Source organism: Carcharhinus amblyrhynchos, chromosome 32, assembly GCF_965287045.1.
Source record: "Carcharhinus amblyrhynchos chromosome 32, sCarAmb.v2.hapA, whole genome shotgun sequence".
In the NCBI taxonomy this organism is placed as follows: domain Eukaryota; kingdom Metazoa; phylum Chordata; class Chondrichthyes; order Carcharhiniformes; family Carcharhinidae; genus Carcharhinus; species Carcharhinus amblyrhynchos.
The window spans coordinates 16,027,896-16,316,253 of record NC_137355.1 but is presented as its reverse complement, the minus strand read 5'-3'; the positions used below and the strand labels follow the sequence as shown (position 1 = coordinate 16,316,253).

Sequence of the window (288,358 nt, the reverse complement as noted above, 5' to 3'; positions counted from 1 at the left end):
AGGGCCCCATTCTAAATTGGGTTGCTATTCAAAATATGAAGTGTGTCAAAATACATTGGAGGAGAAAACTAATTCACCCCTTCAAATCTGTTTTGCCCATTCAATAAGATCAATAAGGAATAAGGATCCATTCAATAATGAAATTTAGCATGTCAGCTACGACTCTCACCAACTTTTACAGATGCACCATAGAAAGCATTCTTTCTGGTTGTATCACAGCTTGGTATGGGCCCCTGCTCTGCCCAAGACCACAAGGAGCTACAAAAGGTTGTGAATGTAGCCCAACCCATCACGCAAATCAGCCTCCCATCCATTGACTCTGTCTACACTTCCCACTGCCTTGGAAAAGCAGCCAGCATAATTAAGGGCCTCACGCACCCCAGACATTTTCCCTTCCACTTTCTTCTGTCTGGAAAAAGATACAAAAGTCTGAGGTAATATACCAACCGACTCAAGAACAGCTTCTTCCCTGCTGCCATAGACTTCTGAATGGACTTTCCTTGCATTAAGTTGATCTTTCTCTACATCCTAGCTATGACTGTAACAGTACATTCTGCATTCTCCCCTTTCCTTCTCTATGAACAGTATGCTTTGTCTGTATAGTGCAAGAAACAATACTTTTCACTGTTCACTAACACATGTAATAATAATAAATCAAATCAAAGAGATCATAGCTGACTTGCTACCCAATTTCAACATAATACCCTTGATAGATTTTTGTTAACCAATCTCATCCGTCAAACAGTAAAATGGAGTACGTAACTCAAGAGAAAAATGAGTTACAGAGAAAATAATTTGGAGTTCCCTGACAAAAACAAAATCAACAAAGATGTGGTTATGTGAGTAATGATGGAATCTGGAGTTATACTGTCCTTCTGCACGGATCAACATATTGCAGTTTGAAAACCATTACTCACAACTATACTAACAGAATCAAACACACATATACGAATATTTAACTGCACAGTCTCATCAAACCATGACACAACTGGAATTAAATAACAGTTTGCATTAAGCACCATCTTTTCCAGGCAGTCAGCAAAGAAAATGCTTCCAGCTGTCACATGTTGCATGGTCTGAACCCAAACACAGACAGAGCTGCAGTTATACTTCATGTTCGCTGAAGCACTCAGGGACATTACACGACACTTTATCAAATAAATACAAAGACCAGAATTGAACGCTCTCTCCCGAGATGAAATTTCTTCAAGAGGAAATTTTGCATGTCCGCTACGACTCTCACCAACTTTTACAAATGCACCATAGAAAGAATTCTTTCAGGATGTATCACAGCTTGATATGGCTCCTGCTCTGCCCAAGACCGCAAGAAACTACAAAAAGGCGCGAATGTAGCCTAATCCATCACGCAAACCAGCCTCTCATCCATTGAATCTATTCTACACTTACCGCTGCCTCGGAAAAGTAGCCAGCATAATTAAGGACCCCACGCACCCCGGACATTCTCTCTTCCACCTTCTTCCGTCGGGAAAAAGATACAAAAGTCTGAGGTCACATACCAACTGACTCAAGAACAGCTTCTTCTCTGCTGCCATCAGGCATTTGAATGGACTTACCTTGAACTAATTTGATGTTTCTCTGCATCCTAGCTATGACTGTAACACTATATTCTGCAGACTCTCCTTTCCTTCTTTATGAACGGCATGCTTTGTCTGTATAGCGCACAAGAAACAATACTCTTCGCTGTTTACTAATACATGTGACAATAATAAATCAAACCAAAGAGATCATAGCTGACTTGCCACCCAATTCCACTGTAATACCCTTGATAGGTTTTTGTTAACCAATCTCATCTGTCAAACAGTAAACTGGAGTACGTAACTCAAGAGAATAAAGAGACACAAAGAAAATAATTTGGAGTTCCCTGACAAAAACAAGATCAACAAAGATGTGGTTATGTGAATAATGATGGAATCTGGAGTTATACTGTCCTCCTGCACAGATCAACCCATTGCAGTTTGAAAACCATTACTCACAACTATACTAACAGAATCAAACACACACATCCGAATATTCAACTGCACAATTTCATCAAACTATGGCACAACTGGAATTAAATAACAGTTTGCATTAAGCACCATCTTTTCCAGGCAGTAGCAAAGAAAATGCTTCCAGTTGTCAACATGCTCTGAACCCAAACACAGATAGAGCTGTGATTATATTCCATGTTCGCTGAAGCACTCAGGGACATTACACTACATTTACCAAATAAATACAAGGACCAAAATTGAACGCTCTCTCCCGAGACGAGTGTGGTGGCGGATGGGGTATTTAATCAAATGGGCAGGTGGGACCCTCCACCATCTTCCGGCTTCTGCCCAAATTAAGTCCGGGGCAAGAAGGTGTGCCGATGGCCTCCTCACCCTGTCGCCAACTGTAAGAAGGCAATTAAGAACCTCAATTTACCACCGGGGAAACACACAAGGCCAACTCTATTGAGTTTACCTGCAGGCTCTGGGGACAGGGTACGGTGGGAGGAGTCCCCATTGTACTCAGTGCCTGACCAAGGGACCTGGCGTCAGGAAGCGAACAAAGAGAAAGGCCTGAGGAGTCAATGATGCAAAGCTATCATCTGTGGGATTATGACTGAACACCTCTAAGTCAGAATTCCGCCTAAAAGTAACAAAGAACAGTACAGCACAGGAACAGGCCCATCGGCCCACAAAGCCTGCGCTGATCATGTTGGCCCATCTAGACCAACCACCTGTATCCCTCTATACCTCACCTGATCATGTGTCTATCCAGATAGGTGTTAAATGTCACTAACATATCTGCCTCAGCCACCTCGGTTGGCAGTGCATTCCAGCCCCCACCCCCTCTGTGTAAAAAAAACTTTTCCCAAACATTTCCACTGAACCTTTCTTGAATTTGTGCCCCCTTGTAATTGTCATTTTTGCTTCCAACTGTTCACCTTACCTATTTCCCTCATAACTTTATCAACTTCTATCAGGTCACACCTCAGCCTCTGTCTTTCCAGGGAGAGCAATCCCACTTTAGTCAATCTCTCCTTATAGCTAATAACCTCTATTCCAGGCAATATCCTGGGAAACCTTTTCTGTACTCTCTCCAAAACCTCCACATCCTTCTGGTAGTGTGGTGACCAGGATTGGACATGGTATTCCAAAATGTTGTGAGTGCATTTATTAGTGTAACAAGAAAGCTTACATTAACACTGCAATTAAGTTATTGTGAAAAATCTTCAAGTTGCCACACTCCGGCACCTGTTTGGGTACAACGAGGGAGGATTTAGCACGGCCAATGCACCTAACCAGTACGTCTTTTGGACTGTGGGAGGGAACCAGAGCACCTGGAGGAAACCCACGCAGACACTGGGAGAATGTGTACCAACCGACTGAAGAACAGCTTCTTCCCTGCTACCATCAGACTTTTAGAACTGATGACCATAAAACCATTGTCAACTCTTGGAAAATCCCATCTGGTTCACTATAATATCCTTTAGGGAAGGAAATCTGCCGTCCTTACCCGGTCTGGCCTACGTGACCCCAGATCCACAGCAATGTGGTTGACTCTCAACTGCCCTCCAAGGGCAACTAGAGATGGGCAGTAAGCGCTGCGACTCCCATGTCCCACAAATGAATTTTAAAAATGGAACAAGAATTGGAATGATACAGAGAAGATTAGTAAGGATGACACTCAAATTCCTGATGCATTCCTCACTTTTTCGGAACCGATTCTGGGAGCGGCTTAACTCTTCTTCAGAGATTATGTGCAACGTGCTGCGGGTTAATTTACATTTGTGTAAAAAAAAGCACATCTGAAACAAACAAAAGGAGTAGGTGTTGCCCTTTGTATTGGCAAGAGGAACCACCAGTGAGGATCTTCCCAACAGCTCCAGCTGAAGACTGCAATTCATCTATTAAATATTATTCATAAATTCATAAGATACAGAGTAGAATTAGGCAATTCAGCCCATCAAGTCTGTTCTGCCATTTGATCACGGTTGATATGTTACGACCTGGTTATAAAAGTTATGACTAGATAATGTCTGTTTCTAAGGCGTTAGTTGAGGGATAAATGTTGGCCAGGGCCAAAAAAGAGTGATCTCCCCAAAATATACGGCCAAGGCTAAAAGACATAGTAACAGAATTAGGCCATTCGGCTGGTTGACTCTGCTCTACTATTCAGTCATAGCTGATATGATTCTCTACCCCATTTTCCTACCTTCTTTAAATAGATATAAAGATTTTACACAGAATCTACAGTGCAGAAGGAGGCCATTCAAACCATCGAGTCTGCATCATCTACAATCCCACCCAGGCCCTTTCCCAGTTAACCCCACATATTTACCTTCCTAATCCCCGTAACACCAAGGGGCAATTTAGCATGGCCCATCAACCTAACCTGCTCATCTTTGGACTGTGGGAGGAAACCAGAGCAGCCGGAGGAAGCCCACGCAGACACGGGGAGAACGTGCAAACTCCACACAGACGGTGACTCAAGGCCAGGAATCGAACCCGGGTCCCTGGCGCTATGAGGCAGCAGTGCTAACCACCATGCCACCCTTCTCCCCATAAGCCTTCAACCCAAAACCAGTTCTGAAATGTACTCACTGTCCCAGCATCCACCGCACTTTGGAGTAGCGAATTCCACAGATTCACAATCCTCACTGTAAAGCTTGTATGCCATATGTTTAGTTGCTGTGGCTTTGGCCAAACCTGTGTAAATTATCAGAGAATAAATTCATATGTAAAAACATTAGGTTATCCCTTCACCTCCTCTTGCTTTGTTTGCCCTCCCCAAATACATCATCTCACAATTTTCCGGATTGAATTCCATTTGGCACTTCCCTGCTCACTCAAGCCAACCACTGATATCACCTCAAAGCCACATCTGTCCTCTTCACTCTCAACTAAATGGCCAATGTAACCTGCGCAGCAACTTTTTAAGTCATTGGTGTACGCTCCCAGATCACTCTGGTGATCTATCCCACCGAGACTCCCAACCTGCAAATAATGGGTGGCACAGTGGTTAGCACTGCTGCCTCACAGCACCAGGGACCCGGGTTCAATTCCAGCCTCAGGTCACTATCTGTGTGGAGTTTGCACATTCTCCCCATGCCTGCGTGGGATTCCTCCGAGTGCTTCAGTTTCCTCCCAATAGTCCAAAGACGTGCGGGTTAGGTTGATTGGCTATGCTAAAATTGCCCCTTAGTGTCAGGGGGGAGTTGCAGGAGTACGGCCTGGGTGGGATGGTGGTCAGTACAGACTTGATGGGCCGAATGGCCTCCTACTGCACTGCAGGGATTTGATGATTTGATTTATTATTGCCACAGTCCGAAAGACGTACTGGTTAGGTGCATCGGCTATGCTAAATTCTCCCTCAGTGTATCCAAACAGGCGCCACAGTGTGGCATCTAGGGAATTTTCACAGTAACTTCATTGCAGTGTTAGCATAAAGTGAAAAGTAAAGTTTATTTATTAGTGTCACAAGTCAGCTTACATTAACTCTGCAGTGAAGCTACTGTGAAAATCCCCGCTTGTGACACTAATAAATAAACTTTAAATTCTCCCTCAGTGTACCTGAACAGGTGCCAGAGTGCAGTGGCTAGGGGATTTTCACAGTTAACTTCATAGTGTTATTGTAAGCCTACTTGTAACACTAATGAACAAACTTACAACTTACTTATCTCTAAGTAATGGAGAGAGATTCCTTCCTGGACAATGGCTAATGACCAAATTTAGATAATCAAGGTGAAAAAAACCTTCAATATGATCCAAAGTACCCGTACAGGCACCAGAGTGTGGTGACTGGGAGATTTTCACCATAACTTCATTGCATTAACTGATGAAGGACAGGTGCTCCAAATAAACCTGTTAGACTTTAACACCGGAAGAAATCTCATGACACCAGGTTAATGTAAGTCTACTTGTGACACTGATAAATTAACTTTAAAAAAAACTTTAACTTAATGTCTCTCTCTCGCGACAATCGAATTGTCCCACTTCACTTGTATCTACCTGTAGTTTAATTTGCCAGTGTCTTGCCCACTCTGCAATTCTTCCTAGTGTGGGACCATCCCACAACGAAATTGTGGTGCTGCTGCTTGCTAATTCAGGAAAAAAAGAAGTGATTCCGGGGGACCAAATTGGCGATGGAAGGGCAGGATGTAGACATGGAGGAGGGGAGAGGGGTCGCAGGAGGGTCATGCAGGACTTGAATAGTCCAGGATACAGTCTATCCCCCTCCCCACGTTTTTTTCAGTAAAAGTGAACAGTACCTTAAGCTAACTATCTGGTGGTAGCTAATACCAGGCATTCTCTCTCTCTCTCTTTCTTTCTCTCCCTTGCGTGACAGCTAGGGTCTGGATTAAACCTCTTGACAGTCCCCTCTAACTGGGTGTGTGGTGATAAGTCAGGGCTGCTGTTCTCTTCTGTGCGTTTGCACTCACGAACTGCACGCAACGGCGCGCGTTTAACCTCTTAAATAATTAGCGAAATATTCCTCTCCACGCCTTCGGTCCTTAAGCACGCATTTTGCCTTTGCAATAAAAAGTAAATAATTTGGCCACACGCGATGGGACAGAGCGGGGGGAAATTTCAACATCTGAAACTGAGATCCCATTATTAACCCGCGTTGGAGAAATAGATACTTCCACCAAGGTGTTGTGGGGTGAACTTAACATGTGTCTTTCACAAGCAGAATAAATTTCTCCCTTCCCAACCAATAACATGTACAATTTAATTTCACAAGCAGAATAAATCTTTTCCCCCCTATATCAATAAGTAAAACAGAAACAATACTACCTCCACCTCATTGTCGATTGTGTATTTCAAGGAGGGGAGGGGGGGCACCCAGTATTAGCCCCTTGCGCCCGAAAACAGAATCAAATCTTAACTAATTCCACCCCCCAACTAAATCAGGCTATTGTGCCAAACATAGTTTCACACATGTAGCCTCACCCACCCCTCCCAGACGAGGCGAGTTTTTGCTGAGTACTACAATTTCTCGACAGAATGCCAACGTCGGAATAAGTTCCCCAAATTGGTTTTGGCTTGAAGGAATTTGGTAGGGGGTTGGGGGGGGGCGGGAAGGGGGTGTGGGTGCATCTCGTTCGTGCGGGGAGCCACTAGACTAAATGTGGATAATAACACGTGCATTCAACGAATAATTTAAGCTAATTATTGGAAAATAATGATAATATGTAACATCATTTACTTGCCAATTAGGAATTTTACTTGGGGGCTGCCCCCCCCCCCCCCCCACCAACCAGTTGGATTCTTCATGGAATTTAAACCACATAAAGCTGCTTTTCAACACCCCCCCCCCTTTGTCTCGAGTTGTGTTTACCAATCCACACGCAGAATAAAATTATATATCTTTTCTGTTTTAATTACACATTTTCTCAGCTACGTGGGGGGATAGACAATCTGGAGACCACCAACAAAGGGAGGATAAAACAAACTGATCAATGTTTTGGGGAGAAAGGAAAGTAACGTGGTATCGTGTTTCCAAAAGCCAAAGAAAAAAAGATTCCTCCTGTAAGTAAGTTTTTTTGAAACTTGCGTGCAAAGGAGTAAAGTGGATTTTTTTTTGCCTATAGGGTAAAACCGCTGAGAGGCTTCGCACGCGACCAAGAACCAATCAGGTGAGGCACTTGCAATTTTTTAACACCCATAGAACCATAGAAAAAAAGTTAAAAATGCACAAAGTTTTAGAATGGTTCCCTGGTCCCATTGTTCACCAATAAATTCGAAATCCTTTCGTGATATTGCAAGAGACAGGTGTCAAAATACGTGTGTGGGTGTGTGTGTGTGTGTGTCAGTGAGGGCATTTTCTTGGGGGTGGCTGGGGTCATTTGATGGGTTAGGTGTCATTAGAGTGAACAATTGGGAATTATTCTGAAAAGATATATTTCCACTGACTTAAAGTTTATTTGTTAGTCACGAGTAAGGCCTACGTTAACACTGCAATGAGGTTACTGTGAAAATCCCCTAGTCGCCACACTCTGGCGCCTGTTCGGGTACGCAGAGGGAGAATTTAGCATGGCCGATGCACCCTAACCAGCACGTTTTTTGGAAGAAACCCATGCTGACACAGGGAGAACATTGCAAACTCTGCACAGATAGTGACCCAAGCCGGGAATAGAACCTGGAGCAGTGCTAACCAGTGTGTTGCCCCTGACTTTGTGTGTGTGTGTGTGGATTGGGGGGGGGGGGTGTCACAGGCTGGCCCACTAAATCATTCCACGTGGGATAGATACTTAGACTGCGAGGATGAAGTTTATATTTCAGCAGACAGTTGACCTGAAAACTCAGGAAGAGCCAAGTCAGTCTGAGTAATGGCTAGGCACTCGGAGGAGGATACAGAACATAGATCAGCATCAGGACCTATTTCCTCTCCATGCTATGTATTGGACCCATTTTTCATGACAGTTTCACAGTGCCAAGGACATGGGAAGTTTCCTCCAGCTCTCCCATTAGTTATACATATGCATTTTTACAGCATAGACAGTTCCAGATTCCCACCACTTTCTGGGTGAAAAAGCTGTCCCTCCAATCCCCTTCCAAATCTCCTGTCCCCTTACCTTAAATCTATGTTCTCTCTGATTATTGACCCCTCTACTAAGGGGATTTTTTTTTTAAAGTTTATGTATTAGTGTCACAAGTCAGCTTACATTAACGCCGCAATGAAGTTACTGTGAAATTCCCCAGTTGCCACACTCCGGCGCCTGTTCGGGTACACTGAGGGAGAATTTAGCACAGCCAATGCACCCTAACCAGCATGACTTTCAGACTGTGGGAAGAAACTGGAGCACTCGGAGGGAACCCATAGAGAGAACGCGCAAACGCAGATGTAGAGATAATGCACAAACGCAGACACGGAGACAACGCTCAAACTCTGCACAGATAGTGACCCAGGCTGGGTATTGAACCTGGGTCCTTGGCACTGTGAGGCAGCAGTGCTAACCACTGTGCCACCATGCTGCACCTAATTCTTCCTAGCTATCCTGTTCATAATTCTGTACAACTCAATCAGGACCCCCCTCAACCTACTCATGCTAAATTGCCCCTTAGTGTCCAGAGATGTGTCGGTTAAGTGGATTGGCCATGCTAAATTGCCCCTTAGTTTCCAAAGATGTGCAGGTTAGGTAGATTTGCCATGCCAAATTGCCCGCTACTGTCCAAAGATGTGTAGGTTAGATTGATTTTCCATGGAAAATGCTAGGGGTATGGAGATAGGGTGGGGATGAAGGCCTGGGTAAGATATTATCTGTAAGAAGTCTCACATCACCAGGTTAAAGTCCAACAGGTCTATTTGGTATCATGAGCTCTCGGAGTGCTGCTTCTTCTTTAGATGAGCAGTGAAGGAGCAGCGCTTTAAGCTTGTGCTATCACATAAACCTGTTGGACTTTAAACTGGTGTTGTGAGACTTACAGTGCCCACCCCAGGCAATGCCAGCATCTCCACATCATAAGAGACTCTCTGTCAGAGAGTCGGTGCAAATTCGATGGGCCAAATGGCCACTTCTGCACAATAGGGATTCTATGATTCAAAGATAAATCCTCGTGGTTACCCAGATCCTGATGTCTTTATATGTCCTATTTGTGGTCGGAACTCTCCACTCACCTGACGAAAGCTAGTGGCTTTTGCTACCAAATAAACCCGTTTGGACTTTAATCTGGTGTTGTGAGACTCCTTACTGTGTTTACCCAGATCCAACAGCCCTTGGAACAAACAAACCCACCCACTTTTGTGGAAGGATTAATCTTTTTCAGAAAGATGTGCAGAAAAATCATGTTATCATTGTTACTTAAAAAAAAATTACCTACAACCTCTGCAATGGCTGAAGCATTAAATGAGGTTGTTATACATCTGACTTTGATTGTTGTACAGATCAATGGCAAGAAGATAAATGTGAAACTGTCTCCATGATGAGAGTTGGAATAGCCTCCTGGCTAAATGATAAGGCATTTACTTTACACCTGGTCTGTGCTGTAGTTCCAACCCAGGGTGACACATTGTCCTATTCAAAGCTGTTTAATCTTTTTCACTTTTACACCTTGATGTTGTCCCTTGATGAGTAAGTCAGCCTCAGTGTCCTGGCCAGTACGTACCCCTCAATCACCATCACAAAGATAAATGATCTGATCACGGGATGAAAGCAAATTACTGTGGATGCTGGAATCTAAAACTAAAAGAGAAAATGTTGGGAGATCTCAGCAAGCCTGGCAGCATCTGTAAGGAGGCAAAAGAGCTGATGTTTTGAGTCCAGATAGCCCTTTGTCAAATAAATTAATCTTGGGTCTGATTCCTGCTTTGACAAAGGATCGTCTGGACTCGAAACGTCAACTCTTTTGCCTCCTTACACGTGCTGTCAGACCTGCTGAGATTTTCCAGCATTTTCTGTTTCTATTCAAAGAGTGCACCAGTGACTGTAAAACATTGTAAAAGCTGGTTATGTGAACACAAGTCTATTTTTCTTTTACTTTTCACTTGCTCTCCATTCTCTTACTGTCTGTGTGGAGTTTGCACATTTCTCCCCGTGTCTGCATGGATTTCCTCTGCTTGCTGTGGTTTCCTCCCACAGTCTGAAAGACGTGCTGCTTAAGTGCATTGGCCATGCTAAATTCTCCCTCAGTGCATCCGAACAGATGCTGGAGTGTAGGCGACGAGGGGATTTTCACAGTAACTTCATTGCAGTGTTAATGTAAGCCTACTTACATTATATCTTCTCTTTCAATGTCATATATCTATTTACATTTAAAATATTCATTTTTAGCATGACCTACTAGTTTAAGCAATGCCCATTGAGACATCCTTTGAAATTTGCTGCCCTGCATTGTACATTAGACAATAATAAATCAAATTCTGTTCTATGGTGGAGTTGGACACTTTAGGAATTTTTAAGCGGTTATTGGATAGGCACACGGAACAGACCAGAATGATAGGGAGTGGGATAGCTTGATTTTGGGTTCGGACGTAGCTCGGCACAACATTGAGGGCCGAAGGGCCTGTACGGTGCTGTACTGTTCTAAATCAAATCGCTGAAAGCACACGATGAATATTACACATTTCTCAGTTGTACTGAAGCATCTCAGAAGTACAACTTGTTCTATGTGGACAACTTATAAGAGAACTTTGCAACATTTCTTTGACCTGTTATTAGGGATGGCATGGTAGCACAGTGTTTAGCACTGCTGCCTCACAGTGCCACATACCTGGGTTCAATTTTGGCCTCAGGTTACTGTCTGTGTGGAGTTTGCACAATGTCCCCATGTCCTCCGGGTGCTCCGGTTTCTTCCCACAGTCCAATGATTTGTGCAGGTTGATTGGCCATGCTAAATTGACCCTATTGTCAGGAGGGATTAGTAGGGTAAAAATGTGGGATTACAGGAATAGGGCTGGGATGGATTGTGGTTGATGCAGACGCAATGGGCCAAATGGCTCCTCCTTCAAATCATTGTAGAATGATTTGTAAAACCATTGTAAAATGTCTGTTTCCTTTGCTGTATTAAAACATCTCGGAATGATTTTGATTTGATTTATTATTGTCACATGTATTAGTATACAGTGAAAAGTATTGTTTCTTGTGCACTACACAGACAAAGTATACTGTTCATAGGGAAGGAAACGAGAGAGTGCAGAATGTAGTGTTACGATCATTGCTAGGATAGAGAAAGATCAACCTAATGCGAGGTAGGTTCATTCAAAAGTCTGATGGCAGCAGGGAAGAAGCTGTTCTTTAGTTGGTTGGTACATGACCTCAGACTTTTGTATCTTTTTCCCCGATGGAAGAAGATGGAAGAGGGAATGTCCAGGGTGTGTGGGGTCCTTAATAACGCTGGCTGCTTTGCCAAGGTAGCCGGAAGTGCGGACAGAGTCAGTGGATGGGAGGCTGGTTTGCGTGATGCATTGGGCTACATTCACAGCCCTTTGTAGTTTCTTGAGTTCTTGGGCAGAGCAGGAGCCATATTAAGCTCTGATACAAGTGGAAAGTAAGCTTTCAGTGATGCATCTGTCAAAAGTGGTGAGATTCGTAGCTGATGTGCCAAATTTCCTTTGTCTTCTGAGAAAGTAGAGGCATTGGTTGGCTTTCTTAATTATAATGTCAGCATGGGGGCACCAGGACAGGTTGTTGGTGATCTGGACACCTAAAAATTTGAAGCTCTCAAACATTTCTATTTTGTCAACGTTGATGTAGACAGGGGCATGATTTCCACTAGGCTTCCTGAAGTAGATGACAATCTCCTTCATTTCGTTGACACTGAGGGAGAGATTATTGTTATTGCACCAATTCAACAGATTCTCTATCTCACTCTTGTACTCTGTCTTGTCATTGTTTGAGATCCGACCCACTATAGTGGTGTCATCAGCAAACTTGAAATTGGAGCTGGAGGGGAATTTGGCCACACTTAGTAGTTGTATAAAGAGTATAGTAGGGGGCTGGAGGAGGTATTGTTGCCGATCCTTACTGATTGTGGTCTGTGAGTTAGGAAGTTTAGCATCCAGTCACAAAGGGAGGTGCTGAGGTCCAGGCCATAGAGTGTTACTTGATATATGTAAACAAGCTGAATATTATTGCTTTTTGGGTAATAGTCATTTTGGAATTAGGACAAAGAGCGAAGAAAATTACAGGAACAGGCCCTTCGGCCCTCCAAGCCTGCACCAACCATGCTGCCCGACTGAACTAAAACCCCTTCCGGGGACCATATCCCTCCATTCCCATCCTATTCATGTATTGTCAAGATGATCCTTAGAAGTTGTATCTGCTTCCACTACTTCCCCTAGCAGCGAGTTACCCTCTGCGTAGAAAAACTTGCCTCGTACATCTCCTTTAAATCTTGCCCCTCTCCCCTTAAATTTATGTCCCCTAATAATTGACTCTTCCACCCTGGGAAAAATCTTCTGACTATCCACACACTGTCCATGCCCCTCATAATCTTGTAAACTTCTATCTGGTCACCCCCCTCAACCTCCATCGTTCCAGTGAGAACAAACCAAGTTTGATTATAATGTTCTCACAGATTTACAAATAAAGTATATTTTTGGAAAAAAAAATTGCAAACACTGAGTTACGAGGAGATTACAATATCAAGGAGGTTCTGGTGACACAAAGCACAAGTGGTTCTTAGATATCACCTGAAACATAAAACAAATGTAACCATTATTTTTCACTGACAGGACAATGGGATATTGTTTGAGGCAATAGGTCAGAAAGGAGAATCGAGTGAAATCTACACAAAGCAGACTGATTTTTCAACACCAAATAAATCATCGCTTACAGGACTGAACTCAGAGACTGTAATATGAGATCAGAATATTTTGACACCAGACGCAGGATAAATTCTTCCCTTTGTTTTCATTGTTGTAATCAGCCAATCCTTGCAAAATCTTCTTTATAAAATGCTGTACAAAGAGGGACATGTAAATGGTTGTCTCACACAAAAGTGGGGCAGCACAGTGGTTAGCACTGCTGCCTCACAGTGCCAGGGACCCGGATTCAATTCCTGGCTCGGGTCAGTGTCTGTGCAGAGTCTGCACGTTCTCCCCATGTCTGCGTGGGTTTCCTCCGGGTGCTCTGGTTCCCTCCCACAGTCTGAAAGACATGCTGGTTAGATGTATTGGGCCGTGCTAAATTCTCACTCAATGTACCCGAACAGGCACCAGAGCGTGGCAACTAGGAGAATTTCACATAACTTCATTGCAGTGTGAATGTAGGCCTACTTGTGATTAATAAATAAAACTTTAACCTTAACACACCGAAGCTCAACAGCTGCATTTATTTGTTTCCATGCTCTTTTTATTAAGTTCATTGATGGGATGTGGGCATCGCTGGCCAGGCTGCATTCATTGTCCATCCCTAATTGCTCTTGAGAAGAAACTGGTTCATGTGGCACAGCAGTTAGCACTGCTGCCTCACAGCACCAGTGACCTGGGTTCGATTCCCGGCTTTGTGTCACTGTCTGTGTGCAGACTCCGCACAGACAGCTTTTGGTCTTCCAGTTCCCTCCGCACAGACAGTGACCCAAGCCAGGAATCAAACCCAGATCCCTGGCACTGTGAGGCAGCAGGGCTAACCACTGTTCCACCGTGCCATCACCTGGGATGACAGGTCTGTCACCTGAGGAGAGACTAAGTCGGTTAGGGTTGTATTCGTTGGAGTTTAGAAGAATGAGAGGGGAACTCATAGAAACTTATTAAATTCTAACAGGGTTAGACAGGATAGATGCATAAAGAATGTTCCTGTTGGTGGGGGAGTCCAGAATTAGGGTTTGAGGACAGGGTGTAAATCTTTTAGAACTGAGGTGAGGAGAAATTTCTTCACCCAGAGGGTGGTGAATGTGTGGAATTCACTCCCACAGAAAGTAGTTGGGGCCAAAACGTTGTGTAATTTGAAGAAGAAATTGGATATAACTCTTGGGGCTAATGGGATCAAAGGATATGGGGAGAAGGTGGAATCAGGACATTGAATTTGATCATCATGAATAGCAGAGCAGGCTCAATGGGCCAAATGGCCTATCCTGCTTCTAATTTCTATGTTTCTATGTAGGACATTTGATAAGTTGCCTCATCAAAGGGTACTGTGGAAACTTTAAGCTCATGGTGTAAGGGAGTAACATCTTGATGTGGATAGAAGTTTGACTAACTAACAGGAAACAGAGAATAGGCAAATTGTTCATCTGAGTGTCAAATATGATGCCAAGGTTGTGAATGCTTCACTTCAGGTGCAGTATGGCACGGTGACACAGCGGTTAGCATTGCTGCCTCACAGCAGCAGGGACCCAGGTTCGATTCCCGGCTTCGGTCACTGTCTGTGTGGTGTTTGCATGTTTTCCTCGTGTCTGCGTGGGTTTCCTCCGGGTGCTCCGGTTTACTCCCACAATCTGAAAGATGTGCTGCTTAGGGTGCATTGACTTGAACAGGCGCTGGAGTGTGGTGACTAGGGGAATTTCACAGTAACTTCATTGCAGTGTTAATGTAAGCCTTACTTGTGACTAATAAACAAACCTTAAATTTATTTAGCTGCCAGGGAAAGAGATAAAGCCAGTGGCTATGGAATGGAGTTTGTCACAAAGTCTGACAATATTGGCTTTGATGTTCCTCAAATATAGTTGGAGAAAATTTCTCCACATCCAGCACTATATTTCGAACAAGCAAGGAGCGACTCAGTGGCACAGTAGCGCCAGGGACCCGAGTTCAGTTCCGGCCTCGGGTGACTGTGTAGAGTTTACACATTCTCCCCGTGTCTGTGTGGGTTTTCTCCGGGTGCTCCACCTTCCTCCCACAGTCCAAAGATGTGCAGGTTAGGGGGACTGGCCATGGTAAATTGCCCCTTTGTGTCAAAGGGACTAGCTCGGGTAAATGCATGGGGTTACGGGGATAGGGTGGGATTGTTATCGGTGCAGAATCGATGGGCCGAATGGCCTCTTTCTGCACTGTAGGATTCCATGATGCTTCGATGATTCCAAGCAGTCTGACAATTTAGAGACAGTGGAGAGGTTGAGCGAGGTGGCGGTGAGATAGAGGTGGATGTTATTGGTGCGCACGATGTGTTTTCAGATGGCGGGCAGCAGGTGGATAAGAATTAGTTGGGTGGGGGAACCAAGGATAGACTGTTGAGGGATGCCAGAGGTAACTACAGGAACAAGAAGAGAAGCCATTACAGGTGGTTCTGCAGTTCAGATTGATGGATAAGAATGGAACCAGGTGAGAGTAGTTCTGAGATTGTGGAAGATGCTGCATAACAATCGAGCTCTTTACTCCTCCAATTAAAGTAGAGTTTATTTATTAGTGTCACAAGTTGGCTGACATTAACACTGCAATGAAGTTACTGTGAAAATCCCCTATTCGCCACACCCCAGCGTCTGTTTGAGTACACTGAGGGAATATTTAACACAGCCAATGCACCTAACCAGCACATCTTTTGGACTGTAGGAGGAAACCGGAGCACCCGGAAGAAACCCACACAGATATAGGGAGAACGTGCAAACTCCGCACAGATAGTGACCCAAGCCAGAAATCGAACCTGGGTCCCTGACTCTGTGAGGCAGCAGTGCTAACCACTGTGCCACCCCCATTATGTAAACTATGTGGTACACCCCTCAATGAACAGTTCCATTTACTTATATTCATGAGCAGGTTTTGCTAGTTATCTACTTTTCCCAAACAATTTTTACAGATGCACCATAGAAAGCATTCTTTCTGGTTGTATCACAGCTTGGTATGGCTCCTGCTCTGACCAAGACTGCAAGGAACTACAAGGGATTGTGAATGAAGCCCAGTCCATCACGCAAACCAGCCTTCCACTCTGTCTATACTTTCTGCTGCCTGAGCAAAGCAGCCTGTATAATCAGGGACCCAGGACGTTCTCTCTTCCATCTTTTTCCATTGGGGAAAAAGATACAAAAGTCTGAGGTCACTTATCAACTGACTCAAGAACAGTTTCTCCCCTGCTGCCATCCGATTTCTGAATGGACTTGCCTTGCACTAAGCTGATCTTTCTCTGCACCCTAGCTATGACTGTAACACTAGTCCTTCCCTTCTCTGTGAATGGTATGCTTTGTCTGCATAGTGTGCAAGAAACAATACTTTTCACTGTATACTAATACATGTGACAATAATAAATTAAATCAAATCTAAATCAATTCAATACAACTATCAAAACTAAGCATGTAACTTGCAATACTTATAAATTCAAAACCGGAAAATGCTGGAAAATGTCAGCGGGTCTGACAGCAACTGTGGAGAGAGAAGAGAGCCAATGTTGAGTCTGAATGACTCTGTCAGAGTCATCCACACTCAAAACATTGGCTCTCTTCTCTCTCCACAGTTGGTTTTGATTTGATTTGACTTATTATTGTCACGTGATTAGTATACAGTGAAAAGTATTGTTTCTTGCACGCAATACAGACAAAGCAAACTGTTCATAGAGAAGGAAAGAATGTAGTGTTACAGTTGTACCTCGGGTTAGAGAAAGATCAACTTCATGCAAGATAAGTTCATTCAAAAGTGGGGCAGCAGGGAAGAAGTTGTTCTCGAGTCAGTTGGTACATGACCTCAGACTTTTGTACCTTTTTCCTGATGGAAGAAGGTTGAAGAGAGAATGTCCGGGGTGCATGCGGTCCTTGATTATGCTGGCTGCTTTTCCAAGGTAGCGGGGAGTGTAGTCAGAGTCAATGATGGGAGGCTGGTTTTTGTGTGATGAATTAGGCTACACTCGTGGCCTTTTGTAGTTTCTTGCGGTCTTGGGCAGAACAGGAGCCAGACCAAGCTGTGATACAACCAGAAAGAATGCTTTCTATGGTGCATCTTTAAAAGTTGGAGAGAGTCATAGCTGACAATGCCAAACTTCCTTGGTCTTCTGAGAAAGTAGAGGCATTGGTGGGCTTTCTTAACTATTGTGTTGACATGGGGGGGGTTAGGACAGGTTATTGGTGATCTGGACACTAAAATAGTGAAGCTCTCGACCCTTTCTACTTCATCACCATTGATGTAGACAGGGACATGTTCTCCTTTACACTTCCTGAAGTTGATGACAATCTCCTTCATTTTGTTGACATTGAGGGAGAGATTATTGTCGCCGCACCAGTTCACCAGATTCTCTATCTTACTCCTGTACACTGTCTCATCATTGTTTGAGATCCGACCCACTACAGTGGTGTCGTCAGCAAACTTGAAAATAAAATTGGAGGGGAATTCGGCCACACAGTCATAGGTATATAAGGAGTATAATAACGGGCCGAGAACACAGCTTTGTGGGACACCAGTGTTAAGGATGATTGTGGAGGAGGTGTTGTTGCCTATCCTTACTGACTGTGGTCTGTGAGTTAGGAAGTTCAGGGTCCAGACGTAGAGGTGCCGAGGCCCAAGCCATGGAGATGAGTTTTGTAGGAATATTGATGTTGAAGGCTGAGCTGTAGTCAATACATAGGAGTCTGACTTGCTGAGATTTCTCCAACGTTTTCTGTTTTTATTTCAGATTGCAGCATGCCCAGTATTTTGCCTTAATAGTTTTAAGTTTCCAGTGAGCATCAGTGAGTGGCAGAACTGATCCCATGGGACCGCGCTTGAGACCGTGCCTTGAGTTGAGTATCGCTGTTCATCGCAACTGTTTATTTTCCAAGCCAATTTTCTACCCGATTGGCCACTTCCTCACTAATTCCATGAACTTTCACCCTTGTAAACAATCAAGTCTAATACCTTCTGAAAGCCACGCTGTGCGGAGCAGTTTTTTAGATGCTAATTTAGTTGTTTGATTAGAAAGTGCCAATGGGGCACAATTTCCTTCCCTGAATCCATATGAACCCATGCCTGATCCAGCTGTTGATTTGTTCAATCCTGGCAGATTGTTCTAAATTATTTGAAACGCAAACTCCAGTATCCTCCCCCTGTACAGCTTGAAATAATGGCCATGGGTTTTACAATGTACTGCCGTGTATATCTTCCCTGTAGAAGATTGTTTGAATATGAACTGCACTGCAACTCATCTAAATTGCAGAGGATTCAACCTTTTCCAATGAATGAATAAGAATTATTCTTCATAGAATCCTTACCATGTATAAGGAGCCATTCGGCCCATCAAGTATGCACTGACCATGATCCCACCCAGGCCCTATTCCCATGATCCATCATGTTTACCGAGCTAATTCCGCTGTCCCCACCCCCGACACCACGGTTAATTTTAGCATGGCCAATCAACTAACCCGCACAGTGGTTAGCACTGCTGCCTCACACCCGGGTTCGATTCCCAGCTTGGGTCACTCTCTGTGTGGAGTCTGCACATTCTCCCCATGTCTGCGTGGGTTTCCTCCAACATTCCAGTGGGTTAGGTGCATTGGCTATGCTAAATTGTCCCTTATTGTCGGGGTACTAGCTTGAGGCAATGCATGGGGTTGCGGGCATAAGGCCTGGGTGAGGTTGTGGATGGTGCAGGCTCAATGCGCCAAATGCCTTCCTCTGCACTGTAGGATTCTATGATCTTTGGATTGTGGGAGGAAACTGGAGCACCCAAAGGAAACCCACACAGACATGGGGACAGTATGCAAACTCCACATAGACAGTGACCCAAGGCTGGAATTGAAACCATGTCCTTGGCATTGTGAGGCAGCAGTGCAAACCACTGTGCCACTGTGCACTCCTCTCCACTTGCACTATCTGTACCTGAAAAGACTTGATTTCCTGTAAAGACTCGAATTCCAATCATTATCTTGCAATTGTGTCTGTGTCTATATATGCAGTGTTTGTGAACCCCACCTCTCCAATCATCTGATGAAGGGGCAACGCTCCAAAAGCTCGTGAATCCAAATAAACCTGTTGGACTTTAACCTGGTTTTGTGAGAAATCTAATATAGATCTTTGTTCAACAAATAAGTCAAAGGTTATGGGGGACGTTTGATTTGATTTCTTATTGTCACGTGTATTGGTAAACAGTGAAAAGTATTGTTTCTTGCGCACTAAACAGACAAAGCATACCATTCATAGAGTATATAAGGAAGAAGGAAAGGAGAGAATGTAGTATGCCGTGTTACAGTCATAGCTAGGGTGTAGAGGAAGATCAACTTAATAAAAGGTAGGGGCCATTCAAAAGTCTGATGGCAGCAGGGAAGAAGCTGTTCTTGAGTTGGTTGGTACGTGACCTCACTTTTGTATCTTTTACCCAACAGAAAAAGGTGGAAGAGAGAATGTCCGGGATCCTTGGTTATGCTGGCTGTTTTTCAGAGGCAGCGGGAAGTGTAGACAGAGTTAATGGATGGGAGGCTGGTTTGCATGGTGGATTGGGCTACATTCACGAACTTTTGTAGTTTCTTGCGGTCTTGGGCAGAGCCATACCAAGCTGTGAGGACATGATTATATTAGCCATGATCTTATCAGATGGTGAAGCAGGCTCAAGGGGCCGAATGGCCTACTTCTTCCTGCTCCTTGTTCGTGTGTGTTCTCAGGACAAAAAAAATCGTACCAGTGTAAATGAATGATCTAGAAAAAAGAAGGATCTGTATTTTAATAGCAACTTTTACAACCTCAGCATATCCTGAAGTATTTTACAATCAGTGAGGTACGCTTGAAATGTAGTTATTGTCATAAGTTAGAGAACATGACAGCTTATTTGTGCATGAACGTCCCACAATAGCAAGGTGAAAATGATCAGATAACCTGATTGTGTAATGTTTGTTCAGGGATAAACATTGGCTTCTGGGACCAACTCTACTGGTCGTCTTCAAACAGTGGCATGGGATCTCTTGCAATCCTTGAGAAGGGAAACTCTTTTTATTCATTCATGGGATGTAGGCTGGCCAGCATTTACTGCCCATCCCTAATTGTCCCTTGAGAAGGTGGTGGTGAGCTCCCTTCTTGAATCGCTGCAGTCCATGTGCTGTGCGTTGACCAACAATGCCATTAGGGAGGGAGTTCCAGGATTTTGACCCAGTGACTGTGAAGGAATGGCCGATGTATTTCCAAATCAGGGTGGTGAGTGGCTTGGAGGGGAACTTGCAGGTGGTGGTGTTCCCATGTATCTGCTGCCCTTGTCCTTCTAGATGGAAGTGGTTGTGGGTTTGGAAGGTGCTGTCTAAGGATCTTTGGTGAATTGCTGCAGTGCATCTTGTACATAGTACACACTGCTACGACTGAGCGTCAGTGGTGGAGGAATTGAATGTTTGTAGATGTGGTGCCAATCAAGTGGGGCTGCTTTGTCCTGGATGGCGTTGAGCTTCTTGAGTGTTGTTGGAGCTGCACCCATCCAGTCAAATGGGGAGTATTCCAGGTGGATTGGCCATGTTAAATTGCCCTCTGGTGTCAGAGGGACAGCTAGGGTAATACATGGGGTTATGAGGATTGGGCCAGGTGGGATTGTGGTCAGTGCAGACTCGATGGGCTGAATGGTCTCCTTCTGCACTGTAGGACTCTATGATCACACTCCTGACTTGTGCCCTGAAGATGGTGGATAGACTTTGGGGAGTCAGGAGGTGACTTACTCGCCACAGTATTCCCAGCCTCCGACCTGCTCTGTCGACATCTTATGAATAAAAAGGCACCTCCAACCGTGCAGCATTCCCTCAGTACCACACAGGTGGTTTGTATGCTTAGGGTCTTGGACTTTTTGACTCAGGGGGGACAATTGCTACTCACTGAACCACAGCTGACATATCTGTAAGCATAGATAGCTATTATTGCCTTTGGACAACACCAACATTGGAGGCCAGATCCAAATTGCACAGACAGATTAGAATTGTTCCTTCTGCACACAAAAGCCTATGAAGCTCAGAGTAATACTTAGCAGAATTTTTTAAAAATTTATTTATTAGTGTCACAAATAGGCTTACATTAACACTGCAATGAAGTTACTGTGAAAATCCCCTAGTCGCCACACTCCGGCACCTGTTCGGAAACCCTGACGGAGAATTTAGTATGGCCAATGCACCTAACCAGCATGTCTTTCGGACTATGAGAGGAAACCTGAGCACCCGGAGGAAACCCATGCAGATACAGGGAGAATGTGCAAAATCCGCACAGGCAATGAACCCAAGCCGGGAATCGAACCCAGTTCCCTGGCGCTGTGAGGCAGCAGTGCTAACCACTGTGCCGCCCACAGCATGATGCACTTTGTCTTCGTTCTTAGAATTTGCATTCACAAATTCTGGCCTCCAATATTGGTGTGTGTCACAAAGATTCTCTGGTCTTGGCCAAGTCAAAAAACAAAGTTTTCCTCTAGTTAAGACACTTGTCTTGAATAAATACAAAAGATTGCTGACTGAATATCAAACTTTCTGCTTGTCTGATTTTCAGAGTGGGGAAATAGAATGCAGATTTAAACCCAAAGGCGCTTCTTCTGCAGCGCTTGTTTAGGTTACATTCCAGGAACCACAGATTCACCCACAATATTTACACAATTAAACTTGGCCACTCCATCCCAGTGTCCGATTGTCAATCCTGATTTCCTTCACAGTTTAAGGAAGCTGTTCTCAGTTGCCAAGGGACTGGTGCGTGGCTCTTTGCACAAAAGTGGCGAATACTCTTTTCTAAAGATGACTTTCACTGTTTTACAGCAAGAATAAAGTGAAAATATTAATTCCTTTGATTAACACCGCAATTAAGCTACTGTGAAAACCCTCTAGTTGCCACACTCCGGCGCCTGTTTGGGCACACTGTGGGAGAATTTAGCACGGCCAATGTACCCTAACCAGCACGTCTTTAGGACTGTGGGAGGAAACCGGAGCACCCAGAGAAAACCCACGCAGACATGGGGAGAATATGCAAACTTCACACAGACACTGACCCAAGCTGCATATTGAACTTGGATGATCAGCCATGATCGTAATGAATGGCAGAGCAGTATTGAAGGGCTGAATGGCCTCCTCCTGCTCCTATTTTCTATGTTCCTATGTATGAGATCCCACAGTACTATGTTGAGGAAGAGCAGGGGAGTTCCCCTGGAGTCCTGACCAACATTCATCCCTCAACCAGCATCACAACCTGCTGAAGAGTCATCCAGACTCGACACGTTGGCTCTGTGCTTTCTCCACAGACGCTGTCAGACCTGCTGAGGTGTTCCAGAATTTTCTTGTCTGATAATGTTTCACAATCATATCATTATCAGACAAAAATGGAAAATGCTGGAAAAATCTCAGTGGGTCTGATGGCCTCTGTGGAGAGAGAATAGAGCCAACGTTTTGAGTCTGGATGACCCTTTGCCAGAGCCCATGTTGTTATCACATTGCTGTTTGTGGGGGGTGCTATGTGTGCAAATTAGCTCCTGCGTAAAAAAAGTAAAGTTTATTTATTAGTCAGAAGTAAAGCTTACATTAACAGTGCAATGAAGTTACTACGAAATTCCCTTAGTCGCCACTAGGGTGCCTATTCGGGTCAATACATCTAATCAGCACGTCTTGCAGACCGTGGGACGAATAAGAACATAAGCAATAGGAGCAGGAGTAGGCCATCTAGCCCCTTGAGCCTGCCCTGCCATTCAATAAGATCATGGCTGATCTGTCGTGGCTCAGTTCCACATTCCCGCCCTCTCCCCATAACCCTTAATCCCCTCGCTTATCAAAAACCCATCAACCCGCGTCTTAAAAATATTTAGCGAGGCAGCCTCCACCACTTCAACGGGCAGAGAATTCCAGAGATTCACCACCCTTTGAGTGAAGAAGTTCCTCCTCAACTCCGTTCTAAATCGCCCCCCTTTTATCTTGAGGCTGTGCCCCCTAGTCCTACTGTCCTTTCTGAGCGGGAAGAGTCTCTCCACCTCTATCCTATCCATCCCATTCATCATCTTATACGTCTCAATGAGATCTCCCCTCATTCTTCTAAACTCTAACGAGTACAAGCCTAGTTTATTCAACCTCTCCTCATAGCTCAACCTCCTCAACTCCAGTATCAGCCTAGTAAACCTCCTCTGCACTCCCTCCAAGGCCAAAATATCCTTGCATAAGTGCGGCGACCAAAACTGCACACAGTACTCCAGCTGCGGCCTCACCAATGCCCTATACAGCTGCAGCAAGACCTCCCTTTTATATTCAATCCCCCTCACTATGAAGGCCAGCATCCCATTCGCCTTCCTGACCACCTGCTGCACCTGCAAGCTGGGTTTTTGCGACTCATGCACAAGGACCCCGAGGTCCCTCTGCACCGTCGCCTGCTGCAGTTTTTCACCACGTAAGTAATAGTCCTTCCTACCATTATTCCTACCAAAGTGGACCACCTCGCACTTGCCAACATTAAATTCCATTTGCCAGTTCCTGGCCCATTCGCCCAGCCTGTCTAGATCCTTCTGCAGACTCTCCACACCCTCCACGCAATTTGCCGTTCCACCAATCTTGGTGTCATCAGCAAATTTCGACATCATACACTCGGTTCCCTCTTCCAGATCATCTATATAAATGGTAAATAGCTGAGGCCCCAGCACCGACCCCTGGGGCACTCCACTAGTCACCAACCGCCAATCTGAATAGCACCCATTAACCCCCACTCTCTGCCTCCTATTTGACAACCAATCCTCTATCCACGCTAACACCCTACCCCCAACTCCATGCCCCCTTACCTTCTGCAATAACCTCTTGTGAGGTACCTTGTCAAACGCCTTCTGAAAATCAAGAAAGACCACATCCACCGGCTCTCCTCTATCCACCGCCCTAGACACATCCTCATAGAACTCCAATAAATTTGTCAGACACGACTTCCCCTTAACGAAACCGTGCTGCGTCTGCTCTATCAAGCAATTCCCCTCAAGATGCCTCGCTATTTCCTCCTTGAAAACGGATTCTAACATTTTACCTACAACAGACGTTAAACTAACGGGAAACCCACACGGACAACATACAAACTCCACACAGACAGTGACCCAAGCCGGGAATCGAACCCAGGTCCTTGGCGCTGTGAGGCAGCAGTGCCACCCACATCCTACTTTAGAATAAAGCCAGTACTTTAAAAGTACTTCATTGGCTGCAAGGCATTCCGGGACATCTTATGGTTGTGTAAGGCGCTATATAAATGTAAGTTTTTCTTTTCACCCCCCCAGCCCAGGGAAGGCAGTGGCAGGAGGAGCAGGTGGCATAACAGCTGTTATCAGAGCCAAGATGAACCACTCAGAAACAGACAGACTTCACGCACTGATACCCAGGACAGGTGACAGTATATCACACCACTAACCTGAACTTCAGTCAGCGGCTGACTTCAATGTGATTCTAATCTGCTCCTTGCAGTGTGTTAACATTCCCGTTTATGGTACTTCAAAGTTGTTTTAGGCCTGGGTTACAGCGTCTTATCAGCAGTAAGGACAACTCAATCCACAATATTCCATTTTAGTACACAATGTTGATAAGAGAGTGATTTGCCAGGGAGAGTGGCTTATTGTTGAATTGATATGCAAACAGCACTTTGTATTTGGACAGCATCTGCAACATAATGAAACTTGCCGAGACGCTCCACAGGCTGTGTTATAAAATAGCACTTGGCTCTGAGCCACGGCAGGGGATAGTAAAATGATTTGAACTGTTCTCTGCAAGCGGAAGTTATCCAAGAGCGCAGTATATGGCACTGAGTGCCTCCACATCATAGAATCCCTATAGTGCGGAAGGAGGCCTTTTGGCCCATCGAGCCTGAACCAACAGCAATCCCATCCGTAACCCCACCTATTTTATCCTGCACAGTGGTTAGCACTGCTGCCTTGCAGCGCCAGGAACCCAGGTTCGATTCCCAGCCTGGGTCACTGTCAGTGTGGAGTTTGCACGTTCTCCTCACCTCTGCGTGGGTTTCCCCCGGGTGCTCCGTCTTCCTCCCAGTCTGAAAGACGTGCTGGTTAGGTGTATTGGCTATGCTAAGTTTGCCCTCAATGTACCCAAACAGGCGACCAGTAAATTTTCACAGTAACTTCATTGCAATACGCAGTTATGCTCCAGTTTCCTCCCATAGTCCAAAGATGTGTGAGTGGCATGTGGCCATGCTAAATTGCACCTTAGTGTCCGGGAGACTAGCTAGAGTAAATGCGTGGGGTTATGGGGATAGGGTGGGATTGTGGTCAGTGCAGACTCAATAGGCCAAATGACCACCTTCTGCACTGTAGGATTCTATGATTGCAATGTTAATGTAAGCCTATTTGTGACACTAATAAATAAATTAACCTGCAAGTCCTCCTGACACTAAGGGGCATTTTTCTTTTGCATGGCTAATCAACCTAACCCGCACATCTTTGGAGTGTGGGAGGAAACTGGAGGAAACCCAGGCACACACACGGAGAATGTGCAGACTCTGCCCAGACTGCGACCCAGGCCAGGAATTAAACATGGGTCCCTGGCGCTGTGAGGCAGCAGTGCTAACCATTGTGCCACCCATCAAGCTTTAGGGTAACTATCTCTTCTTGTATGAGTAATACGAAGTCTCACAACACCAGGTTAAAGTCCAACAGGGTTATTTGGAATCACGAGCTTTTGGAGCACTGCTGTTTTATTAGATGAGTGGAGACGTAGGTTCACAAACAGGGCATAAAGACACAATTGAAATGATTGGAATGTGAGTCTTTATAGATAATCAAGTTTTTATAGGTACAGACAGAGTGAGTGGAGGGAGGGACCTGTTGAACTTTAACTGGGGTTGTGAGACTTCCTACTGTGCCCATCCCAGTCCAACGCCAGCATCTCCACATCATATATAAACATGTTAGTTGTTTTTATATAAGATAGGAAGTCTTTGCACCTATTCGTGGTCCTCTGACTGCTACGAACTCCACCTTCTCGTGTGTGTTAACAGCAGCGACAGGGTAAGTGTCAGGTAACGGCGCAAGATTGTCAATTACTCGCAGTGGAAAGTTGACTTTCCATTGTATTTGGTTACCCTTCTCGTTGCTTTGTTTCAACTGCACAATTCAGGGAGTCCAGCCAATGAGTGAAGATTTTCAATTCCATTGCATAGTACGTGCCCAGAATGAGAGATGAGAAACACTGTCAAAGGCTAGAATCAACAATGAATATCTTTTGGCACCCTGTAACACGAGGTGGCCAACTTTAATATTGCAACCCGTGGCGGGTTGGAGAAGAGTTAGAACTGGCAGGTAATTTCACCCCCGGCTGTCATGCTGATCTTTGCACACAACTGTCTGCGATCGAGGGTTTCTCGAAGCGTGGCTCCCTGCGTGTGGGTTACCTGCAGTCTGTCCTTGACTTATTTACCAAGGCTTGCAAGAGGACCAGCAGCGTTTGATGTACTAGTTCCTCCCAGCTGCTTTTCGACATAACATACCTGACACACTTGGCTCAGACCACATTGCTGCCCAACAGGCACATCAAGCTTTTCAAAGGCTCAGCCTCGCGTGTGAATGGAAACGCTGTGTGTTGTGTCTGTGTGTGGCTCAATCACGCTACGCAGAGCATGTCAATGGGATTTGATGATAAAAGGGTCCGTTCCCCCCACCTCCAAAGGCAGCTTACCTGAGCTGCAGGGGTTTTTTTCACATATATATATATATATATAAACTCCCATAGGCAATTGACAAAATAATCCACTTTGCACGTCTCATTGCTGTTTGCCCTAGATCGACTGGGTTATAGAATCAAAGGCAGAGGGGAAGGCCATTCAGCCCACTTGTCCATGTCAGCCCTCTGCAAAAAGCAATCTGGCTTCACCAAAGGCAGAAAATGCTGGAAAATTCGCAGCAGGACTGACAACATCTGTGGAGAGAGAATAAAATCTAGAATCTCAACAGTGCAGAAGGAGACCATTCAGCCCATCAATTTTGCTCCAACTACAATCCCACCCTAGTTTTGCAACCCCACATATTTATCCTGCTAGTCCCCCTGGCGCTAACGGGCAATTTAGCATGGCTAAAGCACTTAACCCGCACATCTTTGGACTGCAGGAAGAAATGGGAGCACCCGGAGGAAACCCATGCAGACACGTGGGAGAACGTGCAGACTCCGCACAGACAGTGACCTGAGCTGGGGATCGAACCTGGGTCCCTGGCGCTGTGAGGTAGTAGCACTAACCACTGTGCCGCCAATGGAGCCAACCAAAAGACATAGGAGCAAAATTAGGCCACTCGGTCCATCGAATCTACTCCACCATTCAATATTGGCTGATATTTTCCTTATCCCCATTCTCCTGCCTTTTCCCGGTAACCCCTGATCCCCCTAACGTGGAATTGACTCAAAACAACGTTTCAACTCCAAACATGAGGTGGGATTTTCCAGTAACGCCTGCCCCAAAGCTGGAAGATCCTGCCTGAGGTCAATGGACCTTCAAATGGTTCCCCCCACCCGCCACCACCCCTGCTAGGATTCCCATGATGACTAGAATGAGAAAATTCTACCCATTCTCTCAAAAAGTCATCCAAATTCAGGTTCATAGTGGGAGATACAGGAGGGATGTCCGAGGTAGATTCTTCACTCAGAGAGTGGTTGGGGTGTGGAATGCGCTGCCTGCTGTGACAATGGAGTCGGACACTTTAGGAACTTTCAAGCGGTTATTGGATAGGGACATGGAGCACACTAGAATGATAGGGAGTGGGATAGTTTGATCTTGGGTTTGGGCATAACTCGGCATAACACTGGGGACTGAAGGGCCTGTACTGTTCTATGTTCTAAAACGTTGGCTCAATTCTCTCTCTACAGCTGCTGTCAGATTTTCCAGCATTTTCTGCTTTCATTTCAGATTCCAGCATCTGCAGTAATTTGCCTTGATCTTAGTAATTTGCTGGTCTTTCTTCCAAACTAACTTTGCACCACTTTTCTTCCAAACTAACTTTGCACCACTTTTCTTCCAAACTAACTTTGCACCACTTTTCTTCCAAACTAACTTTGCAGCACTGAATCACATGCTGTGGCAATGCATTCCAGCTCCTAACCACTCGCTGCAAACTTCTCCCCGCATTGCCCTTGTTTTCTTTTGCCTATCATCTTTTAAGTTTAAGTTTTTTAAAGTTTGTCTATTAGAAGGCTCACATTAACACTGCCATGAAGTTACCATGAAAATCCCGTAGTTTCCATGCTCCGGCACTGAGGGAGAATTTAGCACGGCCGATGCATCTAACCAGTGGAAGGAAACCAGAGCATCCAGAGGAAGCCCACGCAGACACAGGGAGAATGTGCAGACTCCGCGAAGAATTCTCCTTCTGTGTGGAGTTTGCACGTTCTCCCTGTGTCTGCGTGGGTTTCCTCCTCCAGTCTGAAAGACGTGCTGGTTAGGGTGCATTGGCCATGCTAAACTCTCCCTCAGTGTACCCGAAGAGGCGCCGGAGTGTGGTGGCTAGGAGTTCTTGCACAGTAAGTTCATTGCAGTGTTAATGTAAGCCTGCTTGTGACACTAATAAAAAAAACTCAATTAAAGATGCTCTTTGGTCTGCCAGAAACTTGTTGGTTTTGTTACTACAAAGAGTTGTTCCAGGCTGAGTGTTGCAGACTGACCCATTGTATGAATAAAGTGTATTTTTGCAAATAAAAAAGGAAGGTTGTGTGAGATAGAATCAGCTGGATTTCCAGGTAAGAACACACAAGCTAAGTGGGAATCCACGAAGTGCCACTCCATCTGAACTGAAGGAAGGGCAAACAAAGGGATGTTGAGATTGATAATTCTGGTCGCTTCTGTATCTCCGATTTTAATCACTCTGCTATTGCCTCCCCTCCCCACACCCAATCCTCTGAAATTCCTTCTCTAACCCTCTCTGCCTCTCTCTCTCCTCTTAAAGACTCTCCTTCCAACATACCTCTCACCAGACCTGAATCTCCCTGTCGTGACAATTTAAAAAAAAACTTTATTTACTAGTTTCACAAGTAGGCTTACATTAATACTGCAATGCAGTTACTATGAAAATCCCCTAGTCGCCACACTCCGGCGCCTGTTCGGCTCAATGCACCCTAACCAGCACCTCTTTCAGACTGTGGGAGGAAACCGGAGCACCCGGAAGAAACCCACAAAGACATGAGGAGGACATGTAAACTCCACACACAGTGACCAAAGTCGGGAATCAAACCCAGGTCTCTGGCGCTTTCAGGCAACAGTGCTAACCACTGTGCTACGGTGCTGCCCAAATTGCTGTTTGTAGATGCCCCTGTGAAGTGCTTTTACTCTGCTTTTTTACTCTGTTGATTTTGATTTGATTTATTATTATCGCATGTATTAAAATACAGTTTGAAGTATTGTTTTTTGCATGCTATATAGACAGAGCATACTGTTCATAGAGAAGGAAAGGAGAGAGTGCAGAATGTAGTGTTACTGTCATAGCTAGGGTGCAGAGAAAGAGCAGCTTAATGCAAGGTAGGTCCATTCAAAAGTCTGATGGCAGCAGGGAAGAAGCTGTTCTTGAGTCGGTTGGTATGTGACCTCAGACTTTTGTATCTTTTTCCCAGTGGAAGAAGATGGAAGAGAGAATGTCCAGGGTGTGTGGGGTTCTTGATTATGCTGGCTGCTTTTCCGAGGCAGCGGGAAGTGTAGACAGAGTCAGTGGTTGTAAGGCTAGTTTGCGTGATGGACTGGGCTTCATCCACGCCCCATTTAGTTTTGTGTGGTCTTGGACAGAGCAGGAGCCATACCAAACTGTGACACAACCAGACTAAATGCTTTCTATGGTGCATCTGAAGGGGTTTCATGAATAAATATTGTTGTTTTCCCATAATAAGAAGGAATTGCTATGGCAATCCATATAGTGAAGTGTTCATTTTAACATTGCCAGCATTCAGACAGGAGGAGGGTCGGAAAGGATGATCTATCTAGAGTTTAGAGGAAGTAAGAGAGAAAAGCAAGAGAAGTAACAAGCATAGCAAGATTAACTTGAGAATATTTGTGAATGAGTAAGAGGCTGGAGGCTAAAAGGCAAGAGATTGATTTGTGATCAGATAGTGTTAGAAGCAACTTGTCCAAGCACGTAGAATTAGTCAGTTCAATATAATTGTAATCAAGTTTTGGGGGCAATAGGATGCTATCACATTCTCTCCATCATATACACCTTCAATTTCTAATTCTATATAACAGCACCTGCTTCCACCTGACCCTTGCTCCATCTCATCTCCAGTTTCAACTCATTCTGGCCATAAATGTCAAGATAGTGGCAGATACTGGAATCTGAAACAGAAACCAAAAGTGCTGGAAAATCTCAGCACGTCTGACAGCATCTGTGGAGAGAGAATGGAGCCAACGTTTCGAGTCTGGATGACCTTTGGTCAGACCTGGCAAAATGTCATCCAGGGTCAAATCATTGGCCCTATTCTCTCTCCACAGATGCTGTCAGACCTGCTGAGATTCTCCACAAAAGTCAGCGAATCCAAAGATCTGCTGCTTTTATTCTATCCCACACCGAGTCCTACTGAACAATCACGCCTGCCTTTGCTGGCCTATATTGGTCCCCACATCTCCCAGGACCTTGAATTTAAAAGTCCCATCCTTGCATTTAAATACTTTCAAGGTCTACCCACTGCTCCAGCCTCGCAACCCCTCCAGAATTCTGCTTCCATACACTCCCCTATTGCAATCCCCACACTTTATCTCACCACTGCTAGCTATGCTTCCAGCCCAATCTCTTGAATTCCTCCCATAAACTTTCTTTAATTCCCAAAAATATACCTTGTTGGTCAACACTTGCTAATCCCTTGTTTGATTTCATAGAATCATAGAATCCCTACAGTGCAGAAGGAAGCCATTCGGCCCATCAAGTCTGCACCAACAACAATCCCACCCAGGCCTTCTCCCCATCACCCCACATATTTACCCCACTACTCCCTCTAGCCTGCACATCCCAGGACACTAAGGGGCAATTTATCATGGTAAATCCGCCTAAACCGTATATCTTTGGACTGTGGGGGGAAACCCACGCAGACACGTGTAAACTCCACACAGACAGTGACCCAAGTTGGGAATTGAACCCGGGTCCCTGGAGCTGTGAGGCAGCAGTGCTAACCACCGTGCTGCCCCTATCTGATTTGATTTATTGTTCACATGAATTGGGATACAGAGTAAAGTATTGTTTCTTGCGTTTTATAGACAAAGCACATCAAACATAGACTAAAAGCAAATTACTGAGGATGCTGGAATCTGAAACCAAACAAGAAAATGGTGGAAAATCTCAGCAGGTCTGGCAGCAGCTGTAAGGAGAGATAGCTTTGACAAAGGGTCATCTGGACTCAAAACATCAACTCTTTTCTCTCCTTACAGATGCTGCCAGACCTGCTGAGATTTTCCTGCATTTTCTCTTTCCGTACATAGAGTACATAGGTTTAAAGTTTATTTATTAGTGTCACAAGTAGGCTTACATTAACATTGCAATGAAGTTACTATGAAAATCTCCTAGTCGTCACACTCCGAGAGAGAATTTAGCATGGCCAATGCACCTAACCAGCACATCTTGCAGGTCTGTAGGACGAAACCGGAGCACCTGGAGGAAACCCATGCAGACACAGGGAGAACATGCAAACTCCACACAGACAGTGACCAAGCCGGAAATCAAACCTGGGTCCCTGGCGCTGTGACGCAGCAGTGCTAACCGCTGTGCCACAGGGGAGAGAGTGTAGAATGTTGTGTCATGGTCATAGCTAGGGTGTAGAGAAAGATCTGCTTAATATAAGGCAGGTCCGTTCAAAAGTCTGATGGCAGCAGGGAAGAAGCTGCGCTTGAGTCATGTTCTCAGACTTTTGTATCCTTTTCCCAACGGAAGAAGGGTCCTTGATTATGCTGGGTGCTTTTCCGAGGCAGAGGGAAGTGTAGACAGAGTCAGTGGATGGGAGGCTGTTTTGTGAGATATTTGCCTCGTGATTAATATTTACTCTGAAGGGATCTGGGAAGTTTTTTTCTGGGTTAAGGCATTTTATAAATATGAGTTATCATTTGGCACATTATTGATTATGACTTATCTCAGCACAGAAGAGATACGCCTGCTGCGAAAGGAGTTGCTGAAGGCAGTGAAGGAAATTTCCCAAGGAGTAGCAGTAACTAATTGGCAATGCACCAAACCGTATGTCAGGAACTGTAGATATTCTGAGCCAATTGCTGCTTCTGGTAGTCAAAATAAATTTCCAGGGACACTTGTGTAAAAGTCCCCTAGCATCTAGCCAGATAACATACGTGGGCGGACAATGTTTGGGACATTTCACACACCCTTCGATCTTCTGCATTTTTGCCATTTAAAACTATCAACTTCTACCCAAAATAACACTAAAGGATAGAATTTATTTGATTGTTTTATAAAGAACTCAGAGACTGAGCAAATCAAGGGAGAACCGTACATTAAGTTGTCTTCCGCACTGAACATCTAAATCAATTTGCCTCGTCTCGAGGGCGTTGGCTATGAGGAGAGGTTGAATAAACTAGGATTGTTTCCGCGGGAAAGACGGAGGCTGAGGGGAGACCTGATAGAGGTCGACAAAATTTTGAGAGGCAAAGATAGGGTGGACAGTCAGAGGTTTTTCCCCAGGGTGGAAGTGTCAATTACAGGGGAGCACAGGTTCAAGGTGAGGGGGGAAATTTTAAGGAAGATGCGTGAAGGAAGTTTTTCACACAGAGGGTGGTGGGTGCCTGGAACGCACTGCCAAGGAGGTGGTGGAAGCTGGCGCATTAGCAACATTTAAGAGGCACCTGGGTACATACATGAAAAGGGAGGGAATAGAGGGATATGACCGACTTAAGGGCAGAAGGTTTTTTTTAGTTTATTTAGAATCATAGAAACCCTACAGTACAGAAAGAGGCCATTCGGCCCATTGAGTCTGCACTGACCACAATCCCACCCACGCTCTACCCCCATATCCCTACATATTTACCCACTAATCCCTCTAACCTATGCATCTCAGGACACTAAGGGCAATTTTAGCATGGCCAATCAACCTAACCCACACATCTTTGGACTGTGGGAGGAAACCAGAGCACCCGGAGGAAACCCACACAGACATGAAGAGAATGTGCAAACTCCACAGAGACAGTGACCCGAGCTGGGAATCGAACCCAGGTCCCTGGAGCTGTGAAGCAACAGTGCTAACCACTGTGCTACTGCGCCGACCACAATGATTGGCATAGGCTTGGAGGGCTGAAGGGCCTGCTTCTGTGCTGTACTTTTCTTTGTTCTTAAAACTGGACTGTTTGGATTTATTGTGGATGATTTGGCCTCTGCTCCTGCTGTATGACTCCTGCTCTGACCAAGACTGCAAGAAACTACCAATGGATGTGAATGTAGCCCAGTCCATCACGCAAACCAACTTCCCATCCATCGACTCCACCTACACTTCCCACTCCTCAGAAAAACAGCCAAGGACCCCACGCACCCCGGACATTCTCTCTTCCACCTTCTTCTGTCAGGAAAAAGATACAAAAGTCTGAGATCATGTACCAACTCAAGAACAGCTTCTTCCCTGCTGTCATCAGACTTTTGAATGGACTTACCTTATATTAAGTTGATCTTTCTCTACACCCTAGCTATGACTGTAACACTACATTCTGAACCTTCACCTTTTCTTCTCCCCTGTGTACTTTACGAACATAAGAACTAGGAGCAAGAGTAGGCCATTTGGCCCCTCGAGTCTGCTCCGCCATTCAATAAGATCATGGCTGATCTTTCTGTGAACTCAGTTCCGCTTACCTGCCCACTTACCATAACCCTTAATTCTTCTACTGTTCACTTAATTCTTTTACTGTTCGAACGGTATGCTTTGTCTGTATAGTGTGCAAGAAACATACTTTTCACTGTATCCCGATAATAAATCAAAGAGAGCCGCACGACAATATGACTTCAAGCCTTCTTTTTTAGTCATTTATGGGACGTGGGCACCATTGACTGGGTTAGTATTTATTGCCCATCCCTAGTTGCCTGAGGGCAGTTGAGAGTTGACCACAATGCTCTGGAGCTACATGTAGACCAGACCAGGTAAGGACGGCAGATTTCCTTCCCTAAAAGGACATTAGTGAACCAGGTGGGTTTTTCCGACAATGGTTTCACGATCATCAGTTTGCTCACTTGTTACCATTTCAAAATTTCAACATTGGGATCACATAACCCTGGATTAGACAGAGAACTACCCAGTTTCGTACTTAAACCTCTTTTTTGCCCTGAGATGTACCTTAAGTGAAAGAGCAGCCTCATGTTCTTCAGTCATTCCCCACAACAACTGACATGAGGATCTCACTGAGGTTAAAAATGTATGCAATAGGGAGGACCTTGAACCTTCAATCATTTGGTCTGAAACGTGCCAAACTCATTTCACACACAGTCTATACAACCAAGAGAGAAAATTTCATTAGTTGGGTTGGAAAAGAAAGAATGCGGTGTTTTTCAAGATGGTTCAATTTGGTTCCAGTACACCTGGGAAAGGTCAAGTGGGTTGGAAGACAGGGGTAGAAAAATAGTCAGGGTTTCCATTTAATCGGTAATTCTTGTTGGAAACTGAAAGGTAAGGAAAGCACAAAGATTGCCTCTCCTGGCTTCTCAATGGGTCCAATGACCTGGCAAAACCCGCTGTCTGGTCGCAACAGGAATGGTCAATATTTTGAGCTACTGAAGGGTAGGCGATGCCTGTTTAAAAGTTTATTTATTTATTAGTCACAAGTAATTAACACTGCAATGAAGTTACTGTGAAATTTCCCCAGTCGCCACAGTCTGACGCCTGTTCGGGTCAATGCACCTAACCGGCACTTCTTTCAGACTGTAGGGGGAAACTGGAGTACCTGGAGGGAACCCACTCAGACACGGGGAGAATGTCTGTGCGGAGCTTGCACAGTCACCCGAGGCTGGAATCGAACCCAGGACCCTGGCGCTGTGAGGCAGCAGTTGTATGTTGCCATTGGTTATGTTGTAACATCACATTCCGTGATAATAGTAGGAATCATTGGCAGCAGGAAGGGTCCCAGAGGACTGGAAGGTAGGGAATCTAGCACCACTGTTTAAGAAGGGAGGGAGGCAGAAATTGTAAACCGGTTAGCCTGACTTCGGTCATTGGCAAGATTTTAGAGTTCATTATTCAAGATGAGATCATGGAGTACTTGGAAGTGCATGATAAAATAGGAGTGAGTCAGTACAGCTTCATCAAGGTGAGGTCATGTCTGACAAGTCTGTTAGAGCTCTTTGAGGAGGTAACAAGGACGTCACGTAAAGGAGAGCCAGTGGACATGATTTATTTAGATTTCTAAAAGGCCTTTGACAATGTGCCGCATCGGAGACTGTTAAATTAGTTAAGTGCCCATGGTGTGAGCATAAGATCCTGGCATGTATGGAGGATTGGCTGACTGGCACAAGGCAGAGAGTTGGGATAAAGGGGTCTTTCTCAGGATGGCAGCTGGTGACTAGTGGTGTGCCTCAGGGGTCAGTGCTGGGACCACAACTCTTCACAATGTACACTAATTATTTGGAGGAAGGAACAGAAGGCACTGTTGCTAAGTTTGTAGATGATACAAAGATATGTAGAGTGACAGGTAGTATTTAGGAAGTGGGGGTGCTGCAGAAAGACTGGGACAGGTTAGGAGAGTGGGCAAAGAAGTGGCAGATGGAATACAATGTGGAAAAGTGTGAGGTTATGCATTTTGGAAGGAGGAATAGAAGCATAGACTATTTTCTAAGTGGGGAAATGCTCAGGAAATCAGAAGCACAAAGGGACTTGGGAGTCATTGTTCAAGATGCTCTTAAGATAAGCAGGTTTAGTCGGCAGTTAGGAAGACAAATCCAATGTTAACATTCATGTTGAGAGGGCTAGATTACAAGAGCAGAGATGTACTTCTCAGGCTGTGTAAGGCTGTAGTTAGACCCCATTTGGAGAATTGTGAGCAGTTTTGAGCCCTGTAAGGAAGGATGTGCTGGCCTTGGAAAGGGTCAGAGGAGGTTCACAAAAATGATCCCTGGAATGAAGAGCTTGTTATGTGAGGAATGATTGAGGACTCTGGATCTGTACTCGTTGGAGCTTAGAAGGATAAAGGGGGATCTTATTGAAACTAACAGGGTCTGGATAGAGTGGACATAGAAAGGATGTTTCCACTAGAAGGAAAAACTAGAATCAGAGGGCACAACATCACACTAAAGGGACGATCTTTTAAAATTTTTTCAGCCAGAGAGTGGTGAATCTGTAGAATTCTTTGCTGCAGAAGGCTGTGGGGGCCAGGTCATTGAATGTCTTTAAGACAGAGACGGGTAGGTTCTTGATTAATAAGGGGATCAGTGTTATGGGGAAAAGGCAGGAGAATGGGGATGAGAAAAATATCCGCCATGATTGAATGGCAGAGCAGACTCAATGGCCAAGTGGCCTAATTCTGCTCCTATGTCTTATGGTCTTAGTTTTTGATTTGATTTATTATTGTCGGATGTATTGGATGCAGTGAAAAGTGTTGTTTCTTGCATGCTGTACAGACAAAGCATATCATTCATAAAGTACATGGGGAGAAGGAAGGGAGAGGGTGCAGAATATAGTGTTACAGTCATAACTAGGATGTAGAGAAAGATCAACTTAATATAAGGTCCGTTCAAAGGTCTGATTGCAGCAGGGAAGAAGCTATTCTTAATTCAGTTGGTACGTGATCTCAGACCTTTGTATCTTTTGCCCAATGGAAGAAGGTGGAAGAGAGAATGACTGGGGTGCGTGGGGTCCTTGATTATGCTGGCTGCTTTCCCAAGGCAGTGAGCAGATTAGACAGAGTCAATGGATTGGAGGCTGGTTTGCGTGATGGACTGGGCTATATTCTCAACCCTTTGTAGCTTCTTGCGGTCTTGGGAATAACAGGAGCCATACCAAGCTGTTATACAACCAGAAAGAACGCTTCATACGGTGTGGCTGTAAAAATTGATGAGCTGTACGTCACAAGAATGATCGCACTTTATGAGAAGAGAAAGATCAGCTTAATAGATGATAGGTCCATTCAAAGTCTAATGGCAGCAGGGAGATACTGTTTTTGAGTCGGTTGGTGCGTGTCCTCTGACTTTTGTAACTTTTTTCCAACAGAAGAAGGTAGAAACATAGGCCACGATTTTCCCAAATGTGCTGAATTAGTAGGAAACCTGTTCTAAGTCCCGACTGTTTTTTCAGTTCAGCTTTTCACCTGAATCTCCGCACTCTGTGCACTGCAGAGGTCCCACTCGTGAATCTCATTAAAAACCTATTCATACCGGAGATTGACAGTTCTAGAACTCTGCACATGCACAGTGGCCCCAATATGTCAGATTCCCCATTTGCTGGCAAGCTGGCCCGGGATCCCCGCAGTGCTGCCCCTCCAGCCACCCACCCCCCTATAGCCCATCGCTGCCCCCACAACAATTCCTGGGCCAGCTCTGATCCCCCCGCCCCAAGCACCCTGATATCCAGCCCAATGCCTGCCTCCCCCTCCATAGTAGTGGTGATCCCTCCACCCGCCTCATTCCCAGCAGACCTCCCCCCCCCTCCCCCCCCTTCTCCCCCCCCCACCCCGCTGCCTCTCCCGGGGTCAGATCCCTCCCGGGAGGTAGGTCACCCTGGCAGACTACCACCCCCACCCCCAGCCTGCCCACCCCAGTCACTGCCCACTCTCCAGCCCACAAGATCACCATGCAGAGTGGAAGCGGGACCTCCCCACCCCCACCAATTGCTCCTAGGCCCTGCCCACAATAGGCCCCACCCTCCCCTTGGCACTGCCTAGTGCCAAGGTGCCCCTAGGCATGGGCACATTGCCTCTGGGGCAGTGCCAAGGAGCACAGGCTGGCACTGCCAGGGTGCCCATGTCCAGGGGGCACCATCCCTGCCACCTGACCCCATGGGGGTGGGGGGGGGGCCTGACCTTCCCCCCAGCCTTTCATTCCGGAGGGGTCTTTCACTAATTCCCCAAACATGGGGAGCTAGTGTAAACCCTGCCAGAATGAAGTACTCTTGGTGGGATGGGAGATTCAATTGGGACTGGTAAGTTCCCGATAATTACATTCAAACTACATTTAACACATATTAAAAACAGATTCAGATCACTCTTGCCATCCCCACTGGTTTCCAGCGCGGTCTGACCGGCGACTGTTCGCTGGCTCCGGGAGACGTGCATGCGTCCCTGGCACATGTGCAAATCCCGAAACAAGGCCAGCGATGCACATCTCCCACCCCGAACCATCAAAAAAGTTGCAGGGCGGGATGGGAGAATGGCAGCTGGTTTGTCTGGATTGCGTGGTATCTTCAATGGCTATTTTAATGAGTTAATGCCTCCTTTGCGAAGCAAGACACAAAAATATTTTAAACATGTATTACTCATGTTACCAAAACTAATTCCTATTATTGACCTTATTTGCAAAATATAGTGCAATAGCAATTGCCATCTTGTACTGCTATTGTTATGAGCACAATCCCAAGTGAAACCTCTGTGCTAAACTGAAAATGATTTTATTCAGTGATAATATAGCATAGCTGAGTAGGAACAAATACCAAATAGTGTTGGACTTGAATTTAATTGTCATTCCAATTCTGTGAGAACACTGTTTTGGATCCTGGCCACTTACTCTGAAAAGAACGATATCCTTGTTGACTTGTTTCTGCTCGTTTGGGACAGCAAATTGCTAAATAGGTCACAACTGATCTAAATGTATCAAACTGAACCTGTGCTTTGATAGTTCCATCACCTTATGGTTATAAGGCGGCACTGTGGCACCGTGGTTAGTACTGCTGCCTCACAGCACCTGGGATCTGGGTTCGATTCCCAGCTTGGGTCACAATCCATGCAGAGTCTGCACTTTCTTCCCATATCTGTGTGGGTTTCCTCCGGGCACTCCGGTTTTCTCCTACAGTCCAAAAGATGAGCTGGTTGGGGGCATTGGCTGTGCTAAATTGACCCTTAGTGGATCTGAACAGGCACCAGAGTGTGGCGACTAGAGGATTCTCATAGTAACTTCATTGTGGTGTTAATGTAAGCCCATTGTGACTAATAAATAGTTTAAACAATGATCCCATGACAATTGGGAGATTCCAGGACACCAAGGGCAATTTGTACATGAGATTTACATGTACAATGGCCTTTTTAGTTTAGTTTATTTATTAGTGTCATAAGTGGGCTTACATTAATACTGCACTGAAGTTATTGTGAAAATCCCCTAGTCGCCACACTCCGACACCTGTTTGGGTGCACTGAGGGAGAATTTAGCTTGGCCAATGCACCTAACCAGCACATTCTTAGGATTCCAGAGGAAGCCCAAGCAGGCACAGGGAGAACATGCAAACTCCATGCAGACAATGACCCAAGCCGGGAATCAAACCTGGGTGCTTGGCGCTATGAGGCAAAGGTGCTAACCACTATGCCACCTGTTCAGATTTAGGGAATGACAAGGAACGGGTGGAAATCCAAGACAGAAAGGAACATCAATAATTTTAACAAGGTGACCTAATTACTTCAAGACTGAATCTCAACAAGAGCTGTGAAAATGCGGCACACCAATGTACGTGCTTTGTAAATGCTGGAAGGAGGACATACACGGCAAGAGGTTCGTTCATCACCGTTGCAACTAAGTCATAGACAATGAAGATCAGCATATGTGGTGTAGTCATAGCAAGCTAACAAAGATTGAGTTACAAGTTGGCAAACATGCTTAATTAGACAAAAAATTGGAGCTTAGAATCACTTTCTTTATAATCAAAGATAACCAGCCTCTTAGGTTGTAAGGTGGCACGGTGGTTATCACTGCCGTGTCACAGCTCCAGGGACCTGGCTTTGATTCTGGCTCAGGTCACTGTCTGTGTGGAGTTTGCATGTTCCAACCGTGTCTGCGTGGGTTTCCTCCGGGTGCTCCGGTTTCCTCCCACACTCCAAAGATATGCAGGTTAGGTGCATTGGCCATGGTAAATTGCCCCTTAGTGTCTCGGAATGCTTAGGTTAGAGGGATTAGCGGAGTAAACACGTTGGGTTATGGGGACGAGGCCTAGGTAGGATTGTTGTCGGTGCAGACTTGATGGGCTGAACATCCTCCTTCTGCACTGGCGGGATTCTATGATTCCATGATATATCTGAATAAAGAACATTGCTTCTTGGGTAAGTATAATTCTCAATATATAATTAATAAATTTTAACATTTTTACAATTCATTCGTGGGCCATGGGTGTCGCTGGCTGGCCAGCATTTATTGCCCATCCCTATTTGACTCTCAAATGCTTCTCAATGGCAATCACATTGCTGTGGCTCTGGAGTCACATGTAGGCCAGACCAGGTAAGATCAGCAGATTTCCTTCCCTAAAGGACCAGATGGATTTTTTTTCAACAATCGACAATGGTTTCATGGTCAACAGTAGATTCTTAATTCCAGATATTTTTTATTGAATTCAAATTCCACCATCTGCCGTGGCAGGTTTCGAACCTGGGTCTCCAGAACATTAGCTGTGTTTCTGCATGAGTAATCTTGCGATAATACCACGAGGACATCATCTCCCTGATATACAACCACTAATTGGGTATACTTCACTTTATAATTCTTAATTCATGAGGTGGTACAAACTTGAGTTTTGATGAAAAAATGCTTTTTTCAAAGCTTTTCATCTTGGACTCATCATGAATGGAATGGCTATCAGCCGGTCAAAATAAGTGATGGCCATTCGCTGGTTCATTTCTCAGGACAATGCCTTGACCAATCAGAGTCAAACTGCTTTAAATTTTCAAACAACACTTGACACGATTAATTGGTTTATTCTTCGTAGCAACTCGTCTACCAATCAGGGTCCACCAATTGCCACTCCCTTCTTATCCAATACAAAGTTGTTGTTTCCCCTGAAATTGGTATTCTTGCAATGGAGGGGGTTGGGTGGGGGTGGTGCGGGTGGTGGTGGCATAGTGATATTGTCGCTGAATTAGTAATTCAGAACCCAGGGGTAATGCTTTGGGGATCAGGGTTCGAATCCCACTACAGCAGATGGTGGAATTTGAATTCAATAAAAATCTGGAATTAAAAGTCTAATGATGATCATGAAACCAGTGTCGTAAAATCCTACTGGTTCTCTAATGAAGGAAGGAAATCTGCCATCCTTACCCGGCATGGCCTACATGTGACTCCAGACCCACTGCAATGTGGTTGACTCTTAACTGCCCTCGGGGATGGGCAATAAGTGCTGGCCCAGCTAGTGATGTCCCATGAACAAATAAATGAAAAAAAATCGTGCTGATGGGTGGGAGAAAAGCTTCGACAGTGGTTAGCACTGCTTTCTCACAGCACCAGAGACCTGGGTTCGATTCCCGTCTTGGGTCACTGTCTGTGTGGAGTTTACACATTCTCCCTGTGTCTGCGTGGGTTTCCTTCGAGTGCTCCAGTTTCCTCCCACATTCCAAAGATGTGCGGGTTAGGTTGATTGACCATGGTAAATTGGCCCTTAGTGTCAGGAAGAACTAGCTAGGGTAAATACGTGGGATAAAGGCTGGGTGGAATTGTGGTTGGTGCTGTCTCGATGGGCCGAATGGCCTCCTTCTGCACTGTAGGATTCTATACACAGGAAAATGTGACCAATAAGATGTTTCCAAATCATGATGTTAAAGTCATCTCCTGTCTGATTATGGCATTCAGCATTGATGAAATAAAGATGCCGGTATCATTGCAGGATTTAGTTGGACTACAATAAATTGACATTCACATTGTACAGCTGGTGTGCAGATTGGGAATCTGCATGGTGGAATTGCGACTGGGCCTGGTGATTCTTGCCAGGAGAAGATACACCAGGAAGATATCATTTGTCAACTCCTGGGCAGCACAGTGGTTAGCACTGCTGCCTCACAGTGCCAGGGATCCAGGTTTGATTCCGGCCTTGGGTGACTAGCTGCGTAGGGTCTGCACATTCTCCCCATGTCTGCGTGGGTTTCCCCCAGGTGCTCCGGTATTCTCCCACTGTCCAAAGATGTGTGGATTAGGTGGATTGGCCTTGATAAATAGCCTCATGGTGTCCAAAGATGTGCAGGTTGGGTGGATTGGTCATGCTAAATTGCCCCGTTGTGCCCCAAGGTGTGCAGATTAAGTGGATAGGCCGTAGTAAATTGCCCCGTGGTGTCCAAAGATGTGCAGGTTAGATGGATTGGCCATGCTAAATTGCCCCTTAGTGTCCAAAGATGTGCAGATTAAGTGATAGGCCGTGATAGATTGCCCCTTTGTGTCCAAAGATGTGCAGGTTAGGTGGATTGGCCATGGTGAATTGCCCTTAGTATCCAAAGATGTGCAGGTTAGGAAAATTTGTGGGTTAAATATGTGGACTTATGGGAATAGGGTCTGGGTAAGTCTGTCGGAGAGTCGGGGCAGAATCAATGGGCCGAATAGCCTCCTTCTGCACTCTTCAGATTCTATTCTGTAATTCTTCTGGAATGTGCATTTGTAGAGAACGCTTGGAAAGAGACACAAGGACATCATTGTTGAGGTTCATCCCAAGAGGGATGCTGTTTTCCGGAATGTTCCAGGAATGCATGCTGCTGTTGAAAGGCCATCAGTTCAATGAAAGATGTTCTGTAGTTTGCCTGGAAGTTATTTGTCTCCCTTTACAAGGAACTACATTCTAAAGTTCAGTTTGTGCTGAAGGACATAGTGAAGCCTGAGCAGTTACTGCAAAAGGACAATGGGGAATTACACTCAGGCCATACCACAAGGCTGGAACCAGCAGAAAACCACTTGGCCTGCGTTTTGCCAGGAAACTTTTTTTTTATTATTCATATGTGGGATATGGGTGTCACTGGCTGGGCCAGCATTTCTTGCCCATCCCCAGTTGCCCCTTGTTGAGAGGGCAGTTGAAAGTCAATCACATTGCTATGGCTCTGGAGTGTAGGCCAGACCTGGTAAGGATAGCAGATTTCCTTCCCTAAAGGGACATTAGTGAACCAGATGGGATTTTCCAACAGTGGTTTCACGGTCATCAGTAGACTCTTAATTCCAGATTTTTTTTAAAATCGAATTCAAATTCCACCATGGCGGGATTCGAACCCGGGTCCCCAGAACACAGCGTCAGTGACCTGAGTTCAATTCCGGCCTTGGGTCGCTGTCTGTGCGGAGTTTGCACATTCTCCCTGTGTCTGCATGGGTTTCCTCCCACACTCCAAAGATGTGCGGGTTAGGTTGATTGGCCGTGCTAAAATTGACCCTAGTGTCAAGGGATTAACAGGGTATATATGTGGGGTTACTGGAATAGGACCTGGGTGAGATTGTGGTTGGTGCAGACACAATGGGCCAAATGGCTTCCTTCTGCACTGTAGGGATTCTATGATTAGCTGAGTTTCTGGGTTAATAGTCTAATGATAATACCACTCGGCCATCATCTCCCGGCAGATTTCCTTCCCTAAAGGACATTCGTGAACCAGGTGGGTTTTTCCAACAATGGTTTCAAATCTGTCAGCAGATTTTTAACTCCAGATATTTTTTATTAAATTCAAATTCCACCATCTGCCTTGGCAGGATTCAAACCCAGGTTCCCAGAACATTAGTTGAGTTTCTGGATTTACTGTTATGTAAATGTAGATGCAATTTGTATGTTAAATGAAGCAAGGCACGCTCGACTACCGTGTATTCAATTTATCCCAAAGTTGTTTACAAGTTTTATGAATGAAGCCTATTTTGGAAAAGAATGATCGTCAAGGGAGGCTCTTGCCAACTTAATGCCATGTTCTAATCCCTTGTGCTTGCCCAGGTCATCATAGACTGTGCCATGTAGTGTCCATCAGTTAGCTTGAAGTGGTGGCATGGGGGCACACTGCTGCCTCACAGTTTTAGGGACCTGGGTTCAATTCCAGCCTCAGATGACTGTCTGTGTGGAGTTTGCACATTCTCCCTGTGTCTGCATGGGTTTCCTCCAGGTGCTCCGGTTTCCTTCCACAGTCTGAAAGACGTGCTGGTTAGATGCATTGGCTGTGCTAAATTCTCCCTCAGTGTACCTGAACAGGTGCCAGAATGTGGCAACTTGGGGGATTTTCACAGTAACCTCATTACAATGTTACTTGTGACACTAATAAAATTAAACTTAAACTAAACTTAAAAACTTGAACTGAATTCTGCCCTCAGGTGACTGTGTCACAGTTCACCTGTGTTTGCATAGGTTTCCTCCGGGTGCTCTGGTTTCCTCCCACGGTCCATGGATGTGTAGGTTAGGTGGATTGGCCGTGGAAAATTGCCCCTTCGTGTCCCAAGATGTGCAGGTTAGGTGGACTGGTCTTGCTAAATTGCCCCTTAGTGTCCCAAGATGTCCAGGTTAGTGGGATTAGTGGGGTAAGTGCATGGGGTTACAGGGATAGGATGTGGGTTGGTTTGGGAAAGATGCTCTGTTGGAGAGTCAGTGCAGACCCGATGGGCTGAATGGCCTGCTGCACTAAAGGGATTCTATGAACTGTGGAAAGAGAACAGAGCGAGTGTTTTGAGTCAGGATAATCCCCATCGAGAGTCGAAACGTTGGCTCCATTCTCTCTCCACAGATACTGTCAGACCTACTGAGATGTCCCAGCATTTTTCTGTTTTTTTTGTTTCAGATTCCGGCATCCGCAGTATCCTGCTTTCATTCAATTATCTTTGGCTTCAGAGAATTGGCTTTGTCAATATTGTTTCTGCGGCTTTTATTTCTATGTTCACCGTCGGCAAGTGATTTCAACTTAAAATATTTGTGTCCAGATTGAATAAGACGTGTCACAGTGATTCTGATTTACATTTACAGCACGGTGGCACGGTGGTTAGCACTGCCGCCTCACAGTGCCAGTGACCCGGGTTCAATTCCCGTCTTGGGTCACTGTCTATGTGGAGTCTGCATGTTCTCCCCTGTGTCTACGTGGGTTTCCTCCCGCTCTCCAAAGATGTACAGGTTGAGTGGATTAGCTAAGCTAAATTGACTCTTAGTGTTGGGGGAAATACTTAGGGTAAATGCATGGGGTTAAGGAGATAGGGTCCTGGGTGAGATTGTAGTCGGTGTAGACTTGATGGGCTGAATGGCCTCCTTCTGCACAGTATGATTCTATTCTATTCTATGATTCTATAATTTGCAGCCCTGAGATCATAGTACAACCCAGAAAGTGACTTAACACTTCCCTTTTTTTGCACAATTTTAACCTCGCTGGGTCCAGATTTCACTGATGGTCATATGCTACCAAATAAAGCCACTTTCATTTTGACCTAATTAACACTGGCTGCAGGCAGATATGCCATAGAAAGCATTCTTTTTGTTATCACAGTTTGGTATGGTTCTTGCTCTGCCCAAGACCACTAAGAACGACAAAAGGTCATGAATGTAGCCCAAGCCATCACGCAAACCAACCTCCCATCCACTGACTCTGTCTACATTTCCTGCTGCCTCAGCAAAGCAGCCAGCATTATTAAGGACCCTAGACGCACCCAGACATTCTCTCCTCCACCTGCTTCCTTTGGGAAAAGATACAAAAGTCTGAGGTCATATATCAACCGACTAAAGAACAGCTTCTTCCCTGCTGCCATCAGACTTTTGAATGGACTTGCCTCGCATTAAGTTGATCTTTCTCCACACCCTAGCTATGACTGTAACACTACATTCTGCACTCTCTCGTTTCCTTCTCTATGAATGGTATGCTTTGTCTGTATAGCGCGCAAGAAACAATACTTTTCAGGTATGCTAATACATGTGACAATAATAATTCAAACCAAATCAAATCAGATGTCTTTGAAAGTCTCAGCAACAGCATAGTAAAGATTTTGGATTTACTGAAAGGTGTTCCTCCATCTGTTCCTTCAGAGCCAACCACTTTGTTGTAGATCTGGAATCATATGTAGACCAGACTGGGTAAGAATGGCAGATTTCCCCCAGTGTCCTGAAGGGCAATAGTGAGCCAGATGGGGTTTTATGACAATGGTTAGCATGGTCATTATTAGGCCATTACAAGGGCAACACGGTGGCACAGTGGTTAGCACTGCTGTCTCACAACCCAGGTTTGATTCCAGGGTCACTGTCTGTGGGGAGTATGCATGCTGTCCCCACGTCTGCATGCGTTTCCTCCGGGTGCTCTGGTTTCCTCCCACAGTCCAAAGTGGGTTAGGTGGATTGGCCATAATAAATTGTCCCTTAGTGTCAGGGGTACCAGCTAAGATAAATGAATGGGGTTATGGGGATAGGGTCTGGGTGGGATTGTTGTTGGTGCAGACTTGATGGACTGAACGGCCTCCTCTGCAACTGTAGGATGTTATGACTAGGCTTTTAATTCCACCATCTGCCGTGGTGGGATTGGAAGCTGGATCCTCAGAACATTAAATTGAAAGTTTATTTATTAGTGTCACAAGTCGGCTTATATTAACAATGCAATGAAGTTAAACTCTGGCACCTGTTCGGGTACACTGTGGGAGAAATTAGCACGGCCAATGCATCTAACCAGCACGTCTTTCGGACTGTGGGAGGAAACCGGAGCACCTGGACATAGCCCACGTAGATATGGGGTGAACATGCAGACTCTGCACAGACAGAGACCCAAGACTCACTGGTGCTGAGGCAGCAGTGCTAAGCACTGTACCACCCAAAGAGATGTTCTCGGTGGAAACTCCTCCTGCCCCATGGACATCCAATGCTTCTGTATTCCTTTGTCAAGCTCCCATTTTCATTCACTGTGTCATTAGAGGTCGTGTCTTCAGCCAAGTAGACCATGTTCTCTGGTACTGTGTCCCCAGATCCTTTTGCCTCTCCTTTAAGAGCTTCTTAAAAGCTACTTCTTTAGTCATCTGTGCTAAAGTCCCCTTTTTATATTCATTTGTGGGATGTGGGTGTCACTGGCTGGCCAGCATTTATTACCTATCCCTAGTTGCCTGAGGGCATTTGAGAGTTAACCACATTGCTGTGGCTTTGGAGTCACATGTAGGCCAGACCAGGTAAGGATGGCAGATTTCCCTCCCTAAAGGACATTAGTGAACCCGATGGGTTTTTCCGACAATGGTTTCATGGTCATCAGTAGATTCTTAATTCCAGATTTGTTTTAATTGAATTCAAATTCCACCATCTGCCGTGGGGGAATTCGAACCCAGGTCCCAGAACAGAGCTAACAGTGGTTAGGACTGTACCTCACAGCGCCAGTGACCCGAGTTCAATTCCAGCCTTGGGTCGCTGTCTGTGTAGAGTTTGCACATTCTCCCTGTGTCTGCGTGGGATTCCTCCGGGTATTCCGGTTTCCTTTCACACTTCAAAGATGTGTGGGTTAGGTTGAATGGCTATGCTAAATTTCCTCTAGTGTCAGGGGATTAACAGGGTAAATATGTAGGGTTACGAGGATAGGGCCTAGGAGGGATTGTGATCAGTGCAGACACAATGGGCCAAATGGCCTCCTTCTGCACTGCAGGGATTCTATGATTAGCTAAGTTTCTGGATTAATAGTCCAATGATGATAACACTCAGCCATCACCTCCACTCCCGAGCTTCATTGACTCACTGCCACCTTTTGACTCACCGGTGACGGTGTTGAGATGTCTGGGCCATTAGTGTTGAGGGTGAGAACGGTGACTCTACTGCCACTTCTAGTGCTTTGCAGACATTTGACTGCCCACGCAGGTTAGCAGGGAAAATTTGGCACACCTCAGTCACACCTATGGTGAGTTATCCACCATCACATTCAGAGTGGCGCCAAAAGAGCGATGTTTCTCACGAACATCATTGTTATCAGTGTCAGACCTAACTTATCAGTTGGAGTCCAGCTATCTCAATCAATCTCCCTGCTTTTTCAGTGCTGTACTCCAGGCTGTTTTATATTTGTGTTTGGCATCAACTTTGGCACCCAGGACAAAGTAGCGACGAATGCCAGAAACAAACTATAAAGGGTTATCTAAGCACAACATACAGAAGGTCCCATCAATAAAATGAGCGTGACCTGTGCAGTGTTGGCATAACTTCCAGTTCTGATTAACTTCTCTTGTTGTGTGTGTCTTTGGCTGGACTGTCCTCCGCGCACATGAAAAGAAAGCTTTTGGGGATTGCATTCAATTTTCCATCATGCTGAATCAGCAGAATCTGATCTCTGCTATCTTGCAAGCATAAACAGACCTTCCCTGTCGAGGTTTCTGGCTTATAAATATCCAAGTTTATGTCCAATTTGCACTTGTTCCTAGTTAAGTTTCATTGAGTGAATGGGGTTGATTTCGTTGCATCTTTCTTATCACGAGTACAGCCCATCCATGCAAAGATAAACTATTGGGTGGCACGGTAGCACAGTGGTTAGCACTGCTGCTTCACAGCTCCAGGGACCTGGGTTCGAATGCCGGTTCGGGTCACTGTCTGTGTGGAGTTTGCACATTCTCCCCGTGTCTCTGTGGGTTTCCTCTGGGCGCTCCAGTTTCCTCCCACAGTCCAAAGATGTGCAGGCTAGGCTGATTGGCCATTCTAAATTGCCCTTAGTGTCCAGATGCATAGGTTAGAGGGATTAGTGGGTGGATATGGGGATAGGGCCTGGGTGGAATTGTGGTTGCTGCAGACTCAATGGGCTGAGTGGCCTCTTTCTGCACTGTAGGATTCTACGATTTGTATAACAAATCATGTATTGAATCACTGGAAGCTGCTGGAAAATCCACCCAGCCTTCCTCCTCTGTACAAATGCATAGTATAATCCTCCCACAGTAATTTGATACCACCTTGGTGGCACTGTAATTTAGCACTGCTGCCTCACAGCGTCAGGGACCCAGGCTCAATTCCTGGCTTGGGAATTGTGGAGTCTTCACATTCTCCCCACGCCTGTGTGGGTCTCCTCCGAGTGCTCCGGTTTCCTCCCACAGTTTGCAAGACGGGCTGGTTAGTAAAGTTTATTTAATTATTGGTCACAAGTAAGGCTTACATTAACACTGCAATGAAGTTACCGCAAAGTTTCCTAGTCGCCACCTGTTTGGGTCAATGCACCTAATCAGCACGTCTTTCAGAATGTGGGAGGAAGCCAGAGCACCCGGAGGAAATCCACGCAGATGCGGGGAGAATGTGCGAACTCCACACAAACAGTGGCCCAAGCCGGGAATCGAACCCGGATCCATGGTGCTATGCAACAGCAGTGCTAACCATTGTGCTCCGGGTCGCCTATGTTGGCCATGCTAAATTCTCCCCCAGTGTACCCGAACTGATGCTGGAATGTGGCGACTAAGGGATTTTCACAGTAACTTCACTGCAGTGTTAATGTAAGACTTACTTGTGACTAATAAGCAAACTTCAAACTTAAAAAAAACTTCACGTAAGGCACAAGGTTCAATATAAATGATAAGGCAGCTCATGTTCACTGTAGACCGATTGGTCCTCCAAAGGGGGTGGCACGATGGCGCACTGCCTCACAACGCCAGGGACACAAGTTCAATTCTGGCCTTGGGTCGCTGCCCACGTAGAGTTTGCATTTTTTTCCTCGTGTCTGCGTAGGTTTCCTCTGGGCGCTTGTGTTTTCTCCCACAATCCAAAGATGTGCGAGTTCAGTTGATTGGCCTTGCTAAATTGACCCTAGTGTCAGGTGGACTAGCAAGGTAAATATGTGGGGTTACAGGAATAGGGCCTGGGTGCGATTGGGGGTTGGTGCAGATTCAGTGGGTCAAATGGCCTCCTTCTGCACTGTAGAGACTCCAAGATTCTAAAAAAAAACAAACAATGCGTTCTATATCCTGTCATGATCCATAGTATCAACAACAGGCTTCATTTACCTAGCTGGGGGTTGGGATACAGCAAAAAATGCAAGTTTACTCTGCAAATAATGGAAACCTGAAATGAGTTTCCAGCAAACTCATAACTGTCATGTAATGTTATGATCTTCAAAAGCAGTCCTTGAAAGTGCTTTATGGTTGTGTGAAAACTCAGACTTGTGACATGCCTTGAGGTTCACACCATCTGTCTCGCTGCTTGTAATATTTACAGAATGGCAGAGCAATGAGGACTCATTAAATCTGGATTTCATCCCAATGATTAAATAACAGAAGTTGGTTCGTAACAAATGGCCAAAAGGAGGCATGAAGAAGGAAATAAGAACTACTGAAAGAAACACTTGGATTTCCATGGCTTTTCATCCAACCCCTCAGAAGAACCTAAGAGCACCTCATGTAGGAGTAACGGAGAGGCGACAGCCTATCGCTAGACTATTAATCCAGAGACTCAGCTAATGTTCTGGGGACCTGGGTTCAAATCCTCCCACAGCAGATGGTGGTACTGAATTCAATATAAAATATCTGAAATTAAGAATCTACTGATGACCATGAAACTGTTGTCAGATAAACACAACTATTTCACTAATGTCCTTGAGGAAAGCTACTCTGCTGCCCTTACCTGGTCTGGCCTACATTTGACTCCAAAGCCTCGGCAATGTGATTGATTCTCAACTGCCCTCGGGCAAAGTTTATTTATTAGTGTTACAAGTAGGCTTACTGCAATGAAATTACTGTGAAAACCCCCTAGTCGCCACACTCAGGCGCCTGTTCGGGTACACTGTGAGAGAATTTAGCACAGCCAATGCACCTAACCAGCACCATCTTTCAGATTGTGGGAGGAAACCGGAGCAGCTGGAGGAAACCCACGCAGACATGGGGAGAACGTGCAAACTCCGCACGGATCCAAGCCAGGAATCAAATTTGGGTCCCTGGCGCTGTGAGGCAGCAGTGCTAACCACTCTGCCACCCAGTGACACCCCACGAATGAATGGAGGAAACTATATTCCGTTAGTATTCAGATTGAGAAGCTATGCTTGCTGCTGAATGGGGTGTGTAAGGGGTTAACACCCCTTTTGTTTGGCATGCAAGTAGTATAACAATGATTTTGAGTTTCAGTTTGATGAGATCTTTCAGTCACTACAGATGGACATCATTACTTATCTGAAACCATCTTTAGTCTGGTCACACAGGAGCAGAGAGCACCACAGCTACAGCGGAGAAGGTTGATGGCACACAGAGGCCAAGTTAGAATTTTATTTTAAGATTACCATTTGAGCAACATCACAACCAGGTGCATGAGAGGCCAAGCCAGTAAAGTCAAGTTCACACGCAATTCGCCAGAAGCGCACTAATCATTAACTATTTGTTATTTGGAAAAACAGCATCAAGGACATTCGATATGGAACAAGTTCAGGTCACGCAAAGTACAAAACCTATCTTTTGAATAGATCATTCCATAGAATCACTCACCCACAACCTTAAGGTCTCTTTGTCAAAAGGAAGTTGGCCTCAACGAGTTTTATAATAAATAAAACATGAAATAAAAAATAATTTTCAATGAGTTAAGAACTCAACAAGTGTGTTCACACTCTCCAAATTCGATGATTTTGACAATGGTTAATAAATTGCAACATGAATCTGGAGTCCAGACCTGATTCAATTCTGCAGGGAAATAGAATCAGGATTTCCTTTTATTTATTAGAGTTATAAATCGGCTTACATTGACATTGCAATGACGTTTCTGTGAAAATTCTCTAGTCGCCGCAGTCCGGTGCCTGTTCGGGGACACGGAGGGAGAATTTAGCACGGCCAGTGCATCTAACCAGTATGTCTTTCGGACTGTGGGAGGAAACCGGAGCACCTGGAGGAAACCCACGCAGACACGGGGAGAATGTGCAAACACCACCAAAGATGCGCAAGTAAGGTGGATTGGCCATGCTAAATTATCCATTATTGTCAGGGGGATTTGCGGGGTAAATATATGGGGTTACAGGGATCGGGTGGGCTCGCTGTCAGTGCCGGGTCAATAGGCCTTCTGCACAGTAGGGATTTATGAAACCGAAGCGCCCATGGGAAGAACGTGCAGACTCCACATAGACAGTCACCTGAGCCAGGAATCGAATCCGGGTCCCTGGCGCTGTGAGACAGCAGTGCTAACCACTGTGCCACCATGCCACACCTTCCTGGGCTATAGACCCACATCACTTGGGAGTTTAAATGCAGCACTGGATCAAAACATGATTTACAGTAAGAACTTCTTTGGATCCAAGTTGCGTCTTGAACCTACCTGATTTCAGTTTAAAAATTTTTAGCTATCTGGAGAGGTACACATACACAGAAACTGCCTGCTGGCCTGGACCATCAGAATCGCAGTCAGGCAGGAGCCAAGCTATGTAAACACAGTTCTGCCTGGCTGGAACACAAACTCTAGCTACCTGCTTTAGTCTTCAGATAACAGGAAGAAAGTATTGCAACTTAAACTGTCACTTCAAGACAAGTAGCAGCAGCATGGCGAAGCAGTGGTTAGAGCTGCTGCCTCACAGTGCCAAGGAACTGGGTCCCCCCCCCCCTTCATCTGTCACAGTTTACTCTCGGCGTTGTGGGACTTGACGGGCCCGGACCTCCTGGAAATATACGAGAGTATGCTTCTGGAAGGCAGGATGTCAGAATCCATGAGGAAAGGCATCATTACCCTCATCTACAAGCAGAAGGGGGAGAGGGAAGAAATTCGAAATTGGCGACCCATTTCGCTATTGAACGTGGATTACAAAATTCTGTCCAAAGTCATCGCCAACCGGGTCAAGTCTGCTCTGGGGTCAGTAATCCATCCTGATCAAACCTGTGCTGTACCCGGCAGGAAGATCTCTGACAGCCTCGCGCTACTCAGGGATACGATCGCCTACGTGCACGACAGGCAGGTGGACACGTGCCTCATCAGCCTCGACCAGGAGAAGGCGTTTGACAGAATATCGCACAGCTACATGATGGATGTGCTGTCCAAAATGGGCTTTGGGGAGGGAATCCGCAATTGGATCCGGCTGCTCTACACAGACATCAGCAGCACAGTTTCAGTCAATGGGGAGGAAACAGATAGCTTTCAAATCAGGTCTGGAGTCAGACAGGGCTGCCCTCTCTCCTCCGTCCTTTTTGTGTGTTGCATTGAACCCTTTGCCGAGGCCCTCAGAAGCGACCCAGGCATCAAAGGGGTGACAATCCCAGGCAGCGGAGGCACGCAGGTCAAAGCCTCTCTGTACATGGATGACGTGGCTGTCTTCTGCTCGGACCCCCCGTCTGTCCGCAGGCTCCTCCAGGTCTGTGAGCAGTTCGAGCTGGCCTCGGGAGCCAAAGTCAACCAGGGTAAGAGCCAGGCCATGTTCTTTGGGAACTGGACCGACAAATCCTTTGTCCCCTTCACCATCAGGGCAGAGTACCTGAAGGTGCTGGGGATATGGTTTGGAGCGGCAGGGGCATGCGCCAAAAACTGGGACGAGCACATCGCCAAAGCCAGGCAGAAACTGGGCTTGTGGGAGCAACGCTCCCTCTCCATGACAGGAAAAAACCTGGTGATCCGGTGCGAGGTGCTGTCCAGGTTATTGTACGTGGCGCAGGTGTGGCCTATCCCCAAATCCTGCGCTGCAGCAGTGACGCGGGCCATCTTCAAGTTTATCTGGAGATCAAAGATGGATCGCGTCCGGAGGGAGGCGATGCACAAATCTCCAGAGAACGGAGGGAAAGACGTTCCCAACGCCGCCCTCATCCTGATGGCTACCTTTGTGTGCGGCTGCATCAAGCTGTGCGTAGATCCTCGGCACACTAACAGCAAGTGCCATTTTGTTTTGAGGTTCTACCTGTCCCCAGTGTTGCGAAGGATGGGTCTGGCCACACTGCCGCGGAACACTCCGAGTAGTTGGACCGTACCGCAGCACCTGTCCTTCGTGGAGGAATTTTTCCAGAAACACTCCTTTGACCACATGGCGATTAAGCAGTGGTCAGCGCATGACGTCCTTGGGGCCCTGAGAGAAAAGGAGACGGCGGATCCTGTCGGAAGGTTCCCTGAGCGGACTGTCAGTGTCATCTGGCAGAACACCTCATCACCAGAACTGACAAACAAGCACCAAGATCTGGCTTGGCTGGTGGTGAGAAGGGCACTCCCCGTCAGATCCTTTATGCACGCTCGAGGTCTCAACATCACCGCACGCTGCCCTCGAAGCGGCTGCGGGGCTGATGAGACAGTCGCACACCTCCTTATGGAATGTGCCTTTGCAAAGAAGGTCTGGAGTGAGATGCAGTGGTATTTGTCGCGGTTCATCCCAAGCAGCTCGGTGACGCAGGACTCTGTGCTCTACGGGCTGTTTCCGGGGATGCACACCGAGACAAATATCAACTGCTGCTGGAAGGTCATCAACTCGGTGAAGGACGCACTTTGGTCCGCCCGAATCTTGCTGACCTTCCAGCGGAAAGAACTGTCCTCGACCGAGTGTTGCACACTGGTACATTCCAAGGTCCAGGACTACGTGCTGAGGGACGCGCTGAAGCTTGGGGCAGCCGCCGCAAAGGCACAGTGGGGAAAGGCCACACTGTAAGGCCTTTTAACGGAGGCAGACCGAGGGCCCGGGAACTGCAGAACACCCTCGACCTGCGGAGCTGTGTGCCAATCTGAGCACTAACGGCACACAGTAATTAATTGAGGCATGTAGAAAGGTTTAGGTATTGAAATGTTATCATTGTAATCAGAACAAATCTGTAAATATTGAGTTTACTCTCTGATTTCAGCTTCTCTGCTGTTTCACACCTTCTGTTCTCTCTATGGGCTGCCATTAGCAGCCTTTCCCCTTATTTTTGTGGATATGACTCATCTTTCATTCCCTCCCCCTGCAGTATCAATATTGCCCACTTTCTATGCCTTTTAACTTTGACAAAGGATCATCTGGACTCGAAACTTCAGCTCTTTACTCTCCTTACAGATGCTGCCAGACCTGCTGAGATTTTCCAGCATTTTCTCTTTTGTTTTCAGATTCAAGCATCTGCTTTCATTATAATGGGACAGTTAGTTTGTGCACAGGGGTTCCCCACAAGCAACAATGAGATAAATGTCCAGGTAACACTCTCCCTCCTTTCAGTCTGCTGCAGTGCTCCCGTAAAGCCGGGCGCAAGCCGGAGTTGCCGCATCTCATCTTCCGATTTAGCACGTTGCAGTCCTCGGGACTCAGTGGTTAACTAACACAGTGGTTACCACTGCTGCCTCACAGCACCAGGGACCCGAGTTCGATCCCAGGCTTGAGTCGCTGTCTGCATGGAGATTGCATGTTCTCTCCATGTCTGCGTGGGTTTCCTCCGGGTGCTCTAGTTTCCTCCCACAGTCCAAAGATATGCAGCTTAGGTGGATTGGCCATGCTAAATTGCCCCTTAGTGCTCAAAGATGTGTTGGTTAGGTGGATTAGCCATGGTAAGTGTGTGGGACGGGGATAGGGTGAGGGAGGAGAGCCTAGCTTTTAAAGTTTATTTATTAGTGTCACAAGTAGGCTTACATTAACACTGCAATGAAGCTACTGTGAAAATCCCCGAGCCTGGCGCCTGTTCCAGTTCGGGTACACTGAGGGAGAATTTAGCATGGCTAATGCACCCTACACAGCACGCCTTTCAGACTGTGGAAGGAAACTGGAGCACCCGGAGGAAACCCACACAGATATGGGGAGAATGTGCAAACGCCACACAGTGACCCAATCCGGGAATCAAACCCGAGTCCCTGGCACCCTGAGGCAGCAGTGCTAACCATTGTGCTACCATGCTAGTAAAATACTCTGTCAGAGAGTCAGTGCAGGCTCGGGATTCAATAAAGTTCAGCAACTTTAGAATTTGACCTCCTTCTCCATCTTAATCCCATTTTGAATGTACTTGGAATAATAGAAGCCCTACGGTGCAGAAGGAGGCCATTCCTCCGGGTGCTCCAGTTTCCTCCCACAGTCCAAAGATGTGCAGCTTAGGTGGATTGGCCATGCTAAATTGCACCTTAGTGTTCAAAGCCCATCAAATCTGCACCGAATACAACCCCACCAGGCCCTATCCCTGTAACCCCACACTTTATACTGCTCATCCCTCTGACAGCAAAGGACAATTTAGCATGGCCAATCCACCTAACCCCCGCATCTTTGGGCTGTGGGAGGAAGCCAGAGCACCTGGAGGAAACTCACAGAGACATGGGGAGAATGTGCTATCTCCATACAGACAATGACTGAAGCTCGGAATCGAACCGGGATCCCCGGCGCCGTGAGGCAGCAGTGCTAACCACTATGCCACCATTCCATACATGTATTACATCGATGCAAAACACTCTCTCCCCCTTCCCCAGCTGTCCACCTGAATTTTGTTCCCAAGGTTTCTACATCTTGTTGCAGTTTCTATATTCTCCCTCCTTTCAGTGCTGACTCGAGACGTTAACTTTGTTTCCCTCCTGATAGGTGCTGAATTTTTCAGCATTCTCCCATTCCAGCATCTGCCCTAATCAGGCACTGGTTGAAGGATAATTATTGGCGAGGACATCAGAGAAGAATTCCCTGCCATTCCTTTGAAATGGTGGGGGGTGGGGGTGGCGGGGGGGAGGTTGGGGGGGGGGGGGCGAGGCATCATTTACATCCAGTTGGTGGGAGTCTCAGATTAATGCCCCATCTGAATGAGCTATCCATCAACCATGGGGCAGCATGGTGGCACAGTGGTTAGAACTGCTGCTTCACAGCACCTGGGACCTGGGTTCAATTCCCGGCTTGGGTCACTGCGTGGAGTTTGCATATTCTCCTATATCTGCATGGGTTCCCTCTGGGTGCTCCGGTTTCCTCCTACAGCCCAAAGATATGCGGGTTAGGTGAATTGACCATGTTAAATTGCCCTTAGTGTCAGGGGGACTAGCTAGGCTAAATGCATGGGGTTACAGGGATAGGGCCTGGGTGGGATTATGGTCAGTGCAGACTCAATGGGCTGAATGGCCTCCTTCTGCAGTGCAGGGATTCTATGAAAAGTGTCAGCCTGGATCCCAGATCCAAATCCCTGGACTTCTGTTTGAACCCACAAACTTCCTCCACGCTGAGCTAAGAATTCTACCGGTGAACTCAGATTAACACCCTGCTATCGGAGGAATGGCATTTTCAGAGATGCCATCCTTTCAGGCCATCCTTTCAATTGGAAGCTTGTCACAGGAATGATGACGATGAAACTAACATCAACTGTTGTAAAAACCTATCTGGTTCACTAATGTCCCTTTAGCAAAGGAAATCTGCCATCCTCACCCGGTCTGACCTACATGCGACTCCAGAGCCACAGCAATGTGGCTGACTCTCAAATGGCTTCTGAAGTGGCTGAGTGAGACACTCAAGATAACCAATGCTGGCCTTGCTAAAATCAACTGTCAGATCAAGCTCAAGGCGGGGTGCAATGTCTTATCTTGTCAGCTTGGGGATCTTGTTTGTCTCGCATTACAGAATCATAGAATCCCTACAGCGCAGAAGGATGCCATTTGGCCCATCGAGCCTGCACCAACAACAATCCTATCCAGGCCCAGTCCCTGTATTATCACAGTAACTTCAATGCAGTGTTAACGTAAGCCCACTTGTGACACTGACAAAAATAAAGGAAGTGTTTTGTTATCCATCCCACCCAGGCCCTTTCCCCATTACCCCAGACATTTACCCTGTTAATCCCCCTGACACTAAGAGGCAGTTTAGCATGGCCAATCCACCTAACCTGCACGTCTTTGGACTGAGGGAGAAACCGGAGCACCCGGAAAAAACCTCAGCAAGTCTTACAGCACCTGCACAGAGAGAACAGAGCCAGTGCTTTGAGCCTGGAAGACTGCTCGTCACTCTGATGAAGGGTCACCCAGACTCGAAACATTGGCTCTGTTCTCTCCCCACAGATGCTGTCAGACCTGCTGAGATTCTCCAGCATTTTCGGTTTTTATTTCAGCTTCCAGCATCCGCAGTATTTTGCCTTTATCATTAGAAATTCCTGGCGTCTGACTTGAGCTTGACATTCAGAATTTGAATCAGAAGGAGGCCATTTGGCCAATCGATCCTGCACCAACAGCAATCCCACCCAGGCCCTACCCCCACGGATTTACCCTGTCAATTCCCTTGACACTAAGGGACAATCAATCTAACCCACACATACTTGGACTGTGGGAAGAACTTCAGAAGTATTTAATTGGCTGTGAGGGCTTTTACTGGGGAGGGAGGAGTGGGTGAAAATGAGTTGGTGTAAGTGCAAAGTCTCACTCTTCATAGAATCACAGAATCCTTACAATGCAGAAGGAGGCCATTTGGCCCATCAAGTCTGCACCGACCACAATCCCACCCATAACCCTAAATAGTTATCCTCCTAGTCCCCCTGACACTAAGGGGCAATTCAGTATGGCAGATCAACCTAACCTGCACGTCCTTAGAATGTGGGAGGAAACCGGAGCATTTGGAGGAAACCCACACAGACCCGGGGAGAATGTGCAGACTCTGCACAGACAGTGACCTAAGGCCGAGGATCGAACCTGGGTCCCTGGCGCTGTGAGGCAGCAGTGTTAAGCACTGTGTCACCGTGCTGCTGTGCAGGTTGGGTGGATTGGCCATACTAAAATTAACCCTAGTGTCAGGGGGATTAGCAGGGTAAGTGTGAGGGGTTGCGGGAATAGGCCTTGGGTGGGATTTCTTTTTAAAAATTAAAGTTTATTTATTAGTCACAAGTAAGGTTTACATTAACACTGCAATGAAGTTACTGTGAAATTCTTCGAGTAGCCACAGTCTGCTGCCTGTTCGGGTCAATTCAAGCACATCTTTCAGAATGTGGAAGGAAACTGGAGCACCTGGAGGAAACCCACGCAGACACACAGAGAATGTGCAAACTCTACACAGAGAGTGACCCAAGCTGTGAATCGAACCCGGATCCTTGGCGCTGAGAGGCAGCGGTGCTAACTATTGTGCCACCGTGCCCAAACCGGCGTTTGAGCTCAACAATCATAGCTGAGTGTGCGGTATTGAGTGATTGTCAGGGAGGCTATACTTCGGATGAAACACTTGGCCGGGTTCCGTCTCAGGTGGATGTAGTGTGGTAGGCTCCATTTTTTGAGAGAGAAGAGTGGGAGGTGTGGGGGGAGGGGGGGGAGGGGGGGGCGGTGCAGTGCGCGGTTGACTGGGTTTTGGTTCTATTATTTGGTTAAGTGCAGTGCATGAAGGTGGGGTGGTGAGGGTGGGGGAGGAGGTGCGGGGGTGGGTGCTTTGCAGTAAGCTAAAGCAACGTGTCAAAAAAAGCGAACTTTTTTCACTAAAGGTCACTCTCTGTCTGTCACCACGAGTGAGATGGGAATGTCAATAAAACTGGTCGCACGTAAACACTGGCGAGAATGGCCGGAGGGAGCCAGAGAATGGCAGATTTCAATAGCTGCTCGCTTACAACAGTCATTGTATACCTCCCACCATTGTCATTGCTACTTGGCCACATTCCATTAGCCAAGTTGTTAAGAGGACCAGAGGAACAAAAGTGCCAAGAGCTTTCTCCACCCTCGGGCGACGTCAGTTTATATAAAGTTTTATAGATGAGGGGGTGCGGGGGGTGGGGGGGGGCGGGGAGGAGGTGGTGGGGGAAACTTTGGGGCAAAAAGAAAAGGCTCAAGGTGGGAGATAAATATATGTGGGAGGATTAAACCCAGTCAACAAAGGGTCAATGTAAGCAACCTGGCGTGCAAACAGCAATCCTCCCACAACAAAATACCTTTGATAGTTTATCATCTTTTTTTTGAAAAAAAAGAAGTGCTGGCAAAGAGGCTGGAGGCGGATCACTCTCACCTCGCCCTGTAGCCAGGTAGTATGGAGAGGTGAACCCAATATTTTACTTACTGGTGGAGGGAGGGGGGATTCCAGTGCGGATCGCTGCAATGATATCTCCCGCTCGCACACAACTTTTAGGAAGCATTTTTATCATTTTGTTTCAAACTTGAAAAATGCGGTTCTAAAGCCTTTGGTCTGTCAAACGCTTGTCAGTTGTCAAAAAAGAGACTGGCTTGAGATTAAGGAGGCATGCTGGCCCAGTGGTTAGCACTGCTACCTCACAGCGCCAGGGACCTGGCTTTGGGTCACTGTCTGTGCAGAGTTTGCACGTTCTCCCTGTGTCTGTGTGAGTTTCCTCCCACAGTCCAAAGATGTGCGAGTTAGGTAGATTGGCCATGCTAAATTGCCCCTTAGTGTCAGGGGGACTAGGTAGGGTAAATGAATGGGGTTATGGGGATAGGGTCTGTGGTCGGTGCAGACTCGATGGGCTGAATGGCTTCCTTCTGCGCTGTAGGGATTCTATATGATCTGTTTTCCATCCTGAAATGCACTGCCACTTTTACCAAACAACTCACTTAAAACTTATTTTCCTGCTCCAGGCTCCTGACTGCTGGTGGCTACATTAGACTTGGGTGGGGGTGGGGGTGGAGGTGGGAGTGGAGGGGGGTGGTTTTCTTTTTTGGCTCCCCCACCCCGTGTTGCCAGTTGAGCTAGTGCAACCCCACTTTGGAGAGACTCAGTTCGTGACAATACAGAGCAACTTGGACAGACATACCGAAACTAAATGGCAGCGAGTATCACTCGTCACTCAGCTCCTGGCACTGAGTAGCCCTCTCATGCTAACACATGCTCCCTACATTATAACCGTGATAGCACTTCAAAACCACTTCACCTGCACTGCAATTGGGACGCTCTGAAAGGCGGTAGACAAATGCAAGTATTTTGATTTGAATTCGATTTGATTTATTATTGTCATGTGTATTGGGATACAGTGTAAAGTATTATTTCTTGTGTGCTATACAGATAAAGCATACCATTCATAAAGTACATAGGGGAGAATGGAAGGAGAGGGTGCAGAATGTCATGTTACAGCTATAGCTAGGGTGCAGAGAAAGATCAAAGTCAGAATTCTTCCATCCCGTCTGCCACTGTGCGTCTAGCTGGTGGGGGCAAACCATATAAGGGTCCATTCAAAAGTCTGATGGCAGCAGGGAAGAAGTTGTCCTTGAGTTGGTTGGTACATGACCTCAGACTTTTGTATCTTTTACTCGGCGGAAGAAGGTGGAAGAGAGAATGTCCAGGGTGCGATAAGGGAATTAAGGGTTATGGGGAGCAGGTGGGTAAGTGGAACTGATGCACTTCAAATCAGCCATGATCTTATTGAATGGCAGGGCAGGCTCGAAGGCCTACTCCTGCTCCTATTTCTTATGTTCTTCTGCATGGGGTCTTTGATTACACTGGCTGCTTTTCCGAGGCAGCGGGAAGTGTAGATGGAGTCAATGTATGGGAGGTTGGTTTGTGTGATGGACTGGGTCATGTTCATGATGTTTTGTAGTTCCTTGCAGTCTGGGGCAGAGCAGGAGCCATACCAAGCTGTGATACAACCAGGAAGGATGTTTTTTATGGTGCATCTGTAAATTATGGTGCATCCGAATTTCCTTAGCCTCCTGAGAAAGAAGTGTCGTTGGTGGTCTTTCTTAGCTATAGTGTCAGCATTGGGGGTCTAGGACAGGTTGTTGGTGATCTGAACACCTAGAAACTTGAAGCTCTCAACCATCTCCACTTCACCCGTTGATGCAGACAGGAGCAGCCCTCCCTCCTTTCTTTTTTGCTCCATCCTTAAAGTTACAAAGCCAATGCTCAGAGTGGACTAGGCAAACCCAAACCCAAGTTCAAAATCCAATTGAATCCAACTCAAGGTCCCCACAAGACAGGCAAACAAAATCCAAGCTGACAAGATAAGACATTGCAACCCACCTTGAATTTGATCTTTGCCAGAGTTACCAACTATGGTTAAATGAGTACCTCAAGGTTTCATCCCATGACTCCCTCCTTCCTCCACTGGGTCCCAGCTACTGGCCAACACATTCACCCTTGTAATCTTACTGCCTTCCCATACCAATTGGAAAGAAAGACTCGTTAACCAATTAGAGTGTTGCTTGGTAGTCAGCCCTCCCCACCTCCCGCCACCGCCCCCCCCGCCATTTTTGATTTTTTTTATATGTGGTAAAGATAAATGAAAACAAAAACCTTTTTTAAAAATGCCTTGATGATTTAGCACTGCTGCCTCACAGCACCAGGGGCCCAAGTTCAATTCCTGGCCTCGGGTCACTGCCTGTGTGAAGTCTGCACGTTCTCCCTGTGTCTGTGTGGATTTCCTCCAGGTGCTCTGGTTTCCTCCCACAGTCCAACGATGTGCAGGTTATGTGGATTAACCATGCTAATTTGACGCTCAGTGTCCAAAGATGTGCAGGCTAGGTGGATTGGCCATGCTAAATTGCCCCTTAGTGTCCAAAGATGTGCAGCTTAGGTGCATTGGTCATGCTAAAATTGCTCCTCAGTGTCCAAAGATGTGTGGTTTAAATGGATTGGCCATGCCCCTTAAGAGTTCCAGGTTAGTGGGATTATCATAGAATCCCTACAGTGCAGAAGGTGGCCATTTGGCCCATCAAGTCTGCACTGACCACAATCCCACCCAGGCCTTATTCCAGTAACCTCATGCATTTACTCTAGCCAATTCCCCTGGTACTAAGGGAGACTTTGGAGTGTGGGAGGAAACAGGAGCACCCGGAGGAAACCCACTCAGACACGGGGAGAACGTGCAGACACTGCACAGACAATGACCCGAGGTGGGAATCGAACCTGGGTCCCTGGTGCTTTGTGGCAGCAGTACTAACCACTGTGCCACCGTGCCGCCCTAATTAATGTGGTAAATACATGGGTTTAGGGGGTTAGGGTCTGGATGGGATGCTGTGTTGGAGAGTTGGTACAGATTTGATGGGCCAAATGGCCTGCTTCTGCACTGTCGGGATTCTGTGATTTCCTCTATGATTTTTTTTGCCCGGGGTCCTGAACACAGCAGGCTCCTGGACATAGATCTTCAATTCCTGGAAACTCCAGGCTAACCCTGGAAGGTTGGCTACTCCACTGCGCACGGTGAAACTGCAGTTTAAAAGTGCCAATTGTTCCACTAAAAGAAATTGAACAACTTTTAAGAACTGTGTGATTTTCTTGCATAAAAATGTGATAGTGGATGCTGTGCCTATGTGAAGATTAGCAGCCAGAAAACTGCATGTATCCAAACATGTGCACACATTTCCTTTCGGACTGAACTTACTACGTCCATGTCCAAATCGAGCCCAGTGACTTTTGGCTTAATTGTTGCATAATTATAGCTGAGAATTTCCTGCAATGTTGACGGTGCGAGACTACACAGGATATAGATACGTTTCATAAAGCAGATGGGGAACCGAACACTCTGAAATATTACTGTGAAGAGCTTAAAGCTTATTTATCAGTGTGACAAGTAGGGCGTCATTGTGGCATGGTGGTTAGCACTGCTGCCTCACAGCACCAGGGACCCAGGTTCGATTCTGGCCTCAGGTTATTGTCTGTGTGGATTCTGCACATTCTCCCCGTGTCTGTATGGGTTTCCTCCGGATGCTCCAATTCCTCTCACAGTTCAAAGATGTGCGGGTTAGATGGATTGGCCACACTAAATTGCCCCTTAATGTTCAAAGAAGTGCAGGTTAAGTGGATTGGCCATACTAAATTGCCCCTTAGTATCTAAAGATTTGTGGGTTAGGTTGATTGGCCATGCTAAGTTGCTCCTCAGTGTTAAGGGATTAATAAGATAAATACACGGGATTAAGAGGCTAGGGCCTGGGTGGGATTCTTGTTTGTGCAGATTCGATGGGCTGAATGGCCTCCTTCTTCACAATAGGAATTCTAGGAGATTAAGTTTAAAGCTTATTTATTGGTGTCACAAGTATGCTTATATTAACACTGCAATGAAGTTACTGTGAAAATCTCCTCATCAGCACACTCCAGCACCTGTTTGGGTACACTGCGAGCGAATTTAGCATGGCCAATCCACCTAACCAGCATATCTTTTGGACTGTGGGAAGAAACTGGAGCACCTGGAGGAAACCCACGCAGACACAGGGAGAATGTGCAGATTCCACACAGACAGTTGGAAATTGAATCCAGGTCCCTGGCGCTGTCTGGCAGCAATGCTAACCACTGTGCCACCGTGCCACCCCAATACCTGGGAGGGGTGTCCAGCATAAATCTCAGTCCAACCACCTCCCCCCCACCACCAAACTCCACTATGTAATTCACATTTAAAGAGACGTAGGGGTGGGAGTGATCCTAGTAGAAAGGAGATGAGTTGATTCTCTCTATCAGCATGGATTCCCAATCAAAACACCTTGTGATGAAAGATTGCAAGGAGAAAATACAGTGTCACATGGGAAAATACCTGATCAAACCAGGGTGTCACAACACCGTGGGGAAAGGGACTCTGAGTGAGAATTCACCTCATTTACAAAGCACCTTTCGTGAATTTCAGCTGCATCATAGAAAGCATCCTTTCTGGTTGTATCACAGTTTGGTATAGCTCCTGCTCTGCCCAAGACTGCAAGGAATTACAAAAGGTCGTGAATGTAGCCCAATCCATCAGGCAAACCAGCCTCCAATCCACTGACTCTATCTACAGTTCCCGCTGCCTCGGCAAAGCAGCCAGCATAATTAAAGATCCCACGCACCCTGGACATTCTCTCTTCTAACTTCTTCCTTCGGGAAAAAGATATAAAAGTCTGAGGTCACGTACTAACCGAGAACAGCTTCTTCCTTGCTGCTCTCAGACTTTTGAATGGACCTACCTTATCTTTCTCTACACCCTAGCTGTGACTGTAACACTACATCTGCACTCTCTTCTTTCCTTCTCTATGAATGGTATGTTTTGTCTGTATAGTGCGCAAGAAACAATACTTTTCACTGTATCCCAATACATGTAACAATAATAAATCAAATCTATTCAAATAGAGCGGCCAATTTTCACACAACATGAAGAATAAGCTCATTTGTTTCATTGTCATTGGCTCAGGGATAAATATTGACCAGGGAGAAGTCTCCTGTTTTACTTCAGAGTGGTGCCCTCCAGCCCAGAGGGCAGTTGGAGCCTTCCCTTAACTTCCCATCTGACAGTCTGTCACTGGAATTCTACCATTCCACCTGCCATGGGAATCGGACTGGGTGAGGGGTGGAGCATGGGTAGGTCTGTTGATCTCGAGTCAGATTTTATGGTTTCGGGACGAACGAGGCTGTAAAATCCCACCCTGTACCTCTAACAGTGCAGCACTCGCTGAGCACTGCACTGTCTCCCCTGCCAAAATAATATGCCGCCTGCGTGTGTGCATTGTTCAGCACTGACATCACTCCGGTGTGCCCAGCTTGCCAGAGAGCCTTTAAATAGAAATATGTTTAGTCTTCAGTAACGACATCCCATTTTTGTTACACAGCATAGGGAAGGGTTATAGAATCCTCACAGTGCAGAAGGAGGCCATTTAGCCCATCAGATCTGCACCAACCACAATCCCACCCAGGCCCTGTCCCTGTAACCCTGTGCATTTACCCTGCTAGTCCTTCTACACCAAAGGACAATTTAGAATGGACAATCTCCGTAATCTGCACATTGTTGGACACTAAAGGACAATTTAGTATAGCTAATCCACCTAAACTGCATATCTTTGGACACTAAACGACAATTCAGTATAGCTAATCCACCTAAACTGCATACTTTTGGATACTAAAGGACAATTTAGTATAGCTAATCCACCTAAACCGCATATCTTTGGACACTAAGGGGCAATTTAGTGCGGCCAATGCATCTAACTTGCATATCTTTGGAGTGTGGGAGGAAACCAGAGCACCCGAAGGAAACCCACGCGACATGCAAACTCCACACAGACAGTGACCCGAGGCTGGAATTGAAACTGGGTCCCTGGTGCTGTGAGGCAGCAGTGCTAACCACTGTGCCACTCACCATGGTGCCAATGTACCAGCCATAACAAGAGAGAGGGCAGAGTGAGAGACAAGAGTCAGTGAGTTACGGCTGTGAGACACAGATGGACAGACAAAATATTGATTCCAGAAAACCTTGTGAAATCCCAATTTACATGGAAAACATCCAATGGGAGAGACAGATGCTGCATTCTGATCAGGGATAAGCACAGTATTAATCTCACCTTCACCCATATTTAACCCTCTCTTGCCACTTCAAATCTGCAGATTTCAGATAAACTTGCTGCCTTTTAATGAGTGACTTTGCGTAATGGGTTTTTGTTCTGAGCACAGAGCTTGCTGTTATTCACTTCGTGATTCAAGTGAAATGAAGTGGTGTGAGAATGTTTTGATCTGCGGGCTCCAGTACATGCACACCGGACAACCTCAGTCTCTTTGAGGTGAAATTTGGCTTCATGTTTCACATGGCAGAGAAACACTGGAGCTGATTGTGTGTGGTGTTGGCAGTGAAAGGCGGCACAGTGGTTAGCACTGCTCCCTCACAGCATCAGGGACCCTGGGTTCTATTCCCGGCTTGGATCACTGTCTGGTGTGCAGTCTTGCACGTTCTCCCTATGTCTGCGTGGGTTTTCTCTGGATGTTCTGCTTTCCTCCCACAGTCTGTAAGACGTGCTGGTTAGGTGGATTGGCCGTGCTAACTTGCCCCTTAGTGTCTGGGAGATGAGATAAGGTAATGCATGGGGTTATGGGAATGAGGTCTGGATGGGATTGTGGTCGGTGCAGACCCAATGGGCCGAATGGCCTCCTTCTGCACTGTAGGGATTCTCTGATTCTATGACTGTCTGTGTGGAATTAATGAAAATAATTTGACCCCAAGTTTCTGAAAGTAGCTTGATGGATGATTTAGAAATTAACCACTAATTTAACCATCGTGCTTATAAACAACCTTCTGCAAATATCCAGGTCTACAAACTAGGAAAGGACAAATTGTAAAGGATACCAGCAATAGCTAGGCTGCCACCTCCAGGGTCTACACTTGGGCTTTAGCGATTTTTTTTAACCTTTCATCACACTGGAAATTATCCCATCCGCCCCCAACCCTCCCCATCCCCCCAAACCCTGAACCCCTGCCCAACAGCCCACCCCCCCGGCCCCCTGCACCTCCCCCCCGCCGTGTCGCCGCCCCCCCCCGCCCCGTGCCGACCCCCCAGGCCCCCCGACCCCCCAACCCAGAGGAAACCCACGCAGACACAAGGAGAATATGCAAACTCCACACAAACAGCCACCTGAACTGGAATCGAACCCCGGTCCCCTGTACTGAGGGACAGCAGTGCTAGCCACTGTGCCACCTTGGTGAAGGTGCAAAATATATTTACAATAATGATGCCAGAACTGAGATGTTACGAAGGTCAAGAAAGACCAAACAGGTTGGGCCTCCTCTTGAGAAATGAAAAGACTGAAGTCTCATTTAACAGAGGTTTTAAATTACAAGAGTTTGACAAAAAATACGTTTCCACGTGGGGGAGTCCAAAATCTAAGGGCCACGAATGCAAGGCAATCTCTAATAAACCTAAGAAAAGATTCAGGAGAAACCAGAGAGTGGTTAGGAAGTGGAACTCACTGCCACATGGAGTTGTGGTGAACTGTATTGATGCATACTTCCCTGGACAGAGCACAGTCAATGGTCAGGTAGGCTGATCTCCTGGCTAGGGTACAGAAAAGGATCAGCTTAAACTGAGTAGTTTACGATGTAGTTTTTCAAAGCCGTCTCGACCTTTTGGTTAAGATGAAGTGTTAGATCAAGCCCCAGATGGGTTTCAGTCAGCTTGGACAGCCTGTGGTTAGCACTGCTGCCTCACTGCACCACAGATCAATTGCAGCCTCGGGTCAGTCTGTGCAGAGTTTGCACAATCTCCCATATCTGTGTGGGTTTTCTCCACAGTCCAAAGATGTGTGGGTTTGGTGGATTGGCCATGTTAAATTGCTCCTTAGTGTCAGGGAGACTTGCAGGATAAATGCATAGGGTTATGGAGATAAGGCCTGGGTGGGATTGTGGTCTGTATAGGCTCGATGGGCCAAATGGCCTCCTTCTACACTGTAGGGATTCTATGATAAATTGTCCCTTAGTGTCCAAAGATGTGTAGGTTAGGTGGATTGGCTGTGCTAAATTGCCCCTTAGTGTCAGGGCAACTAGCTAGAATAAATGAATGGGGTTACAGGGATAGGGCCTGGGTGAGATTTGTTGTCGCTGCAGGTTAGATTGGCCGAATGGCCTTCTTCTGCACTGTACGGATTCTATGATTCTATGTTTGATCGGGCCCAAGTGGGATGCAATGTCGTGTCTTGTCTGGTCAGCTTAAATTTCCAAGTTTGGTTTGTCCTGCTGTGATGAGCATGATCGGACTTAATTTGAATAGTCTTTTTTGATTAGAATTAAACTACTGAAAAGTACCAAAAAAAACTGCATAGGTGCATGCGGGGAAAGCTAAATGTATATGAGGGAGAAAGGAACAGTAGAATATGCTGATGGGATTTATAAGGAGTAGGGTGGGAGGAGGAGATTCCTGTAGACATAGGGCAGGATTCTGACTGGGTGCGCCCGATATCAGAGATTCCGTTCCATATCAATGGCCCTGTAATTGGTCACCAAATTTTCTGTCCCAATTGCTACCATTCTAGCAGGACTGGAAAATGTATTCCATAAATACCAACATAGACTAGGGCAAGCACGGTGACACAGTGGTTAGCACTGCTGCCACACAGTGCCAGGGACCCCAGGTTAAATTCCCAATTTGGGTCACTGTCTGTGCGGAGTCTGCATATTCTCCCCGTGTCTGTCTGGGTTTCCTCCGGGTGTCAGGTTTCCCCCCCACTGTCCGAAGGGATTAAGTGCTGTCTTGGAGCTCAATATGATGGGCTTCAAGATCTGCATGTGCTTTTTCAGTCTGTTTGACAAAGTATGTGCTGGTAAATTAAGGGGGGGGGAATGTTACCAAAAATAGCTTACCTAAAACTTTGTTTTGATTTATTGTTGTCACATTTATTGGGATACAGTGAAACGTATTGTTTCTTGAGTGCTGTACAGACAAATCTTGAATTGGGTTAGGTGCATTGGCTGTGCTAAATTCTCCCTCAGCATGCCCGAATAGGTGCTGGAGTGTGGCGACTGGGGGATTATCACAGTATCTTCATTACAGTAAGCCTACCTGTGGCGCTAATAAATATACTTTAACCTTTCGACTTGTTGGGCCAAATAGCCTTTGCTGTAAATTCAAAATAGTTCCATGAAATATGATTGTCTATGTCATTTTATATTTCTAAATCAGCAACTAATGCAATCTTTAATTAAGCCTACCGTTAAAGTAAAGTTAAAGTTCATTTATTTGTCATGGGGCTCACATTCACACTGCATTGAAATTACTGTGAAAATCCCCTAGTCACCACACTCTGCAATGCACCTAACCAGCACGTCTTTCGGAATGTAGGAGGAAACTGGAGCATCTGGAGGAAAACCATGCAGACACGGTGGGAACGTGTGGACTCTGCATTGACCCAAGCCAGGAATCAAATGGCACTGTGAGGCAGCAGAGCTAACCACTGTGTCATGTGCCGTCCTTTTCCCGTTGGAAGGGGGTGGAAGAGAGTATGCCTGGGGTGCATGGGGTCCTCGATTATGCTGGCTGCTTTACCAAGGCAGCGGGAAGTGTAGGTGAAGCCAAAGGATGGGAGGCTGGTTTGATGATGGACTGGGCTACATTCACAACCTTTGTAGTTTCTTGCGAGCTTGGTCAGAATGGTTGATCAAGGGCAATCCTGGAACCACATGCACTAATCTCACAAAATGCCAGCCTCACTTTAAAAGTGGTTACTATCTCAAGAGATGTATGTCCCTTAGCATTGCACATGGACTTCTGATCAAGTGGGATGAGAGACATGAAGACCAGGGTGGCAGGAATAATTCAGTTCCCAATTTGAAGTTCTACTGGGTCTCTATTTTGACATAATAGTGTACTTAACAAGGATTAAGGATTTGCAGACAGGAAATGCACATAAGTGCAAGACTGTTACCACATTATAGACATTTAACTTGCTTCACAAACTCTGTGTACCATTTACAATGGAGGGCAGTATAATAAGTCCTCAGAAGAGAAAGTCCCATCACAAAATTTCCTTTATTTACAAGATCCAATAATACTCTACAGAGTACTGTCAGTGTACAGTTTACATCAGGAGTGCAGAGGGACTGACACTCCTGCTTAAGCTCACAACGCTCCATTTCTCCAGCTTCCACCCTAAACATGTTAAAGAAGGCATCCCTCTGTAAACACAGGGTCTGCTCAGATGAGGAGGATCGCAACAGACACCTACAAATGCCCTCATAAGCACAGGATACGGCGCTCAACTCATCAACTGTTCCGATGTGCCACAACCCCACACTGGCCTTCTCAGAAGACAAACATGAAACATGATGGAGAGAGTACCCTTCATCGTCCAGTACTTCCCTGGAGTGGAGAAGCTACGACATCTTCTCCGGAGCCTTCAACATGTCATCGATGAAGACGAACATCTCTCCAAGGCCATCCCCACACCTCCACTTCTAGCCTTCAAACAACAGCACAACCTCAAACAGACCATTATCCACATCAAACTTTCCAGCTTCATAAGAACATAAGAAATAGGAGCAGGAGTAGGCCATCTAGCCCTTCGAGCCTGCCCCGCCATTCAATAAGATCATGGCTGATCTGTCGTGGCTCAGTTCCACATTCCCGCCCTCTCCCCATAACCCTTAATCCCTTCGCTTATCAAAAACCCATCAACCCGCGTCTTAAAAATATTTAGCGAGGCAGCCTCCACCATTTCAACGGGCAGAGAATTCCAGAGATTCACCACCCTTTGGGTGAAGAAGTTCCTCCTCAACTCCGTTCTAAACTGCCCCCCCTTTATCTTGAGGCTGTGCCCCCTAGCCCTAGTCCTACTGTCCTTTCTGAGCGGGAAGAGTCTCTCCACCTCTATCCTATCCATCCCATTCATCATCTTATATGTCTCAATGCGATCTCCCCTCATTCTTCTAAACTCTAACGAGTACAAGCCTAGTTTATTCAGCCTCTCCTCATAGCTCAACCCCCTCAACTCCGGCATCAGCCTCGTAAACCTCCTCTGCACTCCCTCCAAGGCCAAAATATCCTTGCGTAAGTGCGGCGACCAAAACTGCACACAGTACTCAAGCTGCAGCCTCACCAATGCCCTATACAGCTGCAGCAAGACCTCCCTACTTTTATATTCAATTCCCCTCGCTATGAAGGCCAGCATCCCATTAGCCTTCCTGACCACCTGCTGCACCTGCAGGCTGGGTTTTTGCAACTCATGCACAAGGACCCCGAGGTCCCTCTGCACCGTCGCCTGCTGCAGTTTTTCGCCACGTAAGTAATAGTCCTTCCTACCATTATTCCTACCAAAGTGGACCACCTCACACTTGCCAACATTAAATTCCATTTGCCAGTTCCTGGCCCATTCGCCCAGCCTATCTAGATCCTTCTGCAGACTCTCCACACCCTCCGCACAATTTGCCGTTCCACCAATCTTGGTGTCATCAGCAAATTTCGACACCATACACTCGGTTCCCTCCTCCAGATCATCTATATAAATGGTAAATAGCTGAGGCCCCAGCACCGACCCCTGGGGCACTCCACTAGTCACCAACCGCCAATCCGAATAGCACCCATTGACCCCCACTCTCTGCCTCCTATTTGACAACCAATCCTCTATCCACGCTAACACCCTACCCCCAACTCCATGCCCCCTTACCTTCTGCAATAACCTCTTGTGAGGTACCTTGTCAAACGCCTTCTGAAAATCAAGAAAGACCACATCCACCGGCTCTCCTCTATCCACTGCCCTAGACACATCCTCATAGAACTCCAATAAATTTGTCAGACACGACTTCCCCTTAACGAAACCGTGCTGCGTCTGCTCTATCAAGCAATTCCCCTCAAGATGCCTCGCTATTTCCTCCTTGATGACGGATTCTAACATTTTACCTACAACAGACGTTAAACTAACCGGCCTATAATTCCCTGCCTTTTGCCTGCCACCCTTCTTAAACAACGGCGTAACATTAGCCGCTTTCCAATCTTCCGGCACTTCCCCAGAATCCAGCGACGTTTGGAAAATAACCACCAAGGCATTCACTATCACCTCCGCCATTTCTTTCAGAACCCTTGGATGCATTCCATCCGGTCCTGGGGACTTGTCCACAATCAGTCCCTCCAGTCTGTCGAGCACCGCCTCTCTAGTAACAATAATGTCGTTGAGACCCTCCAGTCCTACCACCTTTCCATCGCCAACACCCGGCAAATTATTCACGTCCTCCTCCGTGAAGACCGAAACAAAAAAGTTATTCAAGACCTCAGCCATTTCCCCATCCCCTACCACTAAGTCCCCCCTCTCATCCTCTAAGGGTCCAACGTTCACCCTAGCCAGCCTCTTCCTTTTTATATATTTATAAAAACTCTTGCTATCCTTTTTTATATTAAGCGCTAGCCCAGCTTCATAGTTTCTCCTACCCTTCTTTATTAACTTCTTTGTCAATCTTTGTTGACATTTAAACTTCTCCCAATCCTCTTCTCGCCCACTACTCTTAGCTACTCTAAACGCCTCCGCTTTTAATTTAACACTTTCCTTCACCTCCTTCGTTATCCACGGCTTATTACCTCTCCTCCTACGGTCCTTTTTAACCATCGGAATAAATTTCTGCTGAGCACCAAGAAAGATCTCCTTAAAGATCCTCCACTGCTCCTCAGCAAACCTACCTTCCAACGCGCTCCCCCAGTCAACATTCGCCAATTCTTCTCTCACCCTACTTTACTCCCCTCTGTTCAAACAAAGGACGCATGTCCGGGAACCCACTTTCTCCTCCTCCATCTGCACCAGAAACTCCACCATACAATGATCACTCTCCCCAAGAGGATCCTTCACCACAAGGCCCCTAATTCTACCCGCCTTATTACATAACACCAGATCCAAGATAGCTCGCTCCCTCGTCGGCTCCAACACACACTGTTCAAGGAAACTATCCCGGCAGCATTCCAAGAACTCCTCCTCGAGCCCACCGCGTCCAACATGGGTTGACCAATCAATATGTAGATTGAAATCCCCCATAATTATCGCCGTTCCATTCCTGCACGCCGCACTTATTTGCGCGTTAACAGCCCGCCCCACCTCCAGATCATTATTCGGGGGCCTATAGATGACACCCACCAGCGTCTTCCTCCCTTTGCTGTTCCTAATCTCCACCCACAACGATTCCACTTTCTGCTCTTTGGTTCCTATATCATCCCTTGCTACCACCCTGATGCTATCCTTAATCAGCAGAGCTACACCCCCCCCACTTTTTCCTCCCGCCTATCCTTCCTAAACACTCGATACCCCTGGACATTCAGCTCCCAGTCCCTGTCACCTTGCAGCCACGTCTCTGTAATGGCCACCAGATCATATCCATTTGTGCTGATCTGCGCCACCAGCTCATCCACTTTATTCCGAATGCTTCGTGCATTCAGATAAAGTGCCTTCATCCCAGCCTTCACCTGGACCCTATTTGCCAGAACGCCACCAACCATACTCACGCCCCCTACTCCCTTTATTATTGGGACATCCTCGGCCTCTTCCCTTACCTGTACCTTCTCCTTAACTTTAGACCCCGTAATGTCACCTACCCTCGTACCCTCCCCCCCCCCCCCCCCAATTAGTTTAAAGCCCTGTCTACAGTCCTATTTACACGATTCGCCAGGACTCTGGTCCCAGCACGGTTCAGACCAACTCCATCCCACCTGAACAGGTCCCACCTACCCCAATACTGATGCCAATGCCCCATAAATTCAAATCCATTCCTCCCACACCAATCCCTGAGCCACCCATTCACTTCCTTAATCTCATCAACCTTACGCCCGTCTGCACTCAGTTCAGGCAGTAGCCCAGAGATAACCACCTTGTCGGTTCTACTTTTTAATTCCATTCCCAGCTTTTCATACTCCCTCCCCAGATCCTCAGTTCGCACTTTGCCTACGTCGTTGGCACCCACATGTACCACAACGACTGGATTCTCACCCTCCCATTCCAGGTTCCTCTGCAGCCCAGATGTGACATCCTGGACCCGAGCACCAGGCAGACAACACACCCTTCTGTGCACTTCGTCATTGTGACAAAGGACAGTGTCAATACCCTTAACCCCACTATCCCCAATTACTACTACGTTCCTTTTCACCTTCTCTTTGCCTATGTCCTGCGTCTGCATCACTGTACTGTGTGCAGTTTGCTCACCAACCTCACCTCCCTCGTTCTCGTCCAAACTGGAAACTAGAACCTCAAATCTGTTATGCAGATTGAGAGGCTGAGGCATCTGCTCCCCACCCTCCTTCCTCCACTCCCCACCCTCCTTCCTCCGCTCCCCACCCTCCTTCCTCCGCTCCCCACCCTCCTTCCTCCGCTCCCCACCCTCCTTCCTCCGCTCCCCACCCTCCTTCCTCCGCTCAGCAGCCCCCTCTTGTTCCTGACCCTTAGAGTTAGCCAGTCTAGGGGGGGTGGATGTCACTTGCACCCCATTGACAATGGCACCCTCTCTCAGGAGAGCAGTAACCATGGCACCACACAACCCTGCCACAGAAACCTCTGAAAGACATGTCGGACCATCGACACGGATGCCATCATCTCATGTGAGAACACCATCCACCAGGTACACGGTACGTACTCTTGCGACTTGACCAACGTTGTCGACCTGATACGCTGCAGGAAAGGACGTCCCAAGGCATGGTACGCTGGGGAGACCATGCAGATGCTACGACAATGGATTAATGAACATCGCTTGACAATCATCAGGCAGGAGGGTTCCTTCCCTTCCAATTGGGGAACACTTCAGCAGTCATGGGCATTCAGTCTCTGATCTTTGGGTAAGCATTTTCCAAGGTGGCCTTCACAACAACGCAGAGTCGCTGAGCAGAAACTTATAGCCAAGTTCCAGACGCCTCAATTGGGATCTTGGGTTCATGTCACACTATCTGTAACCCCCATGACTTGCCTGGGCTTGCAAAACCTCACTAACTGTCCTGGCTGGAGACAATGCATGCTCTCTCCACTCACATTGTCTGTACCTTTAAGACCTGATTACCTGTGAAGACTCGCATTCCAACATTATCTTGTAAATTGAGTTTGTGTCTTTATATGTCTTGTTTGTGATCACCAGTCCTCACTTACCTGATGAAGGAGCGAGACTCCAAAAACTTATGCTGTCAAATAAACCTGTTGGACTTTAACGTGGTAATGTGAGACTCCTTACTGTGCTCACCCCAGTCCAACGCTGGCATCTCCACATCATGGTTCCGGTTTAAGTCCAGAGCAGGGGGTTCCCTGATTGGACCATCAATTAGGGGGAGTTCATATTCAAACAGGCCAACCTCAATTGCCTGATTGAAGTCATCACAGGCAGGCAAAAGACTTCTGTATTTTGAAAGTCCTTCTCAATAAACACTTTTATTTCTCACATGGAGAAAGCAACATCCAAAACAGTGGTTAGCACTGCTGCCTCACAGCATCAGGGACCCGGATTCAATTCTGGCCTTGGGTGACTGTGCAAAGTTTGCACATTCTCCCCATGTTTGTGTGGGTTTCCTCCTATACTCCAAAGTTGTGCAGGTTAGATTGATTGCCATGCTAAATTGTCCCTAAGTGTCCAAAGATGTGTGGGTTAGGTGGACTGGCCATGCTAAATTGCCTCTTTGTGTTCAAAGATGTGTAGGGTAGGGGGATTGGCCTTGCTAAATTGCCCCTTAGTGTCAGGGGATTAGCTGGGTAAGTATGTGGGGTAACAGAGATGGGGCCTGGAAGGGTGCTCTGTTGAAGAGTCAGTGCAGACTCAATGGGCTGAATGGCCTCCTTTTGCACTGTAGGGAACAGAGATGAACGACCTCTGCATGCTGTTCTGTGCTATGTTTAATGGTGCATGTGCACCTCAGAGAAATGTTATTTGAAGGGCAAATGCAGAACAATGTATTCAAAATGTTAATGAATATTGTTGGGGGGGGGGCAGGGTGGTGGCAGCACAGTGGTTAGCATTGCTGCCTCAGAGTGCCAGGGACCTGGGTTCAATTTCCGGCTTGGATCACTGTCCGTGTGGAGTTTGCATATTCTCCCCTGTGTCTGCATGGGTCTCCTCCGGGTGCTCCAGTTTCCTACCACAGTCTGAAAGACGTGCTGGTTAGGTGTATTGACCCGAACAGGTGCCAGATTGTGGCGACTAGGGGAAATTCACGGTAACTTCATTGCAGTGTGAATGTAAGCCTTACTTATGACAAATAAATAAACTTAACTTATCGACAGCTGTTTGCATAAACCACAACAATATTTGATGTGTCAAGTCTCAAGTTCACGCTGGAATCCCATAAGTCTGCCATGGCTGGCATCTTATCAATGACAAAGTTGCTGATGCTGCTTTTAATTGGAATTCCAGGAAATGCAGGAGCATTTTAGTTTCAATTATTATCTGATCTTCCTTCCATTTAGGGAAGTCCCTTCATTCTGTGCTGATTCATAACTCAATCCGACTGAGCTCAGGAACTCAGCTGATACAGAATCATGCTTTTAAAAAAAGACATTAGTTTCCCCAAGTGCCTCAGTGAATCTAGGCACCATCTGATCTGGTATTGAGCCATATCAGTTGCAACTCCTCACCACGGCTGTTTTGGCAACAGCTCCCAAACCCTCCACCTCCAGGTTCTCCTCCAAGTCACACATTATTCTTAGAAATATCTCATCATTCCTTCACCACGGTGGGTCAAAATCCTAGAATTCCCTACCTAACAATAATTTGGGAACACCTTCGTCATGTGAGCTACAAGGCCATGGCTCACGACCACCTTCTCTGGTGGCACTGCTGCCGCACTGCGCCAGGGACCCAGGTTCTATTGCCAGCTTAGGGTCTGTGTGGAGTCTGTACATTCTTTCTGTGTCTGCATGGGTTTTCTCCTACAGTCCAAAAGACAGGCTGGTTAGGTGCAATGACCATGTTAAATTCTCCCTCAGTGTACCCAAACAGGCGCCGGAGTGTGGCAACTAGGGGATTGTCACAAGAACTTCATTGCACTGTTAATGTAAGCCTACTTGTGACACTAATAAATAAACTTAAACAAATGCAAATTAGGAATGTGTAATAAATGCTGGCCTGGCCAATAATACCCACATCCCATGAACACTTTTAGTTTAAAAGCATGACTAAAAAAGCATGACTAAATTTGATCTGATTTATTATTGTCGCATGTATTAACATACAGTGAAAAGTATTGTTTCTTGTGCACTATGCAGACAAAACATACCATTCATAGAGAAGGAAACGAAAGAGTGCAGAATGTAGTGTTACAGTCAAAGCTAGGGTATAGAGAAAGATCAACTTAATACAGAATAAGTCAATTTAAAAGTCTGACAGCAGCAGGGAAGAAGCTGTTCTTGAGTTAGTTAATATGTGACCACAGATTTTTATACCTTTTCCCCGAAGGAAGAAGGTGGAAGAGAGAATGTGCGGGGTGCGTGGGGTCCTTAATTATGCTGGCTGCTTTGCCAAGGCAGTGGGAAGTGTAGACAGAGTTAATGGATGGAAGGTTGGTTTGTGTGATGGATTGGGCTACATTCACGATCTTTTGTAGTTCCTTGCAGTCTTGGGCAAAACAGAGATATATCAAGTTGTGATACAACCAGAAACAATGCTTTCTATAGTGCATCTGTAAAAGTTGGTGAGAATCTTAGCTGACATGCCAAATTTCCTTAGTCTTCTGAGACGGTAGAGGCGTTGGTGGACTCTCTTAACTATAGTATTCACATGGGGGGGACTAGGACAGGTTGTTGGTGATCTGGACACCTAAAAACTTGAAGCTATCAACCTTTTTTACTTTGTCCCCCTAGACAGGGGCATGTTCTCTACTCTGCTTCCTGAAGTCAATGACTATCTCCTTCATTTTGTTGACATTTCAAATCACCATCCTGCTCTCATGCCATCACGTCTGTCCTTGGCTGCTGAACTGTTCCAGAGAAGCCCAACACAAATTGAAGGATCTTCCTCCACATTTACATACATTTGATTAGACAGCCTTCTGGACTCAACATTGTATTCACCAACTTTAGATCGTGAACTCTCTCCTTCATCTTGACCCCCTTATATCATGTCTGATTTCAAGAAGGAATTAGATATAGCTCTTGGGGCTAAAGGGATCAAGGATATGGGGGCGGGGGGAGGAGGGGATCAGGATACTGAATTGATCAAAATGAATGGTGGAGCAGACGGGAAGGGTTGAATGGCCAATTCCTGCTTCTAGTTTCTATATTTCTATGTGTCCTAATGACATCCTGTTGATGCTGCCAAGTCATAGAGTCATAACATCGTACAGTGCAGAAGGAGGCCATTCGGCCCATTGAGTCTGCACCAACCACAATCCCACCCAGGCTCTTTCCCCATAACCCCATGCATTTAACCTAGCACTATAAAGGAATTTTAGCATGACCAATCCACCTAACCCACACATCTTTGGACTGTGGGAGGAAACCGGAGCACCTGAAAAAGTCCACACAGACACGGGGAGAACATGCAAACTCCACACAGACAGTAACTACCCCCAAGCGGGAATCAAACCTGAGTCCCTGGCGGTGTGAGGTCGCAGTGCTAACTACTTTGCCACTGTGCCACCCGTTAGTCTTCCTTTACTAACTGGGAGAATTGTCCCAAAGACTAGTCAAGCAATTGCCTGACATAATCATACTTACTGAATTATATCTTACAGACAATGTTCCAGATACCACCACCACCATGCTTAGGTACATCCTGTCCCACCGGCAGGGCAGATCCAATAGAATGGGAGACTCCCAGTTTGAAAGGAGTTGCCTTGGAAATACCCAATAGTGACTCTGAACACCATGAAGCCCTCAACCCGATCTCCCACTTCACCTGATGAATCTGTACTCACTATTCCTCCATATTAAACACAAATTGGAAGAAGCACGGAGGGTAGCAAGGGCACAGAATGTACTCTAGGTGGGGTGGCCTTCATGTGCATCACCAAGAGTGGCTGGGTAGCACCAGTACTGACTGAACAACTAAACTATGTCTTCAGAAGGTAGTGAGGGAACCAACAAGAAGCAAACGCCTACTTGATTACCAAATAATGATGAGGTGATACACTTTGGTAGATCGAACCAGGGTAGGACTTAATCAGGTAATGCAAAGGGGTTGGGAAGAGTTGTAGAACAAAGAGATCTCGGGGTACAGGTTCATAGCTCCTTGAAAGTCATAGGTGGTGAAGAAGGCATTCAGCATGCTTGGTTTCATTTGTCAGAACATTGAATACAGGAGTTGGGACATTTTGTACAAGACATTGGTAAGACCACATTTAGAATACTGTGTACAGTTCTGGTCACCTATTATGAAAAGGATATTATTAAACTAGAAAGAGTGCAGAAAAGACTTACTAGGATGCTACTGGGACTTGATGGCTTGAGTTATAAGGAGAGGCTGAATAGACTGGGGCTTTTTCCCCTGGAGGGTAGGAAGCTTAGGGGTGATCTAGAGAGGTCAATAAAGTAATGAGGGGCATAGACGAGTTAGTCAACATCTTTTCCTAAAGGTAGGGGAATCTAAAACTAGAGGGCATATGTTTAAGGTGAGAAGGGAGATATACAAAAGGGTCCAGGGCGGCAATCTTGTTACAGAGGGTGGTGAGTGTCTGAAACAAGCTGCCAGAAGCAATAGTTGAGGCAGGTACAATTTTGTCTTTTAAAAGCATTTAGACAGTTACTTGGGTAAGATGGGTATAGAGGGATATGGGCCAAACGCGGGCAATTAGGACTAGCTTAGTGGTTAAACAAAAAGGGCAGCATGGATCGGTTTGGCCAAAGAGCCTATTCCCATGCTGTAAATCTCTATGACTCTATAAACTACCTGATGCAGAAGTATCTGTCTATGACAGTATCAATAGGAGAGACAACTACACAGATGAAGTCCCGCCTTCACATTAAGAATACCGGCCATTGTGCTGTGTGGCACCACCAACTTGCCAAATGGGATAGATTTTGCACAAATCTAGAAACCCAAAACTGTGCAGAATTGTATTCAACTGCAACCTGTTTCTCATGACCTGGCATATTCCTCCACTCAACCATTGCCATTAAACCAAGGGATCAACCCTGACTCAATGAAGAGTGGAGGAGGCATACCAGGACCAGCAGCGGGCAAACCTGGTGAAGCTACAGCACAGGACCCACCGCTAATACGGCAAAAAGAGTATGTGATATACAGATCTAAGAGATCCCACAAAGAATGGATCAGATCTGATCTGTGCCTTATTTAGTCATGAATTGTGGAGGGCAATTAGACAACTCACTGGAAGAGAAGGCTAAATTAAATCTCTCATCCCTCAATGATAGGGGAGCCCAGAACATTGCTGCAAAAGGTAAGGCTAAAGCATTTGCAGCAATCTTCAGCAAGAAGTGTCAAGTGGATGATCCATCTTGGTCCCCTTCCTGAGATCCCTAGCATTGTGGAATCATAGAATAGTATCACAGAATCCCTACAATGCAGAAGGAGGCCATTCGGCCCACTGAGTCTGCACCAACCATAATACCACCCAGGCCCTATTCCCGTAACCCCTCTTATTTACCCTGCTAATCCCCTGACGCTAGTGTCAATTTTAGCATGGCCAATCAACCTAACCCACATACCTTTAGGAGGAAACCGGAGCACCCAGAGGAAAACCACGGAGACATGGGGAGAACGCGCAAACTCCACACATGATCGTGAGAGGTAGTGGGAATTTTTTTTTTCTGACAGCACAGTAGCATAGTGCTTCACAGCGCCAGGAACCCGGGTTCCATTCCCAGCTTGGGTCACACTCTGTGTGGAGTTTGCACATTCTCCCCATGTCTGCGTGGGTTTCCTCTGGGTGCTCAGGTTTCCTCCCACACTCCAAAGATGCGCAGGTTAGGGTGGACTGGCCATGTGAAATTGCCCCTTGGAATCAGGAGGATTAGCAGGGTAAATGGGGATTATGGGACACAGGGTAAATGGGGTTACGGGAATAGGGTCTTGGTGGGATTACTGTCCGTGTAGACTCAATGGGCCAAATGGCCTCCTTCTGCACTATAGGGATTGCATGATACTATGACCCGAGGCCAGAACTGAACTCAGGTCTATGGTGCTGTGAGGCAGCAGTGTTAACCACTATGCCACTGTGCTGCCCACAGATGTCAGTCTTCAGCTAATTTGATTCACTCTATGTGATATCAAGCAATTGCTGAGTTCACTGGATACTGGAAAGACTATGGATCTTGACAACATTCCAGTAATTGCACTAATGACTTCTGCTGTGGCCCTAACCAGAGTGTTCTAGTACAGCAATAACCGATTCACTGATGCTCAGTTTAGATTCTGCCTGGACCATTCAGCCCCTGACATTACAACATTAGGCATAAAATGTACAAAAGAGCTGAACTCAAGAGGTGAGGTGAGAGTGACTGGCGTTAACATCAAGGCTGCATTTAACCAAATGAAGCATCAAGGAGCCCTTGCAAAGCTTAAGTCAATGGGAGTCACAGGGAAGACGTTCCACTGGTTGGAGTCATATATAGAGTCCCTACAGTGCAGAAGGAGGCCATTTGGCCCATCAGATCTGCACTGGCCACAATCCCACCCATGCCCTATCCCCATAACCTCATGCATTTACCCTAGCTAGTCCCCCTGACACTAAGGGACAATTCAGCACAGCCAATCCACCACATCTTTGGACTGTGGGAGGAAACTGGAGCACCCGGAGGAAACGCATGCAGACACGGGGAGAATGTGCAGACTCCACATAGACAGTGACCCAAGCTGGGAATCGAACCCAGGTCCCTGGCGCTGTGAGGCAACAGTGCTAACCACTATACCACTGTATCAGCCCACCATGTAGCACAAAGCACAAAGCATACATAGCACAAAGGAAGATGGTTGTGGTTGTTTGAGGGCAATGGTATCACAGAATCATGGAATCCTACAGTGCAGACAGAGACCATTTGGCCCATTGAGTCTGCACTGACACACTCCCACCCAGACCTTATCCCCATAACTCCATGCATTTACCCTAGCTAGCCCCCCTGACACTAAGGGACAATTTAGCACGACCAATCCACCTAAACTGCACAATCTGCATATCAGCCTCAGCTTCTTGCTGCAGGAAACTCTATGACTTATGTCCCAGGTCCCAGGCTAACCACCTTCAGCTGCTTCACCTATCACCCACCACCCCCATCCCCACCTCCCCTCCTCACCCTTCCCTCACCCTCACCCACTGGCCCCCTTCACTCCATCCTCCTATCACAGTGTCAGGAGTGAAGCTGTTCACTGATGATTAGGCAATGTTCAGCGACTTCTCAGAGTTGGACAATATCCAGGCTTGGTCTAATAACTGGCAAGTTACATCCGTGCCCTTTAAGTGCCAGACAATAACCATCTCTGACAAAAGAGAATCTAACCATCTGCCCTTGACATTCAATAGCATTGACATTGTTAAATCCACACTATCAACACCCTGGCGGTTACCATTGACCAGAAACCGAACGGAACAATATAAATACTATGGTGACAATAACAGGTGTAATAAGTCTTCGAAGACCGAAATCCCTTCACCAAAATCCCTTTATTTACAATTCCAACAGCAGTACATAAAATGCTAATAGTCAACAGTCTATATTCGGGAGTGCCAGAGGAACTGACACTCCCGGTTATATTACGAGTGCCCATGAATTGGATCCTTAATCAGGGAGTTCATACTCCAATAGGCCAACCTCAATGGCCTGATTGAAGTCATTATAACAGGTCAGAGGCTAGGAATTCTGTGGCAAGTAACTCACTTCCTGAACCCACCACCTCCTCCCACCATCTCCCTCCGCCCCAAAGCCTGTTCCCCATTGTCAAGGCACAAGTCAGGAGTGTGATGGAACACTCACCGCTTACCTGGAGAATGCAGCTCCAACAACACTCAAGAAGTTTGACATCAACCAAGACAAAGCAGACTACGCCCCATCCACCACATTCAACATTCACTCCCTCCACCAGCGATGCACAATGTGTACCATCTGCAAGATGCACTGCAGCAACTCATCAAGTCTTCTTAGACAGCATCTCCCAAATTCCTGGCCTCCACCACCCAGAAGGACAGGGGAACACATGCAGGGGAACATCACCACCTACAAGATCCTCTCCAAGTCACACACCATCCCAACTTGGAGAATTTAGTTCAGTTGGGCAGCATGGTCAGTGCAGACTTGGAGGGCCGAAGGGCCTGATCCTGTGCTGTAATTTTCTTTGCTCGTTGTTCTTTATATATTGGCCGCTCCTTCACTGATACTGGATCAAAATCCTGGAACTCCCTCCTGAACATAGCTACGCCCAGCGGTTCAAATAGACAACTCATCAGTATCTTCTCAAGGGTAAGTAGGGATGGCAATAAAAGCTGGTCTAGACACATCCCATGAACAAATGAAACAAAAATCATTTGAGATGAGAATAGCCAGATAGATGGAAAAAACACAACACTTATTCCATCACAGCATCTGTAATGATTTGAAAATTTTTGTCTCCAGCATTTACCTAATCTCAATTCTATTTATGTTGATTGTACTCATGTGAATAATGTACTTTGCTATTGGTCATAAACTGGCCTTTCTCCATTTTGAATCAGTGTTTAGAGTTTAAGTTTAAGGTTTATTTATCAGTGTCACGGGTAGGCTTACATTAACACTGCAATGTGAAAATCCCCTAGTCGCCACACTCCATTGCCTGTTCGGGTACACCGAGGGAGAATTCGAGGGTGACCCAAGGCAGGATTCGAACCCAGGTCCTTGGCACTGTGAGGCAGCAGTGCTGACCACTGTGCCACCATGCCGCCCAGTGCTTTATAATGAAGAATTGATTTGAAGTAACACACCGGGGTGATTTTTTCTGTCCCGTCCACCATGGGAATTGAAGCATGTAAAGGTCCGTTGACCTTGGGCAGGATTTTCCCATTTCAGGGCTAGCAATGGCTGGAAAATCCTGCCCATTCAAGTTTTGATGCCATTATTTTGTAAAATTAGAACCTCAACAGTCACAACAATTTGGAGTATAATGAGGGCAAACATGAAATTGTCCAATAAAGTTAAAGCTTATTTAAAGCTTACATTAACACTGCAATGAAGTTACTGTGAAAATCCCCTAGTCACCAAACTCCGGTGCCTGTTTGGGTACACTGAGGGAGAATTTATCACGGCCAATCAACCTAACCCACACATCTTTGGACTATGGGAGGAAACCGGAGCACCTGGAGGAAATTCATGCAGACACAGACAGGACGTGCAAACTCCACACAGATAGTGACCCCAGCTGGGAATCGAACCCGGGTCCCTAGCGCTGTGAGGCAGCAGTGCTAACCACTGTGCCACTATGCTGCCGCTAAATACCTAAATCGTCAGAGTTTGCTGAACTCTGAGGTACAGAGAGTCAGTGTAAAGCACCTTGAGACATCCGGTGCTCAGGTAAGGTACTAAATATTTTCTTTTATTGATGGGAAATGGCCATTCGGACTGACATCTTCAATTCTGTGTTGACAGTGGAAGGAAAAGACCAGAGTTTCAACTGTGTTTAATAACATGCTGTGTAAAACATAGGACGGTGGGGGTGGGTGTCGGAGCAAACTGCACATCAGTGGGAGTCCGGCAAAAGTTTGCATAATTGCTGGCAATCTGAGAAGCAAAGCCACCTTTAGACACTGACAAGGTAAGGCAGAACAGGGAGATGAATGATGGTTGCAGTTCTAATGTATTATTTGCTATCCTAATGTCATGCAGCACTGAAGGAGGTCATTTCGCTCAAAGTGCCTGTGCCAACCGTTTGAAAGAATTTTGCGATTCATTCAACTCCTCTATTCATTCCCCACAGTCTTAAACATTATTTTCACCCTGTAGTTTGGATAATTGAAGAATCAGTACTGCTTCAACAGAGTTCCATAAGCCTCTGCGTCTGGACACAAGAAGACATTCCATTCCAGTATCACTTCTCAGCCTTTTGTCTAAGATCAAGCATCAGATCATAGTATCATAGAATCCCTACAATGCAGAAGGAGGCCATTTGGCCCATCGAGTCTGCACCGACTACGATGTCACCCAAGCCCTATCTCCATAACCCCACTTATTTACCCTGCTAATCCCCCGACACTAAGGTGCAATTTAGCATGGCCAATCCACCTAACTCGCACATCTTTGGCAATCGAGCCCAAGATGGGGTGCAATGCCTCATCTTGTCAGCTTGGGTCTCACTTGTCACTCTTGTGGGAACCATGAATTGGATTCAATTGGATTTTAAATTTGGTTTTTGGAGCAAGCAAGGAACGGATTTGGGTTTGCCTGCTCCATGCTGAACATTGACTTTGTAATTTTGAGGTTGGAGTAGAAATTAAACCATCTAAGTTACTTTTCTAACAGTTCTGTTGGTAAACAGGAATTGATGAGGACAGTCAAGCAACTCCTCAATTTAAAAACAATCACCTGTGTGCTCAAATCACTCCAAGCACTCATCCCTTCCAAGATCTCCACTTACTCCCGAGGAGGTTCACCAGATTGATTCTGGGGATGAAAGGGTTGATGTATGAGGAGAGATTAAACAACTTGGGCTTGTACTGGCTGGAGTTTAGAAGGGCGAGAGGGGATCTGATCGAGGTATATAAAATATTAAAAGGGATTGATAAAGTAAATGTGGACCAAATGTTTCCCCTTATGGGACAATCTAGAACAAGAGGTCACGGGTATAGATTGAAAGGCGGTAGATTTAACACTGAGGTGAGGAGGAACTACTTCTCACAGAGGGGGGTGAATTTGTGGAACTCGTGCCCCATAGCGCGGTGGAGTCTGAATCATTGAATGGTTTCAAGAAGGGGATAGATATATTTCTGATAAAAAAAGGCTTCAAGGGATATGGGGAGGTGGATTGGAGATCAGAGAGAGATCAGCTGTGATCTGATTGAATGGTGGGGTAGGCTTGAAGGGCTGAATTTGCCTACTTCTGCTCCTAATTCCTATGCTCCAGCCCTACAACCCTTGGAAATATCTGCATTTCTCCAGTTGTAGCTTCTTGTGCATTTTTAATTTCCTTTGCCCCTGCTTCGTGGCTGTGATTCCGCGGCCTACTCCCCAAGTTCTGGAATTCATAGAAACATAGAACACTACAGCACAAACAGGGCCTTTGGGCCACAAGTTGCGCCGATCATATCCATACCTACCAGGCCATAGAACTATCTGTAACTCCCAATCCCATTAATTCCCTTGTTAAAAATCTCCACCCCTTTAAAACGCTCCTTTTTAAACCTATGTCTTTGACCAAGCTTTTGACCCACTGTCCACATGTCTCCATATGTGTCACATTTTGTCCCAGAGCCTCAGGACGTTTAACTGTGATAAAGGCACTATATAATACATGTTGTTGTTGTTGTAAGGATTAAACTCACATTTTATCAGAATCCTGCAAAACGAGTTTCATACACAATCCGAGAAGTAACGCCACATTTAGACAGTGAGGCAGAGCAGGGAGATGAATTATGGTTTCAGTGCTAATGTATTGTTTGCTAATCCCAATGTCATGCAGCACCGAAGGAGGCCATTTGGTCCATGTGCCTATGCTAGCTGTTTCAAAGAGCTTTACAATTCATTCAACTCCCTATTCTTTCCCCACGGCCTTAAACATTGCTTTCACCCCCTTTTCACATGAACATAGAATCCCTGCAGTGTAGAAGGAGGCCATTTGGTCGATTGAATCTGCACCGACTCTCCAACAGAGCATCCTACTCAGGCCCTATCACCATGTCCCCACAAATTTACCCTGCTGATCGCGCTGACCTACATATCTTTGAACAACTAAAGGACAATTTAGCATGGCCAATCCACCTAACCTACACATCTTTGGACACTAAAGGGCAATTTAGCATGGCCAATCAAACTAACCTACACATTTTTGGACAGTAAAGGGCAATTTAGCATGGCCAATCAATCTAACCCACACATCGTGCTATGACTGTAATACTACATTCTGCACCCTCTCTTTTCCTTCTCCCTTATGTAATCTAGGAATGGTATGCTTTACCTGTATAGCACAAAAGAAACAGTACTTTTCACTGTATACTAATAAATGTAACCAATACATGCAGTTTCCTCCAACAGTCCGAAAGACATGCTGGTTAGGTGCATTGGCCGTGCTGAATAACAAATCAAATCAAATATGTTTGGACTGTAGGGAGGAAACTGGAGCATCCGGAGGAAATCCACACAGACGCAGGGAGAATGTGCAAACTTCACAGAGACAGTCACCCGGGGCTGGAATCGAACCCAGGTCCCTGGCACTGTGAGGCAGCAGTGCTAATCACTACGCCATCGAGCCACCCATAATTTCCCCAATGAATGTGATGATTGAATCTGCTTTCAATACCATTTCAGCGAGTGCATTGCAGAATTGGACAACTTGCTGCGTAAAAATGTTATGCCGCATCTCCCATCTCATGTTAAAAATTAATTTTGTAAATCCTGATGACCAGACTGTGATAAGTGTGAAAATAGGCTCTTGCCTTTGTTTTATGGTGCTCATGAAACTATCTGTTTCAGTTCTGTGTAACAAAGAGTTGAAGCACGATTTGACTACATGCTTACGAGCGAGATTTCATGGCCTCACTCGCCCTGATACCCGAAAATCCTGCCCGAGGGTCAATGGATCTTTCCACGATCCGGTGTCCCCTCACCCGCTCAGATTCCTGTGGAGGGCAGGGCAGTGAAATTCCGGCCTATTTTAATGCAGAACAGCAGACACTGTACGAGCCTGACTTTAGACATTTGCTTATTGTTTTCTCCAAAAAGAGAATCAAACCTGTGAAGTTGAATATAATATGTATTTATTTATTAATCACAAGGCTTACATTAACGCTGCAATGAAGTTACTGTGAAATTCCCCTTGTTGCCACACTCCGGTGCCTGTTCGGGTACACTGAGGGAGAATTTAGCATGGCCAGTGCACCCTAACCAGCACGTCCTTCAGACTGTGGGAGGAAACTGGACCACCCAGAGGAAATCTATGCAGACACGGGGAGAATGTGCACAAGCCAGGAATCGACCCCAGCTCCCTGGCGCTGTGAGGCTGCAGTGCTAACCACTGTGCCACCGTGCCACCCCAACGTTGCATATAAAGGCAAAATGCTGCGGATACTGGAATCTGAAACTAAAACAGAAAAATGCTGAAAAATCTCAGCAGGTCTGAAAGCATTTGTGGGGAAAGAATAGAGCCAATGTTTTGATGTCTCGCGGGTTGAATTTTGTTAATTTAACTATGTGGGGAGCTTATTCTGGTGCCACTGAATTTCACAAGTCAGTAGCGGCTCCTTCCTGCTCAATATTCCCACTGCGGTAAGATAGAGTCATAGAGTTTCACAGTACAGAAAAAGGTCCTTTGGCCTTGTATGCAAGGGCATTTCAAGTACTCATCTAAATGCTTCTTAAATGTTGTGAGGGTTTCCGCCCACACCACCCTTTCAGGCAGTGAGTTCCAGATTTCCACTACCCTCTGGGGGAAAAGGTTTTGCCTCAAATCCCCTCTACCTTACTCTGACCTTAATTGTATGTCCCCTCTGGTTATTAACCCCTCTAGTAAGGGGAAAAGTTTTTTCTACGTCCCACATAATTTTGTACACACCGATGATGTCCCACGCAGCCTTCACTGCTCTAAGGAGGGTGACCCCAGTTTATCCAGCTTCTCTTCATAGAGTCCCTACAGTACAGAAGAAGGCCATTTAGCCCATTGAGTCTGTACCAACTACAATCTCACCCAGGCCCTCCCCCCATAATCCCACACATTTACCCTATTAATCCCCACTGACACTAGGGTCAGTTTAGCATGGCCAATCCACCTAACCCACACATCTTTGGGCGTGGGAGCAAAGCAGAGTATCCAGAGAAAACCAGAGCACCATGCAGGAATGGGGAGAAAGTGCAAACGCCACACAGACAGTGACTGGGGCCAGAATTGAACCTGGGTCTCTGGAGCTGTGAGGCAGCACTGCTAACCGCTGTGCCACCATGCTGCTCTTCGTAGCTGAAACACTCCAGCCCAGGCAGCATCCTGGTGAATCTCCTCTACACCCTCTCTAGTGCACTCACATCTTTCCTATAATGTGGTGACCAGAGCTGCGCACAGTACTCTAGCTGTGGCCCGATGGGTATTTTATACAGCTCCATCATAACCTCTCTATTCTTGCGTTCTGTGCCTAGGCTAATAAAGGCAAGTATCCCGGATGCCTTCCTAACCACTTTATCAACCTGCCTGAGTCCAACCCTGCCACAGCTCCTCTGCTGCTAAAGCTCTCACTGATGCCTTTGTTAACTTTAGACTTAGTGATTCCAATGCCCCCCTGGCCAGCCTCCCATCTTCCGCTGTACAGAAACTTGCACTCATTGAAAACCGGCACGCACATCTTTGATACTGATATCAAATTGCTTTCGTGCATCGTCCTATTGCTTGCTGACCTACATTTGTTCCAGGTCTGGCAACTCTTCAATACTCAAATCCTCACCCTGCCTTTATAAATGCCTCACATCTTATGTGGTTCATATATCTATTTGAATTGATTTTAATTTGATTTGATTTGATTTATTATTGTCACACGTATTAGTGTACAGTGAAAAGTATTGTTTCTTGTGCGCAATCCAAAGCATACCTTTCATAGAGAAGGAAAGGAGGGAATGCAGAATGTAGTGTTACAGTTATAGCTAGGGTGTAGAGAAGGATCAACTTAGTGTGAGGTGGATCCATTCAAAAGTCTGATGGCAGCAGGGGGAAACTGTCCTTGAGTTGGTTGGCATGTGACCTCAGACTTTTGAATCTTTTTCCTGACGGAAGAAGGTAGAAGAGAGAATGTTTGGGGTGCGTGGGGTCCTTAATTATGCTGGCTGCTTTTCCGAGGCAGTGGGAAGTGTAGACAGAGTCACGATTGCTTGCATGATGGACTGGGTTACATTCACAACCCTTTGGAGTTCCTTGCCATCTTGGGCAGAGCAGGAGCCATATTGAGCTGTGATCCACCCAGAAAGAATGCTTTCTATGGTGCACCTGTAAATGTTGGTGAGAGTCGTAGCAAACATGCCAAATTTCCTTAGTCTCAGTCTGATAATGCTCTTCTTAGGGGTGTTAAAGGCACTATATAGGTGCCTTTATACTTTTGTGCGTGTTGTTGGAAAGCTATATTAACAGAACCGATGATGAATGAGAAAGTGGCGGATAAATATTTGCAACAACAAAGATAAATATATTTTGATAACGTCCAAGTGCAGCTGGCCGCAATGTGGGGTTACTGCAGCTATATAAATATATAACAGTTTCCAAGCAGCTGATGTCAGCTGTAGCATTTTTGTCTCAGTCAAAGGATTGTGGGCTCCAGTCCCACTGCAGAGAATTGAGCACCAGAATCTAAGCTGACACTCCAGTGTGACACTGAAGGAGTGGTACACTGTCAGTGGTGCTGCCGTTTGGACAAGACATTACAATGAGGTCTTGCCTCCAATACCCACCTCTCCCCACCCCTTCATCGTCCCTGCCATCCACCACCTCCTCTCCCTCCCGCCCCTCCGGCTTGTGGCAGCTGAGCATTTGTAGTGACATAGCTATTTGGTCCATTGTGAAGCAGAATTCACCAAGTGTTGGATTGTTCACCCAATAATAGGGAACATGAGGTGGGTTTAGACTGTCGTGAGCTAGGTTAGCTTTACGCTATTGATGATTACAAAGTGTTGCGATAGTAATCTTGCTCAGTCCAAGAGGAACCGTAGGTTCCAACATTTGGTGCAAGTGCTTGGCTGAATAGACAATGGTGCAAAACTGCCATCTGTGGGATTATGACTGAATGCCTCAAAGTCTGAATCCCTCCTCTGCCTCCTCCACTCCCCTCACTCCCTCTCCCCCCGTTCCCTTCAGGTGGACATAAATCGTAATCATTATCTCATAATGGGGTGGTATGGTGGCACAATAGTTAGCACTGCTGCCTCACAGCGCCAGGGACCCGGGTTCCATTCCAGCCTTGGATCTCTGTCGGTGAGGAGTTTGCATATTCTCCCCATGTCTGCGTGGGTTTCTTCCAGGTGCTCCAGTTTCCTCCCACAGTGCAAAGCTGTGCAGGTTGGGTGGACTGGCCATGCTAAATTGCCCCTTAGCGTTCAAAGATGTGTAGGTTAGATAGATTAGCCATAGTAAACATATGAGGTTATGGGGATAGGGTGGGAAAGAGCCTGGGTAAAGCACTCTATCAGAGAGAGTCAGTGCAGACTCAATGGGCTGAGTGGCCTCCTCCTGCACTGTAAGGATTCTATGAAATCATAGATAGCAGACTCAATGAGCCAAATGGCCTGCTTCTGCCCCTATGTCTTCTGGGCAGCACACAGGTGGTACATTGGTTAGCACTGTTGCCTCACAGCACCAGGGACCCGGATTCGATTTTGGCCTTGGGTGACTTTCTATCTGGAGTTTGCACGTTCCCCCCTTGCCTGCCTGGGTTTCCTCCAGGTGCTCCAGTTTCCTCTCACAGTCCAAAGATGTGTAGGTTAGTTGGATTGGCCATGCTAAATTGTCCCAAAACCTGTAGATTAGGGGGCTTAGTGGGGTAATTGCATCGGGTTAAGGAAATGTGGTGGATCTGGACAAACTACACTGTGGGTCAGTGCAGGCTCAATGGGCAGAATAGCCTCCTTCTACGCTGTAGGGATTCTATTCTAAGGAGGTTTTCCCCTAATGGCAGGCCAATATTGTTCAGATTGTTCCTCCGACAGTAAGGACACTTCAGTTGCAAGCAATAAAAGAACTAACTTCAGAAAGTGAATCAAAGAAAAAGATTTCATAGTGAAACTTCATTGCACCAACACTCAGGCTATATCCTGGGCCACACAAGCTTCTCACAATTCCCATTCTTTCTATTTATACCAAGTCAGCTGGTTTGCTATTGGTTACAGTATAACCAATGTGATCATTATGTGGAGATGCCAGTGTTGGTCTTGGTTGGACAGGATGGGAGATCAACAACACCAGGTTATAGTCCAACAGGTTTATCTGAACTCTGTATTCTGAGCTAAGCAGTATGTTTTGATTTGAGTTGATTTGATTTGATTTATCATTGTCACATGTATTAATGTACAGTGAAATGTATTGTTTCTTCGGCACTGTACAGTCAAAGCATACCATTCATAGAGAAGGAAACAAGAGAGTGAGAATGTATTACAAAGAACAAAGAACAACCCAGCACGGGAAACAGGCCCTTCGGCCCAATGAGCCCGCGCCGCCGCATCCTCCTACACCTACCCTGCCCTGCGTGTCAGCGAGTGGAACCCCTAACTTAGCCAGATTCAGGGGAGAATAGTGTCAATTTGGTATACCAATCAGCCTAAGAGCACATCTTTGGGATGTGGGAGGAAACCGGAGCGCCCGGAGGAAACCCACGCAACCACAGGGAGAATGCACAAACTCCCACAGACACAGGCCCAAATCCATGTATCTGCACAGCTCGCAGTGCTCGTCACTGAGCTGCTGCGGCGCCCGTCTACCGGTCCAGGATCAAGCACACACACCGACACGAAGTACTAGGCCACTCCCGGAACCTCCAAGAGCAGCCCACGCACGACCCACCGTGTGCATGCCCCTTGTTTGACAACAAGGTAGACCACCACCTGCGGAATAAAAAGACAAAAATGTTAACATATAAGTCTGCATTTCCGGTGTCTCCCGAGGCTCTGACCCTATTTAATACCCCCTACTATAACCCTCCATCCTTGTTTCGCTCATGTGTCTATCTAAGTAAACCTTAAACAAGTCCAACGTTCCTGCCTCCACCACCCTACTTGGTAGCGCGTTCCATACCCCCACGACCCTCTGCGTGAAGAACCTTCCTCTCACATCCAAATTATACTTCTCCCCCCTCATCCTTAGATCATGACCTCTCGTAATTGTACCCAGTCTAGGGAGCAGCCTCTCACTATTGACTCTATCTATTCCCTTCAGTAAAATATATACCTCTATCATGTCTCCCCTCAATCTCCGGTCTAACCAACGTTCTGTACAACTGAAGCATTAGACGGCAGCTCCTATACTCTATACCCCTTCCTATAAAGGCTAGCATTCCATAAGCTTTCCTCACAACGTTCTCCACTTGTGTCGCTTGTGTTATAGTCATAGCTAGGGTGTAGAGAAAAATCAACTTAATGCAAGGTAGGTCCATTCAAAAGTCTGGCAGCAGCAGGGGAAAAGCTGTCCTTGAGTCAGTTGGTACATGACCTCAGACTTTTGTATCTTTTTCCCGACAGAAGAAGTTGGAAGAGAGAATGTCCAGGGTGTCTGGGGTCCTTAATTATGCTGGCTGCTTTTCCGAGGCAGCGGGGAGTGTAGACAGAGTCAATGGATGGGAGGCTGGTTTGTGTGATGGATTGGGCTACATTCACGACCTTTTGTAGTTCCTTGCAGTCTTGGGCAGAGCAGGAGCCATACCAAGCTGTGATACAACCAGAAAGAAAGCTTTCTATGGTGTATCTGTAAATGTTGGTGAGAGTTGTAGCTGACGTGCCAAATTTACACAATGTGTGTCCAGTAGGCACTTCATAAGCTCTTATAGTAAGGAAATATGTCATTCCACTCATCACATGCACAGCCGCTTATACATTTGTGCCCACGTGTCTCTCTCCATTTCACCTGATGAATGAGCAGCACTACAAAAATTTGTGACTTCAAATAAACCTGTTTGACTGTCGGCTCTGACGAAGAGTCATCCAGACCCAGAACGTTGGCTCTATTCTCTCCACAGATGCTGTCAGACCTGCTGAGACTTTCCAGCATTTTTCTGTTTCTGTTCAACTCTAACCCGGTGTCGTGTGACATCTCATAATGTTATCTTTGGTTACATAACAACAGATTATTTTTTAAAGTGTATTTATTAGTGTCACAGGTCGGCTTACATTCACACTGCAATGGAGTTACTGTGTCCCTGGCACTGTGAGGCAGCAGTGTTAACCACTGTGCCACCTATCACTGGTTACGTAATAGCACAGATCACATGGCCATTATTCCTGTTGTGGGGTACAAGTTGATCACTGCACTTCAAAAAGTAATCCATTCGCTGGAAAATGCTTCTGGCACATCCCAGTGTCGTGTCAGGCACTGTGTAAATTATTGTCACAAGTCGGCTTACACTGCAATGGAATTACTGTGAAAATCCCCAAGTCGCCACACTCCACTTACAAGGCAGCACGGTGGCATAGTGGTTAGCGCTGCTGCCTCAGAGCTCCAGGGACCCAGATTTAATTCCCATCTTGGGTCACTGTCTGTGTGGAGTTTGCATCTTCTCCCCGTGTCGGTGTGTGGGTTTCCTCCGGGTGCTCCAGTTTCCTCCCACAGTCCAAAAGACATGCTGATAAGGTGCATTGGCTAAATTCCGTCTTTATATACGTGAACAGGTGCTGGAGTGTGGCAACTAGAGGATTTTCACAATAACTTCTTTGCAGTGTTAATGTAAGCCTATTTGTGACACTAATAAATAAACTTTAAAAAATGTTTCCAGTGTCTGTTCAGGTACACTAAGGGAAAGTTCAGCATAGCCAATGCACCTAACCAGCATGTCTTTTGGACTGTAGGAGAAAACAGGAGCACCCGGAGGAAACCCACGCAGACACAGGGAGAAGGTGCAGATTCTGCGCAGACAGTGACCCAAGCCAGATCCCTGGAGCTGTGAGGCAGCAGTGTTAACCACTGTGCCACCTATCATTGGTTACGTAATAGCACAGGTCACAAGGCCATTACCTTGTTCCTGTTTGTGGGGTACAAGTTGATCGCTGTACTTCAAAAAGTAATCCATTCACTGGAAAATGCTTCTGGCACATCCCGGTGTTGTATCAGGCACTGTGTAAATGTGAGCCTCTTTTTAAGCTGCGGTTGTATTTACGCATAGTCATCATTGGGCTCACTTATGCCTTTCTTTCCACATTCCTTAAGATTCAGAATAGCTCCTTTCCTTCATTTGCTCACACTGTGCTCTGCAATGGAAACACTTTCTCAATTCTGAATCAGAAGTGACACCTTGCACTTGGTTTCATAAGACATCAGCTGCTTCGGAAAATGTCACAAGCTTTAAGTGAAAATAAACTTCAATTTCTAATTTGAACACAGCTTGCCACACATGTTGATGAGTCAATTCTAATTAGTGAGTTAAAACATTCTCAAGTCACTTATAACTTAATAAATGGCATCAACATACAATTTTCCACCATACAATTTGAATGTGTGTACCTATGTCAGCAGCATTCAATATTATATATATTTTCCACTTCTTCGTGTTCTGAGCTGAACAATGTGTGTCTCCAGTATTACTTCATAAGCTCCTAGAGTAAGGAAATATGTCATCAGACTGATCACATGTGCAGTGCAAAAGCTATTCAATCGGGGAGCCTGTAGTTTAGTGGAATTTTCACTGGATTGGTAATCCAGAGACCCAGGGTGCATCGTAGCACAGTGGTTAGCACTGTTACCTCACAAAGCCAAAGAGCAGGGTTCAATTCCCAGCTTGGGTTATTGTCTGTGTGCAGTTTGCACATTCTCCTGCGCAGGTTTCCTCCGGGTGCTCTAGTTTCCTCCTACAGTCCAAAAACATGCAGGTTAAGTGGATCTGCCATGCTAAATTGCCCCTTAGTGTCAGGGGGACTAGCTGGGTAAATGTGGTTATAGGGATAGGGCCTGAGTGGGATTGTGGTCAGTGCAGACTCAATGGGCCAAATGGCCTCCTTCTGGAGGGATTCTTTGATTCTGGGGACCCGGGTTCGAATCCTACCATGGCATGTAGTGGAATTTGAATTCAATAAAAGTCTGGAATTAAAAGTCCATGAGCTATTGCAGTAAAAATCCATGTGGTTGACTAATGTCCTTTGGGAAAGGAAATCTGCCGTCCTTACCTGGTCTGGCCTTCATGTGAGTCCAGATCCAGAAATGGGCAATAAATGCTGGCCCAGCCAGCGATGCCCACATTCCATGAAGGAATAAAAAGCAAAACCACATTCCACTGCCATTTCCTCCTATTCCTTAAGGAAAAAACACCCAAATGTTTCTCCAATTCCCTCTGAAATCCATCATGGATTCTGCTTCCATCACTGTTTCTGGGAGAACATCTTATGTCCCAGCAAATTTTTATAGTGTGAAAAAAAATCTCTGAAACTGACCAAGGCAACTATCATTGATGGTTATCATAGAATCATAGAACTCCCACAGTACAGAAAGAGGCCATTCGGCCCATCAAGCCTGCACCGAGAACAATCCCACGTAGGCCTTATTCCCACTACCCCACATATTTACCTCGCTAATCCCTCTAACCTATACATCCCAGGACACTAAGGGGCAATTTTGCATGGCCAATCAACCTAATGTGCACGTCTTTGGACTGTGAGAGAAAACCGGAGCACCCGGAGAAAACCCACGCAGACACAGGGAGAACATGCAAACTCAGCACACTGACCTGAGCCGGGAATCAAATCCATGTCCCTGGCACTGTGGAGCAGCAGTACTAACCACTGTGCCACCCTTATCAAAGAAAGCCCGTCTGGTTCACCAATGTCCTTTAGGGAAGGAAATCTGCTGTCCTTATCCGGTCTGGCCTACATGTGACTCCAGAGTCACAGCAATGTGGTTGACTCTTAATGACCCTTTGAAAAGACACAGTGTGCCACTCAGTTCAAGGGCAATTAGTGATAGCTTTACCAATGATGCACACATCCTACCACAGAGTAAAGAAAAAATGGACAAATTCCATCATAGCAACAGAAACAATCTGCAACATTCAAAATTAAAAATTCAATTGATACTATCTCCCAATGTTAATGGAATCTGTAAAAAAAAATTACAGGATCTGGAACTGAATCTGAATCTGTACCTTTGCCAAAAACAAATCAGTATTTTCTGGGAACCATACCTGTTACCTGTTTTGTTGACATCTGCCAATTAGCTTTTGAGATATATTGTTATTGGACAAACAGACTAACAGGAGTGAAGACGTTTTCTGTCCCCACTTTCAGTGGTGGAGGTAATTATATACAGTACAGCAATATCATTACTAATAATTAAATCATAATGTGATTGTGACTGTCACTTATCACCTTAATACACTGCAGTGCTCACTCTCAATGGTCTGGGCCTCTCTGCAGGATGTGGAGATGCTGGTTTTGGACTGGGATAAACACAGTAAGAAGTCACGCAACACCAGGTTGAAGTCCAACAGGTTTATTTGGTCCAATAATCTGCCATCATGGCAGATTTTCTTTATTCATTCATGGACATGGGCTTGGCTGGCAGGCCAGCATTTAGTGCCCTCCCTAATTGCCTGAGGGCAGTCGAGAGTCAACCACATTGCTGTAACTCTGGAGTCACATGTAATCCAGACCAGGTAAGGACAGCAGATTTCCTTCTCTAAAGAACATGAGTGAACCAGGTGGGTTTTTTCCGAAAATTGACAATGGTTTCATGGTCACCAATAGATTCTTAATTCCAGATATTTTTTATTGAATTCAATTCCACCATCTGCTGGGGCCAGAATTGAACCCGGGTCCCCCAAAACATTAGCTGAGTTTCTGGATTAATAGTCCAGTGATAATACCACCAGACCATTGTTGGACAAATGAAATTTGAATTCAATAAAAATCTTGAATTTTTTTTTACAGTCTACTGATGACCATAAAACATTGTCAATTGTTGGAAAAACCATCTGGTTCATGAATATCCTTTAGGGAAGGAAATCCATGTCCTTATCTGGTCTGGCCCACATGTGATTCCAGATCCATAGTGATGTGATTGACTCTTTGATTTGATTTGATTTGATTTATTATTGTCACATGCATTAACATACAGTGAAAAGTATTGCTTCTTGTGCACTATACAGACAAAACATACCGTTCACAGAGAAGGAAACAAGAGAGTGCCGAATGTAGTGATACAGTCATTGCTAGGGTGTAGAGAAGGATCAACTTAATCCTAGGTAAGTCCATTCAAAAGTCTGATGGCAGCAAGAAAGAAGCTGTTCTTGAGTCGGTTGGTACATGACCTCAGACATTTGTATCTTTTTCCTGACGAAAGAAGATGGAAAAGAGAATGTCCAGGGTGTGTGGAGTCCTTAATTATGTTGGCTGCTTTGCTGAACTGCCCTTGGCAACTAGGGATGGACAATAAATGCTGGCCAGGGATGCCCATATCCCATGAACAAATAGAAAAATATGGTTGGAGGGATTTAAACATAGATTTTCAGGAAAGTTGGGCACAGATCTAGGAGACCACAACACAATTCAGTTTACAAGGATATAAGAGTCATGTATTACTGGAAGGGAAGGGTGATTACAGCAGATTTGAAGGCAAGGGAAACAGTAGCCTAAGACAGAGAATTGTTAACAATATTGGCTAACATGGGACCTAGGAGAGTTGGGTGGTTAGCAGTTTAATGGGAAGATGGTTTGGAGAGCAGGAGGTGGGGCTTATAAACAAGATGAGCTTGAAGAGAGGATGAAGTGAAATAGGGAAGGACTACAGTGGGGATAGGTTAGGGAGAAGAAGGGATGAGGCAGAGGTGCCTGATCAGTTGATCTTATTGTGCCAAAGAACTGGGTTCATGTCACACTACATGTAACCCCCACCATTTGGCCTGGGCTTGCAAAATCCTACTAACTGCCCCGGCTTGAGACAATTCACATCTCTTTAACCTGTGATTATCCCTCTCTCCACTCACATTGTCCGTACCTGTAAAGACTTGATTACCTCAAAAGACTTGCATTCCAACCATTATCTTGAAATTGTGGCTTGGCCTATAAATGATGTGTTTGTAAAACCTACCTCTCCACTCACCTGATGAAGGGGCAGTGCTCCAGAAGCTTGTGATTCCAAATAAACCTTTTGGACTTTAACTTCGTGTTGTGAGACTTCTTACAGTGCCAAAGAAGTTACTTGTTGTTGAAGGTGAACGTTGAAGAGGCATGGAATAGACAGACATAATATGTGTGGAGAGTTTGTACCACATGGTGCAGCACACTGCCTATTCTGCCCATCATGTAATCCGTACTCTGTATGTATTCCATCTCTTGGTATGAGTCAGGGGGTAGTGTAGCCAAAATTAATCACAGTCTCTTGCCTCATTTTCACTCCCCCCTCTATTTCTGATTCTTTCCTTTCTGTCATTGGGAAAGAATGCTATAGATGATTATTGCCTCACTGGTATCTGGTCTAAGTACCAATTAATATATTGCACTAATAGCTGGGTTATTCGACCATAACGGTCAAAGTAAACATGATGGTGTCCCATACTTAATGCAACCTGAAAGGTTGGCGTGGCAAGAGCTCATTAACCATCCCCACCCAACTCCCCACTAATTACAACCATAAAGTGATCATGTGGATTGGGGGCTTGTTTTCAAGAGTTTTGATTTGTTTTTTTTAGTGTTACATGTATTGGGCTACAGTGAGAAGTATTGTTTCTTGCGCTATAGAATCATAGAATCCCTACAGTGCAGAAAGAGGCCATTTGGCCCATCAAGTCTGCACTGACCACAATCCCACCAAGGCCCTACCCCCATATCCCTACACATTTACCCACTAATCCCTCTAACCTACACATTTCAGGACACTAAGGGGTAATTTTAACATGGCCAGTCAACCTAATCTGCACATCTTTGGACTGTGGGAAGAAACTGGAGCACCTGGAGGAAACCCATGCAGACATGGGGAGAATGTGCAGTTCCACACAGACAGTGACCCAAGCCGAGAATTGAAGCCGGTGTCCTGGTGTTGTGAGTGCTAACCACTGTGCTACCATGCCACCTATAGTATATAGGGGAGAAGGAAAGGAGAGGGTGCAGAATATAGTGTTATAGTCAGAGCTAGGGAAGAAGAAAATGCACTAAAATTGAACCCATGGATGGGAAGTGGGACCAAAAGAGAAAATGCTGGAAAATCTCAGCAGCTTGTTTAAGGAATCATTGAGTAGAATCCCTACAGTGCAGAAGGAGGCCACTCAGCCCATCAAGCTGCACCAACCACAATCCCACCCAGGCCCTATCCCCATAACCCCACGCATTTACCCTAACTAGACACTAAAGCGCAAACTAGCATGGCTGTTCCACCTAACCTGCACACCTTTGGACTGTGGGAGGAAACTGGAGCATCCAGAGGAAACCCAAGCAGACACGGGGAGAATGTGCAAACTCCAGTTGGTGCAGGCTTGGAGGGCCAAAGGGCATGTTGCTGTGCTGTAATTTTCTTCGTTCTGCACAGACAGTGACCCAAGCCAGGAATCGAACCCAGGTCCCTGGCGCTGTGAGGCAGCAGTGCTAACCACCCTGCCACCACCTCTGAAAAGAGCTGACGTTTCGAGTCCAGATGACCCTTTCTCAAAGCGGGAAGTGGGATATAGCCGTGTGGAGCCTAAATCACATTTCATCCAATTGGCCATTTATTTGCATTGGGGGTGAGCAGAGAGAGAGACTACAGTTAGAATTCAGTGTGTATTCACCTGCTTTCTGTGCTTTCTTTTTGGACTGTTTGAACTTGCTTAACAATGTCACGACAGGAGGAGTAGCAAATGTAAAGGGCGGGTACTCGGCTGCGTGACTCTCCCCAGAATCCGCTAAACTCCGTGCAGGCGAGCGTGCAAACGTCCTCGGAGTGCCTCTTGCTTGGCGAGGGGAGGGTTGCACGATTTACAACCGGCTCTCACGCAATCTCTATAGGTTAACTCCGAAAGACCTCAGTGGGTCGTTTTTTTCTCTCTCTCTTCCCATCTCTCGCCCAAGCCGAGCAGATCGCTGGCTTGCACGCGATGGCAAGACCTTATTTAACAAAGGATATAAACGCTCGTAAAACAGTAAACTTCTTTCGTGTTTAATCTGAATTCCCCCACCCATCACTGTCCGGTCCAACAAAGCACACTTATCTATGTTTGCACTAAGGTTGGGAATCACAGTGCAGGTGAAGGAGAATTCTAACTCCCTGGAAGTGTAGCTTTTCAAACGCACCCTACTCAGAAGGGTCAGAGTGTGAGACTTAAAAACTCATTTATCCTAGACTAAGTGTTGACTTATTGATGCTAATTTTCGACATGCTTCCCTGCCCTGATGCATAGTTTTCTTTCGAATAACTTGCACTGATTTTTTTTTAAATTTAGGATATGGGGAGAGGGAGAGGCATTGTATCAATATGTAGAGAACCACTCGGGTGGGAAGGGGGTACTGGTCAATTATTTGTGCAAATTCTGAAATGCGTAAGGTTTAAAAGCTAGACTATTTCACAGAGCAGTTAAAGTAAAAAATAAAGTTTATTTATTAGTCACAAGTAGGCTTACATTCACACTGCAATGAAGTTACAGTAAAATTCCCATAGTTGCCACACTCCGGTGCCTGTTCGGGTACACCAAGGGAGATTTAGCATGGGCAATGCACCCTAACCAGCATGTCTTTCGGACTGTGGGAGGAAACCGGAGCACCTGGAGGAAACCCACGCAGATACAAGGAGGACGTGCAAACTCCGCACAGTGACCCAAGCCGGGAACCGAAGCTGGGTCCCTGGTGCTGTGAAGTAGTGCCACTGAGCCACCCCTTAAGAGTCAACCACATTGGCGGCCTGGTGGCACAGTGGTTAGCACTGCTGCCACACAGTGGCAAGGACCTGGGTTTGATTCCTGGCTTGTGTCACTGTCTATGTGGAGTTGGCACACCCTCCGCCTGTCTGCGTGGGTTTCCTCCAGGTGTTCTGGTTTCCTCCCACAGCCTAAAAGACGTACTGGTTAGGGTGCATTGGCAGTGCTAAATTCTCCCTCAGTGTACCCGAACAGGTGCCAGAATGTGGCGACCAGAGAAATTTTCACAGTAACTTCATCGCAGTGTTAAGCCGTAGAATCCTTACAGTGCAGAAGGAGGCCATTCGGCCCATCATGTCTGCACCAACCACAATCCCCAACACCACATCTTTACCCTGCTTATCCCCCTGACACGAGGGTCAATTTAGCACAGTCAATCCACCTAGCCCACACATCTTAGGATTGTGGGAGGAAACCAGAGCACTCTGAGGAAATGCATGCAGACACAGGGAGAACGTGCAAACTCCACACAGTGACCCAAGCCGGGAATCAAACCTGGGTACCTGGCACTGTGAGGCAGCAGTGCTAACCGTTGTGCCGCCCTGATGTAAGCCTACTTGTGTCTAATAAATAAACTTTATAACGCCTTTACAATTACTGTACGTCAATGCGGATGGTGTGTTTTATTTATTCTTCCCTCGCTGCCTGTTGCTCACTGAGTTGTTGGGAAGACATCTTTTCAGGTGATCTATTTTGGCGCGGTAGCACAGTGGTTAGCACTGCTCCTTCACAGAGCCAGGGACCAGGGTTCAATTCCCAGCTTGGGTCACTGTCTGTGCGGACTCTGCATGTTCTCCCCATGTCTGTGTGGGTTCCCTCCGGGTGCTCCGGTTTCCTCCCACAGACCGAAAGACTTACTCGTTGGCCATGCTAAATTCTCCCTCGGTGTACCCGAACAGGTGACTAGGGGGATTTTCACAGTAGCTTCGTTGCAGTGTGAATGTAAGCCTTACTTGTGACTTAACAAGTAAACTTTTAACTTTTTTTTCATTGCAATCGCGGGAGCAGACACAGGGAGAGAGAGGAACAAGAAAGTGTGTCATTCGCACGCAGTAATGAATGAGTTGCTGCTTTGATGACTCTAGGTTCGGGGCTCGCATGCAAAGCAAAACATTTTTTTAAGAAGGTTTATGACTATTGGCTTGTTAAAGGAGGGGGGGTAGTGGAAATCTTTGTTTATTTAAAATTCTCACGCACTTATAAATGCCTCCCCTGGGTACAAAAAAAATCCGAAAACAAACCATTTTATTTATTTATGGATTAATTAATCTCGTGCACCAGAAACCGTGAGTGCAAGTTAAGGGCAGTAGTGGGAGGAAATGCCTTAAGTTTTATGTTAAAACCGGCCACACTTAAGGAGTCTTAAAGGTGTAATGGATTTTTAAATAAGCATACAGCTACGCCTCTACTCTCACATATCACAGTTTAGAGATCTCAGATCTCTCTCTTTCACACACACAAAATACCATCAAGGGATTTTTATGTGACAGTTGACTATCTAATACTGCCTCGGCGTTGTGGGTGAAGCATTAATTAGGCTCTGCTTTGCGTGACTCCACACTTGCTACCTGAGTATTAAGGGGTCACCCCTTTGACCCCCAGCAGGAGTGATTGAAAGGTCGGCTGGATAGATAGCAGCTTATAGAGCGCTGGAACAGCCGGATGACACGCTATCTCAGTGCACGGCAGGGCAAAAAAAAGAGAGAAAATCGATCTGTCTGCATTACTGGCCCACAATCTTGCACAGGCAAATAAAAAGATTTGACTTTTAAGCATTGGTAAATTGAGCGAGGGGTGGCGGATTCACATACACAAAAAAACTGTAAGGAGGATAGCTTTCGGTCACTGTGCCTCTCTCTGCTCGTCAGTAGTTACGAGAACAAGGAATGATTTGGCAAGAATTTTACTGGTGTTTTTCTACTCAGCCGCGGAATCTTGCTCATTTTAAGCGCCATCAACTCTAAACTGTCCCAGTGCAAAAAAAAAGTTCCACAGCAGGACAGAAAGAGTTTGCTGTGTGTGTCCATGCCAAGTTTTTCTTTAAATGAAAAGGCGTAAATATTTTCAATGGCTAGACCACAACTTCATAAAGTTTTTATTTATTAGTGTCACAAGTAGGTTTTACAGTAATACGGTAGTGAAGTTACTGTGAAAATCCCCTAGGCTGTGCAACACCCGGGCTGTGCTTAATTACCCCAGGAAACTCATGTTCAGCTTGTGGCTTTGACAGGGGATTTGAAATTGGACATTTTGAAAGGAATAAGTCATCATTCTTTTCTAAATAGTGCAGTCTATTCGCTTCCTCTCTCTTTCCCTCCCTCCCCACTCTCCGTGTTAAAGGTTTTTTTGTGGGATTCGATTGTCTTGGTCTGAGACGGTTGCGTGACTGGACAGCAGGGAGTTGGAGCTATCCTTCCCTCTCCGATGACACCCCATATCTTCATCTGCGGCTGGCACGCAACCCGCTCTCCTGTCTCCCGGCGGCACGTAACACACAGAGGTCAAGCCGGCTACGCTGCCCTTTCACCCAGGATAAGGGTTAGAACTTGTAACAATCATTCATCCTGTTAAAGGCAACCTTCCCCACCCCCCCCCCCACCCCCAACACACACACACACACACACACACACACACCTAATCACACACTGTTGTGCACCAAGCAACTTTTGCATGAATACTCCTGGTAACAGGTGTACGCTTTGTCAATGCACTCGCTTCCGTAGAAGTTAAAGTTTATTTATTAGTGTCACAAGTAGGCTTACGTTAACACTGCGATACAGTGAGTGTGAAAATAGAAGATTAAGAGCTGGCAATTGAGCACAATCGGCAATCTGTCTCTGTAGTTATCTGTGTGTCTCTCTCTGTCTCTCTCTCTGTATATCTGTATGTCTCTCTCTCTGTCTCTGTATTTCTCTATACCTCTCTCTCTCTGTGTCTCTCTGTCTCTATATTTCTCAGTATCTGTGCCTCTCTCTCTCTCTGTATCTATGTCTTTCTCTGTCTCTGTATTTCTCTGTACCTGTCTCTCTCTCTGACTCTCTGTGTATTTGTGTTTCTCTTTGTCTCTCTGTGTATCTCTCTGTCTCCGTATTTCTCCATATCTCTCTCTGTCTCTCTGTGTGTATGTGTGTGTCTCTTTCTATGTCTCTGTATTCCTCTGTATCTGTGTCTCTCTCTGTCTCTTTGCTAATCTCTCTCTCTGTGTACCTGTGTATCTCTCTGTCTCTGTATTTCTCTGTACCTGTGTCTCTTACTGTGTCTCTTTGTGTATCTGTGTCTCTGTATTTCTCTGTATCTGTGTGACTCTCTCTCCGTGTTTCTGTCTCTCTCTTTGTGTATCTGTGTCTGTGTCTCTGTATTTCTCTGTATCTGTGTGTCTCTGTCTCTCTCTCTTTGTGTATGTGTCTTTCTCTGTCTCTGTATTTCTCTGTATCTGTGTGTGTCTCTCTCTGTCTCCCTCTTTGGGTATCTGTGTCTCTCTGTCTCTGTATTTCTCTGTACCTGTGTCTCTTTTTTTCTCAATGCCTTGTCGAAAATTACGGAATTTCTAAATTGCATCAAACAATTGTATAAATACTGCCCATGGAGGGTTAGTTATGTGGTCAGCGCTTCTAATTTCGCTCATTATCTATAAACATGCCGGCAATATCAAAGATGAGTTAAATATGAGTTAATTGTCTTTCAATAAGAATAAGTGTTTTCTTGCACTTTGATCAGACCCGAAACACTGTCTGAACGGCGCCTGGATGTGAACCTCATCTGGCTGGCTGGGATTTATTCAATTATAATTAATTTAGGATCTGAGAAACCCCCCCAAATCGACCCCTTTCCACCCGGTCCCGATGAAGGGTTATCCAGACTCCAAACGCTGGCTCTATTCTCTCGCCTCAAGTGCTGTCAGACTTGCTGAGACTTTCCAGCATTTTCCTTTGGCTTGTTCCACAGCTACTGAGAGGGGCCCCTCACTGGCATCAACCTTGACACCCACAGACATTCAAGAGAGAGAGAGGGAGGTGTGCCTGGGCTGCCCTAGTGTGAGAGGGGGCAGCTCACTGAAGATACTTTGCGTTTAATTTTATTGTTGCCCAAACAGCAACGAGTGCACCATGTAAAAGCGCCGAGCCCCAGAAAGAGAATCTATAAACAAGCCGCAGTGTGGCTCCTCACGGCATCCTACTCACTGGGGTGACATGTAGGAGTTGGAATGCCGTAAACTATTATCACCGGGAGCAGAAACTCCGCAACATCCGTTCACGAGTTTCTTCCTCAAGTACATTTTAATTGAGTTTCCTAATTCTCAACTGGGGGAGAATCAAATCGTTTTTTAAAGACATCATTACATACAGTACACGGATATATAATAAAATATAGGTGCATATTCTATTGAATATATATTTTGAATAGCTTAATGAACACATATTTATTATGAAACTTAATTATAGAACATAAAACAATATTTCATGTTTAATTTTGTCAAATATTTCATGTTTTGATGGTATTGTACAATTAAAAGTGTTCCCAGCGTTTTTGTAAGCAGTGGACACCACAGTAGTTTAGTACTGCTGCCTCACAGCGCCAGGGACCCGGGTTTGATTCCTGGCTTGGGTCGCTGTGTGTGTGTGTGTGGCATCTGCATGTTCTCTCAGTACCTGTGTGCATTTCCTCCCACAGTCTGAAAGAGGTGCTGGTTAGGTGCATTGGCCATGCTAGATTCTCCTTAGTGTACCCGAACAGGGGCCGGAGTGTGGCGACTAGGGGATTTTCACAGTAACTTCATTGCAGTGTTAATATAAGCCTACCTGTGACATTAATAAATAAACTTTAAAACACCCCATGTAAAATGTGAATGATATAAAATGCCCCTTTGCCATATATGAGAATCATAGAGATTCTACAATACAGAAGGAGGCCATTTGACCCATTGAGCCTGCACTGACTGTATCCCACCCAGGCCCTATTCCCCCTAACCCTAGGCATTTACCCTTTGAATCCCCCTGACACTAGGGTCAATTTAGCATGGCCAATCCACCTAACCTGCACATCTTTGGACTGTGGGAGAAAACCAGAGCACCCGGAGGAAACCCACACAGTCACAGGGAGAATGTGCAAGAAAACACTGCAAAGGATGCAAAGCTGTCTCTGATATATCAATGACCTGGAATTTGGTGTGCAGGGAGTAATTTAAGATATTTTGGATGATGTGAAACTTGGAAGTATTTATTGTGAGCTGTGGGGCGGGGGGGTTGGGGGGGGTGTTGGGGGATGTGACGGGAGGTGGTGTTAAAGTTCAAAAGGACCTGGACAAGTTGGTGGAGTGGGAGGACAAGTGGCAGATGAAATGCAATGCAGATGAGTGTGAAATGATTTATTGATGGAAGGATCGAGAAAGGGAAGGCACTGATATGAGGGAATTGGAAAAAGAAGCGATGGCGACATGAGGGAACATTGTTTTCCACAGTGAGTGGTTAGGATCTGGAATGCACTGACTGAGAGTGTGGAGGAGGCAGACTCAATTATGGCTTCAAAAGAGAATCAGATCATTATCTAAAGAGGACAATTTTACCGGGCAAGGGGGTGCATCAGGGTAGGGGTAGATTGCTAAGTGGGACAGGGTCAATTGATTTGGGCCAGTATAGACAGGACAGACTGAATAGCCTCCTTCTGCAGTGCAGCCATTCCATGATTTTATAACCAGTTCACCATTCAAAAGACAATGGGGTTAAGCTTCTGGCTAGTAGTCAAATCGAAAGGTCTGTGTAACAGTGCAGGTTGGCACTCTCCGGTGCATTACTGGTGGAATGCTGCACAGTTAGGGAATGCAAGACCATCCCCCACCTCCTCCACCCCCCTCCCCCATGTAACCATCTTGAACTAGAGCAGAGGAAATGCTGGAAAATCTCAGCAGGTCATGCAGCATCTGTAGTAGCCATGATGTGGAGATGCTGGAGTTGGACTGGGATGGGCGCAGTAAGAAGTCTCACAACACCAGGTTAAAGTCCAACAGGGCGACACAGTAGCACAGTGGTTAGCACTGTTGCTTCACAGCTGCAGGGTCCTGGGTTCGATTCCCGGCTTGGTCACTGTCTGCGCACATTCTCCTCGTGTCTGCGTGGGTTTCCTCCAGGTACTCCGGTTTCCTCCCACAGTCCAAAGATGTGCGCATTAGGTTGATTGGCTGTGCTAATAAATTGCCCCTTAGTGTCCAGGGATGCATAGGTTAGAGGGATTAGTGGGTATAATGTGTAGGGATATGGGAGTAGGGCCTGGGTGGGATTGTGTTTGGTGCAACTCGATGGGCCGAAGGGCCTCTTTCTGCACTGTAGGATTCTATGGTTTTTTTGGAAGCATGAGCTTTCAGAGCACTGCTCCTTCATCAGGCGACTCACCTGATGAAGGTACAGCGTTCTGAAAGCTCACAATACCAAATAAACCTGTTGGATTTTAACCAGGTGTGGTGAGACTTCTTACTGCATCTGTAAGGGGAGAAAAGAGCTGAGGTTTGGAGTCGAGATGACCCTCCCTCAAAGCAGATCCCAGCATCCACAGTCATTTGCTTTTATCCAGAGCTTTCCCTGGAATCCAGGCCAACATTCATCCCTCCACCAACATTCAAAAAGCAGTTTATCTGCTCATTAACGCATTGCAGTCTGTGGGAGTTTGCTCTGCGCAAATTGCCTCCAAAGTTACAAATCAATAGAAGTACTGTATTTGCTGTAAAGCCCTTTGGGGAGTTGGTGGGGAGGAGGGGGGTGACCTGTGACAGTGACAGGCGTTATGTAAATATTAGTCTTCACCTGACAGGCTTGCTGTGTGTTTGCAGCGTTCATTTGGCGTTGCCTCCAACTTAAATCATCAAATCGCCCCGAATAACTTATTTTTTTTTAAAAAGTTGAAGCTTTCTTTGTTGCTTTTGGAACGCAACATTTCTTGAATGTGTTTGCACAGAAGTTCATGGGAAACCTGGCGTCGGCTGGACACTGGGGATGGACTGCAGTGAAAATGTAGAGATTCCCCCAGCCAATGATGCCAGCATAATGTGGGTGATTAATTCGAGTTATTTAGCTCCAGTTCAGCATTGGATGAATTTTTCCCCGACCCCAATTGCGAAATTCGCTGAGCGCTGGCACAGAATTGAGTGAGAGCCCACTGGTACATGTGACCTGCAGCCAATCAGGCGCGCACAAGATGCTTATAAAAGGATGAATCTTGCTTAGGATGCTTCACACACACATGCACACATACAGAGTGCCAGTACTCTGCAGAGGTAGACGTTAGCTTGCATTGTGTGCCAGCCAGTGTTGTGTACTTAGAAGCGAAGAGAGAGGTAAGCACCTCAGCAATTTATCCCGTAGACGGGATTTTGTTTTTTTTTGTGTGTGTCCTGCCACTGTGGAAATCTGCACGTTCTTCCAGTGCTGCTCTTTGAGGGTGTGTGTGTGTGTGTGTGTGTGAGAGAGAGAGAGAGAGAGAGTGTGTTGTGTTTGTGTGTGTATAAGAGAGAGAGTGTGTGTGTATGAGTGTGTGTGTGTATGAGAGAGAGTGTGTGTATGTGTGTGTGTGTATGAGAGAGAGAGTGAGAGTGTATGTGTGTGAGATTGAGAGTGTGTGCGAGAATGTGCGTGTGTGGGTGAGACAATGTGTGTGTATGTATATATGTGGGTCAGAGTATGTGTGTGTGTATACGTATGTGTGAGTGAAACAGTGTGTGAGAGCGTGTGTCTGTGTGGGTGAGTGTGTGTGTGTGAGAGTGTGTGGGGATTATCACACGCGGGCATTGCGCACAGTTCCAGACGCTGCCCCTGCAATAGGACATTACAACAACCTGTCCATCTCTGCAAAAAAGGATCGCTTAGATCCGAAAGGTGAAAGCTGTCTCTCTCCACAGACACTGCCAGCCCTGCTGAGTTTACCCAACATATTCTGTTTTCACAAGTTGATGACATTGTTGGCTGCTTTTTTGCTTTTCTGGCAGAGTGCAAAAGCAGAAAGTGCAGCAGTAAAGTGGCGCTGTGTAGCATTTTAAACAGGTATTTATTTAAATCCCGAATCTTGGGTGATGTTTGTGTGAGATTGAGTATATGTGTGTATGTGTAAGTGAGCGAATGGGTGAGAGAGAGTGTACGTGTGTGAGTTTTTCTGTGCACCGTTTTAAGCAGATTTTTATTTAAATTCTAAATCTTGGGTGATGGAAGTGTTTGAGTATGTTTATGTGTGTGTGTTGGGAGAGGGGAGAGTTGCTCTGTGTAGCATTTTAAACAGGTACTTACTTAATTCTGAAACTTAGGTGAAGTTTGTACGAGATTGAGTATATGTGTGCATCAGTATGAGTGAGTGGGTGAGTGTGTGAGTTACCCTGTGTATCATTTTAAAGTTCTTTAAGTTCTGAATCTTGAGTATGTGTGTGTGTGCGTGTGTTATCCTATGTACCATTTTAAACAGTATTTATTTAAGTCCTGAATCTTGGGTGATGTTTGCATGAGATTGAGGAGGTGTGTGTGTGTAAGTATGTGTGGGTGAGTATGTTGGGTGAGTGTGAGTTATTCTGTGTACCATTTTAAACAGGTATTTATTTAAAACCTGAATCTTGTGCGATGTTTGTATGAAAGTAAGGATGTGTGTGTGTGTGCGAGTAGGTATGTGTAAATGAGTGAGTGACTTTCTCTGTGTACAGTTTAAACAGGTATTTATTTAAAACCTGAATCTTCAGTGATGTTTGTATGAGATTGAGGATGTGTGTGTGTGTGTGAGTGGGTATGTGTGAATGAGTGAGTGAGTGAGTTTCTCTGTGTACAGTTTAAGCAGGTATTTATATAAATCCTGAATCTTGGATGGTGTGTGATGAGGGGAATCTTAAGGAGTTGAGTGCTGCAGGAGCTGCGGGGGGGGGGGGGGGGGGGTTGGGTTTGATGAAGCTGAATGTCCCTCTCACTGTGTCCCTGCCAGGTTCGACATGACTCGGAGTGTTGGCGTCGGGCTGGTGGCTAACCTGCTGGCCGGTTCGGTCACCGAGGTGTTGATCGGGCTGGCCGTCTTCTCGCTCATCTTCCTGCTGGTCCGTGCCCGCCGCGCCGCCAGGATCCCCGAGGGGCTGAAGAGGCCACCGCGGCCGCCCACCATGCCGCTGATCGGCCACCTCCTGCAGCTGGGGGCCAACCCGCACCTGAGCCTGACCGCCCTGGGGCAGGAGTACGGCCACATCTACGAGATCCAGATCGGGACGCGGCCGGTGCTGGTGCTGAGCGGCCTGGAGACCATCAAGCAGGCGCTCATCCGCCAGGGGGATGACTTCGCGGGCCGGCCCGACCTCTACAGCTTCAAGTTCATCAGCGACGGCAACAGCATGACCTTCAGCCCCGACTACTCGGAAGTTTGGCGGCTCCGGCGCAAGTTGGCGCGCAACGCGCTGCGCACCTTCTCGTCGGACGAGTGCAAGAACTCCACTCACTCGTGCCTGCTGGAGGAACATGTGTGCGGGGAAGCCCAGCAGCTGGTCCGCATCTTCAGCCACCTCATGCGGAGCCGCGGCGCCTTCGACCCGGTCCGCTACCTGGTGGTGTCCGTGGCCAATGTCATCTGCGCCCTGTGCTTCGGCAAGCGCTACAGCCACCAGGACCAGGAGCTGCTCAACATCATCAACGTCAGCGACGAGTTCGGCAAGACGGCGGCCTCGGGAAACCCGGCCGATTTCATCCCCATCCTCAGGTTCCTGCCCAACTACTCCATGGCCAAATTCATCGCCATCAACAAGAGGTTCATCACCTTCGTGGAGAAAATTGTCACCGAACATTACCGCACCTTCGACAAGGTATTTGACTTGACTCGATTTTGATTTGAATTTTATTCAATTTCATTTGATTTTGTTTCAATTTTGATTTGAATTTCATTTCATTTTGATTCAATTTCATTTGATTTTGATTTAATATTGATTTGTTTTTATATTTGATTTTCATTCAATTTCATGTCATTTTGATTCAATTTTGAATTAATTTCTATTCAATTTTGATTTCATTTTGATTCAATTTTGATGTTTATTCAATTTCTTTTTTTCGATTTTGACTTGATTTTTATTCAATTTTGATTTCATTTTGATTCAATTTTGATTTTATTCAATTTTGATTCCATTTTTAATAGATTTTGATTTGACTTAATTTTAATTAGATTTTGTTTTAGTTTAATATAATTTGCTTTCATTTTGATTTGATTTCATAAATGGTCTCCTGCACAGTAGGGATTCTATTGTCTCAAATCTGCACTAAGCACAATCCCCACCCAGACCCTATCCCAATTACCCAACATATTTACCCTAGCTAGTCCCCCGATACTAAGGAGCAATTTAACATGGCCAATCCATACATCTTTGGACTGTGGGAAGAAACCAGGACACCCAGAGGAAATTTTGATTTGATTTATTATTGTCACATGTATTGGGATACGGTGAAAAGTACTGTTTCTTGCAGTCTATACAGACAAAGCATGCCACCCATAGAGTACATAGGGGAGAAGGAAAGGAGAGGGTGCAGAATATAGTGTTACAAAGATCAATTTAATATAAGGTAGGTTAATTCAGACGTCTGATGGCATTTATTTATTTTATGGGATGTGGCATTACTGACTGGGCCAGCAGTTACTGCCTGTCTCTAAGTGCTCTCCATTTCAGAAGGCATTTGATATTCAACAACATTGCTTAAAATTGAATCAAAATCAATCAAAGATGCATGGACTCAATTGATTGGCCATGCTAAATTGACCCTTAGTATCCCGAGATGTGTAGCTTAACGGGGTAAAATGTGCAGACAGAGGCAACAGATTAACACCGCAATGAAGTTAGGTGAAAATCCCCTGGTCGTCACACTCCAGTGCCTGTTTGGATACACTAAGGGAGAATTTAGCATGGACCAATGCACCAAACCTGCACACTTTTGGACTGTGGGGAGAAACCGGAGCACCCAGAGGAAACCCACACAAACATGGGGCCAAATGGCCTTCTTCTGCACTGTAGAATTCTGCAATTTCTATGAAAGTTGAATCAAATCAAAACGGGATAAGGATGGCAGATTTCCTTTCCTAAAGGAAGGGAAAGCAGGGGAAAAGGTGTAGGGGGCCTCAATGGAACTTATGTGGTGTAACATTTAGATCTTATTGGCTTGAGCCACCCCTCTCCTGTTGCTGATATTTCTGTTTGCCTCTGTTTTTCAGGATAACATTCGCGACATAACCGACTCCCTGATTGATCACTGTCAGGAGAAGAAAGTGGACGAGAACGCCAATATTGAAATATCTGATGAAAAGATTGTCAACATTGTGAACGATTTATTTGGAGCTGGTAAGGATGACATGTTGTTTCTTTGTTTTTTTGGACCCGTGTTCCCAGACTTCAAGCTGTAATAGTGTGGGATGGTTTTGGATCAGATTTTTACCCTTAAAGTAACTGACTATGTCAAAACCCTTGGCAAATTGCTGCTTCCTTAATCCCCTTTGGAGACCCTCTTTGCAATGGAAGTCTTTTAGAACCACAGAAAATTACAGCTCAGAAACAGGCCTTTTGGCCCTTCTTGTTTGTGCCAAACCATTTTCTGCCTAGTCCCACTGAGTTGCACTTGGACCATATCCCTCCACACCCCTATCATCCATGAACCCGTCCATGCTTTTCTTAAATGTTAAAAGTGACCCGGCATTTACCACTTTATCCGGCAGCTCATTCCGCACTCCCACCACTCTCTGTGTAAAGAAACACCCCCTAATATTCCCTTTAAACTTCTCTCTTTTCACTCTTAACCCATGCCCTCTGGTTTTTTTTCTCCTCTAGCCTCAGTGGAAAAAGCCTGCTTGCATTCACTCTATCTTTACCCATCAAAATCTTGTACACCTCTATCAAATCTCCCCTCATTCTTCTACGCTCCAGGGAATAAAGTCCTAACCTATTCAACCTCTCTGTAACTCAGCTTCTGAAGTCCCAGCAACAACCTTGTGAACCTTCCCTGCACTCTTTCAACCTTATTTACATCCTTCCTGTAACTAGGTGACCAAAACTGTACACAATACTCTAAGTTCGGCCTCACCAATGCCTTATATAACCTTACCAGTAACACTCCAACATTTATACTCGATACTCCGATTTATAAAGGCCAATGTACCAAAAGCACTCTTTACGACCCTATCCACCTGTGACGCCACTTTTAGGGAATTCTGTACCTGTATTCCCAGATCCCTCTGTTCAACTGCACTCTTAAGAATCCTACCATTTACCCTGTATGTTTTACTTTGGTTTATCCTTCCAAAGTGCAATACCTCACACTTGTCTGCGTTAAATTCCATTTGCCATTTTTCAGCCTATTTTTGTAGTTGTCCAAATCCCTCTGCAAGCTTTGAAAACCTTCCTCACTGTCCACTACACCACCAATCTTTGTATCATCAGCAAATTTGTTGATCCAATTTACCACATTATCATCCAGATCATTGATATAGATGACAAACAACAATGGACCCAACACTGATCCCTGTGGCACACCGCTCGTCACAGGCCTCCACTCAGAGAAGCAATTCTCCACAACCACTCTCTGGCTTCTTCCATTGAGCCAGTGTCTAATCCAATTTACTACCTCCCCATGTATACCTAGCGACTGAACCTTCCTAACTAACCTCCCATGAGGACTTTATCAAAGGCCTTGTTGAAATCCAGGTAGACAACATCCACCACCTTCCCTTCATCCACTTTCCTGGTAACCTCCTCGAAAAACTCTAATAGACTGGTCAAACATGACCTACCACACACAAAGCCACGCTGAGTCTCCCTAATAAGTCCCTGTTTTGGTTACTTACAAACAAGTCTTTTTTTGTTGTTGCAGGTTTTGACACAATTACCACAGCGCTCTCCTGGTGTTTAATGTACCTGATTAAATATCCCGACATTCAGAAGAGACTGCATGAGGAAATAGGTGTGTTTACCTTGCAGTGTGCATTTTTAGTAGCCAGACATTTTTCAACTGGGCTTCCCCACTCATAGACCTTCTGCTTTTCCCCATTTTTTGCTCTTTGCAGATGAGAAGATTGGCAAAGGTCGCAACCCCAGGATATCGGACAGGTTGCTGTTGCCCTATACAGAAGCTTTCATCACGGAGACCTTCCGACACTCCTCCTTTCTCCCATTCACCATTCCTCACTGGTAAGACAGCTTGGCAATGGGAGGCATTACGGCGGCACAGCAGGATAGCACTGCTGTCTCACAGCTCCAAGAACCTAGATTCGATTCCTGGCTTGGGTCACTGTCCGTGTGGAGCTTGCACACTCTCCCTGTGTCTGTGTGGGTTTCCTCCAGGTGCTCTGGTTTCCTCCCACAGCCTAAAGATGTTCTGGTTGGGTGAATTGGCTGTGCTAAATTCTCCCTCAGTGTACCCAAACAGGCGCCAGAGTTGCAAATGCATGCTAATATTTTGTGATCCATATACGAGGAAACCCAGATCCCTCTATACTGCAGCGTTCTGCAGTATCTTTCCTTTTAAATAATATTCTTTTCCTCCTGCCAAAGTAGATAGCTTCACTTTTTCCCATATTATACTTCATCTGCCAAATTTTTTGCCCACTCACTTATCCTACCTGTATCCCTTTGCAGACTCTGTGGGTGAGATTTTCCGTCCGTGCTCGTCCCAAGAACGGAAAACCCAGCCCGAGGTCAACGGACCTTTGGTGCTGTCCCATCTGTTATGATTACTGTGGCGGGCGGGACGGGAAAATTCCACCCCGTATCTCATTCTTGCAACTTGCATTTCTACCTATCCTTGTATCATCAACAAATTTGCCAATAATACAGTTGGTCCCTTCATCCAAGTCACTAATATACATTGTATATAGTTGAGGTCCCAGTACGGATCCTTGTGGCACTCTGCTGTTTGCCAAATTGAAAATGACCCATTTAGCCCAAGTTCATTTACTGTTAACTAACCAATCCTCTATCTGTGCTAATAAACCATCCCTAAGACCATGAGCTCTTACTTTGTACAGTAACATTTTATGTGGCGCCAAATACATTACACTTTCATACCCACCTTGCTTGTTACATCCTCAAAGGATTCTAATAAATTTGCCAAACACGATTTCCCTTTCACCAAACCCATTGTGTTAAGACTTTCCAAATGTCGGCCTTTAGTCTGAGGGCAAGATCTTAACTGGCCATTAATGCCACGCTCCCACTGCAGTGCAGTTGGAGAATTTGGCACCCAGCCAAATCTCCATTCACTGTAGCGGGATGGGAGAATCCCATTGGCATGAAGGGCTGTAACATTCTGGTCTTAGTTTTCCACTTGGCTTTTCTCTAGTAATTGTTTTAAGAATAGAATAGAATCCCTATGCACAGAAGGAGGCCATTTGGCCCATCAAGTCTGCACCTACCACAATTACACCCAGGCCCTATTCCCATAACCCCACATATTTATCCTGCTAATCCCGACACTAGGGTCAATTTAGCATGGCCAATCGACCTAACCCGCAAATCTTTGGAGTTTTAATTTCCTCCCTCCCCTTTGCCTCTTTATTATCCACTATTCCTGGGGAGCTTTCCGTGCCTTCTACTGTGAAGACACATTGAAAATACTTATTCAAAGTGTCTGCCGTTTCCTTGTTTCCCATGTTAATTCCCCAGTCTTAGCTTCAATGGAATCACTTTAGCTACTCCCTTCCTTTTTACGCAGTCTACCTTTTTATATACTTGTAGAAGCTTTTACTGTCTGTATTTATATATTTCTTGATATATTTCCACCTTTAGAAATATTTTTACAATTTCCTTTCTGAAGTTACTATCGAATCTGATTGGATATTAATTGATGGATATTAATTGTCCTTGAGCCCATATAAATAGGGGAGAGCTGAGATACTGAGTCGAGATTGAACAAGTCAATAAACTCTCTCTATAAAGAAATGCTCTGTGCCTTAGTTCCAGCTTCATCAACAGGTCCTGTTAATACCCGCTTCTACCACTTTTTCTGGAAGCGCACTCCAAATGCTAACAACTCAGACAGAATTCTTGAAAAGCATATTGCAGATCAGATTCAGATTGCTGACTCTGCTAGTTTACCCAGCAGGTTTGAGCACTGTATCATTCTGCTTCACCTTCCATTCCCATATCCTTCACTGACAAGGATCAAAATCTGGAACCTCTTCATCACAACCTGAGTCTGTCTTGAGACTTTAACATAACTTGATTTGATTTATTATTGTTGCATGTATTCGTATACAGTGAAAAGTATTGTTTCTTGCATGCTCTACAAACAAAGCATACCGTTCATAGACAAGGAAACAAGAGGATGCAGAAAGTAGTGTTAGTCATAGCTAAGGTGTAGAGAAAGATCAATTTAATGTAAGGAAGGTCCATTCAAAAGTCTGATAGCAGCAGGAAAAAAGCTGTTTTTGAATCAATTGATATGTGATCTCAGACTTTTGTACCTCTTTCCCAATGGAAGAAGGTGGAAGAGAGTATGTCCGGGGTGAATGGGGAGCTTAATTATGCTGGTTGTTTTTCCGAGGCAGCGGGAAGTGTAGACAGAATCAGCAGATGGGAGGCTGGTTTGAGTAATGGGAGAGAGAATGTCCAGGGTGCGTGGGGTCCTTAATTATGCTGGATGCTTTCCCAAGGCAGCGGGAAATGTAGACAGAGTCAATGGATGGTAAGCTGGTTTGTGTGATGGATTGGCTACATTCACGACCCTTTGTAGTTCCTTGCAGTCTTGGGCAGAGCAGGAGCCATACCAAGCTGTGACACATCCCATCTACCCTCTCAGGTGGACATAAAAAATCCCAAGCTCCCCCCACACCAAGATTTTGACCTATATTCATCCCTCTTTGAATAGGGATTCTGAATTTGTCTTTGCTGAAACAAATAACAGGGTCACTGACCTCATTGTTCATTGTGGAGAATTGTTGTTTGCAAATTGCCTGCCATGTTTTCCTGTAATCTGTCTCTCTCTCTCTGTCTTTCTTTCTGTTAGAGGTTCCCTCCTTGCTATTCCATTTGGCATAGAGGGATGTCCTGTAGAGGCTATTGCTGCACATTCTTCACTTCTGCGTAGTCTTCTGACCTGGCGCAGCTCAGAGAAATAGCTCATTCATCAATGCAGGCTAGCTTCCACAATGTAAAGCCTTGTATGCAGAGATCCTTCCCAGTGCCATTGGGAACCTGGGACATTGAGAGCTGGTTCTTCGTGAATAATTAAGCCACTTTCCAGATAGCCAAACTGTGAGTCTATTCTGTGGCCTGGAGCAAAATGTATTTTAATGTTTATTTACAGTGTCAGGGGTTGCAGTGCTGCTCCTTGCTCTTTGGAAAATAAGTTTCTGCTTCTTAACTTATTAATTAATTTTAATCAAATGCTCCTCATTGTTTATCAGGCATTTGGAGAAGGAGAGATGTGGGGGAGAGGGAGGAAATATCTCATTTGGAAAACCTTGGGGGGAATTTTCCTGTTCCATCTGCCACAGGAATCATAGCGGGCAGGGGAGGGACCGTACAAGAGTCGAACTCGGGCAGGATTTTGGGATGAGCACAGCTGCAAAATTCTGTCCCTTGTGTTTCTATTTCTGGGTCTAGTCAAAATAGCCACAAGTTCAGGATGTGCGAGATCTGTGGACAAGAATCACTCCAGCTGTTTGCCTCTCTATTATCAGATTCCTGTAGTGCAGAAAGAGGCCATTCGACCCATCGAGCCTGCCCCAACAACAACTCTAGCCATGCCCTATCTCTTTAACCCCTTTTATCCTATCCCTTTAACCCCTTTATTCTAGACCTCCTGACACTAAGAGCAATTTAGCAGGGCCAATCAACATAACCCGCACATCTTTGGACTGTGGGAGGAAACCAGAGCACCCAGTGGAAACCCACGCAGACACGAGGAGAATGTGCAAACTCCATACAGACAGTAATCTGAGACCAGAATCAAACCCAGGTCCCTGGCACTGTGAGGCAGCAGTGCTAACCACCGTGCCACCTCCTAGGAGACTTTTCACACATTACCAATAAACCTTTTGTGACGCAGGATGTTTAAGTGGAGACATGGTACCAAAATCTCTGTTTTACATTTCAGCACAACGAAAGACACAGCACTGAATGGATATTTTATACCCAAAAACACTTGCGTTTTTGTGAACCAGTGGCAAGTGAATCATGACTTGTAAGTATTTCTTCATCTTGAAATTGGGGATTTGAACTAGTTGTTACAAATGCTTTGATGGTGAGAGTGGAAAAATGTTTAGAAGTCTCAGTTGCAGTATGGGTCATTTTGCCATTCTGAATTTGGAGTTGAATTTTTTGCTTTATCTGGGCTTTCCTACCACCCAATGTTAATGTGAAAAAATCATTGTAGAATACACAAGGGAGCATTCATATGGACACATGTGCATCATCTTTAACTTATCACGCCTAGGATCTATAAAGAAGTGTGCAACCCTCATCCGGGCCCCCATAAAGGTTGCTTTAATCTTTTTAATATACAGGGTGGGGGAGGAGGGTGTACACAACAAACAATGAGAAGTGGGAAGATAAGGTTCTAGTTAAAATTCCTCGGCTCGGTGGCACAGCGATTAGCGCTGCTGCCTCACAGTGACAGGGACCTGGGTCTGATTCCTGGCTTGGATCACTGTCTGCACAGGGTCTGCGAGGGTTTCCTCCGGGTGCTCCGGTTTCCTCCCACACTCCAATGGTGTGCGGGTTAGATGGATTGGCCATGCTAAATTGACCATTAGTGTCAAGGGGATTAGCAGGATAAATACTTGGGGTTACTGGGATTATTGTCGGTGCAGGTTTGATGGGCTGAATGGCCTCCTTCTGCACTGTAGGGATTCTTAGAAGGAGATGGGTAGATTGGTTGGCAGTGCCAGCTGCTGCAGTTGGTATCTTTTCCACATGTCAATATTTTTTACCTGTAAAATGGTCAAATAAAGCAAAAATGCTACCTTTAATAATAGGGCTAGTTTTGGTGGTTTGGATGTGGGTTGAGTTGGCGTTGTAACACCATTGACAATTGTCTCTTAACTATGTACTTAGGATTATTAGACCATCTTTTGTGCTGTTGTAATGGTATTATTTTGCAAAGATGCAAGATAAACGATGGTGTCTGATTTCGGTATTTCAAAGAGTCTTTTACATGAGCACCTGAGCACATTATCCATGTTCCAAAATCTGTAAATGTACGGGGATAGGGCAGAGTGGAGGGCCTGGGTTAGATGCTGAGTCGGTACAGACTTGATGGGCTGAATGGTCTCCTTCTGCCCTGTAGGGATTCTGTGGTTGGTTGTAGCACGTAGTGTATGTACTTCAGTATTGCCATTTCAGCTGCTTTGGCTAAACCAAGTCCTTTCCATTACTCATAATTTCAAGTGTTTGTCTTTGAGGCTGCAATCAATATTGCAGTTATCTGCGGAGTGTAATGTGTGGAATGCAGACTCTACTTGTACTGTCGCTGGGTCAAAATCCTGGAACACCCTCCCTAACAGTGCTGTGGATGTACCTATACCACAATACCAGCGGGACCTGCGAGTCCCAGAGGTTATTGACAAACGCATTCCGAACGTGTTAAAAAATCTGTTGTGCTCTTCATGCCAGGCAGCTAATTCTTAGCATTCGGGGAGCATTCTGAATTGACCTTGTTCTCTTCACATTTAAAAAATTGTTAAAAGTAAGTGCCCTGTAGGGTGGCACAGTGGTTAGCACTGCTGCCTCACAGAGCCAGAGACCTGGTAAGATTCCTGGCTTGGGTCACTGTCTGTGTGGAGTTTGCACATTCTCCCCATGTCTGTGTGGGTTTCCTCCAAGTATTCCAGTTTCCTCCCACAGTCTGAAAGACATGCTGGTTAGGGTGCAGTGGCCGTGCTAAATTCTCCCTCAGTGTACCCGAACTGGCTCTGGAGTGTGGTGATTAGCGGATTTTCATAATAACTTCATTGCATGGTTAATATAAGCCTATTTGTGACACTAATAAATAAACTTTAAAATACTGCGCATCTTATGAAAATCACTAGTTTGAATTTCATCAGGTGTTACGGTGCTGAATAAAAGATGAATAAAGCTCGTAGCATATGGATGGAAGAAAGTAAATTTGTTCTTTGGGGAAAGTCATTTACTTTTTTACTTTCCCTAAGGTTTCCTTTGTCATTTAATCTTTCCTACCCTGCCAGATCAAAAGACGTGCATTGGCTATGCTAAATTCTCCCTCAGTGTACCCGAACAGGCGCCCGAGTGTGGCAACTGGCTGATATTTACAGTAACTTAATTGCAGTGTTAATGTAAGCCGTTACTTGTGACAACAATAAATCAAGGTAAACTGTTGACTGGAGCAAACTCAAAAGTCACGTTGAATTAAGCTTTCTGAAGGGCACCCAGGATAGGATACCTCTGTTTTAATGCACTGAGGAATTCAACTTGAAGCCTTTTTGTCATGCCAATTTCACACCAGAACTGTTTGACACCAACTTGAAAGAAAGCAGCAGTGTAATCACATCTAGAGATGACCACCCCTTTTGTGTTATTAAACAAGATATTCTTTTCCAAATTTGTTTTGTGTAGGCTGCCTTGGCAGCTGCATTTTTTTTTAATCCCTCACTTTGTGGTTCGATATTGCATCAAAGTTCCGGATGCATAATCATTGGTAGTGTGAAAGTAAAGAATTGGCACAAGCTCAGCAGAGTTTTATTGCAGCTATACGCTGATTTACATCAGTGGAATGTGTGCAGATCACTGCACCAACATAGTAAAGATGCACTGTCAGGAACTAGTTACCTTTCTGTGGAGGTGAGCTAATGGACCATGTTTCCCTAGGGGCTGTTAAGGGTGCCAGGCTTTGATGTTTTAACAGTTTATTTATAGGTCGATTAAACTGTTTGGAAATAAATGGTGACCTTTTTTAACACCGAGAAACAATTAGGAATTAGCGAGAGAGTAGAAAGCAGTGAATAATGGCCCCAGGAAATTCCTTATTTGTTGTTATAACAGCTTGGCAATTACAACAACCTGAGATTTTTTTCACGATGCTATAAATGATACAGGTATTGTGTTCTTCTCCGAAACAGTCTTACTGCAAACAGTTTTAAATTATTATTTTAAATGTCCACAAGCTAATCAGGCACCACCTTTTTTTTCCAGGCGCCTATATTTTTTTCATTCATATGATGTGGGCGATGCTGGCTAAGCCAGCATTTATTGTCCTTGCGAAGGTGGTGGTGAGCTGCCTTCTTGAACTGCTGCCGTTTATGTGGTGTCAGTACACCCACAGAACTGCCAGGGAAGGGTGTTCCAGGATTTTGACTCCAGTAACAGTGAAAGGGTGGCAGTGTTGCTCCAAGTTAGGATGGTGTGTGACTTGAAGGGGAATTTGAAGGTGGTGTCACATGCCTGTTGTCCTTGCCCTTCTAGTTGGATAGAGGCTACAGGTTTTGGACTTCCTGTCGAAGATGGAATGGTTCCCACATTCCCAATGTCAATCTTGTCATATACCGCCTTCTTCCACATTCCAGGTGGTACATAAATCAACATATTCAGTTTTATTTGCTGGTGGAAGAAAGTGTGAAAGAAAATCTAGCCATTTAATCTTGGTGAAGACAAACAAAATATTAAATTTCAATCACGTGCAGCATTGTCACATGAATGAGAACATGTCACAAACTCCATTCCCACTAGAACCATTGTAGACAAAGTTCTATTGACAGAGAATGTAGTGTAATGATATCAATCAGGCCATTGAGGTTGGCCTATTGGAATACGAACTCTCTGATTAAGGAGTCAATGGATGGGCCAATCAGGGAGTCTTTTCTTGTATTTAGCTGGGAGTGTCGGTTCCTCTGGCACTCCAGAAGATAGTCTGCTGATTGTTAGCACTCTGTGTCCTGCTGTTGGAATTGTATTTAAAGGGACTTTGGTGAAGGGATGTCCCAAAGACTTATTACACATAGCAACCGAGTTTCCACCCCTTTTCACTGTTCTTCGATATCAGATGTGTATTGGAATCAGTGATGACATCCTTTTATTGACCAGTTTCATTCTTCATCCCACACTGAAGTTTGAAAGAATGTTTGGAGTAACAATAACGCGATAGATAAGACAAGATGTGTTCGAAAATAAGAGAGAGAATAGACAATGGGAGGGTTAGTGGAGATCATTTTAACTAAAGACGGTGGAATTATTGACACTCTGATGCAGTTCCTTCCACTGATTTCAATAGAATTGAGGGGTCGTATACAATGGACAGCTAATTCAGTGGAACCTGTTCAATGTTCAAAGGGGCAGTGATGGCCCGGTGGTACTATTGTTAGACTTTTAATCCAAAAGTTCCCTTTAGAATTATGCCCATTAATGGGAACTTGGGATCGAATCCTGCCATGGCAGATGGTGGAATCTGAATTCAATAAAAAATATCTGGAATTAAAAATCCACCCATGACTATGAAATCATTGTTGATTGCCGGGAAAACCCATCTGGTTCACTAATGTCCCTTTAGGGTCGGAAATCTGCATCCTTACCTCGTCTGACCTACATATGACACCAGAGCCATAGCAAAAATTGGAAATGTGTTTGACTGTCTGAGAGAATGTGAGGTCACAATTTTGGGCAAAGGTTTTTTTAAATTTCTGCGACTGTCTTCCTGCTACTCCACTATCTTAAGTCTATTGGCTGTGTTTTTGTTTCTAATGTCTTACTTCCAGCAGATACTTGCAGCAATTAGCACTGAAAGAGTTGAATGGTCTCTCATAAGTTGGCCCTATATCCACTGGAGTTTAGCAGATTGAGAAGTGATCTTTTTGAAACATCCTGAAGGGACTTGACAGGGTGGATGCTGATAGAATGTGTTCTCTAGAGAATAGAACTAGAGGAGGCCATTTAAAAAATAAGGGGTTTATTATTTAAGTTGGAGCCAAGAGTGGCTCTGCTGCCTCACAGCACCAGAGGCCCAGGTTCAATTCTGGCCTCAGGTGACTGTGTAGTGTTTGCACATACTCCCCATGTCTGTGTGGGTTTTCTCCAGATGCTCTGGTTTTCTCCCACAGTCCAAAGATGTGTGGGTTAGGTGGATTGGCCATGTTAAATTGGTCCTTAGTATCAGAGGAATTAGCAGGGATAGGGCCTGGGTGGGATTGTTGTCGGTGTAGGTTCAATGGGCTGAATGGCCTCTTTCTGCACTGTAGGGATTCTATGATATTCTAAGGAGACAGTTCTCCTTTGTGGGTTGTGAATCTTTGGAACTCTCTTTGCCAGAGGCAGACAGATTCTTGAGTAACAAGAGAATGAAAGATTAACAGGAATTGAGGCCACAATTCATTCAACCATGTGGGTGGCATGGTGGCAGAGTGGTTAGCACTGCTGCCTCACAGCGCCAGGGACACAGATTCGATTTCTGGCTTGGGTCGCTGTCTGTGTAGAGTCTGCACATTGTCCCCATATCTGTGTGGGTTTCCTCCCACAATCCGAAAGATGTGCTGGTTAGATGAATTGGCCTTACTAAATTCTCCCTCAGGTGTACTCGACAGGCGCCGGAATATGGTGACTGGAGGATTTTCACAGTAACTTCATTGCAGTGTTAATGTAATCCTACTTGTGACAATAATAAATAAACTTTAAAAACTGTTTTGAATGGTGGAGTAGGCTTAAGTGGCTGAATGGCCTACTCCTCCCAGTTTGAACATCTGTCATTTTCTGGGTTGGTATCGCATAAGGTACAGTTTAATTTTCCTGCCTGTGTTTTTCAGGACACTCTGGAAAGACCCATTTGTCTTCTGCCCGGACCGGTTCCTAAACCCCGACGGAAAAAGCATCAACAAAGTGGAAACTGAAAAGGTGCTGCTATTCGGCATGGGGAAAAGGAGATGCATCGGGGAGCCCATTGGCCGCATAGAAGTCTTCCTGTTTTTCACCACTCTTATCCAACAGCTGCGATTTGAGAAAGTACCGGGACAGGACATTGATATGACCCCACAGTATGGACTGACCATGAAACACAAGAGGTGTGAAGTGCAAGTGGTGGAGCGATTCCCTGCCAAGGCTTCTGAATGAGCCGACAGTGTCTTAATTCTGCAGGAGCTAAGTAAAGGAGAATAGAACTCTATTTTTGTATATTATAAATGCAGACCAATGGTATGAGGGAGTAGTTACGCCTTAATTTGTAAGTTTTGTTATGTTTTAATGTAATACACTGCTGATGTGCCACTGATGCCTTGTATTTAAAATACCAATGAAGAATTATCTTACTGTATAAGCAGAACCGAAGAATGAAGAAAGTGAAGTTTGAGAACTGTATTCAAATATATCTCATTTAACAATGTACTTGTATTTTTAAAGCATAAAATATTTTACTATCAAAAAGTCATGTCATAAGGGAGCTATTAGATTGCTTCTTTATACTGTATAAAGGAACGTTCATGATTTTTATACATATGAAATGTCAGATCAAACAGAAGAATGTTACGAGGAGAAATAAAATAATGTGAATTTACATAGAATCTTGCTATGTCTTCATGACATTGTAAAATATGTAACAATCGATAGATTACTTTTAAAAGGCAGTTACTGCTGCTTTGTCAGGGAAATAGGGAAAATTCTAGAACTACATGGAGGAAAATGGAGACAAAAAATGCACAGCCAATCTCTCGGCATTTGAAAAAGGTTAGCTGCTCAAAAACTGACTCTTTATCAGAACATGAGATGGAGATGCCAGCATTGGACTGGGGTGGGCACAGTAAGAAGTCTCTCAACACCAGGTTAAAGTCCAACAGGTTTATCTGGAATCACAAGCTTTCGGAGTACTGCTCCTTCATCAGGTGAGTGGCTGCACTAACCACAATCCCACTCACCTAATGAAGGAGCAGCGCCCTGAAATCTCATGATTCCAAATAAACCTGTTGGACTTTAACCTGGTGTTGTGAGACCTCTTACTGTGCCCACCCCAGTCCAACACCAGCATTTCCACATCATGGCATACATGGGGAATGAAAGGAGAGAGTGCAGAATGTAGTGTTACAGTAATAGCTAGGGTGCAGGGAAAGATCAACCTAATGCGAGGTAGGTCCATTGAAAACTCTGATGGCACGAGGGAAGAAGCTGTTTTTGAGTGGGTTGGGACGTATCCTCAGATTTTTGTATCTTTTTCCTGATGGAAGATGGTAGAAAAGAGTATGTCTGGGATGCGTGTGGTCCTTGATTATGTTGGCTGCTTTTCCGAGGCAGCAGGAAGTGGATGAGTCAATGGATGGGACGTTGGTTTGAATAATGGACTGGGCTTCGTTCACGTCCCTTTGTAGTCTATTGCGGTCTTGGACTGAGCAGGAACCATATCAAGCTGTGATACAACTGGAAGGAATGCTTCCTGTGGTGCATCTATGGAAGTTGGTGAAAGTTGTAGCAGGCATGCTAGATTCCTTTAATCTCCTGAGAAAGTAACAGTGTTGTTGGGCTTCCTTAACTTCCTCAGTGTCAGCATGGAGGGACTAGCACAGGTTGTTGGTGATCTGGACAGCTAAAAACTTGAAGCTCTCAACCATTTCTACTGTCTCCATTGATGAGACAGGGGCATAGCCTCCACTACACTTCCTGCAGTTGATGACTAGCTCCTTCATTTTGTTGACATTGAGGGTGAGATTATTATCGTTGCACCGGTTCACCAGATTCTCTTTCCATTGGGGTCTCACTGTGCTTTACAGCCAATGAAGTACTTTTGTAAAGCAGGAAACATGACAGCCAAGCTTGCATACAACAAAGATCCCACCAATCACAACATGACAATGATCAGATAATCTGATGTTGTGATGTTGATTAAAGTGTTAAAGGTTCGCCAGAAACTGGGGATAACTGGCCTGCTCTTGGAAATACTGCCAATGGGATCATTCACATTCATCAGAACAGATATGGCTTCAGTTAAAAGCCTCATCTGAAAGACCCCACACATGAAGAGTGGTTGGATAGGCTGAATGATGAATTGGGGAGTGGGGATGGAGCATGTGGCGAATACAAGAGTATGTGGAGTGGCGGCACAGTGGGTTAGCATTGCTGCCTGACAGCATCAGGGACCCGGGTTCAATTCCCACAGTTTGAAAGATGTGCCGGTTAGGTCCTTTGGCTGTGCTAAATTCTCCCTCAGCGTACCCGAACGGGTGCCGGTGTGTGGCGACTAGGGGATTTTCACTGTAACTTCATTGCAGTGTGAATGTATGCCTACTTGTGACATAGTAAATAAATAATCTTTAAACTTTACTTTTCAATATTGCTACTGATGGTGAATATAAGGACATAAGAACTTGGAGTAGGAGTAGGCCATTTGGCCCCTTAAGCCTGTTCCACCATTCAATAAGATCATGGCTGATCTTTTCGTGGATTGAGCTCCACTTATCCGCCCGCTCACCATAACCCTTAATTCCTTTACTGTTCAAAAATTTATCTATCCTTGCCTTAAAAAACATTCAATGAGGTAGCCTCAATTGCTTCACTGGACAGGGAATTCAACAGATTCACAACCCTTTGTTTGAAGAAGTTCCTCCTCAACTCAGAACTAAATCTGCTTCCCCTTTGAGGCCATGCCCCTAGTTCTAGTTTCATCCACCAGTGGAAACAACTTTCCTGCTTCTATGTTATCTATTCTCTTCATTATCTTTTATGTTTCTATAAGATCTCCCCTCATTCTTCTGAATTCCAATGAGTATAGCCCCGGTCTACTCAGTCTCTACTTCGTCTCTCCTCATAAGCCAACCATCTCAAGTCCAAACTCAACCTCGTGAATCTCTTCCGCAACCTCTCCAGTGCCAGTACATCCTTTCTCAAGTAAGGAGACCAAAACTGTATGCCATCTGAGCCAAGCTTTTAATAGAGACAATTTTGGCAGCAAAGCACTTAAATCCATGCCATAAGGAAGTTTTGCTACTCAGATGATGCAGCCGAAACAGACTTCATTTTCAGAACTTATGCCAGTAGCTACAGAATTTTAAGTTCATTGAACTCCACTCCCATTAACAGTTGCCAACTAGTTGAACAAATTCTGGGTGCATTCTTAAGCTGCAATTTTGAGGTATACATTCCTTCAGAAGTGGGCCTGGAGTTTCCACAAGGGCTGCAATGGGAAAACCCCATCAAGCAAGTGCGGAACATTGCACTGGTTTTGTTAAGATGACGTTACACTCAAGCTTTTGAACAAATGAACTAGCAACAATGCGCAAATGTAGTCTCCCAAAAATCACCATAATAAAAAATATTACTTTTCCCAAATTTATTCATTAAATTTGTAAAGCATATTACAAATGGGGCGGCACATTGGTTAGAACTGCTCACAGCGCCAGGGATCTAGGTTAGATTCCTGGCTTGGGTCACTGTCTGTGTTGACTTTACACATTCTCTCCATGTCTGCGTGGGTTTCCTCTGGGTGCTCCGATTTCTTCCCACAGTCCAAAGATGTGTGGGTTAGATGGATTGACCATGCTAAATTACCCCTTAGTGATTCAAGATGTGCAGGTTAAGTGGATTAGCCATGCTATATTGCTCCTTAGTGTCAGGGGGACTAAGTAGGGTAAATGCATGGGGTTATGGGGATAGAGCCTGGGTGGAATTGTGGTGAGTGCAGACTCAATGAGTCACATGGCTTCCTTCTGCACTGCAGGTTTCTAGGATTACAAAATATTTCAACCTGAAATTTACAGAAAGTGCAATAGAACTCTATTTTCTCCAATGAGCGCGTTTCTCTCTGAGGTGCCTCAGTACTATTTCAGTACTAGTGTATTCATAGTCAATGTTAGGTATTCCCAGGTGGAGGAATCGCAGTACATGAGGTTTCCGTGAGCACTTATAACAATTAAAACTTGCATTTGCCTTCGGAAATGGATATTTCCAAAATATATAAAGACTTATCCGAATTCAAATAGTTGAACATCATTGAAGTACATTTGGGTAAATATGGCATCAAGTTGGCAGTTACCCCTTGCGACCAAAAGAGGGCCTATAATTTATGGCAGTCCAATTAAACTGGATCTACAACTGCCACAGGCAGTCCCTTTAGCCTAGAAGTTGCTTTTAACAGCTCATCACAGTCATCTCAAGTTTATCATTGGCCAAATTTACCAAACTATTTACTAAGCTTGGGAAAGATTAGTGGTAATCGGGTATACCTTTCCAATAAATATAGTATTTTTTCAACAAAATTTTGGAAGAATTTACTGTGTCTTCAAACCTCTCTGCCTAATGTTATTACAATATTTAAAAACTGACCATGAAACTTCAAACTGGAAACTTTTAACAGGAATTAACCATTGGTTATTAAGATGGCTAAAGTTTTGGAATAACTTTCTATCAAACTATGAAGAGAGAGATATGATGTGGCGTTGGACTGGAGCAGGCACAGTAAGAAGTCTCACGAACCAGGTTATGATGTGGAGATGCCGATGTTGGGCAGGGATAGGCACAGTAAGAAGTCTCACAACACCAGGTTAAAGTCCAACAGGTTTATTTGGTAGCACAAGCTTTCAGAATGCTGCTTCTTCGTCAGTTGAGTGACGAAGGGGCAGCCCTCTGAAAGCTCGTGCTACCAAATAAACCTGTTGGACTTTAACCTGGTGTTGTGAGACTTCTTAGAACACCAGGTTAAAGTTCAACAGTTCCCTCGCTCCACTCAAAATCTGTACCTGTAAAGACTTGATTATCTGTAAAGACTCACATTCCAACCATTACCTTGCAATTATGTCTTTACCGAAATATATCATATTTGTGAACCTACCTCTCCACTCACCCTGATAAAGGAGCAGCTCTCTGAAAGCTCGTGATTCCAAATAAACCTGTTGGACTTTATCCTGATGTTATGAGACTTCTAAGAGAGAGATAGGAAGCAAGTGGGTAGCGTGGTGGATAGTGGTTAGAACCGCAGCCACACAGCGTCAGAGACTAGAATTCAATTTCGACCTAGGGTGACTGTCCGTGTGAAATTTGCACGTTCTCCCCATTTCTCCGGGTGCTCCGGTTTTCTCCCACAGTCCAAAGATGAACAGTTTAGTTACATTGGCCATGCTAAATTGCTCCTTAGTGTCAGGGGAAGTTGCATGATAAATAATAGGGCTATGGGGTAGGACCTGGGTGGGATTTTTGTCAGTGCAGCCTTGATGGGCTGAATGGCCTCCATCTGCAGTAGGGTTTCTCTGATTCTATGAAATAACTGAAAGACATATATGCACAGGATTGTCCAAACGTTTTGACTTGATTAGCTACTTAGGCACACACACAGAACTGCATGGCAATTTCTATAGGTCAAATCAATTTTGTCATTAATTTACATATATTGAAAACTGGGGTAAGGTTCTTCTACCAATGCAAAAATGCAAATATGGTCATTACAAATCCTCAGACCCATGAAATGGAATAGGGTTAATCAAAGAATGAGAAGCATAAATCCAAATGGAACAGCATTGCCTGGACTTGGTGAATGATATGGTCCACAGGATACAATTTAGATAGGTCTCTTGCCAAAATAACGTCAATTAAGATATTTAGTGTGAAGATGTGCCATAGATGTGTGGGTTACGTTGGTTGGCCATGATAATTTGCCAGTTAGTGCTTTTTTTTAATCATTTGTGGGACATGGGCATCGCTGGCTGGCCAGCATTTGTTAACAATCTCTTATTGCCCGAGGGCAGTTGAGAGTCAACCACATTGCTGTGGCTCTGGAGCCACATGTAGGCCAGACCAGGTAAGGATGGCAGATTTCCTTCCCTGAAGGACATCAGTGAACCAGTTGGGTTTTTGCGACAATTGACAATGGTTTCATGGTCATCGGTTTTCACCACTTGCCTGGCGGGATTCAAACCCGGGTCCCCAGAACATCAGCTGAGCAGCAATAATACCACTAGGCCATTGTCTCCCCTGAAGTGTCAGGGGGATTAGCAGGGTAAATATGTGGGGTTATGGGGCTGGATTGTTGTCGGCGCAGGCATGATGGGCCAAGTGGCCTCCTTCTGCACTGTAGAGATTGTCTTAATTGGTTTCAGCCATTCTTCTATGATTTGTTGCTTTAATCTGTTCAGATATGTGTCAGGAGAATCCTCAATGGTTCACTGGGTATAATGGATCACCAGTGCCAAGGTCACGAGGAATTTTGAATCCCTCTCAGATGGCAACCATGCAAAGTTGGGAAATTCAATTCACTGGCTGGGATTTTGTGCTCCCAGCCATGTTGGGCGGAGTCAGCTAGGGGAGCAGAAAACATCACGAGAATGGTAAAGTTGTGTTTTGTGTCAGTGTAAATGCGTTATACGATTGTCCCCTCCCTCTATCAGTGATGGATTGCGTTTCCCAACATTAAACATTGGGAAGATCATTAATAATAAATGACTACATCATTATTAGCTAGAATCATTCCCTCCGTCAAAAAATCCTTCCAAGGCAGCATGAAGGTTCAGTAAGAAGTCTCACAACACCAGGTTAAAGTCCAACAGGTTTATTTGGCAGCACCCAGCTTTTGGAGTCGTGCTCCTTCATCAGGTGAGCTTGTGCTGCCAAATAAACCTGTTGGACTTTAACCTGGTGTTGTGAGACTTCTTACTGTGCTTACCCTAGTCCAACGCTGGCATCTCCACAGCACAAAAGTTGGCAGAGGTGAACTAGGAAATTACAGACCCATGAATCTCATGGTAAGGAAACTACTGGAAAAAATTCAGTAGGAGGAAATGAATATCCTCTTGGAAAGGCATGGGTTAATTCGGGATTGGCTTTGTCAGAGGCAGGTCATACCTAACAGATTTGTTCGAACTTTTCGAAAATGTGATCAAGTGTGTGGATGAGAGAAATTCAGTCGATGTAGTTTATATGAATTTTAGCAAAGTTTTTGACAAGGTCCCAAGTGTGACACGTGCAGGAAAATGGGTTTAGCGCACCTTTGTTGAAAATTATTGTCGGTGCAGACTTGATGGGCCGAAGGATCATTCTACGTGATTTGACTCTCTACCACTCTGTGGCAGAATGTGTGAAGCCCGACTGATCTCCCAAGGCATGCAGCTGGCAAACAGACAACCCAGGGAAGCTCAGGTGAGTGCAGTGCTTGGGGGCGGAGGGGGTCATGCCTGGGCAAGTCTGTTAAAGAAGAAGCTCTATCAGTTTCTCAGGGCACCCGAGATGGGCAATAAATAAGGTCTCATCAGTACTGAATTAGACCTTAATTAGGCCGCATTTGGAATACAGTGTTCGATTCTGGTCACCACACTACCAGAAGGACGTGGAGGCTTTGGAGAGAGTACAGAAAAGATTTACCAGAATGTTGACTGGCATGGAAGGCATTAGCTTTGAAGAGAGGTTGGAGAAACTTGGTTTCTTCTCACTGGAATGACGAAGGATGAGGGGTGACCTGATAGATGTCTACAAGATTATGAGAGGCATGGACAGAGTGGATAGTCAGAAGCTTTGACCCCGGGTGGGAAAGTCGATTATTAGGGGACAGATCTTTAAGACGCGAGGGGTAAGGTTTAAAGCAGATGTACAAGTTTTTTACACAGAGGGTCGTGGGTGCCTGAACTCACTGACAGGGGAGGTAGTGGAAGCAGAGACGATAGTGACAAATACATGAATAGGATGGGAATAGAGGGATATGGTCCCCAGAAGGGTAGGGGGTTTTAGTTCAGTTGGGCAGCATGGTCGGTGCAGGCTTGGAGGGCTGAAGGACCTGTTCCTGTGCTGTAATTTTCTTTATTCTTTGTTCGACTGCCCAAACACTGGAAACAATTTAACATGGGAAATGGTTTGCTTCTTTAAGCATAAAGTAAAGGCTCCCAGCCATGTCACCCTTTGCCAATAATAAGTCACCATACAGTGTCCAAAATCAAAAAAAATGCGTTCATAGTTCAATTGCTCTCTACGTGACTTTGACTGCAGAGAATACAGAATTTCTATAAACTGGAATAAATCATGCAACACAATAACAATCAAGTTGTTTACTTAAGGTATTTGGATCAGGTTGCAAATACAGAAATTTAATATATTACGCCGATGATATTTGATCATCCAGTCCTTATTCTGGTGTCAAGTACACATGTCCTGTACTCACCCACTCAGATTCCAAAGTTTCTAAGGAAGATCAGGTTTGAAAATCCTAGACAGCATCTTAGGAGCTAAGTTTCATTTTGGTCTTAGAAGGCGTTCCTCAAAATCAGAATAAGAAGGAAAGAGAAATACATCTGGGACGCCATTTTCACTGCCTGTTGTGCTGTAGCGGTATTTGCGACTGCTGATTGCAACTTTCCCAGGCCATTTTCAAGCTGGGAAATTGCACAAGGCTGATTACAATATTTAAATTCAAATTTTAATATCGCGACAAGGGTGCCCTTTGGGCAGTGCTACCCTAGCACTGCCAGCCTAGCACCCTGGCACTGCTCATCAGACTGTGCCAAAGGGCAGGGCCTGAGGGGGGCAGGGCCAGACTGGAGGCAGGTCAAACAGTGGTAGTTCTGGTGCACAGTGATTGGTGGGGGATGGAGGAAGAAGGCAATCGGAGCTGCCATGGAGAGTGGGGAGGGGCAGGGCTAGTCATGGGGGAGCAGCGATCGGGGCTGGCCATGGGGAGTGGGGAGCAGAGTTGTCATGGGGGAGTGGCAATAGGGGCTGGCCATGGGGTGTGGGGGGGGGGGGGGGCAAGGTTGGTCATGTGGGAATGGCGATAGAGGCTGGCCATTGTGGGGGAGGAGGGTGTTAGGAGGCTGACGATTGAAAGGCTGGTGATGGGATGGGGGGGCAGTGCGTCTGTGCCAATCTCCCTACTGATGCCTGCCTGTCAGGCAGAATTAGGCCCCACACCCCCCCCTTAACAGATGGGATGCAAAATGGGGTTATGATCTTAACTTGGACTCAACAGTGAATCAGATCATAACCCCATTTTGCATCCTTTCTCTTTGCCAATTTCAGTTTTCCTCTCAATTTTTCTCTTATTTTAGCCTTTGGATGGCAGATGTTCATCACTCCTCATCCAGATACATCTTTTGTTGATCTATTTGTCCCTTTAGCACATAGGTGGCACGGTGTCACAGTGGTTAGCACTGCTGCCTCACAGCACCAGCGACCCTGGTTCAATTCACGATTGGGTCACTGTCTGTGTGGAGTCAACACGTTCTCCCCGTATCTGTGTGGGTTTCCTCCGGGTGCTCCGGTTTCCTCCCACAGTCCAAATATGTGCTGGTTAGGTGAATTGGCCATGCTAAATTGCCCCTTAGTGTCAGGGGCATGAGCTACAGTAAATGCATAGGGTTATAGGGATAGGGACTGGGAGGGATTGTGGTCACTGCAGACTTGATGGGCCGAATGGCCTCCTTCTGCACTGTAGGATTCTATGATCTCACTCTCTGTTGCCTTGCATCACCAACGTTTTCATCATTTAATCACTTCTCACCCCGCCACACCCTGCCTCAACTCTCTCCAACTGACACGCACATCCACACTCACGCACACACCAAAATTCTATCACAGACCTTCCCTTTTGGCATTTTTCCACCTCTCCCTTCACTTGCTCAGAACCAATAATATTTCTAACTACAATTCTGGCCCACATTTATACCTCAGCCAATGCCAAAAACACAGACTATCTGGCTATTCATTTCACTGCCATTTTTGGAACATTGTGTGCAAACTGGCCATCGCATATCCGACAGTACAACAGTGAGCATGCTTCAAAAAGTACTTAATTAGCTTTAAAGGTGTAACAAGTCCTCAGGGGCAGAAGTCCCTTCACCAAAATCCCTTCATTTACAAGTCTGGTAACAGCATACAGAGTGATTTCCGTTAGCAGTCTACACTTGGAGTTCCAGAGGAACTGACACTCCTGGTTAGGTACAAAACAAGATGCTCCCTGATTGATCCATCAATTTGACCCTTAATCAGGCAGTTCATATGTTAACAAACCCACCTGACTGAAGGTGTTACAAAAGGACATTAGGTTGCCTTGCGCTTGTGAAAGGTGCTAGGTAAATGCAAATCTCGGGCTTTCTTTTTATGTAGAGCACTTCACTGGTATGAAGATGACAGTGTAACTGGGTACATAGTTCCACATTTCTTGAGTTTTCCAGGCTACATTCTGAACTTTGATGTTAGACACCTAGGCAAGATGGGATTTTTTTCTGAGACAATATTTCACACAGAACAGTTTGCTATCAGAAATCTAGATCAGGTCATACATTTTACTGTTTATCTGCACTCGACTAATTGTGTAACAACTCAACTTGTGGTATTAGATATTATCAAAAACTGATAGCATCACATCTTTGGGACAGGATGGAATTGTGGTTTGAAGTAGTATGTGATTTTATCAGTTTTTGTCCTACTGTCACACGATCTTTCTATTAACATAACAAAGTTTCCCTTTCACAGCTGCACGATACGTTGCTCACACTTTACCAAAGGTAAAAGAAACAACTCCATGTGGGAAAGATTATAGAATGGATGATTTATGAGCAAAGGGATTTAATTCAGAGAGAACTGCTTTGCAAATTGACTTTTCAGGTGTTAGTCAGCTTAACCTCTTCCAACTCTTCTGCCTTTTTTACAATCAATGACCCAAAGTTTCCTTTAGATTCCAATTGTATAAGGTATGCTTTTCCTTTTCGCTTCAATTCGCTGCCACATTCGAATAAATTCTCCCCCCACAGTTCTGGTTAATATCCTTGCAATCAATGGATGGCACAGTGGTCAGTGTTGCTGCCTCACAGCGCCAGGGACCCGGGTTTGATTCCCGGCTTGGGTCACTGTCTGTGCGGAGGCTGCACATTCTCTCTGTCTCTGTGTGGGTTTCCTTCAAGTGCTCCGGATTTCTCCCATAGTCTAAAAGACGTGCTGGTTAGATGCATTGGCCATGCTAAATTTTCCCACAGTGTACCTAAACAGAGTGTGGTGACAAGTGGATTTTCACAGTAACTTCATTGCAGTGTAAGCCTACTTGTGACACTAATAATTAAACTTAAACTCATCGACAGTCCCTGTGTTACTGCTTGCCTGTTGCCTTCCTGTTGCAGTGGAGGTCCCCAATGAAGGTCCCTCTAAGGATGGAGGGATCCTCTCCCAATACATCGGGGACCTGGGGTGGAGGCTAATGCATGCAACAGTTCCATGCAACCACAAATTGTACTGGTTCACAGGCTCCCAAGAAACCCAGAGGAGGAGTGCTCTTGCAACTCTACAGATGTCATGGTTGGTTGACATTGTAACCAAGTATTCTGCAATCCTGCCCCTCCGAAGCCCCCTCCAGACTTTGTGTGACCCCCCCCCCAGATTGAAAGTTTGGCAGGTTATGGAAGTTGAGTGGGGAGGTTTGGGGAAAGGCTTCAGTTGTTGAGCAGGACTGAGATGGAGGCTTTATTTCTTGAGCAGAGCATGAGTTGAGCACTCGGGACAGGGGCAGGGAATGAAAAGGTAGTTTCTCCAAAAAAAACCAAACACTTTGCCATTCATAGGCTTTGAGGTCTGGTCATTGCTGCAAGTAAGAGTAGTCTATTAGGCCACTCACAGCAACAGGAACAAACACAAGCATTTAAAAGTAACAGCTGTCAGAAATCAGTCTGCACTCCATGGCAGCCAATGCTGTCTCAGAGTTTGCCATTCCAAATAAAACTGGGGATGGTCGTCGTATCCACAGTTGGGAAGCCCTGCTGTGACAAGCTTGAGTCTCTGCCCTTGGGATTTACCTGAAGTCTATTGCTGATAGATTGATTTGATTGATTTATTATTATCGTCACAAGTTTTGGGATACAGTGAAAAATATTATTTCTTGTGAACTGTTGCAGACAAAACATACCATTCATGGACTACATGGGGAGAAGGAAAGGAGAGGGTGAGGATTATGGTGTTGTGGTTCCCGATAGATGAAGAAAAAGACCAGCTTAATGTGTGACAGAACCATTCAAAAGTCTGATGGCAACAGGGAAGAAGCTGTTCTTAAGTTGATTGATATATGTTTTCAAATTTCTGTATCATTTTCCCAATGGAAGAGAATGGAAGAGAGTATGTCTGAGATGCGTGGGGTCCTTGATTATCTTGGCTGCTTTCCCATGGCAGCGGGAAGTGTAGACGGAGTGGATAGATGAGAGGCTGTTTTGAGTGAAGGGCTGGGCTACGCTCACAACCCTTTGTAGTTTCTTTGTGGTCTTGGTCAGAGCTGGAGCCACACCAAACTGTGATACAATCAGAAAGTTTAAGTTTTTAAAGTTTAAAATTTATTTTTTGGTTCACAAGTCGGCTTACATTAACCCTGCAATGAAGTTACTGTGAAAATCTCCTAGTCACTACACTCCGGCACCTGTTCACCTGAGGGAGAATTTGGCTTGGCCAATGCATAAAATCAGCACATCTTTCGGAAACCAAAAGAGAAAATGCTGAAAAATCTCAGCAGGTCTGGCAGCATCTGTAAGGAGAGAAAACAGCTGACGTTTCGAGTCCAGATGGCCCTTTGTCTCACTTCTGTTTGATTCTTTTCTCTCCTTACAGATGCTGCCAGACCTGCTGAGATTCTCCAGCATTTTCTCTTTTGGTTTCAGATTCCAGCATTCCTGCAGTAATTTGCTTTTAGCCACATCTTTCGGAAAGGATGCTTTCTATGGCGTATCTATAAAAATTGGTGAGAGCCGTTGTGTGACAGGTATTCCAAAACTGGTATCCTCACTCGGGCGAGATGCTAGTCGAGGAGATATGTTGCTGAGACCCAAGGATCGGTTCCCATCAATAACTTGGGACCTAGGTTCTGGCCACACACTCCCAAGTCAATGCTGAGCCTCGGCCAGAATTTCCCCTCCATTTCTCCCATCGTACATTTGTCTTGCTAACACTAGGATGTTGCATATGAAACATGAAATTACTTCCCTTCTACATGTGTAGTTGGAACACAGCGTACCCTGTGCAGTACAGTAATAATTCAAGATGTTCATCAGGCAACATAATGAACAATGTCAAATGGCAGTGGCAATAAACATAACAATGGTGGTCAGTTAATCAGTTTTACTGAGTAGTTTTAACTGAAGTAATTTTTTTTCATCAGGTTCTTGCGTGTCTCTCTTACCAGTGCCAAGACCTCACCCCCTCCAGCTAGTTGCTGTAGTTCCTGTTGTTCTATTTCCACTGCACGCATATGTTCCTCATTAAGCTACAGTTGCAATCCCTTCTGTATTGAACCATTGCCCTGTATGTCGAAAAAATACCAATATTTTATGCACCCTTAATGACTTAAATGCAAAAATAATCACAAAATCAATCGAGAAACGGTCAATTTAATCTCGGGACTCCGCAATTAGGTTCCATAACTGATCTTGTCTTATGATAGATAAATATCGTAATTCTAGGCACATTTTCTCTGAATTTTTTCCTTTATTCTTTGACTGATTAATGCAGCAAAATGTGGCTTCATCTTCCCCAGAGATCTGGAAAGGCTCAGGCAATGAGGAGGGTACAAAATTAGGATAGTTTCTTCAAAGTAAATGGATCTGATCTTTTCATCTTCAGTCTGAAAGTACAGAATGCGTTGTGACTGTTTTGGTGGCAGACTATTGACTCAAAGGTGACCGGAGTAATCAAAAACACCATGAAGATGATTTCTGTAACCATTCATCCATTAGTTTGCTTGTTTTGATCTAGATCTACTTTTTGTCTTTTTTTTAACATCTCAAGACTTTATTTTTCCATTCCATATGGCATCAGTGGTTGAAAGCATTCCCTATGGCATGTCTCAGCAACATTAGTAGCTCCTTGATTAAGAAATATTACATTCTTCAACTCAAAAGTGAAGAAACTCATCCTTAGATTAAGCTTGATTGTTGTGTGAGCTCCCACTTTAAGAGAATATGCTTGACCTTGCTGTGAACTGAAAAAAGGAAGAGTGTTTGTGTAGTGGGGAAAGTTCAGTGACTTTTTATTCAAGGCACTGTAGGTTGCGGTAGTTGTTAATACACAGGGGGTTTTTACTACACCTTGTATAGTTTGTCAAAGACATTGTAATGAAAATGAGTTTTTATGAAGATCTCTTTGCTTTTTTTTAGTGCAGAGACATTAACTAACGACAAGAGAAAGAACACTGAACATTACAACTAAAATGAAAGATAATGAAACCACATTTAGAAGTCTCACAACACAAGTTAAAGTCCAATGGGTTTATTTGGTATCACAAGCTTTTGAAGCACTGCTCCTTCATCAGGTGAGTGGACAATTGGGTTCACAAATAGATATATATATAGACAAAGACTTAATTGCTCCAACTCTCCACTCACCTGATGAAGGAGCAGTGCTCTAAAAGCTCAGGACTCTAAATAAACCTGTTGGACTTTAACCTGGTATTGTGAGACTCCTTACTGTGGCCACTCCAGTCCAACGCTGGCAGCTCCACATCATGGAAACCACGTTTAATATTACTTAATAGCAAATGTGCAATCCTTAAGATTAATGAAATATTCAATGAAATTTATGATCATAAAAGATCACAAACCTATGCAAACATGTAGGGTTGTGCTTGTTGGAAAGCACCAAAATAACCTACACAGTATTTCTTCTTTGTTCCTCATCAATTTTCTCCTTTCCTCTCCATGGCCTGTTTCTGTGCTGTATATCCTACATAATCCTGAGTAAGCATTCCTAAGTGAATTGTTCTAGTTGAGGGTCCTGCACTATATTAGGAACCATGGCTGATTTTCCCCACCCTAACCCAGGTGACGATAGTTAGTCAGCACAGACCAAGGGTAGCAATATAAAAGACTCACACTGCTCCTCTGATATAGACGGTGGTATGCTCTGTGGTGAGGACAGGTTCCATGTCCATGGGGGGTGTTCCATTGGAGGGGAGGGTTCAGTGTCTGTTGGGGGCGGGGGGGGCAGTTGCTGATCAACTGGTTATTCATCACAATCCTGTTTGTGGAATCTTGCTGTGCGCAAGATAACAGCTGTGTACAAGATAACAGCTGTGTTCATCTGCACTACAGTAGCTACTATACTTCAGTGTGATTCATTGAACGAGATGCTCATGAATCATAGGAATGATAGTGCATCTTCTCTGGTCCATCAGCAGGCCAGTGCTGCACCACCTGGTTTGAAGACAACGAATCTAAACCAAGTTTTCTACCATTTTCCCCGACCGCCTATATTCTTTCTTTTCAAATACTTGTCACAGATATTGTAGAATCCCTATAGTACAGAAAGAGGCCATTTGGTCCATTAAATCTTTAACAGCCCTTAGACCCAAGCTCATGCCACTGCACTATCCCTGTAACCCTGCGCTTTTACCATGGCCAATCTACCTAACCTGCACATCTTTGGACACTAAGGGGCAATTTAACATGGCCAATCCATCTAACCTGCACATCTTTGGACACTAAGGGGCCATTTAGCATGGCCAATCCATCTAACCTGCACATCTTTGGACACTAAGGGGCAATTAAGCATGGCCAATCCATCTAACCCTCATATCTTTGGACTGTGGAAGGAAACCGGAGCATCTGGAAGAAACCTATGCAAACATGGGGAGAACGTGCAAACTCCACACAGTCACCCAAAGCTAGAATTGCACCCAAAATTCCTGCCGCTGTGAGGCAGCAGTGCTAATCATTGTGCCACTCTGCCAACCTAATTGTCTTTCTAATAATCCAAGAGATGTATTTGGTAGCATGAGCTTTCGGAGTACTGCCCCTGATAACGGGGCAGTGCTCCGAAAGCCCGTGCCACCAAATAAACTTGTTGGACTTTAACCTGGTGTTATGAGACTTCTTACATGCCTAGCCCAGTCCAACACCGGCATCTGCACATCTTTTAAATAATGTTATTGTGTCTACCTCAATAACTACTTCCAGTGAAGCATTCCATGGTCCAATGAGTCTCTGTGCAAATATTTCTTTCAACCTCTAATTTTGTTCTTGTTATGGCAAGTCTAAGTGTATGTTTCCTTGTTATTAATTCACCAACTAGTCGAAACAATATTTCAATACTTGCCACGTCAAGACTATATATATACTTTTGAAAAGTCATTACATCCCACTAAAAAGGCTCACTGTTTCAAATGTTTTTTATAATTATAACTTCTCATTTCACATTTCATTCTTCACCCATTCATGGCTCTAATCTTCTTCCAATCACAATACCCCAGATGTGATCTAATTATCACCTTACACCAATTTAGCAGTTCTTTGTTCCTATACTCAATGCCCCATACATAAAAACCAGAATCACAATTGCCTTGTTAATATGCGTTTCCACTAGCACTCCCACCTTGAAAGATCTATATAATACAACAACCTTGATCTCTCTCTGTTCCCCCACTCTGTTAAATAGAATTCACAGCACAGAAACAGACCATTCAGTCCAAATGGACAAATCAAATGACTAATAGAGTGGCACGTTGGCACAGTTGCCTCACAGGCAAACCCTGAAAGCTGGCGAGTTTACTGTCAAATAAATCGGTTGGACTTAAACGTGGTGTTGTCAGATTTCTTACTGTGTTTGCCTCACAGCGCCAGGGACAAGGGTTCGATTCATGGTTTGAGTCACTGTCTGTATGGAGTCTGCATGTTCTCCCTGTGCCTGCAAGGGCTTACTCTGGGTGCTACAGTTTCCTTCCACAGTCCGAAGATGTGCGGGTTAGGAGAATTGGGCATGCTAAATTGCCTATTAGTGTCAGAGGGATTCACAGGGTAAATATGTGGGGCTACGGGATAGGGCCTGGGTGGGATTGTTGTCGGTGCAGACCTCGATGGGGTGAATGACCTCCTTCTGCACTGTAGGGATTCTATGATTCTATGAGCTGCTTGTTTGTGTTTGCTCTACAGGCACAACAACAAGAAGACTTTCTTAATCTGGGTCAATGAGGAGGATCACACACACACATGTATCACCTCTGGTTTCCTCATACAGTCTGAAAGACATGATGGCTAGGCACATTGTCAATGTTAAATTCTTCCTCAGAGAACTCAAACAAGTGCTGGAATGTGGTGACTAGGGGATTTTCACAGTAACTTCATTGCACTGTTAATGTAAGGCTACTTGTGACACTAAAAAGTAAACTTAAAGCTCAATTTCTCTCTGTTTTCCACCCTATTTGGAGTCTTTACATTGGATTAAGTAGAATTCACAGCACAGAAACAGACCATTCAGCCCAATTGGACCTATTACAAAAGCATAAACTTATTCCATTTACCAGGTTATACAAAATTCTGACTTTGAAAACTGGCAATCTGATCCTTAAAGCCTTCTCCACCTTCAACATGATACGACCACGTCTCCCTCTCTCCTCGCCTCTCAGCATTCCAAAGGGACCATTCCCTCCGCAATATCGGCAATCACCTCCGTCACCTCCGATAGCTAGTTTCCTTCCCACAGTACCTTACTGTGCAATTGCAAGAGATGTAACACCTGTCCTTGTATCTCCTCACTACTTGAAGCCCCAAATGCTCCTTCCAGGTGAAGCAATGTCATTTTCTTGAGATATACAGCGCAGAAACAGGCCCTTCAGCCCAACTCGTCCATGCTGACCAGGTTTCCTGAACTGAATAAGTCCCATTTGCCTGTGTTTGGCCCATTTCCCTATAAACCTTTCCCACCCATGTACCCATTTACTTATTCCTCTTCCAGTTTAGTACATTATCTTTGCTACTCACAAGGCACTGAGGAGACCAAATGCAGATTGTGAGATGACTTTGTGGAACACCTCAGGTCAATCTACAAGCATGACCCTGAGTTTTGGGTTCTTACCGTTTTAATTCATCACCTTGCTTTCTTGCTGAGAGATCTGTCCTTGACCTACTGCAGTGTTCCAGTGAAATTTATGGCAAGTTTGAGGAACAGCACCTCATATTTCAAATAGGTACTTTATTGTCTCTGGACTCAACACTGAGTTCAACAATTTCAGATCATAAACTCTGTCCCCCATTTTGATTCTGTTTTTTGTCATGTACTGGTCTCAGTTTTGTTTTTCATATTGTTTCCTTCCAGGCAGAGCTATTCACACTGTGGACAAATGCTTATTTGCTGTACTATAGCCATTACTACTTCCTTTGCTTTTTGTTCCTTGACCTATTTGTCATTTTAATTCTCCCATCCACTACCCAATCCCAAACCTTCCCTCTTGTTCTCTCCCCCCCGCCATTTTCAATACATCCCTCCATATTTCTATCTTCCTTCAGTTCTGATGAAAACTCATACTCAGGTCAAAACATTAACTCTGTTTCTCTCTCCAGGTCTGGGACGGCACGGTGGCACAGTGATTACACTGCTGCCTCACTGCGCCAGGGATCTGCGTTCGATTCCCAGCCGAGGTCACTATCTGTGCAAAGTCTGCACATTGTCTGCGTGGGTTTCCTCCAGGTGCTCCGGTTTCCTCCCATAGTCCAGAGACATGTGGGTTAGGTTGATGGGCCATGCTAAGTTGACCCTAGTGTCAGGGGATTAGCAGGGTAAATATGTGGGATTGTGGGAATAGAGCCCGGGTGGGATTGTGGTTGGTGCAGTCTCGATGGGCCAAATGGCTTCCTTCTGCATTGTAGGGATTCTAAGACTGTACCCAAACAGGTGCCAGAGTGTGGTGACTAGGGGACTTTCACAGTAACTTCATAATGTAAGCCAACTTGTGACACTAACGAATTAACTTTAAAAACAGATATTCAGCACTTCCTATTTTCACTGGCATGTACGTTACTTGATATATCTCAGCTGGTAGCATACTCTCACCTGAGTCACAAGGTTCTGGGTTCATTCCACTTCAGGGCCTCAGTACGAAAAAGATTGATTCTCTAAAGCAGCACTGAAGATGCACTGTACTGTTGGATGTTCAGTTTTTTGAATGAGATGTTAAGCCTTAGTGATGATCCATCTGCCTGCCTGGGTGGATGCTCTATCTGTGAAGAAAAGGAAGAGAGTTATCTTTGAAATCTGGAATGATATTTATCTCTCAACCAGTTCACAAAAACAGATTATCTGCTTATTATCACATTGCTATTTGTGGAAGTTTGCATATTGACTACTGCATTTTCTACTTTACAACAAATAAGTATAACAAAAAGTACTGTTTCTTTTATACTTTCATGGGATGTAGATGTTAATGGCAAGGCCAGCATTTGCTGCCTACCCCTTCCTGAACTCTCTCTGAGTGCCCTTCTCAGAAAGCAGTGAAGGATCAACCACATTGCTGTGGGCATGGGGTCACATGCAGGTCAGACCACGTGATGATGGCAGATTGGGGCGGCACAGTGGCACACAGTGGTTAGCACCGCTGTCTCACAGCACCAGTGACCTGGATTCAATTCCTGGCTTGGGTCGCTGTCTGTGCAGAGTCTGCGTGCTCTCCCCGTGTCTGCGTGGGTTTCCTCCAGGTGCTCTGGGTTCCTCCCACAGTCCAAAAAATGTGCTGGTTAGGTGCGTTGGCCGTATTAAATTCTCCCTCAGTGTACCCGAACAGACGCCAGAGTATGGCAACTAAGGAATTTTCACAGTAACTTCATTGCAGTGTCAATGTAAGCCTACTTCATAGAATCATAGAATTCCTACAGTGCAGAAGGAGGCCATTTGGCCCATCAAGTCTGCACTGACCCAGACAATCCCACCAGGATCCATCCCTGCAATCCTACATATTTACTCTGCTAATCTCTCTGACCCTAAGGGGGAATTTAGGATGGGTAATCAACCTAACCCACACATCTTTGGACATGAGAGAAAACGGGAGCACCCGGAGGAAACCCATGGCACAGGGCACTTGTACACTAATAAATAAAGAAAAGATTTCCTACCATACAGGACATTAGTGAACTAGATGGGCTTTTGCATCAGTTTCATGATAACCATTACCAAGGTGAGCTTCAATTCCAGACTTTAAATAAATTAATTTAACATAAATTCCACAAGCTGCCATCTTGAAATTTGAACCCACATCCCCAGAGCACTGGCCTGGACTTCTGGATTACTTGTCCAGTGATATTACATCCTCATTGCCCCTTAATTAGCTGTAACTCACTTTACTGTGATTTGATTTGATTTGATTTATTGTTGTCACATGTACAGTCAACGTACAGTCAGAAGTATTGTTTCTTGTGCGCTATACAGACAAAGCATACCGTTCATAGAGAAGAAAAGGAGAAAGTGCAGTTTGTAGTGTTACAGTCATAGCTAGGGTGTAGAGAAAGATCAACTTAATGCAAGATAAATCTATTCAAAAGTCTGACAGCAGCAGGGAAGAAGCTGTCCTTGAGTCAGTTGGTACGTGACTTCAGAATTTTGTATCTTTTTCCCGATGGAAGAAGTTGGAAGAGAGAATATCCGGAGTAGTGGGGTGCTTAATTATGCTGGCTGCTTTGCCGAGGCAGTGGGAAGTGTAGACAGAGTCAGTGGATGGGAGGCTGGCTTGCGTGATGATGGTGACTGGTGGTCCTGAAAAGCCCTGTATAAATGCAAGTCTTTCTTTAGTTGCTGCTTTTCTGATTAATCTTTGTAATGCTGGAAGTTTTAATGCAGCTGTTTTTAGCATTACTGCTTCATAGATAGATAGGATCTAACTCAGAACATCTTTATCATTCAATCATAGCAGAAAATTGTCCAATCAGTTTGTCAAATCAATGGCAATGTTTTTTTCCTCCCCGAGACACATAGTCTAATCTCACTCTCAAAATCAAGTCACCATAACTTTTAACATTCCTCTTTCTCAAGTAACTTGTTTATTTCCCTTTTAAAAATAGCTTTGAGATGTCCAAATTTAAAAAGGTTGCTTCTGGCTCGTAGAAAGGAGTCTTGTTGATCCCTATTAATGTCAAAAATGGCAACGTGGGTTTAAACTTCATATTTGTGGTCTATCAAGTCTCCACGTCATCAACATATTCATGGTGGCACACTGATTAGCATTGCTGCCTCACAGCGCCAGCGACCCGGGTTCATTTTGTGCCTCGGGTGACTATCTGTGTGGAGTTTGCACATTCTCCCTCTGTCTGCGTGGGTTTCCTCCCATAGCCCAAAGATGTGCAGGTTAGGTGGATTGGCCATGCTAAATTGCTGTTTAATGTTGGGGGGGACTAGCTAGGGTAAATATGTGGGGTTACAGGGATAGGGCCAGGGTGGGATTGTTGTCGGTGCGGGCTCGATGGGCTGAATGGCCTCCTTCCGCACTGTCGGGATTCCATTCTTCTATTCTATTGTTGACGCCTATTAACATTAGAAAAGAGAAAACATCATAGAATTCCAAACCATCTTTTCGGTGTGGTTAAATGCTATATAAGCTGTGATTTAGCTGAAGCTATCTTGCCAATGACTCACAAGGACTTTAATATAAAATCTAAGCTGACATTTTAGAGCATGTACTAAGGGAGTGCTACACTTTAAACAGATGCGCTGTTAAACCTACGCCTTGCACAAACTCTGAGCTAGATGTGAAAACTTCCTGTGGCACTTTTTCAGGAAGAAGCAGGATGTCTTGGGCAATATTTAACCCTCAAGCAATACCCAAAATATTTATTCATTGCTTGTTGTTGATGCCAACTTTGCAAAGGTGTGCTGCGTTTCCTACGTTCCAACAGTGATTACATTTCAAAAGACACAATCACAATTACCATCATTGCCAGTAACAAAGAACAAAAAAAAAATTACAGCACAGGAACAGGCCCTTCGTCCCTCCAAGCCTGCACCTACCATGCTGCCCTACTAAACTAAAACCCCCTAACCTTCCGGGGACCGTATTCCTCTATTTGGTAGTAATGTAACTGGACAGTGGTGTCGATGGAGACTTGGTTCTTTTCTCACTGGAATGACGGACGTTGAGGGGCCACCCGTTAGAAGTCTACAAGATTATAAGGGGTATGGATAAAGTGGATAGTCAGAAGCTTTTTCCCAGGGCGGAAGAGTCAATTACTATGGGGTATAAGTTTAAGGTGCAAGGGTCAAGGTTTAAAGGAGATGTACGAGGCAAGTTTTTTACAACGAGGATGGTGGGTGCCTGGAACTTCAGGCTTGGAGGGCCGAAGGGCCTGTTCCTGTGCTGTAATTTTCTTTGTTCTTTGACATTATCACTATTGTCCAGTGCATTGCCACCATTGTCCAGAAACATTACCACCATTGTCCAGTGGAATTACCACCATTGTCCAGTGGAATTACCACCATTGTCCAGTGGAATTACCACCATTATCCAGTAGAATTACCACCATTGTCCAGTGGAATTATCACCATTGTCCAGTGACATTACCACCATTGTCCAGTGGAATTACCACCATTATCCAGTGAAATTACCACCATTGTCCAGTGGCATTACCACCATTGATGTGGCCACGTCAGCACAGGACTGGGGTAAACACAGTAATAAGTCTCACAACACCAGGTTAAAGTCCAACAGATTTATTTGGTGGTAAACGCCACGAGCTTTCGGAGCACTGTTCCTTTGTCAGGTGAGTGGAGAGTTCTCTCCGCTCCGCTGCTTGCTTGATGAAGGAACAGCATTCTGAAGGGTAGTGGTGTTTGCTACCAAATAAACCTATTGGACTTTAACCTGGTGTTGTGAGACTTCTTACTGTGATTACCACCATTGTCCAGGGATATTATCACATTGCTCAGGGAGATCATCCCAATGCCACCATTCCCCCCCCACCCCCCTGAATAAACGATTAATGGCTCACTGGCTGTGTAGTGAGTGACTGATCAGTGCTGATGGAGCGGAGCGGGGGGCTGCACACTTCCAGCTGCTGCAGAGGAGTGGAGCCTGGGCCTGGGTTGCCATGGAGACCGGGCGCAGCAGACCGGAAGCGGGTCTTGCGGCCGAGAGGAAATGACGTCACGGAGCCGGCCGCCCCGCCTTCCCCCGGAGCCACCGCGCAGGCGCAGTAGCCCGAGAGGGGGATGATGGCGGAGTGTTGTCCGGGTGCCCCGGCCCTGCCGTATCTGTGAGGGGGCCGCCGCCCAGCGCAGCTTCAGGCCGAAACGTAAGGGAGTGTCGGCTCGGTGGCGCGTTTGTAACTGGGTGGCTTGCTTTGTGAGGCGCGGGGGGGTATGCAAACCGTGGGTGCAGCAGCTGCTGTTGTGCCTGGGAGTTGGATTGGGCCTACTCCCCTCATCAGTCCATTCAATAGGACAGGCAGGCCCTTGATATCCCCCTCCCCACTGTCTGCAGGTCACTAGTTCAGTAGGGCATTGCAGTGCTTTATATCTTCCCCACTCTTTGCAGGTCGATAGGAAAGTTAAGTCCTTTAAAGTCTATTTATTAGCCTTCCCAAGTAAGGCTTACATTAACACTGCAATGAAGTTACACTCTGGCGCCTGTTTGGGTACAGTGAGGGAGAATTTGAAGTTTGTTTATTTGTGTCACAAGTAGGCTTACGTTAACACTGCAATGAAGTTACTGTCAAACTCCCTTACTTGCCACAATCCAGCACCTGTTTAGGTACACTGAGGGAGAATTTAAAGTTTATTTATTTGCATCACAAGTAGACTTACATTAACACGATAATGAAATTACTGCAAAAAACCCCCAGTTGCCACACTCTAGTGCCTGTTCAGGTAGACTGAGGGAGAATTTCACATAGCCAATGCACCTAACCAGCATGTCCTTTGGACTGTGGGAGGAAACCCACTCAGACATGGGGAGAATGTGCAAGCTCCATATAGACAGTGACCCAAACCAGGAATCGAACCTGGATCCTTGCCGTTGTGAGGCTTCAGTCCTAACTACTGTGCTGCCCTTGTCTTGCTGATTAGGATTAAGGGGTGTTTAATGGGATTATTTTTACTTATTGGTGTTGCAAGTAGCCTTGTATTAATGCTGTAATGAAGCTACTGTGAAAATCCCCTAGTCGTCACATTCGAGTGCCTGTTTGGATACACTGAGGGAGAATTTAGCATAGCCAATGCACTTAACCAACACGTCTTGTGGACTGGGAGGAAACTGGAGCGCCCAGAGGAAACCCACAGAGAACGTGCAGACTCTGCACAAACAGTGACCCAAGCCGGGAATCGAACCTGGGGCTGTGGGCCAACATTGCTAACCACTGTGGTGCCCTTGTCTCACTGATTAGGATCAAGGATCAATGTTTAATGGGATTAAGTATTTATTTGTGTCACAAGTAACCTCATTTTAACACTGCAATGAAGCTACTGTGAAAATCCCCTAGCTGCCATACTCTGGCACCTGTTTGGGTCCACTTGAGGGAGAATTCAGCATAGCCAATGAACCTAATCATGTCTTTCAGACCCACCCTTTGCAGGTCACTGATTAATTACCGCCCATCAGTTCATTCTCCAATTATAGCCTTCTCCAATCTTCAAATAAAAGCAAAATGTGTGGAGGCTGGAAATCTGAAATAAGAACAGAAGGTGCTGAAAATATTCTGCTGGTCTGGCAGCCTCTTGGGGAAAAAACAAGAACTAAAGCTTCAAATCCAGTATGACTTATTCAGAATCTCAAATATCTAGAATCTTTAATCCTTCTCGGCCTCTGTGGAGTGGCTGGTGTTATTATTACTTCCAAAAGTATTAGACTGGACGTTGCATTAAATTTTTATTTCTAGCTTAGTAAAGTGTTGGAAGTATTCAGCATCTGTGGGGAGAGGAAACAATTAACTCTTTAAGTCCAATATGACTTATTTAGAATCTTTAATCCTTTCCAGCCTCTATGGAGTAACTGGTGCTATTACTTCCAAAAGCTTCAGACTTGATATTGCATTAAATTGTTTTTTTAGCCTCAGCAATATGCTGGAAATATTCAGGTCTGGCAGCGTCTGTGGGGAGAAAAAAACAAGAGTCTAGAGTCTAATGAGTTATTCAGAACCAAGAGTAAACTTATTGACAATCCTTAATCCTTCCCAGCCTTCATGGAGTAACTGGTTTTACCCACAGTGCGAAAGACGTGCTAGGTAGGTGCGTCGTCTATGCTAAATTCTCTAGGGGGTTTTCACAGTAACTTCATTGCATTGCTAATATAAGCTTACTTTTGTCACTAGTAAATAAACTTTAACTTTCAAACTTTAAAAATATTAGACAGGACGTTGCATTAAGTTTGTATTTCTAGCCTCAGTAAAGTGTTGGAAATACTCAGCAGGTCTAGCAGCATCTGTGGGGAGAGAAAACGAGCTTTGAGTCCAATATGACTTTATTTGATCAATTATTGTTGCATGTATTAGTGTACAGTGAAAGTATTGTTTCTTGAGTGCAACGCAGACAACTCATACCGTTCATAGAGAAGGAGAGGGTGCAGAATGTGATGATATCATAGCTGGGGTGTAGAGAAAGGCCCATTCTAAAGTCTGATGGCAGCAGAGATAAAGCTGTTAGAGTATTGTTAGAGAGTTTAATATAGTTAGAGTAGAGTTTTTAAAGTATAGAACAAGATCAAAAGACAGAATTAGAGACTATGCTGGGGACAGCTCACAAGAAGTTGCCATCTCATCACATACTTATTGGGATTCAAGAGTAATCTTTTCTAGAATCATTAATCCTTCTCAGCCTCTGGAGTAACTGGTGCTGCTATCACTTCCAAAAGTATTAGAATGGGTACTGCATTAAGTCCCCCGCACCCCTGTTTCTCTTCTCCCCTCCTCCTCCCCCTGCCTCCAATTATGGCCTCAGTGATGTGTTGGGAATACTCAGCCAGTCGTGCAGCAGGTGTGGAGAGAGAAACAAGAGTAGAAATTTTGTGTACTTTGTTGAAACTGCAATATTTTGCTTTCACCTCCATCTCAGAGCCTTTGAATTTAGACAAGTTCAAACAGGCCACTTTGGTGTTGACTTTGGGAGAGGTGGTTTTCGCTATGGGAGGGAGAAATGCTCATACATGTGTTTCAATCCTTATTTAGAATTTGCTCACTTGCTGTTTCTCTTTGATGTGAGGACACAGGACCAGTATTGTCTACTCCAGGGAGGTGCAATGGTACTGTTAACTGGCCTAATAAACCAGAGGCCCAGTTTACATTTTGGGAATACCAGTTCAAATCCCACAAGGTCAGCTGATGAAATTTAAGTTCAATTAATAGGTTTGGAATTGAAAGCTAGTCCCAGTGATCATGAAACTATCATCAATTATTGTTTTTAAAAAAAATTTTGTTCACAATGCCTTTGAGGGACTGAAACTGACTTGACAGACTGGATAGCAGGCCTAGAGGGCACAGCCTCAAGATAAGGGGGGGGGGGGTGCAGTTTAGATCAGAGTTGAAGAACTTCTTCACTCAAAGGGTGGTGAATCTCTGGAATTCTCTGCCTGTTGAAGTGGTGGAGGCTACCTCGCTAAGTATATTTAAGTCACGGGTAGATAGGTTTTTGATAGACAAGGGAATTAAGGGTTATGGGGAGAAAGCGGGAAAGTGGAACTGATCCACTTCAGATCAGCCATAATCGTATTGAATGGCGGGGCAGGCTCGAAGGGCTAGATGGCCTACTCCTATTTCTTATGTTCTTGCATGGCAATTTATTTGGCCCTTAACTGTCCACTGAAAAGCCATTCAGTTCAAGGCCAATTAGGAATGACCAACAACTGCTGGCCTTGTCAGTGAAGCCTGCAACCTATGAAAGAACAAAAAAAAAGTCTGCCGCAGTCACAAGACTGGATGCTGTGTTTTTAGCCTCCAATGTTCACAGCTTAACATAACTCCTCTGTAGTTCTGAATACAAATTAGTTCATTTGGGGTTTGGAAATGATTTAATATGAAAGTTTAACGACAGTATTTTTGCTTGATTTTGCTCCTTCACCTTTTTTGAACTGGTCTCCTTCATAAAATGTCTTCCAGTAACCTGCTGTACGTCCATTATTCATGTGAGTTAGGCACAAAGTAGTGGGGAACTATTTGACTGTCGTGGTGTCACAATTCAAGTTCACCCACTGTCTTCACTTGAGGTACTCACTTCCAATAGCAAGCGTGCTCTGAAATGAGAAATGTGGAAATTATACCTGGCAAGCTGGAGGGAGTGAACTAGTTGCAGCTCCCACTTCTACTTTAAACCAACTAATTCAGCATAGATCACATCAAATGTCAAAATTTCCTGGTTGACATGGTTTACCTATTAGGTACATTATAATGCTGAAAAATGGGTGGCACAGTGGTTAACTCTGCTACCTCATAGCGCCGGGGACCTGCATTTAATTCCTGTCTCAGGTCATTCCTATGTGGAGTTTGCAGGTTCTCCCTGTATCTGCATGGATTTCCTCTGGGTGCTCTGGTTTCCTCCCACAATCCAAAATATGTGCTGGTTAAGGTGCATTGACCCAAACAGGCACTGGCGTGTGGCAACTAGGGGAATTTCACACAACTTTATTGCAGTGTTAATGTAACCTTTTGACTAATAAATTTTACTATTGTTGAGATGCATTTTTTGATCAATGAAGCTTAGTTGCAAAAAAAACTGCTTTGAAATGATATGTTTTTAATTATAAGTTAAAATTATTTTAATTTAAATATGTTAATTAAAGGTGTTATTATGCAGCACTATTAAATGTCACAAAGTATTTCATCTCTTAATTTTTGCACCATCAGCAAGAAAAAAGGTATAAGATAGCAGAGTTGGAAATCAGCGCAAAGATTACTTGATGCTTTTGCTATAACACTGATTTTTATTTTTGATGCGTGGTTAGCACTGCTCCCTCTCAGCGCCAGGGACCCGGATCTGATTCCCGGCTTGGGTCACTGTGAACTTACTGCATTCTCCCCATGTCTGTGTGGGTTTCCCCCGAGTGCTCCAGTTTCCTCCCACAGTCCAGAGATGTGTGGGTTAGGTGGATTGGCCATGCTAAATTGTTCCTTAGTGTCAGGGGGACTAGCTAGAGTAAATGTATGGGGTTATGGGATAGGGCCTGGGTGGGATTGTGATTGGTGCAGACTCGATGGGCCAAATGGCCTCCTTCTGCATGTAGAGATTCTGAGAAATACAGTGTCTGCTAATAGCTCGGAGATCAACTTAAAAAATTAAAACATATAATTGATTCATTCTGCATCTTTTTGTTTCCTTGATTCTTTTAGTTATGCTGTAGAGGATGGCTGTAAATTGGATTGGAAGTCTTGTTTCTATTAACTGTGGAGAGACACTTGGAGTGTATCAGGGCAAAATTTCTGCTGTGGATCAAGGCAGTCAGACAATCTCTCTAACACAACCTTTCCGCAATGGAGTGAAGTGTTCAGTTCCTGAGTTAACTTTTAGGTAAGTGTTCTTGCTTCAATAAAGTAACCATGTCAACTAATTGTGACTTTCAAATGTAATGTAACGAGAATATGAACTTCAACTATAAGCACCCATCAGTGCGATTATGGATCTTGGGTCACGTTTGGAGAACGTTTCTGAGCTATTAGACACTTACGGACGATTGTGTAAATTGGGAATTTGCACAGGTGGGTGCCTTTCAGTTTTCTCATTCACCATTGGCTGGGTATGTAACAGGTTACCCATTGGTCCTTGCTGTGGCCTGAGAGCTTTCAGATGGGCGACACAGTGGTTAGTGCTGCTTTCTCTCAGCACCAGGGACCCGGGTTAAGTTCCGGTCTCGGGTCACTGCCTGTGTGGAGTTTAAGAACATAAGAAATAAGAACATAAGTACGAGCAGGAGTAGGCCATCTAGCCCTTCGAGCCTGCCCTGCCATTCAATAAGATCATGGCTGATCTGAAGTGGATCAGTTCCACTTTCCTGCTTTCTCCCCATAACCCTTAATTCCCTTGTCTATCAAAAACCTATCTACCCGTGACTTAAATATATTTAGCGAGGTAGCCTCCACCACTTCAACAGGCAGAGAATTCCAGAGATTCACCACGCTTTGAGTGAAGAAGTTCCCCCTCAACTCCGTTGTAAACTGCATTCCCCCCCTTATTTTGAGGCTGTGCCCTCTAGTTCTGCTTCCTGTCTAAGCAGGAAGAATCTCTCTACCTCTACCCTATCCATCCGTTTCATTATCTTATACGTCTCTATAAGATCTCCCCTCATCCTTCTAAACTCCAACGAGTACAGACCCAGTCTATTTAGTCTCTCTTCATAGAAGAAACCCCTCATCTCCGGTATCAGCCTAGTGAACCTCCTCTGCACTCCCTCCAAGGCCAATTTCCTTGCGCAAGCGCAGCAACCAAAACTGCACACAGTACTCCAGCTGTGGCTTCACCCATACCCTGTCCAGTTGCAGCAAGAACTCCCTACTTTTATATTCTATCCCCCTCGCTATAAAGGCCAGCATTCCATTTGCCTTCTTGATCACCTGCTGCAACTGCAGACTGGGTTTTTGTGACTCGTGCACAAGGACCCCCAGGTCCCTCTGCACCGTAGCATGCTGCAGCTTTTCGCCCTTTAAATAGTAATCCTTCCTACTATTATTTCTGCCAGAGTGGATAACCTCACACTTGCTAACATTATATTCCATCTGCCAGGTCCTCGCCCACTCGCTCAGCCTATCCAGATCCTTCTGCAGACTTTCCACACCCTCCACGCAATTTGCTTTTCCACTCATCTTTGTGTCATCAGCAAATTTCGTCGCCCTACACTCAGCCCCCTCCTCCAGATCATCTATATAAATGGTAAATAGCTGAGGCCCCAGCTCCGATCCCTGCGGTACTTCACTAGTCACCAACCGCCAATCAGAATAGCACCCATTGATACCAACTCTCTGCTTCCTATTAGACAACCAATCCTCTATCCACGCTAACACCTTACCCCCAACTCCATGCGCCCTATCCTTCTGTAGCAACCTTTTATGAGGCACCTTATCAAATGCCTTTTGAAAATCTAAAAACACCACATCCGCAGGTTCCCCTGTGTCTACCGCACTAGTCACATCCTCATAGAAATCCAATAAATTTGTCAAACACGACTTCCCCTTAACGAAGGTTCGTGCATGTTCTCTCCATGTCTGTGTTGGGTTTTCTCCCGCAGTCCAGAGATGTGTGTGTTAGGTTGCTTGGCCATGCTAAATTACCCCTTAGTGTCCCAGGGTGTGCAGGTTAGGTGGATCAGCCATGGCAAATGCATGGGGTTATGGGAAGGGGAGGGAGCCCAATATTGGCCACGGTTGTGTTGAATGGTGGAGCAGGTTAGACAGGCTGAATGGTCTCCTGTCGGGTGGATGGCCTGCCGTGTAGTACCTCACCAGGCAGCCAGCAACCCCAGATGGACTGCTGTTCGGTACAGACTCAATGGACCGAATGGCTGCCTTCTGAACTGTAGGGATTCTATGGAGTCTAAATATATATTTTGCCTTTACGATTCCCAGTTCTTGTAGGGTTGCTGGTATTTACTAAAGCCATGTGATCAAAGATGCATCACAGATTTTATCACCAGCCTTGTATTTGCCAGATCCTTGTTCAAATATAAAGGCCGGCAGGTTAATTAGAACAGCCACCAATTTGGCAGAATCACATTGATAATGGTTTGTATCAGATTCCTTGATATTCAGTTGTGCATCAAAAGCCTTGAGTTAATGAAGGTGCAGGTCTGTAATATTCAGGCTGTTGTTAAGCAATGATGTTTACTATGACAAGATGAATGGAGAGCCGATTCTTCATCTAACGAGATGTCTTGATGTTGATATTTTTCAAATCACTTGCCCTCATGCAAATTATCATCTCTCATATGCAGCCAAGTAGTGTTTCTCCATAGTTTTGGTGGTTAATTGACTGGCTCAACTTCCTTCGCTCACCTAAATAAGGATGTTTGAATGTCTCCAGGCATCCCACCTATTCATTAGAGCATTATAATTAATGCCTTCAGACATTAATTATTCTTTCCCAGGAATAAAAGATTGTGATTAACCTCAAGTTCTTCAGTTGTCAGGATTTGTTTCAGACATTGGCTGATGAAGCAGCTATTTAATTTTTAAATGTTTAGCCTCATTTAATGAGATTTGCATTTTCAGTGGAGCAGCTCTGTGCGTTGGCAGAAATCCGTTTTCAGATAGGGGTACGTGGACGTGTATTAGTTTGAAAACAGCCTGCTTTGTTCAAGCGGTTTATTGTTTATTTTCCAATGAGGTGTAGGTTGAATTTTATTTGCTTGCCTTGTTGACACATTTGGCCTGCTGACCCAGTGATTAGCGCTGCTGCTTCACAGCGCTAAGGATGTGAGTTTAATTCCAGCCTCGGGCCACTCTCTGTGTGGTGGTTTGCACATTCTCCCCATGTCTGTATGGGTTTTCCTCCAGGTGCTCCGGTTTCCTCCCACAGTCCAAAATTATTTGGGTTAGATTGATTGGCCATGATCAATTGACCTAGTGTCAGGGGGATTAGCAGGGTGAATATTTGGGGTTACGGGTGGGATTGTGATCGGTGCAGGCTCAATGGGCCAAATGGCTGCGTCCTGCACCAATCTCATTAAATCCCTGTTGGATTATTGATCCCCCTCATAATTTTAAAGACTTCCATTGGGACACCCTTAAGTCTTCTCTTTTCTAGAGAAAAGCAGCCCCAGCCTTTTCTGAGGGTTAAATGCTCTCAGTTCAGGGATTATTCTTGATTTATTCCCTTTCCTCCTTCAAAGTATTGATTTGATTTGCATGCCATCCCTTTGCAGTCTCCTTTGTAAAAATGTTGTCTCCTCTGTCCTAAATAATTTTTTGAATCTCTTTGTCTTTTCATTCCAGACAACTGAGACCAGTTTTTGTTTGGTCTTCTCTGCCTCTCTATCACTTCAAAATTTTAAAGGTCTCTGTTAACTGAAGCATGGTGTTGTCAGTGCACCCATTTAGCATCAGAGTTGACCTGTGTTGCCTACAGTAGAAAGGCCAAGTGCATTTTTTCAGGTGAAACTGGGTTAGAGGCAAGTGGATAATTGAGCCAGGGATTGTAGATGCAATATTGAAGTTTCACATTCTGTCAATTGATTTGCTTCCTGTGCCTTAAATTGCACCAAATCCTGTTCGCTGACCTATATTGACTCAGGGTCAAGCAACAACTTGCTTTAAGAGTTCTCATCCTTGTATTCTTATCCCTCCCTATTTCCATAATTTTCTACACCAGAATCATCTTAAGATACCTGTACTCCTATAATATTCATGTATTGTGCTGACTTAAATCCCTTTTTGGATAAGGCACTCACGAATGTCCTAATTTGAGCCACAAAATACAGTTACTGCCAAAATTCAGCCATAATGAGAAGGTATGGTGGCACAGCGGCCTCACAGCTTTAGTGATCTGGGTTCGATTCCCGCTTGGGTCACTGTCTGTGTGGAGTTTGCTCCCCGTGACTGTGTGGGTTTTCCTCCGGGTGCTCCGGTTTCCTCCCTCGGTCTAAAAATGTGCAGGTTAGGTGCATTAACCATGGTGAATTGCCCTTTAGTGCCCTGGGATGCGTAGGTTAGAGGAATTAGCAAAGTAAATATGTGAGGTTACAAGGATAGGGCCTAGGAAGGATTGTTATCGGTGCAGACTAAATGGCCTCCTGCTGCACTGTAGAGATTCTATAATTCTGGCTTCTTGAGCATCCCCAATTTTAGTCACTCCACCATCAGTGATTGCACCTTGGGTCCTAAACACTGTAATATACTCACTGCATCTCTCTGCTTTTCAACCTTGTTTTCCTCCTTTTAAACACTTCTTAAAATCAACTCTGGTGGAGTTTTTGGTCGTCAGATCTAATGTCTCCTGATGTAGATCAGTGTCAAGTTTTTTATAATGTTCTGTGGAGTGCCTTGGAACATTTTATCACATTGAAACTGTCAGGTGAATAAATGTTGCTTATCTAAAATAATTCTGTATTGTAGAGAAATATCAACCTTGTGACACTTTGGGAGGGACTTGGATGGCAAGCAGGTGATTTTCAGCAATATAGGCCGAGGCTCTGGCAGATGGAAAACGGTGGTGCTATAGCGTCACCACAAGCTGAGGATATAACTAAGTATCCATGATGTGGAGATGCCAGCATTAGACTAGGGTAGGTACAGTAAGAAGTCTCTCAACACCAGGTTAAAATCCAACAGGTTTATTTGGAATCACGAGCTTTCAGAGTGCTGATCCTTCATCAAGTGAGTGACTCACCTGTTGAAGGAACAGCGCTGCAAAAGCTCGTGATCCCAAATAAACCTGTTGGACTTCTTACGTAACTGAAATACGACAAGATTACATAGGCAGTTTCTCTATAACTGTGGACATATGAATTTATATTGAAGAAAGTCAACACAAAACTGTAAACAGGAAGTATGTTTTTACGTTAATAGAAATTTTATTGAAAAATGCTGTAAAATGCACATCAGCTAATAAGCTTTGATAATTTGTGCCGCAACCATCAGCAGTGGCTAGGCTCCACCAGTACGAGGAGGAAGAGAGATCACACAGGATTTGCAGGTCTTTGCTGCATAGCATCTGGATTAACACGTAATCTTTCTTTCCAACGTAATGGCACCAATTAATTTGGGTCAAGGTAAAGTCTCCATCATCCCAGATGATCATAGGCTGTGACTGGTGGTTAAAATTTGAGGTTCACTGTACCTCAGATCAGGGGCAAGGTTGAGAAGGCGGCATCTCCATGAATAGCCTCAGTCAGCATGGGAATTCAAAGAATCATAGAAACCCTACAGTGCAGAAGGAGGCCATTTGGCCCATCGAGTCTGCACTGACCACAATCCCACCCAGGCCCTACCCCCGTAGCCCCACACATTTACCCGCTAACCCCTCTAACCTACGCATCTCAGGACACTAAGGGGCAATTATAGCATAGCCAATCAACCTAAACTGCATATCTTTGAACCCATGCTATTGGTATCACTCAGCCTCAGTAACCAGCTGCCCAACCAAATAGACTAAACCGACCCCAGTTTAACCTTGCCTCTCACCTGAGGTATGGCGATCCTTGGGTTAAATCACTACCAGTCAGTGCTCTCCCTCACGGGAGAATGTTTATTGTTATCTGGGACTATGGTGACTTTACCTTCTACCTTTATTATTAGTTCAAATTGCTTTCTCTTACCTCGAACAAGCAAGGTTTATGATGGTACTGCAAGTAACTCTTTTCACAGTAGTAGTACAAGTATGTTTCTGGCTAATTGCATTCAAGTCTTCATGATCGTACTGATGTGGCTTGGGGCTTGCAAAAAGTAAACTGCAAAGAACCAGTGCAGTGTCAGCAATATTCTTGTGCAGATGTTGCTCCGACCCTTGCTATTTCTTGGTCTGAAGTTCTCTGAATTCTTCCCAAATGCTCTGCATGAATTTTGCTAAATTTGATCATTGACCTTTTGTGTTTAAATTTGAGTTCTTTCCAGGCGGGCATGACTTTTTGAAAAAAAATTGTTCCAGATGTCAAGCAGCAGAGATTTGAAACTTTGTCTGCAATACTGCGCTCATGTTTTAACAGCTGTTGAAGTTGGCAGACCAAAATATGGAGGAAAGAATCTTTGCTTGCACCAACATACCATGCATGCGAATGTCTTTATTACTGTGCTCTGTCTATATAGTACAGTGATGCAAAGAGGAATAATTGGAATGTGAGGCTGCCAGGAAAGCATGTTAAACTTGCTGCTGCAGGCTTATCACTGTCTAGTCTATTAGGAATTATACTTCGTGTTGTTTGTTTGCTAAACCCATTATTGTTTTGTATGTTCTGAGTGATTTTAAATTAATATTGATCTAATCATAGAATCAATGCCGAAGAAGGCCATTTGGCTCATTGAGCGCACACCGACAGCAATCCCATCCATACCCTATCCTTGTAACCCAAATATATACCCTAGCTAGCCCCCCTGACACTTACGGGCAATTTAGCATGGCCAGTCCACCTAATCTGCACGTCTTTGGAGTGTGGGAAGAAACCGGGGCACCTGAAGGAAACCCACACAGACACAGGGAATGCAGGCAGTCACCCAACGTCGGAATTGAACCTCGGTCCATGACGCTGAGAGGCAGCAGTGTTAATAATGCTAAGTGTAAATCAACCATATGATTTTTGATTGCAAAATAAAACTACAGTAAGTTTTTATTAGCGTTTATATCCCATTTCGCTGTATAGTTGTCCCATCTGTCAACAATGGTGAGGTGGTGGGAGCAGGTATGATAGCGGCAATTAAGGGGGAATCTAGATCAATGTATGAATAGGGCGGGAATGGAAGAATACGGACTCCGTAAGCGCATAAGGTTTTAACTTAGGCAGGCAGCATGATCATAGAATCCCCACAGTACAGGAGGAGGCCATTTGGCCCATCAAGTCTGTACCAATTACAATCCCACCCAGGCCCTATTCCGATAACCCCACACATTTAACCTGCTAATTCCCCTGACACTTGGGTCAATTTAGCATGGCCAGTCAACCTAACTCTCACGTCTTTGGACAATGGGAGGAAACTAGAGCACCCGGAAACCCATGCAGACATGGGGAAAACATGCAAACTCCACACACAGTGACATGGGGCCAGAATGAGCCTGGAGCCCAGGTGTTGAGGCAGCAGTGCTAACCACTATGCCACATGCTGCCCCACTGCAGGCTTGAAGGGCCGAAAGGCCTGTTCCTATGCTGTATTGTTCATATTCAGGGACCAAATCTGAAGCTGTGCGACTCCACTTTCTGTCTTATGTTTTTGCAGTGCAATTGATATCAAAGAGCTCAAGATATTGGACATCCCACATTCGCAGGGGAATGCTGGACTGGGCCAGACTTCCGTGTTCACGTCCACCAGTTTGTGTCACAATGCTTACTCATCTCAGAACGGTGGCGGCAAGGGCGTGAGGAAAGCAAATGTTCCGGGAAGTGCTCCACAAGCGATTCCACGGCGCGCGGAGCTCAAGGTTCAGGACCTGGTCACGTCACCCCAGCAGTATTCTAAAAGTTATGTAGACCGTCACCTGGATTCTGCCCTTACTCCATCTAAAGCGTTTCGTCGGAGGCACAATTCCTGTAAGTAGGTTGTGATGGGATATTTGTGGGTCACGTTGCAACGATGAAATGTTCTCACTTTGAATTTCAGACATTGTAGTTTTGGGAAATGTATTATCTGAAGAATGTTACCAGAATTATTCATCAATTTTGTTTGATAGTCCACCGTACATCTCGATGCACGAGTGGTGAACTGCTGTACTCATGATTTAAGAAGGCAAAAAATTGGAACGGTCAGAGATCTACAAGTAGATCTGTCTGCACTTCCCGCTGTCTCAGGCAAAGCAGCCAGCATAATTAAGGACCCCGTGCACCTGGACATTCTCTCTTCTGCCACCTTCCATCGGGGAAAAAGATAGAAAAGTCTGAGATCATGTACGAACCGACTCAAGAACAGCTTCCTCTCTGCTGCCATCAGACTTTTGAATGGACCTACCTTGCATTAAGTTGATCTTTCTCTACACCCTAGCTATGGCTGTAACACTACATTCTGCACTGTCCTTTTCTTCTCAATGAAGGTATGCTTTGCCTGTATGGCACGCAAGAAACAATACTTTTCACTGTATGCTTATACATGTGACAATAATAAATCAAATCAAAATAGATTCCCCTTTCAATGGATAATAGTGGGATTCTGAGGTTCTGGCATGGTTGTTACCAGAGCTGTATTAATAGTGGGCGGCACAGTGGTTAGCACTGCTGCCTCTCAGCACCAGGGACCTGTGTCACAAAGACCCAAAGGTTGTGAATGTAGCCCAATCCATCACGCAAACCAACCTTCCATCCATTGACTCTGTCTACACTTCCCGCTGCCTCAGAAAAGCATGGTGGCTCAATGGTTAGTACTGCTGCCTCACAGTGCCAGGAACCTGGGTTCGATTCCCGGCTTGGGTCACTGTCTCCGTGGAGTTTGCTTGTTCTCCACGTGTTTGCATGGGTTTCCTCTGGGTGCTCCCATTTCTTTCCACACCGCAGGTTATCATGGATTGGCCATGTTAAATTGCCCCTTAGTGCCCCAAGATACATAGGTTCGGGGAGATTAGCATGATTAATGTTTGGAGCTAGGAGTATAAGGCAAGGAGTGGGCCTGTTTGAGAGTGGTGCAGACTCGATGGGCCAAATGGCTACCTTCTGCACTGTAAGAATTCTGTGAACTAATGCTGAAATATATGTGAGGGGAATATTCTTGAAATATTGAAAGCTTCATGGCTGTCATTGCACAGTGCATAAACTATTACTCAATTTGCAGTCTTAAGTATTTCAAGCAAGAGCAATCATATAAACTTTGTTGGACCCATTTCTTGAACCAAGCCCAACCATAATCTGTAGCAAATTTGTTCAGGGTTTAGGCACACCACAATTCCATAGTAAATATTTTTACCGTAGTGCATTAAAAGCAGTGGTTTCTTAAGTGAAATTGGGTGCTTCAGATATGGTGGCACAAAGGTTAGCACTACTGCCTCAGCTCCAGGGATCTGGGTTTGATTCTGGCCTCGGGTCACTGTCTGTGTGGAATTTGCATGTTCTCCCCATGTCTACATGGGTTTCCTCTGGGTGCTCCAGTTTCCTCCCACACTCCAAAGATGTGCAGGCTGGATTGATGGCCATGCTAAATTGTCCTTTAATGCCCAAAGGTGTGAAGGTTAGGGTGGATGTCTGGGTGATATGCTCCGTCTGAGAGTTGGCGCAGACTTAATGGGCCAAATGGCCTCCTTTTATGAAGTCATCCACTTGTGGCGCTTATTCAGAGCAATAATGACCATTTAAGGCTTAACTTTTAATCTCTCCAAGTAGCAATGCCACTGGTTAGCAAGAAGAATTGTAAACCCTCTGAATCTTAAATCAGTAGCAAAATTAGCCCTTGTCTTTATTTGGATGTGTTTTTAGTTTGCTCCAAGAGTAGTTCTAAGATGAATAATTATTGAAAAATTGTCAGGGTGGCAAATGCCAAATTCTGATGACGATGTAAATGAAACAAGGAATTATCATATTTTAGTGATCTGTAAAGGAATTCACAATTCTGAACATTTTAGTGTACAAATAATTGCAATATGCTGTAAAATGCAGGCCTCTTTAATTTACTGAAGAAAAATACCAGGCTACTGCACCCTTAAATGTTGCACAGTTCCCTGTTAGGGTGGATAGTCAGCTTCTTGGCTTTCTTGCAAATATCTGCTATCAGCTCTTGCTCATTTTTACACGAACAGCTTTGAGTTGTTGTTGAAATCAAGGTAAAGAAAAATAGCCTGAATTGCGCTGCATATTCAGAGTAATCACTGGTCAGCAGACGGGGTGGGGTGAAGAAGACAGATTAACAGGAGAAAAGAAACACGAAAGCTGCTGTTTTCTGATGGATGCTGTCTGAGCTTTTGTGAAACTGAGAGGACATTTAGTTCCCTAGCATGCAAAATTGAGCAACTAATCTTGTGGAAGTGGCAGTTAGTGTTAATTTTCAGTGTATTGTAAGGGCCTGTGGCACTGGAAGTAACAAACTTGAGATTCTGTGAGCTGTATCCCAGTGTGAATTGCACTATAATGGAAATATGTGAGTGAAACCCTAATGCTATGGGTGGATTCCTTGGATTTTTTATTTTATTTATTTTTATTTATGACATCTGACTAGCCAAGAGTTGATTTATAATTGTCATATGTATTGGTACACTGGAAAATATTGTTTCTTGCATGCCATACTAAAGCATACTGTTCATAGAATATATAGGGGGAGAAAGAAAGGTGAGGGTGCAGGATGTATAGTGTTAGTCATTTGATTTATTATTGTCACATATATTAGTATACAATGAAAAGTATTGTTTCCTGTGTGCTATACAGACAAAGTATACCTTTTATAGAGAAGGAAATGAGAGAGTGCAGACAGTCATAGCTAGGGTGGAGAGAAAGATCAATTTAGTGTGAGATAGCTCCACTCAAAAGTCTGGCAGTAGGAAGAAGCTGTTTTTGAGTCGGTTGGCAATCTCAGACTTTTGTATCATTCTCCCGGTTGGAGGAAGGTGGAAGAGATTGGGAACTTGACAAGTGGACTTGTGATCTGATCGTACTGTTGATGACTTGTCATTTTGATTTTTTGAGTAGACCAGTAGATCAAGAATTGGTTAATTGCTATTTTTTTATGTGGACAAGGCATATTATTAGGTGTTGGAGGTGTACTGGAGGAGCTTGGCTAGAGGCTTGACTATTATTGGAGCATGGATGCTCAACACAGTAGCTGAATGTTAGGATTCGTTGTTTTTCTGAGACTAATCATTCTGATGATACCACATAGAATGGATTGAATCGATTGATTTGATTTATTGTTGCCACATATTAGTATATAGTGAAAAAAAGTACTGTTTCTTGCACACTACACAGACAAAGCATTCTGTTCATAAAGAAGGAAACGAGAGAGTGCAGTATGCAGTGTTACGGTCATAGCTAGGGTGTAGAGAAAGGTCAACTTGGTAGGTCCATTCAAAAGTCCGATAGTAGCAGGGAAGAAGCTGTTCTTGAGTTGATTGGTATGTGACCTCAGACTTTTGTATCTTTTTCCCAAAGGAAGAAGGTGAAATAGAGTATGTCTGGGATGTGCGGGATCCTTGATTATACTGTCTGGTTTTAAAGTTTATTTACTATTAGTCATAAATAGGCTTACTTTACACTGCAATGAAGTTACTGTGAAATGCCCCTAGTCACAACACTCTGGCGCCTGTTTGAGTACACGGAGGAAGAATTTAGCATGGCCAATGCACCTAACCAGCACATCTTTCGGACTGTTGGAGGAAACCAGAGCACCCGGAGGAAACCCACGCAGACACGGGGAGAATGTACAGACTCCACACAGACTGTGACCCAAGCCGGGAATTGAACCCAGGTCTCTTGGTGCTGTGAGGCAGTAGTGGCTAACCATTGTGCCACCGTGCTTTTGAGGTAGCAGGAAGTGTAGACAGAGTCAATGGATGGGAGGCTGGTTTGCGTGATGGACTGGGCTATGTTCACAACCTTTTGTAGTTTTTTGCAGTCTTGAGTAGAGCAGGAGCTACACCGAGCTGTGATACATCCAGAAAGGATGAAAGACTGAAGTCTGGCACATGTGGTAATAGAACTTTGGTGGGCTTTAACGTATGTGGATGCCTTGCAAAATAATTTATAGTTAGACTTGATCTGACTACTTTAGATTATTTGCTTTCTTTGTGTGTGCACTTTGATAGGTCTATGCTGCTACTGGATAATTTACAAAAGTTCCTTTTGATCCTTGGATTGGCACTGAATGGTGCTTAAAGGCTTTGTGATGCAACCAGTATTCGTGTTTTATAACCAAGATAGTTCTTTGAGGAAAAGGCCGTTTTTGTTTCAGCTCCTGCTTTTGTTTTGTTTTTTGCTTTGTGCCCTTATTGTGCGCGGAAAAATTGATCTGCATGTAATCAGTGAAATCTAGTTTTCTCCCCTGAGAGTCCAGTTGGAAGTTGTTTGTGTTTGGAAGTTAACCCAAATTTAACTGGAAGGTTAGAATAACAATGAAAAGTGAACAAAGTGAGCAGATTTGCAGTTTGACTATGGCTGCAAGTTTTATAGCAACAGTTCAGCCTTGTAACGTTTTGATTTTCCGATTTTGTTTTCAAAGATTCTTTTTGTCCATCTAAAAGTTGCATTCAAGCAGAATGTGTTTAAATCTGATGGGAGAAGCTTGGTTAAGAGATTTTGTTCCTTTTTCTATCAGTATTTCACTGTGTTTGGGTTTTAGTCATCTCTTGGCACCTTGTTGCCATTCAAGGAAGTATGCAGGTAACTTGCCGCACAGTACGTTATGGGGCACCAGTTTTTGATTTCACCAATTTCCTGACATCCAGTTTCGATTGGGTTTTTTTAGTGTCCTAGTCTCTCTTCCTATCCCCAAGCAGTTTTCATCACTCACCTGATGAAGGAGCAGAGATTCGAAAGCTAGTGGCTTGTGCTACTAGATAAACCTGTTGGACTTTAACCTGGCATTGTGAGACTTCATACTGTTCCTATCCCCAACCCAGGATCTGCACTCCGCTACAAGCCCCTGCCCACCACAGCAGAGGAGATTGCCTTAATTGGCACAGGCCAGGTTCGAACCTGCCATTTAATTCCTCACCTTGCTCTCTCCCATTTCTGACCTCGGCCTATTGCAGTGTTCAAATAAAACTAGAGGAACAGCATCTCTTCTTCCAGTTAGGCAGTTTATAGCTGCCTTTCTTCAGTGTTGACTTCAACAATTTCAGACCATGAATTCTCCCTCATTTACATTTCATTTTTGCTTGCCCTAATTGTATTTTTCATTTTTTTTTGCTTTTGGACAGAGCTTTTCTCATCTCAAAGTAACTTCATTGCAGTGTTAATGTAAGCCTCACTTGTGACCAATGAATAAACTTTAAACTTTTATTTGCACCCTGGACCAACGCCTGTCCCTTTAATGCCACTGTTGCCACTTCCTGTATCTTCTGTTACATGCATCTTTATCATTTGGTCTCTACCTCCCTCTATCCTATTCCCTTTTGTTCTTCCCCCTCCCTGCCCTAATCCCACAATGGCATATAATAACGTAAACCATTTCTACCCTCCTTCAGTTTTGAGGGGTCATATTTGACTCCAGTTTAATTTCAGTTTCACTGTCCACAGGTGCTTCCAGACTTGCTGAGCACTTTGTGTTTGTGTGTTTGGACCTGGAAGGGTGGTCAGTATGCCTTGGGTACTGTGGATTAACCCATTTAGTTGTTGGGGTGTCCAGCTGAGTGACTAATTGGGTCCTGTATGTGCAATTTGGCACATATTGCTTGTTGCAAAAAGAAATTGGGGTATGATTTTGGCTGAGATCTCTTTTGTGACAGATTTCCATGTAGCTACATCTGACGGGCACACCTGAAAATCTCCCATCTGGTTGGAGACATTGTGAACTGTGTTCAATGAAATAGTATCTTTCTGGGGACGACATGTAACGAGAAGCTGCCATCAAAATGATTAGATGTTCTTTGTTCTCGATACCCAAAAGCATTTTTTTGCTTAGCTGAGAGGGCAATTTGGATGTTTTAGCAGGCAAGATGCATAGAGTCATAGAGGTTTACAGCATGGAAACAAGCCCTTTGGCCCTTTTTTAAAACCCCTAAGCTAATCACAATTGCCCACATTTGGCCCATATCCCTCTATACCCATTGTACCCTTGTAACTATCCAAATGCTTTTAAAAGCTAAAATTGTACCTCTGGCAGCTTGTTCCAGACACCACCCTCTGCGTGAAAAAATTGTCCCTCTGGACACTTTTGTGTCTCTCCCCTCTCACCTTAAACCTATGCCCTCTAGTTTTAGACTCCCCTGTCTTCGGGAAAAGATATTGCCGATCTACCTTGTCTATGCCCCTCATTATTTTATAGACCTCTATAAGATCACCTCTCAGCTTCCTATGCTCCAGAGAAAAAAGTCCCAGTCTATTCAGCCTCTCCTTACAACTGAATCTATCAAGTCCCATTAGCATTCTAGTAAGACTTTTCTGCACTCTTTTTAGTTTAATAATATCCTTTCTGTAGTATGGTGACCAGAATTGCACACTGTATTCCAAGTGTGGTGTTACCAATGTCTTATACAACTTCAACAAGACATCCCAACCCCTGTACTCAATGTTCTGACATGAAACCAAGCGTACCAAATGCCTTCTTCACCACTCAGTCCACCTGTGACTCCACTTTCAAGGAGCTATGAACATGTACCCCTAGGTCTCTTTGTTCTGTAACTCTCCCCAGTGCCCTACCATTAACTGAGTAAGTCCTGCCCTAGTTCAGTCTGTCAAAATGCATAACTTCACGTTTGCCTAAATTAAACTCTTATCTGCCATTCATCAGCCCACTGGCCCAATTGGAGATAACCTTTCTCACTGTCTGCCATGCACTAAGGGAAATGGGGATTATTTCCTCCAGCTGTATGTTATAGAACTTAAATGTTGGGGAAACTTGATTTGTGATTATCACTAAATTCTTAGCCTAACAAGCACAGTTGTCTGTTATTATGTTGTCAGAGTGGATGAGCAGGAGCGGTTCCTCCTGATGAAGGGGCAGCGATCTGAACGCTTGTGATTCCAAGTGAACTTGTTGGACTTTAACCTGGTGTTGTGAGACTTCTTACTGTGCCCGCCTCAGCCCAATGCTGGCAACTCCACATTTTATACTGAGGAAGATCCCAAAATTAGTTATCAGCTGGTGGCAGGAGGAATGTTGATGAGGTTGTCAGGAGAACTTGCTGCTATTCGTTGCATCAAACTTTGATGTCCACCTGAATGACTCCTTAAGCAGAGGCAGATGAGTCCTTGTATCCTGGCACTTTTGACTCCTATAGCACACTCTTAATTCTAAATATATTGGTGTAGATTTTGATAGTTAAATCTTGTGTGGTGTTGAAGCCTGCACCACTGCTTTCTGACATGGGGCCAAGCATACAATTAACTGAAACATATCAATGTAGGAAATGTTTAATAGTGGGCTTGCAAAGTTTTTATGTGAACTGTGCAAAACATTCAGCTGGAATTGTTCAAAGATTTTGTCCTTTCAGGTGTTTAATTTTGATTTGATTTAATTTAACGTAACTACATACAGTGAAAAGATTTGTTTCTTGCAGGCTATACAGCCAAAGCATACCATTCACTGAGAAGGGAAGGAGAGTGCAGAATGTAGTGTTACAGTCATAGCTAGGGTGTAGTGAAAGATCAACTTAATGTAGGGTAGGTCCAGTCAAAAGTCTGACAGCAGCAGGCAAGAAGCTGTCCTTGAGTTGGTTGGTGCGTGACCTGACTATTGTATCCTTTTCCCGACAGAAGAAGGTGGAAGAGAGAATGTCTGGGGTGCTGGGATCTTTAATTATCTTGGCTGCTGTGCCAAGGCAGTGGGCAGAGGATGGAAGACTGGGGCAGAGAATATTTTTGGCTTTGAATTAGGGTGCATGATGATTTTCATAGCCCTATCAATGACAGTGGAAGCAATTTGGAGTGATAAGTTATTGTTCATTGAAAGCCTTATAATACAGCAAGAAGTGTATTGATTGGGTGTCCTATGTCAGAACTGTTATCTGACATTTTGTGATAGATTTGTAAAGTTTATATCCAGCTATCTCATTCTATGAGAGACTCAGCACTTCATTCTTTGTTTGAACAATTCCACTGTTTTACCTGACACTTTCAGCACCTTTCTCATCCTCATTTACATTCCTTTTGTTCAATTATCTCTCTCTCTCTCTTCTTTCTCCTTCTCCCCCCCCCCCCCCCCCCCCCCCCCCGCGCGCGGTCTTCATAGTATACATCTCTCCTGATTTACTTAGCTCTGATGAAGGGTCATCCAGACTCGAAATGTTGGCTCTCCTCTCTCTCCACAGACGCTGTCAGACCTGCTGAGATATGTCCAGCATTTTCTGCTTCTATTTCCGATTCCAGCATTCGCACTATTTTGTTTGTATCGTCCGGTTTGACGATGCTGAATGAGGGAGAAATGTTAGTTAGGGCACAGGGGAGCTCCTGTGGACCATGTTCGAACACTGCGTAGGATTTTTAATGTCTTGGTGAACGAATGAACCGAATCTCCTGCTGCACCTTGGAAAAATATTGCTGTGAAGTTTTGGTCTAGATTTGAATATAAGCTCTTATAATGGTCAGATTTTGTTTTAAACTCATTCCTGGGACATGGGCATTGTTGGCTGGGTCAGCATTTTATTGCCCATCCCTAGTTGCCCTTGATTAGGCCATTTCAGAGGGTAGTTGAGAGTCAACCACATTGCTGAGGCTCTGGCGTCACATGTAGGCCAGACCAGATAATGACAGCAGATTTCCTTCCCTAAAGGATATTAGTGAACCAGTTGGGATTTTTTCTAACAATCGACAGTGGTTTTACAGACAGCAGTAGGTTCTTAATCCCAGATATTTTTTATTGAATTCAAATTCCACCATTTGTAGAGCGGGATTCGAACCCGGATCCCCATAACAGTAACTGAGCTTCTGGATTAATAGCCTTGTGATAATGCCACTTGGCCATCGACTCCCAGCAGCAGATAATTTTCTGTTGAATATATTAATATTGATCATTTGGTTCCTGTCTCTCAATTTCAGTCACGTTTTTTCCACCGTGTTATGTTAACTTATCTATTTTAAAAACTGATTACCCCCGAGTCAATGGACTATTGTCTTTGTATTTATCTGAATGTTATTTTTAATCTTATTTAACAAAGTGATTTAAGATGGAGTGTTTGTAGGAATTCAAAGAGACATAAAGCATTCTCTTTCAGTTGAACAATAAGACTGAACGCATTTCCAATACATTTGTTTTCTTTTTAACACTTTTTTTCTGATTGTGGCCATTTATAGTCTGGAGTGCAAACCTTTATTTCTTCTTGGCAGTAAATCCATTATTAAAAGTAGTGAGAAGTCTCTCAACACCAGGTTAAAGTCCCAACAGGTTTATTTGGTAGCACAAGTCATAAGCTTTCAGAGCGCCGCTGCTTCGTCTTGACCTGATGAAGGAGCAGTGCTCCGAAAGCTAGTGGCTTGTGCTATCAGATAAACCTGTTGGACTCTAACGTGGTGTTGTCAGACTTCTTACTGTGTTTACCCCAGTCCGATGCCAACATCTCCACATCATTATTAGAAGTGCAGCCATACTGTCAGCTGGTAACTGTCTCCCTTCTGGGTTTGAAGTTGGCAGTTCACTCCAGAGATCAGAGCCCAAAATCCAGGCTGACACTTTATTGCAGTCCTGAGGGAGTGCTGCACTGTCACAACTGCCATCTTTAAGATGAGACATGAAGCTGAGGGCAGGGGCTGACATAAAGAACGCCACAACAGCCTTTAAGGATGAACTGCTTAATTTTATAGCTAATTTATTGTTGTCACAAGTAGGCTGATATTAACACTGCAATGACATTACTGTGAAAACCCCTTAGTCACTATATTCTGGCACTTGCTTGAGTACATTGAGGGAGAATTTAGCATGAATAATGCACCTAACCAGCATGTCTTTCAGACTGAGGGAGGAAACTGAAGTATCTGGAGGAAACCCATGCAGACATGAGGATAATGTGCAGACTCCACACAGACAGTGACCCAAGCTGGGAGTGGATCCCAGGTCCCTGGCATTGTGAGGCAGCAGTGCTAACTATTGGGACGTTCTCCCTGTGACTTGGGCAAAGCTCATTCTTTAGCCATCAGCTAGTGGAGATAACCAGGTCCTTTTTTTTTTCATTGCTGTCTGTGGGATATTGCTGTGTAAACGTTTTGCTTCCCTGTTCCCTACACTATAACAAATATACTTCACAGACTTTGGGACATCCTGAGATTGTAAAGCTGCTATCCATGTGAGTTTGATTTTAAAAAAAGTATTCTTTCATGGAATCTGGGCAGCGCTGGCAAGGTTCATTTATTGCTCATTCCTATTTGTCCCTGAGAAAGTGGTGGTGCTCTGTTTGCTGAACAGCTCCAGTCATCTGATATGGCTATAGGGTGGCACAGTGGTTAGCACTGTTGCCTCTCAGAGTTAGGGACCCAGATTCAATTCTCAGCTTGGGTCACTGTGGAATTTGCACATTCTCCCTGTGTCTGCGTGGATTTCCTCTGGGTGCTCTGGTTTCCTTCCACAGTTCAAAGTGTGTGTGTGTGTTAGATGGATTGGCCATGCTGAAATTGTCCCTTAGTATCAGGGTGACTAGCTAGAGTAAATGCGTGGTGTTGTGGGGATATAACCTGGGTGGGATTGTGGTCGGCGCAGACATGATGGGCTGAATGGCCTGTTTCTGCACTGTGGGATTCTACGATTCTTCTCCCTCGCTGCTATTAGGAAGGCAGTTTCGGGACTTTGATCCAACAGCAGTTACGGTTCCAAGTCAGGATAGTGTGTGGCATAGAGAGGAATTTGCACATAGCATTGTTTTTTGATGCATCTGCTGTCTTTGTCCACTTAAGTGGTAGAGGTGACTGTTTGAAAGGTGATGTTGAAGGAGTCTTGCTGAAGTGTGTCTTGTATATAGTACCTAAAACACTCCACTGTGCACCACTAATGGAGGTGGTGAATGTTGCATTTGGGTGGGGTTCTGATCAAGCGGATTGCTTGGTCCTAGGTGGTGTTGAAGTTCCTGAACGTTATTGAAGCTGCAATCATCCAGGCAAGTCGAGAATATTCTATTAACTCCTGACTTGTGCCTTAAGGATAGGCTTTGAGGTGTGAGTTACTTACTGCAGAATTTCCAGTCTCTGACCTGCTGTTGTAGCCACTGTAATTATATGGCTGGTCTAGTTCAGTTTCTGGTTAATGTTAACACCTAGGTTGTCAATGGAGGGTTCAATGATGTCAATGCCATTGATACTCAAGGGGAGGTGGTTCAGTTCTCTTTTGTTGGAGATGGTCATTGGCTGGCTCCTGTGGCACAACTCTTTGCCACCTAACCCAAGCTGGACAATTGCCCAAGCCTTGCCGCACATGGGCAAGGAGTGCTTCAGTGTCTGTGGAGTTGTGAATGATACTGAACGTGGATTGGTATGCTAGTATTCCAATGACTCATTGAACATCAAAGAGCAGTTACAACAAGTGAATAAACATTATAAAATGTCATTGTGATAGAGATTAAAATGAGTTAAATTTAACCAATATTTTTTATAAAATGCAGTTCATCCGTTGTTTTTCTAAACAAAAATTGCAAGGCATGTTTGAAATCAGAGGACCTTGCTGAGATGCCTGTGTTTTCCTTTAATTTCAAATTTCTTTGGTTGTACTAATAGGTCGTTTAAAAATAGCATTCTTACAAAATGACATCAGTCTTGTCTAAATCAAAATACATCTGCAAATGACAGGCTTGATAGTACTAGTAGAGTATTTGCAACCCTTTGGAAATTTAAGCCAAGTCCATTTAATTGTAAACAAAAACAGAAAATGCTGGAAAATCTCAGCAAATCAGGTGGTATCTGTGGAGAGAGAATAGAGCCAATGTTTTGTGTGAACTAAGAACAAAGAAAATCAGAATATATTTATACTGTAAGGTGGGGGAGCTGTAACTGGACAAAGAGAATGTAGGTTAGGATGAAGAAAGTGAGAAAGGTGTTCATTAAGTGATCAGAATGTGTGAATGTCAGAACAGAGGTACAGTTGGTTAAGTCGGTTGCCCTGGAGCGAACTTCTCAGCTGAAGCTATTGAATGAGTTCAGTTGGATTTTAATCTCCCGCAATGAGTAGCGGCTGAACTGTTGTAGAAACGCGGAAGAAAGGAGCCCTTGAAATCTGAATTCGAGTTGATTTAATATTGTCACGCATTAGTATACAGTGCAAAGTATTGTTTCTTGCGCACTATGCGGACATAGCATACCGTTCAATAGAAGGAAACGAGACAGTACAGAATGTAGTGTTACAGTCAGAGAATTTAAGAGTTAGAATGAAGCTTTAGAATCATAGAACAAGAGTAAAAGACAGAATTAGGAGGTATGCTGGGCACAGCTTGCAAGAAGTCGTCTTGCTCTGGTGCCATCTTGGAAAAACTCTGCCATCTTGGAAAAACTCTGCCATTCATCACGATCATGGCTGACAATCCAATTCGATAGCCTAATCCTGCTTTCTCCCCACTACCCTTGATCCCATTCTCCCTAAGTGCTATATCTAACAGCCTCCTGAATACATTGAATGTTTTGGCATCAACTACTTCCTGTGGTAATGAACTTCACAGGCTCACCACTCTTTGGGTGAAGAAATGTCTCCTCACCTCCATCCTAAATGATCTGTGTCTAATCCTCAGACTGTGACCCCCTGGTTCTGGACTCCCACACCGTCAGGAACATCCTGCCTGCATCTACCCTGTCAGGCCTTTTAGAATTTTATAAGTCTCTGAGATCCCCTCTCGTTCCAGCGAAAGCAATCCTAATCCAGTGAATCTCTCCTCATACCTCAGTCCCACCATCCCTGGGATCAGCCTGGTAAACCTTCGCTACACTCCCTCGAGAGCAAGAACACCCTTCCTCAGAAAAGGGAGACCTAAACTGCACATGCTATTTTGGGTCATAAGAACATAAGAAATAGGAGCAGGAGTAGGCCATCCAGCACCCTTGAGCCTGCCCCGCCATTCAGTAAGATCATGGCTGATCTGTTGTGTCTCAGATCCACATTCCCGCCCTCTCCCCATAACCCTTAATCCCCTTGCCTATCAAAAACCTATTAACCCGAGTCTTAAATATATTTAGCGAGGCAGCCTCCACCACTTCAACGGGCAGAGAATTTCAGAGATTCACCACCCTTTGAGTGAAGAAGTTCCTCCTTGACTCTGTTCTAAACCACACACACACACACACACACACACACACACACACACACACACACACACCCCCCCCCCCCCCCCCCCCCCCCCTCTTTATCGTGAGGCTGTGCCCTCTAGTCCTACTGTCCTTTCTGAGCGGGAAGAGCCTCTCCACCTCTATCCTATCCATCCCATTCATCATCTTATACGTCTCAGTGAGATCTCCCCTCATTCTCCTAAACTCTAATGAGTACAAGCCTAGTTTATTCAGCCTCTCCTCATAGCTCAACCCCCTCAACTCCGGTATCAGCCTAGTAAAGCTCCTCTGCACTCCCTCCAAGGCCAAAATATCCTTGCGTAAGTGCGGCAACCAAAACTGCACACAGTACTCCAGCTGTGGCCTCAGCAGTGCCCTGTACAGTTGCAGCAAGACCTCCTACTTTTATATTCAATCCCCCATGCTATGAAGCCCAGCATCCCATTCGCCTTCCTGACCACCTGCTGCACCTGCAGGCTGGGTTTTTGCGACTCATGCACAAGGACCCCGAGGTCTCTCTGCACTGTCGCCATGTAAGTAATAGTCCTTCCTACCATTATTCCTACCAAAGTGGACAACTTCACACTTGCCAACATTAAATTCCATTTGCCAGTTCCTGGCCCATTCGCCCAGCCTATCTAGATCCTTCTGCAGACTCTCCACACCCTCCGCACAATTTGCCGTTCCACCAATCTTGGTGTCATCAGCAAATTTTGACACCATACACTCGGTTCCCTCCTCCAGATCATCTATATAAATGGTAAATAGCTAAGGCCCCAGCACTGACCCCTGGGGCACTGCACTAGTCACCAACCGCCAATCCGAATAGCACCCAATGACCCCCACTCTCTGCCTCCTATTTGACAGCCTATCCACGCTAACACCCTACCCCCAACTCCATGCCCCCTGACCTTCTGTAATAACCTCTTGTGAGGCACCTTATCAAACGCCTTCTGAAAATCAAGAAAGACCACATCCACCGGCGCTCCTCTATCCACCGCCCTAGATACATCCTCGTAGAACTCCAATAAATTCGACAGACACGACTTCCCCTTAACGAAACTGTGCTGCGTCTGCTCTATCAAGCAATTCCGCTCAAGATGCCTCGCTATTTTCTCCTTGATCACAGATTCTAACATTTTACCTACAGACGTTAAACTAACCGGCCTATAATTCCCTGCCTTTTGCCTGCCACCCTTCTTAAACAATGGCGTAACATTAGTTGTTTTCCAATCTTCCAGCACTTCCCTGGAGTCCAGCGACGTTTGGAAAATAATCACCAAGGCATCCACTATCACCTCCGCCATTTCTTTCAGAGCCCTCGGATGCATTCCATCCGGTCCTAGGGACTTGTCTACAATCAGTCCCACCAGTCTGTCGAGCACCGCCTCTCTAGTAACAATAATGTCATTCAGGCCCTCCACTCCTACCATCTTTCCATCGCTAACACCTGGCAAATTATTCACGTCCTCCTCCATGAAGACCGAAACAAAAAAGTTATTCAAGGCCTCAGCCATTTCCCCATCCCCTACCACTAAGTCCCCCCTCTCATCCTCTAAGGGTCCAACGTTCACCCTAGTCAGCCTCTTCCTTTTTATATATTTATAAAAACTCTTACTATCCTTTTTTATATTAAGCGCTAGCCCAGCTTCACAGTTTATCCTACCCTTCTTTATCAACTTCTTTGTCATTCTTTGTTGACATTTAAACCTCTCCCAATCATCTTCTCGCCCACTACTCTTAGCTACTCAAAACGCATCCGTTTTTAATTTAACACTTTCTCCAATTGTAGCATTGTTAGAAGTTGGAGAAAGCTGGACTATGCACACAGATAATTCCGCTCTTCTATTAATTGTACGCATTATCTTTTTTAATTCCCGTGTCCACACTTCTACTAGAAATTGTCGATGTAAATCTGTTGCATTGCGCTTTTGTCCTTTCCCTGCCGTGTGACAGAGGAACTCCAGTGACGCCATTGGCAGCATGGTGTAATTACAGTTTGACCAGATATTAGAGCAATTTCTATGATCAAATGCAAAATTTAAAAGAAAACTATAATGGAGAAAGGTGACAGGTCGCTCATGTGGATGTGAGATTTTTAAATATAATTGGATACACTTCACAGGATGTCTGGTCAGGGAGTTGTTGGAGGTGAAATTCCCAAAGGGCTGGAAATAGTCTGTAGACATGATTTTACTGCACTCCATTTTATACTTCCTTTTGATTTGCAGAAAGATTTATGCCCCTGCTATTATTACAATTGGAAAACAGGAGCATTGAGCCTTATTTATGGGTTTGCAGCCTAATGTTTTTGCTCCTGTTGACAGATTGAATGCATAGTGTGAAATGTTTTTAATCCCCGGGTGTGTTAAATTACTGAGCAGCAGATCTGTTTTGTGAATCGATATTTTATAATGGTTGTGATGATGAAAGATCCTTGTAGTACATCTTGCTGTGTTGTGGATTTAAAAAAAATACATCCATAAGCTTTTCAAACAGCTCTAAATGCACGAAGAAATCGATTATTTTCCTCTGCTGTTCTTGTAATTTTAGTAAAAAGTCTGACAACACCAGGTTTTAGTCCAACCTATTTATTGGACTAAAACCTGGTGTTGTCAGACTTTTTACTGTGTTTACGCCAGTCCAACGCCGGCATACCCACATCTTGTAATTTTAAGCAAGTCTGCAAACAACGGGTAAAATGTCATTGATATTTACAGATCAAAGACTACAGCTGATTAGTGTGAAATGCCATTCAGGCAACATTTAGGTAGCACAGTAGTTAGCGCTGCTGCCTCAGCGCCAAGGAGCTGAGCTCAGTTCCAGCCTTGGGAGATTGTCTGTGTGGGGTTTGTACTTTCTTCCCCGTGTCTGTGTCAGTTTCCCTTGGTGCTTCAGTTCCCTCCCACAGTCCAAAGATGTGCAGGTTAGATTGATTGAGCATGCCAAATTGACCCATAGTGCCAGAGGGATTAGCAGGATAAATATGTGGTGTTCTGGAGATGGAGACTGGATGGGCTGAATGGCCTCCTGCACTGTAGGATTCTATACTAAGAGAATTTAAAAAAAAACTTAGATTATTCACCATTAAAAATACAGAAGCTAGAAGCAGGAGGCGGCAATTCGGTCCTTCAAGCCTGCTCCACCATTCATTTTGATCATGGCTGATCATATTCAGTATCCTGATTTCCCTCTTTCTCCCACATATCCCTTGATCTCTTCAGCCCCAAGAGCTATATCTAATTTCTTCTTAAAATCACGCAGTGTTTTGGCCTCAACTACTTCCTGTGGCAGTGAATTCCACGCATTCACCACTCAATGTTTCAGTCACGTTTGTATCTCAATAAACATCAGTGGACGGCACGGTAGCACAGTGGTTAGCATTGCTGCTTCACAGCTCCAGAGACCTGGGTCACTGCCTTTTGTGGAGTTTGCACATTCTCCTCGTGTCTGCATGGGTTTTCTCCGGGTGCTCCAGTTTCCTCCCACGGTCCAAAGATGTACGGGTTGGGTTGATTGGCCATGCTAAACTTGCCCCTTAATGTCCTGGGATGCATACGTTAGCGGGATTAGTGGGTAAATATATAAGGATATGGGGATAGGGCCTGGGTGGGACTGTAGTAGGTGCAGACTTGATGGGCCAAATGGCCTCTTTCTGCACTGCAGGGATTCTATGAAACAGCAGTTCATAATGTTCAAAAATAGTTCTCCAGCCTCCTCACCATAAACTGGTTATCTTTCTAGTCCTTACTTTGACTTTTAATTCTGATCATTCCCCTTTTTCCGTTTCCTTCACTCCTTTACTTTCTTGGTGATTTATCTTGACAAAACAGTGAGGGCTTGTTTTAAACTGACACTTGTTCGGTTTGGATTCTGCATCCTGTTTCCCCCGTTAAAATTTGGCTCCTTTGCCAGCCCGAGTGCCAGGAATCGATAGCTGTGAGTCAAGATGGTCAGATTCGGCGGCACAAACTCCAGGCTTGACCTTGTGCGCTGCCCTTGGATTATAAACTGAGCAAACAGCAGTCTGAGTTGGAACAGGGCATTTCTTCCCAGCATAAGTTCATCTGTGTTTTAGGTAGCTGGGTATTGTGTCCAATAGGGGTGAAATTGGGGAATTTGCATTGATCAGATGCATTCAAAAATGAGTCTGCAAAGTCACAAATGTGAATTCTACATGAACTGGTGTGACAGAACGTAACTAGGTCTCTTTTATTTCCATTTGAAGATCATCCTTGATGTATTTGAGTAACAACCTAGTGCAGTTTTATTAGTACAGCTTAAAGTTAGTTTATTCCTGTCACAAGCAAGGCTTACATTGACACCGTAATGCGGCTATTGTGAAAATTGACTAGTCGCCACGGTCTGGCACCTGTTTGGGTCAACGTACCTAACCAGCACACCTTTCAGACTGAGCAGGGCGGGGGAGAGAGAACCAGAGCACCCAGACGAAACCCATGCAGACACAGGGAGAATGTACAAACTCTGCACAGACAGTGACCTGGGCCAGGAATCAAACCGAGGTTCCTGGCACTGAGGCAGCAGTACTAACTACCGTGCCACCGTGCCGCCCATGGCTCTATCAGCATTTTTAATGAAGGGTGGCACGGTGACACTGGTTACCGCTGCTGCCTCACAGCATCAGCATGTTCAATCCTGGCCTTGGGTGACTGTGTGCCATTTGCACGCTCTCCCCGTGTCCAAAGATATGTGGGTTAGGTTGATTGGCCATGCTAAATTACCCCTTAATGTCCCAGGGCTAGCTCGGGTAAATAGGTGGGGTTAGGAGGATAAGAGATGGGTGGGATTGTGGCTGGTGCAAACTAGATGGGCCAAATGGTCGCTTCCTGCACTGCAGGGATTCGGTAGCACAGTGTTTAGCATTGCTGCTTCAGGGTGCCAGGGACCCAGGTCCGATTCCCAGCTTGGGTCACTGTCTGTGTGGAGTTTGCACATTTATCCCCATGTCTGAATGGATTTCCTTCGGGTGCTCCCACAGTCTGAAAGATGCTGGTTAGGTGCATCGACCCAAACAGGCGCCAGAGTGTGGCGACTAGGGGAATTTCACAGTAACTTCATTGCGGTGTTAATGTAAGCCTTACCTGTGACTAATAAATAAACTTTAAAAAACTTTAACTTTTTAATAAGGGTGCCCAGTCCACCATCTGTAAGTAACATGATTTAAAATCACCATGATGGCTTTAAAATACTGAACCATTTAATTGTTTAAATGCTGTGCACTAATCAGTTTACTAAATTCCATATTTAATATGGAAATACCTTGCTTATCTTCACCTAAGAAACCTGGGGGCATGGCTAATGTGCCTAGGAGCCTGAATTGAATGAATTAAAAGTTGAAGCAGACAGAAAAGCTGGATCTTTGCAATGGATCGCAGGAAGCCTGAAAGAGGTCACTAAGAATCGGAGCCTTTGTCACGCACATTGATTTCAACACTGAAACTGCAGAGAGGAAGAGATTGTAGGATGGTTATTAATATCTTAGGAGGGATAAGAAGAAAGTTCAGAAGAATGAATGACTGTAGTAGCCTGATAAAAGCAGAGACAAGAAAGGTTACGACAGGCTGGAAATCGGCCTCAGACTAAATTTCCTCACTACTGCCAAGTATTTGTGCTGTGGACAAAGGTCATCTTTTAGATTTGATTCACATAAGGCTTTTCTGAGAGGCAAAACCTAAATAAAAGGTAGCTTAACAGAAGAGTGTCTGAATGAAGAAGTGGCCTACAGTGACTTTGGTTTCAAAGGTAATTTTAAGCTCAAAGCTAATTTTATGCGGTACAATGATTAGCACTGCTGCCTCACAGTGCCAGCGACCTGGGTTCAATTTCTGGTTTGGGTCACTGCAGAGTTTGCACGTTCTCCCCATGTCTGCGTGGGTTTCCTCCCGCAGTCCGAAAGACTGGTTCATCAGCCATGCAAAGTTTTCCCTCAGTGTACCCAAACAAGTGCCGGAGTGTGGTGACTAGGGGATTTTCACAGTGATTTCATTGCAGTGTTAATGTAAGCCGACTTTGACTAATAAACTGTGCAACTTTAAAAACTTTACCAGCTCCAGAATTTGCCACTCATTTTCTTCACACCTGGGGATTATTCTGTGTATCTCTTTTTCCACAGAAATACCTGTCATTTGATTTGGAGGTAAATAAACAATCGAAAATGCTGCTTTGCCAAGAAACTATTGATTTATAAAATACAAGGGAGTGTCAAGATGTTTAAGGATTGATGGAGCATCAGACCTTCCCCTCCTGTTCACAAAGATTACAGTTTTGGATGAATGGAGATCTTTTTTCATATCAATGGCGTAATGGAAGTTGAAACAAATTGTGCTTTTTTTTGCTTATGTTTGGCTTTCTTACTGAGGAGACTGAAATATTTGCTGCAGTTTGTACTGTAGGGATTCTATGAATCTCAAGATCAAGTTAATCATAATCAAGATACAAATTAAATCCTCCTTTAGTTTGCCCCAAAAATGTGCCTCAGCTGTATCATTAGAGGATTGCCACCAGCTTCAGCCGTATTGCAGTTTTCTACTTCTCGGTTCAGTCATCTGCTAGGTTCTCTTATGCAGTTGTCAGTTTAGTGCAAGATTAAAAGCAGCATTGTGCTATATGACGATGTGCTATTTGACTATTTACATACTCAGTAAATGTAGGAACTGTCCCAACTGAGTTCATATAGGGTTGCTATTGTCAATACGTTGACCATTTCACACCTGATCAAGATTTGAATTAGCAAAAAAATCTACTACAAATACCCAGCCTGCTAAAGTTTTTAAATTGTTCATTTGTGTCACAAGTAGGCTTACAGTAACACTGCAGTGAAGTTACTGTGAAAATCCCCTAGTCGCATACTCCTGTTCGGGTACACGGAGGGAGAACTTAGCACGGCCAATGCAGCTAACCACGTCTTTTGGACTGTGGGAGGAAATCAGAGCACCCGGAGGAAACCCACTCAGACGCGGAGAATGTCTGCATGGAGCTCTCACAGTGACCCAAGCCGGGAATCAAACCTGGGTCTCTGGTGCTGTGAGGCAGCAGTGCCAGCCACTGTGCCGTTCCCATTGAAACCTGTGTTCAAATAAATGGTTAAATTCTTGCGTGCATATTCTATCTGCTCGTAGTAATTTAACCTGATAAAGCAACTTCTGTTAATGGTATTAATTGTTTTATCTTAAGCACCACTTTAATCTCTGCTCATTTCGTGCAGGACAGGGAATCACGATAGGATCACAAGTTCTTTGAGCCCTGACAATGTAATCTTATCAGACTTGTTCTATACCACAGTGGCTGATAGTGATGGTGATTACTTTTGACCATTCTGTTGAGAAACTCTTTAAAACACCTGCACTATAAAAACTGAGAAGAGTAAGATTTGCACAAAAAAAACCACACCGCTAATATGAGGAAGAGGAAAGGAAATTGGATGGAAGTGTGCTGTCTCTTGTTTTGGCAAGTGACAGCATGTAATTAATGCATTGGTAATACTAATGTTTTCTGCATTTGTGGAATTACCTCTTCTTCATGCAACACACTGATGGTGTAATAAGCTGCAGCTGATGTAGAACTAAGAGGTTGGTACCTCAAAGTTTCACTGTGGATGAAGCACGTTAAGATAAAAGCAAAATACTGTTTTTTATCAGTATTGCTGAAACAAAAACAGAAAATGCTGGAAAACCTCAGCAGGTCTGACAGCATTTGGAGAGAATAGAGCCAACACTTCAAGTCTGGAAGATCTTCTGTTCTCATGAAGGGTCATCCAGATGCACAACTTTGACTCTATTCTTTCTCCACAGGTGCAGTCAGACCTGCTGAGATTCTCCAGCATTTTCAGATTTTGTTAAATCATTTTAAGTTTTGTTTTGAACTTCTAAAAGATTAAAAACACACATTGCTTTAGCAATAATATAGAGTCATAAAATCCCTACAGTGCAGAAGGAAGCCGTTTGATCTATTGAGTTGGCACTGACCACAATCTCACCCAGACCCTGTCCCCATAACCCATTTACCCCAGCTAGTTCCCCTGGAACTAAGGGGCAATTTAGCATGACCAATCCACCTAACTCGCACATCTTTGGACTTTGGGAGGAAACTGGAGCACCTGGGGGAGAATGTGCACACTCCACACGCAGTGACCCAAGCCAGGAATCACATTTGTGTCCCTTGTTAATGCATTTTAAGCTTTGTTTTGAAACTTTAAAGGATTAAAATTGTCACTGTTCCTTTAGCAATTATATAGAATCATAGAATCCCTACAGACAGAAAGAGGCCATTCGGCCCATCGAGTCTGCGTCAACACAATCTCACCTAAGCTCCATTCCTATAACCCCATGTATTTACTCTTCTGGTCCCCCTGACACTAAAGGGCATGAATCAACCTAACCTGCACATTTCTGGAGTGGGAGGAAACGAGCCCCTGGAGGAAACATAGACACGGGGAGAACATGCAAACTCCACACGGACAGTGACCTAAGGCCATAATTGAACCTGGGCCCCTGGCTAGCCATCGTGTTGCCCCATATATTTAAACTTATGCTACTTTTATCTAGGATTTTGTTTAGAGGGGGTAAAATGAGCACTTAGCTCAAACAGTGCTATTTTAAGTTATTTTCTGTACATTTTTAGACTTCCTTGCAACTATATAGTGTCTTCGACACACAGCAGTGCCTTGAAGCTCTCAAGAGATGTAATCAGGTAGAATTAGTCAGTGAGATGTGATCAGAATTCAGCAGAGCCAAGAAAGGCTTTTTTGGGAGGCTTGACCAAAGGTTTGGCCAAAGAAGCCCTTGAATGAGAAAGGGGAGGTGGAAAATACATTGAGGGAATCTGAACGTGGAACCTAGGAGTTGAAGAAAGAGGAGGGAGGTGGGAAGTTATGGCAGGAAGCACAGAAGGTGAAAGCCAGAATAAATGTTTCGGTCAGGGATGCTGAAGTTACAGAGATGGAGGAAATGTGAGAAGTTAAAAGTTTTAAAGTTTATTAGTCACACGTAGGCTTACATTAACCAGAATTTAACATGGCCAATGCACCTAACCAACACATCTTTTGGAGTGTGGGAGGAAAGTGGAGCACCTGGAGGAAACCCACGCAGACACAGTTAGAACATGCAAACTCCACACAGACAGTGACCCAAGCCAGGAACCAAATCCAGGTTTTTGATGCTGAGAGGCAACAGTGCTTGCCACTGTCTTGGCCACTTCCTCACTTTCCTACCCATTGCCATGGTGATTTGTGTGGAGTTTGCACATTCTCCTTGTGCCTTTTACAGTTTCCTCCCACAGTCCAAAGATGTGCAGGTTACGTGAATTGGCCATGCTAAATTCTCCATTAGTGTACCTGAGCAGGTGCCGAATTGTGGCAACTAGGGGATTTTCACAGTAACTTCATTGCAGTGTAAATGTAAGCCTACTTGTGACTAATAAATAAGTTAAATTCTACAGCAGCCCTGAAAGATACACAAGGAATAAGCATTTAATACCTTGACAGACTTGAGAGGAAGACCAAGTTAAGTTGGCAAGGACAGAAATGACTGGTGAGTAGTAATTGGTGCAGTGAGGTTGTCAGCAGCAGAGCTGCGAACACAACAGAAACTAACATTGCAGGCATTGGAAATTTGGAGGAAAAATGCACAAAATGCTGGAAAAACTCAGTGGTTCAAACTCCATGATTACAGAAAGAATGACACCTCCCACAGTCCAAAGATACGTGGGTTAGGTTGATTGGCCATGCTAAATTGCGCTTTAGTGTCCTAGGATGTGTAAGTAAGAGAGATGAGCGGGGTAAATGTGTGGGGTGCCGGGGATAGGGCCGAGTTGGGATTGTTGTCAGTGCAGACTCAATGGGCCAAATGGCCTCCTGTACTGTAGGGTTTCTCTGATCGATGATTCTCTTCGGTGGCATGGTGGCAGTGTTCAGCACTGTTGCTTCAGCTCCAGGGACCTGGGTTCGATCCCCGGCTTGGGTCACCACCTGTGCGGAGTTTGCACGTTCTCCCCGTGTGTGCGTGGGTTTTCTTCCACAGTCCAAACGTGTTGGTTAGGCGGATTGGCCCTTAGTTTCAGGGGATTAGCAGGGTAAATATGTAGGGATAGGGCCTGGGTGGGATACAGAGTCAGTGGGCTGAATGGCCTCCTTCTGCACTGTAGGAATTCTGTGATGAACAATGATTAGGACAGCCCTCTCAGAAGCTGGCCTGTAAATCAGTAAGGCTTTTCAATTTGTTTGGGGTCTGAGTCCCAAATTCCATGTATATTGGAGCATAAAAAATTGCCCCTTAGTGACCCGTGAGGTGGAGGTCAGAACTGTTAGTAAATATGTGGGGTTACGGGCCTGGGTGGGATTGTTGGTGCAGACATGATGGGCCGAATGGTGGCCTCCTGCACTGTAGGGTTTCTATGATTCAATGGTTCTATTCCTTGACAGAGTCAGACTTGCCATCATTTTCCAAGTTTTGCTTGTATTGAGATTGACTGAGGGAGGAAGAAAAGTGGAACAGTTAAATCTTGGAATGATAAGGATGTCGATGAAAATTCGAATAAGATTATGAACTGTCTGGTTCAGCCTTGGAGATAGTGACCAGGGAAGCAGTGGTACCTGAGGGAGGAGCTGAAGACAACCATCTTCCCAATGTTTAACAAGAAATTGAGGCTGATCTATGAGTGGCTAATAGGAAAAGCATCCTGACAACACAGGCTGTGAAGTGATAGCAGTGGCTGCTGTCAAAATACAGACCTGGAAATAATGCTACAAAAGGACAGCAGATGTGGGAAAGTGATGGCCTAGTGGTATTATCGCTAGACTATTAATCCAAAAATTCAGCTAATGTTCTGGGGATACGGGTTCGAATGAAGGAACTTGAATTTGATTTTGAAAAAAAATCTGGAATTAAGCATCTACTGATGACCATGAAATCATTGTTAATTGTTGCAAAAACCCATCAGGTTTGTGAATGTCCTTTAGGGAAGGAAATCTGCTGTCCTTACCTGATCTGGTCGATATGTGACTCCAGAGCTACAGCAATATGGTTAGTTCTCAACTGCCCTTCAAGGGCAGTTAGGGATGGACAGTAAATGCTGGCCAGCCCACGACACCCATGTACCTTAAATGAATTTAAAAAAAGATAGTTGAGGAAGAAGAAAGTAACAAGGATGCGTCCATGAGCCTCAGAGGTAAGGATTTGAGTGGAGTGAAATACCATTGCTGGAGGTGCGGAAGAGCGAATGCAAGGCAGGGCAATACCATTCAGCCCGATGATGGAGGAAAAGCATTGGAGGAGAATGATGCAACTAATGGTGTTTAATGCGGCAGAGAGGTGCAGGAGTGCAAGCTCCATGACCCCAGAGGTTGGTTTTTGTGACTCCTGTTAGGGCTATTTTGTTGTGGCAGCAAAGAAGAGATTCAAGCGTGGAATTGTGTGAAAAATGCTTTCTGGTTAATTTTTGATCATTCATGGGTTGTGGATGTCGCTGGCTAGGGTCACACTTGCTGTCTGTCTCTATTTGCCTTTTGAGATGGTGGTGGTGAGCAGCCGCCTTGAACCACTGCAGTCCCTGTGCTGTGAAGAAGGGAGTTCCAGGATTTTAACTCAGTGACAGCGAAGGAATGTGAAATAGTTCCAAGTCATGATGGTTGCCTCAAGGACAGCAGAGGTTTAACAAGGTTTAAAAAAAGTTTGTTTATTAGTTTATTAACACTGCAATGAAGTTACTGTGAAAATCCCCTCGTCGCCACATTCTGGAGCATGTTCGGGTACACTGAGGGAGAATTTAGCATGGTCAGTGCACCAAACCAGCACATCTTTTGCACTGTGGGAGGAAACCAGAGCACCTGGAAGAAACCTGTACAGACGTGGGGAGAACATGCACACTCCACACAGGCACTGACCCAAGCCGGGAATCAAACCTGTGTCCCTAGTGCTGTGATTTGATTTGATTTATTATCACGTATGTTAGTATAGAGTGAAAAGTATTGTTTCTTGCACATGATACAGACAAAGCATACTGTTCATAGAGAAGGAAAGGAGAAAGTGCAGAATGTAGTGTTACAGTCGTAGCTAGGGTGTAGAGAAGGATCAACTTAACGTGATGCAAGTCCATTCAAAAGTCTGATGGCAGCAGGGAAGAAGCTGTTCTTGTGCGTCCTCAAACTTTTGTATCTTTTCCCGACAGAAGAAGGTGGAAGAGAGTATGTCTGGGGTGCGTGGAGTCCTTAATTATGTTGGCCACTTTGCCGAACAGTGGAAAGTATAGACAGTGTCGATGGATTGCGTGATGAGGCAGCAGTGGTAACCACTGTGCTGCCCCAAGGTGGCTCACCTTAAGGGCAATTGGGGAGGGGCAGTAATGCCAGTCGAGCCAATAATGCTCAAATCCCACAAAAGAATGAACCATTTGTTCACGAAGTGCAATTGCCCCCTTCTCCATTGTATATACCTCCCAATTTAATAACCAGTTGGTATTATACTCTGGCATTGTGTGTTCCACGATACTGATTCTCTGGTGGTTTCGTTTGCTAAGTGGGGTGGGTTCAGTTTGCAAGTTGTGAAAACCTGCAGTTGCATGCAGCCTTTCATGCAGGATCTATGGTTAAATGAGAATTATTGCTGCTGACCTCAAAGTCCCATAGCGTGCTAAATGAAGTCCAAAGTTCTACTTTATAACGCTTGTGTAGCAAAAATCAATAAACAAATAGTGAAACAAGTTATGTAACAATGGGTTTCAAGCCGTCCCTTCGTTCCATTTTCACGCAACAGGCACCTGTGAAAAGGCAGCCTACAGGCAATGGGTCTGATTGTACTGGGAAGGAGTGCTTGTAGTTTTGCTGGGACATAATTAAAAGTATAAATGCTGGAAGTATTTGTTTACTTCAATAAATGGGGAGTTATCTTTCGTGTTCAGAGAAGTGCCGGCTTCATGCTAAGCCGCTCACTGTTGAGAGCGTGGTGGGGTGAATGCACTCAGCCTTCAAAAGGTCGTGTGTTTGTGTGCTGCTCAGGTTGCGTGACCTGCTCACTCTTGTGTGTTTAACATTTGCATGAGAAAGATTTGAAAAGATAGTTTTAACCATGAAGTGGCATATCTGTGGGAAATCAGCCTTACCTATACGATGGGGAAGGCAATGTGATTCGTAAATTTGACCACTTACTAATTATTGTTAGGGCTTCTATTTAGGTCATCTAACCCGCTCAAGAGAATTTGTTCCCAGTGTTCGAGTTTTGTTTGTCTTCGTGGTTTGATGCAACCTGTAATTTAAAGCCTGTTGCTTACTTGTGTTCCGTGCCCAGCTTTGAGTGGGTGCAAGCTGCATGGTTTCTTTTTGATTTGGGATGTCCGATTTGCCCGTGGATGGGTTCAAATGGCTGCAGAAGTTACAGAAGAGTAACAGGAGGCTGGAAACCCACACCTGCTAGATTGCATCTGAAATATTGGCATTTGGATTGAGGGCCTTGACCCTCAATGTTGTCTTCTAGGTGCTCAATCCATCTTGGTATCTCGCACAGTTGAATTACTTTTGGAATATAGTCAATGTTGTAAGATGGGGAAATGTTGGTTTCATTGGTCAGAACATTGAATACAGGAGTTGGGATATCTTATTGAAGTTGTGCAAAACATTGGTAAGGCCACACCTGGAATGCTGTGTACAGATCTGGTCACCCTATTATAGAAAGGATATTATTAAACTAGAAAGAGTTCAGAAAAGATTTATTAGGATGCTATTGGGACCTGATAGTTTGAGTTATAAGGAGAGGCTAGATAGACTGGAACTTTTCCCTGGAGTGAAGGAGGCTGAAGGGTGATATTATACAGATCTACAAAATAACAAAGGGCGTAGGTCAGCTAGATAGACAATATCTTTTCCCAAAGGTAGGGGAGTCTAAAATTAGACGACGTAGGATAAGGTGAGAGGGGAGAGATACAAAAGTGTCCAGAGGGACAATTTTTTCATGCAGAGGATGGTGAGTGTCTGGAACAAGCTGCTAGAGGTGGTGGTAGAGGCGGGTACAATTTTGTCTTTTAAACGCAGTTAGATGGGTAAGATGGGTATATGTGGATATGGGCCAAACGCAGGCAATTGGGATTAGTATAGGGGTTAAAAAAGGTTGGGGGGGGGGGGGATGCGGTCAGCATGGACAAGTTGAGCTGAAGAGTCTGTTTCCATGCTGTAAATCTCTGACTCTTTGGCCGTAAGTTTCCACAAACGGCACTGAGTTTGAGATGAGATTGTTGCAGAATTTATAGCACAAAAATGGGTCATGTCGGTTTAATTGGTCCATGCCAGTATTTCACTTGATTTTGATTTGATTTATTATTGTCACACGTGTATTAGCATACAATGAAAAGTATTATTTCTTGTGCATACTGTTCATGGAGAAGGAAAGGAGAGAGTGCAGAATGTAGTGTTACAGTCATAGCTAGGGTGTAGAGAAAGATCAACTTAGTGCAAGATAGGTCCATTCAAAAGTCTGACAGCAGCAGGGAAGAAGCTGTTTTTGAGTCAGTCAGTACGTGACCTCAGACTTTTGTATGTTTTTCCTGACGGAAGAAGGTGGAAGAGACAATGTCTGGAGTGCTTGGGGCCCTTAATTATGCTGGCTGCTTTGCTGAGGCAGCAGGAAGTGTAGACAGAGTCAATGGATGAGAAGTGGTTTGGGTGATAGATTGGGCTACATTCAGTAGTTTCTTGCCATCTTAGGCAGAGCAGGAGCCATACCAAGCTGTGATACAACCAGAAAAAATGCTTTGTGATGCATCTGTAAAAGTTAGAGAGAGTCATTGACGCTTGATGAAATGAGATTATCACAATGTGTTTTATTGGCCCATGCAAGTGCTTATGCTCCACGTGAACCCCCCACTCATCATATTTCTTAACTCAGCGTGTCCTTGTATTTCTCTCTCCCTCGTGTAGTAATTTATCCAGCTTCCCCTTATGGCCTAGGCTGTTCAAAGTTTATTTATTAGTCACAGTAAGCAATCAAGTTACTGTGAAACTCCCATCGTCGCCACACTCCGACGCCTGTTCGGGTCAATGCACCTAACCACGTCTTTCAGATTGTGGGAGGAAACCCATGCAGACATGGAAGAATGTGTAAACTCTCCGCGCGCGTGCGCGCACACGCGCGCACACACACACACACACACACACACACACACACACACACACACACACACACACACACACACACACCAGGAATTGAACCTGGATCCCTGGAGAGGTGAGGCAGCAGTGCTAACCACTGTGCGTGATTTTGTTGAGGAATACATGTTACTTAACACACTAAGGAACTCCGTGGGTTTTTTGGCATTGTTATTTGAGAATGCAGATCTCTCTTTAACATCTCTGCCAAAAGGCAGCACATTTAGGATTGCGGCACTTTAGGTATCTGAACATTTCATAGCATTAGACTAGGACTTGAACCATGACATTTTGACACTCATTGTTCCTTACAGCTTTGGGACTTTGATTCCTTGTGTGGTGTATTCTCATGAAACTTCCTTTGGAATTTAGTCTGCTGGTAAGAAGATTAGCTTCCCCAGGCAAGCCGGAGTACTGCCAGGGGAGTCGCATTGTGGACACTGATTCATTGCTGCTCTGTTCAGCCTGTCCAAGGTATGACTCCCATCAAGAAGGTCGATCTGGAAAAAAGCCTCCCACACTGGACCCGAATGCAAATTCCACCTGGGCAAATGAATGGGCATCATTTGCCCATGACAAACAAGCACCTGGTCTCAAACCCAACCCAACTGCTGCCTGGTTTCAATTGTCCAAGGAAAGAGCGAACACCCTCAAGAGGGTCAGGAGCAGCCATGGCCCCTATTGGCCAGCTGGGACATTAGTTCTAACTCCTATGTACCTGTGCGAGACAGCAAAACTATGTACCACTTTTTATAAAGAGGACCCAATCTACAAACCCTGCGGGGACCTATTCGCACACAACACAGCACGACCAGAAGAAACTGCTTGACTTAGGGTCTTTGCATTCGCTGAATAAATGAATAAACATTCTGATTCTATGCATTCACTGGGTCAAGTAGGACACCAGATATTTGGAAATGTACACTTAGAATTAAGCAATCTTGAAGAACTGATATTAGCAAATTTGCATAGAAGGAAAACCATACAGCACAGAAGGTGGCCGTTCGGCCCATCATGCCTGTGTGAGCATATCCTGGCACATGTTCCCAACTAAAATGATGCTCTTGATATGTTTGAAATTGGCAAGTAACATCGATTGTTACTGTCTGGATTTTTCATGAGATAGCAGATAATGTAGAAGTAAGGAATGTTACTAAAAGCATGCATATTGTACCACCAAAGTACAGTGCCTCGAAGGCAACCTGAGATGAATCCATTGACTTTTTTGTCTTTTGTTCTGCACTGCTAAAAATAGTTACTGAATGCTTTATTTAAATGTAAGCTCTTGTGGTTGGTTGTGTTGTGATGCAGTTTAATCAGATACTATTCCATTGAGTCACTTGACTATTTTTTGAAGGAGCTATTTTAGTTGACATAGGTGCATTATGAATTAGTCTTCAACTGTAGGTCAAGGTTTTGGTACAAGTGCATTGGGAAACTTGAAAAACCAGTTGCATTGCAGTTATATTTTTCCTTTCTAACATTACATATCACACCCAATGAGAAATAATTGAAAAGGCAGGTTGTGAGCCTTCTCTTGTTCCTGTGCACTCCTTCCGTACCGCCCCCATTCAAAAGTAAAAAGTATCCTGAATTTTCTAGAAAGTTGTTTTGACAGTGCACATTGCCACTAGTTTTGCTGTAATTGCCAGTGAGCAATTGCACAGTCATAGAGCTTTTTCATATTTAATATTAGTCCTTTGGGACTGCTCCACCATTCAGTAAAATTATGGTGGTGGTCTCAACTCCTCATTGCCATCTGCCTCCTTCCTTCTCCCTCCCCACCCCCACATAAGGTGGCACAGTGGTTAGCACTGCTGTCTCACAGCACCAGGGACCCGGGTTTGATTCCCAGCTTGGTTCACTGTGGTGTTTGCACGTTCCCCCTGTGTCTGTGTGGGTTTCCTGTGGGGGTGGGTTAGGTGGATTGGCCTTGGTAAATTGCCTCGTGGTGTGGGGATGCTGGTATTGGACTGGGATGGGCACAGTCAGAAGTCTCAACACCAGGTTAAAGTCCAACAGGTTTATTTGATAGCATGAGCTTTTGGAGCACTGCTTCATCAGGTAAGTTACTTTCTGGGGAAGGAGCAGCGTGAAGGGGACTGCCTTTCCCCTTGGTTATGTGACTATGACTCATCTTTCATTTCCTCACCTGACAGCATAAAATATTTCCCACTTCCTATGCCTTTTAGCTTTTTCAAAGGGTCATTTGGACTTAAAACGTCAGCTCTTTTCTCCTTACAGATGTCACCAGAACTACTGAGTTTTCCAGCATTTTCTCTTTTGGACTCAGTTACTTTCTGGGGAAAGTAGACCAGAAGATGATTTCCATTTACGTATATCAGCTTTTAATGTTTTGAAATGAAAACATTAAAATTAACCCCTGATTGGTGTTTTCTCAGAATCGCTACAGTGCAGATGGAGGCCATTCAGCCCATGTCCGTACTGTCTGCAATCCCACCCAGGCCCTATTCCCGTAAACCCTGCTAATCCCCCTGACACTACGGTTAATTTAGCACAGCCAATCCATCTAGCCTGCAGATCTTTGGAGTATGGGAGGAAACCGACGCAGACATGGGGAGAATGTGCAAACTCCTCACAGTAAGAAGTCTGAGAACACTGTATTGAAGTCCACCAGGTTTATTTGGTGTTACGAGCTTTCGCAGTGCTGCTCCTTCATTAGGTGAATGAAACTCCACACAGACGGTGACTCGAGGCCGGAATTGAACCCAGATCCCTGGTGCTGTGAGGCAGCAGTGCTAACCACTGTGCCACCATGCTGCTCAACGTGTAGAAGCTGCAGAAGAATTTTGAACCTAAAGGGCTATAGTTTTGTTTCCAGGGGTTGCTCTTCAGTGTCTGTGGTATCTTAACGTGACTAAATCTACCCATGGAGATCTCGTGCGTGGCTTATCAGATTGCTTCACTTATTTGCAAATCAGCTTAGTTTTTTCTGATTCTGTATTTTTACAGTTGTATTAATCAAGCAGGTCTTTACAAGAAAGTATGGGCAGCACAGTCACAGTAATGAGCATTGCTGCCTCACAGCGCCAGTGAACTGGGTTCAATTCTAGTCTTTGGGTGACTGTGTGGCGTCTGCACATTCTCACCGTGTCTACACACAGTCCAAAGATCTGTAGGTTGGGTGGATTGGCCATGCTAAGTTGCCCCACGATGTCCACAGATGTGTGGGTTAAGTGGATGCGCTGTGCTAAATTGCCTCTTAGTGTCAGGGATTTGCAGGATTACTACGTGGGGCTATGGTGATCGGGGCTGAGTGGGATTGTTGTCCGTGTAGACTTGATGGGTCAAATGCCGCCTCCTGCATTGTGGGGATTCTCTGATTCTATGAACTGTATGTCCTTGTTCACTTAGAGAGAACAGAAGACATTTCCACCTCCAGATTGTTTTCCCGTGTCTCCTGATGAAGCATGTCCTTTGTCAGCCAAGGTTCAGTTGGTTGCAGTCCTTGCCGCTCAGTCAGAAGTCTGTAGTTTCAAGTCCCACTCCAAAGATTTCAACGTATAGATGCTGCAGTACACTTGGAGGAGGGCTGCTGCCCTGTCCTTCTGGGTGAGAAGATAAATGGCGGTCCTATCTGTCCCCATGTACAGATGTAACTTGGGAGCTTTTCCCAGTTTCCTGGCTAAAATACATCCCTCAGTAAATGTTTCCAAAAACTGATCAACTGGCCATTGTCACGTGTCTTTATGGGTGCTTAAATTGTTCAAATTGGCTGCTCTTTTGTACATTATAACAGTGAATACACTTCAAAAGTAATTCATCAGCTGCAAAGCGCTTTGGAATATTTTGAGATTGCGGAGTTTTTTTAAAGTTTATTTATTAGTCACAAATAAGGCTTACATTAACACTGCAATGAAGTTACTGTGAAATTCCTCTAGTTGCCACACTCAGACGCCTATTCGGGTCAATGCACCTAACCACGTCGTTCAGACCGTGGGAGAAAATTGGAGCACTCAGGAAACCCACACAGACATGTGGAGAATGTGCAAACTCCACACAGACAATGACTCAAGCCGGGAATCGAACCCAGGTCGCTGGCGCTGTGAGGCAGCAGTGCTGACCACTGTGCCACCTTGCTGCCCCATGTAGCGGGAAACACTATCATAATCCAAAACTGTTTCTTTGGAAACCAGATTAGAACTGAATATGCTTTGGCTGTGGTAGTTCCTTGTGATCAAAAGGTCTGCTGTCTGGCATCGCAAATGAGAATGACAACTTGGGAGTGAGTTATTACGGATCACATCTCACCATAGAGCTGTACACGGTATGATGCCTGGTGCATGTGCATAGTACAGTTTGCACCTTCAAGAATAAGGGAAAACATTAAATAAGATAAATTAAATAACATACAATTTGTTTGCATTAACAATGCAAACTTAAGTTGGAGACTGAACTTTGCACAAAAAATGTATTTCTTTGATGGCAGCTTAATGAAATGAGGTAATCGTTTTGCCTTTATGACAATGGATTGCAGTCATAAAATGCTGACTGATAATTGCAGATGAATGGAAGCGGGGAGAAAATTACATGTTTGTTTTCCTTTTATAAATCTCTTTAAAAAAAACATAGAACAAAGTACCAAAAGTTTTATACTTTTCATTAAACCTTCTATGGCAAGCTATTCTTGGGTGTGACACTGCTATGGAAACATCATTAACCCTGGGGTCACAGTGGCATGGTGATTAGCACTGCTGCTTCACAGCGCCAGGGACCCGGTTTCGATTCCTGGCTTGGATCGCTGTCTGTGTGGTGTTTGCATATTCTCCCCGTGTCTGCATGGGTTTCCTCCCACAGTCCAAAAAACGTGCTGGTTGGGCTCACTGGCCGTGCTCAGTTCTCCCTCAGTACCCGAACAAGTGCCAGAATGTGGCAACTAGGGGATTTTCACAATAACTTAATTGTAGTGTTAATGTAAGCCTACCTGTGACAGTAAACTTCAAACTTTAATCTTAATGGTTCAGGATAGTTGTCCATTTGCACGAACGCTCCCTTACCTTGCCATTTAGTGATCATTAATGACCTCAAAGTATTTGATTTGCGTGTATGTAGTTAGAGACTCCAATAATATACTTGACAATATCTGTTGTCAGGCCAAGGAAATCATAAACATTATGGCTTTGGATCCCACCCAGGCCCAGTCCCCATAACCCCACGCATTGTGCTTTCAGGAAACCCACCCCTGCCATAAACTATTTAAGTGCAGATGAACACAGGTATACTGAATGGCTTAAGTGATTTATGAGTATTAAGGATAACATTGTTGCGTTGCAGTCTTCCAATGCTGGCATTGTTCCAAACATGAATGAACTTACACACCTGTGCACTCAACTTTCATATTTATCATTCAATCTCTATGATGCACTGTGGCTTCAGCACGCTATTTGTCTCTTGCTCATGTGGTTTCCTGATGCATGTGCTAATTTTCTCAGTTGACGGCACCTTTGACTTTCCAATCAGAATTTATCGGCACCAAATCACCTGGCAGGAGTGAAACCCGATTAGGCAGGGGACTTGGTTAATCCATCGCACTTGGGGTGTGTTGAGGCATGCAATTGTGGTTTAACCAGGCTACGCTAGAGTAAGAGATCAGGGTAGCCAATGAGGTGAAACCACGGCTTCACCTGATGCAATTTTTCAAAGCCATCTCAGCCTTTTGGCCAAGATGAAGTGTTGGATGATCAGCCATGATTGTAATGAACGGAGGAGCAGGCTCAAATGGCCGCCTCCTGCTCCTATTTTCTATGTTAGATCAAGCCCAGGAGAGGGGTGCAGTGCCCCATCTCATCAGCTTGGATCTTGTTTGACCAAACCCAAGATGGGGTGTATATATTTGTCTTGTCAGCTTGGAGTTAGTTTGTGCCTTATGTGGGGACCATAGAATCATAGAATTCCTACAGTGCAAAAGGAAGCCATTTGGCACATCGAGCCTGCACTGACAACAATCCCATCCAGGTCCCATGTCCATCACCGCACATATTTACCATGTCAATCCCCCTAAAGGATACCTAAGGATAATTTAGCATGGTCAATCCACCCATCTTTGGAGCATGTGAGGAAACCAGAGCACCCAGAGGAAAGCCACGCAGACTCTGGGAGAACGTGCAGGTGCCATGATTAAACTTTATTTGAATTGGCTTTTTGATTATGAATAAAATACCAAAAGGTACAATAAAAAAATCCAGAGCGTAAGGTAGATTGACAGACTAGCACCATGATGGAGTGATGCACTGTTGAGTTGATGTCCTTTGGATTATGTATGTGAACGTTAAGGTTAAATGATCAGCTGAGGCCTAGTCTGCCTGTGAGATGGTTGCTGTGGTTGTATCCGAAGGGCTGGGAGTTCTCTTGGTTTCTTGGGCAACCTTCTTTCCTAAACAACACAATGAAATACTGATCATCCTATTTTTGTTGATAACATCTTGTCATGCACAAATTGGCTGTCACATTTCTATACAAGTATCAAATTGATTTATTGCAAATGAAGTGCTTTGGAATGTTGCTGACACATGATGTCGTGTCTGAAGGTATGTTTTATTTGGCATTCTCCATCAAATTACCTGCTTAAAGTTGTTCTCTGGGCTTGCATGGCAGCGGCGGCTTTGAGCTTGTCACCCATGGATACCAGTGTTTCATTTATTTACTTTATTTATTAGTATCACAAGTAGGCTGATGTTAACACTGCAATGAAGTTACTGTGAAAATCCTCGAATTGCCACACTCCGGTACCTGTATGGGTACACTGAGGGAGAATTTAGCATGGCCAATGCATCTAACCACATTTTTTTGGACTGTGGGAGGAAACCCATGCAGACACTGAGAACGTGAAGACAGTGACCCACGCTGGGAACCGAACTCGGGTCCCTGGTGGCATGAGGCAGCAGTGCTAACCACTTTACCACTGTGCCACCAATTTGGCATAAGCAAGTGACTTTGTTGGGATAAGTCAGGGAAAGTCTAATTTTACTATTACTCAATTCTATTAACCATTAATGGCTCTGTTGCTAAAGCTGGCTCTTAGAATCCTACAGTGCAGAAGGAGACCATCAACCCATCGAGTCTGCACCGACCACAATCCTGTCCAGGCCCTATTCCCATAACCCCATGCATTTACCCTAGCTAGTCCCCCTGACACTAAGGGGCAATTTATTATGGCCAATCCATCTAACCCGCTCATCTTTGGATTGTGGGAGGAAACTGGAGCACCCGGAAGTAAGTCACGCAAGCATGGGGAGAATGTGAAACTCCTCACAATCACCTAAGCTGGGAATTGAACCTGGGTCCCTGGCGCTGTGAGGCAGCAGTGCTAACTACTGTGGGACCGAGCCACCCTGGTCAACTGGTCACTTGTTAACATAATGTGCTGCCTGATGGCAAATTCTGAGTCAAAGTTTACAAGCCTTGCTGCAGTTGATGAAAATTAATGATAGTTTGATGAACTTTACCATCAGGCCAAGCATGGCACAGTGGTTAGTACTGGTGCCTTACAGCATGAAAGACGTGCTGGCTAGGCTTCATTGGCAATGCTAAGTTCTCCCTCAGTGTACCTGAACAGGCACCGGAGTGGGGTGACTCAGTGATTTTCACAGTAACTTCATTGCAGTGTTAATGTAAGCCTACTTGTGATGCAAATAAACTTAACAACGAGTGACAATCGATTATTGTTTTGTTACTTAGTCACTAAGATCTTCAAAGCGGGTGAAGTGCACAACAGTTGATTAAATTTAGATCCTGAACAAAAACAAAGTACAACTTTGCCAATGTGAGTTAAAATTCTAGTTTGACGGTTGTCTGCGACTCCACAAAGGAAAACGTGGAACCAATAATCTAATTTTCCAAATACTGTTTAACAGTAAACAAATACTCTTAGTTGTCTAACAGCTCCCTTCCCCGTTTGGAATGAGATGACAGAGGAAGTGGTTGACGCAGGTTCAATAGCAACATTTAAAAAGCATTTGGATAAGTACATGGATCGGTGGCACAGTGGTTAGCACTGCTACCTCACTGCCAGAGATCCAGCCTCAGGTCACTGTCTGTGTGGAGTCTGCACATTCTCCTCGTCTGTGTGGGTTTCCTCTGGGTGCTCTGGGTTTCTCCCACAGCCCAAAGATGTACGAGTTAGGTGCATTGGCTATGCTAAATTGATCCTAACCTTAGGGAGATTAGCAGGTTAAATGAGGGTACAGGGATAGGGCCTGGGTAGGATTGTGGTCAATACAGACTCAATGGGCTAAATGGCCTCCTTCTATAATGTAGGGATTCTCTGATTCTGTGAAAGGATTGGAGGGATGTGGGCCAAACGCAGGCAATTGGGACTAGCTGGGAGGCTCTGTAATTAGCATAGACTGATTGGACTGAAGGGCCTGTTTCCATGCTGAATTACTCTAAGTGTGCTGCTGTTCTCACAAAGCACCAGAGCAGATTTGTGATATTATTGAAATTGTTCAGTTTCTTGCTGTCATTTGGCATTAAAATCTTCTATTGTACAGCTTAGTTGAAGAAGATTTATTTGAATGCCTGTTATCTAGAATTCCATCCCTGAATCTTTCCACCTTCCTGTTCCTTTTAAGGCATGACGTGGAGGTGCCAGCGTTGGATTGGGGTAAACACAGTAAGAAGTCTCACAACACCAGGTTAAAGTCTTTCTTGTAGAAGCTTGATGTTTGTGTCAATATGCATGATCTGCTTGGAGATCCTCTCCACTTGGAGCTGGCAGTTTGACTTTAACCTAGTCTTGTGAGACTTCTTATCTTTAAAGACACTCTCTAAAACTCAATCGCACCTTTTATCATCCCTCCTATAGTTTGCATCTTTATGTAGTGCCAAGGAAATGTTTCTACAGACCCAGGTTGTTGATTTATCTTGTGAACAGCCTAGGGTAGTTTGAAAAAAAATCTGTTGGTCTTTTAAGGGTGGCAGAGTGGTTAGCACTGCTGCCTCTCAGCGCCAGAGACCCAGGTTTGATTCCTGGCTTGGGTTACTGTCTTTGTGGAGTTTGCAAATCTTTCCTGTGTCTGTGTGGGTTTCCTCTGGATGCTCCGGTTTCTTCCATGTCCCAAAAGGCATGCAGGTTAGGTGAGTTGGCCATGCTAAATTCTTTCTGTGTACCCGAACACGCTGGAGTGTGTCGACTAGGGGATTTTCACAGTATCTTCAATGCAGTGAGAATATAAGCCTACTTGTGACACTAATAAATAAACTTTAAACCGAATTAGACTTAGTTTAAAGTTTATTTATTAGTGTCACAAGTAGGCTTACGTTAACACTGCAATTAAGTTGCTGTGAAAATCCCCAAGTTGCTTCTCTCCGGCACCTGTTTGGGTACACTGAGGGAGAATTTATCTTGGCCAGTTCACCTAATCAGCACGATTTTTGGGCTATGGGAGGAAACCAGAGCAAACCCACGCAGACACAGGGAGAACATGCAGACACCGCACTGACAGTGATCCAAGCTGGGAATCAAACCTGTGTCCCTGGTGCTATGATGCAGCCGTGCTAACTACTGTGCCACTCTGCCCTGCGCCACTTCTGGGAGCCTGGTGTCAGAAAGATAAGTGTCCTGTTAAATCCATTTTATTTTCCTTAGCAGTGACCAGTATCTATTGCGATTGCTCATACTGTAAGTATTTAACGGTATGAACCATAGTAACGACATTGGTGAAGCTAAGTTCCTGATGCTTAATGAAGAGCACCCAAATAAAACAGCATTTTGACTAATGTGATACACTACCATGGCTGCTCAATAATTCTTCCACTAAGTGCCACAATCCCTGGCTGTGCTTGTTTAAGACTTGTCCTCAAAACTATGCTCAAGCAATGCAACAAACTGATGTGTTGAACTTCTACAATGTTTGGTAGCAGGAATATACTCGGAGTGGAATTCTGGGTGGTTTGCAAAGATTAACGATGCTACGGTTGCCAGTTTTGGCGTTTTATTGAATTGCAAAATTAAAGTTCTTGTGATCTATGAACCCCATGATTAAATTACATGCTCATTATCCATTCTTACCTGTTTAAAGTTGTACTGATAAAAGACTGAGAGGTTGCCTTGATACAATCTGCAAGGCTATATGCAGAGGCATTTGCCCTTGATTTACTCGTCATCTGGCATGACTTCAATGTGATGTGTAGATCAAAGTCTGCCTTTGAATTTGCAACTCACCCAGCAATGGCTAGATCACATCTGGTAGCTGGTTTGCAACCCCAGCTGATTCTGCTAGACAAGTCCGATCTCAGGATGGAACCCAACTTGATAGGTCTTGACCTTTATTTTTGTTTCAAAACGTGGACGACAGCTACTAATCAGAGTCACTGGTGTTAGCTGATGTGCTTTTAGCAATAGAATGAAACCTTTATTAAACCCAAAAAGATGAGCTATAATACACTACTCCTTCACCCCAACTGTACTCTTATAGATGCTTACAGATTCGCAAGGATAACACAAGTTTCCAAATCTAGTGTACGCTCTAATGCTCATAGTAACTACACAACCCAGGTAAACCATAAGCAACCTGTGGTCAGGTACACCACGCTCTGAAATCAAGTAACAGACGCCATCAAAAGCAATTACAAATTTCCCCTCAGACACTGAGAGCCAACAGATCTCGCTGGATCTCTGTCTTTCACTCGAGGGTTTCCAATCTCAGCTGTCAAAGAACATGCCTTGGAATCTTCATCCAAATGACACCTTCTGTTGGTGGTCTCAGGGTTTCAATCTCTTCTCTTGATGTTCCTCTGCCCTGGCATGCCATGTGTATTGAAGCTTTGCCTTCCATGCAGTCTTTCACACTCAACCATGCCAACAGAACACCAGAGCTTCACTTTCCCATCGTAAGGAGTCACCAACCATTGGGTCTCCTTGGATCTCTGGCTCCTGACAAGTCCATATTATCCCAGGTCTGCACTTTGCCTTGTCTTTTAACTTGGAGAGCCCAACTCCACACTTGTAATTTTGCTTAACAGGACCCTTTTCTAGATTTCTGTTTTTTCCCTTTGACTTGAAGGTTCTCTTGAAACTTCCTTCTGTCTCTGTCTTTGGTTTTGAGACTTTTCTGTTCTTTAGTTTGGGGCCTGCCTTCTCCAGTCTCCCTTCATGTCCTGTTCCAGCAGATTCCGTGAAAAGCTGCTTCTGGGCTACGTTCTTTCAATGGAACTAGGCAACTGCATAATTTTCCTGCTTTAAAGATTGTGAAACTGCATTTAAATGTGGTCATCTTTCAAAGTGAAACTGAAACTGCAGTTACCTTAACAGACAAATATAGGAAAAGTGTAAAACTCTACCTTACTCCTAGCACCCACAAATGTAATGGCAAATCTCTCTATCCTGATAGCAGTAATGATGGTATAACCATCGCCATCATTTCAATTGTAAAGCTGGCACCAAATTCTGAAGTCCACATATGCACAATGAAGCTTGGAAATCCCAAACTGAACCAAGGAATGGTTATCCAGTTGAGCAATTAGTGTTGTTTTTAAAGTATTGTTGAATGAGGTGCAACTGGACATTACTTCACAATTACTGATGAATGACCACTCTGGCCTTGAAAAATGAATTTTATCATTGTGGAATGTCACATTTCTCCAAATTGTAATTTTAAATTCTCTTAAATTTCATGTTTCAGCTTCCTTAATCCTACATGCCCTGATTGTTTGTTTGTTTGTTTGTTTGTTTATTTTCCTCTCTGTTAAAATTTGGTGTAGTTTGCTTAAAATTAGTCACAAGTAGGCTTATAGTAAGACCACAATGAAGTTACTGTGAAAATCCCCTTAGTCGCCACACTCCAGTGCCTGTTCGGGTACACTGAGGGAGAATTTAGAACTGTCAGTGTACCTAACCAGGGTGTCTTTTGGACTGTGGGAGGAAGCCGGAGCACTGGAGGAAACCCAAGCAGACATGGGGAGAACGTGCAGACTCTGCACAGTGTGACCCAAGCCAGGAATCGGACCCGGGTCCCTGACGCTGAGGCAGCAGTGCTAACCACTGTGCCACCATGCAGCCCCTAGTTAGCTATTTGAGAGAATACTATGGCTGTTTACCCTGTTTGATGACATGATGATTGCACTCCTGGAGATCCTCTTGAATTGGTACTGGATTAAAACTGAGGCTGGGATAAGTTTCATGGTCATCACTCGGCTTTTAATTCCAGATTTTTTTTAAAATTCAGAGTTCATCATCTGCCATGGTGGGATTTGAAGCCAGGTCCCCGATCTTTCCTACAGAAAAAGGGTGCTTTACTTTATATATTGGACACTTTTTGATGCCTGGGAAGGAGTTATAGAATCATGAAATCCCTACAGTGCAGAAGGAGGCAGTTTGGCCCGTTGAGCCTGCACCGACTCTCCGATAAACCATCTCACCCAGGCCTAATCCTGTAATCCCACATGTTTACCCTACTAATCCCACTAACCTACATACCTTTGGACACTAAGGGGCAATTTAACATGGCCAGTCCACTTAACCTGCACACCTTTGGACCATGGGACCAAATTGGAGCACCTGGAGGAAACCCACGCAGACATGGGGAGAATGTGACAACTTCACACAGTCGCCCAAGATCAGAATTGGATGCATGTACTGGTGCTGTGAGGCAGCAGAGCTGGCCATTGTGCCACTGTGCCATCTGAGACCCTATTGGTATTTATAGGGAGCCAGTGAGATTGTCAGTATATGCAGTGACATCTGTTGGAAAGCTTTGAGTGCACTAATATGAATAAATACAGGAGCAGGAACAAAGTCTGCCGTGCAGCTTATTTATTTTGTTATAATAAATGTCCAGGAATCTCAGTAAAAATTATTACCCCAACGTCTCACTGAAGTTTTTATTGTAATGACGTTGCATTGTAGCCTATGATCATCTGGGATGCGTTGATCTCAGTGAGGTCAACAGGGCATTTAGACTTGGCTGTTTGAACAGAGCTCTTGTCCTGCAGAATTTCTAAACTGCGTTTCAATTTTGCCTTCCTCTTTGCTCCTCTTGTTAAATGTTGCTTTGTCGGCTTGCGGTTCTGAATTGGAGACATTCAATTCAAACCAAACAGTGCAACCGCTTCAAAGCAAGTGGGAGTTGATGAGTTTTGTCTTTTGGGCAAACCCTGGCAATTAGCATTTGACCATAACACTGGAGGCTTTGTGAAAATTCACTAGACCATGTCTTTGCTTTGTACAGTACCTGGTTGCAAGTAAGACTGGCAGTGGATTGGTAGCTGTCAACTCAATCCAGCATGTGAAATGATTTCCAGGACTGTGACTTTTGCTAGAAGCTGGTGAGGGACTAAAGATCCTGTGAAATGCATCAACTGGTGAAAAATTAAGCAAAAGTTATTCTGCCGCAGTGGAAATGCAACATTAATTGACCATTATTAGAAAAGTACTCCAAAAGCTGTTAGTAAAATTTGGTTGGTAAATTTTCCTCCCAGTAATTTATCAAATGGATTTTACAATAATGGACTTGAATTTTTTTTTCTTTTGATCATTTGATTCAGAATTTTTTTATTCATTCGTGGGACATGAGCATTGCTGGCTGGCCAGCATTTATTGCCCATTCCCTATCAGCCATTTGAGGGCAGTTAAGAGTCACCTACATTAGTGAGGGCGCAGCTGGAGTACGGTGTGCAGTTTTGGTCGCCGCACTTACGCAAGGATATTTTGGCCTTGGAGGGAGTGTAGAGGAGGTTTACTAGGCTGATACAGGAGTTGAGGGGGTTGAGCTATGAGGAGAGGCTGAATAAACTAGGCTTGTACTCGTTAGAGTTTAGAAGAATGAGGGGAGATCTCATTGAGACGTATAAGATGATGAATGGGATGGATAGGATAGAGGTGGAGAGGCTCTTCCTGCTCAGAAAGGACAGTAGGACTAGAGGGCACAGCCTGAAGATAAAGGGGGGGGGGGCGGTTTAGAACTAAGTTGAGGAGGAACTTCTTCACTCAAAGGGTGGTGAATCTCTGGAATTCTCTGCCCGTTGAAGTGGTGGAGGCTGCCTCGCTAAATATATTTAAGATGCGGGTTGATAGGTTTTTGATAGGCAAGGGGATTTTGGGTTATGGGGAGAGGGCGGGAATGTGGAACTGAGCCACGACAGATCAGCCATGATCTTATTGAATGGCGGAGCAGACTCGAAGGGCTAGATGGCCTACTCCTCCTATTTCTTATGTTCTTATTACTGTAGGTCTGGAGTCACATGTAGGCCAGACTGGGTAAGGACAGCAGATTTCCTTCCCTAAAGGACATTAGTGAACTAGATGGGTTTTTCTGACAATTGACAATGGTCATCAGTAGATTCTTGATTCTAGATTTTTTTATTGAATTCAAATTCCACCATCTGCTGTGGCGGGATTTGAACCCAGGTGCCCAGAACATTAGCTGAGTTTCTAGATTAATAGTCTAGTGATAATACCACTAGGCTGTCACCTTCCCAATTATGTCATATCTTTGGAACTTTGTTTAGATTAAGTCCTTTGAACTGTAGAAAGTTAAAGTAATGGGGATAACAGGCCTGCCTCTAATGGAGGATGCTATTTTAAAGTTTGTTTATTTGTGTCACAGGTAGGGTTATGTTAACATTGCTATGAAGTTACTGTGAAAATCCTCTAATGCCTGTTCAGGTATACTGAGGACGAATTTAGCATGGCCAATTCACTCAACCAACGCATCTTTCAGATTGTGGGAGGAATCCAGAGCACCCGGAGGAAACTCATGCAGACGCAGGGAGAATGTGCACACTCCGCACAGACAGTGACCCAAGCCGGGAATCAAACACGGGTCCCTGATGCTGTGAGGCAGCAGTGCTAACCACTCTGCCACCATGCCGCCCCATTTTGAGGTGATACACTAAGAAGAATTGCACAATAAATTGGTGTGTATTAATTTAGGTGTACACTTGTCATTTTGACATGATGTAATAACTTTTGATTAATTTTAAAAGGTTTGCACCTTATTCAAGTACATATTCCACATGAATTGGCAAGTCACTACAATAGGGCTGTTAAAATGAACAGTTATATATAACAGTGTGAAGGGTGCTGGCGACAGTGTTGATAACTTTCCTGTTGAATTGGTACTGGAAATTTTTAAGAGGATAGGTGCTGTAGTAGTCTTGCAATTCCGTGTTGACGTATGACTGATCTTCTCAAGTGGTATTCTGGGACTGGGCTGACTGTAGAAGGCTGGGATGGCTGGAAGGCAGACCTTGTAGAAAGTGGTTACATATCTCCTGGCTGCCCTCAGATCTATGCGCAACGCCTTTTAATAGTGTCTTTATCTGATTGTTGCCTTGTGAAATTCAGATAAGGGAAGCAATGTATGATGCGCATTGCAACCAACAATGTGTCTAGCCGATTTACCAGAGACTGGGGGAGTGGAGAGGCTGGGGGAGAGGGGAGAAAGCTCGTGTTGGGGGGTGGGGGGGGAAGGTGGGGGCTGGGGAATAGGGGAAAAATATAGTTACTTTATTAATCACACATAAGGCTTGTATTAACACTGCAGTGAACTTACTATGAAATTCCCCGAGTCACCACACTCAAGCACCTGTTCGGGTCAATGCACCTAATCCCGTCCTTCAGAATGTGGGAGCACCCGGAGGAAACCCATGCAGACACGGGGAGGATGGGGGGAGCTAGGCAACAGGCTTTCTCGTACGGTGTGGGTAACGCAGTCATATCTTGGATATATTTGATACAAAACAAATCTATAGGTAATTGGGATTTAAAATATTTAAATTGGGATTTTCATTAAAACTTGAGATGGTCAAAAGCTTGAGATGCAGAGACAGTGTAAGTATCAATATTGACCAATTGTCCTTTTAATTTGTTTCAAAATATTGAAATTAGATTAAATAAAACAATCAGTGCTCAAATATGTTGCTCAGGTTTTTTCTGTGTTTATTTTGTCAACTTTTGGAGTGTAAAGAAAACAGATCTTCTGTTTAAAGAAAACAGATTGGGTGTCACAGTGATTAGCTGTGCTGCCTCACAGCGCCAGGAACCCGGTTCAATTCCAGCCTTGTCAAGTTTGCACACTCTCCCTGTGTCTGTATGGGTTTTTTCTCTGGGTGCTCTAGTTTCCTCCCAGAGTCCAAAGATGTGCAGGTTAGATGGATTGGCCATGCTAAATTGCCCCTTAGTCTCCAGGGAGATTAGCAGGGTAAATAGTGAGGTGATGGGGATAGGGCATTGGGGGGATTGTTGTTGATGCGGCCTTGATGGGCTGAATGGCCTCTTTCTGCACTGTAGGGATTCTATGATTTAATGATCTGGCCTCATTTAGAAGTGGTTTGGAAATGTAAAGAATTGAATGTCTACAATTTAAAGTGGAGATAAACGGCCATCTGTAAACTTGGTGAAAGAAACTTTCTGTACAGCGCATTCTGCAATCCAGAATGTCCAAAAGTTCTTAAAACTATTGGAGTAATTTTGAAGTGCAGTCAGTGTCATAATCAAGGAAAAACAGCAGCCAGTTTATGCACAGCAAGATCCCACAAACAGCTGTGTCGTGATGACCAGGTAATCCGTTTAGTGAGGGTGGCACAGTGGTTAGCACTGCTACCTCATAGCACCAGAGACCTGGTTCAATTCCGGACTCGGGTCACTGTGTGGAGTTTGCATATTCTCCCCGGGTCTGCGTGGGTTTCCTCCGGGTGCTCCGGTTTCCTCCCACAGTCCGAAGATGTGCGGGTTAGATTGATTAGCTGTGCTAAATTGACTCTTAATGTCGAGGGATTAGCAGGGTAACTGTGGGGTTATGGGGGTACAGCCTGGTTGGGATTGTGGTCGGTGCTGATTCAATGGGCTGAATGGCCTCCTCCTGCACTGTAGGAATTCTGTGTTGGCTGAGAGATAAGTATTAGCCAGGGCAGCAGGAGAACTCTGCCTCTTGGGACCAGTGAGATGGGAACTTTTGTTACCTGAGAAGGCATCTGTTTTTAATAGCTCATCAGATAGCAGATACCTCATTGTGCCAACTTCATTTGTTATGTTTCTGGAGAGGGGCATGGAACAGCAATCCTCTGAATAAGAATTAATAAATGTGGCTCGCATAGGTTGCATTTTATGAAATTTGATTGTCACCTGTATTGGGGAACAATCTGAAGTATTTTATTGTGTGCTATACAGATAAAGTAAACCGTTCATAGAGTACATAGGGCAGAAGGAAAGGAAAGGGTGCAAAATGGAGTGTTACAGTCATAGCTAGGTTGTCGAGAAAGATCAGCTTAATATAAGGTAGGTCCATTCAAAAGTCTGACAGCAGGGAAGAAGCTATTCTTGAGTCAGTTGGTATGTGTTCTGAGACTTTTGTATCTTTTGCCTGATGGAAGAAGGTGGAAGAGAGAACGTCCGGGGTGTGTGGGGCCCTTGATTATGCTGGCTGCTTTTCCAAGGCAGCGGGAAGTTAGATGGAGTCAGTGGATGAGAGGCTCGCATATGTGATGGACTGAGCTTCATTCATGACCCTTTGTAATTTCTTGCGGTCTTGGTCAGTGCAAGAGCCATGCCAAGCTGTGATATATCCTGAAAGGATACTTTCTATGATGCATATAAAAGTTGGTGGGAATCTGTGTATTTTTTTCATTCATGGGACGTGGGCATCACTGTCTCGCCAGCATTTAGTGTCCATCCCTAATTGCCCTTGAGAGGTGGTGAGCTGCCTTCTTGAATCACTGCAGTCCACATGTTATGGGTTGATCCACAATGCTGTTAGGGAGGAAATTCCAGAATTTTGGCCCCAGCGACTGCGAACGCACGGCCGATATATTTCCAAGTCAGGATGGTGGGTGGCTTGGAGGGGAACTTGCAGGTGGTGGTGTTCCCGTGTATCTGCTGCCCTTGTCATTCTAGATGGAAGTAATTGTGGGTTTGGGAAGGTGCTGTCTAAGGATCTTTAGTGAATTGCTGCAGTGCATCTTGTAGATAGTAGTCACTGCTGCTACTGAGCGTTAGTGGTGAAGGAATTGAATGTTTGTGGTTCCAATCAAGCAGGGCTGCTTTCTTATGGATGGTGTCAAGCTGCTTGAATGTTGTTGGAGCTGCACTCATCCAGGCAAGTGGGGAGTATTTCATCACACTCCTGACTTGTGCCTTATTGATAGATGGTGGATAGGCTTTGGAGAGTCAGAAGTGAGTTATCGCAGTATTCCTAACCTCTGTATATTCATTTTTTGTTGGGAAGAAAGTTACACAATGTACTAGTGGAATACTAATGCTCTGCATGTTTCTGTGGGGGCAGGGTGCTAGTTGAAAGTTTGTTCCAGGCATATCTCCATGTTTCATCTCCTGAGACCAGGAAGCAATGCCGAGATTTTGTTAGGAACGTTGTGACTATTTATAATGTGACATTCACTCGTGGTGTTGCCAGATAACTAGCTGGAGACATTATCTGAGCCACACATACATTGAATCATTTATCGTGATACATCTCATACACTCTCCTACGCCCCCCACCCGCTTCATTCTTCAGGGAACTACTTAATTGAGGAATGTTCTGAACTATGCATTGAGATTTTGACAAACATGCATGACCCAGTGTCCTTGGCTGATTCTGGAATATGCCTCATTCATGGACTGATTTGTAGAGACATATTCCATGCCATAAGACCAAAAGATACAGCAGCAGAATTGTGCCATTTGGTCCATCGAGTCCATAGCTGATATTCTCATCCCCATTCTCCTGCCTTCTCCCTGTAACCCTTGAAATGCAATCACTCTCTTCCACCGCAAAGACTTAGTATTGCTGCACAATCTTTTTCTTTAAAACCTACCTTTTACTGTAGCCACTACCAGGGTCCAAGGTGGAGAATATTCATTTATACGTCAAGGCTGTTGAGTTCGTCTCTGCAGTGCTGTCAGTTAGTCTTCTACCTTGTTGGTTAAGTGTTAACTTTTTTCCCCTCTTTCTGATTAGTTACTTCTGAACCTGTCAATTGCAGGAATGTAATGACTCATTTGACAAAAAGGCTCGCTTTGTGACTTTTTTTTTATTGGTCACCTATCTGTTTCCCTTGCTGATTGTTCTAATAGACTTCACCTCAATATTTTACCCGACGTACCTTAACTCACCCCACAGTCACAGTACAGCTGTCGCTTGGTACTTGAGTGCAAGCTGCCCCAATTGAGGACTGAGTTCTGTGCCAAGCAAATACACTTCAGTTCCAAGGTGGAATGTGGCACAGTGAGTAGCACTGCTGCCTTACGACGCCAGGGACTTGGGTTCAATTCCCGGCATGGGTCACTATCTGTGTGGAATTTGCACGTTCTCCTCATGTCTGCATGAGTTTCCTCCAGGTGCTCCAGTTTCCTGCCACAGTGTGAAGGACTTGCTGGTTAGGCGCATTGGCCATGCTAAATTCTCCCTCGATGTATCCGAACAGGCGCCGGAGTGTGGTGACTAAGGGATTTTCACAATGTTAATGTAAGCCTACTTGTGACTAATAAATATACATACAAGTCAACAGCTTAGCCTCCATTGCAATGCAAACGTAACAGTGCAGTTGTACTTTCAGGCTATTGCAACATATTAGAACATGCTGATGTTAAGATGTATGGGGGTAGGAAAAGACTTGTGTGGTGCATGTACATGGACCAGTTGGAGTGAATGCTGCATTTCTGTAGCATATTGTGTGAAACTGAACAACTTCAGTGTAATTCCCAAAATCTTCAGGCGATCCCAGATCCTGAAATTTCCTTTAGCCAACTTACGGCCTTACTGCAACCCAAACTTTGCAGCTTCCTCACATGCTATTGCTCTAACCTGACTGCCTGTCGCTTCCACGCACACCTCTCCCTACTTCCCAGCACCCGCCCAATCCATTTGCACACCCCGTGTAAATTCTGCTTCAGTCGTGGTCTCACTGAAGGTGGTGACGGCTCGAGGAGCAGGATAGCTTCACCTCCTGTTCCTCAGGTTTTTAAGTATTCAATTGGGCAATTGAACTGAGTTACAAAGACATAATTAAGTACGTAATGGGCCTTGATGTGGAGATGCCAGTGTTGGACTGGGGTGGGCACAGTAAAAAGTGTCTCAATACCAAGTTAAAGTCCAACAGGTTTATTTGGAATCATGAGCTTTCGGAGCGCTACTCCTTCATCTCCTGCTCCTTCGTCCGCTCGCCTGATGAAGGAGCAACTCATGATTCAAATAAACTTATTGAACTTCAAGCTGATGTTATGAGACTTATTAATATAATGGGCCTTGCAAGGGAGAGGGAGACCTGAATCCTTACAATGTATTTGTTTGACACATCAATCTCAATATCGTTCTTCATCTTTCCCCCCTCAGGGTCGTCGAGCAGTAAGATTCCAAATCAAGCAACGCCAAAGAAAAATGGAGTCAAGAATGGACCAATGAAAAATAAAGACGACGAATGTTTTGGGGATGGAATTGAAGTAATTCTTGACACGGACTTTGATTTTGAAGGCAATCTAGCACTCTTTGACAAAGCAGCCGTGTTTGAGGAGATAGATACTTTCGAGAGGAGGAACGGAACGCGGTCCCGGGGCACCCCCAATGAGAAGCCGACGCGATATCGCCATGATGAGAACATCCTGGAATCTGAGCCTATTGTCTACAGGCAAATCACAGTGCCACAGCACAGTGGCAAAGAATATTGCACTGGTGAGACTAACTGCAGTTTTAAATCGATTTAATTGAGAGAAAGGAAGACTCAAATTTAAGCAGATGTGTGTTCAGTGAATTGGTGCATTTGTACCCCTTTTAACTTGTTACCGGGGCAGCACAGTGATTAGCACTGCTGCCTCTCAGCCCCAGATCCCGGGTTTAATTCCGGCTTCAGGTGACTGCGCGAAGTCTGCACATTCTCCCCTGTGTCTCTGTGGGTTTCACCAGGGTACTCCAGTTTCGTCCCACATTCTGAAAGACATGCAGATTAGGTGCATTGACCCCAATAGGCACTGGACTGTGGCAACTAGGGGAATTTCACAGTAACTTCATTGCAGTGTGAAGTTAATTGTGGCTAATAAATAAACTTGTTCTAAGATACTTCTGTTGAAAAATCTGAAACAACATATTCCTTCTCAGTTCTTGACCCATTAGAATATTGGTAATGTGGGTTGGTTGTGTAAGTTTAAATTTTAAGTTTATTTATTAGTGTCACAAGTAGGCTTACAGTAACACTGCAGTGAAGTTGCTGTGAAAATTCCCTAGTCACCATACACCAGCGCCTGTTTGGGTACATTGAGGGAGAATTTAGCATGGCCAATGCACCTAACCAGCATGTCTTTCAGACTGTTGTTGGAAACTGGAGGAAACCAAAGCAGAAACAAGAAGAAGGTGCAAACTTTGCACGGTCAGTGATTCAAGCTGGGAATCAAACTGGGTTCTGGCGCTTTGAGGCAGCAGTACTAACTACTGTGGCACTGCACTGCTTTCATGCTACTGTGCTGCCTTCTTGCAGGCCCCTTCATAGCATCTCCTAATGTCCATTCTTCATTTTGGCCAACAACTGGAGGTACAACTTGCTGAGACTGCGTTATTCGTATTTGGATGGAATTCTTCACCCCTCGCTGATAATTATCCAATTTACAACAATCTTGTATTGTGGGCTGGCTTGGGTTAATGGGGGAGAGGTGGATGGGAGAAGTATCTTCATGAATGTTGTTTGCATAATCATAGAATCCCTCCAGTGCAGAAAGAGGCCATTCAACCCATCAAAGCCTACGCTAACAACAATCCCACCCAGTCCCTACCCACGTAACCCCATATACTTAGCCTGCTAATTCCCCTGACACTAAGGAAAAAGTTAGCATGGCCAATCCACCTAACACTCTCATCTTTGGACTGTGGGAGGAAACCGGAACGCCTGGAGGAAACCCACGCAGACACGGGGAGAAGGTGCAACCTCCACACAGACAGTGACCCAAGGCCGGAATTGAACCCAAGTCCTGGGTACTGTGAGGCAGCAGTGCTAACCACTTTGCCACCTTGTTGCCTTTATGTTTATTGCAGCTGGTTTATTGCAATTCACTCTGTATTAATGAGGAACTCAAAGTGCAGCATGTTCTGTTCTGTCAAGTGTGTGAGATATTACTTGTGGGTTCATGTGGAGGTATTTTCTGAAAGAATCCTTCCCAGGGCCTGAGTGACAAAGTAGAAAGAGCTGAGAAACCATTTTGCTGAAGGGAAATTAAAATTAAACAGAACTAGGACGGAATTTGGGATAAAATTGATCTGTTACCTGGTGGATTAGTAGTGGGCAATCTGCAGTTTGAGGGCCACATGCACCCCACCTTGGTTCTGAGTGTGGCCTCGCAAGACAGTTTGACCTATACCCATGCACAGGGTTACCATATTCTGCTGATTTGATTTATTATTGTCATGTATTAGGGTACAGTGAAAAGTACTTGCGTGCTATACAGACAAAGCATACCATTCATAGAGTACATAGGGGAGAAGGAAAGGAGAGGATGCAGAATATAGTATTATAGCCATAACTAGGATGTCAAGAAAGATCAACTTAATATAAGGTAGGTCCATTCAAAAGTCTGATGGCAGCAGGGAAAAGGGTGTTCTTGAATACTATGTTTTGTCTGTATAGCGCAAGTAGTTTTCACTATATCTTTTTACCCAACAGAAGAAGGTGGAAGAGAATGTGTCCGGGGAATGTTTCCGTCTGTGTTTTTTCTTTCCTGCCAGTATGACTGAAGAGATTCACGTATAAAGTAAGCGGAAAAGTTAAAAGTTTGATGAAAATTCATTAGTGTCACCAGTAAGGCTTACATTAACACCGCAATGAAGTTATTGTGAAATTCTCCTTGTCGCCACACTCCGGCACCTGTTTGGGTCAATGCACCTAACCAGCACATCTGTCAGACTGGGAGGGAACCAAAACACCTGGAGGAAACCCACGCAGACACGGTGAGAATGTGCAGACTGCACACAGACAGTGACCCAAGCTGGGAATCGAACCCGGGTCTCTGGCACTGTGAGGCAGCAGTGCTGACCACCATGCCGCCCGAAGTGAGGTGCGTGCTGATTGCTCACAACATTGACTGTGAGAACTCTGTGCTCCCTCTGTGTCCAAAATGTAAATATTTCTTTTGTCTTCTGGAGTTGATGGTTCTATTAATATATAAATGATTAAGCATTTTTGAGAACTGACGAAATACGTGGCATGTGTTTAATCTTATTCCTGGGGTATATGGTTAATGAACAAGTCCGATTTCAATCTTGCATCCCATTAGATAAGTAGGGTCACTCCTGCGGCCCACTCACTACCCTAGGTTGCCCATCGCTGTGGTAGATTCTCAAGCTTTTGACTTCTACATTAGGCACTTAGGGACAAAGAGGAACATGAGAGAGCGGGGGAAGCTGAGCTCTTCCATTGGCACAGAGATCACTCCTGTGAGTTTGTGTTCACTCTCTGAATCTGAGTTGCAAGCTGCTGAACCAAGTGTTAGGATCAGAACTGTCAGTACTAATGGCCATAAATATTATTAATCTGTCACGAATCACCCACCCCTCATCTCTGATTCCAGAAACCATTGAAATCCAATTCATGACATGACCTTGGTGTTCTTTCTATTGTGTTGTTTCTATATTGTGAAGGGTTTACTTGTTTATTCAATGAGTTTAATCACATGCCCAACAGCTCTTGTTTTTCAATGTTGGATTAGCAAGTCTTTGAGGAAAGAATGGCCAGTAAGTTATAATTAGTATCCAATGCTGTTGGGTTGGTTAGAAGTATGGAGAATTGGATTGGATTCAGAAACCCTGGAAGTCTACGTTGTGTTCCCTGGTAAAATGTATATATGTGGCTATTGGATGTGAAACAGGATTGGGTGTGATGCTTGCCAGAGAGAAACAGCTCTTTAACATGTTGTCTGAAGCTCTGCCATCTCGCCTGCCCTGATTCCGGGGTGGGCGTGGTTCCCAGAACAGAGATCTCCATTGGCCTCAGGTGGAATTTTACAGTCTTGCCAAAAGAGGCTGCAAAACATTTTGTCGCAGTTCCATAGAATCTACAGTGCAGTAAGAGGTCATTTGACCTATTGAGTCTGCACCAACACAATTCCACCCATGCCCTATTCCCATATCCCCACACATTTACCCTGCTAATCCCCTGACACTAAGGGATGATTTAGCATGACCAACCAAACTGACCGGCACATCTTTGGAGTGTGGGAGGAAACCGGAGCACCTGGAGGTGCTGATACGGAGATACGGGGAGAATGTGTGAACTCCGTCCAGACAATGACACGAGGCCGGAATCAAACCCAGGTCCCTGGTGCTGTGAGACGATGGTAGCCGTAATGTGGAGATGCCGGTGTTGGACTGGAGTAAACACAGTAAGAAGTCTCACATCACCAGGTTAAAGTCCAACAGGTTTATTTGGTAGCACGAGCTTTCAAAGTGTTGCGCCTTTTTCAGGTGAGTGAACCTGTTGGACTTTAACCTGGTGTTGTGAGACTTCTTACTGTGTTATGAGACAGCAGTGCTGACCACTGGGCTACCATGCCACCCTACGTTTTTCACATGAAATACTCACTTGCCATGTGGACGATGGGCAACGCATTTTGTCAGGAGTCTGCACCTTAAGTAGAGGAGTGAAAGGTGAAAACTAGTTTTCAGAATTGCTGTCTGAGCTGTTTTGTTCCGTGTCTCAGCTCAGCATCATTTTACACTTTGTTAAATGATAGTTCCAAATGGACTAGATTTCTTTTTAAATGTTGTGGCTTTGTAGCGTCATCGGGCATGTGACAGATTGGTTCAGAAATAATGTACTGGAAAAGGACACTGCTGCAAAACATCTTGTGCCTTAGGCCAGACGAAAGATTACAAACTATTTATAGAATATTGCTTGAGAAATATTTTCCACAAGTCTTTTGTTCATGGTGTGTGGTTGCTGCCAGCACCACTTAGCTTTACGATTGACTCCTTGGGTCTGTTTTTGACACGTTAATTGTGGACAAAAATGGAGTTTATGTACTTGGCCATTGTTGGAATGTTTTCGTCCTGCAGTTCAAACCCACAGAACAGTGGCTACCGAATCACAAGTCCTGAAAGCTTCAATACCCCCCTGCTCTCCCACCCTACCTCATTGATACCAGCTCTCCTTGCCTCCCTTTTGAAACACCTTGAATGGAAACGTCACCTTAATAAAGGGATAAATATCAAATCTTGATTAATGGGCGGCACAGTGGTTAGCACTGCTGCCCCACGTGCCAGGGACCCGGGTTCAATTCCTGACTTGGATCACTGTCTGTCTGTGCTGAGTCTGTACTTTCTCCCCATGTCTGTGTGGGTTTTCCCCCCTCGGTCCGAATGACATGCTGGCTAGGTGCATTAGCCATGCAAAATTCTTCCTTAGTGTACCTGAATAGGCACCAGAGTGTGCGACTAGGGGATTTTCACAGTAACTTCATTGCAGTGTTAATGTAAGCCTACTTGTGACACAAATAAAATGATTGTTCTCTCCCTGTGGTCTTACTTGCTGTGTGGTTGGCCATTCCTTCTTGGAAGGCTTCAGAGCTCAGTCCCATGGATGCGTTTTCCAGGCTTCACTAGACAGTATAAATGTTTGCCAACCACCCCCAGGCCCCCAAGGGTCTGGTGACCAGGCCAGTTGTGGGGCTCCACCCATTTCCTCCTCAACATTGCCCTGAAGAGCCTCGGGGTATTTGTACAGCACTGTGCTATACTTTATATAAATGAAAACTGTTGACTGGGATAATAAAACATCAAAGACTCTGCATTAGACCTGAAGCTTTCCTGAGCAGAATGACTTAGTAGTGTGCTTATATGCTGCATTTACCATTGAGTAGTTGAGAATCTCATGAAGGGCTTGCATGTGTGATGCAAAACGGTGGTGGCATGATGGTTAGCACCACTGCCTCACAGCAGCAAGGACCTGGGTTTGACTCCTGGCTTGGGTCACCGTCTGTATGGACTTTCCACTTTCTCCCCATGTCTGTGTGGGTTTCCTCTGGGTGCTCCAGTTTCCTCCCACAGTCTGAAAGATGTGTGGGTTAGGGTGCATTGGCCGTGCTAAATTCTCCCTCAGTGTACCCAGAAGAGGAGTTTGGCGAATGGGTGATTTTCACAGTAACTTCATTATAGTGTGAATGTAAGCCTACTTGTGGCTAATAAATAAACTTTAACTTTAAACGCAATGCTGATTGTGTCACGAAAGCAGAGCAGTCCTGTGCATTTAGTAATGCTTTGTGCGCTCCCTGTTGTTGGATAACCTTTGTTGGTGGTGTTTGCGTCCTAAGCAAGTGACTCGATAGAAATTCCTACCGTTGCTCCTTTGATCCACTTTGAGTGTGGACAAGGTGGTTGGCACGGAGGAGTTTGGTTTCAGGTGTGCCTCTGGGCTCCTACCTACCACTTCCCTTGTTGGAGGCAGCAGCTGAATTTGTTTTGTCTGGTCGTGTGATACAAATGTTTCATCCGTTTGTTTATTATGGGAAGGGCTGAACTGTTGCTGGGAGAAGAGATAGTTTTTCTTGCGGGTAGTGGGGGCTGCCCGGTTGACTGCAATGAGAAGGATTTGGCTGCTTTGTTTAAGAAGGGAGTTAACTAAGAATTTTTAACCCCCTCTTCTAAAGACTGCTTCAGATATTAGAAGCAGTTCTATATTCTGCAGTCACATTGACGAGCAATGTTATGCAATTGCTGTTTTGTCCACTAAGTTCGTTGTCTGTGATTCCACATTCAAACCCTTAGACTCACAGTCTCTCATGTTGCCTTTTCCCCTGTATCCATTCTTTCCCCAGTTTCCATTATTTGCCTGTTTCAAGGCCAGATTCCCAGTCCTAAGCTTAGAAATGCAGAAAATATAAGCAGGAGTAGGTGATTTGGCCCTTCTAGCCTGCTTTACCATTGATTTTGATTATGGCTGAACATCAAATTCAATATCCTGATACTGCCAGCTGGTGGTACAGTGGTTAGCATTGCTTGCCCCACAGTGCCAGGGGCCCAGGTTCGATTCCTGGTTTGGGTCACTGTGTGCATGTTCTCCCTGTGTCCACGTGGGCTCCCTTCAGATGCTCCAGTTTCTTCCCACAGTACGAAAGATGTGCTGGTTAAGTGAGTGCCATGTTAAGTTACCCCTGTGTACCCAAACAGGCGCTGGAGTGTGGCAACTAGGGGATTTTCACAGAAATTTTATTGCATTGTTAATGGGGTAAGCCTACTTGTGACACAAATTTAAACTTAAAAAAAAACTACCCCCCCCATATCTCTTGATCCCTTTAGCCCCAAGAGCTATATCTAATTTCTTCTTGAAATCAGACAACACTTTGGCCTCACTACTTTCTGTAGTAGTGAATTCCAAACTTTCACTACCCTCTGGGTGAAGAAATTTCTCCTCACCTCAGTTCTAAAAGGTTTACCCCTTATTCTCAAACTATGACCCCCTAGTTCTGGACTCCCCCACTATTGGGAACGTTCTTCCTGAATCTACCCTGTCTAGAATTTTAAGTTTCTGAGATCCCCTCTCACTCTTCTAAACTCCAATGAATACAATCCTAACCAATTTAGTCTATCTCTTGGGCTGCGTGATGGCACACAGCTGCCTCAAGTGCCAGGGAACCAGGTTCAATTGCGGCCTCAGGTCACTGTCTTTGTGGAGTTTGCACCTTCTCCCTGTATCTGTGTGGGTTTCCTCTGGTTTCCTCCCACAGTTCAAAGATGTGCGCATTAGGTTGATTGGCCATGCTAAAACGCCCCTTAGCGTCAGGAGATTAGCAGGGTAAATAGGTGGAGTTACAGGAATAGGACCGCTGGGATTGTAGTTGTTGCAGTCGTGATGGGCCAAATGGCCGCCTCCTGCACTGTGGGATTCTATGATTGCTCACCAGAGAAACAAGGGATCCAGCAAAGGAGGTTAATAGCAGGTGGATATGGTGTTGGTGGGCACTGGCAACAGTGGAGAGAGGGTTAAAAATTACTTTGAACATTTTTTTTAACCAAATCACCCTGTCTGAAAGGCTTGTCCCAAGCTCCATTTATTATGGTGACAGGGACCTGGGAGACTGCCAAGATAAGTAGGCAGCAGCACCACCTATGTTGGAGATGGAGTAATGCAGGCCTCTGGATAAGTAAAACCTGGTGTTGAGACTTCTTACTAAGTAAAAGCAATTCAGAGAATTGGGTGAGGGATTTTGGGGATGGTGTGACAGGCAGGAAAAGAAGTTAAAGTTTATTAGTCACAAGGCTTACATTAGCACCACAGTGAACTTACTGCGAAATTCTCCTAGGCATCACTGTCCGGCGCCTGTTCGGGTCAGTGCACCTAACCAGCACACCCAGAGGAAAGCCACGCAGACACGGAGAGAATGTGCAAACTCCACATAGACATTGACCCAATCCGGGAATTGAACCTGGGTCCCTGGTGCTGTGAGGCAGCAGTGCTAACCACTGTGCCATCGTGCTGCCTGTGGAATTAGATCGCAAGTCAGCAGTGGTCTCGTTAAATGAGCTCATTGAACAGGCTACAGGGGTTGAATGACTTGCAGTTATTCCTATAGAATGTAGAACAGAACAGCACAGGAACAGGCTCTTCGGCCCTTGATATTGTGCCAAACATGACACCAAATTAAATTCATCCCTTCTGCCTACCCTTTTATTTCTTGCAAATTCACGTGCTTATCTAAAAGCCCCTTAATCACCCCTATTGTATCTGTCTGCACCACTACCCCTGGCAGCACATTCCAGACACTCACCTTTGAGTAAAAAAAATGAAACTCACCCCTCACATCTCCTTTGAACTTTTCTCCTCTCACCCTAAACATGTGCCACCTGGTATTGCGCATTCAATTCTGGGGGCAAAAAAGATTCTGACAGTCAAACCAATCTACACCTCTCATAATTTTATAGACTTCCAGCAAGTCTCCCTTCAGCCTCCGCCGCTCCAGAGAAAACGGTAGGGTGGCATGGTAGCACAATGGTTAGCACTGCTGCTTCACAGCTCCAGGGCCCTGGGTTCGATTCCCAGCTTGGGTCACTGTCTGTGTGGAGTCTGCACATTCTCCTCCTGTCTGTGTGGGTTTCCTCCTACAGTCCAAAGATGTGCGGTTTAGGTTGATTGGCCATGCTAAAATTGCCCCTTAGTGTCCTGAGATGTGTCGGTTAGAGGGATTACTGGGTAATATATGTAGGGATATGGGGGTAGAGCCTAGGTGGAATTGTGGTCGGTGCAGACTCGATGGGCTGAAGGGTCTCTTTCTGCACTGTAGGGTTCTATGATTCTATGAAAACAACCCTGGTTTGTTCAGTCTCTCCTTATACCTCATACCCTCTATTCCAGGCAGCATCCTAGTAAATCTCTTCTGCACCCTCCAAAGCTTCCCTCATGGAACAGAAGTGAGCCAAGGATGCAACCTGGAATTGTAGCTACAAACAATAGCTTCTTCCAAAAGTCTATCAAGAGTTGCTATCAATATCTGGGAGCAAAATAGGTCATGGTGTTTGATGTATTGGTTTGCAGGGAATCCTTTCTAGCTGGATTTGGAGTCAATGGGACTCTCTCCAAGAGTCATTGCCTTACTGGAATTTTAGTCTTCCAATAATCAATTTCCCCACACTGTTTTGAATATGCCTCTTTCCCCCTTTCTCTTTTTCCCCCTCTGCCTTTCTCTCCCTTCCTCCACCCTTCTCTCTCTCCTCTCTCTCCTCTCTCTCCTCTCTCTCCTCTCTCTCCTCTCTCCTCTCTCCTCTCTCCTCTCTCCTCTCTCCTCTCTCCTCTCTCCTCTCTCCTCTCTCCTCTCTCCTCTCTTGTGTCTGTGTCACCAGTAGGATAGCTTGAGCTTTTCCAGCTCTGGCTAACCGGAACTGACATATTCACAGAATCATTTGAAGTTTTCTCCACACACACACACACACACACACACACACACACACACACACACACACACACACACACACACCCCCCCCCCCCCCCCACATATGCAGATATTTTCAGAGTTTTTCAGGCTAATCAGAATAAAGTCCGACTTGAATAGAACTCCAGCAGTGCCATTGAACTCTGAAATGTCCTCTCTATGTGCAGGATGTGCCCCCTAAAATAAAGCTACTTTCTTGTATATTTGTTATTTAGTGTACTTGTAATTTAATATGCAGAAAACACTCTGCCAAAAGTCGCTAGGAACAAATACGTTTCTCACACAGCTAACTTGAACATTTGGCAGCCCGTAATCTCTAGATTTGTAAAATAAACCTCTGTGCTAAGAAGTAATTAATTAAACATCTGAGATTTGACATATCTGCATTCAGGGGAAGAAAGGAATTAACTTGCTGCTGAAACTTTACCCCTGGAAAAAAATCTGGTAGCGATGTCTGGATTTGTTTTTCCTCCACCTAGTTTACCATAGAAATCCGAGTGATTAAATATGGCTCTTATATCTACAACAATCGATGAAATAATCAACTGCATGTGGGTAGTTCTGTCTTGTTAGCAACAGTGTAATGAGCACCAGATGCTGCCCATCTGACATAGTGTGCTTAACCATGCTTGTGGTTGACTAAGATTCACAGTTATGTTTTCCAGTCCTGTCACTTAGAATTTATTGCAATCCGCCATAACTCCACAATAGTGTTGGCAGGTCTAATGTCACGAATCCCTTGACAATTCTGTTGCTAAATCAGATTGCAGTGGAATCAGATTTTTTTTTGTCCGAGCGTTATGTCGTTGCATCATTATTTGGTCTGTTTTAGTTTCTGCTCAGGACATCCCCCTGTTATGAGGAAATTGAGGTTCTTTTTCCCCACTTAAAACTTCTGTAACAATATTCATTAGCAGGGCAGAGTTTCTGTCATTAATTTGTTCGTATGCTTAACTTTAGATTCAGATTTGGCTTCCTCTACTGTCCCACTGCGAGTTCCAGAACTACGTCCTAGGTTTTTGCAGTTTTCTTTTGGCTTTGTAATTAAGCTCATCTCATCTCAGCATACAATCTACCTGTATAAAAATCTCTTTACTCTTTATCTTAAGGTGGGTGCTAACCGATTTAAACAAAATTGGTTAGTGTCCAATTTTTGTTTTGACAAGAAAAGGTGGGCAATGTAGGAAATGCACGATGTGGAAAGGTGGACCCTAGATGGACCAAAGGACGTTGCCTCCCTCTGTGCAACTGTTGCCATGCTACTGTTGCTAAGTGTATGCCAACAGTTGCGCCGCCAAACTTCAAGGCATTTGTAACCTGAGTGTGGGTAATTCTAGATGTCCGCTAAAGCCATCAAGCCCAGCTTTGAGTTTCCCGTACCAGATCCAAGTACCTAAAGCTGGTGTAATTGGTGTCTCGTGGCCAAACGCCTTGCATTCATCCCATTTAACGATCTATAACTCGTGGCGGAGAGCATTTTATACAGTGTAATTGTTGTCTGCAACGGGATTTTTCGTAAACAGAATACAGTGCTTATTATAAACTACAATAGTTCGTGAACGTAGTCCAGTCCAGTCCATTACGCAAACCAGCCTCCCATCCAATGACTCTGTCTGCGCTCCCTCGGGAAAGCAGCCAGCGTAATTAAGGACCCCGGACATTTCTCTTCCACCTTCTTTCGTCAGGAAAAAGGTACAAAAGTTTGAGGTCACGCACTAACTGACTCCAGAACAGCCTTTTCCCTGCTCCCATCAGACTTTTGAATAGATCCACCTTGCATTAAGTTGATCTTTCTCTACATCTTAGCTATGACTAACACTACATTCTGCACTCTCTCCTTTCCATTATAAACATATGCTTTGCACGCAAGAAACAGTACTTTTCACTTTTTTAAAGTTTATTTATTAGTCACAAGTAGGCTTACATTAACACCATAATGAAGCTACTGTGAATTCCCCATGTACGTGTGACAATAATAAATAAAGTCAAAAATTTAAGTCCTATCAACATGGCTGTTTGCTGCCTGGAAAGGTTGCTGCGTCTCTTAATAGGGATATGCATCACCAGCAACTTGTATCTATATAGTGCAGTTAAAGTTAATATCCCAAGGCACTTTACAGAAGTGTTATAAAAACTAAGTAAGCCATTGGACCACATAAGAGATAAGGTATTGAGGCCTTGGCTTCAGCCAGCACTACTTGAATTACATCCTAGCAAGTGAACCTTTTGACACCTCTTAACCCTGATTCCTGCACACTATTGTGTGTTATTCCTGTCAAACTTTGCAGTGGAATTAGACCCTTCATTTCAAAGCATAATTCGATTAGCGGTGTCTACTGTTCATTAGGACCCCCTATGAATCTCCGCCACCGGAATAGAGCCAGTAAGGCCACCCTACAAAACCTGATTGTGTACGTTGTGCAAAATGATATAAATTGCAGCGTGCTATGTTTTAGGATATCACTGGGATTAATGAACTGTTCAGAGCTTTGATGTCTTCTGATTGACAAAACATTCAGTTTGAGCAGTTTTGACTCTTTGTTGCAGTCTGTGCTGTCCATTGGACATGAGCTTAAATTTAATACCGTTTTCCCCAAAACTGCAATTAAACCCTTAAAGGTTTTTAGGAAAAAGTGAGTAAAACTGTCTCCAGAGTGGAGTGGAGTTTGATGAAGATATGAAAGCTGCTTTAGTTCAACCCATGGCTCCTAGTTTGAAAGAAGCGCCATGCTAAATTTTCCCTCAGTGTACCCGAACAGGCACTGGAGTGTGGCGACTAGGGGATATTCACAATTGAGAGCTTCAAGTTTTTAGGTGTCCAGATCACCACTGACAACGTGTCCTGGCTCCCTCCTCCGCCCGCCCAACCCCCTTGCTGACACTGTATTGTTAAAAAAGTCCTCCAATGCCTCTACTTAATCAGAAGATGAAGGAAATTTGGCATGTCAGCTACGACTCTTACCAACATTTATAGATGCAACATAAAAAGCATTCTTTCTGGTTGTATCACAGGTTGGTATGGCTCCTGCTCTGACCAAGACTGCAAGGAACTATAAATCCAATCCTATCTCACAATCCAGCTTCCCATCCATTGACTCTACCTACACTTCCCTCTGCCTTGGCAAAGCAGCCAGCATAATTAAGGACCCCACACACGTCGGACATGCTCTCTTCCACCTTCTTCCTACAGGAAAAAGACACAAGTCCGAGGTCACATACCAACTGACTTGAACAATTTTTCCTTGCTGCTGTTAGACTTTTGAATGGACTTACCTTGCATTAAGTTGATCTTTCTCTAGACCCTAGCTATGACTGTAACACTATATTCTGCACTGTCTCCTTTCCTTCTCTATGAAAGATATATTTTGCCTGTATAATACACAAGAAACAATACTTTTCACAGTTAATACATGTGACAATAATAAATCAAATCAAAATCAATAACTTCATTACAATGTTAATGTAAGCTTGCTAATAAATAAACTTAGAAAAAAAACATCAAGGCGCTGCTTTGTGAGTGCAGCCTCACTGAATTCAATCGTGTATTGTACTGGAATGTACAATCCATGTTGTGAAGTCACCTTTCACAGTCCCAAATAACTATTTTTAATCATAAATACAGTGGGGACTTGCCATCAGTAAACCTTCCCGCATCTTGTATTGTCCTCTTTCATCTATGACCCATGCTTACTGACATGCACTGACTCTAATCCAGTAGAATCACCACATTGTTAGGTGCAGAAGGGGACTGTTCGACCCATTGTGGCTGCAGTAGCTCTCCAAATGAGCGTCGCGAGGTTGTGCCATTCTTCTGTCTTTGCCCTGCACCCTTGTTTCTAAATAAGTGACATTCCAGACCTGAACCACTTGCTGGGTGAAAAGGTTTGTTCTCCCATCACATTTGCTTGTTTTGCAAGTTGCTTTAAATCTGTGCCCTCTTTTTCTCCATCCTTTTACGAACGGGGATAGTCTCCCCCGTCTACAATGTGCAGCCCCTTCATGATTTTGACCACCTCTATCCGATCTCCTATTAGCTGCCTTCTCTTCAAGGAGAACAGTCCCAACTCCTGCAGTCTGACCCATAACTGAAGTTTCTCATCCCTGGAACCATCCTTGTAAACCTCTTCACAATCTCCAATGTGTTTACACCCTTCCTATAGCGTGGCGCCCAAAACTGTACACAGTACTCCCAACTGAGGTCTAACTAGGGTCTTGTATATGTTCAGGATAAGCTCCTTGGCCTTGTACTCTATGCACCTATTAATAAAACCCAGAATACAATATGCTTTGCTAACTTTGCATTCCAACTGTCCTGCCACCTTCAATGATCTGTTGACTTGTGCGCTCAGGTCCAAGTGCTGCTGCACCCCTTTAAGAATTGTGCCTCTTATTTTATATTGTCTTTCCATGTCCTTCCCACCAAAGTGTATTACCTTACACTTCTCTGCACTGATCTCCATCTGCCACTTATCTGCCCACTCCACCAACTTGTCCATGTCTTTTGAAAGTTCAACACTGCCCTCATAGAATCCTACAGTGCAGAAGGAGGCCATTCGGTCCATCGAGGCTGCATGACGCAATCTCATCCAGGCGTTTTCCCCGTGCTTGTCCCCTTGACACTAAGAGGCAATTTACCACGGCCGATTCACCTAACCCACATGTTCTTGGACTGTGGGAGGAAACTGGAGCACCTGGAGGAAACCCACGCAGATAACGGGGAGAACGTGCAGACTCTGCACAGACAATGACCCGAGCCGGGAATTGAACCCAGGTCCCTGGCACTGAGGCAGCTGTGCTAACCGCTATACCACTCTGCCACCTCTTCTCAGTTTACAATGGTTCCAAGTTTCATGTCATCCATAAGCTTTGAAATTGAGCCCTGCACACCAAGATCTAGGTCATCAAAATATGTCAGGAGCAGCCCAATGCCACAAGTTTAAAGTTTGCATCCTTTTTTTCAAATCTATCTGTGGCTTTGCGATCCCCATCTCTGTAAATTCCTCCAGCTCTACGAGTTTCCAAGATCTCTGCATTTTCAATTTTGGCATCTTGCATTTCTTTCTCCATTCCAATCCCTCCACCATTGGCAGTGTGCTTTCAGTTGCTTTGGGTCTAAGAGCTGGAATTTGCTTCCTAAATCTCTCCATCTCTCTACCCCTCTCCCCTCCTGTGAGATGTTGCTTAAGACTTGAACTCTGACCAAGCTTTCGGTCATCTGTACTTCTTTGGCTTGGTATCATAGTGTTGGATAATTCTCCCGAAAAGTCACTTGGGGTGTCTTATCATGTGCAAATTCAAGATGTTGTTCCATCTAAAAGACATATTTTGGAGTGTGTAATTGAACTTGAGATTTTATACGGATAAAAGCAAATTACTGCGGAGGGTGGAATCCGAAATGAAAAGAGAAAATGCTGGAAAATCTCAGCAAGTCTGGCAGTATCCGTAAGGAGAGAAAAGAGCTGACGTTTCGAGTCCAGATGACCCTTTAATCAAAGCTTTGACAAAGTATCATCTGGACATGAAATGTCAGCTCTTTTCTCTCCTTAGAGACATCTTTGACAAAAGGTCAGCTGGACTCGAAATGTCAACTCTTTGCTCCTAATACGTTCTGCCAGACTTGCTGAGATTTTCCAGCATTTTCCCCTGAGGTTTTTGTTCAGCTTATATTTGCTCCTGGGTCATTGTTTATAAATGTGCTTGCCAGAGTCAGAGTAATTTGATTGTTTAAGAATACAAAGGATTAAAGAGTTGGAACTGAGACGTCACTCTAAGTGTCTTAAATTACTGAATGCCTTGAAAAGGTAAAATGGATATCTGCACAAGAAGTTGAGTAAAAGATTAATCCGCTTGGAGTTAAGTCAGTCTGAAGTTTATTATGTAGATTACAATGTGCAGAGTAGACCAACTTGGAGCGGTACTAAGTTCTGTTATAAGAGCTTGATCCCATGAGAATGTATATCGTCAGCAGACCACAGCAACTGATACACGTGGTATAAGTATTATTTTATTTGCATGCTTAACGGCGCCAGACTGCTGTTAATCCACGTGTATTATTTTGTCCTTCTATCCAGTAACAATGCATGCTGTTTATCCATTTCTTACTATTGGCCACAGACCATTTTTCTTTCCCATTTCTTCCCAATCCCAGCCAAAATCAAAATAGGTCTCAGTTTTTTTTATAACAGCCAGGTGGGTTAATTTAAAAAGAAATGACAATCCTGTGAATGTTTTTAACTACTAATTTTCTCTCTCATAGTAAATTTAGCCCTGGGATTGGCATGTCTTCACATCAGGGAAAGGGGTTTCTTCAGCGAGTAGGAACATTGTTTACATTTCACATTTTCTATTGTGGGATAAATTTGATAGTGATCCAAGGTTAGTGTCTGGCTTAAATTGTAAACCTGCTGGTCGAGGTATTTGAATTATGGTTTTCTGCCACTTTTACAGGAGAGAAAGCAGAGTTTCTCCTTTGCTGCTCAGTATTCCACTGTTGTCAGCAGTCATGGACTACTGGCATGTTATAGACAGTGATCAGCTATTCTTCATGGATGTATGGCAATACATTGAATTGTCATATGCAAACTATGATTTATTTTAAGTATACATTTGTTCATGAGATGTGGCTGTCACTGGCTGGGACAGCATTTATTCTCCATCCCTACTTGCCCTTATTCAGAGGGCATTTTAGTGTCAACCATATTGCTGTGGGTCTGGGGTCACATGATCTGGAGACCAGACCAGGGTAAGGACGGCAAATTTCCTTCCCTGAAGGGCATTAGTGAACCAGATGAGTGTTTATGACCATCGATAATGGTTTGATGGTTACCATTAGACTTTGAATTTCAGATTTTTATTGAATCCCAATTTTGCCATCTGCTGTGGTGGGATTCGAACACAGATCCCTAGAGCATTACCCTTGTTCTCTTACTAATCCAGCGACCAGACCACTACATCATGCCTCCCCATAACAGCTTAAAAGAATTACGGTAAATTTTTTAATTGAACTTTTTTTCACCATAAGACATGGCAGCAGAAGTACACCATTTGGTCCAACAAGTCTATTCCGCCATTCAGTGAAATCATGATTGATCAGCATGATCCTCAACTCTACTTTCCCACCTTATCCCCATAACCCTTGATAAAATCATGCGTGTTTATACTTCTAACCTCTAATCAGAGGAATTTAGAGGAGTTGGAGAACTGGAAGACTGAATTAATATCTCTAATATTAATTCAATGTCACAAGTAGGCTTACATTAACACTGCAATGAAGTTACTGTGAAAATCCCCTAGCCGCCACATTCCGGTGCCTGTTCGGATACGCTGAGGGAGAACTTAGCATGGCCAATGCACCTAACCACGTCTTTCGGACTGTGGGAGGAAACCCACGCAGACACAAGGAGAACGTGCAGACTGCACAGACAATGATCCCAGCCGGGAATTGAACCCAGGTCCCTGGTCCTGTGAGGCAGCAGTACCAGCCACTCTGTCACCATGCCGTCCATATGGTATAGTCACTGGTCCAGGGCCATGTGTCACCCGGGCTCTTAATACGAATCCAGCTCCGTTATTCAGGTAAGTTGCCATATCCATTCACTAACTTTTTAACCAAAAAGAAATGCATTGCAATGGCATCTAATCACGATTGGAAATGCTTCATGTACTGTGCTTTGGTATGTTTTGAATTAGAAAAGGTGTTGGGTACATACAAGTATTCCTGGAGAAGTAAATACGAAAACTCTGCTGTATGCCAAGAGAAAAGTTTATGATATTGTTAATTGTTTTTGTTCTACAGTATAAATTAAATATCTATTGATATAATCTGCTCAAGTTAATTGGGTTTAGCCCAGATTATAAGAAAGGATAGTGCTATTCTTAGGTTGGTATTGTGTTGAACAAAAAACATTGTTGTTACCCTGGGGACTCGGATCACTTGACTTTTTTTATGGACTCTACTGATTTGAAGGAACAATTTGCTGTTTATATGACATCCTTTTGCCTCCAGGACAGCTCTAAATGCTTCACATGTAATAAATTGCTTTTGAAATGCAGCCGCTGTTGTTATTTTCAAGCAATCCGAACAGCCAGTTTGTACATTTGCTGCTTCTCCCAAAAAGAGATTTCAAGGGGCAGCACGGTGATTAGCACCGCTGCCTCACAGCACCAGGGATCTGGGTTCAATTCCCGGCTTGGGTCACTGTCTGTGTGGAGTTTGCATGTTCTTCCCATGTCTGTGTGGGTTTCCTCCAATTTCCTTCCACAGTCTGAAAGACGTGCTGGTTAGGCGCATTGGCCTTGCTAAATTCTCCCTCAGGCTACCCAAACAGGCGCCGGAGTGTGGCGACTGGGGGATTTTCATTTTAGTGTGAAAGTAAGCCTACTTGTGACTAATAAATAAACTTTACATTTTACTTTGAAGAAAATGTGATGAATGCCCATCCAGTTAATCTGTTGGGTATCGTTGTTAAAGTTAACAATGTTCACCAGGCCAAAAAGAGAACTCCTTCTTTGAATAGAGATATTTAAATGAATAAAACAGGCAGATGGGAATGTCCTTCCCTCAGGTATCTTCAATAGTCTAGCACTGGGGTGACCCAGTGGCGCAGTGCTGCCTCAGAGTGCCAGGGACTCGGGTTCGATTCCTGGCTTGCATCACACTCTGCGGAGTCTGCACATTCATAAGATATAGGAGAAGAATTAGGCCGTTTGGCCCGTCGAGTCCACTCTGCCATTCAACCATGGCTGATATGCTCCTCATCCCTATTTTCCTGGCTTCTCTCTCACAACCCTTCAACTCTTTACCAGTTAAAAATCTGTCTCTTAACTCCTCTATAAATTTGCTCACTGTCCCAACATCCCGTGTCTGCGTGGGTTTTCCTCCCACAGTCCAAAAGTCTGGAAGCTGTGCTGATTAGTTGCATTGACCCGAACGGGTGCCAGAGTGTGGCAGCTAGGGGAATTTCACTTTGTTGCAGTGTTAAGGTAAGCCTTACTTCTGATTAATTAATAAATAAAATAAGTCATGCTGGTTAAGTGCATTGACCAAGTAAAATTCTCCCTCAGTGTACCCGAACAGGCACCGGAGTGTGGCGACTAGGGGATTTTCACAGTAACTTCATTGCAGTATTGATGTAAGCCGACATGTCACAGACAGTGACCAAGCCAGGAATCGAACCCAGGGTTGTTGGTGCTGTGACGCAGTAGTCCTTGCCACTGCGCTGCCCACTTCTTTTTAAATGTCTATTTGACAGTTCACTCCAACTATATTTGAACTTGAACGTTACTGAAAAGAGAGAGAGATGTTGCCCAAAATTTCTGGACAAGTACAGGATGAAGAATGTCGCCAACATGTCTGTGTCTGTGTCTCTCTCTCAGCAGTATCCAAATTCTACACTGAAGTGGCATCTGGTCAGGTTGCTTGCAGCATGGAGAACAGGGGAGATGATGAAATGTGCACAACAGTGCAATAAATACTTTAATTCCTTGTTAAAAGTTCAAGCTGCATTGCCTTCTGTTTGCCTTGGTGCAGCGTGATGTTAAAAGTTCCAAGGCTGTTTCACTGACTTCAAGGCCATGTGACAACTTGCTTGTTAAAGAGGGCTATCAATTACTTGTCTGAAAACCGACGTTTCCTCGTTTTGAAGATTAGATGCAAGCCTCGCTTTGGCTATTGTTGCCATTGTTTTCTGAGCAAACTGTTGTCTGTTGCAGATACGGTTGAAAAATATAAGCTTTTTGCTGGTCTGTTCCTCTTCATTTACTAAGACGGACAAAGTAAATTGATGAACTAGCACCCAAGTTGCATTGAGAACTGGCAGACTGGTGCGCTGTTGAATATATCCGCAGGGAAACTTGGCCCGAAGAGAGTGGGTGAGCTTCTGCTGGTTGCTCGGTTCAACCTTAATGGTATAAATAACTTTGGAAGTGACCGGCTGGCTTGTTTGCAATTTTCAAGCGCATAGTTTTAAATTTGGACGCCGCAGTGTTTGGCAGAAGGACATCAGGGCTTCTAAACTATTTCAGATGTAGACAGCGCTTCATGGCTCATCAAATCAGTGTGCTTTTCAAATGGTTTCTTTGAAATCCTGCTATGGGGGACTTGAGTTTGAGGATTAAGGTGGCTCAGTGGTTAGCACTATTGCCTCACAGCGCTGGAGGACTGGATTTGATTCCCAGCTTGGGCCACTGTGTGTGTGGAGTTTGCACATTCTCCCCATGTCAGCGTGGGTTTCCTCTGGTGCTCCAGTTTCTCCCCCTCAGTCTGAAAGACGTGCTGGTTAGTTGCATTGGCCATGCTAAGTTCTCCCTCAGTGTACCCAAACAGGTGCCAGAGTGTGGAGACTAGGGGATTTTCACAGTAACTTCATTGCAGTGTTAATCAGTCTCTCAACAGATTAAAGTCCAACAGGTTTATTTGGTAGCATGAACTTTCAGAGTGCTGCTTCATCAGGTGAGTGAGTGAGCCCACTCTCACCTGATGAAGGACCAGTGTTCCGAAAGCTTGTGCTACCAAATAAACCTGTTGGACTTTAACTTGGTGTTGTGAGACTTCTTAACCGTGCCCAATCCAGTCCAATGCCTGCAACTCCACATCACACCAGTGTTAATGTAAGCCAAATCATGACACTAATAAATAAACTTAAACTTTAAAAATCTTAAAAACTTATTTCAAACTTGAAGCCTTCTATACAATGAAGCTAAGAGGGGGCAAAATAGATTGCATTGAGGATAAAGCAAAGTGAGCAGTGCATGATATTGGCAGGAGGCTGTGGGGGTGAAAGGCTAGCATTTCACTGAGTGCGTAAATTTTTTTGAGTGTGCTTCTGTAAGCTCGTCATGTATACCCTTTCATTTTCCGTTACTAGAACTTTCATCTTCAGGTAGTGTACCTAATTGGTATTGTATTGCGCTGTAATTACAACTCTCAACTTAAGTAACAGAAATGCCAAACCTGAATTACCAGTATTCATAGAATCGTAGAATACCTGCAGTGCAGGACGAGGCCATTCCGCCCATCGAGTCTGCACCAACACCAATCCCACCCAGGCCCTATCCCCATGACCTCACATATTTACCCCACTAACCCCTCTAACCTATGCATCCTGGGACACTAAGGGGCAATTTAGCATGGCCAATCAACCCAACCCACATATCTTGGAACTGAGAGGGGAAACCGGAGCACCCGGAGGAAACCCACACAGACACGGGGAGAACGTGCAGACTCCACACAGATAGTGACCCAAGCCAGGAATCGAACCCAGGGTCCTGGAGCTGTGGAGGCAGCAGTGCTAACTGCTGTGCCACCCGTTAACATGGCAATGAAGTTGCTGTTCATTTTAATTCATTCTTTTCCACCCTGGATCAAAATTAACAATTGCTTTGGTGCTTAATGCAAACTTGCTAAGCTCTTTATTTGTACATTAGCCCTTCTTATCTGTATTAATATAGTCATAGGATTTCAGTAAAATGTGACTTGGTCTGAAATTTTGCCATGTCATGACCACATATATTTTTTCTATTCAGTTTTCCATAAACTGTAATGGGTCTGAGTTAATTTGACTTCCAGCGAAAAGTCGTCATATCCATTTGGAGAGCCAGTGCAGACAGGTACTGTCAATTCTGGTCGCCACATCGTAGGAGGGATGTGATCACACTGGAGGGGGTGCAGAGGAGATTCACCAGGATGCTGCCTGGATGGAACATTTAAGTTTTGAAGAGAGGCTGGATAGGCGTGGGTTGTTTTCATTGCAGCAGAGAAGACTGAGGGGGCGACCTGATTGAGGTATACAGGATTGCGGGGCATGGACAGAGTGGATTAGGAGCAGCTGTTCCCCTGAGTTGAAGAGTCAGTTATGAAGGGAACAAGTTCAAATTGAGGGGCAGGAGGTTTAGGGGGATTTGAGGGAAAACCTTTTTATCCAGAGGGTGGTGACAGTCTGGAATACATTGCCTGCGAGATGGTATCATAGAAAAATAGAATCCCTACAGTGCAGAAGGAGGCCATTCAGACCATCAAGCCTGCTCTGACCACAACTTTATCCAAGCCCTATCCCTGTAACCCCGTGTGTTTATCTTGCCAATCCCTCTTACACTAAGGGACAATTTAGAATGGTCAATCAACCTAACCCCACATCTTTGGACTGCAGGAGGAAACTAGAGCATCCAGAAGAAACCCAGGCAGACATGAGGAGAACATGCAAACTCCACACAGACAATGACCCGAGGTCTCTTGTGCTATGAGGTAGCAGTGCTAATTGCTGTGCCACTGTGCCAGAGGCCAGTTGCTTTAAAGACCTGCCACAGCATTCAAGGCTGTGGGCCAAGTGCTGGTAAATGGGATTAGGTGGGAGGTCAGGCATTTCTTGTGTCGGTGCAGACTTGATGGGCTACATTGAATGATTCTGTGATTGTGAATGGCAGTCTCTTGCGCCATAACAATTTTCTGATTTTGTATGGAACTGTGGAAAATATGTAGAAATTGTGCCTTTCCAAATTTACCTCTGGGAAGACAACCCACCCAACATTAAGAAATGCTGTTCATTAAATGACCACTAGTGACTTATTTGGAGATGAGAAGGCAGACAAATTGCACCTAATGGCTGGTATTTTGTGGGCATGCAGAGAAGTTGCAGTGATCACTGCTGACCTCAAATAAGCTGCCTAAGTCAACCTAGCACTATCACTGGTGTAGGTTTCTCCTTCCCTAACCTAACCTTGATTTTGCAGCAGTAAGGGTAAACAGGGTAAGCCGCCAATCACGTTGAAGAATGCAAATGGCAGCAAACCAGGAAGAAAAACAAAAACTTGTTTTTGTAATAATGCAAAATAAATATTGGGAAACGCGTGTACGATTAAGGTAGAAGCTGAAATGGTAACATCAAAAGTAAATATTTTAGAAGTGTGGACTTTTGGCATGATAAAAATTTGACATTTTACAAGTATAAAATGATTTTTTTTCAGAGCCAGTGAAGTTGTTCAGTAGTAATTATAGACTGCTTATGCCATTAAAACCCAGTTACACATTATTTAACACGGTGTAAGTTTTCAAGACTCCTTGCAGTGAGATAAATAATGTAAAAGTTGGAAGTTCACGTCAAGCTAATTGATTTCAGAAGCTTTCCATCTGCAGGAATTTCAACAGCACATCCCATTGAGAAACATGGAATAATTGGCAACACGTTTAACTTTACATGTGTGAACTCCAGAGGGATCCCCAGCTTTGATAACTGTTAGTAAAATCTCAGTCCCCTCAAGCTTCACGATCCTCTGATTATTTTGAGAGAATCTTTCAACACATGAGTATCATAGAATCATTGGAGTGGCACAGTGGTTGGCACTGCTGCCTCTCAGTGCCAGGGACCCGGGTTCAATTCTCGGTGTGGGTCACTGTCTTTGTGGAGTTTGCACATTATCCCTCTGTGTGGGTTTCCTTTGGGTGCTCCTGTTTCCTCCCACAGTCCAAGGATGTGCAGGCTAGATGGATTGGCACCTTAGTGTCTCTTCATGTCCAATCTTCTAAATTGCCCCTTAGTGTCAGGGGGACCATCTAGAGTAAAATATGTGGCTTTATGGGGATAGGACTGGGCGAGATTGTGGTCGGTGCAGACTCGTTGGGCTGAATGGCCTCCTTCTGCACAGTACTATAAGGATTGTAAATTGTAATGTGGGCCTTCAGCCCTCTTTGTAAATTCATAGAATCCCTACAGTGCAAAAGGAGACCATTTGGCCCTTCGAGCCTTCGTCAACAACAATCCTATCCAGACCCCATCCTCAAAACCCCACATATTTACCCTGCTTATCTCCCCGATACTAAGGGGTAATGGAGCATGACCAATCAACCTAACCCGCACAACCTTGGAGCGCCCAGAGGAAACCCACGCAGACACAGGGAGAACATGCAAACTCCACTCAGTTAACCCAGGCTGGAATTGAACCTGGGTCCTGGCTCTGAGAGACGGCAGTGCTAACCATTGTGCCACCGTGCCACTCCTATAGTCGTAGTAACTGATGAAGTATAGTTGCTCTTCATCATTTCTTTGGTTGAATTAAAGTACTTGGTTGTTGAAGTCCTGATTAACTAGAAATGCAGTAAGAAGTCTCCTCAACACCAGGTTAAAGTCCAACAGTTTATTTGATAGTAATCCCACAAGCTTTCGGAAGGTTCCACACACCTGACGAAGGAACAGCATTTCCGAAAACTTGTGGGATTACTATCAAATAAACTGGTTGGACTTTAACCTGGTGTTGAGAGACTTCTTACTGTGTTTACCCCAGTCCAATGCTGGTATCTCTACATCATAACTAGAAACGTATCAGCAAATATCAACATGTAGTTTCCTATAGATGAGCCGTGAAATTATCTTTTGTGGAAGCAGACTCACTTTTTTTAGTCATGGGCTATTTATTACCCAGAAGCAGCTTGACATATTTAGAATTCTTCCAACCAGGCATGTTATTTTTCCACTGAACGGCTTAACTTATTTCTTGTATCTATAGAGTCATAGAGGTTTACAGCGTGGAAACAGGCCTTCGGCCCAACCTGTCCATTGACGCCCTTTTTTTTTTAAACCCCAAAGCTAATCCCAATTGCCCATGTTTGGCCCGTACCCCTCTCTCCCCATCTTATCCAGGTAACTGTCTAAATGCTTTTTAAAAGACAAAATTGTACCTGCCTCTACTACTACCTCTGGCAGCTCATTCCAGACACTCACTACCCTCTGTGAGAAAAAATTTGCCCCTCTGGACACCTTTATATCTCTTCCCTCTCACCTTAAACTTATGCCGTCTAGTTTTAGACTCCCCTACCCTTTGGGAAAGATATTGACTATCCAGCTGATCTGTGCCCCTCATTATTTTATAGATCTCGATAAGATCACCCCAGTCTCCTGCGCTCCAGAGGAAAAAGTCCCAGTCTATCCAGCCTCAAACCAAACTATCAAGTCCCAGTAGCATCCTAGTAAATCTTTTCTGCACTCTTTCTAGTTTAATAATATCCTTTCTATAAAAGTGTGACCAGAACTGTACACAGTATTCCAAGTGTGGCCTTACCAATGTCTTGTACAACTTCAACAAAACTTCACAACTCCTGTATTCAATGTTCTAACCAATGAAACCAAGCATGTCATATGCTTTCAGTTTTGTAAATTGCATTTTACTATCCTATCATTCCAGACTGAATATTATGTCTTGGCTGGCGGCACACAAAATTGTTAAGCATGCAGTCGTAAAGTCCATCATTGGATTGAGTAATGCAGTTAGTTTTCTGTTTCCACATCAGAATGTGGAATGATGAAAAGAAAAATGATCGGAAATGCATTTGGTAAAAACCCTCCATCAAAACATTCAAGTCCCTCTGACGAGTTGGTTAACCTCCAATATATGTCCAATATTCTTCATTATTTTATATAGGTGGCACAGTGGTTAGCGCTGCTGCCTCACAGCATCAGGGACCCAGGTTTGATTCCCAGCTTGGGTCACTCTGTGTGCAGTCTGCATGTTCTCCCGTGTCTGCAGCAGTTTCCTCTAGGTGCTCCGGTTTCTTCCCCCAGTCCAAAAGACATGTTACACTCCCTCAGTGCACCCAAGCAAGTGCCTGGAGTGTGGCAACTAGGGGATTTTCACAGGAACTTCATTCCAGTGTGAATGTGAGTCTACTTGTCACACTGATAAAATAAACTTTTAAAATTTAGGGTGGCACAGTCATTAGCACTGTTCCCTCACAGCATCAGGGACCTGGGTTCAATTCTAGCCTCGAATGACTGTGTGGAGTTTGCACATTCTCCTTGTGTCTGCGTGGGTTTCCTCCTTATGCTCTGGTTTCCTCCCATAGTCCATAGATATGTATGCTAGGTTGATTGACAGTGCTAAATTGACCCTAGTGTTAGGGGGACTAACAAGATAAGTATGTGGTGGGGTTATGGGGATAGGGCCTGGGTGGGATTGTTGTTGGTGCAGCTTTGATGGGCCGAATGGCCACCTCCTGCACTATAGGGATTCTATGAAGTAATCTTAATTGCCCATTTTGCTCTTTACGCTTGCCTCCTTGTCCTGTTAAGGCGCCATCTAAGGAATCATCTCCTGTGTGGTTTCAAAGGTGCTGGTCACCTTCTCATATTTAAGTGGGTGTTTTTCAAGTATTGGCAGTTCACTTGCCTATGGAGGACATTGCTGAGTTCAAAGCTGTCTTCCCAGAGCTGAAATCCATTGGCAGAGAGACATTTTGGTCTGTAGTCCAGCCACTTTGAAACCTGTTTCCATACCTGCCTGCCACCCAAGCTATGATGAACTAGAATCAAAGAGTTCTACAGTGCAGGAAGCCATTCACCGCATGGAGTCTGCACCGACCACAATCCCACCCAGGACCTATCCCCATAACGCCATGCATTTACCGTAGCTAGTGCCTCTGACACGAAGGGTCAATTTAGCATGGCCAGTCCACCTAACCTGCACATCTTTGGACTGTCGAAGGAACCTGGAACATTCAGAGGAAACCGACGCAGACATGGGGAGAATGTGCAGGCATCACACAGTGACTCAAGCCGGGAATCGAACCTGAGTCCCTGACGCTGAGGTAGTAGTGCTAATCAGTGTTGCAGACCACTAATCGACCCTCCAATCCAGTCAGTGTTTTGTTATATATGCTGCTGTACCCACTTGAGCACTTGATAGTTTTATGAGGGGACGTTGTGGTGAATTAGCCCTGTAATGGAATATCAAACAAAGTGCCTCTCAGTGATGAGAAAACTTTACTGCACTAATCCAGCGGGAGTTAGTATTGGCTTCAATTCAAGTAAATTTCCTTCATTGAGGTGGAGTGTTACTGTTGTGTGCACACTGTGGTATGACCTTGATTCTTTTCCTTTTATAGTTTATCACACTTGCAGTTATAGGGTTGTGCTGCAAGTCTACCGATAACCTCTCAAGGCAGGTTACACATCGCGTGTGTACTTGACGGGAAGTTGGCTTGGCAGCCAATACCTCCCTCCAGACAGACTGTTCAGTATCAATTAGAGCAAAGTGCATTGTTTCTCTGTTTCCTTTTGGTTAAATAGTACAAACTTTTGCCCTGTTTACCAGACGCAATTTGTCGTGCATTACGCACATTCTGTATGCATTACAGTACGTGCTTCTGTCGAGTTAATTGTTCAGAGAAATAATATGAAACTAATTCCCAGTCCGCATTCTCCGCATGCAGTAACCTGTGCTGTGCTGGAGAGAGAGCGAGCGTGAGCTCACATTTATGTAGCACCTTTCACATCCTCAGGATGTGCCTCACAGCCAGTCAGTTGCTTTGTGAAGTGTGGCCATTGGCAATAACTATACTCTGCAATTAGGCAGACATTTCCGCAACATTGCAAATTGTTAACAGAAGAAAGAATAATAGTCCTTTTGAATGTTTTTGAATGTTTAATACTCTTATAGCAGCCTCGTCTCCATAGGTGGCACAGTGGTTAGTACTGCTGCCTCACAGCGCCAGGGACTTGGGTTCGATTCCCAGCTTGGGTCACTATCTGTGCACCTAAACAGCATGCCTTACTGACTGTGGGAAGAAACTGGAGCACCTGGAGGAACCCATGCAGCCATGGGGAGAACGTGCAGACTCTCCACAGACAGTGACTCAAGCCAAGAATCAAGCTTGGGTACCTGGAGCTGTGAGGCAGCAGTGCTAACCAGTGTGCCACCGTGCACCCTAAACAAAATAAGAACACTGGGCATATATTGGAGGTTAATCAATCATCAGAGCGACAAAGAAGAACAAAGAACAGTACTGCACAAGAACAGGCCCTTCGGCCTACCAAGCCTGCACCGATCGCATTCATGTTTTGATGGAGAACCTTTATCAAATGCATTTCCAATCATTTCTCTTTTTACCATTCCACGTTCTGATGTGGAAACAAAACTAACCGCATTACTCAATCCAATGATGGACTTTACACTTAAGTGTTGGAGTGTGGCGACTAGTAAGAACATAAGAACATAAGAAATAGGAGCAGGAGTAGGCCATCTAGCCCTTCGAGCCTGCCCCGCCATTCAGTAAGATCATGGCTGATCTGAGCCATGACTAGGGGACTAGGACCATGAATAGGGGAGCCATGACTCGGAGACTAGGGGATTTTCACACTAACTTCATTGCAGTGTTAATATGAGCCTACTTGTGATACTAACATATAAACTTAAAATTAAAAAAAAGGCTCTCAAGGCATATAAATAAGATGCTATCCCTTAACCTGTGTTTTTTCTGTGGAACGCATATGCACAGGAGCATGAATCCTGGCATTGTGTAGAAATACTTGTTACTCATCTTGTGTGAAGCAATTGTTCAATGGTTCGCCTGTTTAAAAATGCGTGCGGTAGAAGTTGCAAGTCTTGGTGCTCCTCCTCGTTTGTGTACGTGCATGAGGTGCTTGGGTAGAGTCCAAAGCTAGAGGGCACCGGTTTAAGGTGAGGGGAGAAAAATTTAAGAGGGACCTGAGGGGCAACTACTTCCACACATAGAGAGAGGGTGGTGTATGTATGGAATGAGCTGCCAGAGGTGGTGGTAGAGGCAGGTACAATTACATCATTTAAAAGACATTTGGACAGGTACATGGATGGGAAAGGTTTCGAAGAATATGGGCCAAATGCAGGCAAATGGGGCTAGTTCAGTTTAGAAAAGCTGGTTGTCATGGATAAGTTGGGCTGAAGGGCTTTTTCGCGCTGCATAGCTCTATAAGACATGAAAGTTCTGCCTGGTGACTACTGTAATGACGATAAGTACAAAATGCACTGTGCGTTTGCTGGAGAAACTGACAGGATTTTCATCTGTAATGGGGTATTTCCTAGTGGAATGTTCATTTAGCCTGTTTGACCCAAACAGGTGCTGGAGTGTGGCGACTAGGGGAATTGCACATTAGCTTAATTGTAATGCTAATGTAAGCCTTACTTGTGACTAATAAATACACCTTAAATTTTATTTCTAATTTGAGCTGGACTTTAGAAGGGGGCTTCCTTTTTGATTTGATTTATTATTGTCTCACGTATTTGCATATGGTGAAAAGTATTGCTGCTTGAGTGATAGGCAGATAAAGCATACCATTCATAGAAAAGGAAAGGAGAGAGTGCAGAATGTAGTATTATAGTCATAGCTGGGGTGTAGAGAAAGATCAACTGAATGCGAGGTAGGTCTGATGGCAGCAGGGAAGAAGCTGTTCTTAAGTCGGTTGGTACGTGACCTCAGACTTTTGTATCTTTTTCCCAGTGGAAGAGAGAATGCGTGGGGTCCTTAATTATGCTGGCTGCTTTGCCAAGACAGTGGGAAGCGTAGACAGAGTTGATGAATGGGAGGCTGGTTCACATGATGGACTGGGCTACGTTCATGACCTTTTGTCATCCTGCCGACCACCCTCACACCTCTAAGTGGGGCTTCCACGAGACTGTACAAGTCAGGTTAAAGTGCTGTTCTAGAGCTTCTTTCTTCATTCATGTTGCTTCATACTCAATGGAGAGCATTGTTTCTGTAGTAGTAGCTGCTTATTGTTTCCAAAGCTAATATGTTGACCCCTGTTACAATGGATGACTCTTTTGAATGCTTCCGATCTCTAAAACAATCGGTCTGCATAACTTGTTTGCAGCAAGTGCCACAAATAGTTATCAGCATGTTTTCCCAACATAGAATGGTGGGTGTATCTTTGGTAAGTACATCCCCTTTCTTTCAGTTCCCTCTTCAAAATTAAAAGCTGTGCACCCTGACTTCATTTTAAAGTTTATTTATTAGTGTCGCTAAGTAGGCTTACATTAACACTGTGGTGAAGTTACTGTAGAAGTTTCCTAGTCGCCACACTCATGGCACCTGTTCAGGTGTACCGAGGGAGAATTTGGCATGGCCAATGCATCTAACCAGCACGTCTTTAGGACTGTGGGAGGAAAGTGAAGCACCTAGAGGAAACCCGCGCAGACTCCACACAGACAGTGACCCAAGCCAGGAATCAAACCCGGGTTCCTGGTGCTGTGAGGCAACTGTGCTAATTCTGTTATAAAAGTCTCACGTTCACATGTGCGGAATATTGCAACTCTTGAGAAAACTGACTCCCACTCTCATTTCAACTATGTACATAATGCTTAACTCTGCAGGAAGTTTGAAGGCAGTTTGTAGCAAGTAAAAGGATATTAAAATATAATGTGGTGAAGACAGTGGGGGAACAAGGAGAGCCATATAAATGAACAAAAAAGTAACAAATGGCTGAGGTAGCGAGATACGAGAGGAAACACAGAATGAGAGAGAGAGCAAGTGGAAAATGTTGACTGCTCTGAGATGCACATGAGATACAGCATACATTTGAGCGAATCATAGAATCCTACAGTGCAGAAGGAGGCCATTTGGCTCATCGATTCTACACCGACCACGATCCCACCCAAGCCTTCTCGACGTAGCCCCAGGCATTTATCCTAGCTGGTCCCTCCCTGACACTAAGGCAAATTCGCATGGCCAATTCGCCTAACCTGCACATCTTTGGACTGTGGGAGGAAACTGAAGCACCTGGAGGAAACCCATGCAGACACGGGGAGAATGTGCAAACTCCACATAGACAGTGACCCAAGGCAGAAATCAAACCCGGGTCCCTGATGCTGAGACAGCTGGCCACTGTGCCACCTTGCTGGCCTAAAAAGTTGGGATTGGGAATGAGCAAGAGGAGAAACAAATTTATTTTTAACCATTATCAACCTAGCAAGAGCATAAAATAGATGACCAATGTATTTAAAAAAAAAGTAAAGCTGCAAGTGGTCAATAAAAGCAATGGAAATAAAGCTGAAGTGGGAAATGCAATTAATTTTAACAAGTCTGTGAAATCCTGGCCAAGTGTGAACATAGTATGATTATTCAATCAAATAAATTTCAGACTTTAAAATTGTTTAATATATTTGGCACCCTGAGTAACTTATTATTTTAAATAGTCTTATTCATTTTGAGCAACATGGACGTGTTATAATACTGTATATGGACTAGAAACAATTGTAGGGTTAAACTTGAGAAATTCTAAAGTGGCAGCTGGTAATTCACTTTAATTACTTACATAAGTTCCAGCTTCGCTCTGAGGGCTCACTTGCGGATGTTACCAAACTAGCTAAGTAACTTGTTCCAACAAATTTTTATCATACATGCTTGCCTAATTAACCTCTTCTGCCAACTATTTAGAACTGTAAAGTTCACCAAAATTTTACTACAGTCACGAGCACAACTCTCCTGGAAGGCAGAACTGATGAGTTGAAACAAATGGGTGTGTGTCCCCCCCATTCTGTTGGACAACTTATCTGCCAGCTTGTTTTTGTTTGGAGACTCAGACCAAACTTGCACTGGGGATGCAATCTTGTCTTGTTTGTGTGTCACGTTGAAGTGAATACAACAGACTGCTTGTTGGACCCCTCAGAATCTCTTAAATGGAAGTTTGCCAAATTAACTCTCATGATGATGTGGATGGCAGTGTTTAGCACTGCTGCCTCACAGCACCAGGGACCTGGGTTCAATTCCTGAGCTTGGGTCACTGTGTGTGTGGAGTTTGCATGTCCGTGTGGGTTTGCTCCGGTTTCCTCCCACAGACCAAAGATGTGTGGGTTAGGTGGATTGGCCATTCTAAATTGCTCGTTAGTGTTGGGATTAACTAGAGTAAATGTGTGTAGTTAGGCAGATAGGACCTGGGTGGGATTGTGATCAGTGCAGTCTCAATGGGCCAAATGATCTCCTTCTGCACTGCAGAATTCTATGATGATTCTTTTGAAGTTTTAAATTCATATATTGGTGTCACAAGTCAGCTTACATTAACGCTGTAATGAAGTTACTGTGAAAATCCCCTAGTCGCCACACTCTGGTGCCTGTTCGGGTACACTGAGGGAGAATTTAACATGGACAATGCACCTAACCAGCTTGTCATTTTGGACTGTGGGAGGAAACCAGAGCACCTGGAGGGAATCAGCGCAGGCCTGGGAGAACATGCAAACTCCACATAGGCAGTGACCCAAGGCTGGAATCAAACCCGGGTCTCTGGCGCTGTGAGGAAGCAGTGCTGACCACCATGTCACCGTGATTGCAATGTGACACTGAGGGCGGGATTTTCTGGCCGTGCTCACCTCAAAACCGGAAAATCTCAACCGAGGTCAATGGACCTTTGCGTTGTCCGCCCCTCGCCTGAGCATCAGAGGCACTGTCATGTTGTATTTTACCCTCCTGGTGAGATCCATAGTTGGCCTCTGTTGAAATGCATCTATGTCCAAATATAGACATCGCTGTTCAATCCAGCCGATAAAATGAATGTTCAGATTTGCTTTTCAGAAAAGCATTTTAACCTAAATTTCAAGAGTTGCCATCATATTCCTATTGAACAGACTGGCCAACAAACCTACACCCAGCCCCAGGGACCCTGCTTATCCAAAGAAATACTTGCCGATGTGGCACTGACATCACCTCAGTGGGTATTGATTTGAACTCTTCATTCCTGTTTTTCAGGAAAGCACTTTTGATGCAGAAAGATTTTGTGACATGAATGTTTACCTAAGAGTTAGTTTGTTTTTCTTAGTAGTGTTGCAAAATGAGGTTGCATTAACACTGCAGTGAAGTGAAAATCCCCTGGTTGCCACACTGCAGTGCCTGTTTGGGTACACTGCGGGAGAATTTAGCACAACCAATGCACCCTAACTAGCACATCTTTCAGACTGTGGAAAGAAACCCAGACTCCGCACAGACTGCACAGCTCAGTGGCACAATGGTTAGCACTGCTGCCTCTCAGCGCCAGGGATCTGGGTTCAATTTCTGGCTTGGGTCAATGTCTGTGTGGAGTTTGCATGTTCTCTCCATGTCTACCTGGGTTTCCTTCAGGTGCTCTGGTTTTCTCCCACAGTCCAAATGTGTGGGTTAGGTTGATTGGCCATGATAAATTGCACCTTAATGTCAGGGAGATTAGGAGGGTAAATACTACTAATCCCGCTAACCTAGGCATCCTAGGACATTAAGAGGCAATTTAGCATGGCCAATCCACCTAGTTGCACATCTTTGGAGTGTGGGAGGAAACTGGAATATCCAGAAGAAACCCATGCAGGCATGGTGGAAGAACATGCAGATTCCACACAGGCAGTGACCCAAACCTAGGATTGAACCTGGGTCCCTAGCACTGAGAGTTAGCAGTGCTAACCACCATGCTGCCCTCTCTCTCTGCCTTTCTGCGCTGGCTGCAGTTAGTGCAGTTTTGTCTGTACGCAAGATTCATTCCTCCTTTAATGTACATTACAATGTGTTCCTTTCTACAGAAAAATCCAACGATTGGGGCAAATCTTAGTTTAATTTTTTTAAGTATCTTTTTTTCCTTTTCAACCTCCTTTTTAAACATGTGTATACACCAGCTTGTCAAGTTAAAATGAGCTGCATGTTCAACATTAAACAGCCATATCTTGGAAATTGTTAAATAATGCTTTTTTTTCTATAGAAGCCTTTAGAAATTAGCTGACAGTTGGATCTTTTTCTTGCAAACACTTCCATTCAGCCCATGGAGCCTGCAATGACAATCATCCAACCCAGGCCCTATCCCTGTAACCGCATGTATTTACCCTACTACACTCCCTGACACTAAGGGGCAATATAGCAAGTCCTAACCTAATTTATTATAATGTAATTGCAGTGCAAAAGGTTGCTGAACCTGTGGCACTTCTTGCTTTTGTCCTTATATTCATTCATAGGTTCTGGGAACGGCTGGCAAGGGCAGCAATTATTGCCCATCCCTCATTACTCATGGAAGGTGGTCATGATTCACCACCGTGAGATGCTGCAGCCCATCAGGTGTAGGTATGACCAGTGTTAGGTGGAGAATTGCAGGATGTAGACCTAGTTTTGATGAAGGAACACCACTATATTCCCAATCTGGGGTGTTTGCTGTGTAACTTGGAAGGGAAAATGGGGACAGTTGTGTTCCTGGTTGTGTCTTGATCACAGTATGCTGACAAACTTGACAGGTGCATTGTAAAGAACCTAATTATAAATTAAATATTCTAATGTTAAAGGGCATCTTGACAAATACATGAAAAGGATGGGACTAGAGGGATATGGTCCCCGGAAGGATGGGGGGTTTTAGTTCAGTCGGGCAGCATGGTCAGTGCAGGCTTGGAGGGCTGAAGGGTCTGTTCTTGTGCTGTAATTTTTTGTTCTTTGTAAAATCCATTGAATTAGCCGACAATGGAATTTTTATACTTGGTAACGATCTTATTTAAAACTACTTGTCGTAGCTTTAATCACAGTCTTCCAAATTTGTGCAGCACGGTGGCACAGAGGTTAGCACTGCTTCCTCACAGCACCAGGGACCCTGGTTCAATTCCAGCCTGAGGTCACTGTCTGTGTGGAGTTTGCATGTTCTCCCCATATGTGTGGGTTTCCTCCAGGTGCTCTGGTTCCCCCCCTCAGTCCAAAGGTGTGCGAGTTAGGTTGATTGGCCATGCTCAATTGCCCCTTAGTCTCCTGGGCTGTGTAGGTTAGAGAGATTAGCAGGGTAAATGTGTGGAGTTGTGGGGATAGGGCTTGGGGTGGGATTGTTGTCAGTGCAAACTCAATGGGCTGAATGGCCTCTTCTGCACTGTAGGGTTTCTATGGATCTTGCTGACAATTTCACAATATCCTTGTTCAGTGAGACATATATTTGATAGCTTCAGAAATAATCCGATGTCTACATTTCAGGTGGCCTTAGAGTATTCGAATTTATTATTTGGGGAGTCTCCTTCCATCATATTTTATCAGTGTTATACATTTAGCACTGTGACTGGATTTGTTTTTAAATTATTATATTTAAATTTTGCTGCTGCCTTCCATAAAGGAGATGACAGAAAGCACCCTTGTATTTTCAATAGCTTTGTGCAGTTCATTGTATTTTAATTTGCAGAATGAGATCTTTGTGAGATCTTTGTAATCACTTTGCCTTTTTGACCGAGAATGGAAAAACCATAAACTCTTGATAAGTACATGTTATCTTTCCTTATTCATTCATGGGATGCGGGCTTCCCTGGCTGGGTCAGCATTTATTGCCCATCTCTGATTGCTAAAATAAAAGTTAAAGTTTATCTTTCTTGAGGCTTACGTTAACACTGCAATTAAGTTACTGTGAAATTCCCCTAGCTGCCACACTCTGGGGCCTCTTTGGGTTAATACACGCCTTTCAGACTGTGGGAGGAAACTGGAGCAGCCAGAGGAAACCCACGCAGGTACAGGGGCGAACGTGCAAACTCCACACAAACGGTGACCCAAGCTGGGAATTGAATCTGGGTCCCTGGTGTTGTGAGGTTGCAGTGCTAGCCGTTGTGCCACCATGCCACCCCCTGCCACTGTACCGGCCCTGTGAAAGCGGTGATGAGCTGAACTCTTGGAATTGTCGCAGTCCAGGTTGTGTAGATACTGTAAGGGAGGGAATTCCAGGGTTTGAACCCATCAACAGTGAAGGATCAGTGACATATCTCCAAGTCAGGATGGTGACTGGCTTGGAGGGGAACTTGCAGGTGGTGGTATTCCCATGTCTGCTGTTCTTGTCCTTCTAGATGGAAGTGGTTGAGAGTTTGGAAGGTGCTGTCTTAATGAACTTTGGTAATTCCTGCAGTGCATCTTGTCGATGGTACACACTGCTGCCACGGCGTTGGAGAGTGAATGTTTGTGCATGGAGTGCCAGTCAAGCAAGCTGGTTTGCCCTAGATGGTGTCAAGCTTCCTAGAAATGTAATAAAGGGTTAGTTAAGTGATGAAAAAAGAAACAGAAAATGTTAGAAAGACTCAGGTCTGGTAGCATCAATGGAGAGAGAAACAGAGTTAACACTTCAAGTCCATCTGACTCTTCAGAGGTTAAGATGTGTTCAGTTTTGTTTGCAGCTTTGTTTAATGTTGGTAGAAAAATGGTGTGTTGATAAGCACTTGGATTTCAAACCAAGTATGAAGTGTTAAGGTTGGATCCTGATTAAGGTGAAAATGTTACTGGTTTAGTAACGTTGGGGGGTTTTAGTTCAGTTGATCAGTGCAGGCATGGAGGGCTGAAGGGCCTGTTCTTATTCTGTAATTTTCTTTGTTGTTCTTTGTGAAATCCATTGAATTTTTAATTGCAGTCTTCCAAATTTGGGCAGCATGGTGACAGTGGTTAGCACTGCTTCCTCACAGTGCCAGGGACCCGAGCTCGATTCCCAGCTTGGGTCACTGTCTGTGCGGAGTTTGCACATTCTCCCCGTGTCTGTGAATTTCCTCTGGTTTCCTCCCAGAGTCTACAGATCTGCAGGTTAGGTGGATTGGCCATGCTAAGTTGTCTCTTCGTGTCAGGGGGACTAGCTAGGGTAAATGTATGGGGATAGGGCCTGGGTGGGATTGTGGTCGGTGCAGTCTCAATGGGCCAAATGGCCGCCTCCTGCACTGTAGGCATTCTATGGATTTCTATCTAATCATACCTAAAGCAGAAAAAGAAATTGCTGGAAATACTCTGTTGATCCGGCAGCGTTCCTCTAGGGAGGGAAACAGAATTAATGTTTTAAGGCTGATGCCCTTTTGTCAGATACGACTACATTAGCTTGTAAGTAGGTAGAATGGGAGAGAGTCAAAAAGCAACACATATCAAGGTCTTTAATGGAGCAGATGACATTACGTGCCAAAAGAGTTGGTGGGGCTGAATCAAAGTATTAAATGGGACAAGTACAGTTACAAACGGGTCCAGAGTGAATGAATGGTGGAATAATGATTGTATATCAGATGCACTGTGCTCTGGAATCTGGAAGTACAACTGTAATGGGCCCAATGGCCTTGACAGTAAGAAGTGCAAGTGTGTTTCAGAGCAGATTTGGCATTGGGGGAGTCGGCAATCCTGATTATTAATCATTAAATCATCAGACTATTAATCCAGAAGCTCAGTTAATGTTCTTTTTGATTTGATTTATTATTGTCACATGTATTAATGTACAGTGAAAAGTATTGTTTCTTGCGCACTATACAAAGCATACTGTTCATGGAGTACTTAGGGAGAAGGAAAGGGTGCAGAATGTAGTTTTATAGTCATAGCTAGGATGTAGAAAAAGATTAATTTAATACAAGGTAGGTCCATTCAAAAGTCTGGCAGCAGGGAAGAAGCTGTTCTTGAGTCCGTTGGTAAGTGACTTCAGACTTGTATATCTCTTTCCCGATGGAAGGAGGTGGCAGAGAGTATCTCCGTGTGCATGGGGTCCTTGCTTATGCTGGCTGCTTTGCCAAGGCAGTGGGAAGTGTAGACAGAATCAGTGGATGGGAGGCTGGTTTGCATGATGGATTGGGCTACGTTCATAACCCTTTATAGTTCCTTGCGGTCTTGGGCAGAACAGGAGCCATACCAAGCTGTGATTCAACCAGAAAGAATGCTTTCTATGGCACACCTGTTAAAGTTGGTTAGAATCATAGCTGGTGCCAAATTTCCCGGATTCGAATTCTGCCATAGCAGATGATGGAATTTGAATTCAATAAAAAAAAATCTGGAATTAAGAATGTACCGATGGTCATTGTCAATTGTTGGAGAAACCCATCTAGTTGATTAATGTCCCTTTAAGGAAGGAAATCTGCCAACCTTATCTGATCTGGTCTACATGTGACTCCAGAGTTACAGCAATGTGGTTGACTCTCAACTGCCCTCTGAACAGGGGCAACTAGGGAGGGGCAAGCTGGCCAGTCAGCGGTGTCCATATCCTATGAATGAATAAAAAAAAAATTCTTACTCTTCCCTTGAATTCTTTCCCTGCTTCCTTGATAGTGTGGTAATGTATATGCAAATCATACACTACCAGTTTCAATTTTTTATGTACACTCAAACCTAGAAAATAGGAGCGTTCAGTCCCTCGAGCCTCCTCCACCATTCAATAAGTTCATGGTCGTTTTGTTTGTGTTTCAAATTCCACATTTCCATCTGCTTTCAATTCCTCTGCCTCACCAGAATCTATCTACCTCCACCTTAAAAATAGTCAATGATCCCGGCTCCACCACATTCTGAGGCAGTGTGTGCCAAAGCCACTCAACCCTCAAAAAAAGAATTCTCCTCATCTCTGCCCTAAAAGGGCTAAATTGTTTGCTGAATTACAACAATAATTGCATGTCAGAAATATTCCCATCGGCTGTAAAACGTATTGAAATGCCTTAAAAGAAGCTATACAGCTTCCATTCTTGTGAGGCAGTAGTGAAACCATTGCGGTACTGGCATCGTCCTCGTTGTTCTGGCTTTGGAGATGACTGGAACGCCAACAAGGTTTGGTGCTTTTTTTTTTGCAGCACCATTTTTCATAGAATCCCTGCAGCACAGGAGGAGGCCATTTGGCCCATCGAGCCTGCACTGACAACAATCCCACCCAGGCCCTAACCCCATAATCCCACATGTATCCTGCTAATCTCCCTGACATAAAGGAGCAATTTAGCATGGCTAATCAACCTAACCCGCACATCTTTGAAGTGTGGGAGGAACTGGAGCACCGGAGGAAACCCACGGAGAATGTTCAAGCTCCACACAGCGACCCCAAGGCTGGAATTGAACCAGGGCCCCTGGCCCTGTGAGGCCATGATGTGGAGCGTTGAACTGGGGTGGGCACAGTAAGAAGTCTCACAACACCAGGTCAAAGCCCAGGTTTACTTGGAGTCACCTGATTCCAAAGAGCAGTGCTCTGAAAGCTCATGATTCCAAATAAATCTTCTGGATGTTAAACTGATGTTGAGACTTGCTGTGAGGCAGAAGTGCTAACCACTGGCATAGTGCTGGGTTGAGCAAGAAATTTTCACGCAGCACAGCACCTTTTCTCAAATGGCCATGCAGTGGAAATGTTCTTCCGAGCCAAAGCAGGAATCTTGATCACTTGTCATTTTAGCAGGATGGTGGGTGAGGCTTTGGCTGTGACCTGACGTGCTATGTATAAGGATGCATGAGGCAACCATTCATTGAGACTCGGCAACAGAATGTGTTAAAACAATTAATCGAACATGCCACACCCCAGGTAGGCTGTTTAAATTCCACTTTGTGCTGTCCGACTGGTGCTGCAGGAGTACATAATTGCTCACATTCTGGTCCTTCCTATGCTCTTGGCCCCACTGGGCCATGCTGGTTCTGAGAGAAACTCTCAGGCCTCAGAGGCTCCCCTGAGGCATGCACACCTGTAGGGACAGCTGTAGTCTAATGCACCGCCATACTTCATCTGCCCCAACCACGAACATGTGCATGTACTTGCAAAACCCAACAGGTTATAACACACAATCTGGGCTGCCATTGTGTTCTACCTGCTTTGTCCCCTTGTCTGCGTGGGTTTCCTCCAGGTGCACCGGTTTCCTCCCACACTCAAGGTGTGCAGGTTAGGTGGATTGGCCATTCTAAATTGCCCCTTATTGTCCCGGGGTGTGTAGGTTAGATGGATTAGCAGGTAAATAAGTGGGGTTATGTGGATAGGGCCTAGGTGTGATTGCTGTCGGTGCACACTTGATGGGCTGAATGGCAGCTTACTGCACTGTTTGGATTGTATGATATATATAATAAATTGCCCCTTCGTGTCAAGATGATTAGCAGGGTAAGTATTCAGGGATAGGGCCTGGGTGGGATTGTTGTCAGTGCAGACTCGATTATCCAAATGGCTTCCTTTTGCACTATAGGGATTCTATTATTCTAAAGTCCTGAAATTTAATGAACCTTATGATCATGCCTCTATTCTGGTAATCGGCGATGATTCTATATTTTGCCTTCCCTTTTTCATACAAGTGGTTTAATTCATAGTATATTTGCACAACTCTGAAAATGCCTTTGTGAATGGAAGGTTACATGATTGAGTGCGTTCCCTGTGCCTTACTTATCCAAAAAAAAAGGAAGCCTCGCACCTTCCCTTCATAAGCAAGTGCAGCATTGTATGTCTGGAATGACATTGCGTATGAGGAACTGTATGTACAGAGCGCCATCTGCCTTGAATCCTGAATGCAACAAATTAGTTCTGATTTTAGCAATTAAAGCAAAACAGTTCTTGACCTGGTTTGATTGGGCAGGATGCTATATAGCACAAACACAACACTTCAGAATCTTTGGACTGAATACAGAAGTGGAACTGCGCAGAGAACAGAAATTGTCAGGTTCTATCAGGAATGAACACTTTTGAAATGCTGACATGATTTCCAAGGAGCACGGCTGAGCTGGAATTTTAAATGCCCCCGAAGTTGCTTCTTGCACAAGGCAAGGTTAGTAGCCATTTAAAACCTGCTGCTATCCACAGCAGGTCCAGTAAACCACTAATATAGAATTCTGTCTCGGAGAATCTTACACTTGTATGGCACCTGTCCCAGTTAATCATAGAATCCCTACAGAATGCCTACAATGCAGAAGGGAGGCCATTTGGCCCATTTGAGTCTGCGTCGACTCTATGGCATTCCGCCTGGCCCCTATCCCCGTAGCCCCACAAATTTACCCCCACTAATCCTTCTAACCACACATCTTTGGACACTCGGGGTCAAATTAGCATAGCGAATTCACCTAACCTGCACATCTTTGGACCATGGGCAGAAACCAGAACATTAAAATAAAACCCACACAGACACAGGGAGAATGCGCAAAATCCACACAGTGACCCGAGGCCAGAATTGAACCCGGATCCCTGGTGCTGTGAGGCAGCAGTACTAACCGCTGTGCCGCCCTTTTAAGCCTCAGCATTTTGGCTTTTTTGTTGGTTTTTTTTGTTCCTTCATACTTTGGTCAGTCTTCGAAGATTTTAATGGCAGGGAAGATTTGCATCATCGCAGTCACTGCTTCCAGAAGTGGACCTCAGGAGGACACCTTCCATGTTCAAGTGAAGGCAAGCCTGGGTGGCACAATGGTTAGCACTGCCTCACGTCGCCAGGAACCTGGGTTTGATTCCCGGTTTGGGTCACTGATTGTGTGGCGTTTGCACATTCTCCCCTTGTCTGCATGAGTTTCCACCGGATGATCTGGCTTCCATCCACAGTCTAAAGATGTGTGGGTTAGGTGGATTGGCCATGGTAAATTGCCCCTTAGTAACAGGGAGGACTAGCTGGGGGAAATGCATGGGGTTATGGCGTTAGGGCATGATTGTGGTTGGTGCAGACTCAGTGGGCCGAATGGCCTCCTTCTGCGCTGTAGAATTCTGATTCTATTGCGTGTGGGTGCGTCTGTATCAGAGTAACAATATGGTGGAAGGAAAACATTCTAGAAATTCCCCAGGATGATTTGGCTTCTCGGGACATCCAGCTGCTGATGTGTCATGTGCCTGCCCAGTCTTCTACCTTGCTGCCAGGCTGCGCTGAGCTGCTAGAGAAAGATTGACATGGTCTTTACATGAAGCAACTTGAATCTCACTTCTCACCACATCTGCCATTTAAAAGAAGTCTTCCAGGATTTTGATGCATTATACTATGCTACTCTATCTGAGTTTCCTTCAATGCATCCTCATTCTTGAGAGAATGGGAAGAGTCAGAGGTTCACAGCATGGAAACAAGCCCTTCAACCCAACTTGTCCATGTCGCCCTTTTTTTTTGAAAACCCTTAAAGCTAATCCCACTTGCCTGCCTTTGGCCCATATCCCTCTATGCCCATCTTACTGATGTAACTGTCTAAATGCTTTTTAAAAGACAAAATTGTACTCCCATCTACAACTACCTCAGCCCGTACTGCAGCCTTTTAAAAACACTTATCATTGTTGAGATGTTCTGATGCAGCAAGTGCACGTTTTCTACCAAATTATTCAGGGTTGATGTGTGCAGTTCTTCAGGTTTCAGTTCAATTGCTGCGATGCATGTGCAGCATGTCACAATTTTACCTTGTGCAATTGGGAATTTTTCTTTCGTGTGAAGCTTTTGATCCTTTCAGCAGAAGCATACAAGTTCTAGCCACAGTGTCTTGAAGACATTGGGTGGCACAGTGGTTAGCACTGCTGCCCTCACAGCGCCAGGGACCGTTGTTCGATTCCTGGCTGTGTCACTGTCTGTGTGGAGTCTGCACGTTTTCCCCGTGCCTGCATGGGTTTTGTCCAGGTGCTCCGGTTTCCTTCCACAATCCAAAGGTGTGGGGGTTAGCTGGATTGGCCATGCTAAATTGCCCCTTAGTGTCAGGGACAGTGGCAGTGTAAGTACTTGAGGTTATGGAGGTAGGGTCTGGGTGGGATTGTGGTCGGTGCAAACCCGATGGGCCGAATGGCCTCCTTTTGCAATGTAGGGATTCTATATAGCTGCAAGTCATGTCAGCTGATTTCCAAGAATCTAAATTCAGTTCTATTTTTGTAAATAGGAATTGCTGCATTCTGAGGTTTTTATAAATACGTCTGACTTCAGCAGTACTCCCATGACTCTATGCCAATGACCTGTCCCCTGGCTGTTAAGCGGTGTTCTAGACCCAAGTATTTGTGGACCCTTGAGACCTTCTGTCCCCAGGATGAAGGCCTCCAGCCCATCCGGATCGTCGGAGAGCTTAGCCAATGCTTATCTCTCGATAATGTCACAAACAAATACATTGCAGTTTGGCTGAGGGCTCTGGGTCTGTACTCATTGGAGTTTAAAAGAATGAGGCGGGGTGGGGGCATCTTATTGAAACTTATCGAATGCTGAGAGGCCTGGATAGAGTGGACATGGAGAGGATGTTTCCACTAGTGGGAAAAACTAGAACCAGAGGGCACGACTTCAGGCTAAAGGGACGATCCTTTAAAACAGAGGTGAGGAGGAATTTCTTCAGCCAGAATGGTGAAACTGTGGAACTTGTTGCCACAGAGGCTGTGGAGGCCAGGTCATTGAGTGTCTTTAAGACAGAGGTGGACAGGTTCTTGATTAATAAGGGGATGAGGGGTTACGTAGAAAAGACAGGGGAATGGGGATGAAAAAAATATCAGCCATGATTGAATGGTGGAGGAGACTCGATGGGCCAAGTGGCTTAATTTTGCTCCTGTGTCTTATGGTCTTACAATTTGTGGGAGCTCACTGTGTGCACCATCTGACTGTCACATTTCCTGCATTGTGACAGAGACTCTACTTCATTGACTATGAAGCACTTTGGGACATCCTGAGGCTGCTAAAGGTGCGAGGCAAATGCAGGTTTTCTTTTGACCTGCGTCGCAAATGGAGAGTGAGACTTTCGGTTCCCGGATTTCCAGTGGAATTCCACTAGCAGTCACCCTTGCTGCATGCAGCCTTCTAAAAATGCCAGTCCTCCTCATTGCTGAGATGTTCGGATGCAGCAAGTGCACGTTTTCTGTGAATTTATTCCGGGTTGCTGTGGTGTGCAGTTCTTCAGGTTTCAGATCAATTGCTCCGATGCGCCATGCAACACGTCACAATTTTACCTAGCGCAATTGGGATTTTTGTTTTGTGTGAAGCTTTTGATCCATTCAGCAGCAGAAGTATTGTTCTACGGGAGCTCCTCAAGGCACATACAATTAGATGTGGTGAGGTTGCTTTGTTTAATGTCTGGCCGGCTTCCATTCATCATCACCTGCAAAGAGGCTATGTCAAAACTCTGTTCAGATCTAAGTGATCTGTTACACCGTTACTGGTTAGCACCAATCGTTTTGTTGCTGGTTTTAATATTATGAAGTATTGTAATGTGTACTTGAGAAGTTCAGTACACTAATCACTATTAAATGTGTGCGCGGTATGTGTGCTGTTATATTCCCTCATCCGGCTTTTCTTAATCAGCAGAGGGAGGTAAGAAAATAACGAACACAAAAGCCAAATGCCACGATTGCTGGAAATCAAACAGGAACAAACCAAGGGCACTGGGGAAAAGAATATCATCTCTGTAAACTTTGGAATAATCCGCAAATCTGCAGAGGCGGTGGCCTAGTGGTATTATCTCCAGTCTATTAAACCATTAGCTCTGCTAACGTTGTGGGGACCCAGGTTTCAATCCCACCACGGCAGATGGAAGATGAACAAAGGGAGGCAGCATCCGTAGAGAGAAACATCTTGATTACCTTAAAAATGGACTTTGCTCTCAAAAGTGGCACAAAAAAATCTTTAAAAGTTCTCGAACTCTGAAAAATCGTCACTCTCAAATAGGAATTGTGGTTTCCAGGCTACTTGCTTTTTTTAATTCATCCATGGGACACGAACGTCGCTGGCTGGCCAGCATTTATTGCCCATCCCTAGTTGCCCTTGACAGGCAGTTGAGAGTCAACACATTGCTGTGGCTCTGGAGTCACATGTAGGCCAGACCAGGTAAGGATGGCAGATTTCCATCCCTAAAGGACATTAATGAACCAGATGGGTTTTTTCCAACAATTGGCAAAGGTTTCATGGTCATCAGTAGATTCTTTATTCCAGACGTTCATTTTATTGAATTCAAATTCTGCCATCTGTCATGGCGGGATTTGAAGCCAGGTCCCCAGAACATTAGCTGAGTTTCTGGTTTAATAATCTAGCGATAATGTCACTGGGCCAACACCTCTCCATTGTGACTTGCAGATTATAAATTATTTGCTGTAGATTATTCCAATGTTTATAGAGATGGAGATCAGTGACTTTTTTTCTCCCCCCAGGTACCCTTGGACATAGAGTGCCTGTTTTACCTCAGAGCTTGAAGCACATTAAGTTGCTTCTTGAAACTTGTGCCTCTGTGGGGAGGCTGTGGAGCATTCCAAGGCTGATTTTAAAAAAACCTTTGGGAAAAGCAATTTTGAGTTACAGGCGCTACTGTTGAAGTTTAAAGTTTATTTATTAGTGGTACAAGTAGGCTTATGTTAACACTGCAATGAAGTTACTGCAAAAATCCCCTAGTCGCCACACTCTGGCACCTGTTCAGGTATACTGAGGGAGAATTTAGCATGGCCAGTGCACCTAATTAGCATGTCTTTCAGACTGTGGGAGGAAACCGGAGCACCCAGAGGAAACCAACACAGACAAGAGGAGAATGTGCAAACTCCACACAAACTGTGACCAAAGCTGAGAATCAAACCCAGGTTCCTGGCACTGAGGCAGGACTGCTAACCACTGTGCCATCCCAAGTTGGTTACAAGTTGTACAGTTGATTCGAGCCAGGTATTCCCCACTCCGCTGATCTCTTGCCTTGTCACGGGCTAGTTAATAATGTTTGTGTGACAGAAGCCCTCAGTATATGTTTTACTTTTTCTCAAGGGAAAGCATTTGTGCCGACTAATGTTGCGTGTAAAGTAACACTGTTTCTTGGCAACCCATAAGTTTACAAAACTGTGTATTTTAAGCTTAAATAAACAGTAGCAGTTTCCTCATTCTTCTCATATTGTTGCTATGTAATTGGTATGTGCTGAGTCTGAGCTACCCGTTCAGAATTTCTCCAGTGGCGTGCAAGCAGGCTGCGGCAAAGCACATAAACTCACCTGACTGACGGCCACATTTTTGTTCTCAAATATGTGCATTGGGGGCCATCTCATTGTTTTGGTCCCTTAAGGCTTAATACTCTTAAGTGGGTGATATCACATCATGTGTAATTACTGGAATTGCTGCAAAAGTACAAGTTGCCACGGCCAAATGTGTCCAGAGGAAAAGAAAGATATGGTGTTGGATAGGGAGAATGTGTCTTTTGAAGTTAATAGAATTAGGCATTTAAGCATGTACGTTAAGAAATTCTTTAAAAGCCTTTTCCGGTTTTAAAAGTTTGTTTATTAGTGTCACAAGTAGGCTTACATTAACACTGCAATGAAGGCTGAAAGATGTGCAAGTTAGGTTGATTGGACATGATAAATTGATCCTTGGTGTCAGGGGGACAGCACGGGGAGGCAAGGTGGCACAGTGGTTAGCACTGCTGCCTCACAGTGCCAGGGACCTGGGTTTGATGCCCAGCTGTGTCACTGTCTGTGTGGAGTCTCCTTGTGTCTTCGTGGGTTTCCTCCGGGTGCTCCGATTTCCTCCCACATTCTGAAAGACATGCTGGTTAGGTGCATTGACTCGAACAGGTGTTGAAATGTGGCAACTAGGGGAATTTCACAGTAACTTCATTGTAGTGTTAATGTAAGCCTTACTTGTGACTAGTAAATAAACTTTAAAACTTTAATTAGCAGGGTAAATATGTAGGGTTGCAGGATTAGAGTAGGACTGTGGGACTGAAACTAGGTGCAGACTCGATGGGTCGAATGGCCTGCTTCTGCACTTAGATGAATTCTATGAAAATCCCCTCCGCCACACTCCGGTGCACGTTTCGGTACATTGAGGGAGAATTTAGAATGACCAATGCATCTAATCGGCACATCTTTCAGACTGTAGGAGGGAACTGGAGCACCCAGAGGAAATCAACACAGACATGAGGAGAATGCGTAAAATCCGCTCAGACAGTTGCCTAAGCCAGGAATCGAACCTAGGTCCGTGGCGCTGTGATGCAGCAGTGCTGACCATTGTGCTACCATCTGCCCTTGTGATTATTAGTGATTATTGGTTATAAGAGCAGGTGAAATCTGTAAGCTCCAGCCTGCCTAGTGTTGCAGCCAGTTAATTACTGAGTGGCTAAGCCAAACAGCCCGAGAAAGGGTACAGTTCCTGATTTTTGGGTGAGGCAACAGTAGGGGGCGTTGCAGTTGTAGCCTGCATTGGTCAGGGGGATCAGTTTGAGAGTTGCCATCTCTGCTCGCTATTGAAAAGCCCTCGGCATGAGCCGACCTGTGGTCTGCTGAGGTCAAGCACGGGATTGTGATGCCTCTCCACACCACTCCCCATGTCTGATGTCACAATGGTGGACACACCCATTAATTTCTTGGTTAAGGGCCTCTTCAGCTGCAACTTCTGAGCTTGTATCAAAGAGAGAGAGAGGTTTTGGAAATCGCTCTTAAGACGTGCTCTGCAGTTGCCTCCTGGGAGAAATCAGCAGTGATGTGGCATCTGCAAAGTTTTCTCCCAAGCCCAAACAAACGATTTTTGCTGACTACTAGGCAACAACCTGGATTTTCAGACAGAACACTGTTACTCCCAGTGAATACTGGTTTGCACCCTGTGCCTGTGAAATTCTACCTCCATGTGAAATCAATGCACGCAGGAGAGTGACAGGAATCTGGAAGGAAATCAGAGGTTGGGCGAAGAATTAAAAAAAAATTCCAACTTGTATACTAAGAACTTGCGCCACATAGTGAGAATAACTTAAGCATTTAACAAGCTCGTAAAGTTTACAGTGAGCATTTCAAAAGACTACATAAAGCTACTGCACACACGTGTCATTTATAACTGGGGCATATCTATCTAATTACCTTCCCAACTCCATGCTATCTAATTTGACCAGGAGAAGGAGATGGATGTTTTGAGTTAGATCTTCACTCAGAAGCATTTGTTGGCAGCCAGCACTGTGTATGATCAAGTCATGCCAGATATTCCTGCCATTTTTATGCATCTTTGCCAATAAGAGCGTCCTAAGATTTATTTTTTTCTTTCGTGGGATTCAAGTATCGCTAACGAGACTAACATTTGTTGCTCATCTCTATAATTGCCCTTGACCTTGCGAGGCCATTTCAGAGGGGTTTAAGGTTCTGCCTCATTGCTCAGGATCTGGAGTCACGTGCCAGCCAGACCAGATAAAGATGGCAGGTTTCCTCTCCTGAAGAGCATCAGCTAGCTAGATGGGTTTTTACAACAATTGAGAGTTCACCGATACTGAAGCTATTTTTAAAAAATTTATTAGTGTCACAAGTAGGCTTGCGTCAATGAAGTTTCTGTGAAGATCCTCTAGTAGCCACACTCTGGCACCTGTTCGGGTACACTGAGGGAAAATTTAGCATGACCAAAGCACCTAACCCGCACATCTTTAGACTCTGGGAGGAAACCGTAGCACCCGGAGGAAACCCACCCAGACACAGGGAGAATGTGCAAACTCTGCACAGACAGTGACCCAAGCCGGGAATTGAACCTGGGTCCCTGGCGGTGTGAGGCAGCAGTGCAAACCATTGTGGCACCCAGTAGCATCCCATTCTGGATTTTTGTTTGTGTACAGCACAGGAACAGGCCCCTCAGTCCACCAAACCTGTGCCAATCAAGTTTACCTCTCTAAACCAACGGTTTATATCCCTGTATTCCGTTTGTTCATATGCTTATCAAGATAAGTCTTAAATGTGACTAACATAACTGCCTCAATCACGTCACTTGACAGTGCATTCCAGACCCCCACCAACCTCTAAAGAATTCCCCCGCACACCTCCAATGAACCGTACCACCTTACCTTGAACTTGTGCCCCCTTACAATTGACATTTCTGCCCTGGGGAAAAAGCTTCCAACTGTTCACCTATCTATACCCTCATAATTTTATAAACTTCTATCAGGCCACCCCCTCAGCCTCCAAATTTCTAGGGAGAACAATCCCAGTTTATTCAATGTCTCCTCATAGTTAATACCCTCCATACCAGAAAAACTTCCTGGTAAAACTTTTCCGTACTCTCTCCAAAGCTTCCATGTCCTTTTGATAGCGTGGCGACCAGAATTGGACGCGGTATTCCAGATATGGCCTCACCAACGTTTTATACAACTGTAACATAATTCACCAACTTTTATACCCGATATCCAATCCGATGAAGGCAAGCGTGCTATATGCTTTCTTCACCACCTTTTCCAGCAGCTGCAGTGATGGGGATAGAACCTGTGTCCAGAGTGTTATCCTAAGTTACTCGTCCAGAGATATTACCACAACATCACCATCTCTGCTGGCGTTGGAATGGGAGATGGCCATGAAAGGAAGGCAAGCAAGCGATGTGAGCTGTGAGACTGGAATTTGAACCTTGACTTTCTTGCCTTATTTCAACCGCCCAAAGGTCCAAAAATGTAATTTACTGTCTTTTGGAATCTGACACCTTTTGTAAGGTTTTGAGCTTTTTGTGGAATTTAATTTTCTTAAAAGCATTTCTAGATCGTGACGACCGCTATTCCCATACTGTAAAAAGAAACTGGAGTGATTGGTGTGGAAAATTAAGCATTTTTTCTTAATATCCACAGCGAATTCCTGCGTCACTGTGGAACATGGTTAGAAACTCGGTTAATCACTTTTCCCCCTCCTATTGCAGCGGGCTGACATAGCCAATAAAGTTCAACATTGAATCTTGTGCTTCAGAAAGCCATGCTGATGGACTGCAAATCATTATGGGCGCTGTAGTCGCCTCAACAGACCACTACTGTGAAGCAGTTTTAAGATTGGATGCCTTTCAGTAATGCTTTCCAACAATGTGCTCTTTTTTTTGAAAAATTTAATTCCCTGTAATTCCTGGCAGAATTTCTGCTTTCCTCTCAGGTCGATCCATGAAGCAATCGCTCTCCTCCAGCCAAAGTGCTGGCTGCAGACTTGCTGCAACACTAGCTACCTTACAAAAAATGTCCCCGCTGATCCATTCATTCTCCTGACATCTTTTTAGTGCACTTCGTGGATTTGGTTTGGCAGTCTCTGCTGACGCTTGGGTCATGTTTGGATCGCTGTGAGAATTGGATAGACTATCTGTGGCACTGCGTGACCCGTTTCCCCTCTTAAAAGTTTTGTTACTGGATGTCGGGTAAATTTCTTCTCCCTTTCTTCCTCTTAAAGTTTATTTATTAGTCACAAGTAGGCCTGCATTCACACTGCAACAAAATTGTGAAAAATCCTCTCGTCAGCAACTCTGGCACCTGTTTGGGTACACTGACGGAGAATTTAGCATGATCAATGCACCTAATCTGCACATCTTTGGATTGATGGGGGGGGTAAACCGGGGCACCCCCAAGGAAACTCATGCAGACACGAGGAAGACGTGCAAACTCCACACAGACAGTGACTCAAGCTGGGAATCAAACCTGGGTCCCTGGCACTGTGAGGCAGCAGTACTAACCACTGTGCCACCCGGGAGCTATCCTGCCACAGGATAACTTGTATTTGTACAAATGTAAGCAGGGGTGAGAACCCGAGGTTCAATTTTTTTTAATGCCATGAGCCGTAGGAAAGGTTTTGACAACATAGTTCTGCAAAAGGCTCAAACGCTGTTTTCACTTCAGTATTTTCAGCTTATATGCTTGGTTTGTGCTACATTTGGCTTCACTTTAAATTGCCAGGATTCCCCAGTGACTCAAGAGTTTTACAACTATATGAGCAATACTTTTTTGCATTCCTAAACAATATGCCTAGTTTTTCATTGTAAGCAGCTGGTTGTGGGACTGCTTTAGTTTCAGGTGATGCACTTAAGCTGTTTGAAGTCCAGCGCTTAAAGTTTCAAGTTAAAGTTTATTTACTAATCACAAGTAAGGCTTACATTAAGACTGCGGTGAAGTTACTGTGAAAGTCCCCTAGTTGCCACACTCTGGTGCCTGTTCAGGTACACTGAGGGAGAATTTAGCACAGCCAATGCACCTAACCAGCATGTCTTTCAGACGTGGGAAGAAACCAGAGCACCTGGAGGAAACCCACACAGACATGGTAAGAACGTGCAAACTCCACACAGGCAGTGACCCGAGGCTGGAATTGAACCTGGGACCCTGCTGCTGTGAGGCAGCAGTGCTAACCACTGTGTCACCATACCGCCCACCATTTGTTTTCATCATTGTCAGTATGATGGCAGTGAAAATTGATTTATTTTGTATATATGTTCAGGGATTCATAGAATCCCTACAGTGCTGAAGGAAGCCATTCGGCCCATCAAGCCTGCACCGACAACAATCCCACCCATTCCCATAACCCCACATATTTACCCTGCTGGTCCCCTAACACTAAGCAGCAATTTAGCGTGGTCAGTCCACCTAACCCGCACGTCTTTAGAATGTGAGAGGAAACCAGAACACCCAAAACAACGCAGACACGGAGAGGATGTGCAAACTCCACACAGACAGTGACCCAAGGCCAGAATTGAACTTGGGACCCTGGCACTGAGGCAGCAGTGCTAACCACTGTACTGCCCACTTTTTTAAACAAGACATATTCAACATATATATGTATATGTGTGCCTCTGCCTGTGTGCATCTTATAAATGTAAAAGTAGTTGGTCGTCATTGACTATGTCTGCAAGTGACATATCTGGGCAGGAATTTGTTGTACTGGATGGTTATTGTGTCTTAACGCCCCTGGATTAGATAAACACTGGCTGCTTTCCGTAGACTGGGTTTTGATTAGTCCTGATGTGGAGATGCCGGCGTTGGACTGGGGTAAACACAAGAAGTCTCTCAACACCAGGTTAGAGTCCAACAGGCTTATTTGTAGCAAACACCACTAGCTTTCAGAACTGGATGTTCCTTCATCAGGTGGTTAGGAATTCTCCCGCCCATCTGACGAAGAAACAGCCAGTTCCGAAAGCTAGTGGCATTCGCTACAAATAACGCCCGTTGGGCTTTAACCTGGTGTTATGAGACATTTTACTGTGTTTTGATTAGTCCACCAGTTTTAGCCTTGACCGTGTCCAGTTAATTTTGCATTCCACAAAGTGCTCCAATCGTCAACATGCTGCACCAGTTGCGACCACTTTAACCTCTGCAAGCCAATGTAACAGTACAATGGAATGGTGCGCATGGATTTATCAGATACTGCTGTTTCGCCATTAAAGCGAACACAAGACTTAACTGTTGAGTTGCCTTGGCTTGAGGTATGAGTGAAGTTGGAGACAAAGACTTCTTGTATCATGGTGCCTCATGCAGATGCAAGTCACTTGCAACATGCTAATAAAAAGATCAGATTAGCACAACTAACAGTTGGAAGACTTGTTAACAGATTATTTTGAACTGGTGGTCATAACGTAAAGAAACTTAAAGTGCGTGGATACTTGTGGACTCTGCCACATACTTCCATTGTGAAGGTTATTAGGGGAGCAGTTAGGTTTGTATGACAGTGGCCACAGTTTTATTAATCTTTTCAAATGGAAAATTCATATTCTCCAACTGCTTTGGTTTGATTTGAATTCAGTTTTGATAATGCCAGCATGTTTATTTGATTTATTATTGTCACATGCTTACAGTGAAAAGTATTGTTTCTTGTGCGCTATACAGATAAAGCATACCGTTCATAGAGAAGGAAAGGAGAGAGTGCAGAATGTAATGTTACAGTCACAGCTAGGGTATAAAGAAAGATCAACTTAGTGTGAGGTAGGTCCCTTCAGAAGCCTGATGGCAGCAGGGAAGAAGCTGTTCTTGGGTCAGTTGGTATGTAATCTGACTTTTGTATCTCTTTTCCACCTTCTTCCATGGGGAAAGACAATGTCCGGGGTGTGTGTGGGTTCTTGTTTACGCTGGCTGCTTTTCCGAGGCAGCGGGAAGTGTAGACAGTCAATGGATGGGAGGCCGGTTTGTGTGAGGGACAGGGCTTCATTCAAGATCCTTTGTAGTTTCTTGCGGTCTTGGTCAGAGCAGGCGCCATACCAAGCTGTAGTACAACCAGAAAGAATGCTTTCTATGGTGCATCTGTAAAGGTTGGTGAGAGTCGTAGCTGACACGCCAAATTTCTTTAGATTTCTGAGAAAGTAGAGGCGATGGTGGGCTTTCTTCACTATAGCATTGACATGAGAAGTAAAATCTTTGTCATTTGGTAATATCCTACACGTTTTCCTCATTTTGCAATGATATTGTTTATGCTTGCCTTACAGATTCGGGATTGGTTGTTCCGAGTATTTCTTACGACTTACACAAGAAGTTACTGGCAACTGCCGAAAGGCACGGCTTGTCGTTGGAGCGCAGACTGGAAATGACAGGAGTGTGTGCCAGCCAGATGACACTCACACTGCTTGGTGGACCTAACAGGTACTTCTGGGCTAATGTGCATCACTGCTGCCCTTATAGTTAAGAAAACAGTGCACACTGATTCTTTAATCTAGTGAGCTTCTCAGTGATTTTTATGGTTTCCAGCGGCAGCATCAAGTTTCCATTCCTCTGTCCTGTGTGACATGGGCGGCACGGTGGTTGGCATTGTTGTTCACAGCAGCAGGGACCTGGGTTCAATTCCGGTTTTGTGTGACTGTGGAGTTTGCACATCCTCCCTGTGTCTGTGTGCGTTTCCTCCAGGTGCTCCAGTTTCTTACCACAGTCCAAAGATGTGCGAGTTAGGTTGATTGGCCATGCTAGATTTGTATCAGAGGAACTAGTTAGGGTGGAAACGTGGAGTTGTGGGGATGGGGTCTGGGTGGGATTATGGCCGGTGCAGACTTGATGGGCCAGGTGGCCGCCTCCTGCACTGTAGGACTCTATGATATGAGGGGATGTAGTGGCACCGTGGTATTGTCACTGGACTAATAATCCAGTGACCCAGAGCGAGATTTGGGACCCCGGTTCAAATCCTGCCATGGCAGATGCTGAAACTTAAATTTGATTTCAAAAAATCTGGAATTAAAAAGGGACCATGAAACCATGGTTGATTGTTGTAACAATCCACTGGTTCATTTATGTCCTTTAGAGAAGGAAATCTGCCTTCCTTACCTGGTTTGGCCTACATGTGACTGCAGATACACAGCAATGTGGTCGACTCTCAAATTCCCTCTGAAATGGAGGGAATGGGCTGTAAATGCTGGCCCAGCCAGCGATTCACACGTCCTGTAAAAGTGAATTTCAAAAACAAGCGGATGGTAGGTCCTTGCCTGATGTGAATTAATTTGCAATAACTAACTTCAGCCATTTGTGGTATGTAAGTCTTTAGAAGAGGATGAAAGTCAAGTCATAGAATCACTACAGTGCAGGAGGAGGCCATTCAGCCCATTGAGCCTACACCGACGATAATCCCACCCAGGCCCTATCCCCGTAACCCCGTGTATTTACCTTGCTGATCCTCCTGACACAAAGCATGGCCAATCCACCTAACCTGCACATCTTCGGACCGCGGGAGGAAAACGGAACACCCAGAGGAAACCCACGTAGACACAGGGAGAACGTGCAAACACACACACACACACACACACAATCACCGAGGCTGGAATATCTGGGTCCATGGTGCTGTGAGGCAGTGGTGCTGACCACTGCCAGTGATGCCCACGTCCCGTGCAAGAACACTCTCTTTTTAAGAAAAAACCTGGCTTATCTTGACTCAAATGATTGTTTGTACCAGGGGGTACAAGCGAGCAGCCCTGAAGCACAAGAAGCCAAGTTGCACTAACCTAATCAAACCCAGTACAGAAACAACAACAGTCCCATGCCTAATACCGATCCCAATGGTAAACTTGAAATGCTGAGCGTTAGTGATGCCTCGTCTTTCAGACAGGGCATGAGCTGGCACGAGCAAATATTAATTTCTTCAAATGGTGTCTGTAGGGGCTAGAACTGAGGAAATGGTTACATATGGTACAGGATATTTTAATGGGCAATTTCCTCCTTGGGTGTGGAACTTAAACAAATCAGAATTCTAAGTATTGCAAATTCCTGCCAGTCTGTGGTTATCTTTTTTTCTGCAGGGAAGAGTTGCAATGTTTTTCTTCTGTTGTCTTGTTTTTCCCACACGTTGTACGTTGGTGCACAGACCACCCGCCACCCCGCCGCCGCCACCCCCCCCCCCCCCCCCCCCCCCCCCGGACCTCCCATTGTACTCAGTTATATTACCTCCGTTATTGAGGCTCTGGACATTCCTGGAACATTTCTCAAATGTTTGAATGTTTAAAATCTGAAGATATAATCTTTTATTCATCAGAGCTGGCTCTCCGAACTGTTATTCTAAAACAAAAAGTAAATCCTGTTCACATGAAACAGTTGAAATCACTGACCTGACAAGGAAAAAGTGGACAGATCCTTGGACGCAGCGCTCCCAGAATCCTGTGTGATAGATTAACCTTCTGGCCTACGCACTCACCATTAAGTAGGAGTCCTCATAGAATCCTTACTCTATAGGAGGAGACCATTTGGCCCATTAAGTCTGTACCGACCACAGTCCCACCCAGGCCCTATTCCTGTAACCCTTATTTACCCTGCTAATCTCCCTGACACTAAGGGCCAATTTAACATGGCCAATCAGCCCAACCTGCTCACGTTTGGACTGGAAGAAAACCAGAGCCCACACAGACACGGGGAGAATGTGCAAACTCCCCAAAGACAGCGACCTAATCTCCCTAACGTTAGAATAAATTTAGTAATCAGCCTAACCCGCACATCTTTGGACTGTGGGTGGAAACTGGAGCATACGGAGAAAACCCACACAGCATGGGGAGAACATGCAAACACTTATTTTGGCATCTGTTACAGATTTTGTACGCAGCACTGTGCTGCCTTGCTCACTACTATGCTGCCATGCCACCTGTGCCAATGATTATATCTGAGCCCTTATTAATGCATTCTACACATTGCGCCAAATGGATACGGTAACAGTAAATTCATATTTGGGGGAAATATTCAATACTTGCAACCCAGGTACACTGCGCGTGATCTTTTCCATTCCGTCGAAGTATAAGAAGACTGTTCTTCCTGGGCGCATGATGATCAACATAATTATTTCTTACAACGGGTGTAATTCAATTTTATTTTTATCAGTAATCTCTCAAGGTAGAAAGAGCACAGTGGCACGATTAACTACCATACGGCTTCACGCTCAGTGAGAAGCATTGGAGCCCTCGGGTGTCTCTGTACAGCACAACTGATAAGAGGCAAGAGGACAATTGTATCTGTGGTGGTACAGTGGCTAGCACTGCTGTCTCACTCGGGTTCGATTCCCTGCCTCAGGTCACTATCTGTGTGGAGTTTGCATGTTCTCCCTGTGTCTGCATGGGTTTCCTCTGAGTGCTCCAGTTTCCCCCCTCAGTCCAAAGATGTGCAAGTTAGGTTGATTGGCCATGCTAAATTGACCCTAATATCAGGGGATTAGCAGTGTAAATATGTGGGGTTATGGGAATAGGGCCTGGGTGGGTTTGTGGTTGGAGCAGACTTGATGGGCTGAATGACCCCCTCCTGTATCATAGGGATTCTGATTCTTTTCTTGATTTGTACTCTGCTGATTACTGCTTCTCATTACAATATATTTTTAACATCTACAATGCAACACACTTTATCATATTTCAAATTATCAAAAATAGCACAAAAAGCGCCAAGTTAGAGTGATATAATAGTTAAGTAGACAAAAGGACAAGGTGGAAATTCATAGAGAATCATGTACATTGTCAATTAGATTACAATTCACTGTATTCTGCGCACCTGTTCTGGCAATCTAACCTGACAAAGCCCACTCACAGGAAACTTTAATTCTCAACAAAATGAAAAGAACTCTGCCCTCTGTTTGCAAGATAATTTTGGATGACAAAGGCCACTTAGCTGAATTTATCTCTTCTATCCCAGTGTAACAAATGAACGTGAGTATTAGGAACAGGAGTAGGCCATTTGGCTTCTCAAGCCTGCTCTGTCATTTGATAAAATTGCCTACATTAGATTAATGACTACAATTAAAAAGTACTTAATTGGCTGTAAAGCAACTTGGAATGTTGCGAAAGGTGCTGTCCAATGCACCTTAACCAATACATCTTTTGGACTGTGGAAAGAAACCGGAGCGTGCGGAAGAAACCCATGCAGACACGGGGAGAACGTGCAGACTCCGCACAGACAATGATAAGTCTGGAATTCCCATTGACGTTACCCCACGGTGGTGGGATACCAGCGGGCGGGGGTGTGCTATCGGCAGGACCAGAGAATCCCGCTGGCGTGAATGGCCGGAATTCTGCAGCCATGGATTTTTTTATGACAATCAGTGGTAGTTTGCATCACTGTTATTGAGAGATAACCTTCTATTCTAGATTTTGCCTGGGCCTGTGACAGTACCACTGCGTCAGTCTCTCCTCATACAATCCTTCCACAAGGTTGAAAGTGACCCTCGGGATAATTTTTGCTCAAAGGTTAAATTGGGATGATTTTTTTTCTCTTTTCAAGGTTAAACCCCAAGAATGTTCACCAGCGTCCAACAGTGGCACTACTGTGTGGACCACACATGAAGGGCGCTCAGGGTATCAGTTGCGGTCGCCATCTTGCCAACCACCAGGTGCAGATTATCCTGTTCCTCCCCAACTTTGTGAAGATGCTGGAATGTATCACCACGGAACTTCAGCTTTTCAGCAAGACAGACGGCAAGCAAGTGGCCAGTGTCAAAGGTGCGTGGTCATCCAGCCTGTGCGAATCTTGCCCGTTCGTTTAGGGCAGAACAGGTGGCACTTGTGAGCGTAAACATGTTGGAACCTCAGACAACCCTCCCTGGCTTTGAGATGCCTTTCACTACATAACTGGCTCTCAATTGCCCTTGCTTAATGGACTTCTACAGCATGCCATTGCATCTATTTTATTCTAGAGTTGAGCAAATTTACTTTTGAAACGAGCAGTCAGGCCTCTGCTAAGTTACTATGTATTATAATTATAAACGTGAATGATTGCATGGGTGTATTGGACAGAGCAGAGAAAACCACAATGGACCTGAAGGTACAACCAAGTATCTAAAACCTCAAGGGCTTTGAACAGAGCAGATAGGGATAAACCCTTCCTGCTGAGGGAAGGATTGAGAACAAGAGGGCACAGATTTAAGGTCATTGGTGAAAGGAGCAATGGAGATGTGAGGAAAAGCTTTTTCACACGGCCGCTGGTTAGGATCTGCAATACGTTGCCTGAGGATGCAATGGAAGCAGGTTCAATGGAGGCATTTAAGAGGGAATTGCTATCTGCGAAGGAAGTTTGCGCTGGGTTATGAGGAGAAGCCAAGGGTGGGGGAGAATGGTACCAGTTGAATTGCTGATTCACATGGCTGGCGCAGACATGATGGGTTGAATGGCCTTCTGTTATGTAACGATTCAATGATTCTGTAAATTAGTTTGTGGGAGCTCGACTCGCGACACAGCCAGATGGTTACTTCAAACCCCATTCCGTGACCTGAGCACGGTAAACTAGGCTGAAACTGCTGAGTGAGTACCGAGGGGATTGCTGCTTTGTTAGAGATACCCATCCTGGATTGAAACATTTACACAAGGCAGGTTTAGCTGGTGTAGTGTGCAAAGAAAACTAGGGAATTCTCCTGGTGGTGGGACCAACATTCTTCTAGACACAGCTAAGGAAAAACTAACTGGCCATTTCTTTGCCTGTGTGCAAAATGGCTTTCAGGTTTTCCATCGAAAGCAAACCCCCGCACGCAAAGATAATTCATTTCCTGTTGCAAACTTTATTTGTAAGAAATGCATGCAGAATGTCAGCCTTAGTGCTGTCTCTCAATCGGTTCAATTCTATTCATCACTAAGCTTTTGGGCAAACATGATGGTGCAGGCAGGTGAAATTTTCACAAGATGTTTATTTTGAGAAATAAATAGACAAAGCTATTGTAAAATGATATTGTTACGGGATGGCACGGTGGTTATCACTGCTGCCTCTGAGTGCCAGAGACCTGGGTTCAAGTGCAGCCTCAAGTGAATTTTTTTTATTTAATCGTGGGACATGGGCGTCATTGGCTGGCCAGCATTTATTGCCCAACCCTAATCGCCCTTGTTCAGAGAGCAGTTAAGATTCAACCACATTGCTGTGGCTCTGGAGTCACATGCAGGCCAGACCAGGTAAGGACGGCAGATTCACTTCCCTGAAGGACATCGGTGAACCAAATAGGTTTTTCCAACAATCGACAATGGTTTCATGGTTATCAGTAGATTCTTAATTCCAGATTTTTAAAATTGAATTCAGATTCCACCATCTGTCGTGGCGGGATACAAACCCGGGTCCCCAGAACGTTACTGTATCTGGATTAATAGTCTAGCGAGACACCACTAAGCCATCACTTCCATTGTCTTTGAGGAGTTTGCATGTTTTCCCCATGTCTGCATGGGTTTCCTCTGGGTGCTCCGGTTTCCTTCCACACACCAAAGATGTGTGGGTCAGGTGGATTGGCCATGCTAGATTCTCCCTCAGTGTCACGGGAATTAGCAGAGTAAATGTGTTGGGTCATGGGGATAGGACCTGGGTGAGATTGTTGTCAGTGCAGGCTCGATGGGCTGAATAGTCCGTTTCTGCGCTGTAGGGATTCTATGATTTTAGTGATATACTAAGTCCTTCCTTACCTGTGGAGAACTACTTATGAGAACTGTTAAAGATTATGTCCCCTGCCAAATGTGGGTTGCATCTGGACAAAGCATTGATAGATATCTTAAGGCCAGCTTGAAATGCAGGCCGTTATAGCTTGCCACTGCTTGGGAGATCAAGTCGAATATCAGTGCAGTTTTGCCCTCAGTTTTTCGGTGCCAATGTACCATATATCTCTGTTGCACAAGAAGTCTCCAGAACCTGGTTGGATAGCAGTTAATGTATTTAATTCACACCTTCAGAATGCAACACATCTGAGCGCCCAACAAAGTGTAGTGCTTTTATTTTGAGCTTACTGCACTGCCCATAGGATTAAATCTGATGTCTCAATAAAGACTGAGGGGTCTGAGGTCACATACCAACTGACTCAAGAACAGCTTCTTCCCTGCTGCCATCAGACTTTTGAAAGGGCTTATCGTATATCAAACTGATCTTTCTCTACATCCTATCTGTAACTGCAACACTAGATTCTGCACCCTTTCCTTTCCTTCTCCCCTGTGTATTCTATGAACAGCATGCTTTGTATGGTCTTTTCACTGTATCCCAATATGTGTGACAATAAATCAAATCAACTTGTCAGATTTGGTCAGCCCCCTCCCTCTCTCTCACATATGCACACACGCACATATATGTGCATGTACACACACTCTTCATCTGTGCCAGGAGCTACCAATGCTAGATGGATGTTCTGACAGTATAGTCAAATCTTCCCCCCTCCCCCCCTCCCCCCCTCCCCCCCTCTCCCCCTCCCGGTCTCCCTTCACTTTTCAAGTTGTACTTTCTTTCTGGGCTGTTTACCAGGCCAACCCATCTGAGGGGGAGAAGATGGGCTGGACTGTTTTTCTCCTTTGCACTTGGCGCATTATATTCACCAATTCCTGTTTATTATACCTGGCACCTTGCAAGAAAGCAAGCGAGGACAATTATTCCGTGAGTTCGATTGTAGTTCTTTCATAAACTCTACAAGGGAATTTTATATCTTTTGAGGGTCAGTGAATCAGTGCACTGTTGTTTAAACAATGGTAATGTTTATCTAGAAGGTTTTTGGCTGCTAACGATCTTTAACTCATAATGGCATGTATTGGATTACACTGAAATTTCCAGTAGTTTTATCCAGAACAACCAAAACTGGTTTCAACATTGCTTGTTATTAACTTTAAAAAAAGTCTCAACTTTATACATACTGAGTAACTTATTGGAGGCAGTTGTGCCACTGTTTGGCTCTGTCTGCAATCCCCTAGTTCATATTTTTAATAGAAAAGGGCAGTTTGCTATTCAATTGCTATTTTCCTCCCCCCACCTTCCATGGCTGCCCTCCAAGTTCATGCTGCTCTTCACATGTAAGTGCAGATCGTAAGTGTTTCTCCCAACATTCATACTGGCTGTTTGCAGTGAAGAGTCTGAACTCTGTTTTATCTCTTTTACCATTATCCTACTGCAGAGAAACTGTTGCCCTCCTTTATCATAGAATCCCTACACTGCAGAAGGAGTCCATTTCGCCCATTGAGTCTGCACCGACCACAATCCAACCCAGGCTCTATCCCCAAAATCTCCATGCATTTATCCTAGCTAGTACCCCTGATACTTGAGGGGAAGTTTAGCATGGCCAGTCCACCTAACCCGCACAGCTTTGGACTGTGGGAGGAAACCAGAGCACCCGGAGGAAACCCCATAGACATGGAATGTGCAAACTCCACACAGACAGTGACTGAAGTCAGGAATCGAACCCGGGTTCCTGGCGCTGTGAGGTAGCAGTGCTAACCACTCTACAGCCCTTTTGTTCTCATTGAAATTAGACCTTTTTCTAACCTGTACCATTGATCTGTCCACCCATCGCTTGATCCTGAACAACAGAATGTGAATTATGCATGAGAGAAAGAAATGCTTTTTCCATTTGTCATTTTTCGCTTGCTTCTTTGTGTAGTTTTAGGGCAGCACGGTTGTTAGCACTGCTGTCTCGCAGCACTAGGAACTGAGGTTCGATGCTAAATTGCCAATTAGTGCTAGGGAATTAGCAGAGTAAATATGTGGGGTTACAGGGGTAGGACCTGGATAGGATTGTTGTTGGTGCAGACTCAATGGACCAAATGGCCTCCTCCTGCACAGCTGGCATTCTGTGATTCTGAAGATCCTATGATTTCAAAATTCTTAAGTTTCTGAAGGGGTTAAAATCTTGATTTAAATTTTGGGAGTCATTAATAACGTCATGTCCCTGATTCCTAAAAGAATTCCACCTCCGGTTTGGGGTCATGAGGAAATGGCTCTCAGAAGTATGCAACAAGTGTGCAATGGCCAAGTCATGTTCCAGTTTGGATCATTGGTGAGGAGAATGTGTTTTTGGCGCCTGATACACAAAAGCTTCATTCAACAGTTGCCTCAAAACTGTTCAAGCCTGAGTTCTTAAATTTTTATTTCTTTCTCATGCTAAAATCTCAAAGCATTGCAATCCTGAGTCAGTGAATGTTAATGGGACAGATTAATCTTGCCTTTGGCACAGTTTGCCTTTCACCTGCTTGCAGCTTGACGTAGAGTTCCAGTTCTGATTGACAGCTGTGACTGTAACATTATATTCTGTACTCTCTCCTTTCCTTCACCCCTATGCACCCTATGAACAGTATGCTTTGTCTGTATAGAGTGCAAGCAAAAATACTTTTTACTGTATCCCAATATATGTGACAATAATAGATTATATCAAAATTATCCCCTCCCCCCAAAACAAAAGCATGGGTACAATTCTCAGAAATGGAAAGAGAAATTGTCTCGAACTTCATCTCGAACTTCATGCGGAATGGTGGCATAGTGGTTAGCACTGCTGCCTCAATGCCAGAGACCAGGTTTGATTTCCGCTTGGGTCACTGTCTGTGTGGAGTATGCACTTTCTCCCCATGTCTGCGTGGGTTTTCTGAGTGCTCTGCCTTCCTCCCACAACCCAAAGATTAAGTTTGCGGGTTAGGTGGATTGGCCATGTTCAATTGACCCTCTCCAAGTGCCCTGGTTTCCACCCACAGCCTGAAAGATGTGCTGGTTAGGTGCGTTGGCCGTGCTAAATTCTCCCGCTGTGTGCCCAAACAGGCGCCAGATTGTGGCAACTAAGGGATTTTCACAGCAATGTCATTGCAATGCCAATGTAAGCCTACTTGTGACATCGACAAGTAAACTTGTACCGCACTGATCCTCCATACTGTAACTTATGTTATGCAATACTTAGACTCATACTGTCCTCTGAATCTGTGTGCATGTGCTTTGCAGCAGAGTCCACAGGGCTGCAAGGAATGAGCATTCAAAGTCAATTGTACTGCACTGTCCCCCCTGATACCCTGGTTGAGACCAACAGATTCAATCAGATCCTGAAGTTGAATTTTCCTAGTATACATCGCTTTGAATGCTCTCTGCCCCACTCCCATGCGTGGCATTCTGCACTTTCTTACACAACACCATTTTGGGAGCAGTGCAAGACTGCAGTTGTTTGAGAGGGCTCATTGTGACTTTGCAACTAGGGATGAGCAGTAATTGCAATCGCTGTCACCCACATCCTGAAAGCAATTCAGAGGGTTTGGAGTAAGTGTGCACTGACGATGTCAGTGAAGCCATTCTTGGCTTTAATCCCTATTGCAGGGAGGAAGCACCTGAACTCTACCTAAGCACCTGAACTCTACCTAAGCACCTGAACTCTACCTAAGCACCTGAACTCTACCTAAGCACCTGAACTCTACCTAAGCACCTGAACTCTACCTAAGCACCTGAACTCTACCTAAGCACCTGAACTCTACCTAAGCACCTGAACTCTACCTAAGCACCTGAACTCTACCTAAGCACCTGAACTCTACCTAAGCACCTGAACTCTACCTAAGCACCTGAACTCTACCTAAGCACCTGAACTCTACCTAAGCACCTGAACTCTACCTAAGCACCTGAACTCTACCTAAGCACCTGAACTCTACCTAAGCACCTGAACTCTACCTAAGCACCTGAACTCTACCTAAGCACCTGAACTCTACCTAAGCACCTGAACTCTACCTAAGCACCTGAACTCTACCTAAGCACCTGAACTCTACCTAAGCACCTGAACTCTACCTAAGCACCTGAACTCTACCTAAGCACCTGAACTCTACCTAAGCACCTGAACTCTACCTAAGCACCTGAACTCTACCTAAGCACCTGAACTCTACCTAAGCACCTGAACTCTACCTAAGCACCTGAACTCTACCTAAGCACCTGAACTCTACCTAAGCACCTCTGCTGTCTGTAACCTGGAGAGCAAGTCTCACATATTGAGATGTCCACACTTTACAGGCTGCCAGTTCCTCAGTCTGTGTGAGTGAGCAGTTGTTGGTTGAGGCATGGATATTGTCCAGATACTGAGAGAAAGCTGTCCACTTTTAAAATGTGGCTGCAGGATAGGAACATAGGAATTAGGAGCTGGAAGTAGGCAAATTCAGCCCTTCAAGCACTCAATCAGATCATGGCTAATCTCTCCCTGGTCTCAAATCCACCTCCCCATCTGTTCCCATATCCCCTTGTCCCTTTTTTTATATAAGAAATATATCTATCTCCTTCCTGAAACCATTCAATGATTCAGACTTTACCGCTCTATGGGGCAGCGAGTTCCACAAATTCAGCCCCCTCTGCGAGAAGTAATTCCTCCTCATCTCAGTGTTAAATCTGCTGCCTCTCAACTTATACCTGTGACCTCTTGTTCTAGATTGCCCCACAAGGGGAAACATTTAGTCTGAGTTTACTTTATCAACCCCTTTTAAAATTTTAAATACCCCAATCAGATCCCCTCTCACCCTTCTAAACTCCAGTGAGTGTAAGCCCAAACTGTTTAATCTCTCCTCATAATCAACCCCTTTCATCCCCAGAATCAATGTGCTGAACCTCCTCTGAACTGCCTACAATGCCACCACATTCCTTCCTCAAATAGAGATTAAAACTGGACATAATATTCCAGATGTGGTCTCTCCAACATCCTTTCCAAGATCTTTTCTATACGTCCTTTGATTTGATTTCGTGTTGTCACATGTATTAGTATACTGTGAAAAGTATTTCTTGCACGCTACTCAGACAAAGCAAGACTGTACATAGAGAAGGAGAGTGTGCAGATTGTAGGGTTACAGTCATAGCTAGGGAGTAGAGGAAGAGCATCTTAGTGCAAGTTTGGTCTTCGGTTTAACGTCTTACCTGGAAGAGGAGACCTCCGACAAAGCAGCACTGCATTCAGTCCTGCACTGAAATGTCAGTCTAGATTGTGAGCTCAAGTTCTGGAGCAGTACTGTACAATATTGTAATGCAGCAGCAAGTGCTGCCTGTCAGATTTATTTCTGATCATTAGAGATCTGGGCTTGCAGGTCCTCAGATCCTTAAAAGTGGCAGCACAGTTGGAAAAGGTGGTGAAGAAAGCATATGGCATGCTTGCTTCCATTAGGCAGGGCATTGAGTATAAAAGTTGGCAAATTATGTTACAGTTACATAAAACATTGGTTAGGCCACATTTGGAATACTGGGTCCAATTCTGGTCACCATACTACCAGGACGTGGAGGCTTTGGAGAGAGTGCAGAGATGGTTTCCCAGGATGTTGCCTGAAATGGAGGGTATTAGCTATGAGGAAAGATTGAATAAACTGGGGTTGTTCTCCCTGGAAAGACGGAGGCTGAGGGGAGGCCTGACAGAAGTTTATAAAATTGAGAGGTATAGTTCAGGCCAAGAGTTGGCAGCTTTTTCCTGGGCAGAAATGACAATTACAAGGGGGCACAAGTTCAAGGTAAGGGGGAGAAAGTTCAGTGGCGATGTCCAGGGGAAGTTTTTTACACAGAGGGTGGGGGGCGGGGGGGTACCTGGACTGCACTGCCAAGTGAGGTGGTTGAGGCAGATACCTTAGTGACACTTAAGACCCATCTGGATGGACACATGAACAAATGGGGAATCTTAGCAGTTGGTCTAGCTAGGTAAATGTGATCAGCGGAAGCTTGGTGGGCCTGTTCTTGTGCTGTACTGTCCTTTGCTTCTTTGTTCTATTACACCGGCACCAAGAGAATCAATTGGGATTTCCCAGTTTCTGATTTGTATCAAGTGCCATAAAGCGGAGCATGTTATTTACGTTCGACTTGACACGTGAAGGTGATAGTCTTTTTAAGTGGAATTATCCTCCACACGTCTTTCTTGAGTAACTTTTCTCTTTTTGTTCTCTTTGCAAATGTACAGACCTGCCAGACACTCCTGTTGACTTGGTGATCAATTGTCTCGACTGTCACGAGAACCCGTTTCTCCGCGAGCAGCCATGGTACAGAGCAGCTGTCGAATGGGCCAACCAGAATCGGGCTCCGGTGCTGAGCATCGACCCGCCCGTGGGTGAATTGGAGCACGTCATCGATGCCAAATGGTCCTTGGCCCTCGGCCTGCCTTTGCCTCTGGGGGAGAGTGCCGGCCGGGTGTACCTCTGTGATATTGGAATACCAAAGAAGGTCTTCCAGGAAGTGGGAATCTCCTATCACTCGCCTTTCGGCTGCAAGTTTGTCATACCTTTGCACTCTGAGTAATCATGACTTAATGCACAAGAGGAAAACCGTACAGGCCACAAAGCATCTCAGCAACCAACAGAAGGAAGAAAATGGAAAAGTGTTCAAAGCCTTAATGTACAACTGACTTGGATCTAAATCTTATTGCAGAGAACTGTTTAAGAGGCAGGGAAAGTATTGCAAGTATCCTGTTGCGATTGGTGCCGTACCATGTACCAGTAAGGGATGACCGCACCAAAGTTCTGCAGTCATGCCTTGACCTGAGACGCACATTACCGTGCCTTTATTGTGAAGGCTGTGCAGGGTATGGTCTGCCACACTTGTAAGGCCTCTTGGTAAGGTTGAAAGGGACACCACCCACGGATACCCATGTAGGACATTTTCACTATTCAAACGTTTGTGGGGGGGTGTGAGGGTGGAAACTGCTGTGGTAAGTGCAAACACTTTTAAAGTAGGAAGATATTCACAAAGAAATGCAGTAATTGTCATGTTTGCGGTTTCCTTCAAATTCTGTGGAAATGATCGCTGGTGGGAATTCTTTAGTCACAAGCTAAAGCGCTAATGACTTAAAACAGTATTTTCAAACCTTGTGTTATTTTTTAAATGAAGCTGATGTGTGTATTTGTGGTAAGTTCCCAGCATTTCAGATTCCAGTTGCCTGCATTTGTGATCTTTGAGATGCACTAACAGCTCCCCCTAGTGCTTTTGTAAGCAGCTTCTGTGGAGATCCCAGTTTTGGGTGGATTTTTTTTTAAAAAAAGGCCTTCCTTTCAGCCTTTAGCTTTGCCTAGTTTAGTACCGGGTGAGCGATATCTAATGGAGGTGTGGCTGTTTCCATAGTTCCCAGTCATAAGCCACAAAACACGGGAGAATCCCTGATAGTGTTAGCCCCGTCTCCGCGAGCGATAGGGCTTTGAGCCTATCAGATATGCAACCATTTTGAAGGGCATGGACTGCAGTGTCTTAAGACTGAGTGAGGATTTGCCCTTAATAGCATCGTTCTGTTTTTAGACAGGCCCACTGCACTTGAGTTTTCTTGTGTCTCTAAGTTGTTGGGTGTCAATTTAATGAACCTGCCAGTTGGAGGGGGTTAGAGGACTTCCGTTTTGATTGCCAAGCCGGTTGTTTAAAACAATCGCACATATTCGCACAATAGTTGATGGGACCATTAGTTCGGTAGACTTTTGATTTTTTTTTAAATCCAACAGTGAATCTGGCACTTTCAGCACCTGGGTTTTATATGTGTGGTGAAATTGAAGCCTAAAAGTCTACTTATAAATACAGCTGCATTGAGAAAATTAGATTGTCGAAGAGGATTGTGTTGATTGTCAAGCTGAACCATCGTAGTTTCGCCTAGAACTAAGCTCCAAAATGCTTTTACTTAGGGAGATAGATATATATATATATAAACTAAGATGGAGCCAGCAGAATGAATACACCTTCCTGTGCTCCTAATCTATTGAAGTATTTCTAATCACCCTTCTTGCATGACTAGATTAGCGTAGAGAACACTTTCTACTGTAATAGATGAACGTTTTAAATAGATTCACTAAGGTAGAAGGGGAGTTCTTTTTTTCACTAAAGCTGTGTTTGCAATGTCCAAGGAACTGGTACAAATGTAGGCCACCTCGTCCCCTTGTATTCAATCCACATGGCTTTTTGTGGTATTCTTTCTTTAACAGTGACAATAATAGAAGAGGTTGTTGTAATTTTTTTAAAAAACTTGGCTATCTTTTGATTCCCTGATGAAGCAGGTCATCAAAAATGCCTGAGGTTCAGCCTCAGAGTTGCATTTGCATTCTTGAGTGTAGATTAATTCTTTGTTCCTTAACTCCCAATATTTCATTTCTAATCTCATCCCTTTTTTGTTTGCTCGGACAATCTTGCCTGGTCACTGGGAAAACATGGGAGTTGGCGGAAGGACAGCCATCGCGGAGAAATGGCAGTTTCGTAACACTTGAAAAACACTGGCACCCGAAACGCAATTTCCTGATCGGGGCAGGGCCAAGTGTGGCTTAATTTTTTTTTGCGGGGACCCAGCAGTTCTTAGCTTTACTGCTGACTGTGTTCTAATGGGGAATGTTTCTCAGAAGATGTTCCTTTAATCCTTCTTCTTTCCAATCTTCACACAGGGTGAAAGTTGGCAGTATTGCAGGTGGCAATATTTCAGGAGGCTGGGGCAGATTCTTTAATTTTCAAACATTTTCTTTTTCTAAGCTGTAACTGTTCAAACCTCTGAGGTCTCTTGAAACTGCCTCTTGTGAAATGCTTTGTAGATCTTTGTATTTTAATACTTGACGAACCTCTGGTAGAAAACGACAAGAATTACTTTTTGACAGCATTGGAAGAACATATTTGCCTGTACAATGTGATGACGCTTCAAGCCAGTTTAACTGTTCAGTGAAGTGCTAGCACAGCAGCCACAGCCTTCGTTCCCCCTCACCCATCCCCTTTGCTTTGAGTAACAATGGGTCAGTAAACCTCATTCAGTAGCTTGAATCAAGCCATCACGCAGAATTAAGTTGATTTTAAGATTCATTTGTTCTTGCCTTGTTTGATTTTGGAGGAGAGTTTTTTGTTTGAGTGGTAAACGTGGATGGTTTGTGTCCTTTGAGGGAAAGGGGGTAAGATGCTTAGAACCAGGAGGGAGCTGAATTAGCATTAACCCCTGCTAAGTTCGGTGAAAGACCCTGATTATTTAATGTCCAATAACTCAACCCCCTTTTTGTTTCCCATTCAAAGCTAATCAACAATACACCCATGTCTCAGCACCACAGATTCTTGGAGTCAAAATGCTACGGACAGTCGCAGTTTAGTTTTGTTGTGAGACATCATGAACTCCTTGAGTACAGCAGTAAAGCTCGTTATTGGGTTAGGGAAGTCTTGTTCAATACAGTTATTGCACAGTTGAAGGAAAGGACAAAAGGCTTGAGTATATTTTTTGTTGACTCAAGAATGTAGGTAAACCAACATTGCTGACATTTGCCGAGTTGTGCTTTTCAAGAAATTGAACGGTTTTGGTTGCCTGTAAACTGGAGATGAACTGCGAGAGACGATGCGTGCAGGAGTTTTGCGCCAGCATTCTTGTCAAAAGTCTGAAGCGAAATGTGTTGGACAGTGCCCGATGCACGCTTCCCACACGACAGGTGCACTTAGTATCTGAGGAAAGCAACTTTTGCATGCAGGTGCTGAGCTTTAGGCAGTGGCTGTCTGTGTCAATCCTGCCCCATTTTTAAGCCAAATGATGTGATTTTCTAATATTTAAAAAAAAAGAAATTTCAGATGGATTCGCGCAGTCTACAGAAGTGACGTCGAGTATGGCCGAATGCAGAGTGGTGATGGAGTGCGCCAAACTGTGTTAAAAGTGTTAGCTGGACCTGGTCACGCTATTTCGAGATGTTCCCTAACACCACTGAGCCCTCAATACCCTGAGCCCATTGTTAGGAGCAGAGCAGCGGAATCCAAACATCCTGGCGATTTTTTTTTTGTTCCAGGCCGATCGAAAACATGGGCCATTTTCCAAAGTATACCGTCCTGCACTTCAGCGAGCTCTCTGGTCTGACACCGCAGCTCTGCATTTCCTCCCTCTCCCCCTCTCTCACAACGATAATGGCCCTGTATGTGGAGTCTGTCGTGCATTCTTTCCTTAGTCTGGGGGTTTTAACAAGTCCCTGTGGTGGCAATTCTTGTGTAAAGGGAGGAAGAACTCTGGCTCGAATTATTCTTTGCTTGCTTAAAATAATAATAATAAATCTGGCAAATTTGTGATTCCTCAACCTTACAGGTCATTTTATGTTATGACAGCACTGATTTGAGGAGCCAGGAAGTTTTGAAGAATTAATGTCCTATTTCAGTTCTGTAAAATGAAGCAAATGGTTATTTTTGGTCAGGCATTTCAGATCAGTGGTTAAAGACGGCGACAAACAACCCAGGTTGTCCGAGGCGCAGTTCCTTGCCTCACGTGGAAGGCACGTGGCACAGTGGTTAGCATTGCTGCCTCTCAGCGCCAGGGACCTGGGTTCTATTATTGGCTTGGGTCTGTGCAGAGTCTGCCGTGTTTTCTCCGTGTCTGAGTGGGTTTCCTCCGGATTACCCCCTCAGTCCGAGAGACATGCTGGTTAGATGCATTGGCCGTGTTAAATTCTTCCGACAGTGTACCCGAACAGGAGTGTGGCGACTAGGGGGCTTTCGCAGTTACTTCATTGCAGTGCTAATGTCACTAATAAAACCTTATACGCACAAAAACCTTTAAACTCTTCTTCCCACTTGCTCTTCTGGAGGCAGCATTGCCTACCTGCTGTTGCCAAACGATTTCTGGCTGACTGCAGTACGCAGGACAATCTGTGGATGAGCAGAAGGCTTTGTGGGTTAGGATTAGGGTATACTACTGAGCATCAAACCTCCAGTGCAACAACGTGATGCTTCGGGCTCAACTGTATGCATTAATTGCCTCCTCTTGCCTAGAACATCCCTGGCTTATTGAGGAGTGGGATGTGATGGTTGGGGGGAAACAAAATAAGTTTGTTTCCTCTCCCTAACTAATTTCAAGTTGCCTGCCTAAGAACTGGGACGTTGTGAAGATCTATTTGGATTTCAGCTGGGCAGCTGGAATTAACTGTTCTCCAGCTTGCCTGGGAAGAATGAACAGCCACTTGAAGGACTGCAGAGCTGCCCGAGAGTTTGGAACCAAAACCTTTCCAGCAGAAGTTCTTGTTCAAAAGGAGCCATGATGTCTGCGCATGGGTGTCTATGTTGCCCTCTGTTGGCACAGAGCTTTACATACATGCATAACGCAGTCTAGTGGGAAAGGCTGCTCGCAATCTTTGCAGTGGCCTAAAGTGGTCCTGAATAAAGTGAATTTAAAAAAAACTTGAACAAAATGATCAAAATTAGTCCTCCAAAATTGAGCATACAGTAAGGTCACTGACATTCAGTATTTCCTTACAAGACCTGGCTTGATAAACTGGAGCTTATGAAACTTGATTCTTTACACTATGTAGACATTAACGCATAATTTTCTTTTTCTTTAAAAAAAAGGGAATTGTTTACAGGCACACTTGTATCCCCTCCCCCCAAAAAGAGAAACGTATTAGTGACAGGGAACCCATCTCCTTCCCAGACAATTGCACGTGTTTTCAGAACAAGTGCCCCTCCACCGTTCGCCTAGCTTTGAGTACGTTCTATTACCGCAGTGTTTAAGTATTGTACTGTGGCGCAGGTACAAGTGGTCGCCTATGCTGTTTCTTTGCTTCTTTTGTGCTGCAGCTGCTCTAGCTGTTGGCTATGAGGTAGTTGGGAGTGAGGGTGAAAATCTGTTCATTAGGAAGGATTTTTTTTGACTGTACACTTAAATAGACTGGTACACTGTGTGATCTTTCGAGTAAACGTGGATATTTTTAAATAAAAGCAGGTGAAACGTCGCTCACATTTCTTTTTGTAGTCGATTTACAGTATCGAAGCCAGCCCTCACCTTGATTCAGGCAGCATTTTCTTTCTGTGCTGCGGGAGTTCAGGTTTTGCGGTGAAGCTGGCACCTGGAACTGGAGCGTCACGCCTGTGCTGTACCAGTTTATTGCAGTCTTAAGGTTACTGCTCCTGAGTCGTTTGTGACCCAAGACGTTTTGTGAATGTGTTCTTTCCGCTTTGCCGTTGACGAAACCTTTGCGAAATGTAAATCTGTTGCCTCGAGATTTTTCAGTCCAAATACTGTCCTGTGTTCTGGAAGGTACGTGACTTCTCATTGCTAGAACTAAATAAAGACAAAACTCTCTGTTGACTGGTCTCCTTTTCCGAACCTGACACTTGCAAATGAGGGTAATTCCAGGCATCAAAAAGAGATATTGAGAATGCCAGAATAAACTTCAGTGCCGGTTTATTATTTTTCCTAAAAATACACAATTCTGAAAATGTGTAAAAGTGTGTAGCCATAAAGCAACACAAATCATAGAAACATAGTGAAGAGAAGCAAGAGTAGGCCATTCGGCCCTTTGAGCCTGCTCCACCATTCATTTTGATTTGATTTATTATTGTCACATGTATTAACAGTGAAAAGTATTGTTTCTTGCATGTTGTACAGACAGAGCATACTGCTCATAGAGAAGGAGAGAGAGTGCAGAATGTAGTGTTACAGTCATAGTGTAGAGAAAGATCAACTTAATGCAAAGTAGGTCCATTCAAAAGTTTGATGGCAGCAGGGAAGAAGCTGTTCTTGAGTCGGTTGGTATGTGACCTCAGACTTTTGTACCTTTTTCCAGATGGAAGAAGGTGGAAGAGAGAAGTTGTTAACAGCTCTTGGCACCGGAAGACACAAGTTTCAGGCAGACGAGAGTGTCTTTCACGGAGTCCGTGATTTCTATGTGCCCCCTTGCGCATAATGCAAAGAACAGTGGGACCTGTATTACTCTGCTCAACAAGTATGGTGACACACTGGCTCACACTGCTGCCTCACAGTTCTAGGGATCTGGGTTCGGTTCCAGCCCTGGGTGACTGCCTGTGGAATTTGCATGTTCTCTGTGTCTGTGTCGGTTTCCTCTGGGTACTCTGATATCCTCCCACAGTCTGAAAGACATGCTGGTTAGATGCATTGGTCATGCTAAATTCTCCCTCAGTGTACCCGAACAGGCACCAGCCAGAATGTGGCGACTAGGGGATTTCCACAGTAACTTCATTGCAGCGTTAATGTAAGCCGACTTGTGACATTAATAAAAAAGACTTTACAGCCATGTTTCTGTCTATGCAGTTAATGTCAATTTGCAAGAAACTACAAAAGGTTGTGAATGTAGCCCAACCCATCATGCAAACCAGCCTCCCATCCATTGACTCTATCTACACTTCCTGCTGCCTCGGGAAAAGCAGCCAACGTAACTAAGGACCCCTCACACATCGGAAATTCTGTCTTCCACCTTTTTTTTTTGTTTATATCCAATTGAATCCAATCGAAGTCCAATTCAAAGTCTGAGCAAGTGAGACACTCCCGATCCAAGCTGACAAGACAGGCTGCTCAACCTCCTGTCTTGGGCTTGATCTCCGTGATCCAAGCTGCTTGGGACAGACATTGCACCTTCTCCAAGCCACAGTGTAACCTCATGACTTCAACCAAGTGTAGCATGTCAATACTACACTTGATCTTAGCCAAAAGGCCGAGAAGCAATACTGTTTTCCACCTTTTTCCGTCTAAAAAAAAAATGAAAGACTGAGGTCATGAAGCAACCAATTCGAGAACAGCTTCTTCCCTACTGCTGTCAGATTTTTGAATGGGCCTACCTTGAATTAAGTTGATCTTTCTCTACACCCTAGCTTTAACTCTAACACTAAATTCTGCACTCTCTCCTTTCCTTCTATGAATGGTATGCTTTGTCTGTATTGTGCACAAGAAACAATACTTTTCACTATGCTAATATCTGTGACAATGATAAATCTAATCAAGTCACATTTTTCGAAGAGGGTGGAGAATTAGAATGGTGGTGTGTGTGGGGTGAGCATGTCAGTGAGAGAGGATAGGTATATTTGCCAATGCACCAGCAGAGGGCAGCAGTTTGGACTGTTCCGATTGTCAATCACTGTAAACTTGATCAAAGTCTCACAACTCTCCTCACAGCTCTCCAACACTAAAGAATCATAGAAGCCCCGCTGTGCAGAAGGGACCCCACCCATACCCCATGGGGGCAGTATGATGGCACAGTGGCTAGCGCTGCTGCCTCACAGCAACAGGGTCCCAGGTTCAATTCTGGTGTTCAGTCACTGTCTGTGTGGAGTTTTGCATGTTCTGCCTGTGTCTGCGTGGGTTTCCTCCAGGTGCTTCAGTTTCCTCCCACAGCCCAAAGATGTGCGGGCTAGATAGATTGACCCTAGTGTCAGGGAATTAGTAGAGTAAATGTGTGGGCTTACAGGAATAAGGCCTAGGTGGGATTGTGGTTGGTACAGACTCAATGGGCTGGATGTCCTCCTTCTGTACTATAGGGATTCTATGATTCCATTTGACCCATCAAGGTTGCACTGACTGTTTGACAGAGCATCCCACCCAGGGAAAACAGCTTTTGGTGGAGGGCTGACTGTGGTCTTTATTTTAATTTTTTTTTATTCATTCGTTGGACATGAGCATCGCTGGCTGGGCCTGCACTTATTACCCATCCCTGGTTGCCCTTGCTAGGCCATTTCAGAGGGCAGTTAAGAATCAACCACATTGTTGTTGGTCTGGAGTCACATGTAGGCTAGACTGGGTAAGGACAGCAGATTTCCTTCCCTAAAGGGCATTAGAGAACCAGATGAGTTCTTCTGACAATCGACAATGGTTTCATGGTCATCATTAGAATCATAGCAGTCCTACAACGCAGAAGGAGGTAATTCAGCCCATTGAGTCTGCACTGATAACAATCCCACCCAGGCCCTATCCCCATAACCCCATATATTCACTCCACTAATCCCTCTAATCTACACATCCCAGGACACTAAGGATCAATTTAGCATAGCCAATGCATCTAACCCACACATCTTTGGACAATGGGAGAAAACCGGAGCACCAGGAGGAAACCCACACAGACACATGGGAGAGAACATGCAGACTCTGCACAGACGGTGACCCAAGCCGGGAATCAAACCCAGGTCCCTGGAGCTGTGAGGCAGCAATGCTAACCACTGTGCCATCGTGCCGCCCCAAATCAAATAGGTCCTTAATTCCAGATATTCTTTTATTGAATTCAAATATTGCCAGCTGCCGTGGCGGGATTCGAATGCAGGTCCCCAGATCTCGGCCCCAGCTGAGTTTCTGGATTAACAGTAATACCAGGACGCAGGGCGCTGGGGATTAGGTACAGAGGAGATGTCAGGGGTAAGTTTTTCACTCAGAGGGTGGTGGGTGCGTGGAATCGGGTGGTGGTGGAGGCGGATTCAATAGGGTCTTTTAAGAGACTTCTGGATGAGTACGTGGGGCTTAGTAAGATAGAGGGTTATAGTTAAGCCCAGTAGGTAGAGATACGTTTGGTGCAACTTGTGGGCCAAAGGGCTTGTTTGTGCTGTAGTTTTGCTATGTTCTATGTTCTACCACTCGGCAATCACCCTATGCAAATCTCTCTCCAGTGTTGAATCTAAAATAGGAATAAGTCCAGTGCATTCCGAATTGTTTCACCTGACTGGCAACAGGCCAGTCAAACAATCCTTTCAGATAAAAGCAAGTTCCTGCCACTGCTGGAACCTGAAACACAAAATGCTGGAAAATCTCAGCAGGCCTGACAGTGTCTGTGGTGAGAGAATAGAGCCAACGTCTCAAGTCTGGATGACCCTTCTGAGTTTTCAGAGGTGTGGGCCCAGCAATGTATTCCGTTGTGAGTTTTCGCATAATCCCACGATAGGCAAAGTGCCTGTGTCACTTGTAACCTATTGGCTGGAGGTTATAATTGATCGTTAATGCTGGTCGTCCACTGAAAGTGGGGAGGTGGCGGCATGGTGGTATTGTCGCTAGACTGGTAATGCAGAGATCCAGGGTAATGCTCTGGGGACCCGGGTTCAAATCCCGCCAGGGCGCATGACGAGATTTGAATTCAGTAAAAACCTGGCATTAAAATGGTTACCACTGCTGCTTCACAGCGCTAGGGACCCCAGTTCAATTCCAGCCTTGGGGCACTGTCTGTGTGAAGTTTGCATGTTCTTCCTGCGTCTGTGTGGGTTTCCTCTGGGTGCACTGGTTTCCTCCCACACTCCAAAGGTGTGCGGGTTAGGTTGGTTGGTCATATTAAATTGCCCATTCATGTCCAGAGATGTGTAGATTAAGTGGATTGGCCGTACTAAATTCTCCTTTGTGTCCCAAGATATGAATGATAGGTGGATTGGCCATGTTAAATTGTTCCTTAGTGTCAGGAAGATTAGGAGGGGCAAACATGTGGGGGTTACTGGGATAGGGCCTGAGTGGGATTGTTGTCGATGCAGGCTCGATGGGCCAAATGGCCTCCTGCACTGTACGATGAGCATGAAACCATTGTCAATTGTCGGAAAATCTCATCTGGTTCACTAATGTCCTTCAGGGAAGGAAATCTGTTGTCATTACCTGGTCTGGATTACTTGTGACTCCAGAGTCACAGCAATATAACAGCAATAAATCAAATCAAATCAAATCAAAATCATAGAATCCCTACAGTGCATTCCCTACAGCCATTCACCCCATCAAATCTGCACCAAACACAATCCCAACCTGGCACCACTCCCATAACCCCACATATTTACCTTGACACTAGGGTCAATTTATCATGGCCTAACCACACATCTTTGGACTTTAGGGAAGGAAACCTGATGTTCTTACCTGGTCTGACCCACATGTGACTCCAGACCCACGAGCCATGTGGTTGACTCTTAAATGCCCTCAGGGGTGGGCAATAAATGTTGGCCCAGCCACTGATGCCCACGTCCCATGAATGAATAAAAAAAAACTAGAAGTACGTTTAAAAACTTGGGTATTTTAGAAGGGAGGTGGAAAATTTCAGAGGCATAACTTGGAATGCAATGTAACGCCATAAGGTCCAATCTGTAGCCTTAGCAACTGACTCAGTCCCATATACCCCTGAGTCCTTTTGTGTTTTTTGTTTACACTGCTTTAGTCATGGGGATCTAGTTAGAAAATTGCTCTCAATTTTGTCACGTTACTTAGTTGTTGGCTAAATTGTTAAATCAGAAGGAAACACTTCCATTTCTGTAAGATGTGGTCATTATCATCGGAAACACGGCCACTAAGTTATACACAGCAAACTCCCACTAACAGTGATAATGTCATGTTTCATGTATTCGAAAGCCAGAACAACTAGACTGATGCCCCTTCACCATAGTACCACGGGATACGTATGAATTAGGAGCAGGAGTAGGCCACTTGGCTCCTCAAGCCTGCTCTCTCTTTCAAGAAGATCACAGATGATCTGATTGCAAACTTTCTTTTGAATGGACCTACCTTATATGAGTTGATCTTTCTCTACACCCTAGCTATGATTGTAACTCTACATTCTGCACTCTCTCCTTTCCTTCTCAATGAATGGCATGCTTTGTCTGTATATGGTGCAAGGAACAATACTTTTCACTGTATACCAATACATGTGACAATAATAAATCAAATCAAATCCACAATCCCACCTACCCCTGATAATTTTTCACCCCCTTTTTGAGCATTTATTAATATCTGCCTTAAAAATATTCAAAGACTTCTTCCATTACCTTTTAAAGTTTATTTATTTATTGGTCACAAATAGGCTTACATTAACACTGCAATGTGAAAATCCCCTAGTCGCCACACTCCAGCATCTGTCTGGGTACACTGAGGGGCAATTTAGCATAGCCAATCCACCTAATCAGCACTTCTTTCGGACTGTGGGAGGAAACTGGAGCACCCGGAGGAAACCCACGCAGACACTGGGAGAACATGCAGACGCTGCACAGACAGTGACCCAAGCTGGGAAGTGAATATGGGTCGCTGGCACTGTGAGACAGCAGTGCTAACCACTGTGCCACAATGCTGCCATGAGGAAGAGAGTTCCAAAGACTCATGATCCTCGGAGGGAAGTCGCAGGCATTCAGCCTCTGATCTTCAGTTCAGCATTGTGGAAGGCAGCCTTTGCAGCACGCAATAGTGCAGAATCGCCGAGTAGCAACTGATAGCCAAATTCTGCACACATGAGGATGGCCTCATCCGGGATCTTGGGTTCATCTCACACTATCTGTAACCCCCGTGACTTGCCTGGGGTTGCAAAATCTCACTAACTGTCCTGGCTGGAGGCAATACACATCTCTTTAACCTGTGCTTAACCCTCTCTCCACTCACATTATCTGTACCTGTAAAGATCTGATTACCTGTAAAGACTTGCATTCCAACCATTATCTTGTAAATTGAGTTTGTGTTTATATATGCCCTGTTGTGAACGTGACTCCTCACTCACCTGAACAAGGAGTGACATCTGAAAGCTCGTGCTACCAAATAAACCTGTTGGAGTTTAACCTGGTGTTGTGAGACTTCTTACTGTGCCCACCCCAGTCCAACGTTGGCGTCTCCATGACATAACGAAGCATAACCTCTCTCTTTTTTAAAAAGGAGATCACGTGAGGATTAACTGTGAAACCAGGGCTGGGGTGAAATTATGGTTTTCAAGAACTGGTGTGTTGGGTGAATGGGACTCAGTGATTTGTGTTAAGGGCAGCAGAATTTTGAATCAACCTACGCCAATGGAGTGAGGAGGCTGACCTGGCAGGCATGGGAATGGAGGTAACAAAAGTGTGGGCGAGGATTTCAGCAGCAGGTGAGCAGAAGCAGGGGATATTCCAGAGGTGGAACTAGCTGACCTTTCTGCTGGTGCCAATATCAACCCAAGTTTAAACAGAATACTGAAGTTGTGAACAGTTGGCGATGAAGTCCAAGGCAGGGAGATCTTTTACTTCCTTATTCTTTCACTGGTGACAAGGCCAATATTGAACATTTCAGAGAGAGAGGGCAGTTAAGAGTCTGCTGCATTGCTGTAGTTCTGGAGTCAAGGCTGGCGGATTTTGTGAAAGTTTATCTATTAGCCGCAAGTCAGCTCACATTAACACTGCAATGACGTTACTGTGAAAATCCCCTAGTTGCCACACTCCGGTGTCTGTTCAGATCAATGCACCCTCCCCTCACCAGCATGCCTTTTGGACCGTGGGAGGGAAACGGAGCACCCGAAGGAAACCCACGGAGACACGGGGAGAACGTGCAAACTCCGCACAGACAGTGACCCAAGCCAGGAATCAAACCCTGGTGCAGTGAGGCGGCAGTGCTAACCGCTGTGCCACCTACAGAAATGGCGTGGAGATGCTGGCATTAGACTGGGGTGAACACTATAGAAGTTTCATGACACCAGGTTAAAGTCCAACAGATTTACTTGGTAGCAAAATCCACTAGCTTTTGGGGTGCTGTTCCTTCGTCAGCCTTTAACCTGGTGTTGTGAGACCATCCACAGTAAACCAGATGGGTTTTTATTTATTAGTGTCACAAGTCAGTTTACATTAACACTGCAATGAAGTTACGGTGAAAAACCCCTAGTCGCCACACTCCAGCGCCTGTTCAGGTACACTGAGGGAGAGTTTAGCACAGCCAATGTACCTAACCAGCATGTCTTTCAGACTGTGGGAGGAAACCGGAGCACCCGGAGGAAACCCACGCTGACACATGGAAAACATGCAGACTCTGAACAGACAGTGACCCAAGCCGGAAATTGAACCTGGGTCCCTGGCATTGTGAGGCAGCAGTGCTAACCACTGAGCCACCATGCCACCCTCCGAGCAAATCACTGTGATATTATGGCTGAAACTTGAGTGATTCCCCAGGGATGTGGCAGACCATAAGGTGAAGGGTTGTATTGTCAGAACCAACCCCCTCCCTCATTTACTTAAATAAAAGTAAAATACTGCAGATGCTGGAATCTGAAACAATAACAGAAAATGCTGGAAAATCTCAGCAGGTCTGACAGTGTCTGTGGAGAGAGAATAGAGCCAACATTTCTTCTCTCCACAGACGCTGTCAAGATCTGCCGAGATTTTCCAGCATTTTTGTTTTGCGACCTCCCCACCGCTATTGTTTCATTCAAAATATGTCAGTGAACCGAGCAATGAAATAGTGAATCAGTCCAAAGTTGTGCAGGTTAGGTTGATTGGCCATGCTAAATTGCCAGGGAGAGTGGATGCGTAGGGTTGTGGGAATAGGGATCTGGGTGGGACTGTGGTCAGTGTGGACTGGATGGGCTGAATGGCCTCCTTCTGCCCTGAAGGCATTCTCTGAATGCAGCTTTAACAAAATATGAGTGATGAAAATTATGTAAAATATATTGTGCAATTTTCCTTTGTGCCTGTGTCAGCTCCGCCTCCTCTTTTAACCACATTGGGAGATCAAATTCCATTCCTAAATTTGAGGCTGGCAGTCAAATCTGACACTCGGATGCAGCGCTAAGAGAGTGCAGCACTGCCAGAGGTGCAGTTTTCTGGCTGAGACATTAAAGCGGCTGCCCTGCCTTCCCTCCCGGGGTGGACGTTAAAGACCCAAGGGCAATAGGTTGGGGAGGGGCGGGGCAAGAGTTCGCCTGTGATAATGGGAGGGTGGCCACGTCCTGGCAGGCGCTAGGGAAATGCAACTCTGATGTCTCTGTCCTGTCTGAGGGGCGCCAATTCCCGCCGTTCCCCGCGCCGCTGGGCTGGTCGCGCAGGCGCAGTGAGCCTGACATGACCAGGACGCTGGATACATTGTAACTGAAATTTACATTTCCAGGTGGATACATTGTTGCGGGATTCCAAAGGAAAGTATCCAGAATGTGGGATACATTGTAACTGGGAGTTATTGTTTCCAGGGGAAAGTATCCAGAATGTGGGATACATTGTAACCGGGAGTTATTGTTTCCAGAGGAAAGTATCCGGAATCGGGGATACATTGTAACTGGGAGT

At 44.8% G+C, this 288,358-nt stretch overlaps 2 protein-coding genes and 1 long non-coding RNA gene across 4 annotated transcripts; 2 read left to right on the top strand and 1 right to left on the bottom strand.

Moving 5' to 3' along the window:
- The first annotated feature begins 108,140 nt into the window (after positions 1 to 108,140).
- On the top strand, positions 108,141 to 125,003 carry cyp1a (cytochrome P450, family 1, subfamily A). Its single transcript, XM_080215976.1, has 7 exons — positions 108,141 to 108,858; positions 110,478 to 111,339; positions 112,731 to 112,857; positions 114,380 to 114,469; positions 114,573 to 114,696; positions 118,604 to 118,690; positions 124,254 to 125,003. Exons 2-7 carry the CDS (start codon positions 110,485 to 110,487, stop codon positions 124,555 to 124,557), a joined length of 1,587 nt encoding a protein of 528 aa, XP_080072102.1. The 5' UTR covers positions 108,141 to 108,858; positions 110,478 to 110,484; the 3' UTR covers positions 124,558 to 125,003.
- LOC145360629 (uncharacterized) lies at positions 120,399 to 143,350 on the bottom strand. Of its 2 annotated transcripts, none has more exons than XR_013889756.1 (3): positions 143,188 to 143,350; positions 137,549 to 137,668; positions 120,399 to 122,061 (listed from the first exon to the last, which is right to left on the bottom strand). It is a non-coding gene; the product is annotated as an uncharacterized LOC145360629 (long non-coding RNA). The 2 variants fall into 2 exon arrangements; XR_013889757.1 differs by lacking the exon at positions 120,399 to 122,061 and adding an exon at positions 136,216 to 136,667.
- A 3,941-nt stretch (positions 143,351 to 147,291) lies between these two features.
- Positions 147,292 to 279,354, top strand: edc3 (enhancer of mRNA decapping 3 homolog (S. cerevisiae)). Its single transcript, XM_080215996.1, has 7 exons — positions 147,292 to 147,407; positions 152,427 to 152,604; positions 159,948 to 160,258; positions 208,961 to 209,296; positions 261,004 to 261,157; positions 265,244 to 265,461; positions 273,621 to 279,354. The coding sequence occupies exons 2-7, from the start codon at positions 152,441 to 152,443 to the stop codon at positions 273,953 to 273,955; spliced, it is 1,518 nt and encodes a 505-aa protein (XP_080072122.1). The 5' UTR covers positions 147,292 to 147,407; positions 152,427 to 152,440; the 3' UTR covers positions 273,956 to 279,354.
- Positions 279,355 to 288,358: the final 9,004 nt, after the last annotated feature.

Excerpts from the sequence above, each read along its gene's own strand:
- edc3 (XM_080215996.1), top strand. The coding sequence starts at position 152,441 with ATGGCTGTAAATTGGATTGGAAGTCTTGTTTCTATTAACTGTGGAGAG. Across the intron at positions 152,605-159,947 it reads GTTCCTGAGTTAACTTTTAG|TGCAATTGATATCAAAGAGC; the intron begins GTAAGTGTTCTT and ends ATGTTTTTGCAG. Across the intron at positions 209,297-261,003 it reads TGGCAAAGAATATTGCACTG|ATTCGGGATTGGTTGTTCCG; the intron begins GTGAGACTAACT and ends CTTGCCTTACAG.
- cyp1a (XM_080215976.1), top strand. The coding sequence starts at position 110,485 with ATGACTCGGAGTGTTGGCGTCGGGCTGGTGGCTAACCTGCTGGCCGGT. Across the intron at positions 114,470-114,572 it reads GAGACTGCATGAGGAAATAG|ATGAGAAGATTGGCAAAGGT; the intron begins GTGTGTTTACCT and ends TGCTCTTTGCAG. Across the intron at positions 114,697-118,603 it reads CCATTCACCATTCCTCACTG|CACAACGAAAGACACAGCAC; the intron begins GTAAGACAGCTT and ends TTTACATTTCAG.